The following is a 218,113-nucleotide window of genomic DNA, read 5'->3' on the forward strand; positions in this document are numbered from 1 at the left end:
GCCAAAATCCACTCTTGAGGGTGGACGTGGAGGTGGGAATAGAGTGTCCCCTGGGACTCTGGGCTGGGCAGGTGGCCGACTCTCTGGCAAGACCCACCCAGGACCTGAGAGAGGCCCAGCCAGGGGTAGAGTTCTGGGAGTTCTGGCAACTCCGTCATTCGCTCCTGCCTAGAGGGCAGGCTTGGGGGAGCCGAGTGCCTCCTGGGGTTCCCCCCCCCCCGGCGCCCCCCAGGCTTACCCTCCTTCCTCCCACCTCTAGTCCAGGAGCACCTGGCAGCCACACAGCCCACCGCAGCCCCCTCATCTCAGGCACCTCATCCTGTGTCCAGTGCTGGTCAGGGTAGGGCTGCCCCCAACCCCGGGCTGCGGTGGCAGTTGGGTGCTGCTGGCAGTGACATGAGGCCACCAAGTCCTGAGGGTCTCAGCTTTCCCTTCCCGAACCCAGCGCCTTCCTGGAGGTCACGTGGCCTGCAGGGTGGGGGGGCACCTAGGGGCGGGAGCCCACTCTGTGTGTACAAACACCCCCCTCCTCGCCACCAGAAGGGCGGAAGCGGGACCCAGAATAGAATGGTTGCTTTCAAGTTCCAAATCGGTCCGGGGGCTGAGAGCAAGGGTGTTTGGGTGTAAAAATAGAAACACGAGTGTGTGCGTGGGCCCTGCATCCTCCACCCACGCGGTTGGTGTTTCAAAATAGAACTTACTAGTGGGGCCTGCCTGACACTGTTGGGTAGAAAATTCACCCAAACAGACCTCTCAGAGGGCAGAAGCAGCAACTGATCCCGGCTTGGGGTGCCGACCGGGGCCCCCAGTCAGGGCGCAGCCCATGGGGAAGAGGGGACCAGGGGTGGGGGGCGCTGCTGGCCCTGGTGTTGGCCTCACAGCCCCATGACTCTTTCCCTCCTCCCCCAGGGCTTTGTACAGGCTGTGCCCCTGCTGGGAGAGCCCTCCCCGGTCATGGGGGGGGGGAGTGTCCCATCATCCCCAGAAAGGCTCCTTTGACTTGTCAGCCTGCACCCTCTCAAGCTGGCCGGGAGGGGACTGTGTGGCCAGAGCCCCTGGAGGAGCTGGAGTGCGATGGGAACCTGTTCCTGGCTGTCCAGGCAAGCTGCCAGGGGGTACAGTGGTGTAGCCCGCAGCCACGGCCCTGCCCAGGAGCAGCTGCCACAGTGTTCCGAGCCCCCCCCCCCCTCTGCCCAGGTGGCCTGATGAGGAGGTGCTTGGTACAGCCAGGGGGCAACTCGGGGGGTGGGGATGGGTGAGGAGGCTGAAGCTTCCAAGGTCCTTGGACAGGGATCCCAGCTGGGCAGCGCTGCCTAAACCCTTTCCGTCAGGCTGCCCCTTGAGGCCTTCATGTATTCATTCATCAAACACTTGTTGCATACCTCCTCTGTGCCAGGAGGGCACTGAGGCCCTGGAGACGCAGCACGGTCCTGACCTTGGGAGATGACACTCCAGACAGTGCCAACAATAACAACACAAAACACGGGGGCTCGAGGTGGGGAGGGAACAGGAGGGCCGCGGACAGCTTTGAAAAGGAAGTGAGGAGAGAAGCGTCCCGTAGGGTGACACCCAGGCAGAGACAGAGAAGTGAGGCAGCGGCCCCGCAGGAATCTGGAGCAAGGGTGACCCCGGAGGAGGGACAGCAGGCACGAAGGTCCTGAGGTGGGCTGTCCCTGGCGTGGGAACCAGAGCGAGAGGAGCCAGAGAGGGAACAGCAGGTCTGCACAGGAGTGTGCTGCGGGGAGGACTCAGGGTACAGAGTGGGGAAGTGACACAATCAGATATTGTGATTAGACCCCTCTGTGTGACAAGGACACCTCCAGGCAGGGACAGGAGCCGGAGAGCAGACGAGGCCAGGCAGGGCGGGGAGGGGCAGGATTCCGGGTACTTTACAGACAGAGCCTCTGGGACCTCAGGCTGTGGTTGGAGGGGAGGCGGCGGCGGCGGCGGCAGGAGCGGCTCCCAGAGAAGGCTGGAAAAATGAGGTGCTGACTTCCAGATGTGTTAAGCTATGATGTTTTGTTAGTTTTTTGTAGGGTTTTGTCTTTTCGTTTTTTGTCTTTTTCAGGCTGCCCCTGTGACATACGGAGGTTCCCAGGCTAGGGGTTGAGCTGCAGCTGCCGGCCTACGCCACAGGCACAGCAATGCCAGATCCTTTAGCCCAGAGCGAGGCCAGGATCCTAGGTCCTCATGGATCCTAGTCAGGTTTGCTTCCGCTAAGTCACGCTGGGAACTCCGAGCTATGATGTTTCCTCCCTTCCTCCCTCCCTTCCCTCCTCTCTCCCTTCCTTTCCTTTCTTTCTTTCTTGCTTGCTTGCTTGCTTTCAGGGCTGTACCCATGGCATGTGGAAGTTCCTGGGCTAGTGGGCAATTCAGAGCTGCTGCTGCCAGCCTATGCCACAGCCAAGCCTGTGATGTTTATTTTTTTCTCACTGTGCCTGTGGTGCATGTAAGTTCCTGGGCCAGGGATTGAACCGGAGACACCATAGCTGTAACCAAGGCCACAGGAGTGACAGTACCAGCTCCACCAGGGAGCTCCAAGCCTGTGATGTTTGAAGACATCCGGGGAGAGCCCCTGAGTGGGCCTTGAGTCATCAGCCTGACACAGTCACCACAGTGGCTGGCGGTGACTTTGGGCACAGTCAGGGCTCACGCAGGTGCTGCTTAAAGCCGGAGGCAATGCCCTGAGTTGGCAGCAGCAGATCTTGCCCTCCCCATCCTGATCTTAGCAGGGCCCTGCCCCCACCCACAGACTGCAGCTGCCTCTGAATGCTCTGGGCCCTGGCACAATCCATCAAATCTGCAGCCACGGCTATCCCAGCAGAGTGCATGGCAGCGGGGACAGGTCCTGCTCTCTGGTTATTGTCCCAAGAATATAGTTCAGGTGTCACCTGTGTGCTTTTTTTTTTTTTTTCTTAGGGTCTCACCTGCAGCATATGGAAGTTCCCAGGCTAGGGGTCACCACAGCCACAGCACCAGGCTGGCCTACACCACAGCCACAGCACCATCAAATCGGAGCCACGTCTGCGACCTACACCACAGCTCATAGCAATGCTGGATCCTTGACCCACTGAGTGAGACCAGGGACTGAACCCCCATACTCATGGGTACTAGTCAGGTTCATTACCACTGAGCCACAAGGGGAACTCCCCACCTGTGTACTTAAAACATGGACATGCCCTTCGGAGGCCCTCCACACCTCCCCCTGCCCAGCCAGGGGGCCTCCCCCCAACCCAGCCCCGCTCCGCTGCAGCACTGGCCTGCCACCCTCCCTGAGGCAAGATCCTCCTCACCCACACGGGTCCTACCAGCTCCACTGGCCTCTGCCTCCTGTAGTTCCTGGCTGGGCAGGCTGCTCCAAGCTGCCCTGAGGTCCTCCAGGGTCCCCTCCCCCTGGCCGGCTGGGGCTGGACGGGGGAGGAAGGACAGGGACAATGTACGTGGGTGGTCGGAATCTGTCCACAGTAGAGGCTGTCTGGAGGTGGATTTGTACTCCTGGGGGACAATTCTCTGGGCCACCTTGTCTGTCCAAACTGTCTGCAGTGACCCTGACGGCGAGGCCTCTCCTGGCTTCTGTCACCTCGAGTTTGGCATCTAAAGCCAGCCCCTGCCCGCCCTGCCCTTCCACGAGCCGCAGGATGCGGATTTCCCCGCATCGGCTCAGGGTGCCCAGGGTCCCAGTGCGGGGGCTGCTGAGCCAGGCCTCGGGGAGCACGCGTGTCCAGCCTGGAGGTAATGAGCCTGTCAGGGGCTCCAGCCGGTGGAGCCAGCACTGAGCTCCTCCACGTGGAGTCCTGTTTCAGGAGTAGGGTGACCAGGGGGTGCCGATGGTGGCTGAGTCTGCTCACCTCCATGATGGCCTCTTGGGGCCGGGAGAGGGAGATTTCAGGACCTCTGGGGTCCAAGTTGAGCCCTGAGAGGGGGCTGTGCTGTGGGTGGGTGCAGTTACAGGGCAAGGGGTGGCCCTGGGCCCGGCAGGGCGAGCATCTTAGGGCTGAAGGGCTGGGGTGCTGGGCACTCTGCTTGCTCCCATCCTCCATCAAATTCTCCTGCCACCCTAGCAGATGGCCCCCCTAGTTTCATAGTTTAGGAAACTGGGGCCCTGTTGTCTGAATACTCTCCCATAGCCTCGCCTGCCTCTGGGTGCCCCTCTCTGGTTTGGCTCTCTCTCGACTGTGGTCCCGCCTTGGTCCCGGTCTCCTTCCAGGGGGCGCAGGCATCTCCCCCAGGCCTGCGCTCATGGCCTGGTCCCCTGGCTCTGGCCTTTCCCACTTGCCCCCACGCTCAACGTCTCTGACTCCATGTGTGCTGCTGCGCCCAGGCCTCCTCTTTCTGGGGCCTGGGACCCACACCTGGGCAGCTCTGGACAGGTGGACATGGCCCATGTTCAGCTACAACTCTGGGCACCCCCACAGCCTGGGACTCTCGGACTCAGCCTAACCCAGTTCTAGCCCCTGGCTGCTCCCCATCCTGCCTGTTCAGAGCGGCTGGTCCAGCGCCTGCTGTGGCTGCCCTGCTGGACTTCCGCCCTTCATGCCCAGTGCCACACAGAGGGGCAGACCTTGGCCTCCCACCTGGACAAATCCAGCCTCGGTGCGCTGGCCTTCTGCCCTCCCCATAGCCTCTTCAGCCGCCAGCCAGATCCTATCCTTCCCGTTTACTGCTTCCTGGGCTCTGGGACCAAGGATCCCAGCCCCCTCCTCAGGCCTTTCTCTGGAAGCTCCAGTTCCCTACAAACGTGTCCGCCTTACTGCTTCTCCCTGGGACACCTCCTCCCTATCTCCACCACTCACACCGCCCTTTAGGACGCCCCTCCAGGAAGCCAGTTCCTCCCAGGAAGCCCTTTCTGCAAGATCTGACAAGCTCCCTTTCCCCCAGGGCCCTGCCCCTTAAACAGAGTGATCTGCGTCTAAAGCTGGACTCATGTTCCCCATCCCCCCACAACTTCTGGGAAGGACCTTGGTTGGGAGCCTCCCAGGAGGCAAAATTAATTTATTTACTTGTTTATTTTTGGTCTTTTTAGGGCCACACCTGGGGCATATGGCAATTCCTAAACTAGGGGTCTAACTGGAGCTACAGCTGCAGGCCTACATCACAGCGACAGCAACGCCAGACTTGAGCTGTATCTTTGATCTACGCTACAGCTCAATGCAATGCCAGATCCTTAACCCACTGAGCGAGGCCAGGGAGCAAACCTGCAACCTCATGGTTCCTAGTCGGATTAGTTTCCCCTGCACCACGAAGGGAACTCCCAGAGGCAAAATTTAAAGTACCCTGTTTTCTGGGCCTCCCAGTGTTGGAATCAGACCCCTGGGCCAAGAGAGTCCAGACTTGGTACAAGGACTGTGTCCTGGCTTCAAAGTGGCGGAAAAATGCCCTAGAGTCTCTTCTGAAATAAGGGTCAGGTTCCGAAGTTTGGGTTCCCAGCAAGACTTCTTCCTGGGGCAGGGGAGGGGTCATCCCATGCCCCTGTCCCTCCCTTCCAGACCTGAGACCAAGGAGGCAGGGATGGGGTCCGCGAGGGACATGGCCTCCTCCTACAGGATCAGGATCAGCGGGTTGGAGGACGACACCCCCTCCGGTGGGGCCACCGGCTGTCATTGAGCAGGACACGCACTTGCATTTACTGAACCCTAGAGGGTGCCTGTGCAGGGATGGTGGGTCCACACGTGCAGCCAACTCCTGCCTTCTCCTCCTGGGGAGCAGGAGTATGGAAAGGTGGGAGACCCCCAGACTCTGAGGTCCTGATCCCCACCCTGCGCCCAAACCTCGAACCCCGAGGACTGCGGGCTGCACCGCGTCCTTCAGATCGCAAAAGGAGTCGGCGAGGTGGGCCCCGGGGGCCAGAGGACTCGGGCCGGGTGCGTGGGGGTGGGGGAGGGGGAGGAGACTAAAGGGGCAGGGTCGTTTCGAAGGGGCGGGGCCCGGAGCCGGGCAACGCGGCGCCGGGCGGGAGTGGGCGGGACCAGGTCGAAGGGGCGGGCCGGGAGGGTGGGGGCGAGGCGCGGAGGCGGGGGTGGGCGGGGCCCGACGCGCTGGGGGACTGAGGGAGCCGGGCCGGGGGGGCGGGGCGGGGCAGGAGCCTGTGGGGGGGCGGGGCCAGACAGGAGGGGCGGGGCCCAGCTCCGGGAGGGATCCAGCTCCTGGCTACCTCCCGGCGGGCGCGAACGCCGGGCCGCCGAGGCGGGATCCGCTGCCGGACGCAGGGCCCTGACGCGGGCTGGGAGCAGAGCCTCGGCAGGTAAGGCTGGGCGGCGGGCACGGACGGGAGGGGCGCGATCGCGTCCGGAATCCCAGGGGCCAGGGTCCTCGCTGTAGGACGCGCGGGGCGGTCAGTTCTAGCGCCCGCCCAGACTCGGAGCACCACTGCCTGAAATGAGCGGGTTCGAGGTGTGCCTGGGGTGCACCCTGGAGGCCTAGGGGCGGGGGGCGGTGGCGTTGTATCTGTTCCGCACCCCCACCCCGTCCCTCTAGCCCCCACTTCCCTAGCCCCCTGGGGCTGGCCGACAGCCGCAGGCCCCATTACACGTACGCGACCGGCCTCTGAAGGCCCAGGCCCGGAATTTGCCTCCACCTCCTCCCGGTAATGCAAACTTTCCTTCCCTCAGCCTGTGTGCCGCGGAGGGTGGAGAAAAGCCGCCTGTTGGAGTTAATTCACACCGAAGTGTGAGTGACTGATAGCCCCATGGCCCTAGGGGTGTCTGCGACTCTTATTCTGGGGAACAGTGAGTGTCTGGGGGTTGGGGACAGCCTTCCTTCCACATGTACCCGGCCCCTCCCAGCAGCCCAGCTCTTTCCCTGCTGCTCCTGGCCTCTGCTTCCCCTGGTGAAGTGTTGATAGTCGCTGTGGCTGGGGCTTCTGAGCTGGCCTGTTGGAGCAGCAGTCAGCCAGAGCCCGCTCCCTTTGCCACCCTGAGGGACCCTGACTGCCTCACATCTTCCCTGAGTGCCTCACTTTGCCCGTATGTCAGCTTTGGTGACTTCTATACTTGCTGGTCAGGTGGCCATGCTGAGTAAAGTGCCCCTTATAAATGCCCTTGGCCTGGGTTGGGGGGTCTGTGTGGGACCTCTGGGATTGCATGTTATCTGACGATGACACGTGAAACGAGGCTCCAGCACCGAAGGGGCTCAGGAAATGTTGCTTTGCCATAATGATGAGAAAATGTGAGAATATTTTGAGCACAGTCTGATGACCAGGGGGCATGGCAAGTCCTGGAGTAGGGGTAGGTTTCCAGGTTTAAGTCTAGCCCAGCACTGATGCAGTGTGGCCCTGGGGCAGCCCCCTGGCCCCGGCTCTGTGGGACCAGAGGAGGGGACTGGGCTCTGTTACCCGCTGGCCCTCCTCCACTGTGACTTGTACCCAGGACACCCCTGCAGAGGGCCCTCCAGGAGCCAGGGCTCCACTCTGGGTGGGCCAGGGGGCCAGGATGGAGGCGCCAAGGGGTAGGGACCCCGTCAAATTCCACTTCCTTGCACCCCGACTCTGCCACTTGGCTCTGTGTGGGACACACCCTAGCCAGGGGGACAGGCAGAACAGATAGGTAGATGGCCCAGTCTAGTCCCCTTTGGCTGTTTGGAGAGAGGGGTGCTGATACAGCCTAGCCTTTTTGGGGGGCGTCCCCCAGGCCTACAGGCTCAGGGAGGAACCCGACGAGGAGGCCAGCCTGGGAAAAGTAGGAGGATGGGTGACTCCAGGCCGCCCTTGGCCCTTCTTGTTCACGTGGACAGAGGAAAGTGAGGTGCTGAGTCAGCCCCCATCGCCCCCCCAACATGGATGCACACAAGCTTGCAGGCCTCCATGTGGGAAGGCTGAAGGGGTGCAGAGAGACAGTGGCCCAGCCTTTGTCACAGAGGGGCTGGGTTCTGACTTTGAATCTGGCAGCCACCATTTACCAGCCGGGTGATCTTAGATGGCTGTGACTGTCCAGGGGCTGGTGGTGGCACATGGTTAGTGTTCAGTGACAGTGAGCTGCTGCTGGGGGTGATTTTCCTGGCCCCGAGGGCTTGAGGACAGGGATGGTTGGGCCTCCTGGGCTTGGGAGTGGGGGTGGGGCTGGGCCTGGAGAGGCCTGGGGCAAAGGTAGGCTCCCAGGTCCCTGCCTGCTTGGGTCTCACGGCAAAGGCCCGAGCCTCTCAGGAGTGGCCAGGCCCAGGGAGGTACCTGGGTCCTCCTGGCTTCTGTCCTTGACGCCCTATTATGGGACACCTGCCCTCTTCTCACTGGCTGGCTAGTAGGTGGCCTCAGGAGTTCCTGTTGTGGCTGAGCGGGTAATGAATCTGACTCGTGTCCGTGAAGATGCCAGTTTGATCCCTGGCTTCGTTCAGTGGGTTGGGGATCCCGTGTTGTCATGAGCTGCGGTGTAGGTCACAGACGCAGCTTGGGTCCCATGTTGCTGTGGCTGTGGCATAGGCTGGCAGCTGTAGGTCCGATTTGACCCCTAGCCTGGGAACTTCCATAGGCCACAGGTACGGCCCTAAAAAGCAAAAAAAAAAAAAAAAAAAGTAGGTGGCCCCAGTAAGAACCACTCAGTATGTGGTTCTTTAATTACCCCAGGGAACATGGCCAGCACTAGGTCACCTGACCAAGGGAGGTGGGCTACGGGTGGCCAGTGCATGAGGGCTTGCAGTCCGGAGGAGAGCTGTCTGAGCCATGTGGACGGCCGCGAAGGCGGGAACAGACTGAACCAAAGGCTGGCAGGGGGAGGGTAGCAGACCAGTTTGACCAGAGTGACCTGGTGTGCACAGGATGTGGTGAGGGGGTGGACGGGCCAGTGGATGAAAGTGCAGGGGGGCCTGGGAGGCAGGGCGAGGGGGGCTGTCAGGAGGCTGAAACCCTCCCCCACATAGGTGACCTGTCTCTGAAAGGCCTCTAGTGGCCCTGCAGTCATCCAAGGGCTGGGGATGGTCACACATGTGGGGACCTAAGTCCCAGAAGTGGGGGGCACGGAAGCATTCTGGGCTCTGTAGCCTCAGGCACGCAGGCCCAACAGCACCTGCCACTTGGTCACCCTCTTTTCTGTCCCTGGGCCTGGGCACTGGAAAGCGGCCAGGGCGATGCCCGGAGACATGGCGCTGCCTCTCAGGGAGACCTGAGCCTCCTCAGCGAATTGCCCTTCCCGACTATCAGGCGATGAAAGCCTGCGGCCCTGGGCCATGGGGCAGATGTGGGCTCGGGAGCCTGGCTCCTGAGCTGCACCTGAACTCCAGGAGCCATCTAAGTGAAGTGCAAGCCCAGGCTGGGCCCTGGTGAGGAAGGGGGTCTCACGGTGCTTGAAGTGGCGCGGGCTCCCAGGCGATGCCTAGGTCCGCCCACCTCCCTCCTCCTGAAGCAGCAGGACTTCTGAGAGTCCCGCCTGCAGGTGAGCCCCTGCCCCACTGGTCATGATCCGCACTGGAACCTGCTGGCAGGACTGGAGCTTCTTTCACCCATGACCCCAAGGTCCAGAGATGACTGACCCTCGGCCCACGTGGCTAGCTAGCCATGGCCTTGCCAGCTGGCCTCCTGGAAGGGTGTGGTCTCAGTCGCCTGAGGCAATGCCCTGGGGAGGTCAGCGGGGCCTGGGGGGATGGCAGGCCACCCTGGTGGTATCCGTACCCTGTTCCCTGCAGCTGTGCTCTGATTCCGAGAAGTGCCCTCTGCTTCCTTGTGAATCAGATGTTTATTGTGTGCTGGCTGAGCCCAGGGTTGGGGCGGCCTACTGCCAAGCTCGCTCGTTCCAGGCCACTGGGTAGGGTGTGGGGCGTCTGCCTGCTGGAGCCTGCAGAGAGGGGAGGTCCCTGCGCCCAGGGTGCGCCAAGATGACGGGTGACAGCCCTGAGGTGGCGCCACGCATGCTGGGACAAGGGTGGGCTCCTGGTGGCTGAGAGCTGAGCCAGCCTGGGGAAGGCTTCCAGGGGCTTCTGAGCGCCAGCCCAGAGGCCCTCCCAGGAAACAGAGGGAGCCGCGTTTCCTCGCTGGAGCAGCCTGGACCCCTTCATGTCCAGCGACTCTCCGGACGTCAGGTCCCTCCCGTGAAATGAGGTAAAAGCTGTTCTAACTCATAGTATCCTCGGGAGAGCTAAGTGAGATGCGGAAAAACCCGCACTGTGGATTCTCCAGCCCTGTGGGGGCCCCGTCAAGGCCACACCTTCAGACCCAAGCTGGGGCCTCCTTGCACTTGACCCTGCACTTAACCCTGCACAGACCCTGCACTTAACCCTGCACAGACCCCGCACATTCCCCGCACAGACCCCGCACAGAGCCCAAAGCTCCATTTGGCAGGTTTCCTATAGCCTTGCCTGAGGGCGTGTTGTAACCCCAGAGCCTGTTCCATGGCCTTAGAGAGCTGGGTGTCCTCACCCCCTGGGCTGCCCCTGTGGCCCCACCCACAGCCCTGGGCCCGGAGCAGCCCGCCTGGCCCCCACCCTGCACTGCTGGCTGCCCCCGGCAAGACGAGGAGAGGTCTGGGATCAACATAGGGCCTGGAATGGCAGAGGAAGCCGTGGCTTGGCGCCAGAGACTTGGGGGCCAGGGGCGATATCCACAGCCCACTTAGGGCCCCGGCTCGGGCCCTGGCCTTTGCCCCTCCACCCGACCCCTGCCCCTGGGGCGGTGGTGGATCCCCTTCAGGAAGCTGCTGCCCCCCAGGCCTCCGCTCCTCTCGTCATGCTGGGTGCCTTTTGTACCAGACCCTGGGCCAGGCATGGATAGGTGGCAGCTCAGCTCTCTGCCTCAGAAACAGTTTAATAAAAGGCATGGGTGTCTGTCCTGCTCGGTGCTCAGGGACCTTGCTGGGCCCTGTCCCCGGCCTCCCAGAGCTAAGTGCTCCCTTTAAGCCCCCAACCTGTGCCCTGTCACCATGTTCCTCTGTCTGCTTCTCCCTGCCCAACTGGGGGCTCATGAAAGACAGGGCCGCCCCTGAGCACCTGTGCCCAAAGTGCCCATGGGCACCTGGCCTCCAGGAGGGAGGGCCCCCTGCCGAGCATCCCAAGAGCTCCTGGAACCCAGAAGTCCTGCCAGCTGCAGGCGGGCGTGTTCAACTCCCGCTCAGCATCAGAGACGGAGGTGCCATTGGGCAGGCCTCTGCTGCCCGCCTGGTGGGCGAAATTTCCGATCAGATCCCAGTGGGTGGTTGTGCTGCGGCCTCACTCGAACCTCTGCAGGTTGCCATCAGGCTGCCCCTTTCCCTGGTCCTGGGGTCCAGCTGCTGCCGCCCTCAGCAGTCCCCACTCCAGCCATGTGGTCTCAGGGGCCCCTGAATGGTTCAGACAGGGAGACGGAGGTAGGGAGTCTGCGGCGCCCCACTCTCGGGCCCATTCCTTTCTCGGTGGCTGTTCCTTCCTAGAGACCCATGCTGGGGCCTCGACTGGGGTCATCCTGGGCTCCCCCTGAGCCACTGGCCACAGTGGGGACCTCGTCTTTGGGTCCCAGAGAGCCAGTTCTGGAGGCGGGGCCTGTGAGGTTAGAGGTGCAGCCAGCAGGAGAGCAGTGGGAAGGATGCTGACGAGTGGGGCTGGGAGCCCTGTGTGGACAAGTGGGAGGAGCAGCCCCCGGGCTGGAGCAGGGCAAGACTCTCAGGACGAAGCCCTTGCCTTGTCCCTCGAGGACTGCCCGCCCCAGCCCCAGCCGCTTCCCTTCTACCTGAGGCCAGAGAAGGAAGGCCCTTCCCCAGCAGGCCCTGAACCACGGGGTGCCCTCTGGCTGGTCATGAGCTGGGTTTGAGGATGGAGTGGCTGACTCTCTGCCCCTCAGTGTAAGATGAGTGGTGGCTTCCCACATGGCCCTAAACCTCTAGGAGTGCAGCGTGGCCAGCAGGGGCTGGGGGTGGGGGCAGGATCCCCGAGAGCAACTCGGCTGTGAGCTGGATGTGGCAGAGGGCTCCAGCCCTTGAGGTCAGTGCCAGGCCACTGCGGCCCCCTGCTCACCTCCAAGAGCTGATGGTGCTTGGGGATGGAGCTGTCACCCCACTCTGTCTCAGGACCTTACTGGTACTGTGCTGCACCCACCCAGCCACCCTAACCCCACAAGGCCCTCCCCCCACCTCCCGACTTCTCTGGAATCCCACCCAGGAAAAGGACATGCTGCTCTAGGGGACCCCGCCCCCCCACTCTGCTGCCTGGCATGGACCAGGGCCGAGGCGCCCAGGGCTGGCTCCTTGCCACCCAGGGTAGCTGCTCAGGAGAGGCCATAGGGCAGGAGACTCTGGAATAACGTCCCTTTGGGGCCTTGCCAGGACTGGCCTGACAGAGGAGAGCGTCAGGAGAGCCCCACACTGGGCACAGGCCTGGGTTCTGGCCCGGTTCAGTGTCCCTGGTGTCCACTTGCTATAAAATGGAGCAAGGGTGGACTCTGTCTCTGACCGCCGCCATCCCGGGGTCCCTGGGCCCCAGCCTGGGTTTGCCACCTGGGATGGGAGCTTTCTCAGATCAGCCTTCCCCTCTGAGGTGACCAGGAGGATGAAGTACTGTGGTCAGTGGTGGCCGTGCCAGCTCCGGGGGCAGGAAGTCTCTGGGGAAGGAAGAGGGTTGAGGAAGTTACCCCGCTGCCACCACCTCCGCGGATCTAGGAGGCCCTGCCTCCAGCCCAAGATTCCTGCCAGCCGAGTGCCCAGGGCCAGCTGTTCCAGGGTTGAGGCCATGGAAGCATGAAGGGGCAGCCCACCCCAGGGGCCTCCGTGTCGACTCCCCCACCACCTGCAGGACCTGCAGCCCCCCACCCCACCCTGGGACTGGGCCAGGGCTGGGTGTGGGGACGGGTGCAGGCAGTGAGGCAGCAGGCGCCGTGCTAGCCCTTCCAGCGGCCAGAGTAGTGTAGGAGGTGCTGTTTGGGGCACCCAAGGTGGGCCTTTTTGGGGTGGGAACAGGGAGGGGCCAGGCTGAGGGGTTTGGCTGGGTGCTGGCCTGGAGGCTCTGAAAGGGTGGCCGCGAGAAGGCAGAGGGGCCCTAGGAGAGGTGGGGCCTGAGGACATGGAGGGGTTTCTGAGCAGGGTCTAGTTTGTGCTTTCAAAGCTCACTCTGGGGTGTTGAGACCACCTCCCAAATACCCCTGCACCAGCGGCTGTGAAGCGGCTAGGGTGAAAGCAGGGGTCTGGGACCTGCCGGAGGGCCGGGTGTGGTGGGGGCGGGGGTTTAGCGGGCCTGGTGGAGTCAAAGGCAGGCCTGCTGAAGCTGGGGTCTGGCTCTGGCACTGACTCTGCCCGCCGAAACCCCACCCCACCCCCATCCTCTTGCTGGCTTTTCTGGCTGACGGTGGTGTGACCCTGTGTCTGGCTTCCTGAGCAGGGGAGGGTGTCTTTGCGGTACCGCCGAGCCTAGGGTCTCCCCACCCCACTCCCTGCCTCGGTACTGGCGGCCGCAGCCAGTCAGCAGGTCCCCAGCCGGGAGAAGGCCTTAGGGCTGGCACTCGGGAACTTGGTCCCCGGCTCTGCTGACCATCAGAAGCCACCTTGCCTCGGGGAGCCTGTTTGGCCGAGGTTAGATGAGTGTTTGCTTCGTCCTACGGGGCGGATGGCAGGGTCAGACAGGCACTCTCCGGTGGGGATCCGGTGAGGCTTGCAGAGGCTGCTGTGGTTGGTGGGGTAAGAGCTCAGGCTCTGGTGGCTGGGGGCCCTGACTGGAGCCGTCCACCCTCGAAGGGCCGGGCCTGGAGTCCCCAGGGCCCTCCTGCCCTGACTGTGGCATCAGTGTGTCTCCAAGTGACCCGAGCTTGTCGAATGGGGGCAGTGGGAGGCGGTCAGGGAGGGGGTGAGGTGGTCGAACGCCAGGGGGTGAGGCTTTGAACCTGAAGCTAAGCGCAGTTGCGTTTGAGGGTCACCTTAGCTGTGGCTGGAACAGCGGCTCTGTGGGGGGTGGGGTGCAGGGTCCCCCAGGGCCACTGACCTTGGGCAGGGGACAGTGTGCAGGATGGCAGGGGGGCTGGAGGGAGACCCCTCCTGCCCCCTGTCCTGTCGGTCAAGGTTGCCCAGGAGGGCAGGGGAGCCCGGCGCTGGGCCCACCGCCAGCCCCTTCTCCCCACTGGGCCTCCGAACAATAGGGCAGTGTGAGGGCGTCTGGGAATGGTGAAGCCAGCCAGGCCCCCCGAGGCCCATGCTGGGGGGCTCGGACAGGAGCCAGCGGCCATGAGTCATCGGTCCAGCCTGGACCCGGGCTTCCCAGGCCAAGGAGGAACAGCCACTCTCAGTTCCCCAGCCCTGGGGCCTGGTCTGCTCCTCCTTCTCTTGGCCCTCTGTCCATGCCTCCTCCTGCCGCCTCTCTCTGGCCTCCTCCCTTCTGGGCCTGTCTCTAACTCCCGGCCTCTGCCCAGGCACAGACCCAGGCCCCAGCCACGGGAGCTGGGCAGAGGGGCTGACCTGTCACGTGGTGCCCCCCTCTCCCAGCCTGTGGGGGACCCCAGGACATAGCCAGCGAGTGGGCAAGACCAGGCCCAAACATGAGCTCTCCTGAGGTCAATCTCAACTTTATCAAGGAATAAAAGGTGACCAAAAGCAGAAAACTACACAATAGAATTAAAAACTCGGAGAGTGAAAATTAATTGACAGCATCAAAAAAAATGTTGGAAAACTGCTTAAAAATATTAATGTTAGGGATAAAAGGATAAAAACAAATGGGTTAAAACTGACGAGAGACTGGAGTTCCCGTCGTGGCTCAGTGCAGACAAATCTGACAAACATCCATGAGGACGCAGGTTCAATCCCTGGCCTCGCTCCATGGGTTAAGGCTCTAGCATTGCTGTGAGCTGTGGTGTAGGTCGCAGATGTGGCTCTGATCCTGCATTGCTGTGGCTGTGGTGTCGGCCAGAGGCTGCAGCTCCGATTTGACCCCTAGCCTGGGAACCTCCATATGCCACGGGTGTGGCCCTAAAAAAAAAAAGAACTGACAAGAGACCAAACCCTAAAATACTGAAGTGAAAAGAAGGCGGGAAGGGGCCTTGTGGTATAGACTTGGCCTTGACAGGTTCTGGCCTGTGGCAGGGTGGGCAGATGGTAAGCCAGGTTCCTGGACAAATGATAGTCCAGGGACCGCCCCCCCCAGAGGTATATTCTATAAGGAGCCCAGCTTGGGGGCACACCTCATGCCCCTGGGCTCTGGTGCCCTTTGGCCTAACCCCAGAGCCCTGACCTGGTGAATGCTGTAAGGGACCCAAAGGCTTTATGGTTCCTGTGGTCTGAGGGAGGCCACCATGGCACGAAAGGTCCTAAAGAGATGAGTAATGGAACAGATGCTACTGCGGTCAAGGCCAGGGTCCCTGGTGGCCCACCCTGGGGTGTTCTGGCAGGTGGTTGTCTGTGCGCAGGGCTCATACAGCTGTCCTGACCTGACCCTGGCAGACAGCAAGTGTCCCTGCAGTGTGCCTGTCAGGGTCACCCTCTGGTCTCCACTCTGGGCTCCTTCAAGGAGCCGTGGGGGCTGGATCTCCCTGGCTGCCTCCTCTATTCTGACGCCAGTGTGATTTTGAATCCCCACTGTGTTCCCCTGTTGTCATCTTGCCCTGGTGTTGGGATCTGGGCTGGGTGCCCTCCACCCACAGAGGCCCTGAGACCCAGTGCTGGGGCGGCTGTCTGTGGTGGGGTTCCTGGGACCTGCCTTCTTTGGGCCTCAGGGTGCTCTGACCAATGAGCCCAATGAGGGATGTGTGAAGTGCGGTTTTTTTTGCCTTTTCTAGGGCCGCACCCGTGGCACATGGAGGTTCCCAGGCTAGGGGTTGAATCAGAACTGTAGCCGCCGGCCTACACCACAGCCACAGCAACTCAGGATCCAAGCCGCATCTGCAACCTACACCACAGCTCACGTCATCGCCGGATCCTTAAACCACTGAGCGAGGCCGGGGATCAAACCTGCATCCTCATGGATCCTAGTTGGGTTCGTTAACCACTGAGCCACGAAGGGAACTCCCGAGTGAAGTGATTGGTACCCGGTCCCCAATGCAAAGATGCGAAGCTGGGACTGAAGTCCAGGCCTGACTGATGCCGTCCACGCCCAGCTGGGCGCGTGGCCCTGACAAGTGGTTCTGGACCAGACCTGCCTCTGTCGCTTCTGTCTGGAAGTGTGTGCCTCCTCTCGGCCCAGCCCCAGGCCCTTTGCACAGACTCTTTCCTGTCCAGGACACTTCCCATATGGTCTTGCTTGGCTCCGGCATGTGGTGCAGGCTGATGTGTCACCATGTCTGGGTGGAAGTGTTGTCACGGGGATGTGAGTCACAGGTGGCTGCCTCTCCAGCACGTTGGGAGCCCCGGATGGAGGGCAAGGCCAGCTTGGGTCGGTGGTAAAGGGTACAGTGTTTGCCGGCAGGACTGCCCCCCGCCCCGTGCCCCAATACTGGGGAACTGGCAGCGGTGAGCAGGGCTCTGGATGGGGCTTGCGGCTGGGAGAGTCTCCTGACCCAACTTCCCCTGGGCTCTGGATACAAATCAAAGCAGACCGAGTTCACAAGCACAGGCTGGCCAGTTCCTGCGTCCCCCACGTGGTGTGACCCGCCCTGGGGCCCTGGCCTTCTGCCCAGAGCCCAGGGCCCTCCTTCAGCTACCTGCTGGGCTGGTGGCTTCTCCACCAGGTGGGAGCCAGCATCTTCCCCAAGGGCGGGTCCTGAGGCTTCTTCCCCGTAAGGGCCTCCCTCAGAGCAGGCGTGGGAATGCCGGGGTTCCTGCTGTGGGTGCAGTGGCCCCACTCTGGGCCACACAGGCGGTGCTGGCTGGGTAGCTGCTGCTGCAGCCCACTCAGCCTCACTTCCTCATTGGGAGAGCAGGGGCCATGGAGCTGACGCCTTGGCACTGCGTAGGCATTCCTGGAGGGGGCTCTCTGCCCCTGACCTGGCCTGTTGCCTTGGCCCTCCTGTCACAAGGGGTTGACTGTAGGCAGGAGAGTGGCCCCCCAGCCTCGACGACCCCCTGGCTTAGTTTCAGCAAGTGGGGAGTCGGTCCCCACATGCAGTGCAGGAAGGGCCGGGCAGCAGAAGCCTGTGCTCTGAGGAAGCCATGGTGACGTGACCCAAGGGGCCTGTAGCAGCCGCTGGGAAGGGGTGGAGCAGGCTGGATTCGGGGAAGTCCTGCCCTCTGTGGGTTCATCGTCTGCCGGGAGTCAGCCTGACTCTGACCTCAGAGGAGACGGTCTCTGTCCTTCTGGGCAGCCTGACCAAGGGGCTCGGCGGATTCCCGCCCAGCCACACCCCCTTGGCGTGGAGGGTGGGCAGCAGTGTGGAGCAGCCTGGTCTGCCTGGGGATGCGCCCCCCTGGGCGCACAGGATATGAGATGGCATTTTCCGCGCCCCACACCTGCTCCGCCGATGGTGGTTGCTGGCCTTGTTTGTGGACAAGGACACTGAGGCCGGGAGAGGTCAAGTGGCTGGCTGAGGTCACTCCGGGAATGCCCAGGCCTTGCTCAGTGGGTGCTGGAGCCCCCGCACTAGGCATCCATCTCTGCAGCCGGAGGCCCCGAGGGACGGAGACGTGGGGCTGATGGGGCAAGAGGAGAGGTTTAATTCAGCAAGTGAGCTCCATTGGTTGGGTCCCATGCAGAGCAGGGGGTGTCTAGCTAATAGGGTGGGATCTGTTCTTGCTGCAGGAGGTACCCAGTGCCAGTTTCATGCTTGGCCTACTGCAGGGACAGAGACCTGGAATGGCTGTCCCCGGGAGCTATGTGGCGTGGAGGGGCAGTCAGCAAACTGAAAATGCGGTACCAGTCAGCATGCAGGAGGGGCATGAGCGGGTGGAGCCAGCCTCTCTGTGGAGCTGGGGGGGGGGGGTCCCCGCATGTGGGCGGAGCCTGTGTTGGCAAAGGGCAGGGCTGCGGGCGGCGGTGGGTCTGGGGGGGCCGGAGGGGCAGGAGGGGGAGATGTTGCTCCAGGCCGCACACACTGCCAGGGAAAGACGTCGGTCGCCTGGGCGTGGAATTTCCAACCCCGGGGATGCGGCTTGGAATAGGGCCAGCGGTGGGCAGGGAGGCCGGGAAGCTCGGGGTCCAGACCCGCAGGGGCAGGGTGGGCAAGTGTGGCCTGGCTTTGAGCAGGGGCGGTTTAGGAGGTGGTCCCCTTGACATGACCTGGATGGCCGTGGCCGCCAGGACCCCACGGGAGCTGGGAGTCCGGAGTTCACGTGAGGAAACAGGCTCAGCGTGGACCAGGGACCGAGTCTGTCCTGTCCCCACGGAAGCCTGTACTGGAAGCACTGCTGTACTGTCACTGCGCCGTGTTGCCCGCCAAGGTCAGGTGGGCAGGAGCATCTGAAGGGGAGCCGGGGTTGGGGGGGCAGCGCCCTGTGCCCCGTGCAGGGCCCGCGGCCTCGGGGTGCCCATGCTGGCGGCCGTGAGCCTCTCCGGGCCAGGCGGGGTGGGGCTGGCAGAAGGGCAGGCTGCCTTGGTGGGCAAGGGACCAGGAACATGGGGGTGGACGTGCCCACACGTCACACTCTGGAGCGTTTTTTCTCGAGCAGTTAAAAGGTGGAAACTTGTCAGTGTCATGATGAACTGAAGTGTGAATCCTGAAACGCCTCTGCTGGCTTGTGGTTGAAGACGAGAGTGGTGATGCCAACCTGTGCTTCCCCCAGACCCGCCCACCCCTCACCAGGGCCCATCACGGACCCTGCCCCCCAGGACGCTGGCCCTGGGCCTGGAGTCCCCCACCCAGCTATCCTCCCAGGAGCCCTGCCCTCTCCAGGGCTGCGTGCCTGACGCCTGGCGCCTGGCGCAGGCCCCTGGGTGGCCTTTCTGAGCCCCGTCGTGCTCCGCATGCTGATCCAGCCCCCAGCCCCGGCCCCTGAGAGATGCTGCCCAAATTGGGAAGGTCTGCTGGAGGCCGATGCCAGGCCTGGGGAAGAAGGCCCTGCGGTGCTGTGGGGCTGGGGGCCTCCAGGGATGTGTGTGCTTTGTGAGTTCCCCACGGGGACCCAGTGTTCCAGATGGAACCCGCACCTCTGCCCCTTGGCCGTCCCCTCAGATGGCCCCGCGTGTGCCCCTTTCTGCACCTCCTCTCACGCCCTCACGCCTCCACCCCAGGCAGCCCTGAGAAGCACCTGGTGCTCTCTCCTGGGCCCCAGCACACTGCCGTCTTCTGGGGACGCTGGTCTGGCCTGTTTCGCAATGAGCAGACCCCAGTGCTTACCCAGAGCCGCCAGCACTGGTGGACCGTGCCAGGCAGGGGTCCTGGGGCGACAGGACGTTGCCGCAGCTGCTGGACATCAGTTCTTGTTGGGGGTCGGACTAGCTCCGCATCACAGTCCTTCACGCTGGCTCTGCGGGACGTCCAGGCGTGGGCTGGTACAGCCGTGTCAGGGTACAGCCTTGGGTGTAGATGTGATGCTGAACCCACCTGTCTCTGGGCCCCTCCTGTGGGCCGGGCACTGACATGGGCTCTGGGGATTCATGGGGCCCAGGCCCAGGGGGTGCTGGGGGGACACAGGTGACAGGCTCGAGGGCAAGGCTGTGCCACTGACTTGGAGATTTCAGAGAAGGGGTGAGGTTCTGGGGGTTCTGTTCTCCAAGGATGAGGGGGCCCTTCTCGGAGAGGGTACAGGTGGAGGTGGAGGAGGCTGGCAGCTCCTGGGAAGGGGGCACGGTGGGGCGGGGGCACAGGCCCAGAGTCGAGGGCCCAGGGCAGTGAGCAGGGGCCACACCCCACGCCCTCAGCCAGGGAACCAACCTGGCCTCTGCTTCCTGATGGAAAGGGCTTGCCAGGGGCCAGGAGTGGACCCAGCAAGTCTGGCGGGTATGGGCCAGGTATGGCCTCTGCCCTGCCCACCCTAGGGGGCGGGTGGTGAGCCAGGCCCGCGGGAGGCCGTGGATGGTCAGGGAGGCCAGCTCAGATCCAGCCTGTCCGGCCAGATGCACACCAGGGCCTCACACAGAGCCAGCCTCACCCTGCAGGACTTGACACGGAGGGCAGCGGTCTGGGGAAGGATCCCGGCCCTCCACGGAAAGGTTCCCGTGGCTGCCCTGACGAAGTACCATGCTGGGGACTGAAAAATCAGAGATGTAGTCTCCCAGTCCTGGGGGCCAGACTCCAGAATCGAGGCGGCCCAGAGGCTCTGCGGGAGGCTCCTTTCTGCTTCCTTGCCTCATCTAGCTTCCGGTCAATGCCAGCAGCCCCAGGCTTCCTGGTTTATGGCCACCCCACTCCAATCTCTGTCTTCACCCGTCCTCTCTCTCTCTTTCAATTTTTAAGTTTAAAGCATATGGCACGACGGCTTGATGTGCGTGCATCGTGAAATGATTGACAGAATGGGATCAGCTCTCGCCGTCTTTCACGCAGATACGATAAAAAGAAAAGAGGTGCTCCCGTCGTGGCTCAGGGGAGACGAATCTGACCGGTGTCCATGAGGACGCAGACTCGATCCCTGGCCTCACTCAGTGGGTGAAGGATCCGGTGTTGCCGTGAGCTGGGGTGTAGGTCGCAGACGAGGCTTGGATCTGGTGTGGCTGTGGCTGTGGCTGTGGCGCAGGCTGGCGGCTACAGCTCTGATTCCACCCCTGGCCTGGGAACCTCCATATGCCATGGGTGTGGCCCTCAAAATATTAAAAAAAAAAGACAAGGAGGAAAATGTTGCTTCTGATTCCTCTCTTTACAGCCTCCCTGTGGCCACACAGCAGGTTACCTGTCACCACGTTGTGGGTCCTATCCCTAGGACGTTACCTCCTAACTGGAAGTGTGGGCCTTTGATCCCTTCCTCCAATTCCCCCGCCTTCCACCCTCTGCCTCTAGCAACCATAAGTCTGACCTCTTTTTCTGCGAGTTTTTCCTTCTCTTTTGCCTCTTACAAGGAGGCTTGTGGAATTCCCGTCCTGGCTCAGCAATAATGAACCCCACTAGCATCAGGAGGATGCAGGTTCCATCCCTGGCTTCGCTCGGTGGCTTAAGGATCTGGCGTTGCCGTGAGCTGTGGTGTAGGTGGCAGAGCAGCTCAGATCCCACGTGGCTGTGGCTGTGGTGTAGGCCGGCAGCTGCAGCTCTGATTCGACCCCTCGTCTGGGAACCTCCATATGCCATGGTGGGGCCCTAAGAAGACAAAACAGAACAAGTCAGAAAACAAACAAAAAGGACGCTTGTTGGATTCAGGGCCCATGTTGTGGTCCTTCACTCCACAGGCAAAGCCCCCTTTCCCAGTGAGGCCGTGACCGTAGTTCCCGGGGACTAGGACTCAGACATCCGTCTCTGGGGCCCCCATTCAGCCCACTGCCCTGGGCGGGACCCTGCCTCTGTGCCACCCGCTCCCTTGGCCCAGCTGGATGGTGCCCAGGACTCAGCTCCCAGACTCCTCACAGCCCTGTGCAGGAAGAAGGCAGGGAGAGAGGCTCAAAGAGGGGAGGGGCTGGGGCCTGGGAGGGTGGGGACTGAGTAGGTGGGTCCGGGCTGCCTGGTGGCCCTAGCCCTTTGTGAGGGACTGATGCAAAGTGCCTTATTTTGAGACCTTGAGGTTTTCACCAGTGGAGGTGCCAGTCACCCTTCCTTGGGCCCAGGGCCCTCCCTGAGCCTGGCAGGCCCTCCTTGGCACCGAGGCGCCAGGCAGGAACCAGGCTGGACCCTGGAGCCCTGGGTGACTGTGGAGGGACCAGGTCTGGGTTCCTGGGAGTGTGCTTCCAGCCCCCACACCTCTGTTCCTTGGTCACCAGCCTGGTCAGTTCCCTCTTTGAACCCTGGTGTCTCTGTGGCCGCTGCACACGTGGCATCTGCCTCACTCCAGAGCAGGCTGAGGACCCCAGGAACCCAGAAGTCTCTCCCTCCCTCTTTTTCAGGAGGACTTTCGGCCCCTGCCCCGCCCTGCTGGCTCGCTCCACCCACCCTGGTAAGTGTCCTGTATCTGGCATGATGGGTGGACCCTAGGCCTGGAATTTGAGGCAGCCACCCTGGGGGCTAGGGGTGAGTGGGGTGGAAGACCCCAGCCCCAGCCCCGCCTACTGCTGGGACGCTGGTGTGGGGTCCCCTCTGCAGTTGTTCCCATCCCAGCGAGAAGTTCGGGGAGCTTTGGAGGAGAGAGGAGGGCCTAGACGTCCTCTTTCTGGAACAGCGTTCTTTGCTGCACAGATGAAACGTGGCCTTGGGAGATGGGAGGGCGCGGAGTGCAGGGACCCAGGGCTCGCCAAGCAGCCCAGGAAGCCGGACCTCAGTCTCCAGAGGGAAACGAGGGGCAGAGGTCAACGCGGGTCTGACTACCACGTAGTCCCCGTTCCTCTGCTTGGGGCCCTGACTCCGCCGTGGCATTGCCGTGCTGTGCCAGGGCTCCAGCGCCTGTGGCCCTCTGCCTGCTCCTGCCTCTACTGGGGTTACGTGCTCAGGGCTCTTTGGGGGCAGAGGCAGGGGCAGGGGAGGCTCAGACTTCGGCCTCTACCCCAGGCCTCCTCATCCATCCTTCCATCTGTCCCACAAGTGGGGGACATCCCAGGGAGAGCTGGATGCTCCTGGTTCCTGGCAATCTCTTCATCTCCATGCCTGCAGCCCCCCCACCCCACCGCCACTGCCCAGCCTCCCTGGGCTGGTGCCTTGCTGCCCTGCCTTGACTTCCTCATCCCACCCCCGTCCCAGTCAAACATGGCCCCCTCCTCTGATTTAGAGCCTGTTGGGCACCCCCTCTGGTCCCTCAGCCACTTGAAGCCCCAACCCCAGATCTGCTCTGCTGACCTGTCCCGGCTGGTCCCTGTCCCGGGGGCTCCTAACCTGCTGTTTTATCTCAACCGTCATCATCCATTTCCAGGTGAGATAACTAAGGCTCAGAGAGGCTCAGTCAGTATCCTGAGGCCCACAGCTGGCAAAGGGCAGAAGTGGGCTGGGTGCCAGGCTGGGTCTGACTAGTGGGTCTGCCCGCTCTGGGCAGCTGTGAAGGAGAAGGGGACAAGCCCCCACGTGACCTCCCCTTTGTCCATCTCCTTGGTCAGCTTTCAGCCACGGGGTTGGGGGGCACTGAGGTTGTCGCGGGCTGGGGAGGCCAGGGTCACTGGACCCACCTTGAGGAGAGCTTGGGCACAAAAGCCTGAACTCCCCGGGTTCCAGGGCACAGCGGGTGGCCTGAGACCCGGGCTGCCCCCAGGTGGCGTGGGGGCCTTGGCAGAAGCCTGGAGCTGTGTACTCTCTGGGAGATGGAGCCCCAGCCCCAGAATGCCTCCCTCAGTGCCCCGACACGCGTATGTGCGATGGCCAGGTGCTGGCACAGCTGGCTGTGGGGCTGTGCCCTGGGAAACCTGGTGGGCAGGGTGAGGCCTTTGCAACTCCCAAAGACCCTGTGGTCCACGGCCTCTGTCACCCTCACATCCTGCCGTGGCCCCAGAGCACTGCTTCCATCTTGGAGCGTTGTGACCTGGAGACCCAGGCTTGGGGAGAGGCAGGGGACCTGGGGCCTCAGCGCCAGAGCCTGGGCTTGAATCCCTGCTCCCTGCTTCCCGGCTGTGGAGCTGGGCAGGGGAGGAAGTGGGGCTTGGCGGGGCAGGGTAGGCCCAGGAGAGGGGCTGCATCCTGAGTGGAATGGGCCAGGGAGCAGGGAGTGATGGGGGCTGCTTTGCTACTCAGGCCAAAAGTGCTTTCTAGCAAGCCAGGTGTTTGCAGAGGCAGCAGACAGCCAGGTGTTTGCAGAGGCAGCAGAAAGTGGCGATCACCGGAGGCGTGTAAGCCCAGCCCGGTCACAGAGGCTGTGCCTGGCATGGGAGGCTGGTGGGGGGAGAGGGAGGGAAGGTGATGGGGAAATGCCTGGCGCAGGCTCGGAACTGGCCCCTTGGTCCCTTGGTATCAAGGGCTACCTTGAAACGCCAAAAGCTCCTGATGCAAGAGGCACAGCCCCTCTCTGTGGCCTCAGAAGGCGGAGTGGGTGGCTGTGTCCACGTTGGTGGCAGGAGCACGCCAGGGAGGTAGTGAGCTCCCTGTGTGGGGCACAAGCACTAGCTTCTTGTGGAGGTATCTCAGGGGCTGGGAAGCTGGGCTTCTGGGCCATCAGGTATTTGCTGGGAAGAAGCCAAGTACGCGGAGCTGGCCCTGGAGGGACTGCAGGGGCGCTTCCTCCCAGGGGACATGGCTGGCCTCGCCCCTGGGCCTGGAGAGCTGTGGTCTCTGGCCACAGTGGGCACGGCTAAAACCCAGCAGGCTAAACAGTGCTGACAGGGCACTGTACTGGGCCCCAACGGGCCTCAGGCCCTTGAAGGGTGGAAGGCAGGAAGTGCTGGCTACCGGGGGCTGCCCAGCAATCCAGCAACAGGAAGTCCTGGGCGGGGAGGAAGCCCTGGAGGCCGCAGGCCCCAGATGCAGCAGGCAGCTGCCAGCAGGAGGGATCGGCGGACGCAGCCAGCAGGCGGCATTCCGGGCAGTGCGGGGCATCGGGCCTCACCCGCCTGGAGGATGCGGGCTGAAGCCCCGCCCCATGGCCCCTGAGCCACATGGCCTTCCCGGGCCCCAGGACACCTGCCTCCAATCCAGTGCCGGGCAGGAAGAGAGCCATGTGCTGGGTCAGTGCCACCAGGTCAGTGGGCAGCCCTGGGGCTGGGGGTTCGGGAGGTGGTGTCAGCCCAGCACCCGTAGAACCGCTGAGGGAGGCTCCGCGTGGGAGCCAGGGCCCTCCTTGGGGCCGCGGTGGGCACCCGCAGGACGCTGGCCCCGGGCCCTTGAGAGGAGAGCCCTCAGGGATGGCCGGGGCAAACGGCGCCCAGAGAGACACCACTGCTGCCCCTGGGTCACGCGCCACTCAGCCAGCAGCTGGCAGGAGGGTGGGGCCTGGGTCGGGCGAGCCTTCCCACGGTACACCATGCCAGGGCAGCTTGGCCTTTGGGTTCTGTGTGCCTACACACTGCGTGATTGTGTGTGTGGTGTGAGTACGAGCATGTCCTGTGCCTGCAGGAGGGCAGAGCGAGCTGTGTGAGCCCCCCGGGAGTGCTGAGCTTGGGGGCCTGGTGGGGTGTCCAAGAGCCCCGGGGTCTCAGGGGCCCAGGTCGAGCCTCCCTCCCCTGGCACCGCTGGTCACGGGCCTTTGTAGGGATGTTTTGGTTTTCATTCTTTTATGGAGAAAGATTCTGGGAAGAGGAAGAAGGAGGAGAAACTGAAAGGGGAGCGAGAAGGAGCTGGGTGTCAGGCGCTGGGGCCCCGCGCCGCCTAGCGCCCGCTCTGGGCCAGGCGTGGGGGGCGCTCCATCATTGACTGGCTGTGTGACTTGACTTCTGAGTTCCTCAGCTTCTCTGACCCGTGGTGTCTTCATCGGTGACGTGGGGACGGTGCTGGCTCACTCTCAGGGGTGTTGTGGTGATGACGTGGGGTGACCTCTGAGAAGCACAGAGCCCGGCTCAGCCTCCTGGGCCGTGAGATGGGAGGGAAGCCTGGGGTGTGGCCAGCTGTCCGGTCAGACCTGGCGCTGGACCAGCGCGGGGCTGCGAGGCAGGGATGACGACCCGGACCTGGGCCCTGGCTGCCCGCCCAGGGCCCTGAGCCCGCCTGAGGGTCCTGTTAGCCCCTAGAGGTTGTGTGCGGGTGTGGATGTATGAGTGTGCGGGTGAGTACACATGCATGTTAGTGTGCGAGTGCACGTGTGGTTTACACAGGTGGGTGGGTGTGAACGTGTGCACTGGGGGACCTGGCCTCTTCTCCACTGGGGCTGGGACTCCCAGCCCCACCTCCCCTGCGGCTCTCACGAACAGGCCGGCCTGGTCACCACTGACAGGAACCCCCTGACACTGTGGTCACCCGAGGCGTCAGCTCCCTCACCACAGCTGGGGCTGAACCTGCAGGTGTCGTCCGCTCCCGGGCACGGGCTCACACGGGCACACAGGCGTGCGCACACACTGACGTGCACACACAGAGCCTTCTGCATTCAAGCTGTGCAGCTCATGCACATGTCCTATTTGGGGCGCCGTCAGTGACAATGACCGAGGGTGCAGACTACAGCTGCAGTGTGGCCCTGGGCTCACAGCCAGGCGGGAGGGGAGCTCAGCGGGGCTGTGGCTGTGTGACAGCGGTTTTCACCCTCCAGCTCTGTCCCCACCCGACAGCCTTAGGCCTTGGGTCCCACAGACCAGTCTCAACTCTGAGGGGAGGTGGGGGTGGGCACAGGAGCACAGCCGAGGCTCAGAGGTGCCTGCCTTCCCTAGTGGGTGTGCTGCTCACACGCAGGTACACACAATCGCATACCTCCTGGAAGGGCTCGCGCGGCCCGTCGACGCTGCCCTGTGCCTCCTGAGCCCTGCCCCCGGCGGCCCAAGCCTGGAACGTGAGTGCTGACCTGCTGCCGGCCCACTGGGTGGCCTCAGTCCCCTCCTGTGAGGGACAGATGTCCCCAGGGGAGGCCCCGTCACTGCTGCCGGACTGTGCCGGGCTGTGAGGATTGGGCTCTCCCAGGCCCCTTTTAACTGGAGGGAGGACAGGCCTGGCAGGACTGGAGCCCAGGGCTCTGGCACACTCCCTGCCAGCTCCCACCAGGGCTGCCCGGTGGGCACTGCCAGCAGCACAGGGAGGAGTCACCGTGGGGGTGTCTGCCCTGTGGCGGAGGGACGGAGGCTTCCTGCTGGTGAGGGGCCCCTGGGCCCTGAGGGAGAGAGCAGGGAGGCCAAGCTGGCCAGGAGCATGGGTGCCCCTTGGGGACTCCCCTGGACTTTCCTGGGCACCAGTGGCATTGGAGCTGCGAACTGGGTGGAAATTCCCCCAGAGCTGTGTGGTCCGCATCAGCACGGCCCAGCGTCACCCTCGCCCTCAGCCACCACTTCCCCGTCCTGCTCCAGCTCGGCCTGGTTCTGGGCTCCGGGGAGGGTGCCAACCCAGCTCACCCAGAGGTGCAAGGCAAGGCTGGGGGGTTGCAGAGTGTTTGGGTATCAAGATGAGCTCCCACTTCGATGGCCCCTCTTCTGAGGCAGGGACATTCCCAGGGGAGGTGAGGGGGGAGCTCCAACCTGCCTTCCTCCGGCCACAGAGCACCTGCCTGGCCACTGAGCTGACCAGGTTTGGGGCCAGGAGGAGGCACCGGCGCCATGAGTCCTCTGTTCTGCCACCCCCCCTCCAGCACACCTGCCTGGAAAGGATGTGATATATGGGGGGCTGTTTCAGCTCCCTGTGCCTTCCAGGCAACTTGAGGTCCCTAACACCTAGCAGGGTCAACCTTCTGCATCCCCTTTGGAACTGCCTGGGCCCCCCCTCTGCTGGGCCTGAGCTGGTGATGGTAAAGAGAGTGACGCAGGACCAGCCAGAGGTCAGGGAGGACCACCTGAAAGAGGGGATCCTTGAGCGAACCCTTTCTTCATGTTGGGGTTGTTCGTTGCTGGCACAGAGAAATAGGATGGCTTTTTCTGTACTGATCTGGTGTCCTGCCACCTTGCCGAGCTCGTTTATTAGATCTGACCCTTATTTAGTGGATCCCTTAGAATTTTCTCCTATATAATCATCGGTGTAAGTAGTTTTACTTTTTCCTTTCCAATCTGAATAGCCTTTATTTCTTCTTGCCTCATTGTCCTGGCTAGAACCCCTAGTACAAAGTTGACTAGAAGCGGCAACAGGAGTTCCCGTGTGACTCAGCAGGTTAAGGATCCAGCGTTGTCACTGCTGTGGCTCAGGTTACATCTGTGGCTTGGGTTCGATCCCTGGCCTGGGAATGTTCATGTGCCTCAGGCTTGGCAAAAAAAAAAAAAAAAAAAAAAAAGTGGCAAGAGCAGATGTCCCTGCCTTGTCCTTGATTTTACGGGAAAGTGTTCAGTCACTCCCCATGGACTGGGATGCGGAGCGCTGGTTTTCCATAGATATCCTGTCCCAGGCTGAGGAAGGTTCCTCCGAGGCCTAGTTTGTTGATTGTTGTTCTTGTCAAATGCTTTTTCTGCATCTTATTGAGATAGTCATGTGGCTTCTCTTTATTCAATTGATGTGACGTATTGCATACTTTGACTTTTGCATAGCAAATCAACCTTGCATTCCTGGAATAAATTCCACTTGCACACGGTGTAGAAGCGGCACTCAGTTTGTTAGTGTTTGGTTGAGGAACTGCAGGTCTATGCTCATAAGGGATATCGGTGTGTGTCGTCTTCTTGGGAGCTCTTTGGTTTTGGTGATGTTGGGGACATGGCTCAGATCGCCAGTGTCAGAAAATGAGACACACGAACACGGGGAGATCTCGACAAGGCTCTTTCCTTCCGCAGAAGGGCGCGGGTCCGCAAGCACAAAGAAGAAGAGACCCTCCCTATTTATCCCTCGCGCTGGTGATGTGCCCGTCCCCTTCCCATGGGTCAGGTCAGGGTGCACATTCCTCTCCGTTGGCTAATTCGAAACAAATTGTTACTGGGAGAAGAGGGAAAGGGGAGGGTGGGGGTGGCAGGAAGGCCAAACCGGAACAAAATGGAGTCACCAAGGTTTCCTTTGATAGAAAAGATGTTATGTTACTTTGTAGCATATCAAGGAAACGCTGCCCACTTAGAATGAGTGCCTTCCTCTTCTGTGTTTGGAAGAGTTTGTGAAGGACCCGTGTTCATTTGAACCAATGCTAGAGGGTTGAGTTAGCTCTGCTACCATCTCAGGCAGTGGAGACGGTGTGGACAGAGGCCTGGAAATAGGAGCTTGGGGGGTTTGAGTAACAGGAGCCCCAGGGCCCGGCTGGCACAGGCGCACAGGAGGTGGAGGGCAGGCGAGCTGGTGAGAAAGGTCCACAGGGGCTGGACCCAGAAGGGCCAGCTGGACAGGAGCAGGTCCTGGGATCTAGCACAAAGCAGTGCCGGGGGAATGGCATGTGTGTTGAGAATGTGTGGAGTGGGGGCTGGGGAGGGAGCTGAGGTGAGGAAGTGGTGGGGGGCTGCCCAGAGGTGGCGGCAGGGGGACAGGCAGGGGGGCCGGGAGGAGGGCCTAAAGGACCCGGATGGCTGGGTATGCTGCCGTGGAGGGTCTGGTAAGAGCACTGGAACAGAGGCACAGAGGCAGGGGAGGCTGCAGTGAGAGGCCAGGGTTGGCTGCAGAGGGAAGGGGCCAGAGAGCTGCCCCGAGGTTGGGGGCCAGGAAACCAGGGAGGGCACCCAGTACAGACAGCTGGACAGGAGCAGGGAGGAGGCTGTTAGAGGGACCCTCTGCCACACGGTCTTGGCGCAGGCAGCAGGCATGCAGGTGGGAGGCAGAAGAGGCAGAACGCTTGGGAAGCCTCCAGACCTCGCCAGTCTTCGCCAGCCTTTAGCCAGCCCAGGGCTGTCCTGGGAGAGGTGCCCACATATCTCCAGGCAGGCAGAGGGGCCAAGGACCAGCTCCCACGCCTGCAGGGGGCCCAGGGTCAGCTCAGCTGGTCAGAGACGCCAGGCGGCCCTGCCGGGAGGGGGCACGGGAAACAGCTGCCCCGCCTGGGAGCTTGAGTGCTTTCGGCCTGGTGGGGGCTCGCCAGCCAGACCCGGTTTAACCCCACCGCCCGGCAGGGCGGCCTCACCCCATGTACAGACGTGCGGACTGAGGCTCAGGAGGGAGAAGCCACTTTCTCAGGGGCCCGCCAGCCGGCAGCGGGGTGGGACCAGGTGGGACCCCAGCGCGCGCTGAGGCAGCGATGGGGCGGTGAAGCAGAGCCGCCGCGTTCGCGTCGTCGGCCTCCAGACTCGGGGCTGCGCCTCAGACGTCGCCCGCCCCACCCTCGGGGAAACCGAGGCCCCGCGGGCGCGACGGGCGGGCGGCGGCTCCTCACCTGCCCGGGGCCGCCCCGCCCGGGAGGGGCGGAGCCTGCGGGCCGGGGCGGGGCCGGGGGCGGGGGGCGGCCTCCGGGCGCGGGGCCGGGGGCGCGGCGACGGCATGGCGGGCGCGGGGCTGCGGCCGCGGGGCTGGGGCCGGCGAGAGGTGGGCGCCGGGGGCGAGGCGGCGGCGGGGGCGCGCGGCCCGGAGCCCTGTCTGTGCGCGCAGGGGAGGAGGGCGCGGGCCGCCCCCCGGAACCCGGCCGTGCCCGCCGCGTGGACGCCGTGAGTACCCAGCCGGACTGAGCCGGCGCTTCCGGCGAGAACAAAGGCGGGCGTGGGCGGGCCCGGAGGGTCTGGGGGCTCCCGGGCCGGTGCAGGCCTGGCTCGGGGCTGCCACCTCCCGTGGGTGGGCGTGGCGCAGCCCTCTCCTCTCTGCGCCCCGCGGGGCTCTGTCCGTTGCTGGCCGGCGGAGGTGGCGCGTCTTTGTTGGAACCGCTGCTATTGGTGGGGGGCGCAGGCCGGAGGGGTTGGCTTTGTGTGCAGGTGGAGCTGGAGGGGGCAGCCCGAGCGACCGAGGCAGAGGCCAAGGCGGAGGAGCAGTCGTCCCGGGGACGGGGGAGGTGAACATTGGATGGCGAATGCCGATGTTCTCTGTGCGGGTTTGGGAAGGAGGCTTGTGACGGCGGGAGTTCTAGGAAAACTGGGCTTCTGGCTCCGACGCTAACTACTCCTCCAACTCTGCTGTGGCCCCAGAAGGGATCAGGCGCTGGATAAAGCAATGCAGGGTTGGGGGTGCTGTTCAGAAGAACCAGGGATATGGAAGAGCTTGAAGGTGATTGGGCATTGAGGTGCCTCACAGAAGAGAGGACTCTGAGTCTGGGTCTTGACGGATGAGTAGGAGTTCTCTATGTGAGGAAGGGGAGCAGTCATTCCAGGCAGGGGCGGGAAGCGGGAAACTGAAACCGCCTGGGAGGTTTCAGGGAGAGCAGCTGGAACAGGGCAGGCGGCCCAGAAGGGGCGGGGCCTGGAATGTAGGGTCCTGTGGGCCTGGGGTAACCTGGAGGCAGGCAGCCTGTCCCTGGTGACTGTGCTGTGTGGTCCTCGCCTGAGTGATGCCCCAGGCCGATGGGGAGACAGTGGATCCCAGTCAAGCCAAGAAACGGTTGTCATGGCCGCTGTTGACCAGGGTGCACTCCCGTTTTACAGCTTCAGCAGCTGAGGCCTAGGGATCCCCCAGAAAGTAAGTCAGGACGGGAACTGGGCCCACTTGGCTACCTGCTTTCCTGCTTCCTGGTCTCAGGGCCTTAAGAAAGGGATGGGGAGTTCCCGTCGTGGCGCAGTGGTTGGCGAATCCGACGAGGAACCATGAGGTTGCGGGTTCGGTCCCTGCCCTTGCTCAGTGGGTTAACGATCCAGCGTTGCCGGAGCTGTGGTGTAGGTTGCAGACGCGGCTCGGATCCCGCGTTGCTGTGGCTCTGGCGTAGGCCGGTGGCTACAGCTCCGATTGGACCCCTAGCCTGGGAACCTCCATATGCCACGGGAGTGGCCCAAGAAATGGCAAAAAAAAAAAAAAAAAAGAAAGAAAGGGGTGGACAGAAGTTGGCCAAGGGCAGGTGGGAGTGTAAGGCGGGACATCCGGAGCCATGAGTTAGATGTGCGCAGAATGAGCCGGTGACAATGAAGGAACACACTTAGCTCCCAGGGTCCTTGAAAGCCAAGTGTGCAGCAGAATGGACTGGGGGCTGACCAAGTGGACCAGTGGCTTTGTCCCTCCCTGGGGTCCCACCTAGACGCCCAGGGCCTTCAGAAAAGGGGTTGCATCGCCCTTTGCTGCCTTGAACCTTCCTGCTGTCTCCAGGAACTTGCAGTGTCCGGGCATGCTGCCAGCTAAGCCGTCTTCTGCCCCCAACCCCCGGCTGAGACACATCCCCTTCCCTTTTCACTGCAGCTTCATGGCGGCCGAGGAGATGCACTGGCCTGTCCCCATGAAGGCCATTGGTGCCCAGAACTTGCTAACCATGCCTGGGGGTGTGGCCAAGGCTGGCTACCTGCACAAGAAAGGTGGTACCCAACTGCAGCTGCTCAGATGTAAGTCCCCTGAGTGGTGGGAGCGCAGTGGGAGGATGTGGGTACGGGGCTGAGCCCTGGCCCTGTGCCCCCACTTCTCCACTGGACCTCTTTGGATGACTCTCAACTTCCTTCTTTACCTGGTGGGCCCCCTGGAGTTGCCCTTCTCTCCCTGGTGCTGGCATCCCCTAGCGAACCAGGGGTTGACCTCCCAGCCCCCAGGCCTGTGGGAGGTCTGGGGGTGGCACAGCTGAGTGGAGGTAGGATGGGCATTTGGTGCACAGTGCTGACCCATTGACCAAGGGGGCTTCAGCCTGCAGCCCCGGGCCGGGGGCTCTTGTTGGCCTAGTTGGTCTGGCCCCTGGGTGGTGCCCTTGCCTTATCACATGCTTGTTCAGTGAGTTGGGGGTCAGTCTTTCCATTATAACCCAAGTGCCAGGCTGAGACCCATCTGGGTCCTGGTCCTTCAGACCTTCGGGAGATGGGGGCTCTGGTCCCTGGAAAACAGACTGGGAGAGGGAGGGAGCCTCTAGGCCTGGGAGATGCCTAGCTTTTGGGACACCGAACACCCAAGAGTATCAGGGCCTTGCCTGTCCCTCTGACCAGCCACGAGCGCCCCATGCCTTTGCGCCAGCAGTGCCCTCCGCGGGGGCTCCCTGGCCCTGGTGCTGCCTGGTTGAAGTGCCCCAGGCTGATTGGTTTGGTTTCTGTGCAGGCTCTTTTTTTTTTTTTTTTTTTTTTTTTTCCCCTCTTTCTTTCTTTCTTGGCCACCCAGTGGCATATGGAGTTCCTGGGCCAGGGATCAGACCCAGCCACAGCAGTGATCTATGCTGCAGCTGCAGCAATACCAGAACCTTTAACCCACTGTGCCCAGCCGGAATTGAACGTGTATCCTGGTGCAGATGTGCTGATCCATTGTGCTGCAGAGGGAACTCCTCTGTGCAGGCTCTGATTGATCCATTCTCTTAACCGGAGCCTTCTAGGAGGGGCTGTAGCTGAGATGCCCCCAGGTCTGGGAGGGGCTCTCACCATAACTGCCTGGGGTCAGCTCCTCACCAGTGGCTCTTGTTGGCAAGCTCTCTAGGCTTCTTTGCCCCTACCCTTGCCGCGCCAGCCAGGGGTGGAGGGACCCCTGCAAGGCGGCTCTGGCCTCCGGGGCCTCTGGCCCTGGCTCTGCCCTCCCCTGAGCCAGCTTCAGTCCCTGTCCCTGGGGCCCCTGGTAGCTGCACACAGCCCCGTGAGTCTGCCCCTCCCCCGGAGTGGCCAGTGCACTTCTTTGCTTGTCCACATCTGTTCCCACAGCAGGCGCTTGGGGAGAGGGCAGGAGGCCTGGCGAGTGGGGCCCCCTCAGTGGGGGTGCCCACCTCACCCCTGCCTCGCCGCACTGCCCACAGGGCCCCTGCGCTTTGTCATCATCCACAAGCGATGCATCTACTACTTCAAGAGCAGCACGTCTGCCTCCCCGCAGGGCGCCTTCTCCCTGAGTGGCTACAACCGGTGAGTGCCCCCTGCTTCTAGTCCAGGCCCCAGGGCCAGGGCTGCCACCCAGGGCAAGTCCAGGCTTTCCTGAGATGGCTCCCATCCCCTCCCCTTTGGACCGTGTCCAGCCTCTGCTGCCAGCCTCTGCCGCGCTGTCCTAGCTGCATCTCCTTGTGGTCTTCCCTCAGCTCTTTGCCAAGGGCCTGGGGGTGAGGCTGGGGCTCCAGGGGTGGAATAAGCTGTCTTCATTCAGTTACTTCCCAGTGACTGCTCTGTCCCTCCTTCGTCCCCACCTTGCCCCCATTCCCTGGCCCATAGCCTAGCCCACTACTCCAGCCCTGCCCCAGGCTCCCCAGCTCCAAGGGCCTCCCCGACTGGGGCCAGCTCCCGGCTTCATACGTGCTGTGAGCTGGTCCAGCCGTGGGGCCACGAGCCTGCCCTGGAGAGGCTCTCAGACTGATGGACAGGTGGGCAGTGGGCCAGACCCCCATGTAGGGTGGGACATGCTGGCATGCGAGGGCCCACTCAGGGCCTTGGGGGCCTGCACAGCAGGGGTCACGTGTGATTCCTGGCTCTAGGTCTTGGTGTCACATTGCCCAGCCCCGCACCCGAGGGCATTAGTCTGTGCCTTCTGCCCCACCCCTCCTGTGGGAACCTGAGGGTCTCCTGATATATCTAGCTAGACTGAGGCCCTGGGGAGCGACTCTAGGCTTTGGCTCACCCTGGCCCCGAGCTCAGTGGGGGAACCTCGCCCAAGCGCCAGAGCCAGACCCGCAGGGCGCTAGTGGGTCGGAGCTCCAGGGGGCGGTGGGGAGGGTCGTTTCCTTTCTCCAACACACCACTCGGCCTGAGGGGGTGCAGCCTTGATGGCCCAGATGGGCACACCCGCCCCAGTTGTCCAGCCCAGCAGTGCCCCTGCACAGTAGACTTGGGGATCTTAATGAGAGCCCCATGCTTGCTGTGAGTCACTTCCTTGCCAGGGCAGCCAGGGCAGCCAGGGCAGGGCCGAGGCTGACACGGAGCCCCACGAACACCCCCAGCAGGCAGGCCAGGGACCCAAGGCGTCACACAGAGTGGCATTGGTGGGCAGTGAGGGTGGCATGTCCTCGTCTCAGGGCCTTGCACGTGCTGCTCCCTGGCAGCCCCCTGGACCCGCACGCTCTGCTCGCTGTGCCCCCTTTGCCCACACGCCTTCCTTGGCCTGAGGCACCAGGCGCTCAGCCCTCAGCAGCAGATCTCCCCGTGTCCCTCGGGGCACTGCGCTGGGTGCCAAGAGCGGTGCAGAGGCAGGGGCTGTGCTTAGGCCGTCCCTGTGGGTGGGGACCGGAGGGTGACCGCCGGTCCCCTGCCCTCAGGGTGATGCGGGCGGCGGAGGAGACGACGTCCAGCAACGTCTTTCCCTTCAAGATCGTCCACATCAGCAAGAAGCACCGCACGTGGTTCTTCTCGGCCTCCTCCGAGGAGGAGCGCAAGGTGATGGGGGGCCCGGGTTGCTCCGGGTCCCGGTCCTCGTGCCCAGAGCCTGGGGGCAGTGCCCTCGGAACCCGCTGGCTCAGGAGGACCCGTCTTCCCCGACCTTGGTGCAGGGGGGGGGCGAGGTTGGGGTCCTGCCGGGGGGCCTCCTGTCCACTGAGGCCCTGACCCACCCACAGAGCTGGATGGCCATGCTGCGCAGGGAGATCGGCCACTTCCACGAGAAGAAGGAGCTGCCACTGGATGCCAGGTGGGCCTGGGGTGAGATGGTGGGCGGGGTGTCCCCTTGACAGCTGTGCTCACCTCCCTGTCCAGGGGGCTTGGCCCAGAATCTCCGCCTTGAGGGCTTTTGTGGAGGTGCCAACTGGGTGTGTGTGTGTGTGTAGAAACAGAGCATGCAAGCACGTATCCCGTCGGTAGTTCCTGTTTGGGGGTACACCGCTTTCACCTGCCCACCCAGGAAGCCAGGCATTTGCAGAAGCTGAGACCTCTGGGTTCCTAGCCCCCTGACGCCCACCCCAGCTCCCTGGGGAGTGAGGCCAGATTGGGTCCCCAGGGTGGTAGCTCAGCCTGTCCCAGCCTCGTGGTGAAGTGGCTCTGCAGGTAGCAGGGGCTCTCTGGGCGGGAAGAGCATCCATCCTGTCCTTTCAGAGATGCGGGAGCGGGGCCTGGGTAGGGCTGGCATGCTGAGCCTGCCTCACGTCCCTGGCCTCAGCCCTCTGGGCTGGGGCCAGTGGGGATGGCACCATCTGGGCAGTCAGAGGGCACACTTGTGGCAGGAACCTCAGTGGGGAGGCAGGCACCCCAGCCTCCAGCCCTCTTGTTTGTCCTTGTGTGTTTTCCTGCGTCTCGATCTTCACACGTCCACACATCTCCATGTGTTCTCGTGATTATCCGTGCGTTTGTTCACGTCGTGTGTCCAGTTGTCTGCGTGCTCGTGCCTGTGTCTGTCTGCGTCTGTGTGTCTGTGTGTCCGAGTGCTTGTGTCGTACGGGTGAGTGCTCGACGCCCCCCGCCCGGGGTTCACCGCGCCCCTCCCGCCCTCAGCGACTCCAGCTCCGACACAGACAGCTTCTACGGTGCGATCGAGCGGCCCGTGGACATCAGCCTCTCTCCACACCCCACGGACACGGAAGGTGGGCCCAGCGCACAGCCTCTGCCTCACGTCCCTCTGCACCTGGCCCTGGCGGGGGCCGGCCGGGTCCTCCCTGGGCACGACCGGCTGTCCTCCCTGCTCTGTCCCTTGGGCTTCCCCAGGCAGCCTGGGTCCTGGGGGCCCATCCTGCCCACCTCATCCTTGCCCCCTGCCTCCCGCGGGCCCTGAGTCCGGCCTCCGTCTGTCCCACAGACTACGAGCACGACGACGAGGACGACTCGTACCTGGAGCCCGACTCCCCCGAGCCCGTGCAGCCTGAGGGTAGGCAGGGGTAGGCGGGGCCAGCCACAGGCTTGGGGTAGAAGGTGGGAACCGGGGCCTGGGGCAGAGCCCCCCAGGCTGGGAGTGTCACCTGGGTGCTGCGCAGGGGGCCTCAGGTATCACCGACCCAGTTTTCCTCCTGTGGCCCGAGTCTTGGGAGGAGCAGAGCAGAAGAGGCTTAAGGCTGTGGCTCTGCTCACCTGCTCCTCTGACCTCCAGTTAGCCCAGCAGTAGCCCAGGGCGGGGGAGGGTTGCTGAGCTGGGGAGGGAGGATAGCTCTGAGTGCCTCTGGGCCGGACTGTCGCTTGGCACCCCGCCCCACCCCCACCTCCCAAAGCACTTGGCCTGGCGGGGGCCAGGCGTTGAGCGGGCATCTCATACTAATATTGGCGTGCCCTCTGTCTCGTCGCTCCCTACTCCTGCCATCCCCTCACGGTCCTGTCCCTTCCACCTCCCTGGTCCTCCTCCCCCAGCCCAGCCTCTCCTCCCTCGCCCCAGCTCCTCTCCTCCCCTCCAACCTCATATTTCCAGGGATTTCTGAATGTCCCTCCACCCTCGGCCTCCTCTCCAGTGACCTTGTCCTCCGCCCACCTCGACCCCCTCGTGGCCTCCTCTTAGCTCTGCCTCCCCTCTCGAGTCCACCCGGGGCCTCAGCTCCCACAGGCCTTCAGCCCGCCAGCCCAGCCCAGAGCCCACGCGGTGCCCTCGTCCTGGGGTCTCTGTGCCCTCACGCCCCGCTCCACCCCTTCATCTCTCTGGCCTGTGACCCCAGCCCTGGTGAAGCCCCATCTCCATCTGCCCCACCCCTCGCTGGAGGGAGCACACAGGGGCTGTCTTATCTCCGCCCTGAACCTTAGGGGCCTGGCGCTCCTGCCTGCCAGCCTGCCTGCTCCAGGCATTCGGGCTCCCCACCCAGAGTGGCTTGTTGGCGTTCCCACCTTGGTGCTCAGTGCCCGTGGGCGGCACTTGACCAGGTGCCCTCTCTCTGCCACCACCTGCCTCACCAGCACCAGGCACTGTGTGCTTCAGGTCCCCTCCCGCCTCCTGCCCAGGCCTGTGCCGCCCACGTGCCCACACACACGACCGAAGGTCCCCCTGGCTCAGGACCACAGCTAGTGTGGATGGGCTGTTGGCCCTGCTGACATTGCCAGCCGGGACCTCTCTGAGCCCTGGGCCTGGGCTTCTCCAGTCTACGCTTCCTCCCCTGGCTGGGAGGAACTTGTCACGAGCAAACCCAACTCCCATCCTCCCCGCAGCCTGCTCCGCCCCTCCTCCTCCCTCTGAGGGGACATCCAGCCTCCCCAGCGGAGGCCTGATCCTGGGGGAGCTCCTTGCCTCTTTGCTCCCTGCCTCCCGCTCCTCCCACTTGGGAGCCTGATGGCTTCGGGAAGTTCGCACAGGCTGCCGTGTGGAGGGATGGACGGGGTGGGCCAGGAAGAGGGGAAGCCGCATCCAGAGCACGGGGTATTGGGCTGTAGGGTGGCCAGGTTGCATACCCACCTGGCTCTGGCCTTCCATGGTGGGCGGAGGTGGTGCTGGCCCAGCCTCCAGCAGGTGGTGCTTGCTCACCACATGGGTCTCTTTGCTCTCCAGATGCCCTGATCCACCCGCCGGCCTACCCCCCGCCTCCTGTGCCCACACCCAGGAAGCCAGTTTTCTCCGATGTGCCCCGTGCCCACTCCTTCACCTCCAAGGGTCCGAGCCCTCTGCTGCCACCCCCACCCCCTAAGCGCGGTCTCCCAGATGCTTGCCCGCCCCCTGAGGACTCCAAGAGGGACCTGCTGGGCCTGAGGCGGGCCGAGCCTGGCCCTAGGGTGCCCCCTGCCTCCCGGAGGATGAGTGACCCCCCGCCAGGCGCTCTGCCCATCATGCCCGGCCTACGGAAAACACCTTGCTTCCACGAGAATGCCAGCCTCAGCCCGGAGCCCCGGATCCCCAGCCACGGGGCCAGCCCTGCTTCCAGCTCTGCCAGCACAGTTTCCGCCGCTTCCAGGAACTGTGACAAGCTCAAGTCCTTCCACCTGTCCCCTCGGGGGCCACCCACGCCCGAGCCCCCTCCCGTGCCGGCCAACAAGCCCAAGTTCCTGAAGGTGGTTGAAGAGGTCCCCCTCAGGGAGGCAGCCAAGCCTGGACTTTATGTACCCCCGGTGGCCCCCAGGCCTCCTGTGCTGAAGCTGCCCACGCCCGAGACCACAGCCCGGCCCACGATCCTGCCCAAGCCAGAGAAGCCACACCTCCCCCACCTCCAGTGAGTCAGTGTGGCAGTGGTGCCACTGGAGCCCCTCCCCAACCTCCCTGCCCCCGGCACTCGACCCACAAAGGGTACTGGCGGCTCTGGCACGTGGAGGGAGGCCTGTTATGCCCACCTGTGGCCTCCCCTTCACCTGAGCCAGGGGCACAGGGGCCACCTTGCCCTTGACATCCAGCCCAGTGCGTGGTGAGCTGGGGTCTGTTGCTGCCTTGGGAGCAGGGAGCAAGGAGGGGCTTTGGGGACACAGGCCTCCCGGATTGACTGCTGTGCAGCCTGAGGGCCCTGCAGGGTCAGGGGAGGGGCCTGCGGGGCTGCTGTCCGGGCCTGGGACAGGTGGCCTGGGGCGATGTGTGACCGCGAGCCACTCTGAGCCCACGGGCCTCTGCAGGCCCTCCTGATCCAGAATTACCCTCCCAGCCCTGTCTGGGGCTCTGGATGTGTCCCTGGCTGTGAAGCTCCCAAGGCTGCCTTTGTGCCCTTCCTGACTGGGAACCCCCTCGACCCCCCGGGATGTCGACTGTCCCTGACTCGCCGCGAGGCCTGCTCAGAAGCCTTCTGCTTTAGTGCTGGGCGGCGCCAGGAGACCGGGCTCGTTCACGCCCAGTGCGTGGGGCCTCAGCAGGGGCGCCTCTGGGAGCCCCGGGGGCAAGCCTTGGGTGCACACGTGCCAACACAGTTCTCTCTGAGCACCCTTGACCATGGCGCCTTCTCCCCAGGGCTCTGTTAGCGCCGCTACCCCTGGGGAAGTGGCTGGGAGAACCGCTTGCCACACTTGTGTTGTTTTGCAAGGGGCTGTAGAGCTGCAGCCTGGGTCATGTTGTCAAGCACTGGGTTTGGACCCGAGGGTCACAGGCCTGCGCTGGCCCCCTGGCCCCGGGTGGCCTCCTTCCATCCTCCCGAGGCCCTGGAGGCTTAGGGCTTCCTGCCACGTGTGGGGGTGTGTCCCGCTGCTTGGCCTGGTTCCATCCGTCCGTCCTCTAGTCTGGGAGGAGCGTGACTTGGCTGAGGTTACAGAGCTCGTCGCTGGCGGAGCTGGGGCCGGGACTGCCCTCAGCCTGGGGCCTTTCCCGCAGCATCCGGAGCTATCGTCTGCCATGCGACAACGCTAGAGCCAGGACTTCCCTTGCCAGTGACCCTGGCTCAGGCTTCCAGGTCTCAGGCGACCTGCGCCACCCCACGGCGGTCAGCCTGAAGCCCTCCAGAGCTCTGGGGTCGTGAACCTTTGACCACCCCCAGGCCCAAGGCACCAGACCTCGTGGGTTCCAAGGCTTGGTGTGGCCACTCCAAGGTCCTGTGGGGTGAGCAGCATCCCGTTCCGTCCGTGACATGACCTTCCTCTCCTTGTCCCCTCTAGGCGCTCACCCCCCGATGGGCAGAGTTTCAGGAGCTTCTCCTTTGAAAAGCCCCGGCAGCCCTTGCCGGCCGACAGCTCCCTGGCGGACGCCGGCAGGGAGGACTCTGACGAGGACTATGAGAAGGCAAGGCCCCGCGGAGCACCCGGAGCTGCAGGCCAGGGTGGCCTCTCCCTGGTCCTCTCGAGCCAGGGGCCCCAGCCCTCTGCAGCTGAGGGGGTGGGACATGCGCAAAGCCGGGGACGGGCACAGGCTGGCATCCAGTGGCAGGGCGGGGGGTCCTGGGCACAGCCCCCTCCGGCCCGGACACTGACTGCCGTGGGCCTCCTTCCAGGTGCCGCTGCCCAGCTCGGTCTTTATCAACACCACGGAGTCCTGCGAGGTGGAAAGGTCAGCGCGAGGCTCCTTCTCCGAGGCCTTGTTTTGCAGACACGAGGTTCCCTGCCTGCCCCCCTCCCTAACCTGTCCTGCTGTTCCCCGCTTTTCTGTCCCCCTTGCGAGCCTTGGTGCCGGGCAGTTGCTGGCACAAGAACACGGCCGAGAGACCTGGCAAAAGAGCAGATCCCACCAGCTCCGTGCCTGCTGGCCGTCACCCTGGCTCTGCTCCGGCTGGCCCACGTGGCACCCAGTGCTCTTGGTGCCAGGGCAGCAGTACCGGGAGGACAGAGCCCCTGGGGGAGTGGGGCTGTGGGAGATGGGTCACCTGTTGTCACAACTGTCTTACTGCAGGCTGTTCAAAGCCACGAGCCCCCGGGGGGAGCCCCAGGATGGACTCTACTGCATCCGGAACTCCTCCACCAAGTCAGGGAAGGTAGGCAGCCAGGGACGGTGCCCTGGTGGTCACCCTGTCTGCAAAGACCCCCCCACCTCCGACCCCAGGACAGCTGCATTGGGGTGGGGTCTTCTGGCTCTCCACATACCCAAGCTGACAGGCGGGTACAGGACTCTACAGTTTGTTTGTAGGATACTTCCCTATACAGCCTCTTACTTGGCATTTCAGCTCAGTTCCATCCTCGAGGTCTCTGCCTGGCAGCCCCCCTCTCCATCTGTCTTTGGGGACTAAACACCAACTGCAGTGGTGCCCCCCTCCCCAGCGTGGGCACGAGGCAGGAAGGAAGGGTGGGGGGGCCCAGGATTCTGTGGGGGTGGGCTTCCTGTTCTTGCACTTTGAAGGGGAGGCTGCTTGGGGGCAGTGGGAATGCTGGGGGTCTGCTGGCCCTGCCTGTGCCCCTCCAAGGGCGAATCGTGTAACCTCACTGAGCCTCAGTTTCCCCACGTGGGTCAGAGATGCTCTTTGTGTGGGCCAGCACTTGCCACTGTCTTTCGAGTCTCGTCAGACTGTCCAAGGGTGGGAAGCCCCGTGGTCAGGGGCCGCCTGTCTCCACCTGGCTGTCCGCGTGCAGAGTGACCCTTCGCTAGGGACCCAGGCTCAGTGCTCTGTCTGCCCCTCGCCCTCGGAGGGCCACGTCTTCCCCAAGGTGAGCCGCTCTCAGTGAGCCCACCCTGCCCGCCTCTCCCTGCAGGTTCTGGTCGTGTGGGACGAAACCTCCAGCAAAGTGAGGAACTACCGCATCTTTGAGAAGGTGAGCAGCCGCCCTACCCCAGGGCCCCAGGCAGGAGCCTGCCTGGGACCGGGACACAGTCTCCCTGGTGGAGCAGCGGGCGGGCGGAGACCAGCACCTCCACACGCCACCTCACCCCTCCCCGCCTCAGTGCCCCCGCCACTGCCTCCCCAGCCTGGCTGTGTCCTCCACTGACCCTAGAGGAGATGGGGCGATCAGCCCTCCACCCCAGGCTTATTTGCAGCCCCCGCCTGCATCCCCTGGGCAGAGCCGGCCGCCCGCTGACCCGCCACCCTCCCCACCCAGGACTCGAAGTTCTACCTGGAGGGCGAGGTCCTGTTTGTGAGTGTGGGCAGCCTGGTGGAACACTACCACACCCACGTGCTGCCCGGCCACCAGAGCCTGCTGCTGCGCCACCCCTACGGCTACGCCAGGCCCAGGTGACACCGCCCCACCGGCTCCCGGCCACACAGGAGGAGACTGGCTTGCACGGGAGGATGAGCAGGAGCCAGCATGGTGCTTTGGCGTGGGGTCTCCCCGACGGACACTGCAGGGAAACTGCCAGGCCGGGCTCCACCCAGCAGGCTGGGTCCCCGGGGCCAGGCCAGACCCTGGGCTCCAGAGAATTGAGTGGGGCTCTCTGATCTCACCCCGCCCACCTTGCAGGAGCCCAGGAGCCCAGGACTGAGTCCAGCCAGGACGTCCCGGACAGGAATTCTGGCACAGCCACCCTGCACTGGGCTGGGAGCTGGGCAGGGCTGGGACATTTGGGGTGGGGACAGGGGCTGGCCCCAGGTTCCCCCAGGAACGCTACAACGCAGGCTCCAGAGGGGCCCTTGCTGCACAATAAAGCACAGATGACCTTTGCCCAGGCGGCCAGGGTGTCACTGGGAAGAGGGGGTGGCCGGCCTTACTGAGTTCCCGCACCACAGTGACTGCAGCAGTGGGTCCACTAAGAGGTGGACAGGTCCCTGGGCCACAGGTCACTAAACACTGTGTGCAGCTGGTAACAGACCAGGACCCAGAGTTGGGTAGTCCGCTCTCAGCCCAAATCCAGAGCGCCAGCTTCTGCTGCCACAAGTCAGGTCCAGGGCAGTGAGGCTGCAGAACTAAAAGGCCTAAGAGTTCCCTTGTGGCTCAGCGAATTAAGGATCCAGTGTTGTCACTGTAGTGGCTTGAATTGCTGCTGTTGTGCGGGTTTTACCCCTGGCCTGGGAACTTCCACATGCTGTAGATGTGGCAAAAAAAAAATCCTTCAAATATATAATTGGGGAGTTCCCATTGTGGCTCAGCAGGTTAAGAAGCTGACTAGTATCCATGAGGATGCAGGTTCTGATCCCTGACCCGGCTTATGGGCTAAGACCTGGCATTGCTGTGGCTGTGGCTTAGGGTGGTGGCTGCAGCTCCAACTTGACCCCCTAGCCTGGGAACCTCCATATGCCACAGGTGTGGCCCTAAATTGTGTGTGTGTGTGTGTGTGTGTATAACGTGTATGTATTGGGGTCATTTGCTGGATTAACCAATGTTTACTGGAAGACAGCTGGGCAGGAAGGGCTCCCAGCACCCACTGTCCGTGGCGGTTGCTGTGCAGGGGCTGGGAGCTTGGAACCCAGTGGGGGGCTCCAGGAAGACTTCCTAGAGGAAGCGCTGGCTGCCGTGCCACAGGAAGAGTAGGCCCTCAGTAGGCCGGGGATGGGTGGGGACCGTGGCCCCGGATGCCCACGTCCTCTGGTCGATACCCGGCCCAGGCCCAGCTGTGATTAACCCCTTGTTTCTCGCCGTGGAATTCCAGCCCCCTGCTTGCCCTGGCACAGCCGCTCAGGCTGAGAATTTATTTTCCCCTTAAAAACAGACTTAGCTGGGGGTCAGGGTGGCAGAGAACTTAGGGTCCTCGGTCCTCGCTGGACTTTTCCTCCGGGGAAGAGGAATTTGCTCTGTAAAACCCAAGCCATGAGATCCTTCGTGTCCACTTACTGTTGATGAACAGTCTCAGGAGAAGACCCCTTGTTTGGCGGTCCCCCCCCTGCCTGGGGCGTGTCCGGGTGGGGTGGTGGGTGGAAGCTGAAAGAGGATGTGGGTCGGGGGCATGGGGGGCTCCTTGCGGTGCGGCAGGGAAGACAGTGGCCACCTCTTCCAGGAGCCAAGTGTCCGGCACCGTCTCTGCAGGTGTTTCTGGCCGGGGTGGGGGGCGGCCAGTGCTGCTGGGCTTTTCCTGCCCCCAACGAGGCTGCAATTCTCTGCTCTCTCTCTTCCCGAATTCGCTGGGGAACCCGGTGAGGCACGCCGTTCCCCGCTGGCTACAGCTTCCCTTCCTCTGAAGAGTTTAAGCAGGGGCTTGGGGCAGAGACACAGTTTCCACCAGGGCCCAGGGTCTGCGGTGCCAGTGACGGCTGTAGGACGCCAGGTGTTGCTGCTTTTCGCTGGCATGCAGCCACTTTGGAGCCAGCTCATGGCAAGACCCCTGAGCTGGAAGGTTTTGGGGGTTCTAGGGTCCAGAGCCACGTGACAGGTCCTGCGGACTGCTTGGACAGGTGAGGCCTGTGGCTGCCAGAGGCCCACCCCAGACCCTGGCCGAGCCGCCCCCAGGCCCAGGGGCTCAGTTGTTAGTCTGAGGGTCAGGGGTAGTGGGCAGGGCCCCAGGCGTGGTCGTCCAGTGTGAAGGAGGGGCTGGAAGAGGCCCCATTCCCTCCCGAGACCTGCCGTGGGTGTTGTGTTACTCACATGGGGTAGGAGGGTGGTGCCACTTGCTGAGCGTTTCCTGTAGTCTAGGTGCTAAGCTCTGCGCGTAGTTTGTCTGGAGGGCAGCTGCTCTTGGACGTGGTTTACAGGTGACAGGCCTAGGTTCAAGTCTCAGGCATGTGATCTGCTTTCACTGCTCTGAGCCTCGACCCTGGCCCCTGCCTGGCGTCCTGCCACCCCTCTCGATCTCTGGTAGTCATTGTGGGGGTGTCTAGTTAGCCTGCCTCCCGAGGTTCTGGATGTACTTTCACCCAGCCAAGGGGGCAAGGCTGACCTGCCCCACTCTGCTCTCCTTGCCCCAGACTGTGGGGGGAAACCAACGGGAGGCTGGCCCAAGGTGCTACTGCTGCCTCATCTACAGATGGGGAAACTGAGGCTCAGAGAGGCCTCCCTGACCTGCCAGCCCGATGGTGAGTTCAGAGACGGGTTTGATTCCTGGGCTCAGGAAAAGGGCCCCAAACACTTTGGGAAGCCTCTCAAGCTGAGCAGTGAGCACAGGCTTACTTTTCCCGCTGTTGATCAGAAAGCGTGCATTTAGATTAAAAAGGATGCATTTAGAACCAGAAGAGACCCCACTAGACAAGCTGGAGTTGTCCCCCCAGCCCAACTCTAGGTCACGTTGCGTGGATGCCCCCTGCTGGTCCAAGGGGGAGCTTCCTGCACCCCAGAGGGCACCAAGGAAGACCAGGGGGCGGGCCTGGGGGCCAGGGGCTTCTTGTCCAGCACCAACTTGGCTGGCCTCTGAGGCAGCAAGGCCACCCAGGGGATATCGAACCAGATCCTGTGTCCCTAGAGGAGGGGCAGTGAGGGAAGGTCTCTGGCTGTGACCCAGCTGCATGGTGCCCCTCGCTGGGCAACCCAGTCACATCTCTGTGACTCCACCCAGGAAAGACTGCCCCCTGTCCTGGGGGGCAGTGACCCCGCCGAGGGTTGGCTGGCTGGGGCCGTCCCCTGTCAAACCACCTCCAGAAGGCCCCAGGGAGAGTCCGGGGACACAGCAGACCTGACCCCACCTGCCTCCTTCCGAACTTCCTTTGCTCCTCAGAAGCCTTAGAGGCTGCCTGACAGCTGCCCTTGCGTCGCCCTCTGGTGTATCCCTGCTCCTGCCCTGAGCTACTCAGACCTGAAGGACATCCTTTTTCCTTTCACTTCCTGTGGAAAAGTGAACAAAACACAAGCTTACTGTGCAACAAGTGCACAGTAAGCTTGTTAGGAAGTGAATGCCGAGAAGCAGCCTTTTGAGTTCCTGTTGTGGCACGGTGGAAATGAAACTGACTAGTATTCATGAGGTTCGATCCTTGGCCTTGCTCAGTGGGTTAAGGATCCGGCGTTGCTATGAGCTGTGGTATAGGTTGCAGACGTGGCTTGGATCTGGAGTTGCTGTGGCTGTGGTGTAGGCTGGCAGTTGCAGCTCCAATTGGACCCCTAGCCTGGGCACCTCCATATGCCGCAGGTGTGGCCCTAGAAAGAAAAAAAAGGAAGTAACCTTAGAGTTCCCGCTCTGGTGCAGTGGGTTAAGAATCTGACCGCAGCAGCTTGGGTTGCTGAGGGGTGCAGGTTCGATCACCAGCCAGGCGAGGTGGGTTGACGCACTGCTTTTCTTCCCCCCCCCTTTTTTGGTCTTTTTGTCTCTTTAGGGTTGCACCCGCGGCATATGGAGGTTCTCAGGCTAAGGGTCCAATCAGAGCTACAGCTTCCGGCCTACACCACAGCCACAGCAACTTGGGATCTGAGCCGCATCTGTGACCCACAGCTCACAGCCATGCTAGATCCTTAACCCACTGAGCGAGGCCAGGGATCAAACCTGCAACCTCATGGTTCCTAGTCGGATTTGATAACCACTGAGCCATGACGGGAACTCCTGCTTTTCTAATTTTTAGTTGAATTTTTTTTTTTTTTTTTTTTGGGGTATTGAGTAGTGAAGAGTATTTCCTTTTTTTGGCTACCCTTGTGGCATATGCAAGTTCCAGGGCCAGGGATTGAATCTGAGCCACAGCTGCAACCTGTGCTACAGCTGTGGCAGTGTTAGATGCTTGACACACTGCATCACAGAAACTCCTATAGAGAGTATTTCTTATATACAGTTTTCTTAGATTGGGTTCTTTCGAAGCAAAACCTTGCAGTTCCCTAGTGGATTGGCCGGTTAAGGATCTGGCGTTGTTGCTACTGTGGCTCAGGTCACTGATGTGTGGGTTTGATCCCACTGCTTCTTCATGCTGTGGGCATGGCCAAAAAAAAAAAACAAAAACAAAAAAACAAAAACACAGTAGGATAACCTGGAGCAGGGCTCTTGGGCGAGTGATTTATGTTTATGGAGGGCACGTCCTCAGGGAAGCAGGAGGGCGCAAAGGAAAACAAAGGGCAGAAGTGGGCCCAGCCAGAGGCCAGCGTGGGCCTGATCCCACGGGGACTCTGGTGTGCCACTGGTCCCTAGAGTTGGTTTTGCTTTGCGGGGACCAGTCTTATGTGCCTCAGATCAGCCAGGGCACCAACGGCCACTCTGAGGTCCCCTCCCTGATGTGCTCAGATCCACTTGTTTCTCACATTACGTTCAGTCCATTCAGACCCAGACTCTTCAGGCTTCTGACTGGTCAGGAATCTGGAGGAACTTCCAAATGAGTAGAGGGGTGAACTCAGTGGCCCCCGCTGCTGCAGGTGGCTACAAAGCCACAACCAATACCCACCACCCATTCTAGATTTCTCTTCCTCATGGCTCGCCCTTTGGCTCTTCTGGATGGTTCACTCCTGAAGTCTGAGAACCCGGGAGCCTGCCCTTAGCAGGCCATGTGGCCATGCTTGTCTGCTTATGCCTGCTGGGTATGGGTGTATCCAGAGCTCACTGCTGCTCTGAATGCCTGAGTGCCAAACACACTCCTGCCTGCCCCCATCATGTGACTGGTAGCCCTGCATCCAGTAATGGGGGTTGGGATTTCTCATTGTGGCTCAGTGGGTTACAAATCCAACTAATATCCATGAGGATTCGGGTTTGATCCCTGGCGTCGCTCAGTGGGTTAAGGATCTGGTGTTGCCTTGAGCTGTGGTGTAGACTGGCAGCTGCAGCTCCAATTCGACCCCTACCCTGGGAACTTCCATATGCCCTGGATGCAGCCCTAAAAAGACAAAAAAAAAAAGAGGGGGGTCAATTACCCCTGAAAATGTGGGCATTCCTTTCTGTGCCAACAGATCTACTGACATAAGTTGTCCCAAATAACCAGGTGGCAGCTGTAGCTTCAACTTCGTTATGTCCTCTGGTGGGAGTGTGCTCTTTGGTAACCCACCCTCTGGACTCCCAGTACTTAATGGCTCACAAGGTAGTGCACCTGTTAGGGACAGTGCCTCGTGAGATGGTTACTTATTGGAATAGAGTATTTACCACTCCCTGGAGGGCAACACTCCGTCCTCCTAGCATGCCACCTCCAAGCTGGAGCCTCATTTGAGTCTTCATGTGGCTAGTCCATCTCGGCTAGAACAGCACCTTTCTGGAGGGCGCAGTGTGTGGTGGGAATGGTGGGTCCCTGGTCATGTGCCGCTGCCATATCTCCTTTGTCCTAAAGAAGGTCCTTCAGTCCTAGGCAGTTATGTGGGCTTTCATGTCCACAAACCAGACACCTTGTGAGCTCTTGACAGTGGTTCCGGCTTAAGTGTTGCAGGCAGAAAAGGCAAACCCACAGTCAGATACATGGTGGTCCATCTTGCTGAGCATGACTCATTCCTTTCTCCAGGACAGAAGGGATCCAGTGTAATCGACTTGCTGCCAAGAAGCTGGTTGGCTCCTTCAGGGGCCTTGGTTTCCAATGGTGATAGGTTAGATGCTGGCAAGGGCAATAGCTGGGTCTGCTTGGTTATAAGGAGCCCGTGCTGTTGGGCTCATGGATGGCCTCTGCCATGGCTACTTCATTGATGAGATGATTGCAGTGGCAGAGGACGGATCCTGTTGGCGGAGTCATTCCCTCTGCTTGGTTGTTTAGAGCCTCTGTTGTGGATGCCCACCAGTGGACATTAAGATGCAATGCAAAGATCTTCACCTTGTGCCGGTTCTCAGAGGTCCATCCACGTGTCTCTTCCTCACACCTCTTGGTCACTGAACCTCCAGACTTTGCCTTCCAGGCTCCTGACCAACTGTTTAAATTACTTCTCACTGCCCGTGGGTCCAGGCTACATCTTCCCCCACACAGTGAGTGGTCAAGTTCACCATCTGAAGCTTCGCCTTCTTTCAGGGTGACTGCTGAGTGGGATGTGATGCAGCAGTGGGCCATTTTCAGCTATTCCAACATATTGAGACAAACTTGCTGTGAGCCGGACATGTGGTTTTTCCTCCTCAGTGTCACAGGGAGTCCCCTGAGACCCCAGTGTGCGCCGAGGGAGCGGTATCAAAGCTACAGTAGCAGGGGTCTGGACCAGTGATGGATAGTGCTAGCCTCAGGTGTCCCTTAGAAACACTGCATTGCTGCCAGAGCTCAGAAGCAAGCCAGAAGTTACTTTTTGAGCTGCTTGGGTCTGTGCATTTGTAGTTTTCATGAAAATTTAAACACTCAGCCATTGTACATTCAAGTAGTATTTCTATTCTCCCAACCCCCACCATCTATTTTCAGGGACTCTTGATTACATATATACTAGGCTTCTCTTAGTTGCCCTGCAGCTCACTGGTGCTCTGTTCATTCTTTTCCAGGCTCCTTTTTTTTTTTTTTTAAACATTTTTATTTTGTCTATTATAGTTGATTTATCCAGGCTCTTTTCTGTTTTATTTAATTTCTTCCTCCCTCCCTCCCTCCCTTCCTTTCTTTTTGTCATGGTGTGCAGTGGCTTGATGTGGGATCTCAGTCCTCAGACCAGGGATTGAACCTGGGCACCAGTGATGGAAGTGCCAAATCCTAGCTACTAGGCCACCAGGGAACTCCCTCATTTAGCTTTTCTTTTTTCATGTTTTCAAGTTCACTAATACTTTCTTCCACTGGATCTGATCTGCTGTTGATCTCACCCAATGTATTTTTCACAGAAGTTTGATTTGGGTCTTTTTTGTATCTTCTGTGTCCCTACTTAACATGCTCTGTCCTCTTCTACTTCTTCTTCCCTTCAGCAAGCCCCTGCTGACACCTCCTATGGCCAGCCCTTGTGGCCCGGTGCAAAGGAAATGGAAGTGAGTGATGTGTAATTGTGGAGTCTTGTCAGAAGTCTTCTGACAGAAGCCAACATCCAGGAGATCAGAGGTCACTGTCTCCTATCCATCTGCAGGGTCCCCCACCCTTTCCTGGACTAGACTAAAGAAGACTCTGCTGGGAGGGAAGGCCTGGATTCCACACTATTCTTTCACTTCCCAGCTCTGAGCCTCAACTCTTTATGGGTTAAAGGGAGCGAGAAGCTCTGCGCATGTCTCCCGGGGTTTTTTGGGGACTCAGATGAGACAACAGGAGGGGCAGTTCAGGGCAGGTGCTGATGTAGTCTCCAGAGTAGTCTTCAGGTCTACAGGTAGCCTGTTCTCACCAAGGCCCTAGCTGTGTGGAGGTGACTGGTGCTCATTCCTCCAGCATCAGCCCGCCAAGCTCTAGGCAGCAGGCCGCGGCCTTATCAGAATCCACAGGCCCAGGCAGTCCCGGCCCCACCCTGGCTGCCCGCCCAGCCCCAAACTCCGCCTGTGATTCCGGCCCCGCCCCTGCAGGAGCTTCTGCTCCCAGACCAGCACAGGGCGGGGCACAGGGCAGGGTCCAGCTGAAGAAGTGGGAGAGGCGGACAGGGAGAAGCACGCCCTCCAGAGCATCCGGTGAACCAGGCCCGCAGGAGGCCTCCACGGACCAGACCGGCGACAATGCACGAGTGACCAGGCGGCTCCGGGTGAGCGGACGCCGTTGGCACATCCAGACCGGCCTGCTTCGATGAGGAGGCTGGCGGGGCTGCGACCCACCGACCCCACGCGCTAAAGCCTGTTTTGTCCGCAGCGGGAGGGCGGGGCCGGTGGGCGGAGCCGGCCGCAGGCCGACTTAAGCCGAAGGCGGCAACTGAGAGCGGCAACCCCGCCCGCCCAAGCCCCGCCCCTCACCGCCCCGGTCACGCCCCGCCGCGTCCACCAGCTTCAGGTAGCCAGCCAATCGTAGGACGTGTTGCTGGACGGTGCGGCAACAGCTGGACCTATGGGGTGGTGCGTTGTTGGGCTGCGGCGCCGCAGGCCGCACCCAGCTCCGGCAGCTGGGGCTGCGCTGAGGGCTGAGGGCTGAGGGGGCGGGAGGCCGGGCGGGCCGGGGCAGCGGGCTGGGGTTGCGCGCGGCGGACAGGGGGCGGAGCCCGAGCCGGAGCCGGAGCCGGAGCCGGAGCTGGAGCGGACGGGCGGCGGCCGCACTCGGACCTGGGAGCCCGCGCGCTGCTCGCGATTCGCCCCTGAGGTGAGGCCCGTGCGCAGGGCGGCGGCGGGCCCCGAGCGCGGCGGGGCGGCCCAGGGGCTCCAGCCTGGCGGCGGGGCCTGAGGAGGCGGTGGCGGCGCGGAGGGCGGGGGCCACGCCGGGAAGGGGCGCCTGGCCGTCCCGGGGGCGTCGCCGCCGTTCGGCCGTTGGCTTTGACGCGGCGCGGAGGGGCCGGCGCCCTGCTCGCCCTTCGCCCTCCGGGCTCGCCTGTGGGAGCGCCTGGGCAGTGGGTCTGCGGGCTGGTGGCGGGCTTCGCGCGTCCGTGCGCCGAAGGAGGGTCCGGGCCGGACGCTGGGTCCGCCTGCTGCTCGCCGAGGCCCGGCCGGTGGCTCGCAGCGCCGACGGCTCCGGGATTCGCGCACAGAAGCAGGCGGACACCGGTGTCCGAATGCTGCCCGTCTGCTCCCGTGTTTTAAAAAACGACAGCTTCTGCCGAGAGAGAAAGGCCGATCTGCCCCCGGATGGTGATCGGGTTGTCCTGCAACTTTATTAGGGGAGGCGCGGGTGGTCTTTTCCCTCCCTTCCTCCCTCCCTGCCTGCCTTTTTTGTTTATTTTGGGGGATGTCAGAGGGTCTTTGCCTTAAACGGTTGCTTTTATTTTCGCTCTTGCAGTTCATGGCTCAAGATATTTTGTAGGGTTTTGTGCTCACTTCATGCGTACCTACCTTGAAATAAATATTTTGGTTAACCTAAAACTGCTGGTGGTGTGACCATGTGATTTTATGCCTAAATGACATAAGCAATGTGTCATGTCCCCGGGAACCAAAAACATAGCTGATAGCTGTATCCAGTGCTATTACAATAAGACTTTTTGGGGGTGTGAAAAATTAATTAAATCCTGATGGGGATGGGAAACAGGCTGCTGAAAGGTCTACTCTGTCTTCGCAGAACACATCAGTAGAGGCGCCCAGTGAAAGCGAGTCTGAGTGGATGAGCAGGCGGTCCGCAGGCGCTAAAGGGGGAGGGCATCCCGGGCCGAGAGGCTGAATGGTCCCAGGGTGGGACTGACCTAACTGGAATCTTTAATTGAGGAGCAAATGCCAGCCCGTATGTAAATTGCTTTTAAAAATCCATAGTCTTAACACACCCTGTTGATTCTGACTGGCGGGGGAAACTAGAATAGTAAAGTTGTTTTTTGAGGAAGTTGATGGTTTTGGCAGCAGAGCTGCTTTTCAGAGTTTTGATGTGGTTTACGGCAGGACAAATGATTTGTTTTTACTGCTTGTGTGGTTTTAGTTACAGAGACTCACTGAATGACATGAATTTCAATTCTACCCGATCTCCAAAAGATGGGATAGTTTCCTCTCTCTATATAATTTATACAGCAAACCTTTTTCTCTTTTTTCCTTTCTTTTTTTTTAGTGAGTGAATTTTATTGCATTTATAGCTGTGCAGCAATCACCACAACCCAATTTTATAGCATTTCCATCCTCAACCCCCAGCCCATCCCCCATCCCCAGCCTGTCTCCTTTGGAAACCTTAAGTTTTTCAAAATCCAGCTCACCTTTTTAACTCTTTGATGTTATCTGATATGGTGAGGTTTTGCTTGGTGTTAAGTTTTGCGTTACTGATTTTACCATAAAAGCTGTTTTTGTAGGTGATTATTAGTTTTCAGTTCTTTCAAGTACTTGTTGCATTAAATCATAAAACACTGCTAGGCTTTAAAAGATTCATAAAAATGCCCCAAATTAAATATCCAACTAGTGTTAAAATTTTCTTGTCATAATTTTTTATTTTACTATTCAATTAAGGTTTATTGCAGAATATGAATGTAGTTCCCTGTGCTGTACAGTAGGACCTTGTTTATTCCTTTTACATGTAATTGTTTGCGTTGTCATAATTTTTTAACAGTTTGACAAGTTAATATAAAAAGACGTTTTTATTATGTGAAACTTAGTGTTTAATTGGACTTATTTATTTTTATGTGTTTAATTCTTCCCACATGTGTAGAGGCTAGTATAATAAGCCCTTCTTTACCCTCATCCAGCTTCAGCAATTATTAACTCATGGCCAGTTTAGCTTTATCTGTATCCCAAACTCAGAGGTCATATCATTTTATTTTATTTTATTTTATTTTATTTTTTTTTTATTTTCCCACTGTACAGCAAGGGGGTCAGGTTATCCTTACATGTATACATTACAATTACATTTTTTCCCCTGTCATATCATTTTAAATATTTCAGTATGTATATCTTTATACATTTTTTTAAAAAGGTAAATAGAGGAGTTCCCATTGTGGCTCAGTGGGTTAAGAACCTGACATAGTGTCCGTGAGGATGTGGTTTCAATCCCTGGTCTTGCTTGGTGGGTTAAGTATCCCATGTTGCCACAAGTTGCGGCATAGTTTTGCAGATGCAGCTCGGATCTGGTGTTACTATGGCTGTGGCATAGGCTGGCAGTTAACAGCTCGGATTTTATCCCTAGCCTGGGAGCTTCCATATGCCACAGGTGCGGCCCTAAAAAGAAAAAAAAAAAAGTAAATACAAATACCGCTGTCACACAATTTCCTGTTACCTTCAAATATCCAACCAGTGTTAAAATTTTCTTGATTACTCGTAATTTTTTGGAATCAGGATCTCAATGCTATATTATACTGTGACTTGTTTTAAACTATAGGCTTCTCCATCTTTTGTTCTCTCTCTCTCTCTCTTTTTTTTTTTTGTCTTTTTGCCATTTCCTTGGGCCGCTCCCACGGCATATGGAGGTTCCCAGGCTAGGGGTCGAATTGGAGCTGTAGCCACCGGCCTACGCCAGAGCCACAGCAACGCGGGATCCGAGCCACGTCTGCAACCTACACCACAGCTCACGGCAACGCCGGATCGTTAACCCACTGAGCAAGGGCAGGGACCAAACCCGCAACCTTGGGGTTCCTAGTCGGATTCATTAACCACTGCGCCACGACGGGAACTCCTGTTCTCTCTTCTAATTGTTGCTGAAATTGATGTTTTATCTTGTGGAATTACATAGTCTGCATTTTATTCTGTTTTGTAGCTTAACTACAAAGAATTTGCTGTAAATTTAATCTAATATAGCTAGAGCTAAAGACATAATCAGATTTAGGTTTTGTGTGTGTGTGTGGTTTTTTTTTTTTTTTTTTTGCTTTTTAGGGCCATACCTGCAGCATATGGAAGTTCCCAGGCTAGGGGTCAAATTGAGGCTGCAGCTGCAGCTGCCACAGCCACAACCACAGCAAAGCCAGTTCTGAGCTGCATCTGTGAGCTACACCACAGCTCAAGGCAGCGCCAGATCCTTAACCCACTGAACAAGGCGAGGGATAACCCACTGAGCAAGGCCAGGGATTGAACCTGCGTCCTCATGGATACTAGTCAGCGTGTTTCCGCTGAACCACGACGGGAACTCCCTTTTCTTTTTTTAATTGAAGTGTAGTTGATTTAAGGTATTGAAGATGTACATCAAAGTGATTCTGTTTTACATATATGTGTACGTATAGGTACCTTTAGGCTTCTTTTCTATTATAGGTGTTATAAGATACTAAATTTAGTTTTCTGTGGTATACAGTAGGTCCTTGTTGTTTATCTGTTTTATATATATTAGTGTGTTTCTGTTAATCCTGAGTTCCCAATTTATCCTTCCCCCTTTCCCCTGTGGTAACCATAAGTTGTTTTCTATGTCTGTGAGACTGTTTCTGTTTTGTAAATAAGTTCATTTGTATCTTTTTTATAATTTCACTTATAAATGGTATCATATGGTATTTGTCTTCCTCTATCTGACTTCCCGTAGTGTGATAATCTCGGGGTCAGTCCCTGTTGTTGCAAGTAGCCTGTCTTGTTAGGAGCCCTTGATGCTCAATGTTTAGAGTCATGGTTTCCTTACGCATTAAAACATATTGATATTTTAAGTATATAGCTCCATCATTTATTAGCTGGGATAATTCCATAAAGATTAATTTCCCCTTCTTCGTAATTTTAATTATCTGAAAAATAGAGGAAAGAATAAAGAATAAAATAATTTGGAGTTCCCGTCGTGGCGCAGTGGTTAACGAATCCGACTAGGAACCATGAGGTTGCGGGTTCGGTCCCTGCCCTTGCTCAGTGGGTTAAGGATCTGGCGTTGCCGTGAGCTGTGGTGTAGGTTGCAGACGCAGCTCGGATCCTGCCTTGCTGTGGCTCTGGCGTAGGCCAGTGGCTACAGCTCCGATTCGACCCCTAGCCTGGGAACCTCCGTATACCGCGGGAGCGGCCCAAAGAAATAGCAAAAAAGACAAAAAGAAAAAAAAAAAAAAGGAATAAAAGAATTTAACTGCTCTCTTAAAGTACTTTTTCCCTGTTATTCACTAAATCAGACATTTCTCATGTCCTTTAATTATTTATCTCTACTTTTTTCTCTTCCATAAGAATCTTACTTCCTTAAGGCAGTGATTGTATTTATCTACCTTTTAAGCTGGCCCTCTCTGTTCCTGCTGGAATGAGTTCTGTGTCATAGATTAGACCATGACACTTTCTGGTTTAGCATTTTCAGTGATTCTCTGTGGCCCCAAAATTCCAAGTTTTAGGACCAGGCTTTCAAGGTTTCTTGTCTTCCCATGTCTCCAGTCTTATCTGTTATAACACCTTGGTTTTGCTTCCTGCAATGTCTTTTTGTTTGTTTGTTTGTTTGGTCACAGAGGTGGTATGTGGAAGTTCCTTGGCCAGGGATTAAACCTGTGCCACACCAGTGACCTGAGCTGCTGCAGTGACAATCCTTTAACTTCTTTGCCACAAGGGAACTCCCTTCTACTGTGTTTTGAGCACTTAAGGAGATTCACAATCGGCACCCAATAAATAAATATTTGTGAAACGAATGAATGATTTAAGATCTCTTTAAGTCTGTGTAATTGACACACTTGAGAAAATGATAGTTAAAAAAGTAAAGTCATGGAGTTCCCATTGTGGTTCAGTGGTGACAAACCTGACTAGTATCAGTGAGGATGTGGGTTTGATCCCTGGGCTTGCTCAGTGGGTTAAAGGAGCAAGCTGTGGTGTAGATTCCAGATGTGGCTTGGATCTGACATTGCTGTGTCTGGGTAAAGAAAAAAAGTTGGCATTTTGAGAAGGAGAAATTTTTTTAGATTAAATTTTTTGTAGCCATATTTTATGGCAGTGGCGTAAGTAAACACACAGGGGTCCTACCTAGACCTGCTGGAATCCCAACCTTGGGCCAGGTGATTCAGATGCATTCCCTGAGTAACAGCCACTGCTTTATGGCCTTACTTTTGTCGCCTCTTTAACCAGTGTTGGCAGTGGACTCAGGATTACCGTGTTCATGACAGATTATTAAAACAGAGTACTCAAAACACAGTAGGAAGGAGTTCCCTTGTGGCAAAGCAGTTTAAGGATCTGATGTTGTCACTGCAGCAGCTCAGGTCACTGCCCATCTGTTCTCTTAAAGCAGAAGTAGACAAACTTTCTGTAAAGGGCCAGATAATACATGTTTTAGATTTGATATTATTTTATTTTTATTATTTTTTGGCCAAGCCCTCAACATGCAGAAGTTCCTAGGCCAGGGGTTGAACCAGAGCCATAGCAGCCGTAGATGATAATAAATAAATAACCTTATTCAAATAAATTTGAATTGATTTTCATGTCTATCATAAATTAAAATTTATGTTTCATATGTATTTTTTTTCAGCCTTTAGAAGTCGAGTTTAGATTGTGGCCTTTATAAAAACAGACATCAGGCTGGATTTAGCTTGGGGCAGGGCATCATTTACTATTTACTCCCAGAGTTTAAATTTTTTTTTTTTTTTTTTTTTTTTTGTCTTTTGTCTTTTTGTTGTTGTTGTTGTTGTTGTTGTTGCTATTTCTTGGGCCGCTCCCGCGGCATATGGAGGTTCCCAGGCCAGGGGTCTAATCGGAGCTGTAGCTGCCGGCCTACACCAGAGCCACAGCAACAGGGTATCCGAGCAGAGTCTGCAACCTACACCACAGCTCACGGTAAGGCCGGATCGTTAACCCACTGAGCAAGGGCAGGGACCGAACCCGCAACCTCATGGTTCCTAGTCGGATTCGTTAACCACTGCGCCATGGCGGGAACTCCAGAGTTTAAATTTTATCATTAGATTAATCTAGGCATCAGCCTCCTGGACTTGTTTTTGTCTGCTGGTGGGCTTTCTTTGGTTGCATCCTGCTTTGGTCTGTAATAAGGAACTGTGTAGGAGAAATCCTGTCCTGAGATGCCACATGATGTTGGTTGCAGGGTGTTCACTGGGGGCTTGGCCATTAGAATAAATGGAATAATAACTATTCCTTCTTTTTCGTGTGTGTGTGTGTGTGTGTGTGTGTGTGTGTGTGTGTGTGTTTTGTCTTTTTAGGTCCGCACCTGAGGCACATGGAGGTTCCCAGGCTAGGGGTCGAATTGGAGTTACAGCCATAGCAACTTGGGATCCGAGCCATGTCTGTGACCTGTACCACAGCCCACGGCAATGCTGGATCCTTAACCCACTGAGTGAGGCCAGGGATCAAACTTATGTCCTCATGGATGCTAGGCAGGTTCGTTAACCACTGAGCTTCGACGGGAACGCCTTTATTTTCAAGAAGGCTGCTTTACTTCTCTTTGAGTAGAATTTTCAACTTTATTATTCTAGTGCTATCCCAGAATGAAATTTTATATCTTGTTTGTCCTTTAGTTTAATATATTTTAGTTGTGGTTTAATAGAAAGAGGTACTTGAAGTTAGAAAGACCTGGTTACACCAGGTTGTGTAATTTTCTTTGCCATTTTTTTTTTTTTTTCCCCTTTGCTACCCCTGTGGCATGTGAAAGTTCCTAGGCCAAGGCTTGAATCCAAAGTGCAGCAGTGATCTTGCCATACTGCAACAACACTGGATCTTAACCCATTTGCACCAGGCTGGGGACCAGACCCATGCCACCTCGGAGGCAATGCTGGATCCTTAGCCTTCTGCTTCATGGTGGGAACTCCTGCCAAATTAACCTTAAGCTAACATTATACCTGGCCCAGAGGAAGAATCTAAAAAATGGCAAGCTGGAGTTCCTGTTGTGGCTCAGCAGTAACAAACTTGACCATGAAGACGTGGGTTCGATCTCTGGCTTTGTTCAGTAAGTCAGAGGATCCAGTGTTGCCGTGAGCTGTGGTGTAGGCTGCAGATGCGGCTTGGGTCTGGCATTGCTGTGGCTGTGATCCAGCAGCTGCAGCTCCACTTCCACTCTTAGCCTGGGACCCTCCATATGCTGTGGGTGCAGCCCTAAAAGCAAAAATCAAAAAAAAAAAAAAGAAAGAAAAGAAATGGCAAGATATTTCCTCCCCTCACCTTTATCACTCCCTCCACCTCACATCCTTGGATAAATCACTTCCCTTTTTCTGAACTTCTGTTGCCCCATTTATGCAGTGGGTATGATAATACTTTCCTTAACTACTTCAGAGAATATGACAGTTGAAAAAGTACTTTGTACGCAATAGATGCTGCCCAAGGGTGTGATTGTTATCACATATTTAGAATATACTTGGGGAGTTCCCGTCGTGGCGCAGTGGTTAACGAATCCGACTAGGAACCATGAGGTTGCGGGTTCGGTCCCTGCCCTTGCTCAGTGGGTTAATGATCCGGCGTTGCCATGAGCTGTGGTGTAGGTTGCAGACACGGCTCGGATCCCGCATTGCTGTGGCTCTGGTGTAGGGCAGTGGCTACAGCTCCGATTCAACCCCTGGCCTGGAAACCTCCATATGCCTCGGGAGCGGCCCAAGAAATAGCAACAACGACAAAAAGAAAAAAAAAAAAAAAAAAAAGAATATACTTGGGGGCAAAAATAAGAGAGGAACCAGTACTACTGGCATATTAACTTCTCTTAAATGCACCCCCAACAGTTATTTACCTTATGCCTTTTGGGTCTAACACATTGAAAAAGCAGATGCTGTATGTATGAGAGCTCATCTCGCCAAATGAGATGAGAGTTGAGAAAATGTAATGCTTGCAATTCAGAGGTACCATTGTTACAGAAGCTTGCTATACAAAATTACAGATTTAAACCAAAAGACTTGGAACTTAAAACCTTGGGGCTAAAATCTCTCAGTGTTTCCTTTAAAGATGTTGCTTCACTGTCTTCTTGCTTGTATCGCCTCCTACAGGGAGTCTGCTGTCATCCTTATCTTTATTCTTCTATATAACATGTCCTTTTTCTTTGGCTGCTTTTAGGATTTTTCCTCTCACTGATTTTGAGCAATTTTATTTTGGTGTGCTTTTATGTTCAGTAGTTTTTTTCATATTTCTTATGCTTGGGGTTCATTGAGCTCCTTTCTTGGATCTGTGGGTTTAAAGAGTTCATCAAACTTGAGAAAATTTTGGCCATTTAAAAAAAATTGCTCTGTCTTCATGTTCAGTACTTCTGTGTTTAATTTAACACTAATCTTGTTCAGGGTAGGTTTTCATTTTACGTGTTGTAGCTTTCGTCTTTAGAAGTTTAATTTGTATTGTTTTTGTATCTTCCATATCGTGAGGTGTTTTTTTTTTTTGTTTTTTTTTTTTTGCTGCACCTGCACACTTGGCAGCACGTGGAAGTTTCTGGGCCAGGGATCATTGCCATGCTGCAGTTGTGACCTGTGCCACAGCTGCAGCAATGCCGGATCCTTAATCCACTGAGCAAGGCCAGGGAGTGAACCTGCGTCCTCACCGGATACTAGTCAGGTTCCTTACGGCTGGACCAGACTGGGAATTCCTACGTGAGATTTTTAACAAGTGTAACACAGTTGTACTAACATTTTAGTGACCTTGTGCACTAATTTTAAACTTCTCTTTCAGTTCTGGTTGTTTTTTATTGATTTATCTCCCACATATGGGTCATCCTGCTTCTTTGCTGGGTAATTTTTTTTTTTAATTGGATTCCAGACATTGTAAATTTTACATTGTTTGGTTTTGAATCATTATTTCTTCCTATAAACATTCTTTTTTCTTTCAAATTTTATTTTATGGCTGCAGCCATGGCATATGAAGTTCCTGGGCCAGTGACTGAATCTGAGTTGCAGCTGTGACCTGTGTTAAATGTTGGATCCTTTAACCCACTCCGCTGGGCTGGGGATCCAGCCTGTACCTCTGCAGTGACCTAAGCCACTGTAGTCAGATTCTCTCTCTCTCTCTCTCTCTTTTTTTTTTTTTTTTTTTTGCTTTTTAGGGCAGCACCCGTGGCATGTGAAGGTTCCCAGGCTAGGGTTCAAATTGGAGCTATAGCTGCTGGCCTACGCCACAGCCACAGCAACGCGGGATCCAAGCTGCATCTTGTGACCTAAACCCCAGCTCACGGCAACACTGAATCCTTGACCTGCTGAACGAGGATCGAACCCGCAACCTCATGGTTCCTTGTCGGATTCATTAACCACTGAGCCACGACGGAAACTCCCTCAGTTGGATTCTTAACTCACTGTGCTGCAGTGGAAACTCCCCTGTAAATGTTCTTAAGCTTTGTTGTGTTATGTTAACAGTGGGACTTTAAGTCTTCCCAGTATTGGAGATGGTAAACGGCACCTTTTTCTGTTTCTTTTTCATAAATTAAATTTCTAGGCTCCTTGGGATCTGAAGTCACTAAAATAATGACAATAACACTTTATCTGTGAATCCTGTAAATTATTTTGTTTTTATTTTCCACTGTGCTTTGGGAGGTTATTCTGGCAAGTAAGAGGGATGTCCTTTCTTAAATTTCCTGTCTTCTAAGATTTTAAAAACTGAATCTAAGATTTGGTTAAGTAAGGCAGTAGACATGCTAATATCTGCTTAGTTTATTCAGTGCTTACTAGCTATCATGTGGCTCCTTAAAATATTTAGGAATCTTAACATAGCATAACATTAAACTTTAACAAAACTGTTTAATAGTTAACCCTTGTTCTGACCTTCTCCACGCAGAAGACTTGAGTTGGAAGGAATGAAGGGAAGCAAGTTTAATTCAGGTCGACCTTTGAGTTCTGTTTATTCCAGAGGTGCCTGTTAAAACAATGGTCATGACTAACGTATGGCATGTTTTTGATACCTGTTAGGTTAAAAGTGTTGAGCATATTTTGATGTGGTTTTATATGAATTTAAGCAATGTGGGGAAAAAAAGACATTTTTAGATAGAATAGGACTGGACTCTGTAGGACATTGAACATTTAACTGAACACTGTATTGAGAACCTGCTCTGCAGGATAAAATATCAACGGTAATTTAAAAATCTTACTTTGTAAATCGACTATAATAAAAAATTATTAAAAAAAAAATGGAGTTCCCGTCATGGCTCAGTGGTTAACAAATCCGACTAGGAACCACGAGGTTGCGGGTTCCATCCCTGGCCTTGCTCAGTGGGTTAAGGATCTGGCGTTGCCATGAGCTGTGGTGTAGGTCGAAGACGCGGCTCGGATCCTGTGTTGCTGTGGCTGTGGTATAGGCTGGTGGCTACAGCTCCGATTGGACCCCTGACCTGGGATCCTCCACATGCCACGGGAGTGGCCCTAGAAAAGGCAAAAAGACAAAAGTACCACAAAAAAAAATTACTTTGTGAGAAAGTTTTCCATTCTGTAGCTATCTCTGCACACGTAGTTATTGAGCACCTACTATGCGTTGGGTACTACTCTAGGCGCAGTGGACAGAGCAGGGAACCAGACACAGTCATTCCCCTCTCTTGGATCCTATGTTCTAGAATGAGAGATTAGCTAAGAAATACTGTGGGAGTTCCTCTGTGGCTCAGCCTGTTAAGAATCTGACTAGTTGGAGTTCCCAGTGTGGCACAGTGGAAATGAATCTGACTAGTATCCATGAGGGTGCAGGTTGCAGGTTGGATCCTTGCCCTCACTCCGTTGGTCAGGGATCTGACATTGCCGTGAGTTGCAGTCTCAGATCCTGCGTTGCTGTGGCTGTGGTGTAGGCCGGCAGCCGTAGTTCCGATTCAACCCCTAGCCTGGGAACCTCCATATGCCGCAGGTTTGGCCCTAAAAAGCAAAAAAAAAGAATTGTTACATATAATGATATTGATTTTGTTCCTCCTTGATACATCTTGGCAGATGCTCCATAGCAGCACACTAAATCTATTTCATCCTTTTTAATGGCCTATAGGTATGTTATCATTTAATCACTGCTACACTGATAGATATTTGTTTCCAGATTTTTACTGTTCAGACTTTTTTTCCCCCTATTCCTGCCGCATGTGGAAGTTCCTGGGCCAGGAATCAAACCCACATCAGCAGTAACCTGAACCAATGCAGTGACTATGCCAGATTCTTAACCCACTGTACCACAAGGGAACTCCCTGTTACAAACTTTTCCAGTTAATATTCTTGCATATTTGTCTTTGGGTCTTGTGAAATATATCTGTAGGCATATTCTCAGAAAAAAAATTTCCTTATCTGAGTATATATGTAGTTTTAGTTCCCATAGCTGTTTCCAAATGACCCTCCATAAGAAGTTATGCCAGTTTAGGAGTTCCCATTGTGGCGCAGCGCAAATGAATCCAACTAGGAACCATGAGGTTGTGGGTTTGATCCCTGGCCTTGCTCAGTGGGTTAAGGATCTGGTGTTGCCATGAGCTGTGGTGTAGGTTGCAGATGTGGCTCAGATCTGGCGTGGCTGTGGCTGTGGTGTAGACCAGCAGGTATAGCTCTGATTAGATCCCTAGCCTGGGAACTTCCATATCCACATGCTTCGGGTGCGGCCCTGAAAAGACAAAAGCCAAAAAAAAAAAAAAAAAAAAGACCAGTTTATACTCCCACCAACTGCATATTTTCCCCACATTCGAAAGTGTTTACATCAACATGAAGGCAGGCGTAGTACCTGTCTTACGCAGCTGGTGTGAGGATGAAATGAATTGAACGCATGAAAATACCTAGCAAGTGGCTGTTATATATTACAATATATGTTATTAGCCATATTTCTGAACTTTATTACCCAAAATATAAGCCTAGGAACTGTTTCAGGAGGTTGGAAAAGCGAGTTTATACAATTGACCATAGCAGTATATGCCCCCAAAGTATTGTCACCTATATTAAAACAGATTAGCTCTTCATCGAGGCATTGGGAGCTCCTGGGGCCTGGGAGCTTCAGGCTGATGCTGGGGATGGAGCCTGCAGGAATATGCGGACTAGGGCCAACCTGCCCTCAGAGACAGGGCGAGGTGGATGCTGACTCCAGCTGTGCCTCCTCAACACCCTGGAATAATAGCAGCTTTCAGTGTTTCATGGGGAGACGGGGCCATCACTTGGGAGGGATCTTTAGAATGTCCTGTCTGCAACACTTTGTTCCCCCCTCTCTTAATCTGATATGGCATAATTAATTAATTTTGGGGAGCTTTTTTTAGGGCTGCACCTGCGGCATATGGAAGTTCTAGGCTAGGGGTCAAATTGGAGCTGTAGCTGCCAGCTTATACCACAACCACAGCAGCTCTGGATCCGAGGTGCATTTTCAGCCTACACCACAGCTCACAGCAATGCTGGATCCTTAACTCAGTGAACAAGGCCAGGGATCGAACTCACAACCTCATGGTTCCTAGTTGGATTCGTTAACCATTGAGCCGCAATGGGAACTCCTCATTTTTTTCTTCTGTTGAAACAGAAGTAGTAATAATAATAGTCTTGTCTAAATGTTAGTGTTGTGGGGTCAGTGAGACAGCTTTGGAGCTTATGTAGCACATGTGTGCTGTCAGGGTGCATTTCCTCGCCTTTCTTCCTTTTCTAAGTTAGTGGGGGCAGCAGATGGTGGAGGAAAAGGCACAGAAAAGCAGTCAAGAGCCCTGTTTACCAGCTCCTCCCACTTTTAAAAAAAGTCTCTGTGCAGAGATATTTTTGTTTGTTACAGCTGTATTTGCATCTTAGCAGGAACTTTGTGGTTAAACCATGCTTTCCAAGATTTAAGAATATTTTGGTTAACAGGCCAGCCTCGTCCCAGGTGATACCCTTAATCAGGTTATTATTGCATAGAGCTTCAGGCAAGAAGGGAGGGCGGACATGGTGCTTGAGTCTCACGGGATGAACTCCCTTTGGACTGAGTGTCTGCTTCCGTAGGAGAGTTGTGGGGTTAGTCCACTCATCTTTAGGGGAACTAGATTTCTCCACCATTCCGATACTTTCTCTCTCAGTTTTTTCTGAGCATAGTCCCAATAACGGAGGCATGATGTACTGTGACAGTGCAGCCGCTGGAAATGTCACTGAGCTAGGATGTCTGGAATATTGAATGTGCTCTGTTTTCTGTATAGGTTGTTTGACTGTTTTGGAGAGCAGGTAATTTCTTCAGGGAAACATTTCTTTTGCAGCTTTTTTTGGTTGGGGGGGGTCTTTTTAGGGCTGAACCTGTGGCATACGGAGGTTCCCAGGCTAGGGGCTGAATTGGAGTTGGAGCTGCTTGCCTACAGCCACAGCCACAGCCACGCCAGATCTGAGCCTCATCTGCAACCTATACCACAGCTCACGGCAACGCTGGATCCTTAACCCACCGAGTGAGGCCAGGGATCGAACCCACGTCCTCATGGATACTAGTCAGATTCGTTTCTGCTGAGCCACAACGGGAACTCCTCTTTTCCAGCTTTTAGTCAAGTGATGATGGTATGAATTTTCTTTGTTTCTAGTTCATAAATGACAGTAGTCACATTTAGGCGACTTATTAATTCATTGAACTTTTAAAAAGACCTTCAGTGTGCCAAGGTCTTTTTTGCCCAGGACGTTGCACTGGGCATTGGGAATCAAACATAACAGGAATAGAGGTCGCACTTGGAGGGCTTGTGGCACTTCAGGTCAGGTAGAGAGGAAGCCTGTGACGATGACTACACAGGAACTGCTGCTAGGGCCTTCGCTGTAGGGACATAAGGGGATCCCTGTTAGAGCTGCCGAGATCACTAAGATGTTTCCTTCACTCACTCACAGTTATTTTCATCATTTCTGTTTTATAAAAATCGAGTTAGTAGTTCTAAAGTATGTTTTACTTTTTCTTGGTGGATGATTTCTATTTTGATTACTTCATAATGCACTTGGGGAAGTAGAATCCCTATGAAAATAGTGCAAATTTTTGCTGACTACAACTATGGAAAGTTGCCACTACCTTTTTCATAAAATGAGTTATTGCAATGTTATTTTGGCTCTTGACCCCAGATTTCATTGTGCTGTGAAAAGAGCCATGACATCACCTTTCTTCTCAGTAACATTCAAGGCTGAATGATAGTTGCAAGAATGGATACATGAGTTACATTTTATGTGAAGTACCTTTCTTTCCCCTGAAGGGGAATGTGTGTGCTTTTAAACAAATCAGGACATCTGTAGCTATATAATCTAACCTTCAGAGTATTTCAAGGATTAGAAATTATGTCTGTAAAGCATAGTGTGATTGCTCAGTGGCTTGGAGTTTATTCCATTATTTTTCTAACTTCTCATGAGTTAGACTTTTTTTTTTTTTGCTTTTTAGGGCCACACCCGAAACATATGGAGGTTCCCAGGCTAGGGGTCCAATCGGAGCTATAGCTGTTAGCTGTTAGCCTCCACCACAGCCACAGTAACGCCACATCTGAGCCATGTCTGCTACCTGCACCATAGCTCACAGCAACGCTGTATCCTTAACCCACTGAGCAAGACCAGGGATTGAACCCACAACCTTATGGTTCCTACTTGGATTTGTTTCCACTGCGCCACAACGGGAACTCCAGAATATGGATTTTTAAAGATTCATTTTGGAAAGCAGGGAAGTGCAAGGTTCTATACACATCTAATGATCTAACTTGATTACATTTTTTTTCTATTTACTGTTTACTTATTTTTGATTGCTTTGCCTATTAATAATTAAGCAATGTTTTGGTGTTATCTGCCTATTATGGGTTAATCTACTCATGATGGCAGATTTGTCAATTTCTTCCTTGCATTTTTGCTTCATGTGAGTTAATACCATCTTATTAGGCATATGTATATATATATTTCTTTTCCTCTTTCTGTTGAATTGAAATTTTTTTATCATTAATTTAGGATAGTTCTTCCATTCTAAAGAAATGATTTTATTTCCCATGGTCTTTTTTGTCACAAATTAATATAGATACTTCAGCTTTCTTTTGGTTGAAGAGAAACAACCGAAAAACACAAACACGTTGGCGTTTGCTTGGTATACCTATTTTGATCCATTTACTTTTTTTTTTTTTTTTGCTTTTTAGGGACACACCTGTGGCATATGGAGGCTCCCAGGCTAGGGGTCAAATTGAAGCTGTAGCCGCTGGTCTACACCACAGCCACAGCAATGCTGGGGGATCTGAGTCTCATCTGTGACCTACATCACAGCTCATGGCAACGCCAGATCTTTAACCCGCTGAGCTAGGCTAGGGATGGAACCCGCGTCTTCATGGATCCTAGTCGGGTTCCTTAACTGCTGAGCCACGAAGGGAACTCCGAGATGCAGATTTTTGGCATTTATCCTCTGGTAATGCCACTTTTTGTGAATGATTCCATTTCAGAGTTCTAGTTTCATTCTTAAGGTTTCAGCTGTTGTTGTTTAGCCTTTGGAGGTTTTATGTATTTCTTTTTTTTTTTTTTTTTTTTTTTTTTGTCTTTTTGTCTTTTTTTTTTTGTTGTTGTTGTTGCTATTTCTTGGGCCGCTCCCGCGGCATATGGAGGTTCCCAGGCTAGGGGTTGAATCCGAGCTGTAGCCACCAGCCTACGCCAGAGCCACAGCAACACGGGATCCGAGCCGCGTCTGCAACCTACACCACAGCTCACGGCAACGCCGGATCGTTAACCCACTGAGCAAGAGCAGGGACCGAACCCGCCACCTCATGGTTCCTAGTCGGATTCGTTAACCACTGCGCCACGACGGGAACTCCGGTTTTATGTATTTCTTACATGCAAATAACATTTGTTTTTATGGAAAATCTTATTTGAGAGGTTCTCTAAAATACTTCCCTCACTTGAGATCTCCAGGTGGTATTTGTTAGTAAGGGAAGTAGTGGTTGTGTGTTGGTTGAAAACTTAAGAAAAGCATACCTAGTATGAGGTGATCCTGCAATGCACAGTTTGAGAGTCAGCGCAGTGAACAGGGTGTGTCGATGTTCTCGGTACAGGAAGGAGCCAGCTACGGCTTGGCCGGCATGTGAGACTTGCTTGGCTCAAGTTGTTGGCTGTTTTATCATCTGTAAAATGATGAGATGGCTTCCCAGACTCCTTCTGATGCTAAACATGTAAACTTCTAAAGTTTTGTCTCATTGCCCTTTATTTCTATTATGTTAATTTAGTAAGCATCAGTTTAGATCTGTGTTGAGAGCTTGTGTTGGGAATTTTGGAAGGTAAAGCATTGTAATAGCTCCTGCCTCAGTAAGCTTGCCGTCTAGCTGTTGTATTGAAAACTAACGGTACAGAGCTGCAATACAGTCTGTAGGAGGTGCTCTCAAAAGTGCTGCTGCCGTGTGTCCCTGTGCAGGTGTCACGAAAGACAGTCTGTCCGTGCCATCATGGACTGTTCTCCAGTGCTCTTTTTAAAGGGATTCAGTCAGTCTTTAAAGATACTGCTGCTTGTAATAATAATAGCTACCATTTATCCTGTTGGCTTACTGTGTGCCAGGCACTGTGTAAAACATTTGGCATAAATTAATGCATTTAATCTAAACCAAGGAAGTAGATATTAATGTCATTCCCATTGACAGGTGAAGAAACTGAGGCATAGAGAGAGATGAAGAAATGTGCCTAAGCTTATATAGTTGGTAAATGCTAAACTAGGATCACAACCCAGGTGGCTTGGCCCTAGGGTCTAAACGCCACAGACAATTGAGCACAGTTGTCAGTTGTTTAGCATTGAGAGGCTAATGGAGTTTCAGGGAAGACCCAAGCCAGTTTCTTTCTGTACCATTGTTATCTGACAGATAAATATTTGGAAATATCAACAGGATAAGGGTGCATTAAAGTTCACTTAAATTTTTTCGGTTAAACAGATGGTTGGCTTATCATTAGTGGCCTCACCCAGAGTGTGTTCAGAACCACACCCAAGTCTGTTTCGGTAAGCTCCGCTGCAGTGTTGGTTTAGGGATTGAGTTAGACTGAGAAACTTCACTTACTGATTTGTGCTACTTGTGTTACTAGTTAGAACACAATAATTTTATAGGATGTTATTTTTCATAAAATAATGTATTTTAAGTTTTGGTTGGTTAAACTTAATGTTCTAGAAGTTTTTGAAAGGAGCTTTTTAGCTATTACTTTTATCAGATGTTAGATAATTAAAATATTTCCTGTTTATGGGGTATCCACTAGTGCCAGACATTGTGCCAGGTATTTTACACTTATTATTTTTAATTGCCCCAACAACCTTGGAACATGATTTATATTTTATTGCAAATGAGACTGAGGTGGAAAAGACAGCATTGTAGATGATGAGGCAGTAGTGGGGTGCTGCTGGTGCAGAGTTGAAACATTCGTCAGTGAGGTCGGGCGGGGAGTGAAGAAGCACACGAAGCACACGCTGTATCTCCAGGGAGGAGGGGTGACTGGGAATGCAATAACTAGAAAACATTTATCAAAATAAATTCCAGATGGATTCAGGAGAAATGTTTAAAATATAGAGACCGTGGAGAAAAAGCAAAATAGTGTTTATCAGAGATAATGCCTAAAACTTTCTTGGAACATTTTTTTAGACATGTGCCTATGAAGGAATGATAACTTTCTCTTTAAAAGCAGAAGGATTCAGGAGTTCCCATCGTGGTTCAGCGATAACGAACCTGACTAGTGTCCATGAGGATGCGGGTTTGATCCCTGGCTTTGCTCAGTGAGTTAAGGATCCGGTGTTGCTGTGGCTGTGGCTTAGGCCGGCAGCTGCAGCTCCGATTTGACCCTTAGCCTGAGAGCCTCCATATGTTGCAGGCGAGGCCCTAAAATGTAAAAAAAACCAGCAACAACAACAACAACAAAAAAAAAAAAAAAAAAAAAAAGAAAAAAAAAAGGCAGAAGAGTTCAAAAGAAGTTTTCCAGGTCTAAATATGTCAAATGTTAACATATTTGCTCATTGAAAACTAAAATTAAAGAATAGCCTGGGAATGTCAAATATGACAAAAAGGTCAGTGTAGGTATACTGTTTTTTCAAATTTGTAGGAATAAACACATCTAGACTTCAGTAGAGAAATTAATAGGTGGACAGACAAATTAATTGACCCTAATGGTGTCAATGAAAAATTAATCAGTCGATCTAAGAAAGAATTGGAAGATTTTATCTGTGCCAGATTTGAGGATAATATCTGGAAAGAGTGTCTCAGAAAGCTCTGAGAACTGTTCTGCCTGCTAGAAGTCAAGACAGTTTATATGAGTTTTTTGCGAAGAGGACTGTATATCAGATGATGTGTCATTACAGAGAGTTTGGCACAATCCAGATCTAAGCATTATCCTAGTGGGCCATGTGATCCCTTACAAAGTCAAGGCGGAATGTTACCTTTTTTTTTTTTTTTTTGTCTTTTTGCCTTTTCTAGGGCCGCACCCACAGCATATGGAGGTTCCCAGGCTAGGGGTCTAATCGGAGCTGTAGACGCCAGCCTGCGCCACAGCCACAGCAACGCGGGATCTGAGAGCCGCGTCTGCGACCTACACCACAGCTCACGGCAACGCTGGATCCTTAACCCACTGAGCAAGGCCAGGGATCGAACCCACAACCTCATGGTTCCTAGTCAGATTAACCACTGAGCCATCATGGGAACTCCAGGAATGTTATCTTTTAAGGACTAGTTTTGTTGGTGCTGACAGGATGTTGCTGTTTATGGTTGAGCAGGTTCTCCTGCTGATGGGGAAGTCTGGTCTGTGGGTAATGCAGATACACGGTGCACAGTGGGGGAAAGAGGAGGCCAAAGGGCAGAGAAGAATTTTTATGTTTAAATTTTTCTTGTCTTGCCATAAAATATGAATTTTATTTTTTAAATTTTTTAATTTTGTTTTTTAATTGAATTTTATTTCACAATGGAAATTTCAGATGTAAATAAACATGAAAAACATTCGTCCTTTCCTACTAATCAGAGAAATGTCAAATAAAGCAGCCATTTCCCATCCGTCAAAGAAGGGAAAATTTTTCTGATACCTCTGCTTCCTTTTAAGAGTATGTGAGCCAAAAGGAAGTGAAACTTCTTTTTTTCTCTTTTGGTCTTTTTGCCTTTTCTAGGTCTGCACCCTCGGTATGTGGAGGTTCCCAAGCTAGGGGTCCAATCGGAGCTACACCTGTCCTGTCAGCATCTTGGGATCCAAGCCACATCCTCCATACGTCCTCGACACCACAGCTCATGGCAACGCTGGATCCTTAAGCCACTGAGTGAGGCCAGGAATCGAACCTACAACCTCATGGTTGGATTCATTCATTAATGAATCCAACCTCATAGTTGGATTCATTAAACCACTGAGCCATGACGGGAACTCCAGGAGGTGAAACTTTATATGTAATCCCGTTCGAAGGGTTTCTTATACTGTTTACTTTCCTTGCCAGTGTTCTGCTGTTTCATTTAGCACCTGTTCTTTGAGCTCCTACTCTGGCAAGGTCCTGCAACTAGAATTTTCTAAAAGGGTCCCATTTGGGGGAAATGCTTATTTGTGCTGTTACAGGTATTTGAAAGTACTCTCCATTTTTATTGACTTGTTAAAATATGCTCTAGTTTTTCAGAAATGTTCTGAGCTCTTGTGCATAAATCATTTTGCAGTATGTCATGCTTTTGGGACTCGAGCAGCTTCGACTCCCTTAAGGAAACAGAGCATTACTGTTCATTTACGGCTTGGGAATGAACACTTGACTAGACCGTTCCTATCTATTTCTAGCCAGAACGTCAGGCTGCGAGGCCAAGGTACCAGGGTTTTCCTAGACACACAGTATAACATACTTGGGAAAGAATGAATTATTGGTTCATTTTATTTATTTTGTTTTATTTATTTTTTAAAATTTTTTGTCTTTTTGCCATTTCTTGGGCCGCTCCTGCGGCATATGGCAGTTCCCAGGCTAGGGGTCCAATCGGAGCTATAGCCGCCGGCCTACACCACAGCCACCGCAACGCCAGCTCCGAGCGAGTCTGCAACCTACACCACAGCTCACGGCAACGCCGGATCCTTAACCCACTGAGCAACGCCAGGAATCGAACTCACAACCTCATGGTTCCTAGTCAGATTTGTTAACCACTGAGCCACGACGGGAACTCCTATTGGTTCATTTTAAAACTGGGTTAAATTCTGTTTAAAAGTGATAGTATTACTTGGCTAAGTATTAATTTGAGGTAAAAACAGGCTAGTGTTGATAGACAGTCCTTCCTAATGTATTTAACTGGGTTGCAGAGTTTTTTTATTATCAAATCTACATATTCTAAGCTCACATGTCTTTGGTGAGACCTGATACCTCCACCCCCTGATTGGTGTGGGTAAGGACAGAGGACCCTTGCTTTGACTGGCAGCCTTCAGAGGTTTCACTTGTTCAGGGTCGTTAGTGATTTTCTCAGGACATTCTGGAATGATTTTTCCAGCCTCCATTTAAAAGAGTCAACCCGTGCCTCCTGACTTGCTCAGCCGGCTCCTCCTGCGGTCTTTCCGGTCCTCACGCTCAGGCCACAGGTCTCGTGTTCTCCTTTCTCACTTCCCCACCTTTGGGAGTGACGCTTGCTCGAGTCTCCAGAACCAGAGGGCTGGAGACATCCAGCTTTGGCTTTGTGTATCAACTTCGGGAATTGACGCAATTCTTAGACACATAATACTCAGGTAACTAGAAACACAAAACCCAATTTGATACACCGATTGTTCATTAGCAGTCTGGAACTTCCTTGTGAGGGGCGGACTGCGATTTGTGGAGTCTTATCTAGTTAGCTGCTTGTATCCCCAGAGTCTCCTTAGTCATACATCTGTTGTGATTAAATGAAGCAAAGTGATGGCTTTTCTTACAGTCAGATGCCTCTGGAATCCAGACCTAGATTCATTGCCAGTCCAAAATGTGAGACCTGGAAAAATAATATGAAAATTAAAATGTGAGCCCTGAATGTGTATTTGCTCCTCCGTATATATTCATCGAGGGCCTATTAGGTGTGATAGTCCTGTGAAAACAGTAGTGAGTGAGACAGATGAGTCTCCTGCCTTCTTGTGGGGGGGTTACATTCTAGTAGGACAGTCATTGAATTTCTGACAGTAGTGCTAATAATTAACACTTGTTAATTACTGTGTCAGACACTTGTTCTAAGTATTTTACATGCGTTAACTATATAAGGGGGTACGTTTGTTAACCTCACTATTTCGGATGTGGAAACTGACACCAGGGAACTTAAGAAAATTTCCCAAACCTACAGAGCCAATAAATGGCTGAGCTGCAGTTTGAACTCAGGCAGTCTGGCTCCAGAGTCTGTGTCTTTTGTCCTTTTTTTTTAGGGCCCCACCAGTGGCATATGGAGGTTCCCAGGCTAGGGGTCTAATCAGAGCTACAGCTGCCGGCCTACAGCACAGCTACAGCCACACCAGATCCAAGCTGCGTCTGCGACCTACACCACAGCTCACAGCAACGCTGGATCCTTAACCCACGGAGCGAGGCTAGGGACCGAACCCGAAACCTCATGGTTCCTAGTTGGATTTGTTTCTGCTGCACCTCGACAGGAACTCCCCAGAGTCTGTGCTTTGAAAGTGAGGGTAAGTGCCTGGAAGGGAAAGAAAACTCAGGGTGATTTGAGAGAATTGGGAATGAGGGTTACTCTACGGCGGTAAGGGGAACTAATTTCAAAAGTTGAATGTGTCTCAAAGTTTGGAACTGAAATTTGACCTGAAACCTGACTGATAAGGCGCTCAGAGTAGCTGGAGTGAGTTTGTTCTGGGCAGGGAGAGCGGTCTAAAGGCTCTGAGGCTGGAAGGAGCTGGGCGTGCTTGCAGACAGGAGGGAGCCTAGTGCATGTGGGACAGCATGGCAGAAAGATGGCTGGGGTCCAAACTGGGGTCCTGCTGGCTGTGAGAGAGGGTTCGCATATTATTCCAGGGACTGTGGGAAGCCATTGACGGAATTGAGCAGAGGCAGGAGCTCGTTTGATTATATTTTGTGGAGAATGAACTATAAGAGTCTAAGCAGGGGGACTAGGCTGGGGGAAGGGTTAAGCATTCTGTTTTGGGGAGTTCCTTTTGTGCTTCAGCAGGTTAAGAAACCGACTAGTATCAGTGAGGATGCAGGTTCGATCCCTGCCCCTGCTCAGTGGGTTAAAGGATCGGCATTGCTGGGAGCTGCGGTAAGTCACAGACATGGCTCAGATCCTGAGTGGCTGTGGCTATGGCGCAGGCTGGCAGCTGCAGCTCCAATTCAACCCCTAGGCTGGGAACTTTCATACGCTGCAGGTGCGGCCCTAAAAGGAAGGAAAAAAAAAAAAAAAAACCCATGAAAGAGTTCTGTTTTGGACATTAGGTATGAGTGGCATTCCTTGTATCTTTGTTTGCTTACTTACCAAAATACAGCTGAACTATTTCAGTGCCTAAAGAAGATGATAATAAGCACCTTCAGTTTTATCCCCTCTTCCAGTCCCAAACAAAAACCAGTCCTCCCTCCTGGCCTTGGCTCTAGCTCTCTGCTGCCTGGAGTGCCTGATGCCCTTCCTACCTGTGATGTCACCTCTGGGAACCCTTCCTAGTTCATGTTGCCACTGATCTCCCCACCCCTGTTCCCCAGTTCCCTACCCATGGCACCGTGTCTTGTAACCTACTGTGTGATTTACTTTTTTATCAGGCTTATTGCCTGGCCCCCTCTACTAGCATATGTATTTCGTGAAGGCAGAAATCTTTGTTTTGTGTGTGGAATCTCCAGGCCTCCCAGTTGAAGAGCGGTGCCTGGCCTGTATTAGCTTCCTTGTAGGAGCTCAGTAGGCTCTTTTTTTTTTTTTTTTTTTTTTTTTTTTTGCTATTTCTTGGGCCACTCCCACGGCATATGGAGATTCCCAGGCTAGGGGTCTAATTGGAGCTGTAGCCACCGGCCTACACCAGAGCCACAGCAACGCGGGATCCGAGCTGCGTCTGCAACCTACACCACAGCTCACGGCAACGCCGGATCGCTAACCCACTGAGCAAGGGCAGGGACCGAACCCGCAACCTCATGGTTCCTAGTCGGATTCGTTAACCACTGCGCCACGACGGGAACTCCTCAGTAGGCTCTTGATGAGGTTATCCTTGCCTTCTACTTCAGTTGTATTTGGAAAGTTATAGGTCTGTTGCTTCTGTCCGTGCCCCAAGTGCAGGCAGAGCCTTTTAGAGTTTGAATTCTCCCCTCTACCTCAGTAGTGTCATGTCTGTTGAAATGGTACCGTTAAAAATTTTTTTATTAATTAAGCACCATAAGTAAAAAGTAATAAATAGATGTAATTTGAGACATAATTTTCCTTTGTCTTTTTATTTTTGGCTATTTTTTCATATGGTTTAAGACTTTTGCGATTTTTTTTTTAAACATCATTTGTTTTGTTTTGTTTTGTTTTTTTTTGTCTTTTTCTCCTTTTCTAGGGTCGCTCCCGCAGCATATGGAGGTTCCCAGGCTAGGGATCCAATCAGAGCTCTAGGCGCCGGCCTACGCCAGAGCCACAGCCACGTGGGATCCGAGCCGCGTCTGCGACCTACACCACCGTTTGTGGGAACGCCGGATCCTTAACCCACTGAGTAAGGCCAGGGATCGAACCCTCAACCTCATAGATCCTAGTCGGATTCGTTAACCACTGAGCCACGACGGAAACTCCTCATTTGGAATTTTTAAAGACTTAAGGAGTTTTTGGATATTAACAAAGGAAATTCCTCTGGTGCTAGTGATGATGGGGAATAAAATATATATACTAGGGAGTTCCTGTCGTGGTGCAGTGGAAATGAATCCAACTAGGAACCATGAGGTTGTGGGTTCGATCCCTGGCCTCCCTCAGTGGGTTAAGGATCTGGTGTTGCTGTGAGCTGTGGTGTAGGCCACAGATGTGGCTCGGTTCCCTCGGCTGTGGTGTAGGCTGGCAGCGGTAGCTCTGATTTGACCCCTACCCTGGAAACCTCCATATGCCATGGGGGTGGCCCTAAAAAGCGAAAAAAGTATATATACCAGAAAGTATTTTTAATGTGTTTTTGAAACCAGTTATAGTTGTGACAGAGATCAGAAATTTTCTGTTATTTGCCGTCAACAATTTGAGCAAGAAGCAGTTTGGTGCTGTGGAATGTCCATAGGCGTGGCCAGGACACTTTGGCTCTAGACTTGTCCAGTGATCACAGCCACCCTTTAATGTGTGTCCACTCTCTGCCAAACACTCTGTTAAATGTTCTCCAAGCAGCACTTCTGATCCTTACACTGTCTCTCAAGATGGCCATTACAAGCTCTGTTTATAGATGAGGGAGGTGAGCCCCAGGGGAAGCTAAGCATCTTGTCCAGGGTCACACAACAGTCAGCAGTACGTGGACCTCAGACTTGCCCTCAGCCTGACTCCAGACACACCAGGCCCCTGACTCCCTGCCTGCCCACGGCCATCTTCTCCTTTGTCTGAGCCTCAGTTTTCCTACATGTGTGTATGTATGTATGTGTCTTTTTAGGGCCACACCCATTGCATATGGAAGTTGCTAGGTTAGGGATCCAGTCAGAGACACAGCCACCAGCCTACACTGCAGCCGTAGCAACACCAGATCCAAGATGCATCTGCAACCTACGCCGCAGCTTGCAGCAACACTGGATCCATAAGGCACTAAGTGAGGCCAGGGATCGAACCTGCGTCCTCATGGATACTAGTCAGGGTCTTAACCCACTGAGCCACAATGGGAACTCCTCACTTTTCCTACTTTTAAAATGAAGGGGTTAGACTGTCATGGAGACCTTTATAGCACTGAGTCAGAAAGGCTCTAAAGGTCCTCAGGCTTGCTCACCGCCTGCAGCTCTTGGGTTCACCACACTTTTATTGAGCACCTCCTGTGTACCAGACAGCAGCGTAAGGCGCTTAGACTACGGAAGGGCATAAAACCTGGTCTGTCTTTCGGAGGGAGCAAGGTGAGTGGTTTCCCCCGATAAATAGCTTCAGACTTTAAGACCAGTGTGATAAGCGCCCTGCTCTTCAGCAGTAAACTTTGCCTGTCATTCCCTGGCATGAGGGGGGAGGCACATCCGAGGTCCTTGATTCCTTACGTGGTGAAATGCCCTGTTGTGCTTAGAGGCCAGGAGCTGCTTTTGGTAGGCTGGAAGTAGGTAGCGGCTACAAAATGGAGCTAAGTATTGATTTAAAGAAATACTTTTTTAATTAGCCAGTATTAATTTAAAGAAATATTCAGTCATAAATGACTCTAATGTGAACAGAATCATTTTGGAGGACCAGCTACGAGGGGCTCATTAACCCTATACCTTTGCAACTCAGTTCTCAGCTTGAGAGTTTGGTTATCTTGTTATCCCTAGCTTAGGGTAAGACAGTCTTTTAGAACCTACATTTTATCACCTATAAAATCAAGGTTGGGGCACTCTACTAACATTCTCAACAGAGTTCCTGTTGTGGCTCAGCAGGTTAAGAACCGAACTAGATCTATGAGGATGTGGGTTCCATCCCGGGCTTCGCTCAGTGGGTTAATGATCTGGCATTGCTGTGGCCATGAGGTAGGCCTGCAGCTGTGGCTCCCATTCAGTCCCTAGCTCAGGAACTTCCATATGCCACAAGTGCCAACCATTTAAAAACCTTAAAAAAAAATATATATATATATAATAATAATATTTCATAGATATGCACCCAGAACCACTGGGGGGCTTGCCTGTGGACACCTCGGAGATTACAGTATGGATATACATGGCTCCAGACACTTGGTGGAAACAAGGGGAGAAAAACAATAAAAGCTATACAACTTTAAATATTCGATGTCATCACGCTGCTGGAATTATAAGCTGCTGTGTTCTCTGGTCATGTACACGTTCAGGAATGCTTGTGATTTTCCCGATGTTCATCATGTTTTTCATGCCGCACCTGCAGCATGTGGAACTTCCCAGGCCAGGGGTCAGATCAGAGCTGCAGCTGCCGGCCTGCACCGCAGCCACAGCAAGGCAGGATCTGGGCTGCTTCTCTGACCCACGCTGCAGCTTATGACAATGCCGGACACTTAACCCACTGAGCAAGGCCACGTATGGAGCCCGAATCCTCAGAGACAGTGCCGGACACTTAACCCACTGAACCACAGTGGCAGGTCTCTTGGTGGTTATTTTCACGTTTGTCTTTTTATAAATTGAAGTTAGTATATGTGTGAACAGTAAAGACTTTCCTGACTGTCTCTATCCTCTGTCCACCCAGATCCCTCTCGTAACTTACAAATATAAACCCCTTTTTAAATCGTGTTGTATATTCTTCCTACTTTTAAAAAATGTAAATATGAGTATTTTTCTTATCCCTTCTTTTTCCCCCGAGAGGTACTATAAATATATTATTCTCTGGGAGTTCTCATCGTGGTGCAGCGGAAACGAATCCAACTAGGAACCATGAGGTTGTGGGTTCGATCCCTGGCCTTGCTCAGTGGGTTAAGGATCTTCGGTTGTCGTGAGCTGTGGTGTAGGTCACAGACGCGGCTCGGATCCTGCCTTGGCTGTGACTGTGGTGTAGGCTGGCAGCTGTAGCTCTGATTCGACCCCTAGCCTGGGAACCTGCATATGCTATGGGTGTGGCCCTAAAAAGCAAAAAAAAACAAAAAACAAAAAAAGTTCTGTGTCTTGCTTTTTTTAACTTGATAGTAGATCCTTATTTTTGTGAGAGAGACCACTAAAAACTTGTGTGCTCGTAGTTATTTCATAGCTAAAGGGTTTCCAGTCTCCATCAGTTGACATGCTTTTCAGAGACTATACCTTTGGCAGATTTTTACTTAGACTAATTGTTATGATTTTAAATACTTCCTGCCTAGCTCTAAAGAGGAAAACTTGGCACTGTTTCCAGAAGTCTCAGAGGTGGTAACGTAGCTCATGTTTCAGCCTTTGTGTGTATAGAATGTGTCTCTTCGCAAACTCAACGGTTTTGTTGTTCTCAGTTTATTAGCCCTGGCTGACTAATATCTTCGCAGCTTCCTTTTATCATTTGTCTTCCACAGAACCAATTACTTCACACATAGGAACATTTAGTTACTGACCATTAAGTTCTGAAAAAAACTGCTTGTTTGTTTTTGCAGTATTTTAATCTTCCTTATTTACAGCCCTGGCAAGCTTTCTCACCTTCTTCCTTCTTCCCAGAAAAATAAACAAAAATCCAACTCAGACCCTTCCATTAGCAAGCCACTCTCATGGAATGAAATTCAGGAAACGTTCTGTTTTAGTGAGACCGTAGCTTTTGAAAATCTTCATTACTTAAGCAAAAATGTAGTGAAAAAAGTAAAAATAGAGAGTTCCCTGGTGACCTAGTGCTTAATTAAGGATTTAGTGTGGTCACTGCTGTGGCTCGGGTTCGGTCCCTGGCCCAGGGAGTCCTGCATGCCATGGTCAAACAAAACAAAACAAAACAAAACAAAACAAAACAAAAATCTCCTAGATTCCTCACCTGAAATTCTTGTGTGGAATTTCTTCTTGAGAGCACTTGTTAAAGAGTATACTGATTGGGAAGTCCCATCGTGGCCCAGTGGAAACGAATCTGAGTAGCATCCATGAGGATGCAGGTTTGATCCCTGGCCACTCTCAGTGGGTTAAGGATCCAGCATTGCCGTGGGCTGTGGTGCAGTTCGCAGATGCGACTTGGATCCTGTGTTGCTGTGGCTGTGGTGTAGGCTGGTGGCTACAGCTCCGATTAGACCCCTAGCCTGGGAACCTCCATATGTCATGGGTACAGCCCTCAAAAGACCAAAAAAAAAAAAAAGTATACAGATTAATATTTACTCCCATGCTATCTGAAAGTAGTGGATGTCACTTCAAATATATTTTTTTGGATGAAAGCAGAATTTTGAGAAGTTGGTAATGGAGAATGACTTTGCACTTCTTTTCGCCACTCACCCATTTAGCAGATGAGTATCGAGGCCTCTCTGCGCTGACGGGTGAGGAGACGGTGCTGACTTAGAAGATCCCAGTGTGCCTGCCTGCTCTTGGCCAATATCCACATTTTGACTTCCTGCGTGGCTGTGGAAGACTGATCTTGGCATTTGGGGAATGGTGCTGGGCGCAGGCCCTGATTTGGCCGTTTATTTATTTTGCGGTCTGAGCAACTTGAACTCAGAGTTAGTTCTTCCTCTGTGTGGAAACATGGTGACCTGCTGTGGCCTGTGGCCCTGCCTTATGCAGTTCCTGCACTGGCCACTCTTCTGAGTCTCTGGCATTTTCTTTTCTTTTTTTTTTCCTTTTTAGGGCCGCACTCAAGGCATGTGGAGGTTCCCAGGCTAGGGTCTTGAATCGGAGCTACAGCTGCCGGCCTCCACCACAGCCACAGCAACACTGGATCCGAGCTGGTCTTGACCTACACCACAGCTCATGCAACACCAGATCTTTAACCCACTGAGCGAGGCCAGGGATCGATCCCGCAACCTCATGGTTTCTGGTCAGACTTGTTTCCACTGCACCGCAAGGGGAGCTCCTCCCTCGAATTTTCTGGTTGTGTTTTCCTCAGCTGGCTTTGGGGAGAGTTGGTGTGAGTTTGGGCGTCGTGGAGACGGTGACCGTCTCTCTCATTTTCTCTCTGAGCTGCTCTCAGATACACTGTCTCATTTGATCATTAGCTTAGGGAGATACTTTACAGATGAGGACTTCCTAAGTGTTGACGTTATACAGTGGAAGCAGTGGAACTATCCACAGATTTCTGGCCCTGTATTAGTGGCCTGTCCACTGTCCTCTACTGACCCTTGGGTTGGAGAACTCTTTTATCAGCACAAGAAGACCATTTAGTGAGAAGCAATTAAAAGTACAGTCTCTAGGCCTTGCTCAGTGATTGCCGTGAGCTGTGGTGTAGGTTGCAGACGAGGCTTGGATCATGTGTGGCTGTGGTGTAGACCAGCAGCTACAGCTCTGATTCTACCCCTAGTCTGGGAACTTCCATATGCCATGGGTGTGGCCTTAAAAAGAAAAAGAAAAAAAGGAAAAAAAAAAGGCACAGTCTAGGACTTCTCTCGTACAGTGTGTTAAGAATCTGGTGTTGTCACTGTACTGGCTTGGATCGCCTCTGTGGTGTGGGTTTGATCCTGGCCCAGGAACTTCCACTTATCACTGGAGAGGCCAAAAAAAAAAAAAGGGCACTGTCTCTAAACCATAATCTTCATTTGAAATTCTTGCTTCTCTTCTTATCGCTATGTAACCTTAAGCCAAATAACAAGAGTCTCTTCCTACACCAGAAGATTGATTAAATGTTATAGTTAAAAGAAAAACGGCAGGTATATAACCATGTGAAAACTTAATAAAATGTGGAAGATTTAAGCTGGGAACCTGTGAACAAGCCATTCATCCTAAAGGCCAGAGGAAGCAGGAGGGCCTCCCAGGTGATTCCTCTTTGAAAGGAGCGGAAGCGCAGGCAGCAAGGCCAGGAAGCACTGCTTTGATTCCGTTTTACCTTTTTTCCTTTCTTTTCTAATTTGAGCTTGCAGGGATGCATGATGGTGAGAGGTAGAGTGTGGTAAATACTTAAGAGCAGGTGCTCTGGAGCAGGCAGCCTGGGTTCAGACCTTAGCAGCCCCACTGCAGGCTACCTAACTGCTTTGTCCCTCAGTTTCTTTGTCTGTAGGAAAGAGGAGTTGATGTGTGTAAAAATGAATTTTAAATCAGTAATTACCGCTTAGCAAGCAGCGCCTGTTCTAAAGGGAACTGTCGATTGGTTTCATCTGCAAGAGAACGTCTGGAGAGCAGGAATAGAAATGATCCGATCAGGAGTAATTAAAGGCTTTCCCTGAGCCTTGGGGTCCCGAGCAGGGCACATTCAGCCTGCAGCTGCCAAGAGGAATCCTAAACTCAAGGTGGGTGTTGCTGTGTCCTTCAGAGGGAATGGCGAGCTAGGCTTGTCTGTCGGCAGTAAGGAGTTGTGTTCTTATTTGGAGGAGGGCTCTGGGGTCGGGCTCCGTCCTGCCAGTAGGTATGGGAGCGTCCTCACCGACTGGCTCAGAACTCCTTCCAGAGCCACAGGGTTCTGAGAGTTTGTCTGGAATTTCTGGCTGGCCTCCCTGTCTCTTCTGTCTTCCCACCCAAGCTGCCTGATAGGGTCCGGACTGTCTCTGCAGCCGCGTTCCCAGCCCTTCACCTGAGCTTAGCCATCGGCCTGTTGAGAATATAGTCACTCACTCTTTGTAGCAAAGACTCCACTTTTTCTTTTAAGCTTTTTTTCTAGGAGTTCCTGTTGTAGCTCAGTAGTAACAAATCCAGTCAGTATGCATGAGGACGTGGGTTCATCTCTGGCCTCACTCAGTGGGCCCAGGATCTGGTGTTGCTGTGGCTGTGGTGCAGGCTGGCAGCTGCAGCTCAGATCTGACCCCTAGCCTGGGAGCTTCCCTATGTTGCATGTGTGGCCCTAAAAAGCGCAAAAAAAAAAAAAAAAAAAAAAAAGCTTTATGGAGGTTTAGTTGACAAAATTGTAATTTTTTAGAGGGTACGAGATGATTCAGGACGCGTATACATTGTGAGGTGATTCCCACAATCCTGTTACTTAGCATATCCGTCACCTCACAGGAGCTGCCCCCCTCCTGTTTTGGTGAGATAACCTCCTGTGGAATCGAGTGTGTCCCAGTGACGCCATTTCATTCTGGGTGCAAACCCTGTGGAGCCTTCCCAGAGATGTTCCTTCGCCAGGTTACTGCCACCTGCCTCTGGCCAACCTGGAAGCGCCTGCTTAGCTCTAAGAGCATAGCGTCTCTTCTGTGGAGCTTTCCCGACAGCCCTCTCTGTGAGTGCCACGGGGCTGCTGTGACACAGGACCACAGACTGGGCAGCTTAAGCAGAAGTTTATTGTCTCAGTTCTGGAGACCAGAAGTGCAAGGTCAGGGTATTGACAGGCTGGTTTCTTCTTCTTTCTTTTTTTCTGCCTTTTTAGGGCTGCACCTGCGGCATATGGAGGTTCCCAGGAGGGGTCCAAACAGAGCTGTAGCTGCTGGCCACAGCCACAGCAATGCAGGATCCGAGCTGCGTCTGTGACCTACACCATAGCCCACGGCAACACCAGATCCTTAACCCACTGAGCGAGGCCAGGGATCGAACCTGTATCCTCATGGATACTGCTCAGATTCCTTTCCGCTGAGCCACGATGGGAACTCCCAGGGCTGGTTCCTTCTGAGGCTGGAAGAGCCTGTCCCCTGGCTGCTGATTTGCTGGCAGTCTTGCGGTTCCTTGGCTTGTGGAGGTGTCCCCTTGGCCGATCTCTGCCTTCACGCTGACGTGGTGTTCTCCCTGTGTTTGCGTCTGTGTCCAGGTCTCCCCTTTTTGTAGTCAGGTTACATTAGGGACTCACCCTGCTCCATTATGACATCATGTTAACTGATTACATCAGCGATGAGTGACCCCAGTTCTAAAGAAGGTGACATTCTGGGGTCCTGGGAGTTGAGGCTTTGCCATGAGTTTAGGGGCACAGAGTTGAACCCATAATACCCTCTCTGTGCTTCTCCTATCCGCCCCTTGGACACTGTCCGTCTACTGATATGTAAGATTTCCGTCGTGGTATCAAGCATATTTCATTACACTTGTCTGTCATCTCCCACTTATTTTGTAACTTCTTATGTTTGGTGTCTTTTTTTTTTTTTTTTTTTTTTTTGTCTTTTTGCCATTTCTTGGGCCACTTCTGCGGCATATGGAGGTTCCCAGGCCAGGGGTCGAATTGGAGTGTAGCTGCCAGTCTACGCCAGAGCCACAGCAACACAGGATCCAAGCCACGTCTTCGACCTACACCACAACTCACTGAGCAAGGCCAGGGATAGAACCTGCAACCTCATGGTTCCTAGTGTCAGATTCGTTAACCACTGCGCCACGACGGGAACTCCCTCTTTGGTGTCTTGTATGTAATGTGGAGAGTAGCTCTGGGGGAGATAGATTAAGCATCAGGAGTAGGTAGGAACTAGGGAAGATGTGCAGAGGTCATCTCTTTTCTTGTTTTCCTCTGAGAGTCCCAAAGGCTGTCTGGAGTTGGGTGTGAGGTGGCCACGGACGCCAGCAGAGGCCTCCACTTGAGTAGCACGTGAGCGTTTTGACAGCTCCTGGTTTATCTTCCATGGAGTGATGTAATTCATTATCCCCTGTGCTTTCTGAGACATGTTTTAAGAACGTTTAGAAATTGACAAGATCAGAGTTCCCGTCGTGGCGCAGTGGTTAAGGAATCCGACTAGGAACCACGAGGTTGCGGGTTCGATCCCGGGCCTTACTCAGTGGGTTAAGGATCCGGCATTGCTGTGAGCTGTGGTGTAGGTTGCAGATGCGGCTCGGATCCCGAGTTGCTATGGCTCTGGCGTAGGCCGGTGGCTGCAGCTCCGATTTGACCCCTAGCCTGGGAACTTCCACATGCCGCTGCTGCGGCCCAAGAAATGATGGAAGGACAAAGAAAAAAAAAATAAATTGACAAGAGATCCTCTGGGTCTCCCAGAATATGCTTTACTCAGAGAACGCACTCTTGTTTCAGCCTTTGGTTTGAGTGTTCTGGTTTTAGGGATTCAAAAGTAAATTATGTGAGTGGTTGGAGTTAGCAAAATGTCTGTGCTAGAAGGGAGCTGCCAAGAAATAATTGAATCTGCCCCAGAGCTTTAAAACTAGTTCCTTTGGAATTCCCGTTGTGGCACAGTGGAAACGAATCCAACTGGGAACCATGAGGTTGCGGGTTTGATCCCTGGCCTCGCTCAGTGGGTTAAGGATCCAGTGTTGCCTTGAGCTGTGGTGTAGGTCGCAGACGCAGCTCGGATCTGGCATTGCTGTAGCTCTGGCGCAGGCTAGCAGCTGCAGCTCTGATCTGATCCCTAGCCTGGGAACCTCCACATAGTGTGGATACGGCCCTAAAAAGACCCCCCCCCAAAAAAAAATTCCAGGTGTCCTATTATCTCGTCCACAAATATTTCTGTATGTGTCTAATATAACCATAATAATATTACGCCTAAAAATTTTAGCAGTAATGCCCTAATGATATCCAAGTCCAGTTAGTGTTCAAATTTCTAATTGTCCTGAATGTCATTTTCAGGTTTTTAATTTTACAATTTATTTGGGTCAGGGTCTGGCTAAGGTCCTCCTGTTACCTGTCAGATTTTAAGCTGGGGAATGAATGACGTCTGATTTATATTTTATTTTATTTATTTATTTATTTGTCCTTCTAGGGCCATACTTGAGTCGTATGGGGGTTCCCAGGCTAGGGGCCTAATCAGAGCTGTTGCTGCCGGCCCACACCACAGGCACAGCAACGCCAGATCTGAGCCACGTCTGCAACCTACACCACAGCTCATGGCAATGCCGAACCTTTAACCCACTCAGTGAGGCCAGGTATTGAACCCACAACCTCATGGTTCCTCGTCAGATTCCTATCTGCTGCGCCACGATGGGAACTCCCTGATTTATATTTTCAAACTCTTGGACCTCCTGTGGGATGGATTGATGTGGAGGTTGTTAGGAGACTGGGGTAGAGACGCTTGTGAAGAGGCCGTTGTGTGTCCAGGTGAGTTGTGATCATCTGGATCAGAGAGACACGGTAGGGATGGGGAAGAGCGCGTGAATGCGCGATGTCACGCGGGCAGGCCGGGCTCTTTATCATGGTTCATCCAGACTTTTGGGTTCTGTTGGATGTGTGTGTTTATTTGAAAGTATTCTCAGGAGTTCCCGTCGTGGCGCAGTGGTTAACGAATCTGAGTAGGAACCATGAGGTTGCGGGTTCGGTCCCTGCCCTCGTTCAGTGGGTTGAGGGTCCGGCGTTGTCGAGAGCTGTGGTGTGGTTGCAGACGCGGCTCGGATCCTGCGTTGCTCTGGCTCTGGCGTAGGCCAGTGGCTACAGCTCCGATTCGACCCCTAGCCTGGGAACCTCCATATGCCGCGGGAGCGGCCCAAAGAAATAGCAAAAAGACAAAAAAAAAAAAAAAAAAAAAGAAAGTATTCTCAGATTTCATTGATATCAACATCCTAAGATTGGTGGAATCTTAAATTTTTTTTTTACATTTTTTGTTTTTTCTTTTTTGTAATTAATGAATTTTGTTACATTTATAGGTGTAATTTTATTACAATTACAGGTATAACAATCATCACAACCAAATTTTACAATATTTCCAACTCACAACCTCATTGTATCCCCCATCCCCCAACCTGTCTCCTTTAGAAACCATAAATTTTTCCAAGTCTGTGAGTCAGTATCTGTTCTGTAAAGAAGTTCATTGTGTCCTTTTTTTAGATTCCACATGTCAGTGAAAGCATTTGATATTGCTGTTTCACTTAGCATGATAATTTCTGTGTCCATCCACGTTGCTGCAAATGCCGTTCTTTCTTTCCTTTTATTGGTTGAGTAATATTCCATTGTGTGTATGTACTACAGCTTCTTTATCCAGTCCTCTCTTGATGAACATTTAGGTTGTTTTCATGTCTTGGCTATTGCAAATAGTACTGCAATGAACACTGAAGTACATGTGTCTTTGCAAGTCATGGTTTTCTCTGGATAGATGCCCAGGAGCGGGACTGCTGGATCAAATGGTAGTTTTTTCTATGTTTAGTTTTCTGAGGAATCTCCATCCTGTTTTCCACAGTGCTTGCACCAAATTACATTCCCACCAACTGTGTAAGAGGGTTCCCTTTTTCTCCACACCCTGTCCAGCCCTTAACTGTTTATAGACTTTTTTTTTTTGTCTTTTTTTTTTTGCCATTTCTTGGGCTGCTGCCGTGGCATATGGGAGGTTCCCAGGCTAGGGGTCTAATTGGAGCTGTAGCCACTGGCCAGAGCCACAGCAACTCGGGATCTGAGCCGAGTCTGTGACGTACACCACAGCTCACGGCAACGCCGGATCGTTAACCCACTGAGCAAGGGCAGGGATCGAACCCGCCACCTCATGGTTCCTAGTCGGATTTGTTAACCACTGCGCCACAACAGGAACTCCCCTTTATAGACTTTTTGATGATAGCCATTCTGGCTGGTGTAAGATGGTACCTCATAGTGGTTTTGATGTGCATTTCTCTAATCATGAGTGATGTTGAACATCTTTTCATGAGTTTTTTGGCCATTTGTATGTCTTCTTTGGAGAAGTGTCTGTTTGGATCTTCTGCCCCCCCCCCTTTTTTTTGTCTTTTTGCCTTTTCTAGGGCTGCTCCTGCAGCATATGGAGGTTCCCAGGCTTGGGGTCGAATTGGAGCTATAGCTGCTGGCCTACGCCAGTGCCACAGCAATGCAGGATCCAAACCGTGTCTGCAACCTACACCACAGCTCACGGCAACGCCGGATCCTTAACCCACTGAGCAAGGGCAGGAATCGAACCCGCAACCTCATGGTTCCTAGTCGGATTCGTTAACCACTGCGCCACGATGGGAACTCCTTCTGCCCATTTTTTGATAGGGTTGTTTCTTTCTTTGGTATTGAGCTGTAGGAGGTGTTTATAAATTTTGAAGATTAATCCCTTGTCAGTCGATCCATTTGCAAATATTTTCTCCCATTCTGTGGGTTGTCTTTTCTTTTTGTTTAGGGTTTCCTTTGCAGAACCTTCAAAGTTTTGTTAAGTCCCATTTGTTTATTTTTGCTTTTATTGTCAGTACTCTAGGAGGTGGATCTGAGAAGATGTTGCTGTGGTTTATGTCGGAGAGTGTCTGGCCTATGTTTTCCTCTAAGAGTTTTATAGTGTCTGGTCTTATATCTAGATTTTGAATCCATTTCGAGTTTATTTTTGGGTATGGTGTTAGGGAGTGTTCTAATTTCATTCTTTTCCATGTGGCTGTCTAGTTTTCCCAGCACCACCTATTGAACAGGCTGTCTTTTCTCCATTGTATGTTCTCGTCTCCATTGTCATGGATCAGTTGACGGTAGGAATCTTGGCTAAATTTTAGCCACCTTATGGATATTGAGATAGAGGAACATTATCCCATACTTTCCTTTAATCAATTTACTCAACTTTGGTACAGCTTCTTTGCCATTATGTCATCGTGTCTTTGTGTGATTATAATATTGATGACTTTATATAATAAAATAGGAAATTAATAGTTTTTCGCTTAAACATGTTATAATCTCTTATACATTACGCTAAAGAGTCTTCATAGTTTTATAATATTGTATTGAGCAGATTATGTTACAACCATGTATTGTTGGATGTTGATCTTACTTTTTTTTTTGGTCTTTTTTTGTCTTTTCTAGGGTTGCATCAGCCACATATGGAGGTTCCCAGGCTAGGGGTCTAATCGGAGCTGCAGCTGCCAGCCTGTGCCAGAGCCACAGCAATGCTGGATCTGAGCCATGTCTGCGACCTACACCACAGCTCACAGCAACGCTGGATCCTTAACCCACTGAGCAAGGCCAGGGATTGAACCCACAACCCCCATGCTTCCCAGTCGGATTCGTTAACCACTGCGCCATGACGGGAACTCCGATCTTACTTTTTCTTTTTTTTTTTTTGTCTTTTTGTCTTTTTTTGTTGTTGTTGTTGCTATTTCTTGGGCCGCTCCCGTGGCATATGGAGGTTCCCAGGCTAGGGGTCGAATCGGAGCTGTAGCTGCCAGCCTACACCACAGCCACAGCAACGCAGGATCCGAGCCGCATCTGCAACCTACACCACAGCTCACGGCAACGCTGGATCGTTAACCCACTGAGCAAGGGCAGGGACCGAACCCGCAACCTCATGGTTCCTAGTCGGATTCGTTAACCACTGCGCCACGACGGGAACTCCCCGATCTTACTTTTTAAAGCCATTTTATTTTTAAATTACTTTATAATATTGCAGGATATTTTTTCTGTATTTTTCCATTTCTTTTTAAAAAGTTTAGATTAAGTAATAATTTCTTTGTAGAGATCCTACTAAAAAAAATTTGCTGTCTTAACACACACTTAAAAACTGCACATTAGGAGTGTCTGTTGTGGCGCAGAGGAAGGGAATCTGACTGGGAACCATGAGGTTGCAGGTTCGATCCCTGGCCTCACTCAGCAGGTTGAGGATCTGGTGTTGCCGTGAGCTGTGGTGTAGGTTGCAGATGCGGCTCGGATCTGGCGTTGCTGTGGCTCTGGTGTAGGCTGGCAGCTACAGCTCCGATTCGACCCCTCGGCTGGGAACCTCCATATGCTGCAGGTGCGGCCCTAAAAAGGCAAAAGAACAAAAGCAAACAAAACAAAACAAAAAAACTGCACATCAATGAACCCTGAAGCTGCAATTGACAAAAAACACGTACAGGTTTTGTACTTTAAAAGTAGAATTATGTTTATTTTTGGTTATTGGGCTCAGAATATGTATCCTTTTTTTTTTTTTTTGTCTTTTTTTTTTTTTGTCTTTTTGCCTTTTCTAGGACTGCTCCCTCGGCATATGGCGATTCCTAGGCTAGGGGTCCAATTGGAGCTGTGGCCGCAGGCCTACGCCACAGCCACAGCAATGCGGGATCCAAGCTGCGTCTGCGACCTACACCACAGCTCACGGCAACACCAGATCCTCAACCCGCTGAGCGAGGCCAGGGATGGAACCTGAAACCTCATGGTTCCTAGTCGGATTCGTTTCCGCTGCGCCACGACCAGAACTCCTGTGTTGCCTTTTAGTCCCCGATTGTTTTCATACTTTGCCTTTAAGTCCTTGAAATAGTATCCCTTCAAACATGCTGTCCTTTCTATCATATCTTTAGATTTTAGAAAAGCAGTATCCAAATTGACCTTTTTCTTTAAAAGTTTTCTTCAACTGATTCTTTGGCTGTTGGTATCACAAAGTACATATTTTTAGTAAACAAACTATTCTTTAAAGGTTTGCTATTCAAATTGTGGTCCAAGTCCAGTGGCATGCTTAGCACTTGGGTGCTCAGGAGATGTGCACTGTGGGATCTCAGGTCCATCCCAGACCTGCTGGATATGAATTTGTATATTGTGTGGTTTTGGGTCTTTTGTTTTTTTTTTTTTTTTTTGCATTTTAGGGCCACACTCGTGGCATATGAGGTTCCCAGGCTAGGGGTCGGAGCTACAGCTGCTGAGCTACAGCTGCTGGCCTACACGGCAGTCACAGCAACATCAGATCCGAGCCACGTCTTTGACCTACACCACAGCCCACGGCAACGCCGGATCCTTAACCCACTGGGCGAGGCCAGGGATTGAACCCGCAACCTTACGGTTCCTAGTTGGATTTGTTTCCACTGTGCCACCACGGGAATTCCTGGATTTGTATACTAACAAGGTTGATTCACACACATTAAAAAGGTAATAGGGCTGGCCTGATTCCCAAGGTTGGGTCCTCCTGTTGCAGGCGTCTTTGCTCCTCTGCCCTCGTTTTGTCCTTCCCATCTCTTTGGGGACCTTGTTTCCCTCCCTGCCATTGTCATTGTCATCACTTGCAGTATAGCTGGGTGATGAAGAGCAAAACTCTGCAGTCAGAAGGCCTGCTTTGAAACCTCAGCCCTGTTAACTCCCTGGCTGCATGGCTCGAGCGCCTCCTCTGTGGAGAGGGGGAAACAGCAACAGTGTGTTGACAAGCAGGAGGTGAGGGGACAGAATGTGGTGGAGAGCAGTGTCTGCCCACTCTCCTGGCTGCCGTCCTTCGCCTTCCCTTATCACAGGTTTGGTTATCGCTGTGGTGTAACAAACCGCCCTGGGACTTGCAGCCTAGAAGAATTGTTTCATTATTCATATTTGAGGATTCTGTGCGTCAGGAATTTAGGCAGAGCTCAGCTGTGCAGTTTTGTTTCTGTGGCATCCACTGAGGTTGCTTGATGACTTTCAAGTTTTTAAATTGTTATCTTAATTTAATTAAAATGCATATTCTGGATGTAGATCTCTTCTCAGATATATGATCTGTAAATATTTTATTCTGTTTTATGTATTATCACTTTATCATGTATCCTTTTTTTTTTTGGTGTTTTTTAGGGCTGCACCCATGGCATATGGAAGTTCCCAGGCTAAGGGTCGAATCAGAGCTGTAGTTGCAGCACCAGATCCCTGACCCACTGAATCAGGCCAGGGATCTAATTTGCATCCTCATGGTTACTAGTTGGACTCGTTTCTGCTGCGCCACAATGGGAACTCTTAAAATTTTAATGTCTAATTCTTTTTCAGTTTGTCAGAGGGCATGCTAGGTCTGTCTGTTGAAGAACAGTGGCGAGGATAAAAAGTGCCCTCCCTGGGGGGAAGGGTGGGAGATGACGGATTAGCCACGTGCCTCAGAAGCCACAGAAGAGCGTCACATGTCATGGTTCTGACCCTTCAGTCAGCCTGGGTGTCCTCATGCTGCAGATTGTATTTATCGGGCTGGTGTGCTCATTATGAAATGGTACTGAGCACTGATGCAAAACAATACTTTCTTTTGATTCTGTAGGGACCAAGAAAGATTGTGCAATGAATGGTGATACTCGAGCTGCAGTGGTGACCTCACCACCCCCAACCACAGCCCCTCACAAAGAGAGGTATTTCGACAGGGTGGATGAGAACAATCCCGAGTACTTGCGGGAGAGGAACATGGCACCAGACCTTCGCCAGGACTTCAATATGATGGAACAGAAGAAGAGAGTGTCCATGATTCTGCAAAGTCCCGTAAGATGCTTTTTCTCTGACCAAGTGTCGTCCTCTTTCTTCCGCTGCGTCAGCTCCCGTGCTCTGCTGTACGTGTCGTAGTCAGCTGACCGCAGCACAGGAAGTCAGCACCTTGTGCATATGTGTGTGTGGCTGTTAAGAGAGTTCACTTTATCCTGGACAGCACTGAGAACTGTGGGCACTTATGCTGGAGCATGATGGAGGATAATGTGAGAAAAAGAATGTGTGGTGTAAGTGTGACTGGGTCACCTCGCTGTACGAGAGATAATTGACAGAACACTATAAACCAACTATATGGGGAAAAAATAAAAATCATTTAAAAAAAAGAATTCAATTTAGTTCATTATCAGACCCAATCTTTATTTTATTTTATTTTTTGTCTTTTTGTCTTTTCAGGGCTGCGCTCGCAGCATACGGAGGTTCCCAGGTTAGGGGTCTAAATCGGAGCTGTAGGCGCTGGCCGATACCACAGCCACAGCAACACCAGATCTGAGCCTCATCTGCGACCTGCACCACAACTTATGGCAATGCCAGATACTTAACCCACTGAGCAAGGCCAGGGATCGAAGCCACAACCTCACGGTTCCTAGTCGGATTTGTTTCTGCTGTGCCATCATGGGAACTCCCAGACACAGTCATTGAAACTCTTCAGTATCATAAGGGGTAGGAGATGTAGGAGATGTTTATTTCTCCTTTTTACTACTCACTGCTGCTCTGGAGAGTTTTGGGGTTTTTTTTTTTTTTTTGTTTTGTTTTGCCTTTTTTTTTTCAGGCCACACCTGGGGCATATGGAAGTTTCCAGGCTAGGCTTGAATCAGAGTTACACCACAGCCACAGCAGTGTGGGATCCGAGCCATTCCTGCGACCTACACCACAGTTCACAGCAGTCCGGATCCTTAACCCATTTAGCGAGGCCAGGGATTGAACCCACATCCTCATGGATACTAGTTGGGCTTGTTACCACTGAGCCACAATGGGAACTTCCTCTGGAGAGTGTTTATAAATTGGGACCATTTCAAAACTACTCTTTCCTCCAGTACCACCTAGCTTGCTGCTAGACACTTAGGAGATCTTAACAGTACCTGATTGTTGATTGATTTTACCTTTAAGTTATGGTTGGCATTTGAACCACAATCACACCCAACTAAGTGTCCTCTGTCTGCATCTTCAGGTAAAGCACTGCTGTTTTCATAGTTTACTCATGTTGATGCTGCTGCCTTTGTGCGTGCTTCATTCTTTTTATCCTTTTAATCTGTTTTTGTTTTATTTTGTTAACATTTTGGGGTGTCACTTGGCAGATAGCACATTGAATTAAAAAAAAATGTTGGTCATCTCCATTTTCAAGGAACTGGGCATTTAGCAGTAAACAAAGCATGTGAAGCTTATTTGTTTGGTTGTGAATGGTATTCATATGTTATTCCTCAATAATAGAACTTACCGTGAAGTACTCAAGTCTTAAGTACACAGCTTGATGAATTTTGATAAATACATGACAACTGTGTAAACACCCAGATGAGTCTCAGGCTGTGCAGTCTAGTTGAAGGAGATAACCAGTAAAGGACAAACAGCGCAGTCGGAGTGCAGCTGGATGATGAGATTGAGTACGACTGTGCTCAGACCAGGCCTCTCTGAATGAGGACGATTTAATCCGAGTGCCGAACGACAGTAGGGAGCCAGCCTTGCAGGCATCAGGGGGAGAGACATTCCGGATTGAGGGAGCAGCAGATGCGAAATTCCTGAGATAGGAATGAGCTTGAAAGAGTCAAAGGACAGCCAGTGTGGTCTGAGCACTCGCACAAGGAGGGGGGTGCAGTGGGTTGGAGGAGGGAGCAGGCGTGGAGGCTGGCGAGCTCAGCTTGGGAGTCTGTTTTGCACTGAGTACAATTGAGAGTCGTTGGAGAGCTGCAGTTGGGACCAGCACAGTTCTGTCTTTGAACAACTCACACTGGCTTTGGTAGAGAGAGAGCGTCACATGGGGCGAGAGAGAAAGCCGTCTTCCAAACAAGAGGTAATGGTAGCTTGGGACACTGGTGGTGGTGGATGTGGAGAGAGGTGGACTCGTTTAAGTTTCATTTTGAAGGTAGGATAAATAGCATTTGCTGATGGATGGGGAAGAAAGCGGTGAGAGGAAAAATCAGGTTAACATTGGCTTGAGCGGTTTTCGTGTGCAAAAGCAACAAGAAACCAAGTAAAAATCACAAAGGACAGAGTGAAGAAACTAAACCCAGCACACCTACTATGTGCCAGGCACTGGGCGTGCAGAGATCCAGGGAAGTCGCTCCCCTGTTGTTTAGAACACAGCGCCAGCATGTTGCTGACCTCAGTCGCTGTGGGAGCTTGGACAGAGAAAGGTCATTCGTGAAAAGACGATTAGAGTCTGGGGTTTACTTAATAGAACGTCCTGGTGTTGGTTTCTCGGTTTTAGGAGTGAGGCCCGTCCAACCACAGTTTGGAGTGGGGAGGCCCACTGTGTGGGCATGGACGCTGATGGGTGGGTGGGTGTCAGAGGGAGCCTGTGGAAGTTTCCTTCAGATCGATTCTCTGTTCTCAGCGGAACAGCAAGTGCGGTGGTCTGCCGACAGTGAGCCCGGGGAGCCGTGCAGAGACTGCGTGGGGCGTGGGCGAGGGGCTGGTCCCTGGTTTCATGCAAAGGGTGCGCTCAGCGCAGTGGTCATGCATTTACAGCGAGGCCGTGCAGCATGGCCCGGGTTTTCCCTCCAGCCCCTTTCAGCATCAGCAGCATGAGTAGAAACAGAGAAGAGTTGAACTTGGCGAGGGTGGGGATTTTGCGGGATGAGATGGCGGAGAGTTGAAGTTGTAAGCAAGGGAAGGGTCAGCCTGTTAAACCACGGGTCTGATGTGAGTGAGGGGAGTCGGGACACGGGGAGGGTGAGGGATGGTGAAGGTGAGGTCTTAGGATCACAACGGGCTTGAAGGGAGGCTGAGCTGGACACCAGGAAAGGCTGATGGAGAGCACACGCCTGGCTCTGAGATTGAAGAGGGCCCAGGTACTAGGAAAGGGGAGGTCTCTAGGGCGTGACCGTAGAAATAGAAGGCCAGGTGAGTTGAGTGACAGGGTCACTGGAGGGGAGGTGATCAGGAGGCTGAGAGGCGAAGGAGTGGACCTCAGGTTGAACCTCAGGAGTCAGGACCAAGCAGGCACGCAAGGTCATTGGTGGTGCCTGTTAGTCGGGGCCAGAATCTGGAACGGAGGTGGGCGACTCCAACCTCACAGGTCATTGCCAAGCTCAGCTCTCTACTGCGCGCACAGGTCATCTGAATGCTTTGGACGGATACAGAGGTCCCCTTGTACTGTGGATTTTCTTCTTTTTTGTGTCTTCCTTCTTGAGGTTTAAGTTCCTTGATGGCAAAGCTGTTCTTTTCTGTCTGTGTTCTCAGCGCCCAGAACAGTGTTATTTAATTTTTTTCAGCCTTTCATGTTGAACTGGTGCATAGAATTCCCCTGACTCATATTTATTCAGTCCTCTGCTTGTGAAATGTAGACTGCTTGCTGTTTTCCCTGTAGTAGTTGTACTGGGATGTATATCCTTGTGAATAAGTCTTTGAGCACATCTCTGATTAGTTCTAGAAAAGACACGGAGGAATAGGAAGTGCCTTTCCAAAGTGTTAAGCCTCTGTATTGTTAAATTCCTTTCCAGAGAGAATGTACTAATTTATGCGGCAAGAAGTGAGATGTATGAGAATATCCACTTCCTTTTCCAGCACTGGATGAAAACAAACAAAAAGACTGATCTTTGTAATGGTTAGCCCTGCCTTCCCAAGGAACAGAAAAGAAGTGGTGTCTCATTGTTCTGATCTGGCTTTTATTAGGCTTTCTGTGAAGAGTTGGAATCAATGATACAGGAACAGTTCAAAAAGGGGAAGAACCCCACAGGCCTGTTGGCGCTACAGCAGATAGCGGATTTTATGACGACAAACGTGCCGAATGTGTACCCAGCAGCTCCGCAAGGAGGGATGGCTGCCTTGAACATGAGTGAGTACTTCCTGACTGGGCATGGGCTCTGCCAGCCTCCAGGTGAAATTTCCTGATGCTTTTTTTTATGTCAGGTAGATGAGCACACAGTATGTAATACATAGAACTGAGTTTTTTTAAAAAATGTTTTATTATTCCCACTGTGACATGGTGGGTTCATGGTCCGGTTTGTCTCCGTGGCGCTGCTGGCTCAGTCCTGAGCCCAGCACAGTGTGTTAACACAGCTGTGGTCTAGGTCGCACATGCGGCTCAGATTCAGACCCTGGCCAGGCAACTTGATGTGCAGCAGGGGAAATGATAGGGCTGAGAATGGCTTGACCGTAGAGGGTTCCTTTTTCTATGAGCCAGTGAGACTCTTACTTCTTAGGCAGATGACTTTTATCAGACCCTTTGTGAGTTAAGAAAAACTAATCAGAAATAATGCTTGTGGGTAGTAATTTGATTTTGCCTGAACTTATTTCAGCCAGGTCAACTTTTATCTACCATTCCCTACTATTGCTTGTAAATGAGTAAGAAACAGAGAAATTCAAAAGAAAGCCGGAAGAAAAATGTTAGTTGTGCAGAGATGGAGCTTTGCCATGGCTGTTGAATTTGAAAGCATTAATGGGACCAGTGGAGCCCAGGGTAGATTGAGCATCAGCTAATCTGACCTTCTGTGTGCCGTGCCCTGGGTCAGTCTCTCATGGTTCTAGTTGGGTAATCAGCTTCTGATTGACTCACAGAAGGTACTGGTTTCTGTTAGAGCACCTGCCATTTGCTGTTTACCTGTCTGTTCTGTGGAATTCTTAGAAGTTGCTTGAGGGAGTTCCCATTGTGGCTGAGTGGTTAACGAATCCGACTAAGAACCATGAGGTTGCGGGTTCGATCCCTGGCCTTCCTCAGTGGGTTAAGGATCCAGTGTTGCTGTTAGCTGTGGTGTAGGTTGCAGACATGGCTTGGATCCCATGTTGCTGTGGCTGTGGTGTAGGCCGGCGGCTACAGCTCCGATTAGACCCCTAGCCTGGGAACCCTCACATGTCACGGGAACGGCCCTAGAAAAGGCAAAAAGACCGAGGGAAAAAAAAAAAAAGAGGTTGCTTGGCATTCACCAGAATGATAATGTCATTAATAGCTAGAGAGTAATAAGAATCACATTTAATTTACTGAAGTTGAATGGTAGCCACTAGGTTTTCATGTTTTCGCATGGATCCTGCATGGATTCTAGTGATATTTATATGAATTAGATGATAAAGAACAATGTAATATATTTACTTGTATATTGTCTTCCAATCAGATATAAGGAAACTTTATTGCAGTAGTGCCACATAAAAACAGAAAAGAAGGAAAAACAAAATCTAATTTGTTTTAATTATATCTAATAATTCGTTTAATTGTATCTAATAGTTTGTTTCTTAAATACAAAAATCTTTTTTTTTTTTTTTTGTCTTTTAGCCATTTCTTGGTCTACTCCCGCAGCATATGGAGGTTCCCAGGCTAGGAGATGAATCAGAGCTGAAGCCGCAGGCCTACCTACACCACAACCACGGCAATGTGGGATCCGAGCCTCGTCCGAAACCTACACCACAGCCCATGGCAACGCCGGATCCTTAACCCACTGAGCAAGGCCAGGGATCGAACCCACAACATCATGGTTCCTAGTCGGATTCATTAACCACTGAGCCACGACGGGAACTCCTAAATACAAAACTCTTAGCCTTTGTTGTAGAATCTAACATATGTAGATGGCATGGGGCAAATGACACGGAACTTAGGGATGATTCTAAGGTGAAGGCCATTCCAGTCACCATCCTGGTGAAGAGCTCTGCAGCTTGTTTAGGAAAGGGAACCCTTCACAGTGAGAGGTTGGTTTCCTGCCATGCTCTGACATGAACAATCAGTAGCATTTCTTTCTTTTTCTTTTTTTCTTTCCTTTTTTTTTGCTTTTTAGTTCCACACTCGCAGCATATGGAGGTTTCCAGGCTAGGGGTCTAATCGGAGCTACAGCTGCCGGCCTGCACCACAGCCACAGCAACGCCAGATCCAAGCCGCGTCTGCGACCTACACCACAGCTAACGTCACACTGGATCCTCAACCCACTGAGTGAGGCCATGGATTGAACCCTCATTCTCATGGTTCCTAGTTGGATTCGTTTCTGCTGTGCCACAATGGGAACTCCCTTTTTTTTTTTCCCTGCTCCTGTGGCATGCAGAAGTTCCCAGGCCAGGGATCAAACCTGTGCTATAGCAGTGACAACACTGGATCCTTAACCTATTAGACTACTGGGGAACTCTCATCTGTCTTCTTTAACTTTCACTTTTTCTCAGATTCTTTTTATCACTTTATTTCTTTGTGATTTAAAAAGTTTTTCTTTTTCGGTTTTCTTTTAATTTAGAACTTATTTTTAAAATTATTAATTTATTCATATCTAATTCCTTTTACATTCTGGCCCTCATTTCTGAATTTTTCTAATGAAAATTGATTTGTACCATCCTTGTGAACCTGGTCTGAATCCCACTTGGTCGTGCTGTATGGTCTTTTTTATATGTTGTTGGATTCAGTCGGCCACAATTTTGTTGAGAATTTTTATCTCTATATTCATCAAAGATATGGGCTGTGATTTTCTCTTTTTGTGTGTGTGGAGGTTCTCAGGCTAGGGGTCCAATCAGAGCTGTAGCCACCGGCCTACACCACAGCTCACAGCAATGCTGGATCCTTAACCCACTGAGCAAGGCCAGAGATGGAACCTGCAACCTCATGGTTCCTAGTTGGATTCGTTAAACACTGAGCCACCTGGGAACTCCATAATTTTCCTTTTTGGTGGTATCTTTGGTTTTGGAATGCCTTTTTTTTTTTTTTTTTTTTTTCCTGGTGTTTGCTTTTTTTTAATTTTTTTATTACTCAAATGAATTGATCACATCTGTAGTTGTATAATGATCATCACAATCTGATTTCACAGGATTTCCATCCCACAGCCCAGGCACATCCTCCCACCCCCCAAACTGTCTCCTCTGGAGACCATAAGTTTTTCAATGTCTGTGAGTCAGCATCTGTTCTGCAAAGAAGTTCCGTCTGTCCTTTTTTCAGATTCCACATGTCAGTGAAAGCGTTCGATGTTGGTGTTGGACTGTCTTTCTTTCTATGAAATAATAGGTTGTAATTTACATTTGTTTTCTGGACATGTCTGGTGTGCTTTTGTTATATGTAGGAATGGGATTCTGCCCTTTTACTTCTTTTAATAATTTTTGTGTGGTATTTGATCATGATGTTTTTCTGTTCGTTTTTACATGAAATTAATTTTCCCTTAGGAATTTGGTTCAGGAGTCCTGGCTCTAGAGCTCCCTCTTCTGCTGTTTTGGTGAAGTGCTAAAAACAGGCAGCTTATGTCTGTCATGAAATGGGTTCTGTTCTCCTCCCTTTTGCTTTTATCTGGATCTTTTCTTTTCTCTCCTCTCCACCCCTGCCCTCCCCTCCTCCATCCCCTCTTTTTTATCTTAGATAAAAAAAATTTTTTTAAGGGCTGCACCCATGGCATGTGGAAGTAAGTTCCCAGACTAGGGCCCAAATCAGCTACAGACGCCAGCCTACACCCCAGCCACAGCAACTCGGGATCCTTAACCCATGATCGACGCCAGGGATTGAACCCGTGTCCTCATGGAGGCTACTTGGGTTCATTAACCACTGAGCCACGATGGGAACTCCTTAACTTTAATCTTCTCAGGATTAGAGAGAAGCTTTTCTCTTTTTCTGTTTGATTGTTCTTTGCTTTTATCTTTTTTATTCCTTTTTTTCTCTTTCTTTTTGCATTTATTTTGCTCTTTTTCCAGTTTTGTAAGATAGAAACCTAGATCATTTTAAAACACCTCAGTATCAATGTCTAATGGTGTGAGCACTGCTTTACTGCATCACACAGGCTTGCTGCCTTTTTGTTAGTTTCCTAACTTAGTTGTACTGTTGGGGAACATGGTCTTTACGAATTAGTCTTCGATGGGATTTTTTTTTTTTTGGCTGTGCCTGTGGCATGTGGAAGTTCCTGGGCCAGGGATCAAACGTCCACCAGAGCAGCAGCTGGAGCCTCTGCAGTGACAGTGCTGGGTCCTTAACTTGCTGTGCCACAGTAGACCTCCTGGTCTTTGATGTTTCTGAGACTTACTTTATGGGCCTTTGTGGGCTGATTAATAACTGTTACTATTTGATTTACATTGGACAAGAAACCCTGAATCCTAGAGTCTTTTCTTTCTTTCAGGTCTTGGTATGGTGACTCCTGTGAATGACCTCAGAGGGTCTGATTCCATTGCCTATGACAAAGGGGAGAAGCTGCTGCGGTGTAAGCTGGCAGCGTTGTACCGACTGGCGGATCTGTTTGGGTGGTCTCACCTGATCTATAATCACATCACGGTGAGTGCTGAATGGACCAGTAGCTGAGTGACAAGTGGAGCATTATGTGTCTGGCACCGCTTCTTTTTTTGGTTTGTTTTTTTTGTTTTTTGTCTTTTTGCCTTTTCTAGGGCTACTCCCGCGGCATATGGAGGTTCCCAGGTTAGGGGTCGAATCGGAGCTGTAGCCCCCGGCCTACACCAGAGCCACAGCAATGCGGGATCCGAGCCGCGTCTGCAACCTACACCACAGCTCACGGCAACGCCGGATCGTTAACCCACTGAGCAAGGGCAGGGATCGAACCCGCAACCTCATGGTTCCTAGTCGGATTCGTTGACCACTGCGCCACGACGGGAACTCCTGGCACCGCTTCTTACCATTTAGGAGAAGAGAGTATCTGACTGAGCTGAAGTAAATCCTGAAACACCTTCCTTTTGATTCCTAACTGCAGAGTACAATAATGTGGGAATTAATTCAGTTGGAATTAAAAATTACGAGCACAGTGGTTCCTTAAAACTCCTTTCTTTCATGCTAACCTAATAAATCAGTGCTTACCAAATTATAGGCAGCTCCTAAAATGTGCTTTATGCCTTAAAAGCCAAGAATGAAGAGGCGTTCCCATCGTGGCTGGCTCAGCATTCATGAAGCCGACTAGGATCCATGAGGATTCGGGTTCTATCCCTGGCTTTGCTCAATGGGTTAAGGATTTGGCGTTGCTGTGGCTGTGGTGTATGGCGGCCTCTGTAGCTGTGATTGGACTCCTAGCCTGGGAACTTCCATATGCCACGGGTGTGGCCCTAAAAACCAAAAAAGCCAAGAATGAAAATGTTTTCTTTCCTATTTTGATCAAAGCCTTCTATCTCTCATACTTTTTTCTTTGGCTCCTACAGCGTTAGCTACTTTTCAGCATTATCAGGACTGGTTTCCTTCATTTCACTCTCGGAGTAAACTTTTCCTGGGTGTCGGCTGTGACTGTGGGTCTGCGCCAAGCGCGTCGTTCTAACTCTGGGGCTGTATCAGGGGAGGAGACAAGCCCTGCCTTTGTGGGTCTTCCCATCTGCTTCTCCGTCTGTCAGCCCATGCTCAGGTCCTGCTTTGTCCAGCCTGGATTTCATGGTCCATCACGTTAGTAACACTCTTTGCCAGCTGTATACCTCCTGGCAGCCAAGTAGCCAGATCCTGCTGCAGAGAGCCTCAGAGCAGAGCCTGCTGGCTTTCTCCATAGACTGACAACCTCAGGCTCAAGTGGGCCCACAGCACTGCCTTGCCTGGCAGTGGTGAATGTCTCCCTGACTGGGTCTCTCCTCTTCTCCACTGTCTGCTTTCTTCGCAAGTCCTGAGCCCTCCTCCGCGCACGTGGAGTCGCAGAGACGGTGGGAACCTTTACTGATGTTTGTACCCATTTTATAATCCTGACCCCCCGTTACAGCATCCCACCTCCTCCTACAGGCCACACTTGTTTTTCTGGCTCGGAATTCCATTCCCTCCTGCCTTTTTAGATTCCGAATGCATTGTCAGGTTTCTGGCTTCCTTTTCTTTTTTCTCTTCTCCCCTCTTCTCTCTTTTTTAGAGGTAGCCTCTTTCTTTGAACGGCTTCTTTCCTTTGACTTTAAAACTTGACCTCATCTCTGTTTTTTTGGATTTATTTTATTGGGTATTTTATTTTATTTTATTTTTTTGTCTTTTTGCTATTTCTTGGACCACTCCCGCGGCATATGGAGGTTCCCAGGCTAGGGGTTGAATCAGAGTTGCAGCCGCTGGCCTACGCCAGAGCCATAGCAACGCGGGATCCGAGCCGCGTCTGCAACCTACACCACAGCTCATGGCAACGCCGGATCGTTAACCCACTGAGCAAGGCCAGGGACTGAACCCGCAACCTCCTGGTTCCTAGTCGGATTCGTTAACCACTGCGCCACGACGGGAACTCCTTATTGGGTATCTTAAATTGTTAATGTCTGCTTATTGCGGCAAGTGTACCTTACACAGACGTCTAAACAAGTCACAGTCTCTGGGATGCTCCTACCCCTGAGGTACTGGCACACACAACCGCTTATGTTGTTTAACCCCGTGCTGCCCACTCAGCACACACGGTGCTGAGCACACACACAGGTGGTTTTCATGTAACCAGCGGTTAGTTCAGCTACACTCTTGGCTCCAGGGAATGCCAGCCTTGAGCTGGTCTGAGGCCACCTTGTGACCTGTGCGCTGTGCTTCTGGGACCCGATAGGGATCTTTCTCAGCCGCTCTGAGTGAGCCCTCCCCGCCTCTGTTTCACCTGGTTGCTGCAGTGCCCCCGCTGCAGCGGATACCTGACCCTGTCGTGCCCACGCTGTCAGGCTTGCAGAGCGTTTCCTCCACCCACAGGCCTGCGCTGTGTCCCTCAGAGCAGCGACGCCACCTGCGCTGTACGTGTGCTCGCCATCCATCTCTGTCCCTGTGTCGGCTCCAGGCAGGGAGCCTGTGGGTGTGTTCCCAGGCCCAGTTCCTGTGCTGGGCCGAGTCGGCACACAGTAGGCTCCTGGTGGAATGACGGGGTCGGATCGCTAGCTGAACTGAGATTCTTCCTCCGTGGGGCCTTTGATAGCTGCTCAGTGGGTCTGCTTAGCCTCTCTCCCTTGTGCCTGCATGGAATTGCCGATCTCTGTGGCTCATTGTACTTGATAGGGTTTTTTTTTGTTTTGTCTTTTTAAGGCTGCAGCTGCAGCATATGGAAGTTCCCAGGCTAGGGGTCGAATCAGAGCTGTAGCTGCCTGCCTACACCACAGCCACAGCCACATCAGATCTGAGCCACATCTGTGACCTACACCACAGCTCACGGCAATGCCAGATCTTTAATCCACTGAGTGAGGCCAGGGATCAAACCTGTGTCTCCTGGATGTTAGATTCATTTCTGCTGAGCCACGATGGGAACTCCTTGATGGGATGCTTTATGTAGAGATTGAATGCTAGATGGTTGCCTCAAAGTTAGTTCTGTGAAAATGTTACAGCTGTAATAGGAAACGCAGTCCTTGGCTTTAGTGACAGACGTACATTCTTTGAGGGTTTTATTTATTTATCTACTTATTTATTTATTTATTTTTCTTGTTCTCACTTATTTTTAATTTCTGGGACTCTCCAAAGTTCAGTGTCTACATTGGTCCCTCAGAATTGTCATGCAGAGCCCGAAGAGGGCCCCATAGAAAAGAGAGCATTGAAATGTCATGATTCCATTATAAACGCATCTCACCTGCTCCTCTGTCACAGCAGCAGACACAGGAGCACGCACGCGTACTGTTCAGGGTTGTCATGGTTATTCACGTTTCAGATCAGTTGGTGAAAGAAGATAAGAGGCGCAGATGAAGATTAAAACCTAGCATGCAGATGAAGAGATAAGACGGTACATAGGGAACGTTTTATGTGGTGCAAAAGGACATACAGTCCAATCCAAAGTGGGAGAATGATGCAATTTTTAAATAATTCTTAGAACATGACATCCATTGAATGCCCTAAGAAGTGATTCACCTAAAAGAGAAAGTATGAATTCTACATCTCCTTTAATTTAATTCATTTCTTTTCAGGGCGGCACCTGCGGCATATAGAAGTTCCCAGGCTAGGAGTTTGATTGAGAGATGCAGTGGAGGCCTACGCCACCGAAATGCCACATATGAGTTGCATCTGTAATCTATGCCACTGCTTGGCAACACTCAATCTGTAACCCAGTGACAAAGCCAGGGATTGATCCCTCATCTTCTTGGATGCTAGTCGGGTTCTGAACCCACTGAACCAAAGCAGGGTCTCATTCCTTTCATTTAAGGCTGAAGTAAAATGCCTGGTACACATCTAGTGCTTTTTTTTTTTTTTTTTTTTTGTCTCTTTTGTTGTTGTTGTTGTTGTTGCTATTTCTTGGGCCGCTCCTGCGGCATATGGAGGTTCCCAGGCTAGGGGTCCAATCGGAGCTGTAGCCACCGGCCTACGCCAGAGCCACAGCAACGCGGGATCCGAGCCGCGTCTGCAACCTACACCACAGCTCACGGCAACGCCGGATCCTTAACCCACTGAGCAAGGGCAGGGACCGAACCCGCAACCTTATGGTTCCTAGTCGGATTCGTTAACCACTGCGCCACGACGGGAACTCCTAGTGCTTTTTTTTATCATGCTTTTGTCTCAAAAAAAACAACAAAAACTTTGAGGGTTTTAAAGTGCTGTTTATTACTTGTCCTATTATGAATGATCTTTAAATAAGTTTGAATTGCTTAAATTGCTCATTTTTCTGCTTTAATTACTTGGGGCTTGGCAGAATTAAAACAGTTAAGTGTTTACTTTTCTCTATGTGATCTGTTTGGGACTTAACCCTGAGTAAAAAAGAAACGCAAGTTACAAAAATATTTCTTGTATCTTGTGAACTAGAGAATCTTTGAGGAGGAGATTTTTTTTCTTTTTGACTGTTTACAGCATCTTTTTTTTGTTTGTTGGTTTCACAATCTAGGTGTTGTTATACAGGGATTTAGCAGGAAAGAAATGTTAACAGTATTTATCGGTGCAGCCAAACAGTGCGAGAAGGTCACTGTGCCCTTTCGTTGAAAGAGGGCGATAGGGATTTTCTGCTCAAGGGATTTGGAAGTGCTAACTGGCGTTAGAGGATTGGAGACGATTGTCTGAATTACATCTCTGTCTTAAGATGGCATTGGATTTAGAGAAGCTTTGGAAGCCGTCAAAAGACAGCGTGGCCCAGTTAGCACATGAGCTGGGCTTCTCTGGGTGGCCCAGAGCTGATGGCAGGACCTTTCCATCCCTGAGTGCCCCTTGGTGTCAGTGGAGTGCTAGTTTCCACTCCATTCTGGACCCCAGGGATTGCTGACCTTGGAGGCCTCGGGTCCACCACGTGCCCTGCTTCTGGGCACATGATAGGGACCTTTCTTTGCCAGAGAAATGTCCTCTCTGTTTTCATTGGTGTTTAGCACTTTCTCCTTTCTGCTTCAGGTTCCGAAAATGTATATTTTGAGCTTTTTCCATTAAAATATGTGGATCTGTTAATCTCACTCTTGGAAATAAATGTTAAGGAAATAAAGGAAACGATGTATAAATATATTTATTACAGCAGTATCTGTGATGACGAAAAAATTTAAGTCACTATCCAGCAGTAGGTGGAAAATGGCTCAGTTATTCAACATCAATTTGAGAGGATGTTATATATTATGGAAAATAATTATAAAGAGCATGTGGAAACATGAATAATTATCATGAAAGAAAATATAAAATGTATACTGTTTGTAACTACGAATTATGTGTCTTATACACACACAGACACAGAAGTGACTAAAACTAGCTGTGTAGCGGCGCCCCCTCCGGCGCAGTAGGAGCAGTGTCTTGGGAGCACCAGATGAAAGTTCGACCCCCAGCCTGGCACAGTGGGTCAAGGATTTGGTGTTGCCACAGCCGCGGCTTGGTCGCAACTGTGGCTTTGATCTGATCCCTGGCCCAAGAACTCCATATGCCTTGGAGCAGCCAAAAAAGAGAGAGAGAGAAAAAAAACAACTAGCTATGTATGTAGTATTTTTTTAATGTGGGACCTTATAGCATGCTTCTAAAATTTATGTGATAAGATGCTCCTAAGAACTAGGTAAGGTGATATTTTTTTTCTATCAAATGGCAAACTTATAAAATGATGGTAATTAAAATAGTGTACTTTGGGCAGAGGAAGAGACAAACAGACCAGCGGGACGGACAGAGCCCAGAACCAGATCTGCTTCAGTGAAATTGGATGTATAAGAGTGGCCATTTCAGATTAGCAGGGGAAAATGGACCAGGCTGTGATCGGTGCTGGCACAAGTGGATTGAAAAATCAGAACTGGAAAATTGTATTGGATTCCTACCTTAGGTAGACTCATAAAGCAATTCCAATGAATTAAAGATTAAATACGAAACGTAATACTTGAAGAAGTTTAGGATCAATATTAGTGAAAAATCATTGACCCTTAACCTCTGACTTAAGGAATGTTGTCTTATAAAAGCACCTATCATCAAAGAAAAGATGGATACATCTGACTATATTAAAATAAACAAATTTCTTATCATCAAAAGACACCATAAAGAGAGTGAAAATAAAAGCTTACAACTTAGAAGATTTTGTCTCATGAGGAGTTCCCGTCGCGGCACAGGGGAAACGAATCCGACTAGGAACGATGAGGTTTTGGGTTCGATTCCTGGCCTCGCTCAGTGGGCTAAGGATCCCGCGTCCTGTGAGCTGTGGTGTAGCTCGTAGACACGGCTCGGAGCTGGCATTGCTGTGGCTGTGGTGTAGGCCGGCGGCAGTAGCTCCTATTCGACCCCTAGCCTGGGAACCTCCATACGCTGCAGGTGTAGCCCTAAAAAGCCAACCAAAAAAAAAAAAAAGAAGAAGATTTTGCCTCATGGATAGCCAACAAAAAATTAATATCCAGAGTAAAGAACTATCAATAAGAAAAGGGCAAGCCAGTAGAAAAAAGAGGAGAAAAGACAAGTCAGGTTACAGGAATTTCACAGAAGAAGAAATAAAAATGGCTCATAAAAAGTGTGAAGTGTTTACCTCATCAGTAACTGGGCAATTATACATTAAAGCCACAGTGGAATACCGTTTCACAGACATCAGGTTGATATTTTCGGGAAGGATGATCACAGAGGCACAGAAGTGTCGGGCACGACTGGCTGGAGTGCACACTCACTCAGGCTCTTTGGAAACTAATGTGGCTTTTTCGCTCCCTGGAGAAAGCTGCACCTGCACACCAGGAGACAGGTGCCAGGATGGCGATAGCATTGTTTTAATAGCAGCATGGAAACCACGTCCATTGACAGGAAGGTGCATACAGGATCTAACAGATGCTGTACAGCAGTGAGAATGAGTGAGCCGTCCCCACGTCTGTCGTCTGGGGGAGTCTCAGAGTAGCGTTGAAAAAGTCACTGTGAGGTGCAGTGCGTCCCCCCGTCGTGTGAAGTTCACGGACGGGGGAGAATCGCAGAGCCAGTCAGGAGATGCCGAGTGCTGAGTGCCTCGGGGTGAGTGCAGGCCCTCGTGAGGAGGGGACGGGGTGAAGGCGAGGAGCTCGGGGTCCCTGGAGCAGCGCCGAGCTACAGGCCCAGGATTTTAGCTCCGGTCTTACCTGGCCGTGGGTCCGTGTGACCGTGTACCGAGGAAGTGGGGTGAGTGTCGCCTGAAGATGACCTGGAGATAGGACACTCCGCCGAGCGCGGGGAGGAGAGCTTGTTCTGGGCAGCACACCGCAGACAGTTCTCCCTCAGCGGGAGAGGGCGTCTCAGTGCCTGGGTCTCTGCAGCTTCTGTCGATGTGCCTGTTTATGTGCCGCTGCGGCCCTGCGCCCAGAGCTCGCAGGCCTCGGGACGGTTTGCTGAGTGAGGAGGGGGGCCGTGCGAGGCCCTCACAGCTGTCCCAGCAGACCCCGTGTGCTGCTGTCAGGGCGCCACAGAAGAGGTCACCGTGCAGGTTGGGGAGTTGGACTCGGCACCGTAAGCCTTTTCAACAGATGCTGAGTTCTGTCCACCTGAACCCTCGTTGGAATTCTTGGCCCAGTGGTAAATGTACTCCATCCTAATAGCTTTGGGAAGTCTGCCGAGTCTATCCCCAAATCATAAAAATCGGACTGGACTTTTTGTGAAGGCAGGACTTTTCATTTTTTTATTATACAATCGCATTTAGCACAGACGCCTCACATGCGCCACATCTGTAGAGTGAATGTGGAAGGGAACAGCTGTGGAGGAGAAACGAAGCGGGAGTGCGGCTGTGCGGTGCAGAGACTTCGGACCAGGCGGGAAGGAAGCACTCTCTCGTTTGTGATTTTGTAAAAATAAAAAAATTTTTATGGTCTCACCGAGGCCTAGGGACGTTCCTGGGCCAGGGATTGAGTCGGAGCCGCAGCTGTGACCTATACCACAGAGCAATGGCAGATCCTTTAACCCATTGCGCCAGGCTGGGGATTTTTTTTTTTTGTCTTTTGTCTTTTTTTTGTTGTTGCTCTTGTTGTTGTTGCTATTTCTTGGGCCGCTCCCGAGGCATATGGAGGTTCCCAGGCTAGGGGTTGAATCGGAGCTGTAGCCACCGGCCTACGCCAGAGCCACAGCAACGCGGGATCCGAGCCGCGTCTGCAACCTACACCACAGCTCACGGCAACGCTGGATCCTTGACCCACTGAGCGAGGGCAGGGACCTAACCCACGACCTCATGGTTTCTAGTCGGATTCGTTAACCACTGCGCCACGACGGGAACTCCAGGCTGGGGATTTGAACCCTTGTATTTGCAGCAACCCAAGCCACTGCAGTCAGATTTTTAATCCACGGTGCCATAGCAGGAACTCCCTTGTTTGTGTTTTTTGATTGTTCACTATCCTACATGTTTTTGAGTACTTAAAAAACTCTTTTGACTTTTAAAAAGTGAGTTTTGGTTTTCTTTGCTACACCCTGACAAGTGACACCTTTTTGCACGTGGTGCTGCTTTGGTAGCCAGAAGAAGGCCTTTCTTTATAAAGTTGAGTACCATGGATGTGGCCAAGATGCATGTTACATACCTGCTGAGTTACTACAGCATAGTAAGAGGACTTCCCATCATGGCTCAGTGGTTAACGAACCCAACTAGTGTCCATGAGGATGTAGGTTTGATCCCTGGCCTCACTCAGTGGGTTAAGGATCCAGCATTGTTGTGAGCTGTGGTGGAGGTTGTAGACATGGCTTGGATCCCACGTTGCTCTGGCTGTGGCTGGCAGCTATGACTCTGATTTGACCCCTAGCCTGGGAACCTACATATGCCACGGGTATGGCCATAAAAGGACAAAAGACCCCCCCCAAAAAAAAAAACCAAAAACCAATAAGAGAAAGCTTCCAGAGCTCCCTGGTGGCACAGCAGGTTAAGGATCTGGTGTTGTCACTGCTGTGGCTTGGGTTTGATCCCTGACCTGGGAACTTCCGCATGTCGTGGGTGCAGCCAAAAACAGTACAAGAACAAAACAAACAATGATAGAGAGCTTTCGGAGTCCCCATTGTGGCGCAGTGGAAACAAATCTGACTAGCATCTGCGAGGACGCAGCTTCGGTCCCTGGCCTAGCTCAGTGAGTTAAGGAACCATCTTTGAGCTGTGGTGCAGGCCGGCAGCTGCAGCTCCAATTTGACCCCTAGCCTGGGAACTTCCTTTTTAGAGCTGCAAGTGTGGCTCTAAAAAGCCAAAAAAAAAAAAAAAAAGAGAAAAGAAATCTTTCACTACCCCAGCTTTGTGTTCTGTGTCGCTCACCTAACACTTACAGGAAGCCATGAGTTTGTGGGCTGAACGAGAGGCAGAGAACTTCAGTAGGACTTTGGAACTAACTGGGTGATTCTCCCCACAGACCAGGGTGAGCTCCGAGCAGGAGCACTTCCTCATTGTTCCTTTTGGACTTCTCTACAGCGAAGTGACCGCGTCCAGCTTGGTGAGAATGTCCTTCTCTTCTTGGGCATCATGTATGTGTAGATCATGTTAGATAAGTAAATATCATCTAGTCCTGTTAGACATATAAAACCCAGGAAAGAGGAAAAAGTCTGTATTTTGTGTCAACTTTGGTTTAAATAATTTCTGCTTGGGGTAGCTGGACATCCTCTTGAGGTTGGAAGATTGTGCTTTCTTATCGCAGGTCAAGATCAATCTACAAGGAGACGTGGTAGATCGCGGAAGTACTAACCTAGGAGTAAATCAAGCCGGCTTCACCTTACACTCTGCGGTCTATGCTGCTCGGCCGGATGTCAAGTGCGTCGTGCACATTCACACACCAGCAGGGGCTGCGGTGAGTGTGCGGCCCTGAGTGGGCTGGCTCAGGGAGGGTTAGGAGGACGCTCACGTGCTGGGGGCCATGGGGAGCGCCGTGGGGGGAGCCACGCACTGCAATGCAGAGGTCGAGGTCTGGAGGCAAACCTGGCCATCTTCTCCCAGATGACCTGCCTGGAGTTAGCCTAACCCAGCTAGGTGGCGATGGGGCACAGCCAGTGCAGCCTATTAGGAGACCTGGCCTCTGAGCCCACAGCTTGCCAGGACTTGCCCCATCCTGGTCACCAAGCCTGGGCTCTTCCGATGCAAATGGGCCACCCCGACAAAGTTCTCAGGATGAAAATGGACTTTCTGGAGTCCATTATGGCTCAGTGGGTTAAGAACCCGACTAGTAGCCCTGAGGATGCAGGTTTGATCCCTGGCCTCGCTCAGTGGGTTAAGGATCTAGTGTTGCTGCAAGCTGTGGTGTAAGTCACAGATGTGGTTTGGATCTGGCATTGCTATGGCTGTGGTGTAGGCTGGCAGGTGCAGCTCCGATTTGACCTGCAGCCTGGGAACTTCCATATGCCACAGGTGTAGCCTAAGAAGACAAAAAAAGTGTACTTTCTGGTTGTTGGTATAGTCTTGTGAAAGTGAAACACTAAAGCTATCTAGAATTGGCTTTTTTTTTTTTTTGTGGCCGTAACTGTGGCATAAGGGTTTCCAGGCCAGGTATTGAATCTGAGCTGCAATTGTGGCACTGCCAGATCCTTCAACCCCCTGTACCGGGCCAGGGGATCAAACCAAAGCCTCCTCAGTGACCCAAGCCACAGCAGTTGGGTACTTAACCCACTGCACCATGGCGGGAACTCCTGGAATTGGCTTTTTATCATCAATTTTATATTTTAATCATTTTCTGGGCTTATTTGTTTGACAGATGACCTCATTGATTAATACTGAATTTTATTCTATCTTGATGTTTTAATGTCATCCTTAGATCTTTTTGGTTGTTTGGATAAATGTTAGATCTGGTCTGTTTTACTTTCAAGTTATGGTTCTTGATGTCAGCATCAATTCTATTAGATGTATCATTCTTCAAATAATGTAATTTTTTCCTAAAATAATGCCTGCTATTTCAACCCCAAAAAAGTCCATGTCAAAAAAAAAAAAAAAAAAACCCCAATAAAGAAGTACCTTTGAGAATATGGTTATAACAAATACCTAGCATGTTGTGTATTTTGTTTTTATTTTTTTATTTAGTTGTTTTTTAGGGCTGCCCATATGGCATATGGAAGTTCCCAGGCTAGGGGTCTTCAAATTGGAGCTGCAGCTGCCAGCCTATGCCACTGCCACAGCAGCACAGGATCTGGGCTGTGTCTGAGACCTACGCCACAGCTCACATCAGTGCCAGATACTTAACCCACTGACTGAAGTCAGGGTTTGAACCCACATTCTCATGGATACTAGTTGTGTTTGTTACCACTGAGCCACAACAGGAAATCCCTGTATTTTGTTTTTAAAACTATCAAAATTACTTTGTAAGAAGATACCTTCTTATAGAAAGGCTGAGTACTTTGAAAGGAATTGAATATGGTATTGCTTTGTTTTGTGGTATTACCTTTTTAGATTAGATTTTCTATATGGAATTGTTACACTTACCATATGTATTATTTGAAGATGTGGAGCCGGTTAGTCTAGGTGGAAGACCTTCAAAATTAGCATATTCTATGAGTTTCCCAGTGGCTCAGTGGGTTAAGGATCTGGCATTGTCACTGCTGTGGCTTGGGTTTGATCCCTAGCCTGGGAACTTCTATATGCTGTGGGTATGTCCAAAAAAAAGAAAACAATTCTTAAGTCAGTTTGGGTCACTTAAAGAAATTAAAGGGCTATGTGGACACTTAGATTTTTCACCTAAATAAATATAGAGGGATTATTCACTATAATTATCCTAAACCTTTATAAATTTCCTTTTATCTGATTTTTACCTACAATTAAGAAAAGTACAGAAAAACCTTTCAGCGCTGTAAAAATCTCACTTTGCAGTGTTGTGACTCATTGTGAGGAAGCCATTGTCCCTCCCTGGAGTAGATCCAGGGCTCATCTTATTAAATCTGAGCTCACTTGGTATTTACCATCAGTGCAGGAGAAATCCAGAGAGATGTGGCATTTCTTTTGAAGCCCTCCTTGATAGTAATAGCTTTGATTTTTAAAGTAGATTGGTGATAGGCCCCAGAAGTAAGGTTTATCTTAGCTTCATGGGTTCATTTACCTTTTTTTTTTTCCTGTCTTTTTAGGGACACACACCCACGGCACATGGAGGTTCCCAGGCTAGGGGTCCAATCAGAGCTGTAGCCGCTGGCCCATGCCAGAGCCACAGCAACGCTGGATCTGAATTGCGTCTGTGACCTACCCCACTGCTCACGGCAATGCCGGATCCTTAACCCACTGAATGAGGCCAGGGATCAAACCCACGTCCTCATGGATGCTAGTCGGGTTTGTTAACCACTGAGCCACGACGGGAACTCCTTGTTTTGTTTTTTTTAACTCAGTGAAATTTTATTACATTTAGAGTTGTTCAACAATCATCACAACCCAATTTTATAGCATTTCCATCCCAAACCCCCCAGCCCATCCCCCCACCCCCAACCTATCTCATTTGGAAACCATAAGTTTCTCGAAGTCTGAGTCAGTATTTGTTCTGCAAAGAAGTTCGTTGAGTGCTTTTTTTAGATGCCACTTGTAAGTGAAAGCGTATGAAGTTGGTGTCTCACTGTCTGACTGACTTCACTTAGCATGATAATTTCTACCTCCATCCATGTTGCTGCAAATGCTGTTATTTCTTTCCTTTTAATGGCTGAGTCGTATTCCATTGCGTGTATGTACACAGCTTCTTCATCCAGTCCTCTGTCGATGGACATTGAGGTTGTCTCCATGTCTTGGCTATTGCAAATAGTGCTGCAGTGAGCACTGGAGTACAGGTGTCTTTTTAAGTCATGGTTTTCTCTGGATAGATGCCCAGGAGTGGGACTGCTGGGTCAAGGGTCCATTTACCTTTGTAAGGAACGAAATAAGTATGTCCCCCCTTACGTCTCTGAGGAGAGCGTCTCCTACGTCTCGTCACACCACGCGTGGTTCCTGATTGATCTTCACTCATGGTGTCGCTTTTCCCTAGGTCTCTGCCATGAAATGTGGCCTCTTGCCCATCTCCCCAGAGGCGCTTTCCCTTGGAGAAGTGGCGTATCATGATTATCACGGGATTCTGGTTGATGAGGAAGAAAAAGTTTTAATTCAGAAAAATTTGGGGCCTAAAAGCAAGGTCAGTAGGTATCTCATCTGCTCTTTCAGCGATAGAGGCAGGAAGGACACGAAGCCGTCTTCTTGCCTAGGTCCACAGCGCCTCCTGCTTCCTCCTCCAGGTGCTCATTCTGCGGAACCACGGGCTCGTGTCCGTTGGAGAGAGTGTTGAGGAAGCTTTCTACTACATCCACAACCTTGTGGTCGCCTGCGAGATCCAGGTGGGTGATGGCAGGCCATGTTGTCTGCAGTCTCCTCAGCTGTTTGTGAAGTTCCCGTAGATTCTTTGTCCTTTGGACTTCCCCCAGCACGCTGCAGTTGCAGGCCAGGCATGGAACCCATGCCGTAAGAGTGACCCAAGCCACAGCAGGGACAAGGCCGGATCCTTCACCACAAGGCAGCCAGGGAACCCCTCCCCTGGATTTTTGACACTGTTTTTGCAGACATGAGTCTTTGTGCAATCTCTTTGCTAAAGATGGTTCGTGGATTTGGAAAATGACTGGGCAGAATGCTGTTTCACGGATGAAAGTCGTTAAACGATTATTGGGCTTTTCATTTTTCAAACACGTGTGTCACTGCCATTTTTGGAGCACTGGCTTGTACCAGCGCTGCTCTCAGGTGCTTCGCCTGTGTTACTCCTTTCCGTTTTATTTTAACGCCATGCTCTCCCTTTGAAAAAGCACGTGCAGAGGTGGAGACGTGCCCGCAGTCTCACGGCTGCGGGTGCTCCTCATGCCAGGTCTGCTCAGGCCCAGGTTCACGTGCCCTCACTGCTCCCCCCACGTAGGTCTGGAGGGATGCAGTCGCAGTCTCCTTCATGTGATCTTGAAAGGGGCTTTGTTTCCCCATTCGTCCTCCAAGTATGAGGACTTCCTCTGAGTATACGCGCCCAGTGGTTTTCATGCCACGAAAACCTTCTGAATAACCTCGTGATGCGTCTGGCACCGTTCATCGGCCGTGTTTTAATCTGGGGCTGGCGGCTGGGCGTCCGAAACGTTCATTTCTGTGCCAGTGACCTCTGTAGCCCTCTGACCTGCTTGCTCAGTAGGGAACTCCACCTCCACTGTCTGCTTGTTTTGGAAAAGGTTCGAACTCTGGCCAGTGCAGGAGGGCCGGACAATTTAGTCCTCCTGGATCCTGGGAAGTACAAAGCCAAGTCTCGTCCCCCCACGTCTCCGGCTGGGGAGGGCAGCGGATCACCTCCCGCGTGGCAGATTGGAGAGCAGGAGTTTGAAGCCCTCATGCGGATGCTCGATAATCTGGTAAGAATGTGGCCACCGCTTCATGGTAAAGCTTTCATATTACAGCATGAGTGTTGTTTTCATTTTTTAAATTTTTTCCCCTTTTTACGGCTGCACCCATAGCATGTGGAAATTCCCAGGCCAGGGGTCAAATTGGAGCTACAGCTGCCGGCCTACACCACAGCCATAGCAACACTGGATCCGAGCCGCAGCAGTGACCTATATACCACAGCTCACAGTAACGCCAGATCCTTAACCCAGTGAGTGAGGCCAGGGATCGAACGCGAAACCTCATGGTTCCTAGTTGGATTCGTTTTCCGCTGCGCCATGATGGGAGCTACTTGTTTGTTCCTTTTTTTTTTGGCTGTACATGCAGCATGTGGGAATCCCCAGGCCAGGGATGGAACCTGAATCACAGCAGTGACGATGCTGGGTTCTTAACCCACAGTGCCACAGGGAACTCCGCAGGTACTCTTGTTTGGACTGTGTGGAGACAGGAGCACAGAGAATGGTCCCCTCTGCTGGGTGACTAACACCTCAAGTTGCGCAAGCCCTGTGTCCCGCAAGCATGCCGTGAAGGGGGGCTTCTTAAATCAGTCAGCTGTGGGTTTTCTTTTTTTGTTTAACAGGAAGTTCTAGCTATTTGAGGCATGACTGCTGTGTTCCACAGACTTGGCTGCTGACTTGCTGTGTGGGAGATGCTGTGCGGCTTTCTGCAGCGACCTGAGCCCGTGCGGTGCAGGAGCTGTGATTGTGCATAACGGGAGTGTTACAGCAACACGGGGCAGGAGGTGGTCTGATTGGTGGCTGCAGGGAGGGTTTCATCCTTCTGTGAGGATTGAGAAGGAGGTTTATGTAGAGGGTGGCACTTGGTAGTGACCTTGAAGCACCGATGGAAGCGTGACAGGCTGAGCGGGGGGAGGCCACCTGCAGCAGAGGCGGGCGCCACTGAGACGGCACAGCGGGACCCGCCCGTCAGGCCTCCTGACCTTACCCGCTTCTCTGCGTGCTCACAGCTGGGCTCCTGGGGTAAAAGACAGCTCTGTAACGCTTTAGTCCTCCTGGATCCTGGGAAGTACAAAGCCAAGTCTTTCCTGCTGCAGCGTCGGTCCTCTCCCTGGGGTTCAGGAGAGCCTGTCCTGCTGCCAGGAGATGTGATGTGGTGGAGAAAAAGGCACTGGTCCTGGGCGTATGGGGCAGAGAAGCCTTTGGAAGGGCTGGTGTCCTCTTGAATTGCTCCCGATTATTAGACCAGGTCACAGGTGGCATGGGTGGCTTCAGAAGATCAGCAAGCTTAACTTTCCTAAACATCTTGAAACCAAAAGAATTCATGGGTCTGGAGTTCCTGGCCAGGAAAATGGACCAACAAATCCCAGCGCCTGTGGTCCATGTGCTCACAAGGCATGTTGAAGCTCCAGGCGTGGAGATGGCCATGAGCCAGGATAGGTCAAGGGAAGCAGGGAGAGGAGCAGAGCTCTCTAAGAAGATAGACAAAGGGGGAGAGTGCACATCTCGGGACAATCGCCTGGGGAAGGCTTGAGAGAGGGCAGCTGGGAGCCGAGGCTTCTGCCTCAGGAGTCCGAGACCCTGCGGGGCTGGCAGGGTGGGGCTCGCTGGGTGACCCGGTCTTAGAGCCCAGCCCCCCACCTCTTGGCAAGCGCTCTGGCGTTTCACTGCTCTCCTCCCTGGAAGCCAAGCAGGGAACGGGAGGGAGGAATACAAATCAAGAGCATCAGCCCGTGCCATGTCTGGTGCGCTCAGCATGTTCTGGAAGGTGGTGAGAGAGCATTAAAATTAGTGACTCTGATTTGCCGGCGAGGAAGAGAAAGGGTGAAAGATGAATAAGTGGGTGTTCATTACAGCAGGGACCTCTTATTCAGTGCCCTTAGTATGCACACATCCTTTTTATTATTATTTTTGTCTTTTTAGGGCTGTACCTGCAGCATGTGGAGGTTCCCAGGCTAGGGGTCCAGTTGGAGCTGTAGCTGTCTGCCTCCACAACAGCCACAGCAGCGCGGGACCCAAGCCACATCTGCGACCTACACCACAGCTCACGGCAACGCTGGATCCGTAACTCACTGATTGAGGCCAGGGACCGAACCCGCCACCTCATGGTTCCCGGTTGGATTCCTTTCTGCTGCGTGACGACAGAACTCCATGCGCACGTTATTTTTAATGTTAGAGGCCGCGTGGCTTATACGAAATAAACTTGGACAGCAGTCCCTGACCGTGATCCATGTTTTAATTTAGCTTTCTGACCAGCGGTGTGTGTTCCTCATTGAGTAGGTAGCGTTGAAGATTCTCACACCAGAAGAGATGTTTCATGTTAACACAAAGTCAGCAGAAACACTAAATTGTTTCTCTAACAAGATATAATTCCAGCTTTTCACAGGAGGAATAAATCCTTTTTTTCTTCTTTTTGGAGCCGCTCCTGCAGTGTATGGAAGTTCCTGGGCTAGGGGTTGAATTGGAGCTGCAGCTGCCAGCCTGCACCACAGCTACAGCCATAGCATCTGCGACCCACGGCAGAGCTCACAACACCACCGGATCCTTAACGCATTGAGCAAGGCCAGAGGTCGAACCCACATCCTCACATAGACCGTGTCAAGTTCTTAACCTGCTGAGCCACAGTGGGAACTCCCATATTTTTAACTGTAAGCCATATGGTCGGTCTGAGGTCTGAGTGTCACCTCTGATTTTGGTTTGGCATTTAAAGGGGGAGAGTAAGAGAAGCCCTTACCCTCTTAGGATAAAATTTTGTGACGTCCTGGATGGTTTATCTTGAAGTCCTGAAGATTGCTCGAGAGTCCTGGTGAGAGCAAGAATAAACTTGAATTAATAATAAGAACCATATTTTTCTGAAGACAGTCTTTTTATGGATGAGTCGTTATTTCTTTTATTATTCTTCAGAGCATGCTCATAAATGGAAAGGTTGCCAGTGCAGACTCGCACCTGTCTTCTGAAGGTAGTTATGAAACAAAACAAAACAGCAAACAACAATCACCTCCTTTCAGGGACTGTTACCACCGTTTTTGAATTTTTGGTCATGGAGGTGGCCCCCAGCGGGGAGAGAGAATTCCCAAATTGACGGGACCGTTTTTCAACTGCCTCGGCACCTCGGGTGCGTCACTGACTGCTCCTGTGTGACTGGCCCGCAGTCACCCTTCAGAGCTTCATTCTCTTGTCTTCAACGTGAAGGCCCCATCGGTGACCTGGGCCACGTCCGAAACCCGGTCAGGAGTCCAGGCACTGCTGAGCTTGGTCCTTGGCTCAGGGTCTTTCGGGCTGCGGGCAGGGCCCTGGCCTGGGCGGGGCTCTGAGCAGAAGGGTCAGTGGTGGAGGACCCCGTTCCGGACGCCGTCCGCTTGGGGGCAGAGGTCACCTTCTTACAGCTCTAGGAGTCATGGCTGCCTGCTGCTTCAGGGCCAGCACTGGACGGGCAGGCCCTCTTTGGACGACACGCCGCTCATGTAACTCCTCCCATCCCCTTTGCCAAATTCTGCTCGTTTGAAGCAGGTCACTGGTCCTGCTCACACGGTGTGGGGAAGGGCCTCGGGGGGCCGCAACCTCCAGATGCTCAGCTCTGGGGAGGAGGCGGGAGTGCGACAGCGTCCTTGGCTCGGAGCTGCTGTCTGGGGCCAACACCGTGGGCCCAGTGCTGCCACCGAGGCCCGAGTCAGTGGGGCCCGCGCTTTAAAGCAGGGTCAGTGGGCACGGGGCAGAGCCGAGGGCCACGGCGGACACCGTCACAGTCAAAGGTAAAGTGGTTTGCCAGGAACCAGCTGTTAAGAGGTGTTCCAGTTTGGTCTTCCCGAAAGATGATCTAGACTTGAAAGGCTTAAAAAAAGTTCTAGGTTGATGAAAATAACTCATACTGTAGCCAGCAACAAGGAAACCCTGGTTGTTTTTTAAATTTTAACTTTTTGTTGCGATGTATCTCAAAGGAGCACGTACCTGTTTAAGCGTTCCGTTTATTAATTTTAAAAAAAGAAACTGGCTGTATACCCAGCGCTGAGATAGAAAACAGGACCAGCGCCCCAGAACGTTCGGTACCCCCTCATCCCGAGCATGACCCCTCTCCCGTCTTCTAACACCAAAGATTGATTTTGCCGCTTTTGCACTTTTTTTTCTTTTTTAATTTTTTGGCTGCACGCACGGCGTATGGAAGTTCCTGGGCCAGGGACTGAACCCGAGCCACGGCAGTGACAGTGATGGATGCTTCACCTGCTGTGCCGCACGGGAGCTCCTCTTTGTACTTGTAAATGGACTCGTGCAGTGTCCTCTTTCCTCTTGGTTTCTTTCCCTCGGTGTCGTGTGTGTGAGGAGTCGTCCGCATGTTGCCCCCAAGGATCGAGTGTTCTCAGGGCGGTGTCGTCCCCTGACCAGGCCGCAGGGCGGCCATTCCGCTGGTGTGGACCTCTTGGGGTTTCCTGGTTTAGGGCTCTGGGAATAGCCGGTGTCTGTTTCAGCACCGGTCTTTTGGCGAACGTGTCTGCGTTTCTCTGGGCACGTCCGGAGGCGTGGAATTGCTGGGTTGTAGGGTGTGCACGGCTTCAGGTTTGTAGATTCTTCCACGCAGTTTTCCAGAGTGAAACTCTGTTTCGAGATCTGGAATGTTGACTGTCTCTCTCCCTCTCTCTCTCTCTCTCTCTGGACCCTAGGGCTACAGAACTGGCTACCCTTATCGATACCCTGCTCTGAGAGAGAAATCTAAAAAGTACAGCGATGTGGAGGTTCCTGCCAGTGTCACGGGTTACTCCGTTGCTAGTGACGGTGATTCGGGCACTGGCTCCCCTCTCAGACACAGTTTTCAGAAGCAGCAACGAGAGAAGACAAGATGGCTGAACTCTGGCCGGGGTGACGACGCTTCTGAGGAAGGGCAGGCGGGAAGCAGCCCCAAGTCGAAGACTAAGGTGTGGACGAACATTACACACGATCACGTGAAACCCTTGCTGCAGTCTCTCTCGTCCGGTGTCTGCGTGCCAAGCTGTATTACCAACTGCTTGGTCTGTGCCTACTTACTGTTCATAGTTAGATGATTAGAGCAAGTTGGGTAGCTGGGGCCTCGGAGGCTTTGGGAACCCCGCCCTTCTGACCCACGTTCAAAGCCGGCCTTCCTTGTTCACCTCTAGCCCGAACCCACATCCACTTTCTTATCAGCTGTAATTCACGTAATTCTGTCTGCTTGAAACTGCTTAAGATATATTGCACCTGTTCAGTAATTCCCGCGTTACCTACACTACAAAGATACTAAATAACTTACAGGGATTAACCTAAACGTAGGAGCTGTCGTCCAATTCAAATTGTATCTGAAGAATCTTAAACTCAGTTGTCGCTTTAGGTCATGAACTCAGGTCTGTTCTTTAATCTTCCGTGTTCTTAAGCAGTTTCCCCCTGTGGCATCTTCTCAGCTGACTGTCCTTTCCCGTTACTGCCCCCCCGACCCCTGCTTGCTGTCCCAAAGCCTCCGAACGCTCTCAGCCAGCTACCTTCTGCATGGACTGTTGCATGTGAGCAGACGGCCCCAGTGGCGAGTCCCCTGACCCCTGCTGGGTGCGGCATGACCCAGGTGTGGCACAGGCCATCTGCAGGCACAGCGACAGACCGCGGCCAGCTTCCTTTCTGGAGTCACGCCGCCCCGAAAGATACCCCGCTGTCCTGGTGCTCACACGCCCCTGGGCAGCCCCGGTCGGTCCCCTGGCCCCTGCGTCAGAGTAGTGGAGGCCCCAGGGCCATCTCGTGGGGAGGCCGAGGCCGGGCCGGACGCGTCTCTGCATGACTAATTCTGTAGGAGCCGAGCTGTCGTAAAACAGGGTACCACATAAGCAACGTGGGGCCTTCCTGCTTCCCTTGTAACAGTGCTTTTACTTTATAGATTGACTTAAAAGAAAGAAGTGCTGTCTTCCCCGGGTGGTTCTGGTGTTTTCCTGGCGCACAGTTGGTGAGAGAGCCTCTGTGCTCCGGAGGAAACGCGTCCTGTGGCCGAGACGGCGTGAACGAGGCCGGGCCGGTGTTTGAGCCCGTCTCTCCTCTTTCCTGCTCCCCTCCGCCCCCCGAACCTTGTTTTCTTTTTTCATTTTCACTTGTTTAGGTTTTCCTTTCCTTTCCTTGTTAAGGGGAGTGGGTCTAAAACCACCTTCTGCTGACCTGCACCCACGTAGCGCTCCGTTGCCGTGGTGACATTTCCCAGCGCGTGTGCAGCGGCAGCTTGAGCCTTATCCACCCTCAGCTTGAAAAAATGTTAAATCGCTTTAGGTATTTCAGTCACCATGTACGTGGGGAGACTTTGTTCAGCTTTCAAATTGTTTTTTGCTATTCTGGAGTAATACAAATTGCGTGCAGTGTTCCCAGGTTGGTATGTTAATTTATAATAATTGTTCTTAAGTTGCTGAACATGCTCAAGCTTCTGAGGTGGTTGTTTTAATGGTTCGACAAACATTATTTTTAATAAAAAGCTGGCGTTACTAGTATCTGAGAAGCTATGTGCCAGCGGGTATCTCGCAGCTCATGCCCATTCCACGCTGCCTGCACAGCGGCCCGACACGTGCCAGTTTTGCTGCTTTCTTAAGTCTCTGTTTATGGCTCTTTTATTGCCTCTTGAAAACATGCCGAAAGGCATAGCGTTTGCTCTCTAAGATGGGCTTGTTTTAGCGTTCAGTGCCGACTCACGCCTGAGAATTCGAATCTGATTGAAAATCTCACATTCGGCTGGAGATGCAAAACCCAGCACGGCGAGAGGTGCTGAGGGCCGATTACCCGCGCTGATACCTAAAACAGCCTCCAGGGAGGGCTCACGAGCACTTCCAATCGTTTGGGACACTTTTGTAATGCTCGGTAATATTAAGTCATATAAAATCTTTGGCATCACCACACTCTTCCACCAGGCAGGGGCTCCATAAGTCTTTGTACAGTCACTTTCTTGGGTTGAAATAGCTTCACAGACGGCCCATCTGGATGCTACAGTTGACTTTAACGTGAAGCTTTGGTGATGCCCACTCTTGCCTCCCTGGGCAGCAGCGTCTCACCGCTTCTCATGATCCGGTCATCTCATGCTTCAGCTGGCTTTGGTGTTGATGACTCCGGGAGCAGTGAACCAATGTGCTCTGAGGGGTTCCCCCCGCCCCCGCGCCCCCGCCATCCAGAGAATCCCGGGGTGTGGCTCTGTGGTCAGCCCGTGTCGGGCCCCAGATTTCAGCTGGGCTTCCCAACTGGCACCTGCCGGTCAGTCACGACTCTGGCCTACACCATTGCTGGTTTTCCACCACTGCACTGATGCAGACGCTGTGGTCATTGGTTCATTCTCTGTGGTGGTCCGTGCATGACCAGATGTGAGATACGCTGGACAGATTGGACGCTGCGATGTCGCTTCCTGTCACAATTCTGACTTTTCACCTGTTCTTCACTTTGCAGTGGACTAAAGAGGATGGGCATAGAGCTTCCGCCTCTGCCGTCCCCAACCTGTTTGTCCCGTTGAACACGAACCCAAAAGAGGTGCAGGAGATGCGGAACAAGGTCTGTACCGGCTCCACCAGCCGGCGGGGGGAGCGGCGTGCGGTTGGCTGGGCGCCTGCCCCGGAGGCCCTGTGCTTGCTGCTGGGCCAGCAGTGTGGTGTGTGAGCCGCAGGCAGGGTCCGTGCAGCAGGCAGAGCTGGAAGGAAGGTGCAGAGCCTGTTCCTGGCAAGAACAGCCTTTGCCCCAGCCTCGCAGGTTTCTTTGAAGAGTTATGAGTGTTTGGTGTGTTGGAACGTGAGCTCCACCAGCGCTCACAATGGCACCAAAAGCTGGGCACGTGAGGAGTGTTTCCCCTCAAGTCAGCGAGTTTGGCCAGAGATCTGCGCCGGCCAGAGTCATCTGGAAGGTGCAGAAAGTCAGGAATGCCTCCCCCGCCCCGACCCCCGCACCCCTGAGACGCATGAAGTACTCAGTGGGCTGCACCAGCACCGCCAAGCAGGGATGGTATCACCCGGGACCCAGTGGGTACAGGGCAGAACGGAAGAGCAGCGCGTGCATGGCTGTGGCGCCCAAGCACACCGGCTGTGGCCTGCAGGCCCAACGAGGTTTCTCTGTACCGCTGATGTGTGTTCCCTCCTTGCCGTCCGCAGATTCGAGAGCAGAACCTACAGGACATTAAGACGGCGGGCCCCCAGTCCCAGGTTTTGTGTGGTGTGGTGATGGACAGGAGCCTGGTTCAGGTGAGAGCTCAGAATGTCTCTGCCCTTACTGGGTGGCGGCTGCAGTGGTGGTCTGTCTGCTCCCAGACGGGTCTTCAGGTGGGGAGAATGACGGTGAGGTAAGTGCTCTAGGCAGCCAGTTATCCCTGCCAAGTCCTCATGATAAGAGAGAACCCGGCCCCTTTTCCATGCCCGAGGCCCCGCCCCGCGAGTGCATGCCTGCGGGAGGCAGCGCACCTGCCTGCTTGGGGCTTGGGGCCCGGGGCGCCTTTGTTCGCGGGGCGCTGTGTACAGTGCTGGCAGCGGGTGGGTTTAATGGACCTGGGTTCCTGTACCCATTGCCGTCGGGAACCGAGTGCTGCTTGGGGAAGCGTGGTTGCAGGGCGTTCCTGTGAGTGCCCACATTCACACACCTTCCTGCACGAGGACTGTGCCTCGTGGCATGTCGACGATAACCGCGTAAGTAGTTGTCTCTGAAAACCAGGGCGCCGCCTGATGCTCTCCACACGACTTGCACAGTAGGTGGCTATTGCCTGCTCCGGGCCTGGCCAGCCGTGGCCCTCGTCCTGTGGTCCCTGTCTGCACGTGGCACTGCCATCACCGCTGCATCCGCTGTGGACGGCTGTCTCTGCTGCATGCTCTCAGCTGGCTCCATCCTGTGCTCTGTGGGTGTCTCACAGCCGGGCCTGGTGGGCTCTGACCACTCAGTTTACTGTTGCAGGACGTGCCCCTCTCTGACTGTACGGAAACAATCGAAGGGCTCGAGCGTACAGAGCAGACCTTTAGTCCCGCTAAGTCTCTCTCTTTTAGAAAGGTACTCGCCGCCCCTCCGGCACACCCTGCTCTTGCACCTGCCCCGCCCTCCCTGTCTGCTCTGCTGGGTGTGGTCTCAGGGCCTGAGGGAGCTGGAAGGGGCTCTCTGCAGTATTTGTGAGGTCGTACAGAAGGTTCTGTTCTGCCTGCTCTAGTCTCCAGTTAACGCATTTTGTAAGAGGTTATTATTTTGTTTTAATTTAAGGCATTTCTGTATTGTGCTGGGAAATGGCTGATCTTAGTGCTGTTTCTGCAGTTCTGCATGTGACTGTGGTTAGTGCATGTTCTGGGGTTTCTAGGGTGCCAGTTGCGAAAGGCTCAGGGGTGTAGACTGCGAGCAGCGTGGCAGCTGTCCCGTGAGGCCACCTACCTTCCCTTGCCCAGCTGTGACAGGAGATGTGATGAGTGTGGCAGTGGGAGGTGGCATGATTGAAAGACGTCATTGCAGGGGTCTGGGAAATACAATGAGACAGTCTTTGCCAGCCCTTAGCGTGACATGTTTTTGCCTTAAAAAAAAAAGAAAAAAGATGACATGAAGATTTGAAACTCCAAATTGTCATTTCTCTGTGTCCACGCATACCTCATATGTACCCGAGGTGGAAATGGATCTGGTGTAGCTCGCCCCGGGTAGGAGGAGGCTGCCTCTAAGCTCAGGCTGCTAGTGTGCTGAGCTTGGCACCGGGGGCAGGAAGGGGTGGCCACACCCTGGGGAGTCTTAGTTATGTGAACCCCGTGTTCAAGGGAAATTTTCAGGGTCTGTCTCTTTCATTTAATACACCTCCAGTGAGATGCATGTATCATTTTATCAATATTCCAGTTGCCAGAGAAGAGATTTTTACCAGTGATTTATATACTTCTCTGGAATCCCCAATGATGAAGTTATTTTGTGTATTTATCGGTCAATTCCGTGGGCCCCATTTTCTCCTTGTCCTTAGAATGTACTTCCAGCGACTGTTGTTGGCGGGAGGAACCTCTCAGAGATGGGAGACAGGTGGGTCCTTACTGTGGCAGCGTGCTCTTCCTGTTAGGGAACCTGGGCCAGCTCTGCTGATGTGCTAGTTCTGTATCTCCATGCGTCCAAGTGTGTGGAGTCCATGGGCCCGGGGGGCTTGCCGTGAAAGCCCCAAACCACCTCTGGCTTGGTGCGCTCAAGCCCACTCGTAGTCCTTGAGGGGCCTGTCCGGCAGCTGGCGGGCTCTGGTGTGCCGGGAGCGGTAGTAAGGATGCTCTCGTGGCCAGCTCCCCATCCGGTGCCGGCTGGGCCCTTGCTCTGTGGGGCGGTGCTCAGACTGGGGAGTGGGTGTGTCGTGAAATGAACCTGTCACCCCCCCGCCCATGCTTAGAGTCTGCAGGAGGGGATTGCTGCCCATTCCAGCATCCTCCCCCCGGCTGAGCTTCGTGCTTGCCTCGAGTGCTCTGTCTAGGTGGGCTTAGCCCAGGACACGCCTCTTGGTTGGGATCTTGACACCCCTGAACACAGATTTTTGTTCCAGCTTTCCCCCCGCTATTCTCTTTCTGGGGCTCACACTTGCACCCTTGGTCATTTTCCTACTGGCTCGGCTTGTTTACTTATTTATTTAGTCTTTTTAGGGCTGCACCTGCAGCATATGGAGGGTTCCAGGCGAGGGCCTGAATCAGAGCTGTAGCCACCCACCTACACCCCAGCCATAGCAACGCCAGATCCGAGCCATGTCTGACCTACACCACAGCTCACAGCAACACCGGATCCTTAACCCACTGAGCGAGGCCAGGGATCGAGCCTGCGTCCTCGTTTCCTAGTCGGGTTTATTTCTGCTGCGCCACGGCGGGAACTCCGCTTATTTGATTTGAATGGCACCGATGTGCTTTGACTCCACCAGTGTCCTTGTCTGGGGCTGTCCCCACATCCTTTAGTGTGGACCCCAAGAGGAGGGCGGCCTTCCTGCTGGGAGATGGCACTGCTTGCTGGCAAGTGGAGTTTCTCTGTGCTCGTGTGAAGAGGACCGAGGTGGTCAAATGCTCTAAACGTCCTCTTCCCTGTAAGGCCGGTGTGCGGCCCCTTGCTTCCTGTGGGAGCAGGTGTTTGGGACATAGGAGTTGGGGCTCTTTGGAAGGATTCTGCTCTGCTTCCGTCGTTCCCTCTCTGGCGTTGGCTGTTCACACAGGGCGGGGTTGTCTTCTAACGAGAAGGGCCGGTGAGTCACCAGCCGCACCCTGACGCCCCAGTTCTGAAAGCCAAAGGCGCTTTCCATGCGAGCACGCTGCCTTGTGGATTTTATTACAAGGGAATCGAGTTGTTAGAGGCTAGGGTGCAAAGGTCTACGCTGACAGCTGTCGAGTGCGCAGAAGAGCTATTGTGCCATTTGTGTGGCCCGAGCTTCCCTGTGCGTGTGCACCGAGTGCACCGGGGCCGCAACCCCTCGCCTTCCTGCGGCACAGCGGACACTCCGGGGGGCCTGGCACCCACCTGCGGACTCAGCCGGTGCACTTGGCCTTGAGCACCCAGAGTGTGTGTGGCCCAGCACCTAGCGTGTTATTTCAACTCTGAGGAGCGTTTCCGGATGGAAACCTGATGCTCAGAGAGGTCAGGCCACTGGACCAGGTTCGCACAGCTTCAGGGTTGGCGCTCTCGTCCCACTCAAGCCGCGTCTATCAGGTGCAGAGGTCGCCGCTGGGTGTCTGTTTTGCCGAGAGCTGTGGCGGTGGCTCTAAGGGCCAGAAGTGGCCCGCACCTCCGCGGGGCCAGCCAGAGGCCAGCCCTTCCTCCCCAGTTCTCAGCTGGGTTGCTGGGCCGCACGCCCGTTTCCCTCTGCACCCCAAGCGGCTCCTCGGTCCCCGGTCTGTTCAGAGCTGGTCTTGAGGAGGCCGGGAGCAGTGGCGCTGCACCTCGGCGGCCAGGCGTGCGGCTCCGGAGGCCCCGCTTGAGCGCAGGCCATCTCTCTGGCAGCCCACTCTTGATGCTTTACTCCTTACCCATTTTGAACGTTGGATTTAAACGGATGTAAGCACTTCTCAGACCTCACATCACCGTGTCCTTTATTGGCGGTGACACCAGGATGCAGATGCAGCGCCGTAGTGGTCAGAGAGCCTAGAATGTCAGGGGTCCGTCAGCCCAGCAACCCGAGGACCGTGAAACCGAGAGGCCGTGGCCAGGAGGGGGCTTGTCCAGGGCCTCCCAGCCAAGGAGGCCGAGGATTTGGGGGCAGGACTTCAGAGTGAAAAGCCATTAGACCTGGGGTCAGGCCTGCTCCCCGCCAGCTTCTCTGGACTCTTGGGGCCCCTGAGCACAGGCTGCCCATGCCAGCCTTTTCCTTCCCTCACCTGGTGTCCATTTCACTAGCTAGTGACTGCCCAGCTTTGTGGAGTGGGTGGCCCATGAGCCCATGAGCCGCGTTTCCCGGGGCGGGTCTGGCTCTGTCCTCGTGCATGGTGGTCGCTCGCCCTCTGCCCCGGCGCCCGCAGACCCACCGCTCTCACTTGCTTTGGGCACTTCTCGCTGCGTAATGGGCATATGCTTGGGGGCTGGTTAACCCTCTCATCCAGGAGCCTCAGAGCACTTGAGGCCACCCAGGCGAGCTGTGCTGGGCCTGGCGAGAGAGGGGTGGGGACAGCCCCTGAGGCCTGTCCGCCTGGCTCCCTCCTGCTCGAAGGCGGCCACTTGCATGCTCTGCTAGCTTGCTTTTTTTTTTTTTTTTTTTTTTGTCTTTTTGCTATTTCTTGGGCCGCTCCCGCGGCATATGGAGGTTCCCAGGCTAGGGGTTGAATCGGAGCTGTAGCCACCGGCCTACGCCAGAGCCACAGCAACGCGGGATCCGAGCTGCGTCTGCAACCTACACCACAGCTCACGGCAACGCCGGATCGTTAACCCACTGAGCAAGGGCAGGGACCGAACCCGCAACCTCATGGTTCCTAGTCGGATTCGTTAACCACTGCGCCACGACGGGAACTCCTCCGCTAGCTTTCTTTTTGCTTCTTTATAAATTCTCATTGTTTTCCAAATTCCTCAGACAAGTGCTGATGTTTTGGGGACAGTTCGTTATCTCTCAGTGTTTTAGGAGACTTTCCAAAGGCTGGTTACAAACCAAACGCAAAGTCAAAAGAACAGAACTTTTCTGTGCTCTTTAGAACGTAGGCCAGTCTCTGAGCAGCCTCACCCGAGTGCCGTGGTGCGAGAGGCGGGTACGGACTTGAAAGCCCCTCTTCCGTCCGTCCGCGGGCTTTTCTCTCCTGGCGCCTTTGTTTTGTAGCATCAAGGCCAAGGTTTTCCGTCTTTCCTGCAGGCTGCAGGCTGCCGCTCGGCCTAAGCCTCAGGCCTCGGGGGATGCCCAGGCTGCCTCTCAGGGATGTGTGTGCTTCCAGAAAGCCGCCCGCCCCGCCCCGCCCCGCCCCGCCCCGCCCGCAGCCCTGCCTGGGAGGAGGGAGAGGCCTCCGGCAGGGCTCTTGCAGACGGACCGTCCCTTTCTCTCCACAGGGGGAGCTGGTGACGGCCTCCAAGGCCATCATTGAGAAGGAGTACCAGCCCCACGTCGTCGTGAGCACCACGGGCCCCAACCCCTTCAACACGCTCACCGACCGCGAGCTGGAGGAGTACCGCAGGGAGGTGGAGCGGAAGCAGAAGGGCCCTGAAGGTGAGCACGCGGGCTCTGGGGCACCAGGGCCCAGACACGTCCCCGAGGCGGAGAGAAGCTCTGCTGGCTCCTCTGTCCTGGGTTGACCGTGGTTGGCGATGAGCAGAGGGTGACCGTGGTTGGCCATGGAGCGGTCAAGGCCAGGATGCTTTCGCCGCACCTTTTGCTCTGCTCCCTCAGGCTGGCTCCCCAGGAACTAGAGGGTTCAGCCCCCCGGCAAGCGGTCCACTTAGGAGCAACCCAGAGTCCTTGTGTGAGACATCCCATGCCGTCAGATGCAGGGGGTGGCACCCGGCTGTCCTCCGTGCCCCCACCTGCACAAAGCTGGGCCTGTGAAGCCGCAAGCAAAAGGCAGGAAGGGCAGGCGTGCGTGGGCCTCTGGTGGCCTTGGCAGCACTCACGGGCGCTCTGCCCTCCTGAGAGTCCTGGGGGTGCCAGGCAGTGCTCTTCTAGCTGGATTGCTGAGGGCTCTGTGCTGAGGGTCAGGCCGACACCCAGGAACTCAGTAGCCTGGAGTAGTTAGTGGGGAAGCCCGTGTGAATGTCCTTTTTAAGATACACGTAGCCTCTGACGTGAGTGGTACTTCCTCTGTTCAGTTCACTGAGGAGATGCCTCCTCTGAGCGTCTGTTCGCGTCGATGCTCTAGTCCCACCGGAGCCGAGCGCCGTGCGCACACCTTTCCTCCAGTTGTCAGACGAGCCCTGAGAGCCGGGCTTGCCCTCACTGCTCGGAGCAGAGACCTGTCCCCAGAACAAGGCTGCGTGTGGCAGAGGCCGGCTGCCCGGGTCTGTGAGCCACGCCCTGCGCTCTGTCCCCTCCTGCCGTCCTCTCAGCTGCCGTCGGCCTGTAGTTTCCTGACTTCCTCCCGGCCGGGCCTGGTCACGGCCAAGGGCTGGCGTGTCGGGCGCTCGGCTCGTCCCCAGACCCCATGAAGAGGGCGGCCAGGCTGGGGCAGTCTTTGTGCCTCCTGGTCGCTCAGCCACACGGGAGGTCGTGTGTTTGTAAGACATGCGGAGACCGTTTGACAGCGAAGGAAGATAAATGGCTCTGAGAGCCAGAACCCTTGGAACATTGATTTCAAACTTCAGGTTTTAGAAGTAGATCCAGACATTTTTAGATCTATGGAGAGAAGTCTGCCTCCCGCTGCCTCTGACATGAAGGCTCAATGGGGCTGCATCACTGTCCTTGAGTGCCCTTTGGCTGGCCACCATGTGGACCCCGGGGCAGCACGTGCCCCCCAGGAGGTTTGTGCGGCTGTCCCAGGGCCGTAGGGCCACACGTCTTCCTCCTGGCAGCCACCCCTCCCGGCACGGGGTCCTACAGGGCCGATGGGGGACTGTGCTGGGAAGCGCGTCCTGCCTCAGAGACAGCCTCTGGTTGGCTCTGTGTTAACTTTTTTTTTAGTTTTGTTTTAGGCCAATTACACAATGCATCATCTAGTTACTGTTGACATTTGAGTTGTGAAAAAGAACCACTGCTGAATTGTTCTCCGGTGTGTTAGACCGTCACTGCCTGCCGCTTTCTGTCAGGTGTGCATCAGAACTAAGCCTCATCGTGCATAGATTCAGAGGGAGCCTGACCTTCCCGTCAGTCACTGACAGTCCTGATGCCGATCGGCTCCTGCGTGGCGCACACCGCCCTGCAGGGAGCTCTGTTTTGGCCGTGGCGGGGACTCCTTGCCTTGGAGGAAGAGCGGGGGTGCTGAGTTATTGGTCCTGGGGCCCGGTCCCAGTTCCTTGCACACATCTGTGTGACTGCCCTCTGGGCTCTTCCAGGGTCTGAGAAGCTGGGATTTTGTGTTTGAGGGGCGGGGTTTGAGTTAAACCACAAGACTCAAGTGTTTGCTCTGCACACAAGGCTCTGTCAGGAGGGATGTCACAGCAGGTGAGGGACGTGGGCAGGACCATGTGTGATCGCAGAGCTGTCAGCAGTGGGCGTGGCGGCGGGGCGCTGCTGGAAGGGACCCCCGCCCAGAACTGGCCCTGCCTGTGACAGCTAATAACCTCGAGCTGTCAGAGGTCAACAGGTGCCAGGAGGAAAGCCTCTCTCTGGGCTCTGGCTTCTCTTCCTGTCAAGGGATTCGTTCACTCAGGCAGGAGATGGGAGGCCTTGGTTTGGAAACACCTGTCTTCAGAATGGGAGTTCAGGCTTGGGGCGGGGGTGAGGGTGGGGGGGGGGGCGGTGGTTGTTCAAAAATGTGGGACCTACTAGTCCTAAGCTAGTAACATAAAAAGTTTAAACAAGAGGAGGAGATTTGAAGAATTCAGATAATACTGGTGTGTGTCTTACCCTAAATGAGATGCAGACTTGGAATTTTCTCTTTTTTCTTTCCTTTTTTTGAATGTCTTTTTATGGCCACACCCGTGGCATATAGAGGTTCCCAGGCTAGGGGTCCAGTCGGAGCTCTAGCCGCTGGCCTACGCCACAGCCACAGCAACGCCAGATCCAAGCCATGTCTGCGACCTACATTGCAGCTCACAGTAATGCCGGATCCTTAACCCACTGAGTGAGGCCAGGGATCGAACCCGCAACCTCACGGTTCCTAGTCGGATTTGTTTCTTCCACTGCGCCGTGACGGGAACTCCTAGACTTGAAATTTTCTGAATCCTGGGTCCTGGTTCATGCAGTTTTTCCTCTGATGTTCATCAGTATATTTCACTTTAGAAGATAAAAATATACCTTACAACTTGCGAAGTTTATTTATTTTTTTGCTTTTTCGGGCTGCACCTGCAGCTTATGAAAGTTCCCAGGCTATGGGTTGAATCAGAGCTGCCGGCCTACACCACAGCCACAGCCACGCCAGATCTGAGCCGCATCTGTGATCTGCACCGCAGCTCATGGCAACACCGGATCCTTAACCCACTGAGCGAGGCCAGGGATTGAACACGTGTCTTCATGGATACTAGTCAGGTTTGTTACTGCTGAGCCATGACAGGAACTCCAGCAGCTGCCCAGTTGAAGTTATTTGGGGAGGAGTTCCTATCGTGGTGCATCAGAAATGAACCCGACTAGTGTCATGAGGGCAGGCTCAACCCCTGGTTCCCTGGATCCTCAGATTGGACCCCTGGCCTTGCTCCGATTCGACCCCTAGCCTGGGGATCTCCATATGCCGCAGGTGTGGCCCTAAAGAGACAAAAAAATAAATAAATAAAATAATAATAATTATTATTATTGGCAGAAAATGCTCTAAATAAAAAATTAAACCAGGATCATGCTCACATGCTGTCCCTTGAGGCAGCTGGGCAGGGTGAGGGTGGGTGGGTCTTGGGTGCTTGCCCCACCTGGGAGGACAGGAGGGGACAGGCTGCGGTCAGCAGTCACAGCCTGTCGCAGAGGCAGCTCTGGCAGGTTGGGCCCACGCCCCAGTCCTAACCGGCTTCCTTGGCCTGCTGCCGGGTGGGGACGAGGAAGAGGCGGCAAGCCCTTCCCTTCCGGGCTCTTGCAGGCGCCCCGAGAGGCCCCAGCTGCCCTCCCCGCCCCCGAAGGGCAGCGTTGGGCAGACCCCTCTCCCTTGGAGGAGGGCCGAGGTCTAAAGCCCTTGGCCGTGTTCTCTCTCTCCGTCCTCCGCAGAGACCCTGGACGAGAGGAGCGACCAGAAAGAAGACAGTCCTCCCGAGCCCCCTGCCGCCCCCCACACTCCCCCCAGCACCCCCGTCAAGCTGGAGGAAGGTGAGCTCTGGGTGCGGGCTGGTGCGGAGCTGCCTGGGTGCTGGGGTGTGCGGCCTCCTGCGGGCCCCCCTCGCCGCGAGGGGCCCCGCGTGGTTCTGTCCGGAGAGGAAGAGCCGCGGCGCAGTTGCGCCGACGCTGATGCAGAGCCTGGAGACCAGCACGGGCCCTCTGCTGAGCTCGCCTGGCCGCCTCCGCTCCCGTGTGGGTTCTCTCCTGGGTCCAGTGAGGCCACACCGCTGCCTTAGGGACGTGTCACGACCCGGAGGGAGGACAGACCTGGGGGCTGGAACCCGCGTTTGTCGATGGTGTCGGTCTCGCCCACTGCTCGCATCCCCCCAGCCTCCCTGTGCTCAGACCCCGGCCTGTCTCCGTGCGCCTGGGCTCCGGGGCCGCCTTGACTTGCCGTGTTCATCAGTCCGCGGGGGGGGGCCGGCCTCCCGGCCCGCAGAGCCCCCGCCCTGTGTCTGTGGCCAGTGGCCTGTGCGTCTGTCCCTCGGTCTCGTGTGTGGTGCTTCCCGTGCCTGCAGGGGCGTGAGGCTCCCCTTCCTCCCCCCCTGTGTCCACCAGAATGGCTCGGCCATTCTCCTTCCGTGACCCGATGGCTGTGACTGAATATGCCTAGATCTCTCCCTGTGCTTTTCTCTCCCTGTGGCTGCGTCCCACGCAGGAGGCGGATGTGCTAGAGAGTACCTGTTGCCATAGTAAGTACCGCCGGCCGCCGGCCTCCGCTGCCCTGCTACCCCCGCCCCGCTGTGCCTCCCTCTCCTGCTTCTCTGTTGCTTATTAAGTTTTGTTTCGTTTCTTCAAAGTAAAAACAACGGCCACCTGTTTGTGTACCCAGTGCCACCATTCTGGGCAGTGGCCTTCCTGGAGGGGGCTGGGTCACCTGGGCTGGTCGGAGGACAGCCTGTCCTCGAGTCCCCTGGACTGAGGTGGCTCCCAAGCTCCAGAGGGACCACGCTGTCCTGTTCAGCCTTCGAGACACGTGACTGCTCGGTGGGAGGGTGTTGCTGTATCAGTTCAGACATAAATCCAGGCCAGGTTCCCACAGGCTGCGATCTTGCCGCCTGCTGCATGGGGGTCGCATGTGTTTGGGTCTTTGCTTAAGCTGGGTGCTTAAGCTTAACTTGACGGGGGTGCAAGAGTGGCATTTGGTGCCATGTTTGAAATGTGACATTTGGTTAAATTTAAAAAGTCCCCCTGCGGCTCCTTGGACCGCCTCTGCCTGCTCTGCAGAGGGAGTCCGAACTGCCTCCGACCCAGCTGAGCGAGGGCCTTTCTCGTCCCGGGGCGGGCGCCACCTCACCACCCCCACCCCGCCTCCTCCTGCCGCTGCCCCTCTCCTGAGCTCAGCTCAGCTTCCTGTCACCTCCTAGGTTTGCCTAGATCTCCAGGTACTAAACAGTTGGGGTTCCTGACCCACCGTTGGTTTGTAACTTTGTAGACCATTTTTTAAAAATCTACAAAACTGGTTTCCTCCCACTGGTCAGGGTAGAGACAGGCCTTTAGGCCGTTTCTTTAGAACAAATTCCTCTTGGCTCTTTTATGCTTCCATGTTCAAGTTTTTAAGATGGCTGGCCATTTCTGCCTGTGCCTTATTTTCCCCTTCATCTCGTTTCTTTCTCTTTCTTTCTTTCTTTTTTTTTTTTTTTTTGCTTTTTACAGCTACACCTGCAGCATATGGAGATTCCCAGGCTAGGGGTCAAATTGGAGCAATAGCTCCCAGCCACGGCAGCGCAGGATCCTTAACCCACTGAGCGAGGCCAGGGATCGAACCTGCAACCTCATGGTTACCAGTCAGATTCGTTTCCGCTGCGCCACGACGGGAACTCCAGGGTTCATCTCTCTTCGTGTGATTAATTTTCCGGCCTGAAATGGCTTTGGCTTTTGGTGTTGGTGGGGGTCCGGGCGTGAGCCTGTGGCTTTCTGCTAGCTGCCACGGTTTGACGAGGCTTTCTCCTTGGGGGAGGCCAGTGTTGCAGAGGCAGGCTTAGGCTTCATTTCAGGACTGCTCACATGTGCCTAAGGGGCCCGTGTTGGACGCAGAGGGTGGCGGTTCCGAGCTCCTCCCCGCTTGCCTTCCTCGCTCTCCGCGCCTGGGGCCCAAAGCCCTGTGCCGGCTGGTTTTGTCAGCGTGCTGTCCCCGCCGGGAGCTCAGGACCGCCGCCCTGGGACCGAGGCCACGTTTCGCTCGAGGAGCCACAGGCAGCCTTCTTGTCCCGAGTCACAGTCGGCGGCAGCTTCTGTGCAGGGCCAGGCAGAGCCCCTTTGCGGGCTGGGCAGTCGCCCTTTAACCCCGTCTCCCCCCACCCCCAGACCTGCCGCAGGAGCCGCTTTCTGGAGACGACAGTGAGGCCGCCACCTTCAGGCCGACTCTCCCTGACCTGCCCCCTGATGAGCCTTCAGAAGTGCTCGGCTTCCCGACGTTGGAGGAGGAGGAGGAGGAGGAGGAGGTGGGGGCGCTTTGCGAAGCCGGGCGCCCCCCAAGCCCCGCCAGGCCCGCCGCGGAGGCCAGCCCCGAGCCGGCCGCAGCCCAGGCGGCGGAGGAGCCTGCCTCCCCGGCTGCCGAGGAGGGGGCCGCTGCGGACCCCGGCAGCGACGGGTCTCCGGGCAAGTCCCCGTCCAAAAAGAAGAAGAAATTCCGCACCCCCTCCTTCCTGAAGAAGAGCAAGAAGAGGAGCGACTCCTGAAGGCCCGTCCTGCACAAACCGATGCCACCAGACTGTCCCCGACCGAGTCTCGTGTCTGCCCTCCCGTGTAACGGAATGCAAAAGCCCGCCCCTCGTGTAGCTAGCGCTCCCCTCACGCGTGACCGTGACCGGATCCCCACCTAGACCGGTGCTAACCTCGTGCGCGCGGCAGCCCGGCCCGGCCCGCAGCCTCGGGCTCTGCGTCCAGCTCCGAGTCCTGCCCTGCAGGGACCAGCACCTCAGCCCACCGCCTGAGCTCCCCGCGGGGCGGTAGGTAAGTCATGGTTCTGGCTGGGTCCCCCCTCCCCTGTGAAGTGGCCCGCACCCCAGCCTTGCCAGGTTCCCTTCCCCCAGGGTCTCAGGTGACCGACCCGGTCACCCCGGAGCTTCCTGCTGGCATCACCTGCCCAGTGACCTCCCTTCGAGACACGGAGCCGTGGTCCTGCTGGATCACGGCCCAGGCCACTGTGGCCTTTGAGGGGCGGGTGTGGCGGACGGGCCTGCGCGCACCCACCACAGTCTGCACGTGTCTCGGCGCGTCCCCCGCAGCAGCGGGGAGCCAGACCCGGGGCTCTGTTCCGTACACCCTGGGGTCTCTTGGTCCGTGTCCTGGGTAAGGCGTGTCAGGAGGAAGGTCCTCTCAGTAGGTTTGCAGCTCCCCCCGCAGCCTCGTTCCCCCTCCTGGGCCCGCCGGCGAGCTGCAGCGCCCTCGCAGCCCTGGGGGAGGTTTCCAAACGGAGGGGGTCTGCCTTCGCCCTCCGCCGCAGCTCAGCCCAGAGGCTGTGCTCGCTTTGGGGGAAGGGCGCGGAGGCAGGAGGTGGGAGTTGGCCTGGAGCCCGACGTGCCCTCCAGCACCGCGGGGACCGCTGCCCTCAGATCCCTGGCAAACAGCACGAGGCTGCTGAGTGGGGCCCAGTGGGTGGCCAGCACCTGCTGGACAGTGACGCGTTCCAGGAACTTCAGCGCCAGCCCCAGGCAGGCCTCCGGAGTGGGGAGGGGCCCTTGGTGGACCTGGCGCCACACACTGGACACCCAGGCAGGACCTGAGGCCGGCTGCATGGCACTGACCTCTGCTTGAAGCTTACTGGTGAGCGAGCCGCTTCTCTGCTGTGTGCGGTCCTGTGGCCCAGGTGGGGGCAGCGTCCCCCCCCACACCCTGTATTGAGTGAACCGCAGGCTCTTTCTCTTATCCTTTCCTCCGACCCCATGTATGCAATGACTGTAATCTCAGTTTTGTAGTTTAACTTTGTATTACAACACGAAGTGTAGCTGCGTGTATGGACACAGGCTTGGGAGGACAGGCCCTATGGCCTTTCCTCACTGTAACATTTTACTCACAATAAAATTCTTTACGCAGTTTCCGTGTCTAAACGTGTGAGTGAGGCAGTCCTGGACTTGTCTTTGGTTCTTTTAAAGCAGGGCTTCCAGAGGTTTGTCTGACGCTGCAGGACAAGATCCTGAAGCGTTTCTTTCTGGATCAAATGCCGTTTGTCACTCAGGACAGCAGGAGACGCTCTGACCCAGGAGGGCGCTGCCCCAGTGCCTGCTGGTTCTTCCACAGGGGACTGCAGCGGGTGCTGGGGGCTGCAGCGCCTGGATGGGGGCAGCCCAGCAGAGGGCCCTCCTCCCAGTGTCACCCTCTAGGCGCTGACCCCCAGCCCTCGGGCCTTCCCTGACTTTCCACCCCGACCGCTGTGCGCGTGGGCAGCAGGCCTGGCGCGCTTTGCTCCGTGGGGCTGCGAGGGGTGTTCGGCTCCTGTTCAGCTCCGGCTGCTGAGTGTGGAGGCAGAGCCTGCCCTGGGGGAGGCACTTGGGGTGAAACAGCTGCTTTATTTTGTCGTTCAGAGGCCTGGCTCACACCCTGCGTGGCTGAGGGTAAAAGACAAGCGAACAGAAAGCCTGGGCGGTTTCGGAGTCTGGTCCTGAGGGTCCACGCGGGAGTGTCGCAGGCGCCCTGGGACGGTGGGTCCTGGGCCTCCTGGGAGGGCCAGTCCGGGGGCAGCAGGGAGTGGTCCCGGCGCAGGCCCCCACGTGGGGCGGCAGCGGCGGGGCTACTCGGCCTTGGGCGTCTGTGCTGGAGGCCTCAGGCCCCGCAGGAGGGCGAAGGGGAGCAGGAAGAGCACCGCGCACACGCTGAAGCAGCCCCGGGCCCCGGCCAGCCAGTACCCTGCGGAGAGAGCCCGGCCGTGACCCTGCGGTCCCCCGGGGGCAGGGCGGGGGTGGCTGGAACTGGGGAGGCCTTGGAGGGGGCGGGTGTGAGTGCTGTCCCGTGACCCTCACCTGCAGCTGCCACCATGGGCCCCGCAGCCCTGGCCAGAGCGCCCAGACTCCGCAGCGTGCCCATGACCACGCCCTTCTGCCCCGGGGAGCCTGCGGAGGAAGGGGGCCGTCAGGTGCCGCAGGCCTCCTCCCCCCACCCCGTCCCAGGGCGGCTTCGGGCAAAGGAAGGGCCTCTCACCGTAGCCCGCGACCACGGAGGACAGGCAGGGCACCACGACAGCAGCGGCTGGTGGGGGACATCAGGGAGGCGCCCTTCAGCCGGAGAAGGGGCCGGCAGGGGCGAGGTCCAGGACTCCCGCTCCGGGCCACACACGAACCCTGGTCGCCCCCACCCCCCGCAGGGCCACTCACCAAAGGAGTAGAGCAGCAGCCCCAGGCCCAGCACGGGCAGCGTGTGCCCCCAGCCGATGAGGAGGAAGGCGGGGACAAGCAGCAAGATGGCCTGCGGGCGGCACAGCAGGTCTCAGAACCACTGGTGGTGGCTGCTTCCGGCAGCGCTCGGGACTCCCCCCTTCCCACTTCCAGGGGCGCCCCCATACCCGCTTCACAGCGGCCATCTCCTGGCCAGGGCGGATCCGCCGGGCGTAGGTGCCCTGGATGGTGGCCATGGTGAGGCCAATGAAGAAAAACATCTTCCCCTGCTGCAGGCTGCGGGGTAGAGCTTTCAGCGCCCTTGCCCCCTCCCCCGCGAGCTGGGTGCTGGCCCGCTGTCACCTGGGCTTGGAGCGAGCCCCCACCCACCCCACGATCCACGCCCAGAAGCCGCAGCGGTGTTGGGACGGGGAGACAGCAGGGCGTCCCCAGAAGGGGTCCCACCTGCTGAACTGGAAGCGCTGGTGGGCGAGGAAGCTCAGCGTGTACTCCAGGCCGGAGAAGAGGAAGAGGTAGAGGAAGTAGACCAGGCCCAGGCGGCGCAGGCTGCCAAGCCCTGGGGAGCGGCGGGAAGGCGCCGTCAGGGGCCCACAGCCCGGAGGGCAGCCGGGGAGCCACAGCCCCACCCTCCCGAGGGGCCTGCTCCTTACTGACGCCGGTGGGCGGGTCTGGGCCCCGTGCCACGGCTGAGAAGCGGAGCAGGGCCAGGGGGCTAAGCAGGTCAGCAGCACCTCGGAACCCCAGGGTGAAAGAGGGAGCCTGGAAGGGACAGAGCTGCGGGGCTGCCAGGAGGCTGGGGATGTCCCCCGTTCTGGCAGCTGGGAAGGGGCTTGATCACACCCTTCCAGCAGGCGCGGCCCCCAGTCCACCTGCCAGGCCTTGGCGGCAGGGGCTCGGGGGAGTGCCGTGGGCCCAAGTTGACACCAGGAGAGGGCCCGTGCCCTAGGGACTGCCACCTGCGGACTTCCCCACCGGCCCCTGGAAGCCAACCTTCAGCCCCGCCCCCACCCCAGCCCCGCCCCTCAGCCCCAGCCCCAGCCCCCACCTGGCCTCCACCTTACCCGCTTCTCTGGGGGCAGCGTCTCCGGCAGGAAACAGAAAATGAAGAGCAGATCGGAGAGGGCGAAGAGCAGGGCCAGCCAGGGTGCCATCTCCACAGGCAGGGAGGCCCCAAGCATGGGGCCCAGCGTGAAGCCCAGAGAGAAGGCCACCCCGATGACTGCCTGGGGAGAAGGCTGCCTGAGCCACAGGGAGACCCAGGCTCCAGGAGCCCTGCCGTCCCGCAGCCCCCAGCGGGTGCACTCACCATGCCCCTGCTGCGGGCGGGAGGCGAGCCCAGGTCTGCGACGATGGCGGTGGAGAGGCTGACGTTCCCCTTGCTGATGCCGCCGATCACCCTGGAGGCCAGGAAGGCCGCAAAGCTCCTCGAGGCCGCCCACACGGCGTAGGAAGAGGCCAGACCTGCCTGCCTCAGGGCAGGGGCCAAGGGCAGGGACGGTCACCGGAGGCCAGCAGGGCCCACAGTGGGCTGGCAAGCCCGAGCAACACCCCTGGACCCTGCCCTGCTCTGGAGCAACTGTGTCCCCAGTGTCCCCATGGCAGGAGCAGCTCTGGGACAGCCTGGCTTAGCCACAGGGTCTGACATCCCTCAAACACCACCCCGGGGGCCACGAGGGCCAACGAGGCCCCATGACGGGTTCACAGCGTCTCCCCGCACGGCTGCTGGGCCAGTGGGAGGAGGCTCCATCCGTGGGCAACCGTACCAGGGACAGCAGCATCACTGGGCGCCTCCCCAGGCGGTCAGAGACGGCCCCTGTGAGTGGTGCCGACAGGAACTGCAGGAGGGAGAAAACCGAGCCGATCAGACCTGCAAGAGACAGAGGTCACAGTCACCACGTTGCCCCATCCCCAAGGGTCTGATCGTGTCTGGCCCTGCAATCCCAGGTCCCAAGACTTGAGTGGAGATGGCCCCAGTGGCAAGTGGACACGCAGAGAGGGAGCAGACAATGCACAGGGGAGGACTAGGACCTGCGACTCGGGGACTGAGGAGGGGACCGGCCAGGAAGTCGGGCCGGGGAGGCCCCGCCCAGCGGCAGCACCTTACCTCCGAACAGGACGCTGTTGTACCTCTTCTCTGCTGGCATCCCAATGGCCGCCGCAAACCAGTCCACCCCTCGCTGCCACGAGTCATAGAGGGAGTCCTGGGGGACAAAGATGTGGGACCCGCTGGGGAGTCTCTGAGGGGCTTGGAGCAATGGGAGTGAAGGGTCGGGTTGGGCGGGGAGGGGAGGTGGCTCACGTGGGCACGGGCATGGCTCTCGAGCAGCCCGGGCAACAGGGGCAGCAGCAGAGTAAAGGCCAGGAGGTCCAGCAGGAGGCCCAGGAAGACCACGGTGATCACACGGGTTTCGGGCGCCGGCTGCGGGCGGATGGGTGGGCGCGGGGTGCAGCTCCCGCCGGCTCCCCAGCCCATGATGGGAGCCGCTCCGATTCGGCCTGGCTATCCCGCCTGGCTGAGCGAGAAGCAGTTCTGCAAGAGCGCGGGTTTCAGGAGGGCGCGTCTGGGTCCTTTTGCCCGGATGCTCACCTACCGTGGGTGGGCGGGGCGGGGGCGGGGCGGGGAAAATGAGCCCCTAGCTCCTGCCGCGCCACCGGCCCACTAACAACCAGTGCGCACCGAAAGGGACTGCCTGCCCGGCTACCCAGCACAAGGGTCCCTCGCTGCGCCCTGCCCGGACCCTGGGCAGCAGGAAACGCAGGCTGCGGGGGTTGCGCAAGGAAACCGCAGCCCCGGAGACCAACCGTCCCAGGGGCCTGGGCAGGGGCATCGAGGCCAGGGACACCTCCCAGCTCCTGATGCCGCCCCACGTTCCCGGCAGGAGCGGCCAGGGAAACAGGCCCGGGCGGGCACGGGAGCGCCCTCGCGCGCGGGAGAACACAACCCCCGCCCGCCGGGACCGCGCCGCCGCGCCCCCGCCCCGCACCTGCGCCGGCCGCGCGCTCAGGACGGACGGACTGACGGAAGTGGAGTGGACGGCAGGAGCGCGCCCACCGCCGGAAGTGGGCGTGGCTACTCCGGGAAGTGGCCGCCGCTGCGCTTCCCGTTCCAGCCGCCGGGCGAGGCCGCGCTGCTTCAGGCCCTGCGGCGAGGGGGGCGGCTGTGTCCCGGCGGGGAGGGGTCCGAGCGGAGGCGCTCGCTAGGCCTCGGTTCCATCTGCCCCCAGACTGCGCCCGAGGAGCCTCGCCCGCCGAGGATCCCGAGGCTTTGGTCGCCCCGTCCGGAAGGCGGGGTCCGGCCCGGCCAGACCCTCGACGCACCGTCCACTTGGGCTAGAGGCCTCGCGCGCACTCGTGCCGCGCATGGTTGAGACCCTGGACGAGCTGGCGAGGAGAGGGCGCGGTCGGGGCTGTCCCGCGACCCGCCTGCCTTGGGGTCTCCCGGAAGGGCAGGGGCTCCCCCCGACCCCCGCTCCCGGGCGCACTCGGGCCTGGCCCCCGGCCCCCGCAGCTGGAGGAACTCCGGGCTGCTGGACCCGGCCTGCACCCACCGTCCTGCTTCCCTCCCGTATCTTAAAAGATTCTGTGGCCACACCAGGAAGAGTTCTGGGCACTGGAGGTTCAGCTTCTCTGGTGCAGCCAAAGGCCCACAGTCCCTGCCAGGTCGAGCGGCGCTCACCCCAATTTCCACGCTTCTGCCTCACACGCCATTGCTGCTCCAACGACCAAAAAGAGCACCGGCTATAGCTCTTTCCCCGAGGACACGCGCCTTCACCCAGGCTCGGGACGTCCACCTCTTCCAGTCGAGCTGCGCTCCCCTTTAGAAGCCTGCGCAGGGCAGTGGACCGAAGCGGCCACTTCTCTCAGGTGGCCGGGAAGGGCAGAGCTCCAGAGGAGGAGGATGCGACACTGGCAACAGCCCCCACCTCTCCCGGCCAGGTGGTCCCCGCCGGTTTCACAGCCCCCGAGCTAACCCCGCCCTCCCCTTCCCCCGGCCCGCAAGGAGGTGGCGGGGCTGGGACGGCCTTGTTGACATTTCCAAGAATTAAGTCGAGTGGGGTGGGGAGGGGCCAGGGTGGACAGAGGTGGGCGTTCTCAGGTTGATACATGAGGCAGAAAGCTAGAGCTTTTCAAGCTTGGCAGCCTGTCGCTGGCACACTGTCCTTAGAACTCACTAGCAAGTCTTGCCCAAGTGCCAGCAGCTTGGCGAGTTAACAGAAACAGCTGCTTGACTCGAACAGGTGGACCCAACCTGAGGCTGGAACAGCAGCCAGGCCTGCCAGGCCTTGCAGAACTGTGGAGCCACACCGCACTTGGCAAACACCTACTCGTGAACACCCCAGGAGGTGGCAGATGCCAACACCTCGCCCACCGTGGCCTCTTCACCTGTCCCTGTCACATCCAAGGCAATCCTGGCAGGAGCCTGGCCAGCACCAGGAGCTGCTCTGGCCCCGTCCTCTGCAGTCCGAGCGCCAGCACCGCCCGGTGCACCTTAAATCTAACTGGGGTTCTCCCCAGCAACCTCCCTGCTGGGAGCCAGGATCGACTATCCTCTTCCCCGCCTCCCATGTGTCCCGTCTGGCTACTGTCCCCATGGTCACTGCAGTGCGACGGACTTCTTGGGCCACTTTGCATGGCTGCCTCAACCATGTGTCCTCTTTGTCACCTAAGGAATGAGGACTCAGTGCCTTGGCTCTAGGAGACTGGGGCAGGGCTTGGGAGTGGGGGCCTGTCCCCCTCACCCGCTCAGGGGAGCAGCATTCTGGGGTGGCTGAGCAGGCCACGGCCTGGGGCCGCAAGGGTAGGCAGTGGGCTCCCGGGGCCTTGCCAACCGCACTCCCGTTAGTGCAGTGGGAAAAGACAGCCCTTTGTTAACTAACAAGTTGCAGCCTCGACCACAGGCCCTGCGTCTTCCCATTTCATCTGGCGCAAAACCAGACTTCGTTCTGGGCCACAGCAGCCTGGCACCCCAGAGCGTCAAGCGACACTGCCCTAGGACAGCGCCAGTCCTGGCTGTCAGGGCACTGGGATGATGGGCGACTTTCCTCCTTCTGATTTCTCAACTGTTTGCAGACTTGTCTCATTTGTAACAGATTTTAGGTAACATTAAGTAACATTCTAAATTCCATACATGAAGGCAATCGTGCTCGGCCCACCACCGGCGCTGACCAGAAGCGCTGACCAGGACGGCTTGTGATTAACGGGGGTTTGTCTGGGGTGACGAACAAAGGTCATTCCCAGTTCACCGGCTCTCGCAGAGGCTGGGTCTCCACCGGGACAGTGCACCTGTCCCGAGAGTTCCGACAGGAACCAAGACAGGAGAACGCCCCCTGACCTCACGGCACAGTCAGCAGCTCCTTGTCTGATTTATTTTTGGAACTTCTTCCTCTTCAGAGCCTTCCACTCGCCCTCCTGTGTGGCCAGGCTGTTAAAAAGCTGCTTCACCTTCCGCTTTCTTTCCGCGTCCCTTAAAGAGAAAAGGCCCATTTTTAGATGAGTTTTGGAAGACGTGCCGCCTCTTTTCCTCTGACCCACAGCAGTTCAGAACCCGGGCGCCTGCAGCTCCGTGCAGGACAGGTGGGGACGAGCGCCGGGAAGGGGGCGCCAGCGCCCGGGGGTGGGAGGGCGACCCCGGGCCTCACCGTTCCCGGATCTCGGCGAGCTGCATCCGGGCCAGGAACTGGTTGTCCTTGCGGATCTCGCGGACGGCGCCCTTGAACTCTCGCTTGTGTTTGTGGATCAGTCTCCTCCGCTCCTGCTCCTCCCTGCTGCTCCCCTGCTTCCTCCCAAACTCCAGGCTGGAAGCAGAGGCCGGCGCTGAGGCAGCGAGTCCCGCTCCACGGCCTCCGGGCCTCGGCTCAGGGCTGCGCACGCCTGACCGCCCAGCCCTTGCACTCACGCTGTTCTTCCGCTCTTTTTGTCCTTCTAGGGCCGCACCTGCGCCTCATGGAGGTTCCCAGGCCAGGGGGCGGATCGGAGCTGCAGCTGCTGGTCTACACCCCAGCCACAGCCACGCCAGGTCCGAGCTGCGCCTGCGACCTACACCGCGGGTCTCGGCAACGCCGGACGCTTAACCCGAGGAGGCCGGGGCCCAGCCTCGTGCTCCTGGACACCAGTGGGGCCTTAGCGCGGCGCCGCAGCGGGAGCTCGGTACTCACACTCTGACCAGCCGGGGGGTGAACAGCTTCAGCGGCACGGGCTTGCTCTTCTCGCAGACCAGCGGCCGGCAGCGCGTCGGCTGCTTCTCCATGTCCGTCAGGACGCCTCGGGTCAGCTCCTGAAACGCCGAGATGCGCAGGCTGCGGGCCGCCCGCCCCGGGGAGCAGCCGGGCAGCCCCGGCGCGACGGGCCCCCGCACCCACCGCGACGCGGGGGCAGCCAGGGCCGAACCCGTTGAGCCTTGCGGGAGCCGCCAGGCAAGCCGCGGGCACCCTTCCTGGCTTCCTGCCTCCTTGCTCAGGACGGTGGGGCCTCCTCGGAGCCCAGAGCCGCTGCCCAGGCCCTGGCGGGCAGGGCGGGCTGAGGGGCCGGGCCCTCCTGGGTGTCTAGGGCCCTCGGCCCAAGGACGCAAAGCTTGCGCACCCGCTCCCCAGCCAGGGCCTGAGGGCAGCCTCACCTGGATCTCGAGGGGGCGGCTGCAGTCGGCCAGGTGTTGGGCGAGGAGGGCTTTCAGGGGCCTCACGATGTCGTGGAAGGCTGGCAGCGCGCCGTACAGGAGCACACAGCGCTTCACCAGGGCCAGACACACGGCCAGGCAGGACAGTCTGCAAGGCGACATCCAGCCTCAGGACCAGAGGAAGGCAGCAGCCACCTCCTTCCAGTCAGCAACAAACCAAGACGAGACCCTTCCACACACAGCTCGGAACAAGCCACCAGGGCCGCGGGCCGCTGGGGCCCAGCATCTGCCAGGGGCAGCGCTGGCAGCGGCCCAGGGCCCGCGGTGTCAGGAATGAAAGAAAACAGCACGTCGGCCTGAACAGGAAGGAGTGTTCTGAGAAATGCAAGTGGCTCCGTTTCAGCTTGTTTTTGTTTTTTTAAACAGGAGAAAATCAAAGTTTAATAACAAATACACACGTGGGAGAGACCCAGGAAAACAGACTCAGTTGCCAAAATGGCCACAGAGGCCCTTAGCTCAATAAGACCAGTTTCAGAGTTTTTTGTCTTCTTTTTAGGGCCACACCCATAACATATGCAGGTTCCCAGGCTAGGGGTCCAATTGGAGCTACAGCTGCCGGCCTGCACCACAGCCACAGCAACGCAGGATCCAAGCTGTCTCTGCGACCTACACCCCAGCTCACAGCAACGGCGGATCCGTCCTTAACCCCCTGAGCGAGGACAGGGATCGAACTGCAACCTCGAGGCTCCTGGTCAGATTTGTTAACCACTGATCCACAATGGTAACTCCCAGTTCTAGCTTTGTGTGTGTTTTTTTTTTTTTTTGGCTTTTTGCTATTTCTTGGGCCGCTCCCGAGGCATATGGAGGTTCCCAGGCTAGGGGTCGAATCGGAGCTGTAGCCACCGGCCTACGCCAGAGCCACAGCAACGCGGGATCCGAGCCGCGTCTGCAACCTACACCACAGCTCACGGCAACGCCGGATCGTTAACCCACTGAGCAAGGGCAGGGACCGAACCCGCAACCTCATGGTTCCTAGTTGGAGTCGTTAACCACTGCGCCACGACAGGAACTCCCCAGTTTTAGTTTTTAAACCACTAAAAGTACTTGTAAAATCAAGCAGATTTGTTTCGAAAGTAACACATTCTAGGCAAGCTGTTCATTTTCTCCCGGGAAGGAACCGCCACCAGAACTCGAAGAGCCCTTTCTCCAAGGATCACGAGCGGCCAGTGGGCGCGTGAAAAGACGTCCGTGGCGGATGGCACCTCAGAGCCGCAGGGAGACACGGCCCCTCCCGAGGAGGGCTGCCAGCACAGCCAGAAAATGCTGGAGGTCCCGTCACTGCTCAGTGGTAATGAGCCCGACTCGTATCCACGAGGCCACTCCCTGGCCTCGCCCAGTGGGTTAAGGATCTGCCGCTGCCGTGAACGGTGGCGTAGGTCGCAGACGCGGCTCCGATCTGGCGTTTCTGTGCCATGGTGAAGGCCAGCAGCTGTAGCTCTGATTCGACCCCCAGCCTGGGAACCTCCATGTGCCACACGTGCCACCCTAAAACCAAAAAACCCCAGCACATACTAAGTGTTGACAAGGATGTGGAGAACTTGGAACCCTTGCGTTAGGTTGCTGTGAACGCAAAATGGTGTAGGTGCTGTGGAAGAGAATGGTGTTTCCTCACAAAGTCAGAATCAGAACTACACAGGCCGCAGCAACTGCCTTTCTGCGTATAAACCCAAGAAACTGAAAGCAGAAACTGGAATGGATACTTGACACCCACGCCCACGGCAGCATGATTCAGAATAACCAAAAAGGGGCCCATCCACACAATGGAGTATTACTCAGCCTTTAAAAAGGAAGTGAACACACACCCAACGTGGATGAACCTCGAGCTCGTCATGCTGAGTGAGATAAGGCAGTCCCCAAAGCCAAATTCAGCAGGCCGCCACTGGCAAGAGGTCCCCAGGAGTCGAATCCAGACACAGGATGGAGACAGTGGGGCCAGAGGCTGGGGGAGGCCAGGGAGCGGCAGTGTCACGGGGCCAGAGGTTCGGTTTGGAAAGGTGGGTTCTGGAGACAATTGCGTACCGATGTGAAAGTACTTGATGCCACCGAACTGTACGTTCAGAAACGGATAAAGCGGTAAATTCTGTGTCGTCTGTATCGTAACTCCACCGAAACCACCGTGATCTCACGTCACCGTGACTTTGAAAACTCGGAGTGGAAGGACTGACAACAGGAGGTCCAGCCCCTCCTCATTCTGCCCCTCCTTCTCCAGACCGGGACTGGGACCCCACCCGAACCCTCTGCTGAAGCCGGACCCCCACGACGACATCTGGAGGTGACTGAGGGTCCCCATCCGTGGACACACGCGGCTCATCTTACTTATGCCTCCGTTGCCTTTGTCAGTGGCGTTCTGCGGTTTTCACCGTCCTGGTCTGCCACCTCCCTGGATAAGCTAATTCTTAAATTTTTCATTCCTTCTGATGCTTTTGCAGAAGGAATTGTTTTTGTAACCCCCTCCTTCGGTTGTTCATTGTGTGTGGACATATAACCGACGTGCTGCGTTCCTTTATTAGCTCTAGCAGCTCCCACGCACCTGGTGTGGTTGGCCTCCGTCCTCGTCTGCGCCTTCCAGCTCCCTGCCCAACGGAGCGAGAGGCTCCTCCTCTGCCACGTGGCCACGTCCTCTGCGTCGGAAACCCAGAGCAGCCCGGCGTTCTTCCCGAGGGCTCTGAACGGGGGCACCAGGCTGTAACCTGAATTCCCAGGGCGACAGGAACAGAGACGGCCTGAGGGGTACTGGGCTTGCACAGCAGGCTCGACGGGGCGAGGCCTTCGGAAGCTCACCCTTAACAAGCACCGCGTCCCCACCAGCGACAAGGGACAGCTTAGGCGGGGTGCCCAGGCCTAGTCCAAGAACGGCCCCCCCCGTAACACAAAAGTGAGCTGGACTGAGCATCAGAAATGAAGGCCAAGAAAGAGAAGGGGGAGTGGGGGGGTCGGGGGGGGGGGAAGCCCACGTGGGTGTGACCCGGGTCAGGGACGGCCGGCCCCAGAGCTGTCCCTCTGAGAGCAGTGGAGGCAGAGGAATGGCCCGCCAGGTGTGGGCACAGGGCCTGGCAAGGTTCTGGCGCAGCAAAGTGGGCGGTGGCTGGGCCAAGTGCGAGGCGCTTGTGGGGGACGCCAGTCTGGGGACCACAGTCCTCCGCCCTGCCTGACAAGGGCATCCAGTGCGTCCACGGCAGCCCCTCACCCGTGGCTGCAACTGTCTTCTCGTGGGTCTCTCTGGGGCACGGCCGTGCCTCCCCTGCGCCCACCTTGCACCTGGGAGAGAGCAGGGGGGGCTCGGTGCCACTGGGGCAGCAGCCGCATGCAGGGAGGATGCGATACGAGGTTGGGGGGGTGGGGAGCAAAAGGACGGCCACCCTGAGTGCTGAACTGCGGGGACTGCTGGTCCCCAGCTTGCGGCCCCGCCCGGCATCTACGAGATGCTGCGGCCCGAGAGCCAGGTCTTGTCCTTGAGACACGACAGAGCGAGGGGACAAAGGGTGAGCGGCCGGGAGGAAGGTGGGAGGGGCTCAGCATCCCGGCGCCACCGAGGGACAGAGGGAAGCCAGGGCGACGGGGCTCTCGGCGCACCGCCTCTGACCGCCGCCCTCTCCTTCCAACCTCGGAAGATCTGCAAGCGGCGGAGGCAGCTGCAGACCAGAGACGGGACGGCAGCGACCGGAGGGCAGCGCCCGCACCCGCGGAAAATGGAGGCGGCGCGTCCTGCTGCCTGGGGTCACGGTTGACACTTCCTCAGCGCAGAACGGACACGGAGAAAGCAGCCTCGGCGTCTCTGCCCTTCCGCACAGAGGCGAAAAGGCGCCACCCCGGGGTCGGACTTCAGATGTGTCGTCGTCTTTCCACCTCCCACACGGCAGGCCTTCTGCGATGAAGCCGCGTCTCTTTGCAAAGCACAGCCCACCGGGAAGCGCCCCTCGGATGAACTCACCCTGGCCTGGCCTCCCTGGAGCTGCGATGTAAAGGATCCCAAGGAGGAAATTAAGCAGCTCAGGTATGAATCTCTGGGACAGGGACACGTAGTCCAGGAACAAGCAGCACACGAAGAGACCCTTCACCACGTCCGGGAGCGACAGCACCGGGCACTGCGGATGGAGGGGGCACCGTGGGGAGCGGCCGGGACCCGCCGGGCCAGCACTGCCCCCCAGCGCCGCAAGGAGAGACCAGCGCGGCTCATCAGGCTTCCCGGTCCCCCGTCCTGAGTGGAGCGGCGGCTGCCCCACGGGAAGCGTGTCCAGCGAAGGAAGAGGGACAGCCTGGACCCTCGTCCACGAGCCCTGGAGGGAGCGAGGCCGCTTCTAAACTCAGACCTGCGGCTTGTCGCCATCGCAGGCCCGTGGAGACGAGCGTTTCTCCCTCCCGACCCCGATGCCAGTGTCCCCAGCCCTGGCTCGGCCCCCCAGCACCCCGCAGAGGTGCTGCCGGGATGGGGCGGGCCTGACATACCTTGGTGAGAAGCTGGCTGAGACACAGCAGCGCAGGAGTGACGACCGGGTGCCAGAAGTCAGAGGTCGGGAACAGCAGCCCAGCAACTTTCAGGTAAACGAGCTGCCAAGGAAGGGTCAGCAGGCAAGTTAAAGACGGCAACCGAGGGTCACGATACGGCCTTGGGAGGGCGCCCGCGAGCAGACAGGGCTCTGAGGCTGCAGGTGGAGCATAGCCGAGTGCGGCCGAAGTCGGGCTGGGACTGCTTCTGGCGGCCGGCTCCCCTCCCTGCCGCACTGCTGCTCTCCCACACGAGGCCAGACCCTTCCAGAGTGTGCCGGCTTCCCTGGTGAACTGGACAACAGAAATGGGACCCCATGCACCTGGCAGGACTCATGACCCAGTCCCCACCCGCCGTCCTGGGGCCTTCGTGCTCAGGTGGCCAGGGCAGGGGTCACCCGCCAAGCTCAAGAAGGGGCGGCCCGAGGCTCTGGCCCCAGCCCCACCGGTTCTGCTCTGAGCTGCGAGCGCAGAAGGGCAGGGGTTTCAAGGTCTCTGGCCTCCCAAACCCTGGGCTCCACAGCACGGAGTTGAGGCAGAGCTGCTCTGGGCGTGGCCGCAACGGCACAAGCACAAGAGCCCGAGTCTTGGCCTAGAAGCTCGTTTTCCTCTACCTCTACCTCCACCAAGAGCTGGGCCAGGGCCCCATCACATGAGCTGGGCACAGAGGCTGCAACTCTCTCAACCTAAGAAAAACGGCAGCAATTTTCCTGCAGTTCAGCAGGTGGCCGCGAGCTGTTGGGTCAAGTCCTGGCGACCCGCTGGCTCGATTTCCTCATCTGTGTGCGGGGCACACTGTCCTCACACCCTGCGGGTCCCCACGAGGACGAGATGAAGTCTTTTGTCCCAGGCCTGCCTCCACCACCTGCCACTTGCCCTGCCTAGAAACGCCTTCCAGATGGAGAGGGGGCCCCGCGAGGGCAGACGGGAGTCTCTGCAGAGCCGTTCCCGAGGCTGATCCCGAGGCCGATCCCGAGGCCGCCCGAGGCCGATCCCGAGGCCGGAGGGAAATCTCTGCATCGGCACGTGAGACGCCCCCAGCCCCACAAATCACAGGATCTCACTGGTTCGCTTTGGTCACGTGGCAAAACCTGCCACGAGCGACGTCACAGGAAAGCCAGCCCGGGACGTCTCTGAAGGCTGAAGGCATTCAGCACACGGAGCTGCTTCGAGTGTCCGAGTGTCCGAGCAAACCGGGCCGAGTCCCTAGGCCGCCCCCCACGCCCAGGAGCCAAACAGGCCGGGACGTGGGACGTCTGCACAGAAAGCGGTGCGCGCTGGCGGGCGAGTCGGCCACCTCCGACCTCGACCCAACCATGACACCGGGTCCCCCCGCTGGGGCTACGCCAGCCTTCTTCCCTCCCCGTCCCACCCGGTTCCCCTCAGCACTACGGAGCATCAGGGCGATGGGGGGGTGGTGAATCCGAGCAGGAGCCCCCGTCCCTGCTTGTGGGGCCTCCTGAGGTCCAAAGAGCAGACTCAAGCAGTTAGTGACAGAGGAGAGGGACACGCAGAAGTCACAGAGCCCCCGAGCCAGGAGAGTAATAAAGGCTGAACAAGAGACCCCTGGACAGACACACAGCAAACACACACCTGACGCGCTCTCTCGGTGGTTCGGCAGAAACTAAGCACCCCGCCCGCTGGGGACCGTGACACACGCTGACCAGACTGGCCGGAACCAGAGGCCAATGACAGGCCTGAAGCCACGGTTACCACAACCAGCCCATCAGAGGAGTCCACGAGCTGACCGCACCCCCAGCACTGCCCGGCAAAGCCCCCGAAGACCCCTGGGTCTTCCGAGCACAAGCTCTCCTGCTGGGAGTGGACCCACGTCTGCTCGGGAAGCCTCCACAGGCCTGCGGGTGGTCGCGGCAGCCTCACCCCCACGAGCAGACAGGAAAGAGGAGGACCTGGGCTGAAGCTCAGGGGCCACCCCAGCCCGGCCACACGGCCGCCCACCTCCCCCAGGTCATGCACCGACGGGCCGTGCTCAGAACCAGGGGCGTGGACGCGGGCCCAGGCCCTGGCCTGGGGCGCCTGCTCAAGCCATCAGTATAAACCCTGCCTCTTCAGTTTCCGCTGCTCAGGGTAACTCGGTCCAACTTAAAGACCTGAGACAGAGCAGACGGAACGAGGACTCCTTCAGTTCCCGGAGCTGACGGCACACCCACGGCCACTCGGAAGCGGGCAGAGGTCTCAGGGTGAACAGGTCACTGTCACGACCACACGGAGGGAGACCAGCCCACAGGCTGGGTCCTTAGAAAACGCGCCCCTGGGTTCGCCCCACAACCTCTCTGCGGGGAGACTCAACGGCACCGCGCACGGGAGTCAAGACGGAATCGGTCCTCAGGCGCCGGGGAGCCGACGGTCAGAGGAGGAGCAGTCCTTCCAGGCCTGGTCCCAGTGGACCCCCCAGGCGGTCTGGGGGCACCACGGCAGACCCCTCTCAAAGACACCAGCCCTGCCCTGTGACGTCGGCACCTGACCGCGGGCGGCTGCAGGCCAGCGACTGGATGAAACACGCCCCCGCTCACCACGTCCAGGCCGGGGAAGGCCGCCCGGCCGGTGGTCTCAACCATTCCTTCCATCTCATGCATGGCGTCTCGAAGGACGAATTTCATGGAGTAGCTTGCAGACTCAGGAAACATCTGGCAGAGATTATACAACTGCCTGTTGATCAAAAACATAAGTCAGGGCAGGACGTCTTCAGGAGCAGACACAGAAAAGCCCCGCACCTCCCGCGGTTACTCTGTTCCCGTGAGGTCACCTGCCGACTTGGAACTGGGAGCCCCTTACTGACACCTGGCTGGCCCATCTAGCTGACAGACGATTTTTCAAGACGCCTTTTTGCCCTTTCCTAAACACCCGCTCCGTCTCTTCAGGTGGGGTGCCAGAAGGAGCTGTGCGTGTGGCAGTACCAGCACAGGGACCACTCCTCCTGCAGACGTGGCCGGCAGTCCTGAGGTGCCTCACCCAGGAGCCAGAGGCTCCCCACACGCACGCCTGGGACAGAAGCTGGCACTGAGGGCGGGTGTGAGCAGCACGCAGCAGGCGGCTGGCCCGCGGGCACCACTAGGCCACTTGCTCTCAATGACCACCTGGCACTCTGCCCAGTGTGCCTTCCCCGCCACATGGCTCTGCTCTCATGGGCCTAGTGTGGCAGGTACAGAGCACGCGGGTGAGAGGGGCCCACAGGCAGTGAGTGCGGAGTGAGCCTGCTGGGGCCCACTGAGGCACGGAGCAGATGGGGTGGGTTTGGAGCGACCACTGACACTGCCTACGAGCTCCAATCCCTCGCAGCCCACCCAACCGGAGCCTGAAACGTCGCTGGTGAATGAAACAGAAAACGAGCCATCAAATACCATCAACAGGTCTTACAGTTCATTCATTTGCGGTTAAAAACACGTCCCGTCTCTAGGGTGACAGGAACAGCATGTTAACAGGACTTAAGAGTGGGTGGTGGAGAGCCCGTTGTAACTCAGTGGGTCAAGAACCTGACATAATGTCTGTGTGGACGCGGGTTCGATCCCTGGCCTCGCTCAGCAGGTTAAGGATCTGACATTGCCGCAAGCTGCTGCAGAGGTCGCAGATGTGGCTCGGATCTAGTGGTGCTGTGGCTCTGGTGTAGGCTGGCAGCTGCGGCTCCGATTCCAGCCGTAAACGTGGGTCATTGCTGAATCACCGCAGCCGTGTATGCTATGGGCCATTTTCAAGGCTGATCGTAGCAACCTCAAAATGTATTTTCCTGACTTTATAAACAGCACAAAATTTGTTCAACTCAAAGCCGCATGTTCCAGACAACCCACTTCACTCACACAACCAGCTTATCAATGACGCCGAGGTCTGGTGGATCTTTCGTAGCCAGATCCCCGACGTACTCCAGGAGGAAGCCGAACAGCTTCTGCAGGAACAAGGGCGGGAGCAGAGCTCAGTGCGGCAGGCAGACGAGCCCCCTCACACGGCCACCGCTGGGGGGCACGCCACCTTCCACGATCCTGGTCAGGCCCAGGTCTGGCGTGGCTGTTGGAGGCCATGAGGCCAAGCGTGGGCCCGCTGCCTGCCGCGGCCTGGCTCTCCGCCCATGCCCACCCCACGCCCGCCCCGCGCTGCAGACCAGGGCTCCGCCCCCCACTCCCGGTACAAACCACTCCGACTTACTTCTAATTTTGCCTTGTTTCCCACCGCGAGACTCGGGTGATTGCATTTCTGAATTCTCTCCACAACTAAAAGCTGCTCTTCCACTGGTTTTCCTGATAACAGAGACTTCAGTTCCTTGTAGGACTCCGGAGCTACGAAAACCACAAAACACACCCCACACTTAACCTGTAAAATGAGAACCACCCTTACTTCGGATAACACAGAGGTAAAACTAAACACACGCTAAGTAACAGCAGTTCCTTTACCCCAAGAGACAATTTACTCTCTTTTCTAGAAACACCCATTTTCCTTCGCATGTAGTGACGACAAACACCTCTGACGAAGGCCCCGCGTACACCACCTGCGAGTCACGGGGTGCCCGAGACCGACCTCAAGCCAGAGACGACCTGCGGCCTTCCCTGCAGGAGAAATGTGCTTCCTACTGGGCAGGTGGGCAGCCGAGGCGGCGTGGGCCGAAGCACCCAGACCTCTCAGAGCAGGCCAGCAGGAGCCCCTTGAGCAGAGCACTGTCCCCGCTCGAGACGCGCCCACGGTCCCGGCCACTCCCTCGAGGTGAGAACGCAGGCTCGCCCACCAGCTTGTCCCCTCTGCAAACATCCTGAAGTCACATGACAGTTTAGGACTGGACCCGTGTCTCTGCACACGCGACAAAGCAGTCCGCTAGGGTCTCGGAGAGTCGCCGGGAGGCCCAGCAAGGGTGCCCGGGCCTGGGCACAGGTGACTCCGGAGCGCCTGGCCGGGGCCAGTGGATAAGGCAGTGCGAGGACACCCGGAGGACACGCTGCCGTGGCCCGCGGAGCCGCCGCAGCCACGGGACACGCAGGCCTGGAGGACGCGGGTCAGTCGGGGGGCGGGGGGCACATCGCCGTCAGGGGTGAGCGTGCCCATGCGAGAGCAGAGAGGGCACGGACAGGGACATGGCCACAGGCCCAGCCGCACCCCGTCCCGTGAGGCAGACGTCCCAGGTCACGGAGGTTGTGCCCAGACGAGAGAAGCCCAGCTCTGTCTACCTGCGAACGTGTAGGGCAGCTCGGCCCGGGCAGCCTCCTGGACGTCCTGACCGCCGGTTGACGACCTCTTCACGGGGGTCAGACGCTGCTCCTCCGCCGGCCTCTCGTGTCCCGCGTCGCTCCCCGCGTCAGAGCCCAGGTCCGAGTGGCTGTCTGGGCCATCGCTCTCCTCTGAGCCCCCCGCGCTCGAGCCTTCGCCCCCTCCGTCTCCGCTCTCATCATCACTGGCTTCCGGACGGGGCTCGTCCTCCACGTGCATCCTCCCGTCCTAGGACAGAGCGCGGCACCCGTGACCACTCGGGCGCTGCGCCTCCCTCCTCGCGAGAAGCACAAATCTGTCTGCCTGCGTTGGGCCTCTCTGCCAGCCACGTGCATGTGCTCGCAGGCCTGGGCCGCTACGGGCCTGGGAACCGTGCTCCCCAAATCCCTGCTGCCAGGATGCTGGGCAAGGCCTCCCTTCTGCCAGGGAGCAGCTGCGAGGGTCTGCCACTTCCTGCCCCCACTGTGGGGCAAGGGACAGCCGGCTCAGCAGGGGCTTCGGACCCCTCACGAACCCCCATCACCCAGCTTCCTGCCCTGGGTCCCTTTCTGCCCAAGATGCCAGCCTCTGCTTTCCTGCCCCGAGCCCTGACCGACACTCGGAAGGGGATGCGGGCAGAGGCCTTCGGGGACCAGTCTGAGAGAGGCCGTTATTTTACTCAAGAACAACCAGACACTTAATACACGGAGGGGCTGCCGCAGCGACGGCGTGAACCCCGGTGGGAGGCACGTGCTCGCCCCGCAGAGGCGAAGACCACCGGTCCAGGCCGCTCTCCCACGTGAGCACCAAATAAAGGACCACAGGGAGGCTGTTCCTACAAAGACTACAATCTCCATCTGCGAGAAACTTAAGTGAAACACCAGAAAACGTTCTCTCTGAAATTAAAAAGGAACACCAGGAGACGAAGGCAAACACCCTACTTTGTAGGAGAGCGTGCGCCTGTCGTCTTTGTCCAGCACGAAGCCGTCGCTTAGGTCATCCGCCGACGTGTGCTCTGGTCTCCTGGGCACGCCGTCTTCCTTCCCGAGCATCCTCCGGCGTCTCTCAGCCTGCGCGGGGGAGGAAAAGCCTCGGCTGTGCCCACAGGCGCCACGAGGAAGCGTGCTCTCCGGGCGCTGCGCCAGGCCGGCCTCTGCTTTCAGCCCTCGATGACACAGGCAAACCCTTGGTAAGCATCGTATGGAGACATTTAACAAAAATGAATACACAAATACTGTGGCAGGAGGCTCTTCCAGTCACGAGGAAGGAACACCTGTTCGTCTGAGGTCTTTCTGGCCAAATGATTCCGGCCAACCGTGAACTTCACTCACCACCAGCTATGGAAGAGCAACAGGACACCTTCCTGTCTCCGTGCGATTTGAAAACACGCAACGGGGAGTTCCCATTGTGGTACAGAGGAAACCAATCCAACTAGTGTCCATGAGAACGCGGGTTTGATCCCTGGCCCCGCTCAGTGGGTTAAGGATCCCGCGTTGCTGTGGCTGTGGGGTAGGGCAGCTGTAGCTCCGATTCCACCCCTAGCCTGGGAACTTTCATATGCCCCGAGTGTGGCCCTGAAAAAGAAAAAAAGAAAAAAAGAAAAAAAGAAAAAAAAAAAAGGCAAAAAGAAGAAAACACGCCAGGGGCACAGGGAGGGGCCCATGATGAACGGATGCCCGGAGAAGACCAGACAGGGCACACTGTGCTGCTGTTCGCTTCTGTTCTGTGTCGTACTGACGTCGTAAGACCACGGAGGGGAGTTCCCAGTGTAGCACAGTGGGATCTGCGGCATCTCCGCAGCGCCAGGGTGCAGGTTAGACGGCCAGCTCGGCACAGTGCGTTAAGGATCCGGCGCTGCCGCAGCTGTGGCTTAGGTTGAGACTGTGGCTCAGATGCGATCGCTGACCAGGGAACTCCAGGTGCCGCGGGGCGGCCAAAAACACACATCAAGGGACAGTAACAAGGGACAGTGTGCTGTGTCTTGCTAGCAGCTGTTTTGAGGTAAAGGGACTAGAAAAAAACGTTATTTTAAAATTTGTTATAGGAGTTCCTGTCGTGGCTCAGAGGAAACGAATCTGACTAGCATCCATGAGGATGCAGGTTCGATCCCTGGCCTAGCTGAGAGGGTTAAGGATCCAGCGCTGCTGTGGCTGTGGTGGAGGCCGGCAGCTTAGCTCCGATCCGACCCCTAGCCTGGGTATTTCCATGTGCCATGGGTGAGGCCCTAAAAAAATAAAGTAAAACAAAATTTGCTGCAGAGTATTACCTGCATTCTTCTTGCTTTCATAGTAATTATGTATATAATATGTATATTATATATTTCATAAAACACCATAAACTTTAAACAGGATAAAAACACTCCACCGATAAAACCAGCACACTTCCAGCCCATCTTACAGAACAAATCAGAAAGGGCCTTAAAGGAAGGCACGAGGGTCTCCCACAAGGGCGCTGGCCCCCACCGCCCCCCATACCTCCAAACGCTTGAGCCGCTCCTGTTCCTCCTTTGCTAACTCCTCCTCCGTTTTCAACCTGTTGGAGGGCTGTGCCTTCATTTCAAAGCCAAGCTCACGAACCATTATGTCATACGTGTCAGGCTAGGGCAGAAAGAAGAAATTTTTTAAAAAAAAAATCTGCATAATTAGCTAGCTTCCTGCACACTCTAGTACTGGCTGGGCACCATTACAGAAGAAGCTAAACCCTATCCTAAGTCTTTCCTTCCTTGGAAAGAGTTGTTCTAATCTGTCTCGAGGACACTTTTAGGTCATAGGTGACTTTTCGCTCCTAGAAAATTCTCAAAATATATCGGCTTTAGGAGTTCCTGTTGTGGCACAGCAGAAATGAGTCCAACTAGGAACCATGAGGTTGCGGGTTCGATCCCTGCCCTTGCTCAGTGGGTTAAGGATCCGGCGTTGGGGTGAGCTGTGGTGTAGGTCGCAGACAGGGCTTGGATCTGGTGTTGCTGTGGCTGTGGTGTGGGCCAGCGGCTACAGCACTGGTTCGACTCCTAGCCCTGGGAACCTCCACATACCTGGGGTGCAGCCTGACCGAAAAAAATATATATATATAACAAACCCAAACATTGCTCACTGAGGTGACAAGTCCCCTCGGTGGGATCTGGGGTAAAGGTGACAGCAACAGGAAGGGTGACACACAGATGTGCACATGGCCAGGGAACCCAGTGAGATGCCACCATTTCCTAGAAACCAGCTATCAGAACCAATGCAGCTTTTCCAACATCTCAGACTGAAAACAGTGAGGCAGGAGCCACACTGTTTAGAGGGAAAGGTAAGTGAACGGCTCTACGGACACACAAGGGAGTCACTGGAAAGCCGGACACCAACCGAAGGGCTCCCGGAAGCATCCCTCCTACCTGGACACGACCGCCTCTTTTATCCTGAGAAGATACTGAAGCCACTTTGTCTATTCCCATCCCCACACGACACACCAGAAAACTTAACAGAAAAGCTTAACAGAAAACGCAGGTCCTGGGAGAAGCGGAGAAGAGACGTCTGGCCTCCCCTTCTCCGCAGAGAAAGGCCACGAGGACAGCGGGAGCCCAGGCTTTGCTGGGCCGCGCACCCACCCTGCGTTTCTCCTGTTCACGTCCGCTCTCTGGCTTGGCTGTTCTGAGCGCCAGGAGAGTCTGGATTTCTTTCCAGTCTTGGTCCAGCTTCTCTGTGAGTTCAAGGGCATCTTCTCGTTGAGCCTGTCTCTCTCTCTGGAGGAAAAGGACAGACAGAAGGCACCCGCTTACAGCCGGACTCCAGCCAGGCGTCCAGGCCTCGCCGCCGACACCTAACAGGAAGGCTCAGCCTGGCAGAGGGAACCTCCTGCTACAGAGCGAGTCCCTGAGAGGCCCTGAGTAGTTCGCTGTCAGCAAAAAAGCCATGTTTTGTGACACCTGATAGACTCCCAAACAAACAAAAGCCCTTCGACCCTCCCCAACCCCCCCACCAAAACCACAAGAAACCACCGGGAGCACCAGCTTGACGAAACTTCAAAGGCGCTTGGCATTCCCATTCAAAGCGGATGCCTTCATGAAATCCAGACGTCAACGACGGCCGAAAAACGCACGGGGAGGAAACGTCTCGAGACAGCGGAGCCGCGCGTCTCAGGCGGCGTCTCCGACGCACCTTCTCCTGCTTGGACCTGGCGATGAGCTCCTCGATCAGCTCCCTGCGGGATTTTGGCTTCTCCGCCTCCTGGCCTTGCTGCTGAGCCTTCTTAGGAAGGAGCCCGCCTCCACCACCAAAATGGGCCGCGGTCAACTCAGCTGGAGGGAAAGGGCAGAGAACGCCTCCGTGAGGCCCAGGCCCGGCCGGGGCGCAGGTTGTGCAGCGAGCGCTCGGCCAGCGTCCCCCACGCTCGGCCCTGAGAACGACGTCCACCTCGAAGAGAAAGTTCTCTCACACAACAGCTGGCAGGAGCCCACGGGCACAGCGGCAGCTGAACACCCAGGATGAGCCGCTCCAAGGAAACCCGGAGACATAAAAAGGCCAAATGGCTTGATTCAAGTGGACATACCAAGAACACTTTTGAACTGAATTCAAATCTCATGAAAGATGGGCAAACAAGCAAAACAAGCTGGAACCTGAGGCTTAAAAGGCAGCCCAGGATCAGGCCACTTTGGACCCTCCCACACCTCACCAGCCCTGACTGCAGGAGCTGGAGGCAGCCACTCAGTTGGGCATTTTACTTTTTTTTTTTGGTCTTTTTTGGGCTGCACTCATGGAAAGTGGTAGTTCCCAGGCTAGGGGCTGAATTAGAGCTGCGGCTGCTGGCTTACACCACAGCCACAGCCATGCCAGATCTGAGCCACATCTGCAACCTACACTGCAGCTCACGGCAACACCAGATCCTTAACCCACTGAGTGGGGCTGAGGCATCCTCATGGAAACTAGTTGGGTTCATTTCCACTGAGCCATGACAGGAAGTCTACCAATAATTTTTTCTTTTAAATCTCTTTTTAGGGCCACACCCGTGACATGTGGAGGTTCCCAGGCTAGGGGCCCAATCGGAGCTACAGCTGCTGGCCTACCCACAGCCACAGCAATGCGGGATCCAAGCTGCATCTGCGACCTACAACACAGCTTAAGGCAACACCCAATCCTTAACCCACTGAGTGAGGCTAGGGATCGAACCCACAACCTCACAGTTCCTAGTTGGATTCATTTCCACTGTGTCATGACGGGAACTCATCTACCAATAATTTAAACTTGGCAGCTGTAAAATATGCTTTTATTTTTGGCATCGCTGGATCCTTAACCCACTGTGCCAGGCCAGGAATCGAACCTGTGTCCCAGAGCTCTCAGGATACGGCCAACCCCACTGTGCCACAGTGGGAACTCTGAGGGCTGGCTTTTAAGATGAAATTCTCGGAGTTCCCGTCATGGCGCAGTGGTTAACAAATCCGACTAGGAACCATGAGGTTGCGGGTTCGATCCCTGGCCTTGCTCAGTGGGTTAAGGATCCGGTGTTGCTGTGAGCTGTGGTATAGGTTGCAGACGCGGCTCGGATCCTGTGTTGCTGTGGCTCTGGCGTAGGCTGGCAGCTGCAGCTCTGATTCGACCCCTGGCCTGGGAACTTTCATATGCCGCTGGAGCGGCCCAAGAAATGGCAAAAAAGACAAAAAAAAAAAAAAAAAGATGAAATTCTCCTATCTGTGTTGTGTCATTGAACAAAAGAATGGCTCCTAATGACTCATTTAAAAAGTTACAGTAGGGAGTTCCCATCTTGGCGCAGTGGAAATGAATCTGACTAGGAACTATGAGGTCACGGGTTTGATCCCTGGCCTTGCTCAGTGGGTTGAGGATCGGGCGTTGCTGTGAGCTGTGGTATAGGTCACAGATGCAGCTCGGATCTGGCACTGCTCTGGCTGTGGCGTAGGCCGGCAACTGTAGCTCCGATTAGACCCCTACCCTGGGAACTTCTATATGCCATGCAGGCGGCCCTTAAAAAAGGACAAAAAGTCAAAAAAAAAAGTTATAGTAAATGTATTTACTTTCAAATGTAAAAGGCTTTTCCTTTATAAGTTGCCTGGATTTTGATAAGCTCCTAACACAAATCAAAGGAGAGGAGGTCCTGTTGTGGCTCACTGGGTTAAGAGCCCAACACAGTGTCTGTCCGTGAAGATGCAGGTTCGATCCCTGGCCTCACTCATCAGGTTAAGGATCCAGTGTTGTCTCTGGCAGCGTGGTTTCAATCCCTGGCTGAGGGCAGTGGGTTAAGGATCCAGACTGCCACAGCTGTGGCACAGGCTGCAGCTGCGCTTGGATTCGATCTCAGGCCGGGGAACTTCCATGTGCTGCAAGTACAGCCAAGAAAGAAAAAGAGAGAGAAAAAAGGAAGGGATACCAAGGAGCTTTCTCAGCCTAGCCAGTCTCTGCCTATCAACCCACACACCCTCATCAAGAGCGAATCCGCGCTTCTAGGTCTCTGAGCAGGGCAAGAAGAACCCTGAGCGGTGAGCAGACGGGCCCCCGTTCCCAGCCCTCACCTGACAGCACTCCGCGGTCCTCGGCGTCGCTGTCACTGTCCACAATGTCATTATGCTTTTCTATGTCTGCCAGAGACTGGCCGTAATGAGTTAATTCTTCATCTTCATTTAGGTTGTAGATGCTTTTTTTCTCGTGTTGTCGCTAACAGAATAGAGGAAAAAACCCTCAAATTTCCACATCCATTTAAACATCAAAAAACAATGCTTTTCCCATGTCTGTGCAATTGACAATGAAGATTATTCTGGGTCATTTGAGCAACAATTTGGATATAAACAGAACCCACAGAAGGTAAATCAATCGACGGGCTCACGGAGGCACTGGGAAATCACGCAGCCCTGCCTGCCCACCAGGAAAGCTCCATAGTCCACTCGCCCTGGCTGAAGGCACTTCAGTCCAAACCTCCAGGACGCATCAGTGCCATACACTCTGGTTAAGCTATTTAGCCACCCAACTGGTATTTGCACAAAGCTGCCTCCCTTTGGCCTTGCCAGACAAGGCACAGCATTCGAGGCCCATGCCCACAAAACCAGAGGTGAACAACGGGAGGCAGCCTTCTCCGTGCGTGACTTCTGTGTAAAAACTTCTACTGCAAAAGATCCTTCGGTCGTTTCCGTACCTGCTGCTCCAGGGCAAACCTCTTCAGCATCTTCTCCTCAGGACTTAAGTTGCTGTCATATTCCCCAAAGCGTTTATCTGTAAATACATTGGACTTATCCCTTTCTTTGTATTCCTTTAGTAACGTCTGGGTGCGCTGAAAAACAGATCACAGAATAATCTCTCACTGGCACCAGCGACGAACTCTGAGCATCAAGGGGATGCTTCAAGGAGACACGACGATGGGTCTAAGGACCTGGAAGATGCCACCGAAACAAACAGTCCAAAAAAGCCGATGCGCTGGCTGGAAAGCCTGATCTCAATTAACGAGGGGAAAGTGGGTCCCTGCCACTCAACGAGGCAAAGGGGACTAGGCCTGGGACCCAGGGAACTCTCATGCTGTGTTCCTACTTCCTTGTACTTCCATGCCTAACACCAAAGGCTACAATGAAACAAACAAACAAAAAAGAAACGATGGAGCACTCAGCGGTCACTCCACCCTGTGAAGAAACCAGAGGCCTGAGACTATAGCTGAGAGAAGGGCAAACACAGAACACGGAGCAGAGCAGCAAGCCGTTTATGGCAACTATGACGTCGCTATCCCTTGCAAAGAATGTAGTGGCGCTGCCTTTCTCTTTGCACATATGTGCAATTACTTCTACGCACAGTCTCTGCTACTCAGATTCCACACTGTCATGTTTGTCTACTGCTGAGTTCGTCTGTAACCCTAACCAACCCCTGCAGCTTCTGGGTCATTCACAGACAAGCACATGACATCCAGGAGCTGTAGTCAAGCATGAGGACAGCCCCATCGCTTCCCAGCAAGGACTCCGGGGAACACCTATAGTACCTGTAAAGGGAGATACAGGTAGTTCCCACCTCAGGCAGCTAAGCAGAAACGAGGGCAATGAGGCTTCAGTAATGAAGACAGACGAGTCCACTGTGGAGTCCATGCTTTTGCCACCCCCACGCCTGCCTTGGGGCGTGTGACAGGAGACACACTCGAGTCAGCTCTAAGCTTGTCTCGTCTACCTCTATTGCCCGCTCCTTGCAAAAGATGACACCTGATTTAATTCAAAGATCATCTGGACCCCAAGCCGTGTGAGAATACAGACTCTGAGCCCCTGAAGCTGGGGCCGACGGCTTCTTTACCTTTTCCCCTCCACCTGCTAGAACAGAGCTGAAACACAAGTGCCCAGTGGCGCATAAAGGCTTCAGAGAGGTTTAAACCCAGTGCAAGCCCCAGCCCTTACCAGTCGTGCCACCTTAGGAAAGCTAAGGTTAGGGTTAGGGTTAGGGTTAGGGTTAGGGTTAGGGCTAGGGTTAGGGTTCTAACCCTAACCCTCTGTGCTTCTGCCTACTAATTCATTAGCCTACTGATACCTCTTCCTCAGAGTAATAATAAACATTGTTTTGCTTTTTAGGGCGGCACCTGTGGCAGATGGAAGTTCCCAGGCCAGGGGTTGAATCAGAGATGCAGCTGCCAGCCCACACCGCAGTCACAGCAATGCTAGAGACAAGCCTTATCTGTGACCTACACCACAGCCTGTGGCAATGCCAAATGGTTAAGCCACTGAGCAAAGCCAGGGATCCTCCTGGGTACTAGTCCAGTTCACAACCTGCGGAGCCACAGCGGAACTCCCAATGTTGTTCCGCCAACCAAGGAGCGTGTCTCAGAAGCTGCATGGAGAATGCCACCTGAACTGAACCCTAAAGCACAGAATGCTCTGAGACCACAGCACAGAAAACGTGAAAGCACTCAGCATCCAGGAGGGTAGCATTTCAGCTACCCTGCAAGGGACAGGGTTGTGTGTTGCAAAGCAGAGATGCACTCTTCCTCAAACATCCAGGAGCACCCCTATGCAGCCCCCATTCTGTGCAGAAAAGGCCCAGGATCCCTAACCCAGCAGCGTTCAGAGTCTCCAGGAGAACAGGCTGAAAGAGATCCGCACAGGGGACACAGCAGCAGAGAAGTGACTAACTGCCCCAGGCGCCTGCAAAGGAGCCACAAGGAAACACACGTGTGCTGGGTCTCCAAGGAGGGACAATAAATTTCCAAGGACTGTCATTCCAGCCCACCCAAAGCCAGAGGCATGACACGGGGCATACACGACACACGACGTCCAACTGTGCCAAGCGCTGGTCCGAGGACTCTAAGTGACAACTGCCCTCCCTCACCGCAGCCCCGGGACGCGGGTCCTCCCATCATCTCAATTTACAGACGAGGAAACAGGCGCAGAAAGGTTCCCACGCCTCCGGGCCACCGCGCGGCACACACCCCGCGGTAGGGCTCGCGAGTCTGCGCCGTGCCGCGGAGGTTCAAGGGTAGGGCCGCGGGCCCGGGGGGCGCGCTCCCACCCCCCCGTTTACCTTCTGGAGCGCTCGCGCGCGGGACACCCCGGGCATCCCCACATCGTGGCGCGTTTTCCTGCCCAGGACCTGGAACTTCTGCCGGTTGACTTTCACCTCGAATGGGTTGGGGTTGGGTCTCGCTCGGCCGCTCCGCGCGCCCGCCGGGGCCCCGAGGGCCTTCCCGCGCGCCCCGGCGGACCTGGCCTTCCCCATCGCGACACTCGCCGGACTTCAGAACCACTCAGAAGACACGTGCACCTCCGCAGCCCGGGGCGGCCCTCCGGTTCTCGCGAGAACTGAGCCCGTGCGAAGGGGAACGCCGGGAGAAACTCCGTCTCGCCCAGGCCCCGCCTACTCGCCCGCGGCGGAGCGACTACAATTCCCAGCAGCCTTCGCCGCGCGCGGCCTCCTGGGAGCGGTCGCGGCCCTCGCGGCGCCGCCCCGCCTCCGCACGCCAGCGGGAGAGCGCTCGGGCTCCCTCTCCTGGGGAGCCGTTGGCGGGCGTCGGCGCTGTGCCAGGAGGCGGCGGCGGCGGCGGCGCCCCTGCCGGAGAGCCCCTCCCGGGCCATGGGGCCGCCAGCCTGGGCCACCGCGCGGCGGCAGTGACCGCGGGAACCCGCGGCGGCCGGGCTGTCAGAGCCCCCCGGCCCGCCCACGCCCCGGACCCCGAGGGTCGGGCGGGAGGCCGGCGCCGGGAACGTCCGAAGCAGCGGCGGCGCGGCTGGTGGCCGTGGCAGCGGCGGCGGCGGCAGAAGCGGGCGGTGGAGGGGCTGCAGCCCAGTGTGGCACCCGGCCCGGCGCCCGGCGAACCATGCGCGGAGGACGCGCCGCCGCCGCCCCCTCGAGTCCGCAAACCCCGGTCGCGGCGGCTGCAGAGGCGGCGGAGGCGGCGGCGGCGGCGGCGGCGGCGGTCGTCCATGGAGCTCGAGAACATCTTGGCCAACTCGCTGCTACTGAAAGCGCGCCAAGGTGGGTGCACAGCGGCGCCCCAGCCAGCCCTGGAACCCCGATCCCCGGGGGACCCTGCTGCGGGACCCAGATCTTCCGCAGAATCCCGAGCCGGTCCGCGCAGCCTCGCTCTCGGGCGCGGTCGGCTGGCGAGGGGTCAGTTTGGGCCCCCCTAAGGCTTAAGCTGCTTGGTCCCCTTTCAGCACCGCCTGACCCAAGTGAAGGTAGCCCGCGCTCTGCTCTGGTCCGTCTGAAGTCGCAGGGTCGCAGCGTTGCTTCAGCACCAGGCGACCCGTGTCCTACGGACCTGAGAGGGAGGAAGCCAGGCCAGCGAGTGAAGCCAGCAGAAGAGAACCATGTCTTGGTGGGATCTAAAGGACAAGAGGAGAATCCTGTAATCTACCCTGGCGAGGCCCTTCCAAGGGTGTTTAGCCTGTTAATTTTGACATAGCTTCTTGGCCTTTAGGTGTGAGAAGGTGTCTCAGACTTGACGGTGACAAGAGTGGATTTTAGCCCCACTAACGTGTTGAGTGAACAAGTCAGTAAGACTTAAGTGTGAAAACAGCAGTTGGCTCCGCCCTGCTCGAGACTCCAGGAGTAGAATCTCTGTCGAGGACCAGGTGTCGTCTCTCCTGCCTCTGGAGAGATGGGAGAGCGGGCAGCAGCGTCTGCCCGTGGTTCTTCCGTCCCTTCCCTCTTGCACAGTCAGAGTCAGAGAACAGAAAGTACCTGCAGAAGGCTGCATAGTTAAGACAATTTGAAGGAGCGTTTTCTGCTCCATCTCCCAGGGCTTCCGTCCTGGGTGCAGAGTGCAAAGAGGTGCTCCAGGGGACTTGGGGATGCTGTTGAAAAGCGTCAGTAAGTTCATCTTGTGATTGGGGTAGTGAATACTGTGCTGTGTGAGAAATGAACCTGGCACACAGATGTTTCAGACTTGGGTTGTTTTTTTTTAAGTACCCCCCCCTTTCCCATTTTGTCCTAAGTGCCTTTCTCTCAACACCCTGGAGATTCCGAATCAGAAATTCTTTTTTCTTTTCTTTTTTTTTTTTTTTTTTTGTCTTTTTAGGGCTGCACTGGCGGCATATGGAGGTTCCCAGGCTAGGGGTCCAATTGGAGCTGTAGCCACCAGTCTACAACAGAGCCACAGCATCGTGGGATCTGAGCCTCGTCTGTGATCTACACCACAGCTCATGGCAATCCTTCATCTACTGAGTCAAACCCGTGTCCTCATGGATGCTAGTTGGGTTCACTAACCGCAGCGCCATAACAGGAACTCAGGTTTTTTGTTTGTTTGTTTGTTTTGCTTTTTAGAGCCGCACCCGCTGCATTTGGAGATTCCCAGGATAGGGATCGAATTGAAGCTGTAGCTGCCAGCCTATGCCATAGCCACAGCAATGTGAAGCAGAAATTCTTGAAGTAACAGGGAGTGATAGAATTAGCTACTAAGTTTGGGGTTTAAATGGAAGGACTTTGAGTTAAGAAGTAGTGAGCTTTTATTATTATTATTATTATTTTTTTATTTTTTATTATTTTCACACTGTACAGCAAGGGGGTCAGGTCATCCTTAGATGTATACATTGCAGTTACAGTTTTTTCCCCCATATTATTTATTTTTAATTTTTTTTTTTTCCAGACAGCAATCCAAGAGCGCAACAGCAGTGACCCAAGCCGCTACAGTGATAAAGCCAGATCTTTAACTCACTGTGCCACCAGGGAACTCTAGAAGTAGTGAACTTGAATTTTGTAACGTGCTTTTTATATTGAGAGTTGTAGGAGTTCCTGCTGTGGCTCAGCAGTTAACAAAACTGACTAGGATCCGTGAGGATGCGAGTTTGATCCCTGGCCTCGCTTAGCGGGTTAGGGATCCAGCGTTGCTGTAAACTGAGACTTTATGGTGTGAAGAGAGGGTTTTAGCCCAACTTATGGTTTGATTGAACAAGTTAGCAAGACTTCAGTGTAAAAGCAGAAGTTGGCTCAGGCCTGCTCGGGGACCCCAGGTGTGGTGTAGGTTGCAGACTCAGCTCGGATCGGGCGTGGCTGTGGCTGTGGTGGAGGCCGGCAGCTGTAGCTCCGATTAGACCCCTGGCCTGGGAACCTCCATATGCCACGGGTGCGGCCCGAAGAAAAAAAGAGTTGGAACGAGAGACCTCACTGTCCGTGTGCCAACCTGAATTATCATGAGTAGAAGAGCTGCGGCGGCGGGGAGTCCTCAGAGCGTGTGGCTCCGGCAGCACTTGACTGGGGCTGGCGCCGCTCACTCTGAACTCCGCGTTGGTCAGAGACGGGAAGCGTCCTCCGACTGAGGCTAAAACGGCTTTCTTTCCCCTCTGCCTTCGTATGTGGGTATAATGTACCACCAGGGAATAGTGTACCAAGCAGGCTTCCTTATAACGCTGTGGAGCTTAGACAGCGAGGTGAGGATAAGTGGCCTAGAAACGCTGATGAAAATGGAAGCACGGCTTTCTGCCTAGAGCCTAGGACGGCGGTGATAGTCTCCCAAGAGTTAGCTTTCCTTTTCGTTCCCTACAGTATTATGGTGTCGAGACTCATGGGGCCTGTCCCCAGGCAGTGTTGAAAGAGCTGTTGGCGCTCCCTGGTGGCTCGGCGGGTCCAGGATCTGGCATTGACGTGCTGCGCTGTGGGTTCAGTCCCCGGGCCAGGGACTTCTGCGGGCCTCAGGCGCAGCAGAGAGCGAGCGAGCGGGAGTTAGGATGCCAGTGTGGTCACTGTTTAGAGAAGTAGAATTCGGAATACCAGAAAGATGGGGCGTTCCCGTTGTGGCGCAGCGGAAACGAATCCAGCTAGAAACCATGAGGTTGTGGGTTCGATCCCTGGCGTCGATCAGTGGGTTAAGGATCCGGCGTTGCCATGAGCTGTGGTGTAGGTCACAGACGCGGCTCGGATCCCGAGTGGCTGTGGCTGTGGTGTAGGCCGGCGAGTACAGCTCCGATTAGACCCCTAACCTGGGAACTTCCGTATGCCAGGGGTGCGGCCCTAGAAGAGAAAAAAAAGGAAAGAAATATTAGAAAGATGTGAATACTAAGTGCCAAGCGTTGGTTATGATTTAGGGCTGTTTTCCCAAGATGTAAACTGTGTTTACTTGCTTTAGAAGCTTATAGACTATTTCTCAGGAAATGTCCTCCTGGACTTGTGTCTGTTTGTGGTTAGTCCCTCATTTGGTCTCTCTGGTTCACATGTTAGGAAGTTATCATCCAAAACACAGCACGACATGAAGTTCCCGTCGTGGGGCAGCAGAAGCCAATCCGACTAGCACCCCTGAGGTTGCAGGTTCAGTCCCTGGCCTCGGTGAGTAGGTTAAGGATCTGGCGTTGCCGTGAGCTGTGATGTAGGTCGCAGACACAACTCCAATCCCATGTTGCTGTGACTGTGGTGTAGGTCGCAGACGTGGCTCGGATCCCGCATGGCTGTGGCTGTGGTGTAGGCCAGAAACTGTAGCTCTGATTAGACCCCTAGCCTGGGAACCTCCGTATGCCGAGGGCACGGCCCTAAAAAGACAAAAGACAAAAAAACACCAAAACACAGCACGGCGGTTATTTGTCGGTCCTGGGAATCACTGTTTTGGTTTAACGTTTTTATTAGTGAGTCCAGTCCTTTTTTAGATTTGTTTCAGGTAACATCAGCGTCGTTCTCTTTTTGGTCTCAGATAGGTTTGTTAGCAGGTGGCACTCAATTGGAGAAGTCGCGTGTGTGTCCTGGTGCCTGGAGCACTCTAAGGACGTGTGAAGTGATCCTTTTGTTAGTAAAGTGAAACACAAAAATCACTCTTCTTTTGAGAGTTGGGATTTTTTCTTCCCCTTGCAATACACTTGTTAAGCAATTTATGACCATTAATCGCTTTAAATAAGCTGAGGCTTTTTCCCATCATACTTCTGAGGAGACTGGAATTCCATTTTACCTCGTAGAGCAAGTGCCGCATCAGCGCAGACAGGGCCCGTGTGACCTGGGTACCTTGAGTACGGGTTTTGATCTTGTATTTGGCAGTTCCGTTCTGATTTCAGCTTGTGTGAGACCGCGCGTTTCTTTCCGCTCCACGCCTGCAGCTAGTTGGTGTGCCTGTGGCGTTAATGCTTTCTTGCTGAGCCTCCTCCCAGGATCTTTAGTTGCAAGGAGCTGCTGGAAGGAGCTTGTAAGCCTTTTGATCCCAAAGGTGTGATGGCCCACAGTTTCGTTCCTTGCTTGCACTTCATTTGTTTCTACACCCGAGAGGGAGGGAAGGCGTTTTCGTTGCGTAGATGAGCAACTTTTTGTGTTCCTTTGAACACATGTTCCTGTAAGTTTTGGCCCTTCTTGCTTTTTCTCTTGTTTGCTTCTTTCCGCCTTTCAGGGCCCAGTTCGCCTTCATCCTCCTCATAGTCTCTGTTCTTCCAGCCCAGAGGCACTCTGCTGTCTGGGAATTTGGAACTTGAGGTTCAGAGCACAGGGTTGTCAGTGGTGCTTTCTCGGGCTGAGCTGGAGTCTGTGTAAGGGCAGGACGTAGCTCTCCCCTTTTTTAGCCTTACGGGCTGGCCTGTGATTGATGCGTAGTCAGCAATTGGAGATGAAGGGGCAATTGGTTATTTTCTAAACTCGAGAATGAGAAGGGGAAATGGATGCTGAAAACCGAAGAGTTGAATTGCTAAGGAAGAGGTAAAGCGTGCTGCGGGCTTGGCCGCAGCGCCCGGTGGCCGGCAGGAACCGCTGGCTCTGTCCGGGCAGCGTGCGAGTGCTTCTTGCGCATCCCCACCCCCACCTCTGGCTGCTCCTGTGCCTCCTGGACTCTTGGCAGTTCTCCTTCGCCGTGCTGAGGAGAGGCTGCTTGGAGCCACGCGGGACTGCGCTTGGCGCTTAGGAAGCGTGGCGGCTGTGGCTGTAGGTTTGTCTTGTCCGGAGTCGGGGTGAGGAGCCGGCAGGCTAACATCGCAGTTGTGATCCTGGCTGCTTGTCTCTGGCCTGTTCTCATTCTTAGGGTTTCCAAAGGCAGAGCTTCTCTCTTCCTGAATCCCCAGGTCTTTGAATCGCATTTACCCTTGAGCTTTGTTAAGCTCATTGCGGCACACCAGCCCGCTCTCCTCTCCTTGTCCCCTGCAGCAGAGTGTGCCTGCCCCTTCTTGCCTCCAGGCTGTGCCCTTGTGCCTGGCACAGCCTTGTTCTCCTCCACAGTCTGGCTCTGGGGAAGGTCCACCTTCCTCCAAGGTGTCCTCACCGCGCCCCTCGAGCCACTACCAGCCCAGCAGGAGCTGTCGATGCTCTGGGCACCCTCGGGGCAGCTTTGAGTCTCCCTTTGGGTGTCACCAGCCTACAGCACTGTGCTGGCCCCAGCCTGGTCTCTGCAAGTGCCCAGTGATGGCTGAAGGACAAGAGAGCACGTCTCTGGAAGACGTTACTGGGGGTAACCAGGAATTACGTTTGCAGAATAAACTGTGCTTCTAGACCTGCAGTCTGGAAATGGGCAGCAAGATCTGAGGTTTTATTCAACTTTGGGATATCAGTCGGCTCCGTACTTGTAAATGCTAAGTGCTTTTTATTTCATTTTGAAGGAATATTTTCATCGTTGTGTTAAATCGGCGTTAAAATGATGATTGTATCTGCAGCGCCACCTGCGGGCCCCTCTCCTTTGATGTTCATCGCCAGCAGAGGGCAGAGCCAACCCGAGCGAGTTACAGGGTTAGCAGAAGGCCGGGCACAGGTGTTTTCTTTTCAGAGGGTAAAGCTCTGTTTCCATCGAGTTGAAGGAGAGCTCCTAGTTCAGGGGACCCAGGGCGAGTTACCTTTGCAGCCCTTTTCCGCTGTGCTGACCCCCTCACTCCCTGGCAGGACGCTGTGCCTGACTGAGCATTGGCGTCGTAGCCCCTTTTATGAGTGGTGTTCTGGAAACCGATGCTGGCACATCCTCAGGCCCTGGATGTGTGAGGCTGACCGGCTGCCGAAGGGGGGTGTCTTCCCTGAATGGGCTTATTCCTCCCTTTGGTAGTGAAGTGACTTGCCCAAGGCCGTGTTGCTAGCAGGTGGCAGCGTCGGGGTTCAAACCCAGTCTGTCTGGCCCCAAGTTCACGTGCTAACCCACCGTGCGATGCGTCTGTTGAAAGGCTTCCCCTGCTTACTGCACTTAGTGGAAATGGGTTGACGTTTTGTCTTTAGCGTCTGGCAGGACACCAGCTTCCTGAAGGTGGGAAGCTGGCTCTCTGCCTGTGGGAGACACAGGTGACAAAAGGTGGGATGGGGCAGGGAAGGTGGGGCCTTGAGTCTTCATCTCTGTCCCAGCATCCGGAGCTCAAGAGCCAAGGCTGTGGCTCAGGGTCACGGGCGCTGCTGCGGGGGCGGAAGTGGGGGTGGGGCTCCCGGGATGGGTCGGGGCCTGACCTGGAGCCCCTCTGCTGGTGTGTCTTTAGGAGGTTTGCCGGCAGGCTGGCCGTGGGGCCCAACCCCGGGGTTCTTGAAGGAACGCCCTTTCCTAGAGCTGAGAATGCAGTCGTCCCCACTGCTTCTGTTCTGCTTCCTTAAAGATAACCAACACTTTAAATTTGTATTTGTTTTCTTACTTTACGGCCACACCCACACGTCCTGGGGATGGGGCCCACGTCAGTGCCATGAGTGCCCTCATAAGCCAGCCCCCGGGGGCTCGCCCATCCCCCGTGCCCCGTGAGGACGCCACCTGTGAACCAGGACGCAGGCTCTCCTCGCCAGCGCCCTGGCCGCAGACCTCAGCTCCGGAGCGTCGAGGCGCAGGTGTCTGTGGTGTTGGGTTCCAGCCGCCCAGACGCACTGCCACCTCTCCAGGGCCGACACACTGATTCTTTGCGTGGTTCCTGCTGTAGTCGTCCTGGTGGCTTTTCTGGAGCAGAGTCCTGATGGTTTCAGACTCTAGGAGCTTCCTGCTGTTTGACGAGGAGACGAGAGTCACTTGAACCGAGTCCTCCGTCTCCTCGTCCCTGTCCGTGTGGTGATGTCACTGTTCGTAATTCTCACGTCAGTTTTCTCTAGACCTTCAGTTAAGCTTAGAGCACTCATTCTCGGTTTCTTCTGATGGTATTTGAGCCAAAATATTTCCAATAAAAAAGAAAAAGCGTTTTCGTTTTTGGTGATTGGAACATTGATAAACGCTTGTCAGGAGCTCTTGTTGTGGCTCAGTGGGTTATGAACCTGGGTGGTATCCATGAGGATGCACTTTCGATCCCTGGCATTGCCCAGTGGGTTAAGGATCGGCGTTAGGTGTGACCCTAAAAAGAAAAAAAATTGTTGCAATAGCCTTTCCTTTTTTGGCTGCACCTCTTGCACTTCCTGGGCCAGGGATCAAACGCACAGCGCAGCAGCGACCTGAGCCACTGCCGCGACAACGCCGGATCCGAGTGCTCACTGCCCAACAGACCTTAACACTGTACCGTACGTCCTTTCTTTCAAGAAATAAACGTTACGGGTATATTTGAAACACCTGTGTATCTCTCCAAGGTCCCAGGCCCTTCCCTCATTCCCCAGAGATAACCAGGGTCTCTGTGAACTTGAGTTTTGGGGGTTTTTTGGTTTTGCTTTTTAGGGCCACACCCGCAGCACATGAGGTTCCCAGGCTAAGGGTTGAATCAGAGCCACAGCCTACACCACAGCCACAGCAACATGGGATCCGAGCTGTGTCTGCAACCTACACCATAGCCACAGCACGGTACCGCCGGATCCTTAACCCACTGAGTGAGACCAGGGATTGAACCCACATCCTCATGGTTATTAGTTGGGTTTGTTTCTGCTGAGCCACAATGGGAACTCTCAGGAAGCCCATTTGTATTGAAATAGTTCTAAAATTTTTAATGGAATTCGTGTTCTAGCACATGGTATGTTATTAGAGTATAAATGACAAGGCATGTAAAACACAGGCTAATTAAGTGCATCTTTTAAAGATCTGTGAGTGTGAGGCTCTCGTTACTCTGTTGGAGTAGGGCTTTTAAGCCGAGGGCTGGCCTTGGGCTCACCTGCCCCTGTGTGTTGACCAGTACAGCTATAGAGAAGGGATGGCTGGCCTCCTGGTGTGAGAGCTCAGGGCTGGGCCGTCTGGTGTCTGAACGACTGACCACCAGGCACAGAGCTGCCTACAAGGGGGTCTCCGAAGCACCTGCAGACAGTCTGGCAGCTGGTCTGGCACCTGTATCGTAATTTCAGAGTAGTGATTGTGGAGTCTCTTGGTGATGAACCCGCAGGTCCTGCTAATGTGATTGTATGCTTGCCTACCTTTATGGTGGAGGGGAATGATGGATTTTAGTGGGCAATTTGTGAAAATAAAAGATTACTTTCTCAGAGTTCCTGTTGTGGTGCTGCAGAAACGAATCCAGCGACTATCCATGAGGCTGTGGTGTGGTGGCTGTGGTGTAGTCCGGCAGCTGCAGCTCCTATTTGACCTCCTATTTGTCCCTAGCCTGGGAACCTCCATATGCCACGAGTGTGGCCCTAAAAAGCAAAAAAAAAAAAAAAAAAAAAAAAAAAAGATTTTCTTTTCATCTGAATTCACGGACACTCTGATATCTGCTGTGGTTCCCAGGTTAAGAATCTTGTTCCAGGAGTTCCTTGGTGCCTCTTCAGGTTAAGAATCTGGCGTTGTCACTGCTGTGACTCTGGTTTGATCCCTGGCCTGGGAACTTCTGCATGCTGCGGCTGCAGCAAAAACAACTTTTAAAGAATCTTGTTCTAAAATAGTAATATATTGGAGTTCCCCTTGTGGCTTAGTGGAAATGAATCTGAGTAGTATCCATGAGGATGCGGGTTCGATCCCTGGCCTCACTCAGTGGATTAAGGATCTGGCGTTGCCGTGAGCTGTGGCCTAGGTCGCAGACATGGCTTGGAGCCCAAGTTGGCTATGACTGTGGGGTAGGCTGGCAGCTCTAGCTCTAATTTGAACCCTAGCTTAGGAACTTCCATATGCCAGAGGTGCGGCCCTAAAAAGCAGAAAAAATGAAATAAAATAAAATAGCAGTATATTGTTCATAGCTACACACACACACGCAATATTTACAGATGGATGGGAATAATACATATTAAATTCATGATTGTGACTGACGGTATATGTCACAAAATTATAAAAGTGATTACGATTGGCACAACGTGGTAAATCATCTGTAATTCAAAAAGTAGTTGTGGCACATTCATGGTAGAGACGAAGTCAGAAACCTCTCACTCTCCAGCAGGCTTCACAGACCAGGAGCCACTGGGTCGAGGTCTTCTTCATGGGGTACGGTGGGTATCTTGGCCGTCCTGGTTGTCGATGAAGGCACAGCCCTGTGACAAAGGCGATGTCCTCATTGGTCCAGAAGGGTCACTTGAGTTCGGAGCCCAGCCTGCCCGCGGACCGGCTCTAAGGCCTTGGGCAGATGACCCCACGTTCCTGCCTTGTTTCCACGCCTGTGAGGTCAGGGCTACAGCAGGGGCTCTCCACCAGCGCCGGCCCCGAGGGGCGGGCTCGGAGAGCAACCCGTGAGCTTCCGCAAGGGGGGCTGGCTCGCGGGCAACTTGCTGTAAGAGCCGCTTGGTGCCTTGCCCAGCGCCACCTGGCTCTTGCCCTGCTCCCCCTCAGCCCTCTGAGCCTCTCCCATCTCCAGTTTTTCCGTCCACTCGGTTCTCGAACCCTCTCTGCTGTCTGCTCCGGGGGATTCTCACACACGGTCAGGCCGCCTTCCGGATGGCTCATCGCAGGCGTCCCCGCGGCTTAGCCAGGGCACACTGGTGGACGCAGCCACTGGAAACGGCCTCTCTGACGGTTAAAAATGCCTCTTGTTTCGGAATTTAGGAGGACGTAGCAAGAAAAGCGGTCGTAGCAAGAAATGGAGGGAGATGCTGAGGCTGCCCCCGGTCAGCCAGTGCAGCGAGCTCCGGCAGTCCCTCGGTGAGTGAGCAGGCCGGCCCGCCCGGGTCCCGAGGTCGCGTCCGGCGTTGTACCGAGCCTCTGGGAGATGTCACTCTTTCTTGCGTCCGTGTTGGCTTCAGATGTCGCATTATGGGCGCTCCTCACGTCTCGGTGACTCCTCCTAGGAAAACCCTGTCGATTTCCTGGAGTTCCCACTGTGGCGCAGTGGTTTCATGATCTGGCTTTTTTCTGTGGTGCTGCAGGTTCAACCCCTGCCCAGCACAGTGAGTTAGGGATCTGGCGTTGCTGCAGCTGTGGCATAGGTTTGTGGCCGCAGCTCAGGTTTGACCCCTGGCCTGGGAACTTTCACATGTCGCAGGGGTGGCTGGGGAAACACCCAACTCTCAACTTTTAAAAAATACCACTTTTTGACTACCTTGTGTCCTTTGTTTTAAATTTTTAATTTTTTTGTCTGTGCCCTCAGTGTGCAGAAGTTCCCAGGCCAAGGGTCAAACCTTTGTCACACCACACCAGTGGCAATGCTGGATCCTTAACTGCGAGGCCACCGAGGAACGCCTGTTTTTAAAATACAGTTAGTGACTATCCCTAAAATGAAATGTGGTAGCAAACTCGGGCAAAGAGGGTTGTAGGATTTCTGCAGTACCGTTGCTGACAGTTGTTGAAACAAGCAGTTGTGCCCTGGCAACCAAAGTTTATATCCTTGTGTGTATTTTCCACATGCAAATCCAGGCATACGAAGTGGGACTTAGAGTCCTTGATATACCTGGCATCAGTAAACCCTTTAGTTGAGAAATTTGTTGTGGCTTGCTTGCTTTTCATGAATTTCATTCAGTTCTTCACCGTTAGAGCTGCTCTAGGAGGACCTCGACATCAGTGTGTTCAAGTTCGGCGCCACTGCCGAAAGAGCAGCTGATTTTTCTTGCTGAAGTTGAACTGAACCTAAAATTTTGCGTCACATCTCTCGCAGTACTTTGAGCAAATATTAGCGCCTTATTCTCAAAACAGTATCCGTATTTGGGGTAAAGTAAGTTATACAACATATTATCGCACTGAAAAGGAAAAAAAAAACAGTTAAAAAAATCATTAGGCGTTCCCATTGTGGCTCAGCAGTAATGAACCCGACCAGGATCCATGGAGTGTGGGTTCCACCCTGGCCTCGCTCAGTGGGTTAAGGATCAGCGTTGCCGTGAGCGGTGGTGTAGTTCTCAGATGCAGCTCGGATCCCAGTTGCTGTGGTGGAGGCTGGTGGCTACAATTCCAATTTGACCCTAGCGTGGGAACTTCCATATGCTGAAGATGTGGCCCTAAAAAAAAAAAAAAAGTCACTAAAGCAGAGTTCCCGCCATGGCACAGTAGGTTAAGAGTCGACTGCAGCTGCTCTGGTTGCTGTGGAGGCACAGGTTCAGTCCCCAGCCTGGCGCAGTGGGTTAAAAGGATATAGCACAGCTATGGCTTGGATTCAGTCCCTGGTCCGGGAACTTCCATATGCTGTAGGTGAGGCCATAAAATTAAAAAAAGAAAAGAAAAACTCCCTAAGCCTGTGCAGTGTGTGTTACTAGTGAAAGAATGGGAAGGGAGGGATCAAAATGAAAAAGAGCTTTTAAAAAAATCTAATTTAGGAGTTCCTGTCGTGGCTCAGTGGTTAATGAACCCGACTAGGAACCACGAGGTTGCGGGTTTGATCCCTGGCCTCCCTCAGTGAGTTAAGGATCCGGCTTTGCCGTGAGCTGTGGTGTAGGTCGCAGACATGGCTCATATCCTTTGTTGCTGTGGCTCTGGCGTAGGCCGGTGGCTACAGCTCCAATTCGACCCCTAGCCTGGGAACCTCCATATGCCACGGGTGCGGCCCTAAAGAGACAAAAGACAAAAAAAATAAAATAAAAAACCTAACTTAGTGCATTTCCTGTGGTGTTATTTCCCATGCATGTAATTTGTGCCAAACACATGGAGTGAGTGGCGCAGTAGAAGGCCAGACCCAGACCTCTTTCCTGCCTCTTTGTTCCCCGAGGAATGCCCCCTGTACCCCCACCTCAAGTCGTTCTTCTGGAAGGGGAGCTATGGCTTTCTTTTATTTTTTAATTAAAAAATTTTTTCCTTCTTTTTGTCTTTTTAGGGGCACACCCACAGCATATGGAGGTTCCCAGGCGAGGGGTCGAATCGGAGCTGTAGCCACCAGCCTCCAACACAGCCACAGCAACTCGGGATCAGAGCCACAACAGCGACCTACACCACAGCTCACAGCAACGCCGGATCGTTCACCCACTGAGCAAGGGCAGGGACCGAACCCGCAACCTCATGGTTCCTAGTCGGATTCGTTAACCACTGCGCCACGATGGGAACTCCCATGTGCCTTTCTTTATCAGTTCTTCCAGCTGCCTTTGGCTCTGCCCAGCAGGTACTTTGATTTTAAGTATTCCTGCTAGGCCAGTATAAATCGTAGGTAAAACAGTGGTTTGGAAGATAATCCTGCAGGTACTCCTCTTGACTTTTAGAGAGTCGGGTGAAAGCGGTCAGGTTCAGAAAAGCGTGTGTTTGTTTCCTGTCCCTCTTCACCCAGAGAAGGAGTACAGCAGTCTGTGTGACAAGCAGCCCATCGGAAGACTCCTCTTCAGGCAGTTCTGTGCGACCAGGCCTGCGCTGGGGAGGTGCGTCGAGTTCCTGGATGCCGTGGTAAGGCCGTCGCTCAGGCTCAGCCACCCGGTCGTGTGCTTCTGCAAACGAAAAGCCAGGCTGAGCTCTCGGAGGGGACACCTCGGGCGGGGCCTTGGTGCCACGTTGCTTTTTTGGGTTAAAGCGCGGGAAGAGGCAGTTTGTGTCTCTCCCTCTCCAGGTGTCTGGTGAGTGACTTTGAAACCTGCCACTTCAGCCTGAAGGAGGTGGGAGCCGCTGATGAAGACAGCACGCCCGCCGTCTAACTTCCTCTAGCGCTGCCGTGGGCCTAAACCGCTCTAACCGGAGGGGCCACGGAGGGAAGGGAGCCGCTCTAAGGAGGAGGGCCACGCTGCGCGGAACTCGCTGTGGTTTATGAGTTCTCCAGCGTTCCCATGTGTCCAGTCTGATACTTGCTGTGATTCCCCTTAGGTAAAGAAATTCTATGCTTCTAAACCCTTAGAGCTATCACTGGCAAGCCCAGAAATTCCAAAAGTACAAGGTTGAGAAGCAGCTTAACAAGAGGTTGGTAGGACTTAATAGAAAAGCCCTCTTCCGTAGTTCCCGTCGTGGCGCAGTGGTTAACGAACCCGACTAGAAACCATGAGGTTGCGGGTTCGGTCCCTGGCCTTTCTCAGTGGGTTAATGATCTGGCGTTGCCGTGAGCTGTGGTGTAGGTTGCAGACGCGGCTCGGATCCCGCGTTGCTGTGGCTCTGGCGTAGGCTGGCGGCTACAGGTCCGATTCGACCCCTAGCCTGGGAACCTCCATGTGCCAAGGGAGCGGCCCAAGAAATAGCAAAAAGACAGACCAAAAAAAAAAAAAAGAAAAAAGAAAAGCCCTCTTCCTCTTGGAGTTCCTGTTGTGGAGCATCGGCAGCGAACCCCACCAGGAACCACGAGGGTGTGGCTTTGATCCCCGGCCTCACTCAGTAGCTAAGGATCCAGTGTTGCTGTGGCTGTGGTGTAGGCCGGCCGCTGTAGCTCTGATTTGACCCCTACCTGGGGACCTTCGTATGCCGTGGATGCGGCCCTAAAAAGCAAAAATATAAATAATGAAAAATTTTTAAATTTAAAAAACAAATTTATTTTAAAAAAAGAAAAGTCCTCTTCGTTATTTGTACCAAGAACGTGGCACTTTCTTTCTCTGCTTTGGCCTGTCCTGGTTACACCAGTGACTGTCGGCTAATGATTGTGTGCGGGGTACTGTCCTATATCATTGAGTTTTTCTCCTTTTTTTTCCCTCTGACAAAGCTTTAAAAATAATGTATTTCTTCAGGAAAACACTTGAGGCGTTCCTGTTGTGGCTCAGCAGAAACGAATCTGACTAGCATCCGTGAGGACACAGGTTTGATCCCCGCCCTTGCTCAGTGGGTCAGGGATCCTGCGTTGCCGTGAGCTGTGGTGCAGGCCAGCAGCTACCGCTCCAATTCAGTCCCTGGCCTGGGAACCTCCATTTGCCTCGGGTTCGGCCCTTAAAAAAAGAAGAAGAAAGGAAAACATTCGAGGCTCTCGCCTATTTTGTTTGCTTCCCGGTCCCTGGGCCCCCAGCCCTTTCCTTCCCGGTGCCTGTGTCCTGGCGGAAAGAAGGCATCGTTTGGCTCAAGTCTGGACCTGTGAGCTCGGGAGTAGAATGTGGTGTCTCTGCGTGTGGGCGCTGTTTGCTGAGCTACTGTATTTGAAGAACCTACAATTCTTCTTTTTCTCCAAAATGGCTGAACTGCTTTGTTAAAATTCTTTTTGGATCAAATCTTCAGCTGGTTGCTAGGTGCCCGGGAGCCGTCTGAGCCGTTTGACGGCGAGCTGTCCGAGGCGGCGGGTTTTGGGTTCTGGTGGTGGCTGTGTGGGGGACTGAATGGCGCCTGCTGTGCCGTCCCAGTGTTGTTGGCACCGCAGGTTCTCTGAGCTCCTTGAGTTGGAAAAATGGCTTCTCACCTGATCCCCCTCACGGCACCTGACAGGGTTGTTTGCTCTGTTCCCTGCTTAGTGTTTGTTGAATGAATGAATGACATCTTTTTATTTTTTTTAATTTATTTGTGGGGTTTTTTTAATGAATGACATCTTGACTGCAGTGTCAGTCAGCTTCCAATGAGAGAAACAGAAGCACTAAGAGGTATATATTGAGAGATTTATTGCAAGGAGTTGGCCTACATGATGACACGGTCTGGCTGAGCAAGCCTGAAAGCTGTAGGGCAGACCGTCAGAAAGGGCAGGACTGCTCTCTCCAGAACCAGGGTGAAGCTGCTGTCCTAGAGCAGAATTTCTTCGAGGAAGCCTCAGCTCTGTTTGTGAGGCCTTTCAAGTGATTCCATCAGGCCAACCCAGATTGCCCCCGACACGCTTCCTGACTTGAGGCCCACTGGCGGAGACTCTGTCCTCGTGTAACCGCTGCGTCGGTGTTTGGATTTCTGGAGGTTGTGGCTTGTGTGGTTGGCACATCAGCAGATCACAGAGTCACCACCCTGCCTTTGCTGCTGATTGCCTGCCCTGTGGTGTCCAGAGCCGTATGATCTGGGAGAGAGGTGTGCCCGTCCCTGCTGCTGATGAGCGTGACAGCCTCGCAAACGGAGCGTGAAGCTGGCTCTGATGGTCATGGCTGGGGAGGGTCACAATGAAGGGTGACGGAGGGTTCCAAGCCACGGGGGCTCGTCTGGGGCGCTCTTAGTGTGCGTGCGACACCCGCTTCCTCGGGGCTGGTCTCCTCGCCTCTCTCTTCGCTCCACCTGCCTTTTCACTCACTGCGCTCCTGAGGCCCCAGGCCTGCGCCTCCGTGTCATCGGCATCGTTGAGTGGCTTCTGTGAGTGCTCTCATCTGGGCCTTTGTCGTCGCTCTGTTTGCGTTTTTGTTTTGGTTGAGCCCGTGGCGTGTGGAAGTTTCCAGACCAAGGATGGAACCCGTGCTGCAGCAGGGATAATGCCAGATCCTTAACCTGCTGCGCCACCGGGAACCTCTCTCCTCTTTGCTTTCTCTCTTCTCTTTCTCTTCCACGTCTTGTTCCTGGAGTTTCCCTTATGGATGTTTAGCTGTTGAGCAGGTTCTGCTTTTGACGGCTCCTGTTTTCTGGCCTGTGTGGCGTCACCCCCACCTGAGTGTGGATGTCTCCCACCCAGGAATCGCCGGCCTCGACTGTCCTGGGACCTCTGCCTGCCGGTGTCCCCGCACCTCTTGGACTTGTCGTTCTTTCCTTTTTTAAGAGTCGCACCTGCGGCCTTTGCGAAGTCGCAGTCTAGGGGTTGAATTGGAGCTGCAGCTGCTGGCCTACACCTCCGCCACAGCCATGCCAGATCTGAGCTGCCCCAGGTCAAGGCAACCCCGGACCCTTAACCCACTGCGAGGCCAGGGATCAAACCCAGATCCTCCTGGATACCAGTCGGGCTGGTTTCCGCTGCGCTGCCGCGGGAACTCCCCTCTCGGACTTTCCTAAAATTGCGTTGCCTAGAAAAGCCCAAGTGTGTTTTATTCCATTTTGCTTGGCCACGTCCATAGGCTGAAGACAGAAGGTGACGCGGAGAGTGTCGGGGAGTGTGTTGCTGTGCGACATTGTTAATCCTTTAAAAACATGGTTTTCCCCTCGTGGCTGTGAGTTTCCCGAGGAAGAGCTGCAGATACGTGATCAGTAGGCTGCTCTCTCCGGCTCTTAGGCGCCAGGTCAATTCCGCAAGTTAGAGACTCTTTGAAACATTACGAAGTCCGCTCAGGAGCTTAACTGACATTCTTCTGCTCTCTTGTCCTCACAACCAGGCAGAGTATGAAGTGGCTGCTGACGAGGACCAGGGAGCTTGTGGGCTCTCCGTCTTAGACACCTTCTTCGGGGACGAGGTGTGTGTCCGCTTCCGCGTGGAGGCGCCTGGATAACTGACCTCGGTAGTTGGGCTTCGGGTGCCAGCAAGTGTGTGAATGTCTGTGCTGCCTTGTAAGTGTTCTTGGTCTGTATTTTCCTTTGACTCACGGAGGAAGTGAGCAATGAAATCTCCTAAAAAGAACTTTTAGTTTCTCTGTTTCCTCAAACAGAATATAGAATTAGAGAATGTTATTTGCCGTTTTTCTCCTGAAAGCTTTAATGGGTCTTAGTTGTTATACTTTTTGACTCACCCGATTCCTGCAGTTTACTGTGTCCCTGAAATTAGAGTCCCTGCCTCCCTTCGTATGGCTTGCTTTTTGTAGGCCTCCAGGAGTCCTGAACCCGGGGCGGGCGCGCTGTCGTGGGCTGGCGGAGCTCCGCAGCAGCAGTGGCGGCTGCCAGGGGAACCCTGCCCTCAGCTCGGGCGTGTGTGAAGGTACCCAATGCTCGCCACAGCCTAGGAGGCCGGTGTGCTTTCCTGTCCGTCTTCAGATGACGAGGCCGAAATCAGAATGGGTGAACAGCTCACCCAAGGTCACACAGCTCGTTAGTGCCCAGTTAGTCCCGAGCTGGGAATCAAACAGGCAGAGACTGCAGCTGGAGAGCAGTGGTGACAACAGTGAAGCTGGAGAGCTGTTAGGTGGGGGCTCACTGCACAAAAGGCCAAAGGCCGGAGGGAAGGGCCGACGAACTAGGTGGTGGGCACAACGGTACAGCCACAGCCTGTGGGTGGCAGAGAGGGGATTCAGACCCTAACAGGCTTTGGCCCCAAAGCTTGGGCCACCCCAGCCTCAATCATTCTTTTCAAACGCAGCTGTTAACACCATCTACATATTTGTAGTTATGCCCAGGACACTGACACGGGGTGGGGAAGAGGTTTCATTTATCTAGTTTTTAATTTCTTCTTAGGGCAATACATGGAAGTTTCCAGGCTGTGGGTTGAGTCGGAGCTACAGCTGCCAGCCACAGCCACAGCCACGCAGGATCCGAGCTGCATCTGCGACCTACACTGCAGCTCATGGCAAGGCCAGATCCTCAACCCACTGAGCGAGGCCAGCGATTGAACCCGTGTCCTCATGTATGCTAGTAGGGTTTGTTTCTGCTGAGCCATGATGGGAACTCTGAAATCTTTTTTATTTACTTGTTTTTCCTTCTCCTTTCTTGAAGAGGTACTCACACAGCAGGGAAGGTTGTCAAGAAGAAAGACATAATTTGAGAAGTTACCCTGCAGATGTAGACGGGGCGTGGCCCACAGGCCCCTGTGCCTCCGCAGCTGGGAGCCTTGGGTGTGGCTGCCTGGAGAAGGCCTGGCTCCACGGCCTTTTCTGTTGACGTCGGCGGGGGAGCTCTGCTCGTGCTTTCCTCCCAAACGAGGAACAGCGGGTCACGGCACTGTTGTGCCTACTCTTGTTTCTTCTCTTTAAAAGCAGCAACAGTCTCTTTCTTGGCTTGTGTCCAAAGGGGAGCTCCATCACCCACATTGGATTACCCGGAACACCTAAAGCACCGAAGCAAGACTGTGCGTGTTCAGCCTTAAGTGTCTTTATCCTTTCACTCATTCTTAGTAATCTTTTCAAGATTCCCAAATATTAAAATTCACTCAAATTTGATTTAGAGTTTTTAAAAAAATCGTGACTGGAATTCCCGTCGTGGCGCAGTGGTTCACGAATCTGACTAGGAACCATGAGGTTGCGGGTTCGATCCCTGGCCTTGCTCAGTGGGTTAAGGATCCGGTGTTGCCGTGAGCTGTGGTGTAGGTCGCAGGCGCGGCTCGGATCCCACGTTGCTGTGGCTCTGGCGTAGGCCGGTGGCTACAGCTCCAATTGGACCCCTAGCCTGGGAACCTCCATATGCTGTGAGAGCAGCCCAATAAATCGCAAAAAAAAAAAAAAAAAAAAAATCATGACCAAAACAAGTGGGAGGGAGTTCCCATCATGGCACAGCAGCAACAAATCCAGCTGGTATCCATGAGGATGCGGGTTTGATCCCTGACCTCGCTCAGTGGGTTGGGGATCAGGCATTACTGTCAGCTGTGGTGTAGGTGGTGTAGGTCGAAGATGCAGCTCAGATCCCGTGTTGCTGTGGCTGTGGTGCAGGCCAGCAGCTGTAGCTCCGATTAGACCCCTAGCCTGGGGAGCTTCCTGTGCTGCAGGTGCAGCCCTAAAAAGAAAAAAAAAAGTGACATTTATCCCAGGAATGTAAAATTAGTTCAACGTCTGATAATTAATAGAGGGTTTGGGATGGAAATGCTATAAAATTGGGTTGTGATGATCATTGTACAACTATAAATGTAATAAAATTCATTGAGATAAAAAATAAATAAATGAAAGTACATCTATCCCCCCAAATAAAATTTCAGAACTTTTCTCAAAAAAAATGTGATAATTAGTACATCATATTAAGTACAAAAACCTCACATGATTGTCTTAGTAGAGACAGAAAAAGCATTTGACTGAATCCAAAGACTCCTTTATAGTAAAAGCAGCAAATTGGGGACGGAATGGAACTTCCTCGACCTGGTAAAGGACATGTAGGAAATACAGCTAAAACCATACTTAAACATGAAAGGTCCGATGCTGTCCCCCTAAGATCGGGGACAAAATGATGTGCTTGCTTTCATCAGTTCTGCTTGATGCTGTACTGGACGTCCTAACGAGAGCAATTAGGCGAGAAAAATAGAAGATGCACAGGCTGAAGAGGAAGAAGTGAAGCTGTCTGTTTGCAGATGACATGATCTCGTTGCCCTAGTCCGTTCAAGATGCTGGAGCAGAACGCCGCAGGCTGGACGGCTTGTAAACAACCACGGTTTATTGCCTACAGGTCTGGAGGCTGGAAGGCCAAGGTCAGGGGGCCACCTCGGTCACCTTCTGCTGAAGGCTCTCTTCCCGGTCAAGAGCCGGCACTTCTCACCGTGTCCACACGTGGGAGAAGAGGCGTGGGATCTCCGGGGCCTTTGTTACGAGGGCACCGATCCCACTCGTGAGAGCTCCATCCTTGACCTAAGCTCCTCCCAAAGGCCACCTCCTACTACCGTCGCTTCGGGGCTAGGCCTTCAGCCCGCAGATGGGCACACGTTCAGGTCATAGCACTGTGTGGAGAAAATCCTGAGGGATCCACCCACGTGGGGTGAGTTCAGCAGTGTTGCAGGATACTAGCTCTCCCTAGGAAATTTCATTGTATTTCCATACACTACCAATTAAAATCCCAAAATGAAACTGAAGCACTTCCATTTATAACATAAAAGAGGACTGAGTATGACAAAGGAAGTGCAACCCAGTACCCTTCAAAACATCATCGAAAGAAATCAAAGAACTGCAGTAAAGTGGAAATGGCCCCTGTTCCTGGACGAGATGTCCTCGTGTTCACCTGTGGAGTCAGCATAATCCCCATCGGAAGTTCCCTCTTCTGCAGACGTTAGCAAGCTGACCTTAGAATTCGTCCACATGCTAAAAGGATCCAGAACAGTTATAACAGTGTTGAAAACAAAGAACAGGAGTTCCTGCTGTGGCGCTGCAGCTGTGTCTCCGAATCAGTCCCCGGCCCGGGAACGTCCATGTGCCGTGAGCACAGCCATGGAATGAAAAGGGAAGAACAAAGGCAAGGACTCGTCAACTTCAGGACTTGCGGCAGAGCCACAGCAAGCCAGACGGCGTGGTACTGGCCTGGGCAGCAGATCAGTGGAAAGAATCCGGAGTCCAGGAGCATCATGTGACATGGGATAAGCTGCCGCGACAGTGCCGTGGGGGAAGAATAAAAGGTGCTGGGACAGCTGGGTGTCTGCATGCAGAGGTATCTGACCTCACACCACAGACAGAAGTTAACTTCGGATGGATCAAAGGTCTGATAGGAAGAGCTAGCACGCACCGTTCGGCTCGTAGGAAATCTCTAAGGTGAAAAACTCTAGGCGTGGATCTTTGTGACCTGGATTCAGATAGTGGTTCCTAGGCATGACATCAAAAGGACAGCAACAAGAGAAAAAACAGGTAGATTAGATTTCGTCAATATATGGTGCTTCAGAGAGCACTACGAAGGAAGAAAAACACAGGAGTTTCCGTCGTGGCGCAGTGGAAATGAATCCGACCAGGAGCCCTGAGGTTGCGGGTTCGATCCCTGGCCTTGCTCAGTGGGTTAAGGGTTCAGCATTGCCGTGAGCTGTGGTGTAGGTTGCAGAAGTGGTTCGGATCCTGCGTGGCTGTGGCTGTGGTGTGGGCTGGCAGCTATAGCTCCCATTAGACCCCTAGCCTGGGCACCTCCATATGCCGCAGGTGTGGCCCTAAAAAGACAAAAGACAAAAAAAAGAAGAAGGAAAAACACAGTCTATGGAATTGGAGAATATACTTGCAAATTCAGTTTCTGGTTAGGGGCTAGTGTCCAGAATATATACAGAGAGAACTAACAATTCAACAATAAAAGGCCCAACTAAAAACAATGCGGGTGTTTCATGTACTGTTTTAACGTAGACAAATAAACAGACATCTGCAAATCCTGCCCGCCTTTTCTTTCCCACCAGTGGACTTTCCTATCGGAGTTCTTTTTGTTTTTTTGCTTTTTAGGGCCACATGCAGCTATGGAAGTTCCCAGGCTAGGAGTCAAATCGGAGCTGCAGCTGCCGGCCTACAGCACAGCTGCAGCCGTGCTGCATCCGAGCCGCATCAGCGACCTATGCCACAACTGTCAGCAACACCAGATCCTTAACCCACTGAGTGGGGCCAGAGGTCGAACCTCTGTCCTCATGAACCCTGGTCAGGTTCATTACCACTGAGCCACAACGGGAACTCCATCTATCAGAGCTCTTAGTGTCCAAAACTTGAAAAAGCAAGGCACTGAGTCATGTGGTCAGTTTTCCCTGGCAACTACCTTTTCTGAAAAAGAATCCTTGCTCCTTAATTTAAAGCCCCAGAAGGAATCTCTGTTCCATTTTCTTGTGTTTGGCATCTGGCCAGTTGCCATGCCTAAGCCTGCCCTATGTTAGCCCCACTTCCTGCTCATGGAGGATTAGAAGTATTTTTCCTTTAGGTGGAAAATACTAAATTTCCATCAATGTAAGTTTTTTCTAAGATACCGAAAAAGGAGAGTTCCTATTGTGGCTCAGTGGTAATGAACCCAGCTAGTATCCATGAGGACAAGAGTTTGATCCCCGGCCTTGCTCAGTGGGTTAAGGATCTGGCATTGCCATGAGCTGTGGTGTAGGTAGAAGATGTGGCTCAGATCTGGTGTCGCTGTGGCTGTAGCTCCAGTTTCACCTCTAGCCTGGGAACCTCCATATGCCACAGGTGAGGCTCTAAAAAGAAAAAAAAAAATCTCTATTTGAAGTAAATCATTAAATAGTCCAGGGTGGGTGTGGGGGGGAGGTTAAGGCCACACGTGCGGCATATAGAAGTTCCCATGCTAAGGGTCGAATCAGAGCTGCAGTTGCAGTCCTACACCACAACTCTCGGGATCCTAGCCACGTCTGCGACCTGCACCACAGCTCACGGCAATGCCGGATCCTTAACCCACTGAGTGAGGCCAGGGATCGAACCCGCCACCTTATGGTTCCTAGTTGGATTTGTTTCCCCTGAGCCACAACAGGAACTCCAGTTAAGTCTTAATGGAGTGAACGTGCTCTTTAATTTAGCTTCAGGAAATTGAGGGGAAATAATACTATAGAAAATACTGAGAGTTATATCTTTAAAACATGTATTTTTGAGACAAGTGCTGGAATTTCATGGCTTTGTCTTCTGTGAAAATTTTATCTTGTTTTCTGTTTTGTCCTGTGCCTGGAACAATGCGTATTTGTGGCATAAATGAATGAACAAACTTCTTTTCTGAAATGGGAGAGGGGACGCACACCCTCATCCTTGCCTCGTAGGCTGGTCTGGGAAGGGCGTGGTTCAGACTTGGCTCCCCGCTGTTGGCTCTGAGTGTACCAGAACGTTCTGCAGCTTCTGGAGCCTCTCCCACGGGGTTGTTGGGAGGCTGAATGACATGATGCCACACTTGGAGTATGCAGCCAAAGTGGCAGCTGTGAACCGTTGTTAATTATAACAGTGCTGTTGGGTTTGGGGGGAAAGGTGAGTTTTCTTGTATATTTCTATCACTACTGCAGTATCTTTTTTTGTTGTTTTGTCTTTTCTAGAGCCGCTTCCTTGGCATGTGGAGGTTCCCAGGCTAGGGGTCTAATCGGAACTATAGCCACCAGCCTACACCACAGCCACAGCAGCACAGGATCCGAGCTGCGTCTGCAACCTCTACACCACAGCTCACGGCAATGCCAGATCCTTAACCCACTGAGCAAGGCCAGGGATCGCACGCACGTCCTCATGGATACTAGTTGGGGTCTTATCCTGATGAGCCGCAGTGGGAACTCCCTAGAAAACAAAGTTTTACCGTGATCAGCGTGGCTAGAGTTTGGTGTAGAATGCTCTTCTCATTTCCAACAACAGATGTACAATTGAACAGGATCTGTGTATTTTTTTCAGTAGATCTGGAAAGCAGTTTTCTATGTTTTCTCTTTCCAGAATTCTCTGGATGAGGGTTAAGAGGATGGGAAACTTGTAAAAGGAGACATATCAGTGAAAATGTGGAATTTTTGAGGGCAGTTTTGCAACAAATAGAAATGTGGAAAATGTGTGCCCTTTGAAGCAGTAATTCTCCTTCCGGGAACCTAAACTGTAAGCTGCACTTGTACAAAGGTGTTCACAGCAGCGGCGTTTGCAGTGGAGAAGAGTGGCAACTACCGTGGTGCAGAGGGCGGAAACCCACCCTCTGGAAACCCACGCGGTCTCGCAAGAAAACCCGGTGGCCCCGCGGGTGTCAGCACGCACTGACAAAACTGCACGTGCTGTTTCCATGAGGGGAGACGTGTGCGTGGCTGAGTGTGGGGTTTAAAAAGCCCCAAACGGAAGATGCCCCAGTGTAGCCGCTTCTGGGGTGCGGTTGAGCAGGTTAAGTGCACACACACGGCTGTGCAGCCAGCCCCACGGCCCAGCTCCTGGCCTCTCTCCACCCGACAAAGCTGGACCCGGCTGTCCCGCTGAGCTCCGGCTCCCGGCCCTGGCAGCTGCCATCCTGCCTTCTGTCTCTGCATCGGACTGGTCTAGGGACCTCACATAATGCAGTCGTACAGTGAAACTTGTCCTTTTGGGACTGGTTTATGTCCCTTAGCGCAGTGTCCTCAGGGTTCATCCAGGTGGTAGCAGGTGTGAGAACCCCCTCGCCGTCTGGATGGACCACGTTGTGTTTGTCCAGCCGGCCATCGATGGGCACAGGTTGTGCGGGTCCTTCAGGTTTGTGGCTGGTGCTGCTGTGCGCGTGGGTGTCGGGTGTGTCCTGGGCCCTGCTCTCCGCACTGCTCGGCGATGTGTGGGGAAGGCCCCCAAGGCAGGCAGCGCCCTCACCTGGGAGGCCGGGCTCCGACTTGGTACCCCGCACATTTTGTGGGGTAATTTGCTTACGAGGGGCATTAGGCTCTCTTTCCCGTGGGTGGATTGCGAACCCCTAATCGTCATGGTCTGGTTTTGCCTCCTTAGGACCTGGCAGCCCCTTTCGCGGAGGTGCCCGCCCAAGCCGTGCAGGAGTGCAGACTGAGGCTGCAGGAGGCCCCTTCCAAGGATGCCTTCGAGGAGTGCACGAGGTGTGTGGGGCTGGGGACTCTGCAGCCTTCTCCGTGGGGGACAAGCTCTTGTCAGCGTCCTTTCCAAATTAAAATGGTGCCCTTTGCTAGCATAGCTGCCGAAGAGGCCCAGGTCCCAAGATGGGCGCAGTGCAGCCAGTCCCGGCTGTGGCCGGGCTGCTCAGCCATCCAGAATGCCTGTTCTAGGACGAGAGGAGTCCTATAAAATGTGTTTTTCAGACCTCGGCACTTGGTGGAAATATTTTTCCTGCAGATCTTTGCAGTATGACAGGCCGGCTCTCAGTCAGAGCCCTGTGGCTGAATTCAGCTTCCTTCTGCACTCAGGAAGGCAGAGTGGTTTCTGCAGTGACCTGGCCCAAGATGCAGTCATTTGCACACTAATGTGGACATTCGCGTGTAGCTGATTCATTCAGCAAACATTCATTGGGTGTCTGCTCTGCCAGGAACTGTCGGATTCCCAGGGCTGCCATAACAAAGTGCCAGCTGGGTGGCTGAAAACAAGAGGAACTAGTTGCCTCGCAGTTCTGGAGCCAGAAGACTGGGATCGAGGTGTCAGCAGGGTTACAACACCGTGAATTCTAGAGAGGGTCCTTCTTTCCTCGAGCAGCTCCCACTGGTGGCCGGTGTCCTGGGCGCTCCAGGGCATGCAGCTGCAGTCCTGCAGCCTCTGCCGCTGTCGCTCTCCCCCCGCCCGGGCTTCTGTCGCTGTGTTCTCACCTCTTCAGACGACGGCAGCCCCGGTGGGTGAGGGCTGGCCCTGCTTCAGTGTCACCTCCTCTCTACCACCTGCATCTGCCACAAATGCAGGTCACGCTTACCGGGGGCAGCCTTAGAACGTCAGCTTATGCCTTTGGCGGAACACGTTTCAGCCCCTGATGGTCGCCTTCCAGTGGGTTGGGGTTAATAGAGAACAAAAGGAGACAAAGCCCCAGTGACTTGAGTCTCCATCCTGAGACACCTCGATGTCAGCTCCAGAGCCTTGGTGTGTTAGTTACTCTTTGGAAAACTTTTTTTTTGGCTGCGCCCACAGCATGTGGAAGTTCCCAGGCCAGGGAATGTACCTGTGCTACAGCAGCGACCAGGGCCACTGCAGTGACAGTGCTGAGTCCTTAACCACTGGGCCACCAGGGGACTCCTTAGAAAACACTCACTCAGCTCCTACTATCTGCCTGTCTTTGATGTAGGTTCTGGGAACAAAATGAAAAGCAGGAGTGACTCGGTCCATTACCCTTGGGAGCTTTTAACCAAGTGGAATCACCGAGAAGCCGGTATTAGTTTCTACTGCTGCTGCAGCAAATTGCCACCAACTTGGTGTCTAAAACAGCGCTCACTTGTTCTCTTACATTTCTGGAGGTCGGAAGTCACTGGGGAGAAACCAGGGTGTCAGCAGGGCCGTGCTCCCTTGAGGCTTCAGGGAACAAGCCTGGCCTTTCCAGCTTCTGGAGCCGCACCTCTTGGCTCCCTTCCTCCCCCTTCCAGACGGGCAGTGCGGCCCCTCAAGTCTCTCAGCATCTGACGCTGTGTCCCTTTCTTAGCCCGTGTGTGTCCAGACCCCCCTCAGCCTCCCTCTCGTACAGGACACTTGCGGTTGCACAGAGGGCTGCCCGGTCACCCAGGACGAGCTCATCTCAGCACCCTGCCGTCAGCCACAACGGCCACACTCGCGGGTGGCAGGGATTAGGGCCTGGGTGTCCTGGGGTCACTCTCCAGCCCACCGCAGTGCCGAGGGCTTGGCAGGGAGGGGCGGGACCCTCCAGCGCCTCCCCCGCTGGGGGGGGGAGGGGGTCTCAGGGAGACAGACTGCTGCATGCCCGCCGGCCAGAGCCGGGGGAGGCACGAATGCCTAGGCACCTGGGAGAGCCCGGCGAGGCGGGCCAGGGAGCGGTTCCGACGGGGCGACGGGCACCCGAGCCCGGGTCCTTCTGCGCACTGTGCGCTGCACGTGGCCTCCGTCAGCTTCCCCATCCCCGCTCACCAGACTCCCGGGCCCTTCTGGAGGCCAGTGCGCACCCACACTCGGGAGCTGCGACTCGGGGCCAGGAGAAGTGTGGCTCCAGCAGTCAGTGTTTTTAAAGATTGCTCTGCTGCAGATGAGAGGGTGTCGTGGGAGAGGGACCAGGCTGGAGGCCGTGGCAGTTCAGAGAAACATGATGGTGGCCTGGACTGGAGGGCGACGGCGACAATGGGGAGAGGCGAAGGGATTTCAGAGAGGCTTAGAGGCCGTGGGGCGCAGGCAACTTGTCTGTTGGGGAACATTGAGTCTGGGGTACGTCTCGGTCATCAAGCAGAGCTGGGAGGAGACAGCTGAACCCCGTGTCCACCTGAGGCCCGAGGCCAGCTTTGGGGTCCTGCCTGCGTCTAGCTGTGGTGCAGGCTGTGGGAGTAGAGGCCAGGCCCAGGGCGTGACCGAGCCACCGAGGACAGCCTGCAGCCCACCTCCATCCCGGTCCACAGCTCTCTGGCTCCACGGCCTCTCTGTCCCCTCCCTCCCTCCACCATGGGGCTGAGCCAGGTTGAGCAGGGGGCGCAGATGCCAGACCGTGTGAGTTAAGGAGTGAGGGGTGAAAGTGGCTGTGGGCAGGGGCTTGGGGGGCTGGCTGCTCTAGGCACCGGGAGAGGCCCATTCAGGAAACAGCAGGAACTGCACTTTGGCTCGGGCGCTAGTACTTCTAAAGCCCTTTTTGATGCATTTGTAATGCCCAAAGAGGTTTTAAATCAGCTGGCCTCATCTTGATGTTTTTACGGGGACACTCGGCCACAGAGTCAAATTCATTCATTCAGTGAATAATTTCCCAAGGGCCTGTTATGTTCTAAGCACTGACCTGGGCCGGGCAAGGCAGTGCTAACGGGCACTTCAGTGTAACACTGTGCAGAGTCGCGGGGCTCAGGTGTTTCTGTTACCCCGTCTTGCTTCTGTATTGGTACGCCTTTATCTCCCTCACACCTTCTCAGTTCGGATCCCAGAGCGCGGGTGCTGCACACTGAACATAAATGGCTCCTTTATGCCACCTTTTTCCCGGTGGGCAGGTGACAGTCAGCAGGACGCGGTGGCTGGGGGGTTGTCAGGATAAGTATATCAAAAACCAGTGTTGAGGGAGTTCCTTTCGTGGCTGAGCGGAAACAAATCCGACTAGGAACCATGAGGATGCAGGTTCGATCCCTGGCCTCGCTCAGTGAATTAAGGATCTGGCGTGGCTGTGGCACAAGCCAGCAGCTGTAGCTCCGATTTGACCCCTAGGAACCTCCATATGCCTCGGGTGCGGCCCTAACAAGACAAAAAAACAAACAAAAAAACCCCAAACAGTATTGAACTGATGCACGGTTTTAAATGGCATAATTTTAAAAATTGTCTGCAGTAGATTTATCTGGCAGACTAGGTCAGTGAAACAGAGTCTGTTGTTTCTGAGGTTGAAGAGTATTGGGAAGTGAAGTTTAGATACACTGGGAAGCTGACTAGAGTCATTAATTTATATAGACTGTAAAATATGAGATATGTGAGAATAGCGAGTTCCCGTTGTGGCTCAGTGGGTTAAGAACCCTACATAGTCTCCATGAGGATACGGGTTCGATCCCTGGCCTCGTTCAGTGGGTTGAGGGCCTGGTGTTGCTGCAAGCTGCTGTGTAGGTCACTGATGTGGCTTGGATCTTGTGTTGCTGTGGTTGTAGCAGAGGCTCAGCTGCCTCTGATTCGACCCGTAGCCCAGGAACTTCATATGTCGCAGGTGCGGTCGTTAAAAAAAAAAAAGGAAAAAGGTGGAGTTCCTGTCCTGGCTCAGTGGTAACAAACCCAAGTAGTGTCCATGAGGATGTGGGTTTGATCCCTGGCCTCGCTCAGCGGGCTAAGGATCCGGCATTACCGTGAGCTGTGGTGTAGGTTGTAGATGTGGCTCTGATCCCGCATGGCTGTGACTGTGGTGTAGGCCAGTGGCTGCATCTCCGATTGGACCCCTGGCTTGGGTACCTCCATATGCCGCGGGTGCGGCCCTAAAAAGACAGACAAACAAAAAGATTGTCGAATTGTTGTGACTGTCCACTCTCCCGTATCTGGTGCTCATTAACGCACGAAAAGACAGTTGTTTCTCATTTTGTAATGCAACAGCTGCACATGACTGCATGTAATCTTTTTCTAGAGCTATCCATCACTATTTAAGTGGAGAACCATTTGGAGAATACCAAGAAAGCTCCTATTTTTCTCGGTTTTTACAGTGGAAATGGCTGGAAAGGTATGTTCTAATTTAAAATTCAGTGAGAACAAGTGGTAACTTATTCTGCGTACCAGTTGCTTTGTACTTTTCTTCCTGTCGCGTGCTCTTGGATCTCTTGGGCACGGGGTATTTTTGTCCAGAAATTATTACACGGTTTCTGGTTTGGTTGACTGTTTTAAGGTGGCAGTTCGCCTGTCGGTGCAGTAGTTAGGAAATCAGATGTGTCCTAGACGCCGACGGGTACCCGGATATAGGGCTTGGGCCTTGGCGGCCTCAGCCCCTGCTCAGCCTCGTCTTCACGGCGTGTCTCCAGGCCTGTCCGGGCCCGTCCGGGCCTCAGGTCCTCCTGTGAAGGAGAGGTGTCAGAGGATCCGCCCCGCTGGACTGCTGGGGTCGCCTGAGGGGCGTGTGTGACGACGTGGTCGGCTCGTCGAATGAGTGCTCAGACAGCATCGTTACCGCTGTTGTGACTGGCTTGCCCCACGTCCAGTTCTGGTTCTTGCGGGTTTCTTGGGAGACTTGCTGTAAACATCACTTGGAGGTTCTCTTTTCAGAAGGCGGCCCACCGAGGACGTCAGCTCCCTTCCGCGCTGTCGGGCAGGCCCGGGGAGCCGCGCCCAAGAACCTACTCCCTGCTGCGGGCTGCTGGGCGGCAGGCTCGTGTTTGCCAGGGAGGATCCCCAGGCCCTTCTGCGTCAACTGCCAGTGCCTCCGGGCGGTTGGGAGCGTTCCCGTGCCTGTCTTGAGAGCCGCCCTGCGGGGGCCGCAGGCCCTGGGCACAGGCACCCCGTCCTGGCCGCGTGGTTCCCTAAAAAGCCCGGGACAAGCGCTAGGCCGGCTCTTCTCTCTCAAAGTAACAATGTGATGTGAGACCTGACCCTTTTTTTAAATCGATTAGGCAACCAGTAACAAAGAAGACATTCAGACACTACAGAGTTCTAGGAAAAGGCGGATTCGGAGAGGTAAGCCATAGAGAGTGGTCACGAGCCGTGTCTTCTGGAAAAGCTGATGGCAAGATGCCTGAAAGGCGTCGTGTCAGGTCGTGGGTCAGCTGTGCCAAGGCACTTATCCCTGCCTGCATTTGGGAAATAATTTTAGCAACCCTGAGAATTAAGATTGAATGAAGGTACTTTGCCTCAGGCTTTGAAAAAATTCAGAGAGCTGGAAAAACCTTTGACTGTCTCTGTGCTTTTACCTTTGCACTTTATGTATCTTAAGAAATTGTTTTCCCATATTCAGTCTTCAAACTCGGTAAGTTTGTCCTGGTTAAAAAGATTATTCTGTTCCCATACCATGGGATTTCTGTTACTCCTTTTTCTTTCTTTCTTTTTTCTTTCTTTTTTTTTTTTGTCTTTTTAGGGCCACACCCGTGGCACATGGAGGTTCCCAGGCCAGGTCTTGAATCAGAGCTGTAGCCGCCGGCCTACACCACAGCTGCAGCCACGCCAGATCCAAGCTGTGTCTGCAACCTACATTACAGCTCACGGCAGCACCGGATCCTTAACCCACTAAGCAAGGCCAGGGATCGAACCCACATCCTCATGAATACTAGTCAGGTTCTTAATCCACTGAGCCACGATGGGAACTCCTTTTGCTCCATTTTTATAACTAGGACTAGCCTCAAAGTTGATGGAATAGAGTGTATTGTTAAATATGCTTCTTCAGCTTAACTCTGTTTGGACATATAGGTACCTTGTACCTACACTGAAATGTGCTAGAAAATGTGTACATTTGGGAAAGTCCTGGAGATACAACCCCCACGTTCATGAGAGACGGTCTTGAAACGTGACGGCTGTCCTCTCCTCGATGGGGACCACTGCGCTGGGCGGACAGGGACCACCTGCACTTCTGTCTGGGTGACGTGGGAGCTGCTGCCTGTCCCTCAGTCCTCTGGAGTGACCCTGCTCGGTCTCCAGGGCCAGGCGGGCCCCGGAACTGAGCCGGTACGTCGAGCCGGCAGCAGGCCACAGGGCTCGTGTGTGATCGAAGTCACGTGTGCCCCAAGATCCAGGCGAAGGCCACAGCCGCAGCCACAGCCACCCGAGCTCCCTTAGCATGACTTAGAGCGCTGGCTCCAGAGCAAAGCGCACCAGTGAGACCTGTCATCCGCTGGCAGTGCCACCTGGGAGGACCTTGGTCCCGTAGCTGTTGCTTCGGGAGAACCCGAGGGGTGCGCCTCTGTGGGGGGGGTCTGGAGACCGTGGAGGATATTTTGCATAATCCGGCCAAAGGCCTGTTGTGAGCCTTCGTAACAGAAGCTCCCGTGAGGAGCCCTTCCTCTGTCCACGTGCCTCCTGGAGCAGGACATTATCTGCTCCCTGCAGTTCACGCGTTCTGCCTCTCGCGACGTCCAGGCCCAGAGCGCGGAGCAGAGGAGAGAGGTCTGTGTTTACAAGGGATGAGGTCTCCCTAGAGCCACATATTTGGTTTGTAGAGGAGGTGCCCCTGCTGGGAAAGGACTTGACTCACGTGATGTATGACTTCAGAGATTACTTTTTTTTTTTTTTTTTTTTTTTTGGTCTTTTTGCTATTTCTTTGGGCCGCTCCAGCGGCATATGGAGGTTCCCAGGCTAGGGGTCGAATCGGAGCTGAAGCCTCTGGCCTACACCACAGCCACAGCAACGCGGGATCCGAGCCACGTCTGCAACCTACACCACAGCTCACGGCAACGCCGGATCGTTAACCCACTGAGCAAGGGCAGGGACCGAACCCGCAACCTCATGGTTCCTAGTCGGATTCGTTAACCATTGCACCACGACGGGAACTCCTCAGAGATTACTTTTTAACACGTTTCCTTGTACTTCCAAACAAGCGTGTGTGTGGACAGAGGAACCACTGGTTGTTCACAGATGAGTTCTGGGTCCGCGCGCCTTGTCCAGAGGGGGCGCAGAGTCCGTTCTGGCCAGAAGCCGGTGGGACGCTGGGACCGATGCAGACGCCTGTGCCCTTTCCACCCAGATTCCAGCAGCGCCTTCACTTTTCCCAGGCACCTGCCCTTCTCGCAGTGGGTTTGAAAGGCAAACATGGGGCCTTACTCTGTCCACAGCCTCGTGTTCCCTTATGCAGACCTAGTCCCAGTGCGGGGGAAAGGGCGTTGGTGGGCATCTCTGCTCGTGGCTTTAGAGGCGCGGAGCATGGGGGATGTGCAGTCACTGGGAGGCGGGCAGGCCTGACATCAGGTCCCATGCCATCGCCCAGCTGTGCGACCTTGGGTTCACCACCTGGGCCTCGTCCTCAGGAGGGGTGACGACCCGGCCTCCCTGGCGGGGAGGAGGAGGCAGCGGCTGGCCCGTTTCCTCTCGCTCCCGCCTTAGGCGTTTACCTGCAGTTAGAGGTGGCGCTGGCAGGTGCTTAGGGGCCAGGCCCCAACGGAAGGGAGGTGGTTACCTCAGCGCCGTCATAGTCACGCTCTGAAGGAGCGTTTAATGAGGAAACAGTCACCCCGTAAGGTAAAAAGAGTTACGGGAGCTCCCGTCTGGCTCAGCGGAGACAAACCCGACGGGTACCCGTCTGGGTGCTCAGTGGGTTAAGGACCCCGCGTTGCAGTGGCCGTGACAAAGGCGGGCGGCTACAGCTCCGATTGGACCCCTAGCCTGGGAACCTCCACATGCCGCGGCTGCGGCTCTAAAAAGACAAAGCGGAGGTTATAAAATACTGTCTCTTGTATGTTATAAGCCCAGTTTCCCCAGTGGCCAGAGGTGGGGGCAGAGCAAGGTGCGTGTTCTGGCACATACACGTTCAAGGGGGCCTTGGAAGCTGATGCCGTTAATGAGAGCTGGCTTGGTGTCCGGGGCTGAGGTCCTGGCCCGGCAGACTCCGGCTGCTCCTTACCAGCGGGAACTGTCTTCGAGAAAACCGTTTCTTTTGTAGCCCCAGAGCTCTCAGGTACCTAGAAACCCTTTTTTCTTCTTTTAACCTAGGTTTGTGCCTGTCAAGTGCGAGCTACAGGAAAAATGTATGCCTGTAAAAAGCTGGAAAAGAAAAGAATAAAGAGGAGGAAAGGGGAAGCCATGGCCCTCAATGAAAAAACACTCCTAGAAAAAGTGCACAGCAGGTTTGTGGTAGGTGCCTGCTCCTGTCCCCGCGCCGTCTCAGCGGGCCTGCCGCTGGCTCGCCCTCGTGCGGGCCCTGGTGTCTGAGTTGAGTGTGGGCGGCCTCCTGCTGTCCTGGCTCCTCTTCCCGGTTGTGTGAAGCCTCGACCGAACCCAGGGGGGCCTGGCTCTTGGCTGGGCGCTGGGCAGTGCGGTTCTCATCTCCCGGTCCGGTTTCTCCCCACCTAATGACGTGTTTCCTGTAACATCCTCTGCGGTTTGAAGGGAGAGAGTGAAAGACAGTTTATAAAATGATTTGTAGGAGTTCCCCGGTGGCTCAGTGGGCTAAGGATCGAGCGTCGTCACTGCTGTGGCTCTGGTTACTGCTGTGGTGCAGGTTTGATCCCTGGCCCCGGAACCTCTGTATGCCACAGCAGCAGCAGCCAAAAAAATAAATAAAATCAAGTGAAATAGTTCGTAGTGTCATTGATTTCCAAGTCCTTTGTTTCTTAGCGCTGAGCTCAGCTGCTTTGTGCTAGGGGACAAATATTCCAGAACAGGGGCCTTCAGAACCGTCGTCTCCACTTAACAGCACGAGTTGATGTGCATGGTGCGTCGGTCTCGCGTGCCGTCCGTGAAGGTCTTAATAAGATGGGCTCTTCTTGGAACTGTTGTGAACGTGTTTGCGTAACTGCCTCGGGACACCAGCAGCTACAGTCTGGCTTCATGAGAGGGACAGAAGTGGTTATGGCTTGTTCTGTATTCTTGGCCTCCCACAGGGAACCTAGAAGTGTTTCCTTTGCCCTTAATTCTGTGTTGTGCCTCTCTGCTCATGGTCGATCAGCAGGTGCAGGTCCTGACTCTGTTGAGCTCACCTCTTCCTCCTCCCACCCCCGCCCCGACCGCAGCGTGAGCGTGTGTGTAGGCCCTCTAGATGACCGGGTGATGAGTGGGCCACCTTATTAAATATGACACCAGTTGAGTATGAAGTAATTAGAAGATGAAAACATTTTTAGGAGCTCCCCCTATGACACAACAGGGTCAATGGTGTCTGCCGCCCCAGGATGCAGGTTCGATCCCCGGCTCAGGACAGTGAGTTAAAGGATCCGGTGTTGGAGTTCCCATCGTGGCTCAGTGGTTAACGAATCCGACTAGGAACCATGAGGTTTTGGGTTCAATCCCTGGCCTTGCTCAGTGGGTTAAGGATCCGGCGTTGCCGTGAGCTGTGGTGTAGGTTGCAGACACAGCTCGGATCTGCATTGCTGTGGCTCTGGCGTAGGCTGGGGGCTACAGCTCCGATTAGACCCCTGGCCTGGGATCCTCCATATGCCACAGGAGTGGCCCAAGAAATGGCAAAAAGATAAAAAAAAAAAAAAAAAAGATCCGGTATTGCCACAGCTGCAGGGTAGGTCATAACTGGCTCAGCTCTGATCCCCGGCTGGGGATCTCCACATACTGTGGGGCGCCCAAAAGGGAGGGGGAATAAAATAAAAATTTGGAGGAGGCAGGATGAAGGTGGAGGAGTAGACGGGGCGCTCACCTCTCCACAGACACAGGCAAACCCACCGACGCGGGGGGCGGTTTGCACAGGCACCTGCTGAGCGCTGGAAGGAGACCTCAGCCCTCCAAAGGGGAGGAAACCCTCCACATGACGGCTGCAACAAAAGAGCGCGGGCGATGAGGACGGGACCAGCATCCCGAGAGGGAGCTGAGCCGGGAAGGAGCCCCGGAGAAAAGCACGGCAGTTCCCCAAAACCCCCCCGGGCCGCGTGCACCACCGCCCGGACTCGGGAGCCCGAGATGCTCGGGCGGGGACTGGGCGCTGAGACTAAGGCCCCAGGGGTTGGTTCCGGGGAGAGGACTAGGGGTGGCCCTGTGGGCACAGCCTGAGGGGCGAGGGCGCCGTGTGGCACAGCTCAGAGCAGGAGAAGCAAGGCGCCACTGGGGCGGGGGGGCGGGGAACGAGAGGAGGAGGGTGGGACCCCGGGAGGAACAGCTTTCTCTGTGCAGGCTCCCGGGCCGTGCAGAATGCCGCAGCCACTCGGACTCCGGAGCTGGACTCGGCCCGCACCACCTGTGGCCCCAGCCAAGCTCAGGGGTCGCCACAGAGGAGGGCCCTGCAGCCAAGCACCACCCGTTGCCCTCGACCCCCCGGGAACACAAACGCCTCACCATCGCCACTGCCGAAGGCTCTGGGCACCGCCTCCACCTCCCTGAGGTCACTGCCACTACCCAGGGCGCTGCAACCAGGCCTGCATGCCCACCTGCCCGTGGGTCCTCTCCACTGCCAAGGGCCTGGCAACCAGGCACCGCCTCCAGGCCCTGCCCATCGCCTCCATCTCCCTGGAAGCCTGCACAGGCCGAACACGGGCACACTCCCTGTTGGGGGATGACAGCCTGCACACACTAAGGAAAGAGGCAGCAGGCATCCAAACCAAGAGCAGCCCTCATGCCAAAAAACCCAGTAGGAAGCCCTCACAAGCTTCCCAGGGACAGTCCCACGTTTAAATCCTCTCCAAGACCACAGCAGATAATTATTTTCTGTAACCTCACAGAATAGGAAAAGTATAAGCAAAAGGAAGAAGCTCAGGAACCATTCCCAGGTAAGTGAACAGGAGAATCCCCCTGAAGGATCAGCAGTGAAGCAGGACTTTGCAAACTAACAGACACGGAGTCTAAAAAGGAGGTAATGAAGCCCTGGAGGACGAGTTCCTGTTGGCTCAGTGGTAATGAACCTGACTGGTATCCATCAGGATGCAGGTTCGATCCCTGGCCTCCCTCAGTGGGTTAAGGAACGGGCATTGCTGTGGCTGCGGTGTAGGCTGGCAGCTGCAGCTCCAATCTGACCCCTAGCCTGGGAGCGTCCATGTGCCGCAGGTGCGGCCCTAAAAAGACAACAACAGAAATATACTGAAGGAATTAAGAACAGATGTGAACAGTGGTGCAGATTACTTTAGAAAGGAACCAGAAACTATGAGGAGGAGCCAACAAAATTGGAACGTTCACTTGCAGAGATGAAAGCTGAGTCAAAGGCATTGAACAGCAGAGTGACTAGTGCAGAGGAATGAATAAGTGACCTGGAAGACAGAGTAATGGAAAACACCCGTCAGGACAGCAGACAGAAAACCCGATGGACAAACATGAAAGCGGTATAAAGAGATCTGTGGGATAAGACAAAGCCTGCCAATCTATGCATAATAGGGATTCCAGGAGAAGCAAAAGAAAAGGAGATGGAAATACATGTGAGGAACTGATAAGCTTCCCAGATCTAAAGGCAACGGATAGCAAGATGTAAGAGGCACAGACGGCCCCAGACAGATTGAACCCAGACAGAACTAAGCCAAGACACGTTATAATGAAAATGGCAGAAGTTAGAAGATTCTAAAGGCAGCAAGAAAAAAAAAAGTTAATCACACGGGGTAATTTCTCAGCTGTTCCCTCTGCAGAAGCACTGCAGATCAGAAGAGCAGGGTAAGATGTATCCGTAGCTCTAAAAGGGCCAATTGCAGCCAGGGGACTCTGCCCAGCAAGATTACCATTCAGAATAGGAGAAATAATGTGTCCAACAAACAAAAAACTGAAAGAATAGAGCAATACCAGACCCATGTTAAAAGAAGTACTGAGAGGTCACCTCTAAACAGGAAAGAAATAAGAAGATACAGGATGGAGGAAATCACAGTTGGAAAGTAATCGCTTAAATAAGCCAACACACAGATCAAAAAGGGAAAAACCCTATTCGTGAAAGTGATGATAAACCCAAGGAACAGCAAAAGGGTAAACATGAAAATGTTAAAAAGGACATCAGAGTCTTAAGATGGGGGCGTTCCCGCTGTGGCTCAGTGGTAGTGAACCTGACCAGCAGCCATGAGGATGCAGGTTCAGTCCTGGCCTGGCCCAGTGGGTTGAGGATCCGGCGTTCCCCTGAGCTGTGGTGTACGTCACAGACATGACTCAGATCTGGTGCAGCCGTGAGCTGTGGTGTTGGCTGCAGAGGCGGCTCAGATCCCGCATGGCTGTGGCTCTGGCGAAGGCCGGTGGCGACAGCCCCAATTGAACCCCTAGCCTGGGAACCTCCGTGTGCCGCGGGAGCAGCCCTTAAAAAAGAAAAAAAATGTTCAACATCACTAATTATTAGAGAAATGCAAATCAAAACTATAATGAGGTACTACCTCACGCTGGTCAAAATGGCCATGATGAATGAGTCTAGAAATAGCACATGCTGGAGGGGGTGTGGAGAAGCGGGAAGCCTCCTGCACTGCTGGCGGGAATGGAAACTGGTGCAGCCACTGTGCAGAGCCGTATGGAGGCACCTCAGAAACTACGTATAGAACTACCACGTGACCCAGCAGTCCCACTCCTGAATGTGTATTTGTGGACAAAACCATAATCAAAACACATATGCACCCGTATGTTCGTGGCACTTAGGTATGTGCCAGACATGGAGACAACCTCAGTGTCTGTCGACAGAGAGACGGATTAAGAAGATGTGATGCACACACAGTGGAATCCGCTCAGCTATAAAAAGGACGAAATAATGCCATTTGCAGCAACATGCCCGCAAGTAGAGACTCTCGTACTCCGTGAAGTAGGTCGGAAAGAGAAAGACAAATACCATAGGAGAGCCCTTGTATGTGGAATCGACTCGCCACAAATGAACCTATCTATAGAACAGAAACAGACTCTCAGACGTGGAAAACAGACTCGTGGTTGCCGCAGGGGAGGGGAGGGAGGGGACGGACGGGGAGTTCGGGGTTGGTGGGTGCAAACTATTCCATCTGGATGGGGTGGCTCAGCGGGAGCGAATCTGACAGGAACCATGAGGGCCCTGCTGCGCAGCACAGGGAACTGCATCCAGTCCCTTGTGCTCGAACACGATGGAGGCTAGTGTGAGCAAGTGTGTGTGTGTGTATACATAGGTGCATATGACCGGGTGGGTCACTTTGCTGTACAACAGAAACTGGCAGAACATTGTAAATCAACTATACTTTTTAAAAAACGAAGGCAAAGAAAGAAAATTTTCATTGAAACCATTTACAGTAGCATCAGAAACCTCAAAATCTAGGCAGAAACCAGGGAGCCAGGGAGTTCCCTTGTGGTTCAGCGGGTTAGGGAGCATTGTTAATGCAGTGGCTTGGGTCACTGCTGTGGCCCGGGTTCAGTCCCTGGTCTGGGAACTTCCACATTCTGCAAGTGTGGCCAAAAAAAATCTAGGGAAAAATCGAATGAAATACGTAAGACTTCTGCACTGGAAACTACAAAATGCTACTACAAAAAATTAGTAAATGGTGGGTGCCATGTTCATGGGTTTCGAACTCTGTGCTGTGAAGGTGTAGGTTAGAGAAATTAAATGCAATCCCAAACAAAATCGAGAGAAGTGTGTGTGTGTGTGTGTGTGTGTGTGTGTAAATTGACGTACAGAGCAATAGAAAGTAGGCAAAAACTTGAACAGGCACTTCACAGAAGAGAGTCCAAATGGAAAATAAGTACATTAAAATGTTTGACATATTCCTATGTTTGCGTGTGCAGAGGAATTCAAATTAAAAACATCATAAGAGGCGTTCCCGCTGTGGTGCACGGAGTTAAGGACCTGGCGTTGTGTCTGCCACCATGCGGGTGTGAGCCCTGCCCAGTGCGGTGGGTGAAGGATCCAGAGTTGCGGCAGCCATGCCTCAGAGTCGATCCCTGTCCCAGGCGTTTCCACACGCTGCAGGCGCGGCTGGAAGAGGCAGAAGCCCCGCAGGAAGCCCACTGCGCCTCCACCAGTGCTGGAGGCGTGTGCAGCACAGGGCCTGCGCTGCTGGCGGTGTGTCTTGCGGGCTCCAGGTGGGCTTCTGCAAGGGCCGTAGCGCTTTGAACGACCTGGCTTTGACAGTCAAGATCCTCGGGGACTTGGTGAAGTGCTGCCGTCACCCCGTTAGACACGGGACGTCCTCTCCTTCCAGCGTCTGGTCCGGACCAGCCGTAAGGTCTTCGGCAGGCAGAGGCTCAGCTGATGCCCTGTGCCCTTTCCTGAGGCGTGTGGTACTGCTGTCCTCGGGACAAATCTAGCATGGATGTTTTTTGTTTTTGTTTTTGTTTTTGTTTTTGCATTTTTTGGCTGCACCTGTGGCATATGGAGCTTCCCAGGATGGAAGCTGCAGGCCTACACCACGGCCACAGCAACTGGGGATTTGAGCCGCGTCTGTGACCTACACCACAGCTCCCGGCAACACTGGATCCGTAACCCCCTGAGCAAGGCCAGGGATCGAACCCTCATCCTCATGGACACTAGTCGGGTTCCTTTTTGCTGAGCCACAATGGGAACTCCGGATCATGTGCATGTCGTTAGCAAATACAGTAAATGCCCCGTGAATGAGCAGGTTTTTGTATTCTGGCTTTGGACGCTGCTGTGTTTAGGTCAGCTTGTGCTACACCTACGAAACGCGAGCGGCCCTGTGCTTGGTGCTGACCATCATGAACGGAGGCGACTTGAAGTTTCACATCTACAACCTGGGCGAGCCCGGCTTCGAGGAGCGGAGGGCGGTTTTCTACGCCGCGGAGCTGTGCTGCGGCCTCGGGGACTTGCACAGGGAGAGGATCGTGTACAGGTGAGGGCGCAGCGTGCGGGGCGCCTCGGGGCTCCTGCTGGCGCTCAGGGCCTGGGCGGGAGGGCCGCCGGGAAGCCCTGGCAGCGATTCTCACGTGCTCGGAAACCAGAGGCGGGCCGTGGTTTTCCGCTTAACCCTCTCGTGTCTCTAGTAAGTCGTGTGTAACTTGTCACGTGGACCACATGTGCTCCTGCTACTCTCCGAAGCCTGAGAAGACCCCATTTCCAAGATTCGTAGACATTTTGCTAAGGATTGTGAAATATGTTCTAACAAAATAACATGTCTTTAATATTTTAATCCTTTTCCATCTTAGAATTCAGTGAAGACTATTAAACATCGTAGCTGGGATTAGTTGAGCGTGATCACGGTTTAGTTTTAGGGACAGTGGCCCCTCGCCCACCCTTGAGAGGCTGGAGTCTGGGCTCTGAGCTCTGCCCGCCAGCCCTTCCCGCCCCCACGTCTGTCACGGTCCCTGGCGGGCATGTCCGGCCTGGCGCTTCCCCTTGGTCCCCCGGGGTCTCTCTCTCCTCTGCCCTCTTCCTCCCCATCTAGTTCCAGTCCTCCCCGGATTTGGTCACCAGACGCCTCCTGAATATTTCTCAGCTGACTCTTTTCTAGGGTCAGTGGCTTAGATCTTGTCTTCCTTGGGACAGCTTGCAGGCGGAACCCTGAACTGTCTCCCTGCTGCCAGTCAGGCCCGAGTCCCCACCGCCAGGCTGATGACAACACTTTCTGTGGCGCGGGTCTGCCGTGGTCATGCCATCTTGTCATCGCTGGTCCGGGACCCTGGGGGCCAGGCAGGCCTTTCCTCCCCGCGGCCCCTCCCACCTCATTCTGAGAATCCCCTGCTCAGGGTTCAGAGTTAGTGCCATGTCCTTCCCCGAAGGCCCCTCCCTGACAGCACCCCCGCACCCGCTTGGCAACACCCGGGGGCTGGTCACCCTGGGTAAGCTTCTGAGACGTCTTCTGTCTTACTCAGTCCACTTCGGACCAGCTTCTCGCTTTTCCTGTCCACGTGGCCTGGAGCCTTGTAGGGACGGCTGGGTCAGGGGCTTTCTCCCCCCCCCCGCCCCCCGCTGCAGCGTGAGTTGTTGATGGAGGCTGGTGGCTCTCTGGCTGGGCAGGGGGAACGTGGGTCAGCCCACATGCAAGGGGAACCGGACCCAGGCTGTCTTGTCCCCACTGTGTCTACAACACCGGCCCCTAGGAGGTGCCCACTGAGTGTCTGTTGAATGAATGACCAGTGGCTTTCAGGCTCTAATGGTCTGTCCCTTCCCCCTTTTATTTCTTTATGTTTTGGCCACAGTGTGAGGCCAGGGTTGAATCTGTGTCCTGGCGCTGCAGAGACACCGCAGATCCCGTCGCACCACAGGAGGGCCTGCTTGCGGCCTCTGGGAAAGGTTTTTGTGTCCTCTTCCTTGTTTCCAGAGACAGCCGCTCGACGGCCTTTCTCAGACCAGGTGCTGGAACGGCGGTCCTCCTTTTTGCACAGAGACTGCAGTACAATCGGTTTACTCTCGGAGCTCCCTTCATGGCTCAGCAGTAACCACACCGACTAATGTCCATGAGCATTCGGGTCCAGTCCCTGGCCCCACTCAACGGGTTAAGGATCCGGCGTTGCGTGAGCTGTGGTGTAGGTTGCACACGCAGCTCGGAGCCCGTGTTGCTGTGGCTGTGGTGTGGGCCGGCAGCTGTAGGTCCGATTCGACCTGAACCTGGGAACTTCCACATGCCATCGGGGCGGCCCTGAAAAAAAGGAAAATAAATCAGTGCTTTACCGTTGCAACAGAGTCTGAAGGCAAGAGGAGAGCCTCAGGCTGAGCTTGCAGCTTCCTTGGGGCAGAGCGTGTTACACTCAGAGTGGAGAGACTCCTGCCTGCGGTGCTGCCTTGAGAGCGGAGTTGGAGGCGGGGGCAGGCGTGGGCTTTCAAGGGGCCTCCATGGAAGCACCAAGGCCAATGCCCCAGCACAGCCAAGGACTCCCCCCTGCCACCAAAGAGCCCCATACATTTCGTGAGCAGTTAAATGTTATGGGCGCCTAGAAGTCTCTCCAGCACGAGTGCTTCAAATTCGGCCCAGGCCTGGAGCTCCCGCTGTGGTACACTGGGTTAGGAATCCAACTGTAGTGGCTCCAGTCGCTGGGGAGACGCAGGTTCGACCTGGTGCAGGTGCAGTGGGTTAAAGGATCCAGCATTGCCCAGGCCTGGGAACTTCCTTTTGCCATGGGTATGGCCATAGAATAAAAACATTAGGCCCAGGCCTGGTGGGGGAGGCTTGCTGGAACTCAGGCTGCAGCCTGGGATGTGGCTGAGCAGACCCCAGCAGGGAGGAGGGTGGTGCTTCCTGGGGAGACGAGAGCTGTGTTTGCATCCTGGAGAAAGTGAGCAGAGCATTTGTAGAGAGTGGGAAGGAAGGGGCAAGCCTGCCCTGGCTTTCTGTCGCCTGCCAGGCCCTCGGCTGTGCCTGCATCTGTTATTTGTTTGGAGAGAAGCTTAAGAAGTTAGTCAAAGCCATAGCGTCCTAGAGGGCTTTTATTCCAGACGTAATTTTTCTGGAGTGTTTCATTTCTGTTTGCTCTTCTCCTCTGTGGTTCACTCAGCGAGACGGCGACCAGCCACCAAGGAGGGCTCCCAGCCGGGCTGGTGGGCAGCTCCCTGGGCATGGCAGGGCTTGCTGTCTGTTATTTTGATAGTGTGAGTTCTTCTAAATTGTAAGGCATTTGCATAGCAATGTATGCTAAATATACAGGTGGATAGGACAAAAAGACTGAAAATTTTAGAGTTGGCTTCTGAAAATGTTTTCCATTTTGCCACCGTGGAAAAACCGCTTGCCACCAGTATAGAGGTTCCTCAAAAAATTAAAAATTCGGAGTTCCCTTCGTGGCTCAGTGGTAATGAACCCGACTAGGATCCATGAGGATGCCTTGCTCAGTGGGCATCGTCAGTGGGTTAAGGATCTGGCGTTGCCGTGAGCTGTGATGTTGGGCAGACGTATGGCCCAGATCTGGCGTGGCTGTGGCTGTGGGGTAGGCTGGCAGCTGTAGCTCCGATTTGACCCCTAGCCTGGGACCCTCCATATGCCGCAGGTGCGGCCCTAAAAAGCAAAAAAATAAAAATAAAAATAGAACCACCATATGATCCACCAGTCCCCCTCTGGGTGTACATCTAAAGGAACCAGAGATATCAAAAAAAAAAAAAAAAAAAAAAGTCAGACACATAGAAATAGGGTTGAAAGGTGGTTGCCAGGGGCTGGAGTCTCCACAGGGGGCAGGGTGCCTTCTGCGCCCTGAGCTCTCTCCCGTTGGTCTGTGCCCCTCCCAGCTCCAAGGGGTCTTGATTACTGTACATCGGGAATAAGTTTGGAAGTGGGGAAGTATGAAGCCTCTGACTTTGTTCTTTATTTTCAAGATATTTTGGCTATTCTGGGTCCTTTGAATTTCCATGTAAATGTTAGGATCAGCTTGACTGTTTCTGAAAAAGTGTGTGTATTGCCTGCTAAAGAGTAAATTGGATCATTAGGTCAATTTGGGGATGAGGGACATGTCGACTGCCCTGCCGCGCACCTTCTAAGCTCTGAGCACAGGCTGTCTCTGCTTTAGATGTGCCTTAACTTCTCCCAGCAGCGTCGGGTACTTTCCAGTGTGTAAGTCTTGTACTTTTTGGGTTAAGTTTATTCTTTTTTTTTTTTTTTTTCTTTTTGCCATTTCTTGGGCTGCTCCCTCGGCATATGGAGGTTCCCAGGCTAGGGGTCTAATCGGAGCTGTAGCCACCGGCCTACGCCAGAGCCACAGCAACGTGGGATCCGAGCCGCATCTGCAGTCTACACCACAGCTCACGGCAACGCCGGATCGTTAACCCCCTGAGCAAGGCCAGGGACCGAACCTGAAACCTTATGGTTCCCAGTGTCAGATTCGTTAACCACTGCGCCACGACGGGAACTCCATGGGTTAAGTTTATTCTTAAGTGTTTGATTCTTTTTGTTGTTGTTTCAAATGCAGTTGTTTTCTTAGTCTCATTGTGGATTATTTTTTGCTAGGATATAGAAATTCCATTGATTTCTGTTTAATGAATTTGTGTCCTTGCCTAACTCTTATTAGTTTTAGAAGTTTTGGGGTTTTTTTGGTTTTTGTTTTTTGCTTTTTAGGGCCCGACCTGCAGCATATGGAGGTTCTCAGACTAAGGGTCCAATCGGAGCTGTAGCCAGGGATGGAACCCGCGTCTGGGTGGATGCTAGTCGGGTTCGTTACTGCTGAGCCACGACGGGAACTCCAGCCTTAGAAGTTTTAATGTGAATCCCTTAGGGTTTTCTGCAGGGAGAGTCGTGTCATCTGTGAAGAAAGCCAGGGGAACCGAGTTCGTTGTTCTTCCCCAGCTGGAATCTGCTGCTTCTGTTGGCGCTTCACGTGGGGGGAGATTTTGGGTGGGGGTACAGGAGCGTGAATCAGTGCCCCCTCTTCTTTCTCCTGAAACAGACGGGAAGGTCGGTGGCTGCAGAGCAGCCTGATAAATGCTCTTGGTATTTGTGGGTGGTGGCCTGCAGCCTGCTGTCGCGGAGGCCGCTCGCCCGCCAGCGGCTCAGAGGCAGAGCCTGGCGTCTGCGGGCTGCAGGGTCCACCCTGACCTGACGTTTATCCCCGGAGCCTGGAGGTGTCTTTGGGTCCCCCTGCTGGGAGCTCACGAACCCCAGTGCCGAGTAACTGACCTTTTTCTGCTGTCGTCCTTCTTTTGCAGGGACCTGAAGCCCGAGAACATTCTCCTCGATGACCGCGGTGAGTGGGGAGCGTCTCCTGTCGCGAGCGCAGGCTTTGCCAGGAGGGACAGGGCAGAAAGTTCATGTGGGCTCAGCCAGTTAGTGCAGAATGGAAACAACAGCAAGAGACACGCCCTGGCGTGTGTTCTTGTGAAAATAAAACAGCGGCATCTCCGTCCCTCCTCTGCGCACGGGAAGAAGAGAGGCCGTGATGTGCCGTAGCTGAGTCCTAGGAGCGCGTTAAAGCAAAAGCAAGCGCACTGCCCCCCCCCACCCCCGCACTTCTTGCTCTGCACCCACATTTTGCTTTATTCTCTCTTGGAGGTTGGCTGCCCTTGGTGGTGTCCCTTTGGCACACCTTGGAGCCCAGGCGGCCTTGTCCCTGGCAACGGGAGTGCCCTGTGGTCCTGGGCAGGGAGCGACCCCATTCTCGGGGTAACAAACGCCTGTCTGGAAGTTCCCGTTGTGGCTCAGCGGAAATGAACCTGACTCGCGTCCGTGAAGACGGAGGTTTGATCCTTGGCCTTGCTCAGCAAGTTAAGGATCAGCATTGCCATGAGCTGTGGTATAGGTTGCAGATGAGGCTCGGATCCCGTGTTGATGTGGCTGTGGTGTAGACCGGCCGCTACAGCTCTGATTTGACCCCTAGCCTGGGAATCTCCATATGCCTTGGGTGAGGCCCTCAACATAAAGACCAAAAAAATCCTTTTTTGTTTTTTTTTCTTTTTTTTAATGACTGCTGTGGTGCATGAAAGTTCCCGGGTCAGGGATCCAACCTGAGATGCAGCGGTGACCTATGCCAGGCTGCAACACCTGATCCTCTAACCCACTGCACTGGACCAGGGATCAAACCTAAGCCTCTGCAGTGACCTGAGCCGCTGCAGTCGGATTCTTAACCCACTGCGCCACAGCAGGAACTCCTAGCCGTCCCTTTGTGAAAAGAGGACTCAAGGGAAGTCAGTGCAGGTCTCCCGGACCTCCCTCTGCAGGACTTTCCCCACCGACGGGCTGGCCGGCGTCTTCCTGGCAGCCGCCTGCTCCTCCTGGGCCCCCCCACCCCGTGCCGGGCCCCCCCCCACCCCGTGCCGGGCCCCCCCCCACCCCGTGCCCGGGCCCCCCCCCACCCCGTGCCGGGCCCCCCCCCACCCCGTGCCGGGCCCCCCCCCACCCCCTGCCGGGCCCTGAAGATGGCTCGCGGGGAGCATGCGCGGGAGGAGGCGGCCCCGGCTCCCGGTCTCTCTGCTCTCGCATCATGCTCCTCCGCCGCCGTGGCCTCCGTGTCCAACCGTGTGTTGTGACCGTGTTTTGAACTATTTTCAGCGGAAGAGCGGGTTCTGTTTCTCCCCCTTGGTTGGAAGAAGAGATTCCACTTATTCTTAATTTTAGTACCTTCCGGTTTAGGAATTATTTTCCTGCTATATTTAGTGCTTTTTGTGTTCTGCTTAAGGAACTCTGGCCTATACTACAAAATATTCATTCTATGTTTTATTCTAAAAACATTACTGGGTTTTTTGGGGTTTTGTTTTTTTGGTTTTTTTTGTTTGTTTTTTTGACCAGGCCCACTGCCTGCAGAAGTTCCCAGGCCAGGGATAGAACTCGAGCCACAGAAGCCACCTGAGCCACCACAGCAGTGACAACACCAGGGCCTTAACCACTAGGTCATCAGGGAGCTCCCCTTCGTGTTTTCATATTGACTGTCCAGTGACGTCCTTGTTACTTTTGGGTGATTTCTTGTTGGGTCTTTTTTTAACTTCATCGGTTCCTCCTCCCTTCCTTTGCCTGCTGGCGAAGCAGGTGTTGTGTGTCGAGCTGTGTCCTTCCGAAATTCGTGTGGTGCAGACCTGACCCCCAGCCCCTCAGGATGGCGCACGTGTTTAAGGGTCTGATACATGTTAGACGAGGGCTTGACAGTGGGCTGCAAGCCCGTTTGGCAGGTGCCCTGACAGGAACAGGAGATGAGGACGCCGACACGCAGAGCGAAAACAGGCCTGAAAACCCACGGAGAGGGTGCCCATCTGCGGGCAAGGAGAGAGGCCAGCCCTGCCCGCGCCCTCGCCCACACCCTGATCTCGGATGTCCAGCCTCCGAGGAAATAAATGTCCGTTGTTTAAGGCCCCTGGCATGTGCTTTTGGCAGCCCCGACGGTCTAGCGCACAGACATTTGTTCTGGGTTTGGCTGGACTTAGCGTCTTCGCAGCCCCGGGTTTTCCTGTAAGCCAGTCATCAGGTGGAGGCTGGGGTGGTCCAGGTGTGCTTGTGGGTGAGCAGCCTTGGGGTGTCCTCCTGTACTGTCGCATCAGGAGGCGTGGGGTGGCCGAGTGTGTTCAGGCTGGGCCGTGGTTTTGAGTGTTCCGACCAGGCTTCGCGTCCGCACCCCCGCCTCTCACTGCATGATCGGGGTGTCGAGACTTCCTTTCCGGGGGTTATAAAATGAGGATATTCTCCTGCTGTCATTCCTTTTGGACTTTTTCGTTGGAGTTCATTCGTAAAAAGGAACTTTGCTCCATCCGCATTTGCTCACCGGCTTGTTCAGGGGAAGCAGGTGAGACACTGGAAGGCGTGCACTCCTGTCAGAGGCCTGAGTTAGTTCCCCATCGCTCTCTGAGGTGGCGGGGAGGTTTCCCGTCTCTGTTGTGGTATCACCATGAACTTGAGGATGGAAGCACTGAGATGTTTCAGGCCTTTGGGGTCGTTATTCTTTTTCATGTTCACACTGTCCCACCTCTGGCCAGCGGGCGTGATGGGGGGTTCCGGGATTACCTCGTCCTGGGCCGACCGAGGCCTGGGATCACCCACTGCTCCCGAGGCCTGGGTCCTGTGTGGGAAGTGGCGTTGGGAGGCCACGGTGTGGGTGCTGAGGGCGCGTGGTGGCCCTGTTTCCGTTCTTCCTGGACCTGTTCAGCAGACAGAGGAAAAGTCTCTTGTTCCTTTTTGTAATGTTTTTCTTGTTCTGTCAGAATCTTGAGGTCTGTTGTCAGTTTTTCACCAATTTCCTGCGCAGAGTCCCACGTGTAGTTGCATTTTCAGTGTATTTGTGGGAGTAGATGAGCCTCACTCAGGATCCTGCTGTCTGCCATCCTGTCATCGTCTGTTGCTGCTTTTTAAAGAAAATACTCATCATGGATTCATAGCGATATTTCCATTTCCCATTAACTTTTCTTTTTCTCCTAATGACAGTAACATAATGACGCTATGTTTTTTTCACGTTGCTCTTTTTGTTTTGTTTTGTTTTACAGGCCTTCACCCACAGCATGTGGAAGTTCCCAGGCTGGGGGTTGAATTGGAGCTGTAGCTGCCGGTCTATACCACAGCCATAGCACCGCCGGATGTGAGCCACGTCTGCGACCTACATCGGAGCTCATGGCAATGCCAGATCCTTAACCCACTGAGCAAGTCCAGGAATGGAACCTGCGTCCTCAGGGATGCTAGTCAGGTTCCCAACTGCTGAGCCACGAGGGGAATGCTTTTTTTCAGCAGCGCTCCCTCTCAGCACGAGGTGGAGCTCTTCCGGGGTTTTGTGTCTGGCTGCCTGCGGGAGACCCACCTAGATCTGCCTGCTCCCCACCGAGGGGTGGTTGGCTGTCCCCAGGCCTTTGCTGAAGCACACAGCCCTGTGCACGTGTCACCTCCTCTGTCTTGTTGTTTTCCTTGGGATGGATTCCAAGGCTCGATACACGCGCACTCTTGCCAGATGTCTCCAGTTCCTTGCCAAGGTGCCACACCTGCGTGCGCCCCTGCTCGCAAGCTTTGAGTCTTCGTCAGTTTGTCAGTACTTTTACTTTTCACCTCAAAGTCTTAAAAAAAAAAAATCACTTTTTTATATTAAAAAAAAATACTAGGAGTTCCCGTCGTGGCGCAGTGGTTAGGGAATCCGACTAGGAACCATGAGGTTGCGGGTTCGGTCCCTGCCCTTGCTTAGTGGGTCAACGATCCGGCATTGCCATGAGCTGTGGTGTAGGTTGCAGACGCGGCTCGGATCCCGCGTTGCTGTGGCTCTGTTGTAGGCCGGTGGCTACAGCTCCGATTCGACCCCTAGCCTGGGAACCTCCATATGCCGTGGGAGCGGCCCAAAGAAATAGCAAAAAGACAAAAAAAAAAAAAAAAATACTAAGGATGCATAAAATCTCACCACATGCACCTACTTAGACATAAGTACATAAAAGCTGCATAACTGGAGTTCCCTAGTGGCCTAGCAGTTAAAGCTCTGCATTGTCATTGCAGCTGCTCAGGTCACTTCTTTGGCGAGGGTTCTGTCCCTGGCGCAGAAACTTCTGCATGCTGCAAATGTGACCAAAAAAAAGAAAAAAAGAAAAACAAAAACAAAAAAACCCTCTCTGTGCCTTGGAGGGTGTGGTAGAGGTTTTGAATGTTCCTCAAATATTTATTGGTTATTCATTCATTTCCTCCTGGGACACAATGGGGCGTAAGTGGGACACTGTCTTTCTTTGAACAGGTTGCTTCATCTTTCCAGACACGCAAAAGAATGTTTTCTATGATTTGTTATTTTCACAAGGAATTTACTATTAAACTTCCTCCATAAAAGTATTCACACATAGCACAGTTGTTTAATCCAAGTTCCTTCATTTTATTTCTGATTTTCCTGATTCCATTACCATTTGTTCATCCGAGAAAAACTCCATATAACTGATTAGTTGTTGTCCCCGTATGTAAGCCTACCGGTGGTGGGGCAGGAAGGGCTTGTTGTGAAGTTGATTTGTATTCCATTATAGTTTTCTCTATGTGTCTGGTGGTTATAGGGAAGCCAAATAATAAACGTAATGCTCTGTCTTATCCAGTGTTTGTGGGGTTAAAAGCCTCCTGATCAGTAGCGGGGCTGGTGGTAGAACTGAGTGCACTGTGTGGGGTTTTACTAAATGTGTAAAAGTCACATGTAACTTTAGATTTAAATGTTTCTAAGTAGGAATTGCTGTCATTTCCACCCAGAGTTTTTTCCCATTTTTTTGTCGTTAAAGTGGCGGGCCCCCCCGTGACTGTGTAATGTGTTTGACCGCCTGCAGGCCACATCCGGATTTCAGATCTTGGCTTAGCCGTGCAGATCCCGGAAGACAAGACGGTTCACGGAAGAGTCGGAACCTTGGGGTACATGGGTAGGTAGAAGGCCTCTCCAGCGAGCCTCCACCCCGGCCTCAGGCCACAGAGAAACAACGGGTGAAGGTACCTGGAGGCCAGTCCCGACCCGCTGCCGGGAAGCACAGGCCTTGGAGGTCGTGCCCCGGGCTGCCCGTCTTGCCGGCACACTGGTCTCTCACCCCTTGTGCAACCATCCAAGATGCTCTCAAGCCTTGCTGAAGGGGTCGAGGCCTGCAGTCAGCTCCAGAGGGAGGACCTCGCGGCTCTGGGCCAGCCCCACCAGAGAGAGCCCGAGGGCCTGTGCTGAGCCCTGCACGCACACCCCGCGGCCACTTTGCTGCTGTCCCCGCCACTGGGGGTCGTGGCTCTGCCGGGAATAGGTGGCCAGTGTCCCTGGACGGTTCTCAGGCTTTCGGTCTACTCAGAGGTGACTCAGAAACAACACTGTCATCACCTCAGAAAAGAGCCCCGCGCCCGTCAGCGGTCACCCAACTCGTCCCCCCACCCGCAGCCCCGAGTCTGCCCTCTGCCTCCGTGGACCTGTCCATTCTGACTTTTCCATGTCAACGGAGTCACACACTGTTTGGCCTTTTGTGTCTGCCTTCTTTCGCTTTAGATCTGTCCAGGGTTCAGCCGTGTCGTAGCAAATATCAAATGTGAGGTGTTATTTGGAAGTAAGTCTAAGGAAATTTAAAACCAAAATTTAACTTAATTTAAATTTCCTGTCTTTGTCCTGTAGCTCCAGAAGTTCTCAATAATGAAAACTATACCTTCAGCCCGGATTGGTGGGGACTTGGCTGCCTCATCTATGAGATGATCCAGGGACATTCTCCCTTCAAAAAGTTCAAGGAGAAGGTGAGACGGGACGAAGTGGAGCGGAGAGTGAGGAAGGAGGCGGAGAAGTACTCGGAGAAGTTCTCGCAGGAGGCCAAGGCCATCTGCAGCCTGGTGGGTCGCGGCTGGCGGCGGGGCGGGGGCGAGGCTGGCGGCGGGGCGGGGCTTGGCGGGGGCGGGGCCTCTGCTGGGGGCGGGGCGGGCGGGCAGGGGCGGGGGCTCAGTTTCTAGCTGCCCGCTTCTGACCCGCCACCGAGAGGGCCTCTCCCAACACGAAGGCCAGCGCGTCCCCTCGGGTTTCGGACGTCGCCGCGTGCTCTCTCCAGAGGCGCCGCTGCCAGGGGAGGGGGCTGGGTCCTTGTTCGGAGCTGGCCGACTCCACGGGAAACTCAGCGGGAGACGACCTGCATGCAGCCCCCCTTTGCAGCAGAGAGGCTTTCCTCTCTGCCCTGTGATCCCTGCCTCCTGGTCACTGCTGCTCTTAAGCCAGTACAGGGTTTTCTGAGCACGTTTTCAGACTCGTTGGCGTTCAGCAAGGATTTATTGAGCTTCCCCACGGGACGGGCTCTGTCCTAAGCCCCTTGGGCAGCTGCGAGGCAGAGGACAACGACCCCGCCCCTTCTACCGCCAACCCCAGTGCTCTCAGAGTTGACAGGAAGCAAAACAGTCGAGGGGGTGGGAGACGGCTCCGCAGGGCGCAGGGCGGGGAGGCGGGTCCGGGTGGGACAGACGTGCAGGAGAGGGCCAGGGCTTTGCAGCGAGTCAGGTGGGACCCTCAGGCCTGGTGTGGCAGAGCAGGTAAGAAGAAGCCGGAGTCCCCTCCGGGCGGGAGGCGGCGCCTGCTGGGTTGCTTCGTGGTGGGTAATTGTGGAGGAAGACCCCATTTGAATTTTTGGCAGCTCAGTTTTACCGCGCTCTGCAGATGGTGTGTTTTTTACAACTTAAAGGTTTGTGACACCTTGTGTCAGGCAAATCTGTTGTCGCTTTTTTTTTCCCCAGCAGCGTTATTTTAAAGTGAAGTGTGCACATTTTTAGACCTAATGCTGTGGCACACTTAATAGACTGTGCTATAGTGTAAACATGACATATACGTCCGGACCAAAACGTCGGAAACTTGCTTCACTGCAGGGCTCGCTCGGCTGCTGCGGGGTCTGGGGCCGCCCATGTGAACACATAAGGAAGGAATACTTTTGAAAGAAATGCTTCCTGTTAATTTAAAGAATATTCAATTTTTAGAACTAGGTTTGCTAAATTTTTGTCTCATCTGAGGTCCTTAGTGATCTTTTAAATTAATAGGTGGTTTCTAATTAGCAGTGTAACCTGCCTTGAGAGCAGTGTCTCTGAAGTCCCAAACTGTTTCTTTAAAAAATTCCCCTGATTTTTACATCATCAAACTTTTCTTAAGGGTTTACTTAGCCAACTCCTTATTTATTGATAGCTCAAAGGCAAAATTTTAGTTTTCAAACTCCTTTTTGAAGCATAACATATTCTGAGTCTGTAAAATCTGAAGTAATGAAGTTTGGTCGATGCATTGACATTCAAGTGACTTTGCTGGTGTCGATGGAACTGCTCTTTGCGCGCACACACACACACACACACACACACACACACACCCCGTTCTGTGACTATGGTTATGGAAGTTTTTTATTTTATTTTATTTTTTTGGTCTTTTTGACTTTTTAGGGCCTAACCTGTGGCATACAGAGGTTCCCAGGCTAGGGGTCCAATCAGCTGTAGCCGCTGGCCTACGCCACAGCCATAGCAATATGGGATCCAAGCCGCATCTATAACCCCACACCATAGCTCATGGCAATGCAGGATCCTTAACCCACTGAGTGAGCCCGGAGATCGAACCTGTGTCCTCATGGATGCTAGTCGGGTTCGCGAACCACTGAGCCATGACGGGAATTCCTGGTTATGGAGATTTTTATCCTTGGAGCTCAAATCGACTTATATCTGGTCTTCCACAGTTACTCACCAAGGACCCCAAGCAGCGTCTGGGCTGCAAGGGAGAAGGTGTGGCTGAAGTCAAGCGTCACCCCGTGTTCAAGGACATCAACTTCAGGAGGCTGGAGGCCACCATGTTAGAGCCCCCTTTCTGCCCTGATGTAAGTCTGTCGCCAAGGAGCAGCCGGGCACCCATGCCAGCACATCCCCGAAACAGTTTTTCAGGCAGACGCAGGACCACGTGGTCCTGGTTCCCAGCACGCCCCCCCATCTTCCCACACTACCTCTTGCGGCCCGGCCGTCCCTTGGCTTCCATTTCACTTTCTGTGGTGACAGGCAGCCGATGACAGCTGCTCTCTGACCCGTGGCCTGGGGACTGACAGTGTTGTGCACTAGCTCTGGCACTCGGAGCATGTACAGTCCCGCCCCAGAGGTGGCCCAGATTGGACACACCCACCTGCTGGCCCGACTCCTGGCCCCTGAGCGGGGCAGTACCAGCCGGGGCTGCAGGCACAGGCTTTGTCCAGCGCAGGGGCGGCAGGTTGGCCACCAGAGGAGCGCAGATGCGGGGGAGCAGGGGGCAGGTGCTGCGGGGAAGGGCCGAGGGTTGGAGGCAGGGTGGTGGTCCGCAGCCCATGGCCCCACCTTCTCTGCGCCGTTTCCAGAGAGCACCCAGCCGCCGCTCTACCCCCGCCTCTGCCGTGGCCATTGCCCTGCAGGGAGAAGGAGGCTGGGGGTCCCAGGAGGCTTGTGGGCAGGAGGGGGTGCGCTGGAGCAGACGGGCAGGGCCTGCTGCTCTGAGGGTCCCTGAGCAGCCGTTAGAAGCGTCTGGCCAAGAGGGGGGCCGTGGAGGTGCTCGGGCATCAGCTGCTGCTTCAGGACGTGCAGGGCCTCCTCTCAGCTGGCTCTCTGTTCCTGGTGACAGCCGCAGGCCGTTTATTGTAAGAACGTCTTTGACATTGAGCAGTTCTCCTCGGTGAAAGGCGTCTACCTGGACAGCACGGACGCCGCCTTCTACCGAGAGTTTGTCACGGGCTGTGTCTCCATCCCCTGGCAGAATGAGGTACTGCCCTTGGCAGGTAACACAGCAGGGCAGCTGGTTAGGACCAAAGGACACCTTGTGTGTAGAACGGACAGTTTCCGCTTTAAAACATCTTCCGAGCCGTTTTACACACATCTGTGTGTGTGTGTGCATGCACGTGTGTGTGTGTGCATGTGTGTGGCATGTGCCATGCAGGCCCATGGTTGGAGGTAGGATTGCGTGGCAGTGGCCCCTGGTCCCATCTCAGGAGGTGGGAGGAGGTGGCCCTCTGGGCCCTGACGCATGCCTGCTGCCGGAGTCCTGCCCCTGAGCAGGGCCGGCTGGCGCCAGGGCTCCCCTGGGAGTTACCTGCTATGGGGCTTAGGCGTGGAGGCCAAGTGACTTACCCCCAGCAGAGGCGAGGAAGCAGGAGACGAGGGTGGGCACTGGGGTGGCCTCTCTGCCACTTGTGTGTCCACTTGTGTGTGGCTTCAGATGATCGAGTCAGAATGTTTCAAGGACATCAACGAAAGTGAGATCGAGGAGGCAGAGGCGGAAGACCCGGAAGAGGACGCTCACCTGCCAGTCCCCAGACGAAGGAGAAGCCTGTTCCACCGGCTCCTCACTCGGGGGGTAAGGGCAGAGATCGCCTTGTCATCCTTGCTGCCTCTGTGTTTCGGGGCCGCACCCTCTGCACGTGGAGGTTCCCAGGCTAGGGAACCACAGCCACAGCAGCCTGGGATCCGAGCCACATCCGTGACCTACACCACCGCTCAAGGCAACACTGGATTCTTAACCCACGAGCCCAGGGATGGAACCTGTATCTTCTCGGATAGTAGCCTACTAGCCGGATTCGTTTCCCCTGAGCCACGATGGCAACTCCTGTCCGCTAAATTCTCATCCCTCTTTTTCAGTATAATCCCAAGCCTTAGGTGGTGGCAGCTCTCAGAGTGTGTGACCACATGTCCTCTGAGAGCTGGCCGTGGTCCCCAGCCCACCCCACCGCGTGCACAGGCGCCCTCCCGCAGGGAGCCCAGAGTCGGGCTGGAGCATGGGGACACAGCACCCCTGGGCTGTACCTGTGCTCCTGTGAAGCGCACAGAGGAACCATTTAAGGGTTTTGCCTGCCTTCAAGGGGGCACCCCAGCCCCTGCGTGCACTTGGGCAGACAAGCACCTGGCGTCCGAAAGGCTACTGACCGCCTCTCGCTTGTGTTGCAGGGCTGCATCAGCACGGGCCCCAGCGACAATGAAGAGCAGCTCTCCAGACTGTGACCCCTGGCCAGGCAGCACCAGGGAGCACGTGTGCCAGGGAGCGTGCACCCCAAGGGCGCCGTGCACCTCTCGGGAGCCCTGCGCCTCCAGAGAACACGTGCTCGGGGCCTCACCCTGCCTGTGAATTGCAATAAACACCTATGACACCTCGCGTAACACGTGCCTTATGAATGTGTAGATTTTTCTCCATTCGTACCTAAATTGTCTTTGCACTAAAGCTGGCTTGAAGAGGAGGCCGCTCGGGGCTTGTGACTCCCAGAAACCTTTGTGTGGACGCCAGGTGGGAAGCCGGAGCCCTCCGTGAGCCGCGGAGAGGGCAGGAGAGTGGGCCTGGGCAGCGGCCAGCAGTGTCTGCACCCAGGGCCCTGCTTCTGGCCTGGGAGGCCTCCTCCTGTGCTCCTCTGCTCCTGGGGTGGGGCGCAGCTGGGCGTCCCTTAGACCCCCGTGGGTTAGAGGGTCGGACCTGTTTACATCGGCTTGACGGCTCCCAGGCCTCTGACTACGATTCTGCCTGCCTACTGGGCGACCGTCCGTCCCAAGAGACCCGAGGTCAGCGGGGGCTCACCCAGACTCAGTGTGCGGACAGCGGCCTGTGAGTGGGACTCTGCGCGCCCAGGGCGGGGGCGGACGCTGGGCGGGGCCCGGGGCGGGGCGGACGCCGGGAGGGGCGGGCACCGCCTCGTGAGAGGCGTGGCCTTCAAGCTGCGGCGCCCTGCCCGAGTGAGAACCGGTTGAGAGAGGAGCAGGGTGTTCCCCCGCCACCCCTTGCCGCGACCTGTGACCCTGCCTCCGCTGGCTGGCTGGCTGGGGAATCTCTTGCCACCTACGCGGTGGGAACCTCGGTGACTTTAGCCGACCGGCAAGCACTTGGTCTCGGGGCGGTGACGCCGTCGCTGGCCGGGTGCGGGACCTCGCCGCCAGCGCCTGGCTCCGCGGTGCTCTCGCGAGGGCCGCGTGTCCCCCAAAGCCCCCTGCCCCAGACGTGCTTCCCGAGGTGCGGGTTGCGTCAGGGCTGAAGAAGTTGCTTTTCCCACGTGCTCGCTGCAGTCTGGGGCGCGGCAGCCCGGAGCCGGCGTCCGGAGGACGGCCCCACCCCAGGCCGTGCACCCGGTTGTCTCGGGTCTGGGGCCTTGAGTTCAGCGGGATGGAAACGGCAGGAGTTCCCAGCTCCTGGGGACTGAAGGGCAAATTTTGGGCCCGGGCCCTGCTCCCTGCTCAGTAAATAGGTTACCAGGTGTGGAAAGCACTGGCGCTCCTGGTAAAACACAGGAGCCACCGCCTGTTGACGTTCCGAGTCCTTCCAGGCGGCCTCCTCTCCGCGCACACAGGGCCACCGCTGCCCCTGCCGTGGACGATCTGGGGGACGTGGGGAGGACCTGGCCAGTCCCCGGTGGGGAGCCGGCCGCTGGGAGGAAGAGGGCCCGCAGAGAGGGCCAGGGCGGGAGGGGTGGGCTGCACCCCAGGGGAGCAGCTGCGGGAACCGGTAACCCGCTTCTCTTGCTTTTCCTTTTTCTCTTCTCTTTTTCTGCGTAAGCTTGCCTGCGTTGAGCGTCTCCACGACCAGTGAGAGAGCCTTGCCTGAGGCAAATCTAGGTAAGGATTTTTGTAAAAATCTGCGTGGTAATTTAACAGATTGAACATTTCTGATTTTAAGCAAATGTATATTTGTTAAGGAGAATTTTGAAATGGGGAGTTCCCCTTGTGGCTCAGTGGTAACGAGCTCGACTAGTGTCCGTGAGGAGTGGATTTGATCCCCAGCCTCACTCAGTGGGTTAAGGATCTGGCACTGCCGTGAGCTGTGGTGTAGCTCACAGACTCAGCTCGGATCTGGCGTTGCTGTGGCTGTGGGTGGTGTAGGCCAGCAGCTATCGCTCCAATTCAGCCCCTACCTGGCAACCTCCAAGTGTGGCCCTGAAAAAGCAAAAGAAAAGAAGAGAACCCACTGAAAAATTTGCCTTTAATATCAGTCACTGTCCAAATATAATCTCTCTCAGCGTTTTATTCTCTCCCTCTATATATATGTGTGTGTATATATATATATATATATTTTTTTTTTTTTTTAGGGCTGCAACCATGGCATGTGGAAGTTACCTCGTTACCTCAGAGCCATGACGGGAATGCCAGCCTTTTATTCTGTAATTTCCGTAAGGTGTGTTAACTTATGTCTTGCCGTGTTGTTTCAATATATCTGGCTGCTTAAGCTCTGCTTGCACACCGGTGCCTTCATTTACTCAGAAGCCCTAATAGACGTCACATCCCGTGCTCTTGTAACTATAAACACCAGTGGGGTGGACGCCTCTGGCTGCATCTTTGTCCACAGGACTGATCCTATTTCTGTGGTGGATTCTTTCATGGCTGCACCATGGCACATGGAGGTTCCTGGGTCAGGGGTCACATCTGATCTGCAGCTTCCACCTACACCACAGCTGCAGCAACACCAGATCCTTAACCTGCTGGGCCACAGTGGGAACTCCTAGGGTGGACGCTTATCACAGATCCCTTGGTAAAAAGCGTGTAAGTAATTGACATAAATACTACAACAAAGAGCTGAGATGTTTTGTCCAGAAAACAGGGATGGGCAGAAATGGAGCAGAGGAACACTTGTCTTTGTAAGGACTACACTTCTACGTTTTCTGTGGGCCACGCTGATGTATTATTAAGATAAAAGTGAACATACTGTGCTGCTTCTCTGTGAAAACACCCAATGGTGGACGATGCCGGTTCCCCAAAGGCCCTGGGGCCCTGGGGTGGGAGGCTGAGGT

At 54.6% G+C, this 218,113-nt stretch overlaps 5 protein-coding genes across 68 annotated transcripts; 3 read left to right on the forward strand and 2 right to left on the reverse strand.

Annotated features, from left to right (window-relative positions):
- Positions 1 to 6,145: 6,145 nt before the first annotated feature.
- Positions 6,146 to 42,008, forward strand: SH3BP2 (SH3 domain binding protein 2). 20 transcript variants are annotated; one of them, XM_084971334.1, is made up of 16 exons: positions 6,146 to 6,241; positions 6,609 to 6,725; positions 21,697 to 21,746; positions 22,512 to 22,652; positions 31,490 to 31,629; positions 33,003 to 33,105; positions 34,443 to 34,560; positions 34,740 to 34,810; positions 35,608 to 35,696; positions 35,909 to 35,977; positions 37,571 to 38,225; positions 39,583 to 39,706; positions 39,915 to 39,970; positions 40,310 to 40,391; positions 41,104 to 41,163; positions 41,449 to 42,008. In XM_084971334.1, the coding sequence occupies exons 5-16, from the start codon at positions 31,494 to 31,496 to the stop codon at positions 41,584 to 41,586; spliced, it is 1,701 nt and encodes a 566-aa protein (XP_084827460.1). In that variant the 5' UTR covers positions 6,146 to 6,241; positions 6,609 to 6,725; positions 21,697 to 21,746; positions 22,512 to 22,652; positions 31,490 to 31,493; the 3' UTR covers positions 41,587 to 42,008. The 20 variants fall into 20 exon arrangements, with proteins under 20 accessions (XP_084827460.1, XP_084827459.1, XP_084827455.1 ...); XM_084971333.1 differs by having other exon boundaries at positions 6,609 to 6,666; XM_084971329.1 differs by lacking the exon at positions 22,512 to 22,652.
- A 7,581-nt stretch (positions 42,009 to 49,589) lies between these two features.
- ADD1 (adducin 1) lies at positions 49,590 to 133,635 on the forward strand. Of its 26 annotated transcripts, XM_084971317.1 has the most exons (18): positions 50,194 to 50,255; positions 51,162 to 51,320; positions 89,494 to 89,708; positions 93,540 to 93,702; positions 97,925 to 98,076; positions 107,400 to 107,480; positions 107,682 to 107,831; positions 110,964 to 111,107; positions 111,208 to 111,306; positions 112,171 to 112,347; positions 116,988 to 117,332; positions 119,737 to 119,838; positions 120,429 to 120,518; positions 121,219 to 121,311; positions 125,761 to 125,917; positions 129,488 to 129,586; positions 130,254 to 130,287; positions 131,903 to 133,635. In XM_084971317.1, coding segments are annotated over exons 2-18 (2,112 nt in total). In that variant the 5' UTR covers positions 50,194 to 50,255; positions 51,162 to 51,310; the 3' UTR covers positions 131,904 to 133,635. The 26 variants fall into 26 exon arrangements, with proteins under 26 accessions (XP_084827430.1, XP_084827437.1, XP_084827452.1 ...); XM_084971301.1 differs by lacking the exon at positions 130,254 to 130,287; XM_084971306.1 differs by lacking the exon at positions 130,254 to 130,287 and having other exon boundaries at positions 116,988 to 117,239.
- On the reverse strand, positions 133,508 to 137,940 carry MFSD10 (major facilitator superfamily domain containing 10). Its single transcript, XM_003356833.6, has 13 exons — positions 137,913 to 137,940; positions 137,228 to 137,458; positions 137,033 to 137,129; positions 136,692 to 136,795; positions 136,235 to 136,393; positions 135,990 to 136,151; positions 135,579 to 135,687; positions 135,373 to 135,484; positions 135,096 to 135,204; positions 134,908 to 134,998; positions 134,735 to 134,782; positions 134,557 to 134,646; positions 133,508 to 134,443 (listed from the first exon to the last, which is right to left on the reverse strand). Exons 2-13 carry the CDS (start codon positions 137,399 to 137,401, stop codon positions 134,328 to 134,330), a joined length of 1,371 nt encoding a protein of 456 aa, XP_003356881.2. The 5' UTR covers positions 137,402 to 137,458; positions 137,913 to 137,940; the 3' UTR covers positions 133,508 to 134,327.
- Positions 137,941 to 140,005: 2,065 nt separating this feature from the next.
- NOP14 (NOP14 nucleolar protein) lies at positions 140,006 to 160,958 on the reverse strand. Of its 3 annotated transcripts, none has more exons than XR_014812050.1 (18): positions 160,738 to 160,958; positions 158,390 to 158,524; positions 157,773 to 157,914; positions 155,410 to 155,549; positions 154,860 to 154,994; positions 153,748 to 153,870; positions 152,215 to 152,343; positions 151,255 to 151,522; positions 150,245 to 150,375; positions 149,902 to 149,987; positions 148,621 to 148,756; positions 146,048 to 146,149; positions 145,533 to 145,686; positions 143,163 to 144,291; positions 141,542 to 142,416; positions 141,084 to 141,202; positions 140,568 to 140,723; positions 140,006 to 140,392 (listed from the first exon to the last, which is right to left on the reverse strand). XR_014812050.1 is itself a non-coding variant. In XM_005666511.4 (18 exons), the coding sequence occupies exons 1-18, from the start codon at positions 160,930 to 160,932 to the stop codon at positions 140,293 to 140,295; spliced, it is 2,559 nt and encodes an 852-aa protein (XP_005666568.3). In that variant the 5' UTR covers positions 160,933 to 160,958; the 3' UTR covers positions 140,006 to 140,292. The 3 variants fall into 3 exon arrangements, 1 of the variants encoding a protein (XP_005666568.3); XM_005666511.4 differs by having other exon boundaries at positions 141,542 to 141,689; positions 144,132 to 144,291; XR_014812051.1 differs by lacking the exons at positions 140,006 to 140,392; positions 140,568 to 140,723; positions 141,084 to 141,202 and having other exon boundaries at positions 141,946 to 142,416; positions 143,214 to 144,291.
- Positions 160,959 to 161,598: 640 nt separating this feature from the next.
- Positions 161,599 to 215,507, forward strand: GRK4 (G protein-coupled receptor kinase 4). 18 transcript variants are annotated; one of them, XM_005666504.4, is made up of 16 exons: positions 161,599 to 161,688; positions 171,431 to 171,526; positions 174,066 to 174,178; positions 177,898 to 177,975; positions 185,509 to 185,612; positions 189,743 to 189,835; positions 190,716 to 190,779; positions 193,738 to 193,878; positions 200,245 to 200,435; positions 205,166 to 205,203; positions 210,203 to 210,292; positions 211,015 to 211,223; positions 213,080 to 213,217; positions 213,982 to 214,119; positions 214,573 to 214,710; positions 215,298 to 215,507. In XM_005666504.4, exons 1-16 carry the CDS (start codon positions 161,637 to 161,639, stop codon positions 215,349 to 215,351), a joined length of 1,737 nt encoding a protein of 578 aa, XP_005666561.1. In that variant the 5' UTR covers positions 161,599 to 161,636; the 3' UTR covers positions 215,352 to 215,507. The 18 variants fall into 18 exon arrangements, with proteins under 18 accessions (XP_005666561.1, XP_005666563.1, XP_013833957.1 ...); XM_005666506.4 differs by lacking the exon at positions 213,982 to 214,119; XM_013978503.3 differs by lacking the exon at positions 189,743 to 189,835.
- The last annotated feature ends 2,606 nt before the right edge of the window (positions 215,508 to 218,113 follow it).

This window comes from Sus scrofa, chromosome 8, assembly GCF_054392235.1.
Source record: "Sus scrofa isolate SSC_HxYL_T2T_F1_AM1 chromosome 8, Sscrofa_HxYL_maternal_Yorkshire_Landrace_v2.0, whole genome shotgun sequence".
NCBI lineage: Eukaryota > Metazoa > Chordata > Mammalia > Artiodactyla > Suidae > Sus > Sus scrofa.

Bases quoted from the DNA above. Each gene is read 5' to 3' on its own strand.
- SH3BP2 (XM_084971328.1), top strand. From the start codon at position 28,991: ATGCAGGTGGGAGGCAGAAGAGGCAGAACGCTTGGGAAGCCTCCAGAC. The intron at 35,978-37,570 runs GTAGGCAGGGGT...TTTGCTCTCCAG, and splicing joins CGAGCCCGTGCAGCCTGAGG to ATGCCCTGATCCACCCGCCG. The intron at 40,392-41,103 runs GTAGGCAGCCAG...CTCTCCCTGCAG, and splicing joins CCTCCACCAAGTCAGGGAAG to GTTCTGGTCGTGTGGGACGA.
- ADD1 (XM_084971301.1), top strand. The intron at 121,312-125,760 runs GTACTCGCCGCC...TTCTCTCCACAG, and splicing joins AGTCTCTCTCTTTTAGAAAG to GGGGAGCTGGTGACGGCCTC. The intron at 129,587-131,902 runs GTGAGCTCTGGG...CCCCACCCCCAG, and splicing joins CCCCGTCAAGCTGGAGGAAG to ACCTGCCGCAGGAGCCGCTT.
- MFSD10 (XM_003356833.6), bottom strand. From the start codon at position 137,401: ATGGGCTGGGGAGCCGGCGGGAGCTGCACCCCGCGCCCACCCATCCGC. The intron at 137,130-137,227 runs GTGAGCCACCTC...TTTGTCCCCCAG, and splicing joins AGAGCCATGCCCGTGCCCAC to GACTCCCTCTATGACTCGTG. The intron at 134,783-134,907 runs GTGAGTGGCCCT...GTCCCCCACCAG, and splicing joins GCTGCTGCTCTACTCCTTTG to CCGCTGCTGTCGTGGTGCCC.
- NOP14 (XM_005666511.4), bottom strand. From the start codon at position 160,932: ATGGGGAAGGCCAGGTCCGCCGGGGCGCGCGGGAAGGCCCTCGGGGCC. The intron at 158,525-160,737 runs GTAAACGGGGGG...TCTGTTTTTCAG, and splicing joins GCGCGCGAGCGCTCCAGAAG to CGCACCCAGACGTTACTAAA. The intron at 145,687-146,047 runs GTATGTCAGGCC...CTCCATCCGCAG, and splicing joins TCAGCCAGCTTCTCACCAAG to TGCCCGGTGCTGTCGCTCCC.
- GRK4 (XM_005666504.4), top strand. From the start codon at position 161,637: ATGGAGCTCGAGAACATCTTGGCCAACTCGCTGCTACTGAAAGCGCGC. The intron at 189,836-190,715 runs GTATGTTCTAAT...TAAATCGATTAG, and splicing joins CAGTGGAAATGGCTGGAAAG to GCAACCAGTAACAAAGAAGA. The intron at 205,204-210,202 runs GTGAGTGGGGAG...GACCGCCTGCAG, and splicing joins CATTCTCCTCGATGACCGCG to GCCACATCCGGATTTCAGAT.